Consider the following 226,364-nt stretch of genomic DNA (forward strand, 5'->3'; position numbering starts at 1 on the left):
AGGCACGAGTACTGGAGTGGGTTGCAATTTCCTTCTCCAGGGGATCTTCCCGACTCGGGGATCGAACCCAGATCTCCAGCGTTGTAGGCAGACACTTTTACCGTCTGAGCCACCAAGGAAGTCATTCTGCCATAAGGGTGATATCACCTGCATATCTGAGGTTGTTGATGTTTCTCCCAGAAATCTTGATTCCAGCTTGTGATTCATCCAGCCTGGCATTTCACATGATGTACTCTGTATATAAGCTAAATAAGCAGGGTGATAGTATACAGCCTTCAGGTACTCCTTTCCCAATTTGAAACCAGTCCATTGGCCTGGGGACCCAGCGGCAGGGGGCGTGTTCCGGAGAGCCCGTCCCCCTGCAGTCCCTGCCGGGCTCTGATGACCACAGCAGCCTGGATGAACCGGGGGCGCCAAGCAACCGCGCAGTCCTTGCTGGGCTTGGGGCGCAGAGGGCGGTGCCGCGAGCTCGCAAGGCGCCAGGGGGCAGCAGAGGACACGGCGGCGCAGGGCATTCGGGAGCCGAGCGACCGGCACGGAGGTCCGGGTAGCACTGCCACCTTGCTTGATGGCTCTCAACAGATGGCTCTGCTCCCATCTGCTGACTTGACTTGCGGCTCCTCTTCCTATGCCCCACAGTGGTCCGGCGCGAGTTCAGTTGGACCTACTCCATTCCCACAGTCCTCTGCTCAGCCATCCTAAGTAGGATCGGGTTCGGGCCGCCCCGCCCCGGGGCGTTGTTGCCCAGACCTTCTCCCCATGGTCCTCTGCGTGCCCTTCAGGCCTCCTCGTCCGTTGCGGTGTCTCCGAAACCTTCTTCCCAGGGTCCTCTGCGCGGCCGTTGAAGCTCCCTTATGCGTGTTGAGGTCACCCCCACTGTACCGGTTTCTGCCAGACCTTCTTCCCAGGATCCTCTGCGCGGCCGTGCCTATCGCCTTTCGGCGCGTTCAGGCCCTCCGCCCACGTGGTCTCGCCTTGACCTCAGGGTCCTCTGAGTATCGCGCCTAGTGCCCTTCCGCGCTTTCGGACCGCCTCCGCTGGTGTGGTCTCGCCCAAGCTTCTTCCCAGAGTCCTCTGCGCGGCCGTGTCTAGGGCCCTTCCTCCCTCGCGGTCTCGCCCAGACCTTCTTCCCAGGGTTCTCCAAGTGGCCGTGCCCCAGGGAATTTCTGCGCGTTCAGTCTGGACAGACCTCTGTCCGCTCTGCGCTGCTGAGGCGCGTAAGTGGAGTCGCGGCCGGGTGGGAGCTCGCCTCGCGGGTCTCGGCTTAGCGGTCCAGCGTCCAGCGGTGTGTGATAAGCCGTGAGGGCGCCGGGCCGGGCGAGCGGGCGGGCAGCCAGGGCCGGGGCCGCGGGGTCAGTGATGCCCGGGGCGGGGACCGAGGGCGGATCAGCCGACGGGCCCCAGGCGGCAAGCGGCTGCGGCCCGGAAGGCGTTGGGGTTTCGGCGGAGTTTGACAGGTCAGCGCGTAGTCAGCCCTTGTGGCGCTTTCAAACAACCGAGCCGCAATCCACACACGGTGGAATCCCTCTGTCTGAAGAGACCGGCTGCGTGGCTTCGGCGCGTTCGCCGGGCCGGGCCGCGGTCGCCGCTGGTGCGGAGCCTGGGGGTCGCCCAGAGCCCCGCGAGCTAGTTAGCGGACGCGGCTCACCTGGTCCGGCCCGGGTCGGCGCTCTTCGGTGCGCGGCCGCTGGGCGGCGTTTCGTCTAGGGGGGACCTTGCTTTTTCTCCGTTAACTGATGGGCGTTTGGGCTTTTGCGCTTTCTGGTCTCCCAGCCCGTTTAAGGTCTGTTCCTCCCGGGGACTCACAGACCGAGGCACAAACTTCTGAAATCTAAATTCTCCCCCAACCTGGAGCTCCGGGCCCGGGTCAGGCGTTTGGGCGGCCTCGGGTCTGGTTGTTTCGGGAAGGTTTGTACAGTTTTCTGTTCTCAGTACAGCACTCCTGGACCCTTGGCGGTCACGAGCAGAGCAGCCTTCGTGTGCGGGGCTCGCTGGAGACGCCGCCAGGCCGGCCGTCCAGTGTTGGGCACCGGGTGGGCTGGACACGAGCGGACGGATGATGTAGCAGAGCCGGGGGACGGGGGAGCTCATCTCCGAGCAGACCTAGCGCGTCTTCCGTGTTTTGTGTGTTCACGGACCGGTCCCCGAACAGAACCAGCCCTCAGGGCGCCTGGCCGGTGTGCTGGGTGACCCTCGCGCTGTCCCTGCCGAAGTCCGGCAGGCCGCACCTCTGCCAGCTTGTTTCAGACTGTAAACCAGCGGCCTCGTTGTCCTTCAGGCCACAGTTTACGCTTTTTATTCGTGACTCCACTGTTTCTTTAGCACATCTTTAAAAAATTGGAAGATTCTTTAAATTCTGTAATTCTTTACAATTTTCCAGTTTCGCTCGCACGACATCGTGCGCATAAGGTTGTGTGACAACCCTCGTTTTCCCACTACCCCTGCCCTGCCCCTCCATCCTTCCCTCCCGCACTGGCACCACCGCTGAGCTCACTAGTGAGTCCGCTTCTCTTTTGTTGACTAGTTTGTTGTGTTGTTTCAGTTCCACCTGTGAGTGACATCACACGGTGTTCATCGTTCTCACTCTGACTTACTTCACTTAGTATAACGCCCTCCCAAGTCCATCCCTGTCTAGAAGGTCCTCCAAACTTGTTGATGCAGAAAGGCAGGCGTGTTTCCGATGAGCTTTGTTCAGGTGTGAGTTAGGTGCTGTCCACTGTGAGTTCAGTGTTAAGGAACCAACACTGTGTCTTATATAGGCTGCCTTTAATTGAAACATGCAAAGCAAGGCTTTGTACTGACTGGTTGATGGAAATGAAGCAACTGGAGGCTCGCACTGGCGGATACCTAACCGTGCTTCTGCAGGAGCAGTGGCTGGGTCTAGGGTCAGTCAGTGCTCAGATTACCTGTGGAACAGATCACCACCAACAGTGAGAGTGGACTCTGTGATCAGTTTAATTACTCAGAAAGCTCTGTGGGGATATTTATTCAATTTCTGTGGCTTCTAACATTTTTCCACTCATGGTATTCATTTTTAATAAAGCCCTGGCAGTTTTGAAGTGGAGAAGAGCTAAAATAAAGCTACCATTCTCTTTATTCTACAAGTAGGGTAGGGACTGTGCTAAGTCCTAGAGATCCAGTCAGTAGTTAGTATATGGCCCCTGTGTTCTCAGCAGTAGCGTGGATTATAGTGTTACCTGTGCTGCGTGCAGTCGTGTTTGACTCTTTGTGGCCCGCCAGGCCGCCTGTCCATGGGATTCTCCAGACAGGGATACTGGAGTGGGGTGCTATTTCCTCCTCCAGGGGATCTTGCTGACCCAGGGATGGAACCCATGTGTCTTGCGTCTCCTGCATTGGCAGGCCAGTTCTTTATTGCTGAGCTACCTTGGAAACCCATGTGCTGTGATGTCTGTCTAAATGCTGTGGGAATTTAGGATTCATTCTGTTCAGAGTGTAGTGAGGTGTGTCAGGTTTCAAGGAAGAGAGGACATTTTGATATCTTTTTTCTTCTTAAATAATGGTTTTTCTACTCTTGCTAAATTTAAGAAAAGTTTTACAAGCATGCGAGCAGCATGTACATAAGTGAAAATAAAAGAAAGAATTTTGGTATCTAGTCTTGTTGGTCTTTATCCTCATAGTCAGCACTTCACTGATTACTGAGCTTGGTCAGCTCTGCCTCAGTGACGCACATACAGAATCCATCATGCTTGTCATCTGTGGCTGTCACTTAGGTTGAGCCTCTGTCGTTTTCCTCTGCTGACTGTTGTAATGTAGACTCCAACTGTGCTCTCCTGCAGTTATTCACTGATGACAAGGAACGTTTCCAGGTGAAAATATTGTATAATTCTCAACTTAGAATTTCCACTGCTCCCCCATGTTTACAAACTAAAGTTTTAAGCTTTGAAAAGTGGTTCATTCATGATAACACTACCGGAACGGTGTGTGTGACAGGAGGTCCATCTGCTCACCATTCAAAAGCCAATAAACAGGCCAGGTTGCTGGAAAGGAAAGTTTGCTTTGTTTCAGATGCTGGCAACTGAGGGGAAGTGTGGTGGACATCTGTCCAAAGACTGACTCTGCACCCTCTGTCCCCACAAGCAAGGGATGAGAGCTTTTATAGCTAGAGCTGGAGGGGGAGCGGTGCGGGCTACATGCAGAAACAGCACAGTCATCTCTTAGTCATCTTCAGATTGGTCCTCACTGGTCTTCCTAGCATCATCTTGGTGGTTTTAGGCACAATTAATCTTCAGTTCTGGGGTGCACTTCTTCCCATTTCTTTGCAGTTAGTTCTCAGAATTGTGGCAGCTTAAGTCCTGGGTTCAGTCTGGCCATAAAGTAGTTATGGCCATCAAGTAGTTAACTTCTCCACCTGTTGTTTTAGTATCTGTAAGACAGCTCATAGGATACGGTTCAAGGTATTACCTATAGTCCTTGAGAAAAAACTAAAGGTCCTTGACTACGCTTCATGACTACGTTATTATTTAGTCTCCTTCAACTGTTTTCCTTTGTTTCCACATTTTTCACTTTTCTGATTAAACTCATTCTTTGGAATTTTCCACAGACAAAAAGCAAGCAGAGGACATGGGTGGGGGGCAATCCCCCAACCCCTTTAAGCATTAAACTTAAAGCCAGCAGTCCTACACATCATGAGTAGTTATACCCTGTGACAACGTTCAGTTCAGTCACTCAGTCGTGTCCGACTCTTTGTGACCCCTTGGACTGCAGCTCGCCAGGATTCCCTGTCCATCACCAACTCCTGGAGTTTACTCAAACTCATGTCCATTGAGTCCGTGACGCCATCCAACCATCTTATCCTCTGTCGTCCCCTTCTCCTCCTGCCTTCAATCTTTCCCAGCATCAAGGTCTTTTCAAATGAGTCAGTTCTTTGCCTCAGGTGGACAAAGTATTGGAGTTTCAGCTTCTACATCAGTCCTTCCAATGAATATTCAGGACTGATTTCCTTTAGGATGGACTGGTTGGATCTCCTTGCAGTCCAAGGGACTCTCAAGGGTCTTCTCCAACACCACAGCTCAAAAGCATCCATTCTTTGGTGCTCAGCTTTCTTTATAGTCCAACTCTCACATCCATATGTGACTACTGGAAAAACCATAGCTTTGACTAGACAGACCTTTGTTGGCAAAGTAATGTCTCTCCTTTTTAATAAGCTGTCTTGGTTGGTCATAACTTTTCTTCCAAGGAGCAGGCAGCTTTTAATTTCATGGCTGTGGTCACCATCTGCAGTGATTTTGTGACAACATTACTAGACAGTTTTTCCATCCTGAACATTAGTGTCGAAAGTATCATTAGAAACAAAGCAATTACTTTCTATTGAGTGTCTGTTAACCAAAATCAGATCAATATTCCAGGAGAACTTTGCTTTTTTAACAGAGGGGAAGAAAAGGAAAGTTAAGTCTTGTATTTAGTTTACTGTTAATAGCAAAATTTATGTACCTAATTATATTTAGTCTAATCTTAATCTTACAACGTAAATTTTTTTCAAAAAAATTTTTAATAAACTTTTTATCATTTTTTGGATTTGAATAAATTTGTCCTATATTTTCCCCATTGAGAAACAGCTGTAGGACAAAATTATTACCATCATTTTTTTCAATAAAAATATTTTTGTATGCCTTTTTTTTGCCAACAACACGTTGTCTTACTTGTTTTTACATACCGAATGCTTTCCTTATTATTTTTACACATCACAGTTTTTAACCCTGGAAACCATAACAAAACCAAGAAACAGGTAATTGAAATGTTATACCAGCATTTTCTGATTGGCAAATGTAGGAACATACTCCATAACCTCAAAAAACATACACTTTTAATAGCATAATTTTTTTAATAGTACATGTATGTTTAATAAACCCAAACATCTTTAGTTTTCCTCTTGGTTTTATAAGAAGATAAAAGTAGGTAAATTTAGATTTGTTTGATTTGTAAGCACTTATATTTTTTTAAACCAATTAAGTAGAGCTTCTTTACAAATTAACCTCAGCAATATCATCCAAAGACAAAAACACATACTGAGACATGCAAACATCCAAACAGAGATCTCACTGTTTTATCTTTTTACATTTTATGAATTAGGCATTGCAGTTAATCTTACCAGTTTATGGATAATAGAATAGCCAAATTTACATACTCAATTTTAAAAGGTTTTTTTCCTTTTTTTTTTTCTTGGCTTGAAGTTTCACAGTTAATCCAAGGCTGGAGTTCCAAGCAACATGGACTGTGTTTGTATTTCAGGGACATGATAAGTGTTAATCTCAAATTTTTCCCTAGGCTTATTTTTGTTTCCTCAGGGTCTGAAAAAAAGCATTTTATCAAGCCAGCTTTTCCTAACTGTATATGTAAAGAGAACTGGCTTTTTTTGAATTTTAAGAGTTCCATTTTAACCTCTCTTCTCTGGAGTCTAAAGAATTCTGTTGCCATACATGGTCCAAAAAAAAAAATCATCTTTCTTTAGTCATAATTTTCCAGCTAAAATTTTTCTTAATGAATTGAACCTGAATTTCCATTTTACATAAGGCAACAAGAATACCAGTCACACAGATGGAATACACGCTCACACACCAATTGACAGATCTGTCATAAACCCTCTTCAAGGGTGACCAGTACGGAGTCACAAACAAACACTTCCCCAGAACGTCAAGAACACCCACGTAGCACTGTGCGTGTTAGTTGCTCAGTCGTGTCCAACTCTGCAGCCCCATGGACCGTAGTCCACCAGACTCCTCTGTCCATGGGATTCTCCAGGCAAGAAATACTGGAGTGGGTTGCCATTTTCTTCTCCAGAGGATCTTCCCGACCCAGGGATCGAACCCAGGTCTCCTGCATTGCAGGCAGATGCTTTTCCGTCTGAGTTACTAGCACTCACAAATAGGAAGTTTGCCTGTGTGCACACCGGTGGACTTCCCTGGTCTTAGGGCTCATCATCTTGTCCCAAATGTAAGTTTTTATTCCACCAAGGAAAAGTGTACATTGGCAGCCAGTGCTGAGCAGAGGGAGGATCCTCAAAGCAAAAGGTTTTGGCAGCTGCTGAATATCCCCCAAATGCCCTACTTGGGCTCATTCACCACGGACAGGTGGATACAGCATCATGGCCACAGCTCTCCTCTGGAAGACCCAGGAGAGCCCGGTGCTGTGAAAGCACAGGAGCCAGCCCTGAATTTGCACCAAAATCTGTTAACTGAAAGGGTGTGGAAGGTGGGGTTCGGCTGCTCATCACTCAAAAGGTCAGTAAACAGGCCAGGTTTGGTGGAAAGCTTGCTTTATTTCAGATGCCGGCAACTGTGCCGGGCAGTGGAGGACATCTGTCTGAAGGCCATCCCCCGTGCCCCCGGCACACAAGCAGGGGGTGAGAGCTTTTATAGACAGAGTTGTTGGGGGGTCTACATGTAGAAACAGCACAGTCCGCTCTGACAGTCGTCTTCAGTCGGTCATCAGTGGTCTGACCAGCACCATCTTGACTGTTTTGGGTACAATTCCAGGATCCACTTGTTCCCATTTCTTTGCGGTCAGTTCTCAGGATTGTGGCAGCGCATGTCCTGGGTACAGTCTGGTCATCATGTAGGTAACTTCTCTACCCGGTGTTTTAGTATCTGTAAGACAGCTTGTAGGATATGGCTCAGAATAATATCTATAGCCCTTGAAAAAGAACTATAAAGCTCTTTGTGCTTAAGGACTACATTATTATTATTTAGTCTCCTTTTACTGTTTTCCTTTGTTTCCTCATTTTTCACTTTTCTGATTAAACTTAGTTTTTGATTAAAGTTTTCCATAGACAAAAGTCAGGCAGAGGACATGGTGGGGAGCAAGGACCATAGGGCCCTGCTCTGTTTCAATAATGCCCTGTCTTGTCTTTAATAAAGATGAGAAGAGGTCAGACAAGAGAGTGGGCTCAGTCACTCAGTCGTGTCTGACTCTTTGTGACTCCATGCACTGTAGCCTGCCAGGCTTCTCTGTCCATGGGATTTCGCAGGCAGGAATACTGGAGTGGGTTGTCATTTCCTTCCTCCGGGATCTTTCCGGCCCAGGGATCGAACCTGAGTCTCCTGTGTCTCCTGCATTGGTAGGTGGAGTCTTCACCACTGAGCCACGTGGGAAGCCCAGACAAAAGAGAAAGCCATCCTTATGTGGCATGTCTCCTTCCCACCTTCCTTCTGCCCTCCACCACTAATTAGAAGTGCTTTTAGGTGAGAAGGAAATAGATAAGAATAAAGGCATTGGGGGCAATCTTACTTATCTTCTCAGTTCAGTCACTCAGTCTGACTCTTTGCGACCCCCCAGACTGCAGCACGCCAGGCTTCCCTGTCTTATCACCAGCTCCTGGAGCTTGCTCAAACTCAGTGTCCATCGAGTCAGTGATGCCATCCAACCATCCAGTGCTCTGTTGTCCCCTTCTCTTCCTGCCTTCAATCTTCCCCAGTATCAGGGTCTTTTCCACTGAGTCAGTTCTTCACATCAGGTGGCCAAAGTATTGGAGTTTCAGCTTCAGCATCAGTCCTTCCAATGAATATTCATGATTGATTTCCTTTAGGATTGACTGATTTGATCTCCTTGCAGTCCAAGGGACTCTCAAGGGTCTTCTCCAACACCACAGTTCAAAAGCATCAATTCTTCGGCACTCAGTTTTCTTTATAGTCCAACTCTCACATCCATACATGACTACTAGAAAAATCATAGCTTTGACTAGACAGACCTTTGTTGGCAAAGTAATGTCTCTCCTTTTTAATATGCTGTCTAGGTTGGTCATAGCTTTTCTTCCAAGGAGCAAACATCTTTTAATTTCATGGTTGCAGTCACCATCTGCAGTGATGTTGGAGCCCAAGAAAATAAAGTCTTGTCACTGTTTCCATTGTTTCCCCATCTGTCTGCCATGTAGTGATGGGACCCAATGCTATGATCTTTGTTTTTTGAATGTTGAGTTCTAAGCCAGCTTTTTTACTCCCCTCTCTCACTTTCATCAAGAGGCTCTTAGTTCCTCTTTGCTTTCTGACATAAGGGTGGTGTCATTTGCATATCTGAGGTTGTTGATATTTCTCCTGGCAATCTTGATTCCAGCTTGTGCGTCATCCAGCCTGGCATTTCTCATGATGTACTCTGCATATACGTTAAATAAGGAGAGTGACAGTATACAGCCTCGATGTACTCTTTTTCTTCTTAATATCACTTGAGTTCATCAATTTCTTGCTTAGAACCACTGTACCTAGTTCAGGCTCTTACCTACCAGCCCCCAGAGCCTTTTTTTTTTTTTTTGTCATATGTTTTTATTTCTTTGGGAAAATACCTATCAGAAGACAATTCTTGGGTCATGTGGAAAATTCATGTTTAATTTCTAAAGAAGTTATCAGATTTGTTTGCAAAATTATAAAACCACAAAGCGTCTAGAAGAAAACATTAAAAAAATAGCTTCATAATCTGGAATGGTGCAAAGGTTAGACTCAGAAAGCAACAACCTCTTAAAAAAAGAATAGTTTGGATAACATCGAAAGTGAAAACTTCTCATTTAAGGTAACTCTACAAATGAACAGGCTCTGACACCTGTTTGACAAAGCACTGATGTCCAGGGTTTGTAAAGAACCACTGGGGTTCAAGGGCTGGAACCAGTCCTTTGTCGCTGCTGCTCTGCCCCCTGGGATGCTTGGCTTCATCTTCAAGCCGTTCTTCTTCCGTGAAGAGTACCCTGTGTTTACAGCCGTCAGCGGTGCATGAGTGTTCTGGCTGCTTCACATCCTTGCCAACTTTTGGTGTTGTCAGCCTTTATTTTTAGCCATTCTAGTGGGTGGAAAGTGGTGTGTCATCATGGTTGGTTTTAATTTTAGTCCTCGATTCCGAACAATGCTGAGCACTTTCTCCCGTGTTTATTGACATTTTATATCTTCCTTTGTGAAGTGCCTGCACAAATCTTTTGCCCATTTAAAACTGGGTTAATTGTCTTTTTATTTTTGAGTTGTAGGGGTTCTTTATATGTCCTTTTTATATCCTGGATATCAGTCTTTGCAGTTGCCCCTTCATTTTCTTAAGAGTTGTTTTGATAAGTAGAGTTTTACATTTTGATGTAGTCATATTTGTCTTTTTTTTTCCTTTAATAATTATGGGTTTCTAGGTCATAAGTAAGAAATCTTGGCTACCTCCAGGTTGTGAAGATATACTTCTGTATTTTCCTGTAGAAGTTTTAGTTTTAGCTTTTATGTCTAGGCTAAAATCCATCTCCAGTTTTTGTGAATGATGTAAAAATTATTTTGTGAAAAATATTAAATGTTCTTCCCGTACAGATCTCCAGTTGTTCCAGCGTCACGTGTTGAAAATGCCATTGTGCTGCACTGGAGCCTCTGTTGGGATTCAGGTGGTGGCTGATTTCTGGACCCTTTTTCTGCTCCAGTGTTTCGTCCTCACCGCTGCTTTTTGCTGTTTTGTTTTGTGTTTCACATTGTTAGCTGCTTTTGACTGTGCTGGTCTTCGCTGCTGCCCCGCCTGTCTCTAGTTGTGAGTGGGGCTCTCTGTTTCGGTGCGCAGGCTTCTCGCTGTGGTAGCTTCTCTTGTTGGGGAGCACAGGCTAGCGCATGTGGACTTCAGTAGTTGGGGCTCCCAGGCTCTGCAGCACAGGCTCAATAGTTGGGGGCCACAGGCTTAGTTACTGTATGGCATGTGGGATCTTCCCAGATCAGGGATCAAACCCGTGTCTCCTGTATTGGCAGGCAGATTCTTTACCACTGAGCTAATAGGGAAGCTCCCCACCATCCCCACAGTGTTTTAATTATAGTAAGTCTTAAAGTCATGCAGTGTAGGTCAGCAACTTCTTTGGTTTTCAAATTTGATTTGGTTAGTTTAGATCCTTTGCATTTTGTTTGAATCATCATCCTAGCAGTTTCCGCAAAAAAGTCTGGTAGGATCATGATTATGCTGTTATTGCCACATCATTTAATAGGGTACATTTTTGAGAGTGGTCTTATTAATGTTCCCTTTTGCAGATGAGAAAATTGGGGCCCAGAGAGGTTAAGGAAGTGTCCTGTTTAAGTCCTTGGAGCTCAGTCCTGACCCACGTTGGACTCTGACCCTCATACTTTGCTTTACCACTGGGGATGGTTGCTGACCTGCAGGCCGCAGCTGCCACCCCTTCTGTAGTTACGTTTTTGTTTCTTTCTTTTTGGTTTTCATTGTTTTTTTAAATTTTTATATTAGAGCATAGTTGATTTACAATATTGTGTTAGTTTTAGGTGGAGAGCAAAGAGATTCAGTTATACATATACATGTATTTGTTCTTTTTCAAATTCTGTACCATTTAGGTTATTACAGAATTTTGAGTAACATTCCCTGTGCTGTACAGTAACTGGTCCTTGTTGGTTTTCTGTTTTAATAGATACCTATCAGTGTAGCAGCGAGTACATGTCACTCCCAATCTATCCCTTTCCTCTACCCTTCCACCCCAACCATATGTTTGTTCTAAAAGTCTGTGATGTGAATCTGTTTCTGTTTTGTAAAGAAGTTCATTTGTGTAATAAAGTTTTATTGGGACACAACCACACTCATTCATTTGCATATTGTTAGTGGCTTTTTGGGAGAAGGCAGTGGCACCCCGCTCCAGTACTCTTGCCTGGAAAATCCCATGGACGGAGGAACCTGGTGCGCTGCAGCCCATGGGGTCGCTAAGAGTCAGGCACAACTGAGCCACTTCACTTTCACTTTTCACTTTCATGCATTGGAGAAGGAAATGGCAACCCACTCCAGTGTTCTTGCCTGGAGAATCCCAGGGACGGGAGAGCCTGTGGGCTGCCGTCTATGGGGTCGCACAGAGTCGGACATGACTGAAGTGACTTAGCAGCAGCAGCAGCAGTGGCTTTTTGTTCACTCACTAAGTCATGTCCGACTCTGCAACCCCATGCTCTGCAGCGCACCATTCCCTGTCCTTCATCTCCCGGAGCTTGCTCAGACTCATGTCCATTGAGTCAATGATGCCATCCAACCATCTCATCCTCTGTCATCCCCTTCTCCTCCTGCCTTCAATCTTTCCCAGCATCAGGGTCTTTTCCAATGAGTCAGCTCTTCACATCAAGTGTCCAAAGTACTGTAGCTTCAGCATCAGGCCTTCCAATGAATATTCAGGACTGATTTCCTTCCTGACTGGTTGGATCTTCTTGCAGTCCAAGGGACTCTCAAAGGTCGTCTCCAGTGCCACAGTTCGAAAGCATCAGTTCTTCATTGCTCAGCCTTCTTTATGATTCAATTCTCACATCCATATATGACTACTGGAAAAACCATAGCTTTGATTATATGGACCTTTGTTGGCAAAGTGATGCCTCTCCTTTTTAATATGCTGTCTAGGTTTTCATAGCTTTCCTTCCAAGGAGCAAGCGTCTTTTAACTTCATGGCTGCAGTCACTGTCCTAGTGATTTTGGAGCCCAGGAAAATCAAGTCTGTCACTGTTTCCACTGTTGCCCCATCTGTTTGCCATGAAGTGATGGGACTGGATGCCATGATTTGTTTTTTGAATGTTGAGTGTTTTTTTTTTTAATAGCTTTATTGACGTTCACCCATACAATTCACCCACTTTAAGTATATAATTCAATAGCTTTTATATTTGCACACTTGTGAACTATCACCATCATCGGTTTTAGAACATTTTCATCACCCTGAAAAGTAACCCTGTGTCCAGTAGCAGTTACTCCCCGTTTGCCCTGTTGTGCCTCCTGCCCCAGCTTATGGCAGCACTGATCATTTTTTTATAGTGGTTTAGTTGCTAAGTTATGTCTGACTCTTGCGACCCCAGGGACTGTAGTAGCTCACCAGGCTCCTCTGTCCATGGAAAGTTTCCAGGCAAGAATACTGGAGTAGGTTGCCATTTCCTTCTCCAGGGAATGTTGAGTTTTAAGTCAGCTTTTTCACTCTCCTCTCTCACCTTCATCAAGAAGCTCTTTAGTTCCTCTTCACTTTCTGCCATTAGAGTGGTATCATCTCCATATCTGAGGTTGTTGATATTTGTCCCAGGAATCTTGATTCCAGCTTGTGAGTCATCCAGCCCAGCATTTCACCTGATGTACTCTGCATATAAGTTAAATAAGCAGGGTGACAATACACAGCCTTGATGTACTCCTTTCCCAAATTTTGAACCAGTATGTTGTTCCATGTCCGGTTCTAACTGTTGTTTCTTGACTTGAGGTTTCTCAGGAGGCAGGTAAGGTGATCAGGTATCCCCATCTCTTGAAGAATTTTCCACAGTTTGTTGTGGTCCACATAGTAAAGGCTTTAGTGTAGTCAATGAAGCAGAAGTAGATGTTTTTCTGGAATTTCCTTGCTTTTTCTATGATCCAGTGGATGTTAGCAATTTGATCTCTGGTTCCTCTGCATTTTCTAAATCCAGCTTGTACATGTGGAAGTTCTCGGTTCGCATATTGTTGAAGCCTAGCTTGGAGAATTTTGAGCATTACCTTGCTAGCTTGTGAAATGAGTGCAGTTGTGCAGTAGTTTGAACATTCTTTGGCACCGCCTTTCTTTGGGATTGGAATGAAAACTGACCTTTTCCAGTCCTGTGGCCACTGCCAAGTTTTCCAAGTTTGTTGGCATATTGAGTGCAGCACTTTCACAGCATTATCTTTTAGGATTTGAAATAGCTCAGCTAGAATTCCATCACCTCCATTAGCTTTGTTCACAGTTATGCTTCCTGAGGCTCACTTGACTTCGCACTCCAGGATGTCTGGCTCTAGGTGAGTGATCACACCATCATGGTTATCTGGGTCATTAAGACACTTTTTATACAGTTTTTCTGTGTCTCCTTGCCACCTCTTCTCAATCTCTTCTGCTTCTATTAGATCCTTGCAGTTTCTGTCCTTTATTGTGCCCATCTTTGCATGAAATGTTCCCTTGGAATCTCTAATTTTCTTGGAGAGATTTCTAGTCTTTCCCATTGTACTGTTTTCCTCTGTAGAGGAAATACCCTGCTTCATTTTGTACTCCAAAGCCAAACTTGCCTGTTACTCCAGGTATCTCTTGACTTCCTACTTTACATTCCAGTCCCCTGTGATGAAAAGGGCATCTTCTTTTTGGTGTTAGTTCTAGAAGGTCTTGTAGGTCTTCATAGAACTGTTCAACTTCAGCTTCTTTGGCATTAGTGGTTCGGACATAGACCTGGATTACTGTGATGTTGAGTTGTTTTGCCTTGGAAACAAACCAAAATCATTCTGTCGCTTTTGAGATTGCACCCAGGTACTGCATTTCGGACTCTGGTTGACACTGAGGGCTGCTCCATTTCTTCTAAGGGATTCTTGCTGATGGTCAGCTGAATTAAATTCTCCCATTCTCGTCCATGTTAGTTCACTAATTCCTAAAATGTCGATGTTCACTCTTAGCATCTCGTTTGACCACATCCAGTTTACCTTGATTTAAGGACCTAACATTCCAGGTTCCCATGCAATCTTGTTCTTTACCGCATCAGATTTTACTTTCATCACCAGACACATCCACAACTGGGCGTCCTTTCCATTTTGGCTCAATGTCTTCATTCTTTCTGGAGCTTTGTCTTTGCTCTTCCCAGTAGCATATTGGACACTACTGACTTGGGAAGCTCAACTTTCAGTTTCATATCTTTTTGCCATTGCATAGTGTTCATGGGGTTCTCAAGGCAAGAATACTGGAGTGGTTTGCCATTCCCTTCTCCTGCGGACCACGTTTTGTCAGAACTCTCCACCATGACCCAACAAGGGCTGCTGTCATGCTGCAGTGTCAAAGTGAAGCAGTGACAGAGACTGTAGAACCTGTCACACCTAACACGTTTATTCCTGACCCTTTATGGAAAAAGTTTGCTGACCCCTGCTTTTTAAATTTTTGTTTAAGTAATACATGTATGTGTTTGAAAAGGAAATAACACTGAAATTTTTATCTTTAAAAAGACGAGCCTTGCTGCACTGTTGTTCACACCGGCACCACTCCTCAGGGATGCTTCATCCTTTTAAGTGTCTTCTCTGGCATTTATCGTTACATTCTGATAATATTCTCACTGCACTGTTTTTTAACAATTTTAGACACTAATTATTGACTAGGCCACTCTTTTTAGTGCAAGATTATAAATAAATTTATCATTTCTTAGCTGAAAGGTAACGTTTTATGATCATTTAGTTTTCTGCATTTTCATAATGTACATAAAGAAATTAACAAGCATTCAGCAATAGTTACCGTTTATTTAATACTTCATATGTGCCAGGCACCTTCTAAGGCAGGTTTTAAAAACTGAAGTGTAGTGGATTTAGTGTTGTGTGAATTACTGCTGTACTGCGCGGTGATTCACTGATACATATATATACACTTTTAAAGTATCCTTTTCCTTATGGTTTATCATAGGGTGTTGGACATAGTTCCCTGTGCCGTACAGTAGGGCCTGTTGTTATCCAGTCTGTGGAAAATCTTACACCTGCTAACGCCAGCCTCCCACTCTCCGCCCCACCCCCGCCTTGGCAACTACCTGTCAGTTCTCTCTGTTCCTGATTCTGTTTCATAGATAGGTTCGTTTGTGTCTTAAGTTCCACACGTGAGTGATATCATGTGGTGTTTGTCTTTCTCTTTCTGACTTCACTTAAGTATGATCATCTCTAGTTGCATTGATGCAGTTTTATGCAGTTTCACACTAATCTTTACAGAACTCCTAGAAAGTGTAGGCACTATTGTTATCTCCATCTTCCAGATGATGAAATGTCACTGGAGAGCTTATGTGAGACTTCTCTTGGTCAAGACCTCATGGGTGATGGAGCCAGAAGTCAGCATTCGGAATGTGAGCTCTTAAACACTGTGCTGTAATGCCATGTGTGGAATCATATACTACTTGATGGTCACAGATTTGTGGCTCTGTAGGTAATCTGAGGATTTATACGCAGAGATTCATGCACAGGTCCGCTGAGGCCCCACTTGGAATCTGCTGGGTGTGCGGCAGGGCGGGGCCTCAGGTAGCAGGGGGCCCTCCCGAGGTAAGGCTGTGCACTGCCAGCCTGCGCACTAGCGTGGGCTCCATCTGACACACTGGCTCTCAGCCTGGAGCTGATGTCAGAATCGCTGGGTGGGCTGGCTTCTGAGTCAGTTGGTCTAGGGTACGGCCTGAGCAAGGTCCCGGGAGATAAAGAAGCTGTGGGGACCATGGGTGCTCAGCGCTGTGTTCTTTGTGGACACGGGGTCTTCTGTGCCACATGACCCTTCCATGGCATCATGGTCCATGACAGTTCGGCTGCTGTGGCTTATGTTTCCTCTTTGACCCCACAGAGGTCAGGGTCACGATGCTCATATAGTTGGTGATCGTAAGCTGGTTATTGGCTCTTCCCTAGCGTGCTTTTGTAGTTTTGATTTTTTCTATTGCAAACATTGTAATTATAACATATACCACATTCTTACTGCAAAAATCACCTTTAGTAGCAGCGCCACGCTGGCAGAACTCAGCAGAAAGGTAGAAGCAGCCCCTGAGGGGTTCAGAGGCCTATTCAGCGACAGCCAGGCACTGAGGAGCTGCGCCCCTGGCCTGTGTTTAAGGCCCGTGGAGAACGTGACTTCATCTGATTGTAGCAGAGACTTGCTTTTCACCATTAGCCTTCAGACCTCTGTTTTGCTCTTCTGTTTATTTAGAGTCAACCTGAACCAGCATGTCCGGGACTGAGGAAGCAGTCCTTGGAGGCCATGACAGCCGGCCTGCCGGTGGCAGCCCCGTGTTATGCTTCGGTCAGGTGAGTGTGTCCTCCTCCCTGGAAGGTATGAGGTAAGTGAAAACCAAGACGGTCTGGGGAAGCAGTGTGTACAGCACCCTTATATACATGTAAGCTGTTATTTTCATCTAGAGACTTCATTTGGGCATCTCTGTTGAGCTCTGAGAGTGTATTGGAGCTTCAGCAGTGCTGGGGGCTACATTTAGATGTAAATTGTTTTTGAATAGGTTGCATTTTCATATGCTGTAACATTCCAAGTGGAGCAGACTCTGTGTGAAAAGTCTCAGTGTTTGCTGTCACTCCTGTCCCCATGGCACTTGGATCTCTCTTTTTGGAGGCATCCAAAGTTTCTGGGGTTTATGGAGATACTCTTTGCATATAAGGGGGATTCTTGCTTTGTCCACCCACATTCTGTCTTAGCAGAGATCTGTGTGTATCGTTCCACTTGAATGGGGCCAGGGGCGAACTACCAAGGCGTCGAAAATCTCATCACAGAGCGGTGCAGTTCTCCGTGTGCAGGACGGGAAACGGTTGAATTGGAGGGCACACGGAAGCAAGGCTTCCCGCCCTGTTTTCTCCTCTTTCACGTCTACATAAAGGTCATGAGAGATTCTGAGACGGGAAGTCTTAGTCTCTTGGTTGTGGTTGGAGAGAGTTGTGGTAACATGGTAGTCACGTCTGAGGCAGTGGTTCTCCCAATGTGGTCCAGTGACCCTGGGGTCCATAGGACCTTCCAGAGCCTGTGAAATCAAAGTTATTTTCATAATACTACTAAAGTACTCTGCCTTTTTCACCCTCATTCTTTCATGAGTGAGGGTGGAGTTTTCCAGAGACTGCATAGCGTGTGCCGATGTCATTGCTCTGCTAGTTACTGGAATGTGTGCCTGTGAAGTTTTAATTCCTTGTATTGATAGACAACCCACATGAACAGCAGCTCATGGGATCCTCAGTACGTCTGAGCGTAGGATTGGCAGAAATGTCAGTTCAGTTTCCCCTTTCTGGTTCCAGTACCAGTACACAGTGGAAGAACACCAGGCTATCCAGAACGCCCTGAGGCAAAGGCTGGGCCCAGAGTACATCAGTAGCCGCATGGCTGGAGGAGGCCAGAAGGTAGGCAAATTTTCTGCCTGAAAAGTGGGGGCCCGTGATGCTGACTGTTGGACGGCGAGGAATTTTAACAAGGTGTTTTGTCTTCTTTATTTTTCCCAGGTGTGTTACATCGAGGGTCACAGGGTCATTAATCTGGCCAATGAAATGTTTGGCTACAACGGCTGGGCGCACTCCATCACACAGCAGAACGTGGGTGAGCGCGCCCTCCTGGCATTGCCGCCTCCCGCCGGACGCGCCGCGGGTGAGGGCCGGGGGGGCGTGCTCCGTCCCGGCAGGAGGAGCACGGGTGAGGCAGGTCAGCACGCCCTCACCTGGCTGTCTTTCCCACCCTAGATTTTGTTGACCTTAACAATGGCAAGTTCTACGTGGGCGTCTGTGCGTTTGTGCGAGTCCAGCTGAAGGTGAGGGTGACGGAGGAGACGTGCGGCGGGAGAGAGAGCGGGCGCGGAGGCTCTGGGCCAGAGTGGGCTGTGCATTCACTCGGCCTTACTCAGGCGCCCGAGAGAATTTTGAGGAGCTTGTTCTCCTGCACATTTTTAAGTGACTATTTTCACCACATAGACAAACAGTTGCAAGGGTGCATTTTTTGGCATATTGTAAAATTCTACATTCTAAAATAAATCTGCTACATCTTTTTAAAATGTACCAATGGATTCTATATATTAATACCATAGAAGATGACATACTGTCATCTATTTTTAAAAATATGTATACAAGCTACTTTTTATTTGAGCAAGTTACTCTTTAGTCATCAGAAATTTAACATTGTTTCTTCTTGAATACATATTTCCATCCCATTTCTCCACCGGCTTTTTTTTTAAAATAATGCAAAGTGATGCTTTGTTTATTTTTGGCTGCATTGGGTCTTCATTGCTTTGCAAGGGCTTTTCTCTGGTTGCGGTGAGCAGGGCTACTCTGGGTTACAGCACCTGGGCTTCTCACCGAAGTGGCTTCTCTCGTGGAGCACAGGCTCAGCAGTGGGGCTGTGGGCTCAGGCTCTGGCTCGGGCGAGCAGGTTAGTTGCTCCATGGCACATGGCATCTTCCGGGACCAGGAATCAAACCCGTGTCCCCTGCATTGGCAGGCGGATTCTTACCCACCACACCACCAGGGAAGTCCCCTACTGGCTTATATTATATGATTGAACATCTTTTATTAATAACTATTATACTTCTCTGCCTGTGTATGTTTGTGTATGTGTAAAAATTTGGAGGGGGGAGTAAATTTCCAGTGATCTTAAGGCTCTCTATTAAAACATTTCTTCTGGATTGAGTTACTATTAATATTACAGGTGTTATTAACACACAGTAGAGTCAATTGTGTTTATTTTGAAGAGACAGCAAAACTACATCATAATATAAAATTTTATGGAAAATGCATTTCTTGACAAGATGGATGAAGCGTTTTTTTCTATTGTTAATATATCTATAGTTAATATTACTTATTCCTAAACATTTAGAATTAATTCTGCTCTGACTTATTTTTGTAAATAGTACTGAAAACCTTGGGCTTCCCGGGTGGCGCAGTGGTAAAGAAACCCGCCCGCAATGCAGGAGATGCAAGAGACACAGGTTCGATCCCTGGGTCGGGAGGATCTCATGGAGAAGGAAATGGCAACCCACTCCAGTATCCTTGCCTGGGAAGTCCCAGGGACAGAGGAGCCTGGTGGGCTATGGTCCATGGGGTCACAAAGAGTTGGACGTGACTGAGCGCACACACACACAAATTGAAATCCTTATTCCCATTCGCTGGGACTGGAAAGAGTTTCATTATAGTGCTGTTCATCTCTTTGACTGTTTCTGAGTTGTATTTCAGAATCGCAGTGCTATCATCAGGAGTTACACTCGGCTGTCAGCTGACAATTACACTCGGCTGTCAGCTGACAATTACACTCGGCTGTCAGCTGACAAGTTGACCAGGCTGCCTTTGCTTTTGGTGGAAGCCGAGAAGCATATCCCACCTGACTTGTGAGAGGGTTTGCTAGCCAGTCATTAGAATCAGTTATATATAATATTTCAAATTTCCCTTTTTCCTGGTATCCCCAAGGTTTTTCTTTTTTTAACTTTTTCATATTGGAGTATAGTTGACCAATAATGTTGTCAATTTCAGGTGTAGAGCAGAGGGGACTCAGTTATACATGCATCGTTCTTTTTCCAGTTGCTGCCCCATTTAGGTTATTACAGAATGTTGTGCTGAGCTCCCTGTGCTGTACAGTATGGCCTTGTTGGTTATTTTAAGTACAGCAGTGTGTATATGTCTATCCCACTCTGTCCGTCCCCACAGGCTTTCCTCCTGTGCGGTAGTGCACCTTAGTAAGACCTGGGCTGGCTTAGACACGTGCCTTCTTATGTAAAGAGGGAGAGAGAGAGAACTGTCTTGACACTGAGCCCTGGCACCTGTGGGTCCAGATCTAGTCCAGGAGGCGGCCCCGGCCGGACTGTCGCCCAGTCTGAGCGTGGCTGCTTGATGACGAGAGCTGTGAGGGATGGGCTCTAACCCCTCACGGTGGGGCCTGAACACCTTTTCTGCCCCCAGGATGGCTCGTATCATGAAGATGTGGGCTACGGTGTCAGCGAGGGCCTCAAGTCAAAAGCCTTGTCCTTGGAAAAGGCCAGGAAGGAGGCAGTAACAGATGGGCTGAAGCGGGCGCTGAGGTAGGCAGGCGCCGGCTGCTTTCAGACCTGTCCCCGGCCCCGCCCCCGCCTCACCCTTAGCCCCAGACGGCTCGTTTCCTGCTGTCTTTCCCTTCTGCATCCTTACTCCAAGGCCCTCTTTGGGGAATACGAGGTAGGAGCCTGTTCTGTGCTGGACTTTGCCTTCCCCACCCCTGCCCTCCACATGAGCCCACAGGTTGCTTCCTCGTTGTCTGTAACGCACCTGCATAGTTCTTTGTTATGTGTGTGCAACACAATTAACTTAGTTACACAGAGCAGGATTTTAATCTTTTTGGGGGTTAAAGATGCCTTTGAGAATTGAATTACCAGAAAAAAATACAGATACAACTTGCTTTAAAAATTCGCAGTGCCACAGCCTGTAGGGGATCTGAGCTTCTCAGTATAGAAGTCTAGTCGTGAAGGTTGTGCCCTGAGCGCTGTGCTTATGCACTGGGGGTCGCAGCGGTCCCTGGGGAGGGATCTTAGCCCTGGAGCTTGCGTTCCACAGCGGGAAGGACCAGCCGGCTTTGTGAACGACTGACTCACACCCTGTGCTCCGGGGGCAGGGACGTGCGACTGTCCTGCTCACTGCTGTGTTCTCAACCCGCTTCCACTCTGTTTTACCCTTAGAAGTTTTGGGAATGCACTTGGAAACTGTATTCTGGACAAAGACTATCTGAGGTCACTGAACAAGCTTCCACGCCAGGTACGTTGGAAGTGGGGATGGTGACTGATCCCCTCGTGTCTGAGTATGTGGTGATGGAAAGGGACATGTCGGCCAGCTCTGTAGAGGGTCGGGAACGTGCACTTCCGCTGTCTTGAGCTAGCAGGAACCAGTGGGCTCGTTTACCACCGAGGACGATGAAGCAGAGTCCACGGTGGAGAGGAGTGTGCTTGGCAGAGCTCTGAGAGATGGGAGCACAGGGCCCTCCCAGCCCATTGCCATTTCTTCCAGACACCCAGAGCCTCACCGGCCCAGCCCTCCCTCTTCCGCAGCTCTGCGCCTGGAGGGGCTGGATTCCCATTTGTGTGGGTGCATGTCACGTGACTGCACTCGCCTTTGGAGAGGGGTCTGGAGTCCAGCGTGACCTGGGCTGGCCGGGCGCGGGAACGGCCCTGAGGCCTGCTGAGTGTGTCTGTGGTTCCTCGGGCCCCTGCAGAGCTGCCACCTGCCTGGCAGCCTCCCTCTGCTGTACTTCCGGGTCTTTTTCTTGTGCTGCCCCTCATAGAGGTGTGTGTCAACTGGCAGAACTTCGTTTCTTTCTTTCCTTTTTTAAAATCTTTTTAATCTATTATTGGACTCAGTTTGCTATTAATAATATTGTTTAGGACTTCTGTATCTTTTTCATGAGGGATATTGTAGTTTTGTTTTGTAGTCATAGTAAGAAACAAACAGGAGCCCCCAGTGGTGCGGCGGTAAAGAATCCGCCCACCAGCGCAGGAGGGCCCTGGAGAAACGGACGGCAGCCCGCTGCACTGCTGCCCTGCGCCAGGCCGCTGCCGGCCAGTGCCCGAGCAGCCCACCTCCGCTGCTGTGACTCTGCTTTGGTCTCACGGTGGCCTGAGTGTTGGCACCTCTTAGCTGGTCACTGCAGCTCCTACAGGGGAGTTCCGTCTGTTTACGGATACCTTGGTGTCACTGGGAGGGAGGGCCTGGAGCCTCCTAGGCAGCCATTTTGTTGACATGACTGTATTTTTTCACTTTTTTTAAAATGAAGTACAATATATACACAGCTGTGAAAGTCATAATGGTACAGCCTGGTGAGTTTTTGGAAGTGAACACAGCTGTCTACACCTCAGATTAGGGAAACCGGACATAACCATTCTCTAGAAATCTTCTGCTCCCCCCACTCCACGCACTGTTTTTTTTTAAACTTTTGGCCGTGCTGTAGCTTCGTTGCTGTGTCAGTACCTGTGCTTTTTGTGCACAGGCTTCTCACTGGTAGCTTCTCTTGTGGAGCACAGGCTCAGCATGTGGGGTCTTCCTGGACCAGGGATTGAACCCGGGTCCCCTGCATTGCAATAGTTCATAGTTTACTGAACCACCAGGGAAGGCTGACTTTCTTTTTAAAGCAACTTTTTTTTTTTCAGTCTTTTAGTCAGGTTTATTCCTGCTTTTAAACTTTATATAAATGGAATTGTATGGTGTGTGCTTTATAAAAAGTGTTAAAAAGTACAACATAGCTATGTAGACAATGGGCACGTGATAAATGTTCAGCTGGATGAATTTTAAGGCACACACACCCACGTAGCCAGCACGCGAGTCAGGTCGAGTATCACCGCTTCCCGGAGTCTCCGGGGCTCCCCCCGCCCCCATCACTGCTGAGGAGACCACGCTCACCACGGGCTAGTTCTGATTGTTCTTTGCTTTTGGGACTCACATTATGAACTGTTCTGTGTCTGGCTGTCATTCCACGTGTGTGATTCATTTGTGTTGAATGTAGTGGCATCTTCTGTGACATGAGTCTACACTTGGTTTTCCCATTCTGACTTAATAGACGGTGGAGATTTTCGTAGCTTTTGGTTGAATAGGGCTGCTGTTAGCATTCTTGAGCATGCCTGGGTGTGCACACACGCATTTACTGTGGAAATTATTAGCGAAGCTCAGAGGGTTGGGCATATGCTTGGTTTTAGTAGGTTCTACTTCCAGTTGTCCAGTATGGCACATAGCAAGTATGTGAGTTCCAATTATTCTGTATATTCAACAGCATTTAGCTTTGTCTTAAAATTTTTTTCAGTGCTCATTTTCAATTTTTTTTTGTGGTGGTAAAATATACATAAAATTTACCTTCTCAGACATTTTAAGGGTGCAGTTCAGTTGTACAAAACACTCTGCTAACTGTAAAGTGTTAGCATTTTACAGTCTGTAACTGTCTGTAACTCTTTGCTGTTACAAAACAAGTTCTACCCACTGCACGGTGACCCCAGCTCCCTCTCCACACAGCCCGGCACCCTCTGCCTTGTCTCTGCTTCTCGCTCCCCTTGGTGCCTCTTGTCAGTGGAGCCATCTTTGTTCCTGGCCTGTTTCACTGAGCATACCATCCTCAAGTTTCCTAGCGTAAGCTCATTTCCCCTAAAGTTTCCTTTTTTTTTGGCAGCAGCATGTGGGGGCTCAGTTCCCTGGCCAGGGATTGAACCTGGGCCTTTGGCATGAAAGCCTGGAACCAGGGAACTCCCTGCAGAAGCTCATTTCTTTTTGACTGACTGACTTCCCAATGTAGATAAGAAATTTCACAGTGTAATTTTCATTTTTAGGTTATCTTTACCCAAACGTAGTCGTCTCAACCTGATACTCCGCTATTCTGTGAGCCTCGCATTACTGAGTGAGGCTTTGCTTGTGGAGCACAGGCTCTGGGTTTCTGTAGTGTGACTGATGATGCATGATCATTTCCATAGGAAAGTGTGTCAGGCACAGTTGCCAAGTAAAGATTGAAGTTAGATTTTACAGAGCATTTTGCCCTAAATAAAAACTGAAGTGAAAACTCTGTTAACACAAAATGGCACAGGTGGAAAATGCAACTGTTTTACTCCACATAGAGTTGAAGTTACTTGCACTTGTGGATCCTCTGTCTCAGCTTCTCAGGACCTCGAAGGAATGAGGGCAGCGAACTGTGGAATGTGTTCAAGGAAAGGGCAAGAGCAACTGAAGGAAATTATTCTCTCTCCTTATTAGCCGCCTCTTGAAGTGGATTTAAGTAACGCAAAGAGACAAGATTTTGAACCATCTGTTGAACAAGCCAGATATAGCAGCTGCCAACAGAATGTGACTCTGGAACCCCCTAAAGCCCAGGAGGTGACCTCACCTTGCAGACTGAGCCACTCAGCTGGCCCCCACGCTATGACGCAGAGGGACAAGGAGAGCAGCTCCAGGTATGGCCGCCTGCCCTCTCTGCTCCTCCCCCCACTTGCACCTTCTCAGCAGCACGTGGGTCCCTGAGCCCCCTTGGGAACTGTGTGCTGTTGACCAGGTAACTCGGAACCCTCCCCTACACCTCACTGGTCTCCTGTTGCAGAAGCCTGGCCCCTGGTACCGCAGAGAGCGAAGCCACGCTCCAGCGGAAGCTCCGGCAGAAGCAGCTGCAGCAGCAGTTCCGCGAACAGATGGAGAGACAGCAGCGGGCCGCCACCTCTGCTCTGCCCGCCGGAAGGACCGACCAGGGTGAGAGGCTGGGGGCACCTCTGCCTGGAGCGGCAGGTTCGGTCCAAACCAGGGCTCGGCACACATGGGGCCAGGGCTTTCAAGCGCCGGGTCCTGCCCCATGTTTCCCCGTGGGTGAAGAAAACAGCCCCTGACGTCTCCAGAGCCGGACCTCTCCGGTGCCAGAGCTGCTTCGGGCCTCAGTTACTCTGGCCACACAGACATGAGCTCCTTGTGAGGCAGAAAGTTGGGTGTGCAGGTGATGGGGCTTCTGGCAGTTCTTTCTCCATGAGCTCGCGTTTTTTTCCGAGTCCAGATTCACTGGGAGTAGTAGTTTTGAAGTCTTTTCCAGAGACTATAAACAAAGACAAAATGGATTTTTCCCAGCTTCTCCTTAAAAATTATTACGGTTCTGAGGCCTTGGTTTCTGTTTAGTTCTTTAAAACTCCCCTCAGCACTGGCCAGCTGAAATTAATGAAGGGAAAAGCCCACAATGGATTGTGCTGGGGCTGTTCTTAGTAAGAATTATTCTGGTCTCTAGCTTCCAACCCAGACTTTTCAGTTTTTTCTCTAGGTTGATGAGAAGAATATGGTGTTTTCAGCCCTAGTCTATACAGATGAGTAGGTGGGACTGGACGCAGGGCCCCGAGCTCAATGCTGGCTCTGCGGGGTGTAACCAGGCAGCTCTGCACGCACCCCTGAGGCTGCCCAGCCCCCCGATGACGACAGGAGCTCAGCCTGCCCCTCTCTCTGCAGCGCAGCCGCCACTGGTGCCTGCTGCCAAGCCCAGCCTCCCCAGGACCCACTCACCTCCAGAGCCACTCACCCAGAGAGACCTGCTCCCAGGTAAGCGGAGCTAGAGGCGTGACCTAAGGCCCAGTCAGTACACACGCCAGGTGCCTGTGAGTCACTGGTCGTCACACACACACCTCAGAAGAGGCACAGGGATCTTCACTTCTGTTGGTTCTGCACCAAGGGATGCGAGTGGCCCGATGCTGGGTTGACTGCTCGCACATGTGCAGCTCCTCTGCTGCACCTTGGAGAGGCCTGGTGTCCTTCCACAGGACGGGGCTCTCACCACACAGAACCTTCTCGTGACCTGCTCTTTTCTCTTGTCTGTTACATTTTCCCTTGCAGACAGTCTTGAAATGTGGGACATGGCTTTGGATGCAGAGGACAGCGTGCTCAGGCCCTTGTTGAAACCAGAACCACCGCAGACCCCTGCCATCTCGGTCCTAAAGAACCACATGGAGACCCAGAACAGGATCCCACCAAGCCTTTGCCACCAGAATCCACAGGCACAGTCTGGACCCTGGCACCTCCAAACTCCCAGCCTTAACCAACACACCACAGGTAGCCGAGTGTTCTAGGAGCAAACACCAAGCGGAGCCTGGGTGTGTGTGATTCACTGAGTCAAAAGCAGAATGACATTCCATTTTAAGAAGTCTGGTGGACTCCTGTCAGAGGGGCAGCAGTTTAAGAACGTGGAGGACTACTAGTTTAAAAGCCAGAAGTTCCCCTGGGGTCCCGACCTGAGGGCTAACTCTTCAGCTGTATTTAACAGCTGTGGTTAAACGCAGACCCATCACGATTTCTCCTGTAGCTTGGTCTCGTGTTAAAGGAGGGATCTGTCCTAACAGTTTTCATTCTTGGGCTTTTGTGGTTTAAAGTAGGTCCAGTAGGACTGTTAGCTAATGACTTCTGGATTGCATCAGCTGTTAGTTTACTCCTGATTTTAAAGTCACTGCAGCTGTCTGAACAGTTTCCTTCTCCACAGGCGACTGTGATTCCTCTAGGAAGAATCAGGACATGAAGAAAAGGAAACTGGATCCACCTTAACCACAGCTCAGGTCACCTCCTAAACTCTGTCCTGATGGGACTTCCTTTTGGTCATGAAATGACTGCTCCTGCCTGAGGAGTGCGCTGTGCTTCAGGGCTCCACCTGCTTCATCCTGAACTCTGCCTGAGGACTCAGCACCTGCTCACATCAACTCGGGCATCACATCAAGCTCTGTAGAGACTCGGTGCCTTTTCTTGGGCTCCTCACTCTTTATTCCTAAGCTATTATGTTAATGAAGACAGAAATCACCTCGGCCTGTGGTACATCCCTGAGTGACTGCTGACCTGTTGCCGTGGGGCCCCCCGTTTCCTAACGCTGTCACGCAAGATTGCAGTCTTCATCACTATTGTTCATTGGCTCATGAAACTACTTCCCTTTTCTCCTAAGACCAGAGAAAAGGCATTTTTAAGAAAGCAAAATTAAATCCTACCCTGTAACAGTATAACAGGCATGCCTCTTCTTATTGCACTTCACATTGTTTTTAAAAAACAAACAGGTTTTGGCCACCCCGTGTGGAGCATTTTAAAGATTTTTAAGATACAATGCTAGTGCACATTTCAACTACAGTGTCATGTGAACAGTATTCATATGGATCAGAAAACCAAAAATCTGATGGAAGCAGCCATTCAGTTTCAGTCCAGAGGCAGCTGGAGCCCAGGCCTGTCTGTGACGTGGTGCCCGAGACAAGGACCCCCATGGCAGGCCTCGGCCACCCAAGCACCCCCGACCCCTCACCTGAGCTGCAGAAAATTTTTTTCTGGTTTTGGTTATTGTTACCGCTATCTTCCTTGTCTGCAGCATCTCAGTTAAGGTCAGAATCACTGAAAAAGTTTCTGGAGATAGGAATCCAGTTATAAATTGCATACAAGTCATATCAGCTAATGTGATCACGAAAAGGCACCTGCTGAAAATGAATCCCCACAGCTCAATAAAACCAAGTTTGGTTTACTCGCGTGGCTTCGTCACATGTCCACAAGCACAAAGTGCACCCACAGCGCCAAACGGGAGTGACGGCTGCCAAGAATCCCCAAGGTTTGAATTCAGTTTATTTTTGTTTAAACAGTGTACATTGTTAAATAACGTAAGGAAAACATTTATAATTCAGAAAGATTTTTTTAATGTGGAAAAAGATACTCAAAGTGTACTATTAACACGAAAATAATTTAAACAGTTCAGTAGCACTGGTTCATTCCTCTAGGTTTCAGTTATTTCATCCACAGGAGGGGAAAAAAATCAACAGTAAGTAAAACCAGTTCTTACTTTCCATGTGAGTGAAGAGACCTCAACATCATTAAACCAAAGTGACCAGAGTCGTGCTGCACTTGGCTCCCTCCTTGGGTACAAAGTCCGTCCCCTCTGTCCACGTGTCCATTTCCCATTTCCTCAGCACTTCTTGTTCGGTCCTTACTCTTACCATTTCTCAAGGATTACAGGCAGAGAAAAAGTAAAGTTTCAAAGCAAAGCTTGGAGCACCTGCCCTTCTCATCTCTTACCTTCCTAAAAGCCTCAGCTTTCGTTTGCATCTTTGGGGCCTTGGCTAACTTAAAAGAAAATGGCCAACGAAGGACAGGACAGCCAGGCTCTTCCTGTCATGGAGATTCCTGGGTTGGGCCACTGAGGTGGCTCAGGGTCAAGAGAAGAAGCACCCCAAGATTAAGAGTCCTAGCTTCTTGCCCCATCTTCTGGGAGAACAGAGATCCCCAAAATAGGCAATGGGAGGATATTTCCTGAAGTTTCTGAAAATAAAGAGAACTGCCCATCACAACCAGGCATAGCACTAAATAATACTGGCTGGTTGCAGTTATTACTTGAGGGGAGTCTTTATATGAGAATATCCATTGTCACTCTAGAAACAAAGGTAGCCGGGAGATTATGACCCTGCAACCCTCTGGACATTATACAGAAGTGAGGAGGAACAAGCAGCCGTTCCTACGGTGCTTATTTCAGATGTGGGGCCACTTGCCACAACTGCAGGACCCCACGTTGAGAAATACACGGTACATTTGCACCAAGAGGAAAGGCAAGGCAAACAATTTTTCTTAGAGCAACTTTCTGCATCTGAGACATTTCACTATCACATTTCCCAACTTAAAAACCAGCCCCTACCCGCTTCCTTTCTCTTCAGCCATTTCTTCTCAATCTTCTGAGTTCAAGCCCAGCGCAGGTAAGTAAGGCTTAGGGCAGCCGCTGGCCAAGCACCACGTCTTCAAAACACATCTGTTCTGCAGCCTCTAGTCTCTCGGCACCAATCGCACGCCACGCTCAGCCTGGTAACTGCCCGACTTGGTGACAGCCTCCCTCCTCATTTGTCCTGAAACAGTTTTCTGCTTTAACCACTGATGTCAACTTAACTTCTCACCCTGCTCATCTTACAAAACTGCTAAATGACTTGAAAAAAATACCCTTCCAGTTTCCTTACAACACAGTCCACTGCTGGGTCACACGGACCCACGCTCTCCTTCCACACACCCTCGCTGACCAGCTGACCAGGGTCTGACGAGAAGTTGATGCAACGGCAGAAGCGATAGAAGTCCAAGGCACTAAGCATCCAGCAAGCGGTACTGGGAGGACGGAAGTATTCAAGTAGAGTGATTTATACAATTTTACATTCACATTTATTTATCTAACACAATGGAAATACAAAGGAGAAAAGTGAAATCTCAGTAAGTAAAGGACAGAGCTAGCCTTTTTAAGCCTTTCATATTTTACTCTTAAACTACTGTTGTCCAACAACATTTATACATCACAGTGTTTCCACATCAAAACTGATGGCAAAGTTACATGTCCGCAGGGAACTTAATTTTTTTCCTAATTGCTAATGCTGCAGTCAAAGCTGCGAATATCATTTGCTTAAAGCACTAATGACCTATTGTAAGAAAGGGCTGAAACCTCCATCCCTCCCCTGGTGTCTGCACTGGGTTCTAAAGACTGGCTGGATTGGGGTCGGGGGTAGGGGGAGACAGGAGAAAGAAAAACAGTGGGCGACAGGGTAGGAGAGAGCCCAATAGTTTAAATTTTTTGTCTTGTGGTTTATATTCTTGAGGGAGTAAGTAAGGGGTTGGGGTGGCTACCAAAATGAAGAGCCCCACCACCTGAAAATGTAGACGGCTCTGCTTTTCCAGAGCTCTCTAGGAGCCTTCTGACCAACCCCACTTCCCAATGGCTCGCTGCTGGGTCTGGGCAACGACAAAGCGCACACAAGACAGCTGCCCTCCCCTCCTCCCACTCAGGCGATGGTGAGGGCGGGGGGCTCCACTCCAAGGGCTCTAAGCGGGATTAAAACATTCCTTTCTGGCAAGAAATGACCAGTTAAATGCAGCACTAGTAGTCAGCATATAGGCTATACCCCCGACCCCCCACATTCCATCTCCTGTCCCCAAACCTGCCCCAGGATCGCCTCGGGTCTACGTGGTCCGCAGGTTGGAACCTGGGGGGTTGCTGATGGATTTCTGCAAGTTGCTGATGTTGAAATTCTGTAAGGAGGCTGTTCCCACAGGCTGGAACTGGCTAAGCGGCTGGGGTGCCGGGCCACCCGTCCCGCTCCACTGCGTGCCAAACGGGGGGGTAGGGAAACCGTACTGCTGAGGGGGGCACATGGACTTGGGGAAGTGCCCTAGAGAGGTAGCTGACGCTGCAGAGCCGGGGGCAGAGCCGCCCAGGTTTGAGGTCATGGAGACGCACAGCTGACCGGGCGCAGAGAACTTCCTTGCCATGCCAGGGCCCTGGAGAGAGAACAGGCGGTGAAGCCGTGCAGGTGGGACGGGTACAGGGCGAGAGAGAGTTCTAGGCCTGGGCTGCTCTGACCTTACAGGGTCGGGAGAACAACTCCCAGACAGCCTTTCATCACCATCACTGGCTCCTGACACTCACCACATACCTGTTCTGACTGGAAGGGGGTGGCATCGCATGCCTCGCATGAGTGGCGCAAGCACACACCATTCAGAGTGTTAAGGAAAAGGGAAGAAAAACTGGGCTGACTCAGTTCAGAGCAAGGAATCCAGGGAAAGAAACTAAGAAGGGACCTAGCTGATTGCTGTCTTTTTTCCCGGAAGTGCTAGCACTCAGGAGCCCCTGGAGGTGGTCACGGCAGGGTCCCCGTGCCCAGCGACACTCGGACAGGCAGGAGGAAGCACGAGGGGTGCGCTGACCTCATAGCTCACGTGTCCTTTGCTTCCCCGCCTGCCTGAGAGACTCATGGCGTCCCGGGCCCAGTTGTCCACCAGCTTGTGCAGGTCGTCCGTGAACATGCCCTTCCTGCTGGACGTCACGGCAGGAGGCGGAGCCGGGGCGGCCTGGCTGCTCACGGCTCCCCCAACGGCGTTGGTGCTGCTGGTCCCTGAGGTCAGAAGAAGCAACAAGGCACGCCCGTTAGAAGGGACTTGGGTGGTGACTTCGGGAGAGGAGAGACCTCCCACGATGATGAAGGGCAAGCCCAGGACGGGGGGATGAGCCAGGGAGCCATGCAGAAGGGAGGTTTCAGGGTCTCAGGAGCCAAACGCTGCGTATAGCAGGGCCGGGGGAGGCTCTCCTCAGGAGCTGCTGGGAGGGAGGAGGGCCGGGGCCTCGCTCCGCCCGTCCCCACGGTGTCGGGAGCGCGGACACTTGGTGCTGGGCCTGTGCCCAGTGCCCGCTGAGGAGAGCTGTGTGGTGTAGCCACCAAGCCTGGCTGCCCTGAATGCTGCAGGACAGGGCAAGAGCCGAGGGCCCCCTGAGCACGGGCAGGGTCCTCGCGGGAGCCGAAGCACTGCGAGCACAGGCCTGAGGAGAGCTGGGCTCCCAAGCCACGGGGGAACGGGGTCCGGGACGCGCTCAGCCGTTCTTCCACAGAGAGGGGAGACGAGAGAACGCGTGCTCTGTTCAGAAAGCTTCTTCGCCTGGGCCCATAAACATGAATGCAAACATCAACTTGGGAGAGTGAAGGCTCAGCCTCTCCCAACTCCCTGTGAGGAAAGCACGAGGAGGTCTCTGTGCTGCGCCCAAGCCTCTTGGCTCCAGGAAGACACGGCTGCACGGCGGCTGGCTTCTCCCCGCCCTGCCCCTCCCCAAAGAGCAGGCACTCTCTGTGCACCCAGGGAGGCAGGGGGTGCGGGGAGCAGAGGCTCTGGGGCTGTGATGAAGGGTCTCTATGGTTTCATGAGGAAGAAAGGAGTCTGTGTCCTGCCTGATTTCGGCTCTGCTGGAGGGCACACTGGCGATTATTCGAGAGGCAGGTTTGAGGGAAGAGGGAAAGAAGAGTCAGGGTCTTGTGTATTCCCCGCACCCCCACTTTCTTACCAGATCTCACATGTGCTGCAGAATAACTGTAAGCGGCCACTGTAAGGCATGAGCCAAGAGGACTCCAGATCCCCAGTCAAGGCCAGGGCTGAATGTCTACGTGCGGACACTGCCCGCTGTCACAGTCCAGCAGCGCCAGAAGCAACTCGCCCCCCACCCCCCAGGCCCCACGACGGGGGTGGCTCACCCGCCTGGGCTGGGCACCCAAGCCCGAGTGCGGGAGGAACAGCTGTCGTGAGGTGAGGCTGCCCAGCGCAGAGGTCCCGTGCTTCTCAGCACCCAGGCAACACAGCGGGCGGGGGCCGGGGCCGAGTTCCTTACAGGGCGGCACCCAGGAGGACAGTGGGACGCACAGGACACAGGCTTCCGGGACGGCAGCAGGGAGGCAGCGCAGGCGGGGACGGGGGTGGGGGTGGGTGTCAGCGCATGCACGAGGACCGTCTCGCCCTCCGCCCCCCGTGTGCGTGACCACGGCAGTGTGAGCTTGGTGGCGAGTGAGACGATGAGGACGACACAGAGGTCACAAGTGAGCAGAGCTGTCAGCAGCCACGGAGGGGAGCGCAGCTGCCACAGGCCGGCTCAGCTGGGTGCCGAGGCCCCTCGACACTGGGTGCAGCGTGGACACCGGGGGAGCGCCAGCCACACAGGCCACCTTCTCATCCTGGCTTCTGCAAACCGCCTTCCCACAGGAGGGTGACACACACCCCCCAGCTTTCCAAGCAGAAATTAACTCTAGGAAAAGCTGGCTTGGCTACTAAACCCAGGAGAATGGGGGTGCACGTGGTTGGTGGCAGCAGGAAAGCGGTGACGAAACCAGCAGAGCAGGTGTTTCTGAGACACGGCCAGCCTTCAGAGGACACTCACTGTCCTTTAAACCCTTCTCAGTTCTGCTCAAAAATTCTAAAAGCAGTGAGTGCATGCTTTCTCACCAAAAATGTTCTCCTGCCATATAGTCAGCCCCCCACCCCTGCCCCCTTCTAGTAACAAGAGCCCACTATGAGCCACGCTTACTGCCCGCCTCCCAAGCACCGTTTTCTGGAAGAGCCCCTTGGCGGCAGCTGCCATTGTCTGCACCATCTACACAGCTGGCTGACTCCTCAGGGGGCGCGAGGCAGCCCCACTCGCCCTACACACACCCGCGGGCGCCCCCACCCACAGCTGTCACAGAGCCGGGTGTGGGCTGTCACCGAGAGCATGGACTGTGAGGGGACTTGGAATCTGGAAGGAGAGCCAGTGGCAACCACTGAGTGTGTTGAAGACGACACCAGAAAAGGGTGCAGGGCTGGGGTCCAGGAGTCGAGAGGCTGCGGGGCGCAAAGAGCTCAGGGCGACGGGCTTCACAGTCAGGGACCAGAAGTAACGGAAAGAAAGGATAATTACTACAGAGCTGGTTGCAAGGGCAGACTTTTTTCACCATCTTCCCTGAAGCACAAAGAGAGAGCAGTGTGTTAAAGATTAGGAAACAGAAGTAGAAATAATTAGACTCTCCAAACAGCACACCAGGGCCCAGCAGGAGAGAGGGAGGGGAGAGGGCCTGGGCTGCGCGGGGGCCCCTCCCGGCCCACGGCCCCACCCCACGCTGTCTGGAGGAGCGAGCCCCACACCAGGCTTCTGGGGCTCTGGCCTCACTGCTGGAACCTCGAATACCCAGGCAGTCTCTCCACGCCCTGGCCCCCTCCTGCTTCTCCTGCTGGGCTGTTAGGACGCACTGCATTAAATGCATTCGCAATTCCACCACAGGAGGCTGACAGGTGGCACCATCATTACAGTTCTCATTTAAACTGGCTAACACACTATTTCCAAACCCTAGACATACATACTAACCCCGTCCCCCCTAGAAAAATCTTTTAAAAGTATGTGGAAAACGAGCAACTTTCAAACAAAAATAAAGCATGAAGCCAAGCCGTGCTTCCAAACCATTATCTGTTTTGAGCACAGAGTGAAGCACCCCAGACTAGTTAAGACCCCAACACCCGAGAGCCCAATATCTCTGTCCATATTTGCTCTTTCAACTTTTTTTTCTTTTTGGCCACACCACACTGCTTTTGGGCCTTTAGTTCCCCGACAGGGACTGAACCAGGGCTCGGCAGTCCTAAACCCCTGGGTTTATTTGCTTTAAATCTGCATCTTGCGATCTGCTCACAAAGGCTTACATGATGGACACTGACGTGCCTTCAACGGAGGCAGGATCTCTCATTCATCTGAACGACACTGTAACACCACCTACCTTTCCAAGTGCGATGGGAATGTTCTGAGCTAACCGAAGAGGTGCCTGTCACACAATACCTCCCTCACAAAAATGCCCTGGTCTTCCTCCTTCCCTCTGAGACACTACAGGCCACATAACACCGGACTGACACCTCCAAACACTTGTCCCCTGCTGTTACTGTCCCTTCAGTCATCTAACTGGACACAGGACTTCAAGTGCTGACTTAAGTGCCGAGGAGCTAACACTGTTGGTCAGCCTAGCCTAGCCAGGCCCTGACAGCTCAGCTGGTAAAGAATCTGCCTGCAATGCAGGAGACCCCGGTTTGATTCCTGGGTCCAGAAGATCCCCTGCAGAAGGAACAGGCTACCCACTTCAGTATTCTTTGGCTTCCCTTGTGGCTCAGCTGGTAAAGAATCCGTCTGCAATGCAGGAGACCTGGGTTCCATCCCTGGGTTGGGAAGATCCTCTGGAGAAGGGAAAGGCTACCGACTCCAGTATTCTGGCTGGAGAATTCCATGGACTGTGTATAGTCCATGGGGTCACAAACTGTTGGACACGACTGAGTGACTTTCACTCACCCACTAAGGCTTGCCAGGAAAGCCGTTGCCCTACCAAGCGGGGAAGGCCTTCCACCTCCCTCTGGGCTACACAGCCCTGGACTAGTGTTGTATGAGGCCCAAGGACCTCTGAACCACACTCAAGAGACGACGACAGTCCGAGCACATGCACTTAAAAAGTATGTCAACAGCCACATCAGAAGTTTGAGGCCTTAACAGAGAAGATCTTTTAAGCTCTAAACAAAGGTTTTTTACTTAAACCTCAGTTTTGTTTTTAAAATTCTCATTTCAACATATGCTTATCAACTACTGGAATGTGCCAGGCTGATTAGAGAGAAAAGACGTGTGCTTCCCTGGGCTCCTGCCTCGTGCCTGTGATCTCACCGGGTCTGTGCAGGACCACCCACACTCCACATGCAGGGAGGTGGGCTGGAGAGGCAGGAGCCTTGTTTTGGGGAAGAAAGCTGAGAAGTCCCAGCGATTTTGTTAAAAAGCCCATCTTGGCTTGCAGGTGCTGCCCCTCGGTCTTAGTGAGCTTAATTTATAAGACGAACTACACCAAAACCCTCTTTGAAACCCTCAGAGGGCAGTGGTGGTGAAAACATCCAGGGAAGAGATTCCAGCATCTTTACAATTGATAGGTGGTTATGCTTAACTGAGATTACGAAAACAAAAACAAAAACAAAAAAAACAACTTTCAATCTACTCTGAAAAATAATACAAAAACAGGGGTTCAGTTCTCCCTGCAGCGGCGGTCAGGAAGCTTGCTGTGACTCCTAATGCCAGAGCAAGGGGTAGCACTATGCATGGCTGGGCGCGCAGGCATCACTATGCTGAACGACCCAGCAGTCCCTTGCCCTGGACACCGTGCTGCCCTCTGGCACAGGCTGAGGAAGAGGCAGTTCTACCAGAAAATTCATTTTGAAGTTTACAGAAACCTATGATCAGATCTCCATCTTCTATCGTAATTAACAGAGGCCCAAACTTCTGAGGGCGACACTAGCTCAGCCAAGCCACCGCAGAGACGATGCACAGACACAGATGAGGGTGGACTGCGTGAGACAAGACCCGCGGCAGACACAGGGGCGAGGAAGAGTAAAGGTGTTACACACAAAGAGCCAAGCAGGGCGTACTCAGAAATCGCGTCCTCCTGCCGCCAGCTTTGAACGTCACCTGCTCGGACGCACAGTTAAACTTGGCACAGCCTGTGAGAGGGGAAGAACGGGGAGAACAGGGAGAGAAGAGACAGAACACAGCTACGAGACGTTAGAACCCGAGCTGAGAGCCAGATGTACTAGGACGGCACACAGAGGGACGAGCCTGCAGGACAGGCCTGCGCGCCAGAGGCAGGGGTCAGGTCTGTCCCCCACCAGCCCAGACTGCGCCACCCACCAGCACGCTCAGAGACAGGCTAATCTCTAACCTTCGCAAAGCTGCAGCAAAGGCACCTCCGTTTGCCATCTAGATTCCCCTCATTCTTTTCCACCCAGATGCCCAACAGCTTTTAAGTTTTGTCTAATGTTACTAAAAGGTCTTTCCTCTACAGGAATGTTCTGAGTGATCACTTTATTAAACCTCTGTTTATTAAATGACCTATACTTGGGAAGTAGATTAAAGGTAGCAACTTGAATTTTAGGGCTATTCACTTTAGTATGTCTCTCTCACACTTAGAAATTATTAAAGTCTACATTGGCTGAACAAATGCATTAACTTTCAGAAAGGGCTAAAACACCTAAGAATCTGGTTTCAGGAAACCCTAGTCCAGTATTAAATCATAAGTTCCAAATCCCAAAGGAGTCCTGCACCACACTGAGGCGTCACAGGGCTACTTTCTGCTGTAATCCCTTGAAGAAAACCTACTTCCACCAGAACGGAGCAGTGATCCCACCCAAGCGAGTTGCTACCCACCCCCCTCTGCAGCCCAAAGAACCATGTAGGCAGCAGGTTCCAGGTCAGCTGCTCCCCCAAGCCACCCGCCTGCCCCAGGCTTCTGCCCTGCATGTGGCTGTGTCTGCGTTTCAAGGCTCCCGGAGGATGGTGGCTGCCCGTGGCTCTCACCTTGACCTGGCGCAGAAAGGCTTGGTACTGAAATGGCACCATCGCTGGTAAAGGCCGAGTACAGGTTGTCACTGGAAGGAGATGGCTTCACAGGCTGTAACAGCTGGTTGGGCCCTGTCTCCGGGACGCTGCCAGGAGCGGGGAGGGTCTGCTGAGGGTGCAAGACTGAAGCTGCACTCTGGCCAGACAGGGTACCTGTCAGAAGACACAGTGGTGTGAGGCAGGGCACAGCTCTCCCCCTGCCCTGGACAGTACTGTCTGCTGTTTGTCCCACCAAGGGAGTGATAATAGGTCAGAAGCTACAGACCAAAGGGCAAAAGCCTCTGGACGGGATGGGGAGTAAGAGATGAAGGAGAGGCAACAGGGCTGCAGGACCCCGTCCCTGAAGCTGCTGAGCTGCAGATAACCCGGGGGACTCAGGAGTCCAAGCTGGGTAAGATGACAGCACGTGCAGGAGACAAGGGAACGCCACTGCGTGACCTCAGCCCTGCCTTTTACCCTCTCATAGCTGAGAGTGGTCCACAGACAGTCTCTCCTTAGTCCTTCTGGTCCATGTGTCAATCAAGTACAAAGAGGTGTCAAAAACTGATACAGGGATTATAGAGTAATGCATATTTATAGAGTTATTTTTGATAGGCAGCTTTCACTCATTAGCCAGGTGTCCTGAAGTGGACACCTGGCTATTCCTTAGTATAATTAGTGGAACAGAAGTACACTCCAAAAGAAGGCTGAAATTGGGATCAGAATCTAAATTAGCTGCTGTGACTTATGATCTCACATCTCATAATGAATTGGCTCTAACATCCCAGAGAAAAGGTTTGGGCCCCTGAAAACTTGCAGAGAATGGGAAGCTATTAGGCCTGCAAGTGCTGTCCAATCCAGTTAACATGAGAACTGAAGAGCAAGTGCCAAGTGTACTGGAGTATAAGTATGTAAGTGTGTTACAGCTGCTTTTACTTACAACTAGTTATCTAACATTACCATAACTTCACCGAAGGGGAAAAACTCTACATAATAGAGAAAAAACAGGCAAACCACAAAAATAAGAGATTATGATTTAACTATTTTTTTGACTATAAATACTAGCATGTTCTTTATTCCCATACAGCTAAATAAAACAAAACTTTAATCAAGGACATTATCACATGACATACCCAAACACCTATATGAAATTTACATTCATCCCAATTGTGATTATGACCACTCCACTCATTAAAAAGAGAGAACTGACCTGGACTTTACTAAAGAGAAAACAGTGTGTTTTCTTCCAGCTGCCTAGGAGTTTGGGGACATGTGAGTTCTATGAGTCAAGAACAACTACACATGAAGGAAACCACCAGACAGCAATACAGGCAACACAGGAAAAGGCCACAGTACTACCCTGTCTTCCAGGCTCAAAAAGAGGTTCTATAAACATGGGGAGTGAAGGCAAGGAAGTGAGACTATAGGAAAGTCAAACTCCTTCACAATTAATTCAACTCAAGTAGCCAATATTCAACAGCTTCTACACACAGATGGAGACAGAAACACAAGACAGGATGGCCACGGCTGACCTGGTCCAGGGCTTTTATTCCCCAAAGAGCTGCTGCGACTGGACTTGCTCCCTTTGCTTTTGGTGGGTCGCCTCCTTCTCCCTGCAAGGGGGGCTGCTGGGGGAATGATGACAGCAGGAGGAACCTTGCCCAGTTTGGTGTATAAAGACTCAATTTCGTGCTTCTGGCGACTCTGCAGGTCCTGAATCTCTTTAAGATGTCTACAAAAGATAACCAAACAATTAAAAAATAGAATAACCACCTCTGTTCCAAAAAGAATTAACATGATTTCACCTTCACGCACAGGTTTACTTACTAATGAATCTGTCCCTCAAATGCACTTAATCTAACTTCTACCAGCTTGAGATTCTCGTCTGTCAGCTCTTCTTGCTGGCCTCTACCACCCAAGCCAATTCCAAAAAGCTCCTAAGTGAAGTGAAGTCACTCAGTCGTGTCCAACTCTTTGCGACCCCATGGACTGTAGCCCACCAGGCTCCTCCATCCATGGAATTTTCTAGGCAGGAGTACTGAAGTGGGTTGCCATTTCCTTCTCCAGAAAAAGCTACTAGCCAACCACAAATGGCTGATGATGTTCCAGAAGGATTTCCTGACTTTGAGGCTCTATACAGGATACTGAACTGGCAACTCAAATCCAGTTTGTCAACTGTGACCAAGAAAACCTGTTCAAGTATTCTACACCCCAGTGCCATTACCAGATTCATTCAGTAGGCTAAGAAATGGTCAAGATTAGGTTAATAACGCTGAAGTGCTGGTGTTAAAAACCACATGTAGCAGTCATGCACAGGTGCTGAGGCAGTTCTGTAACTAGGGATGCCCTGAGTCCTTCCAAGAACTACATCCAGAGGCCCCGCTCCTGTGTCACCTCTCCAGCACCAGGAACTGGGTCCTCACACAGCTCTGCCGGCCACCCTCATGGGAGAAACACACTCACTTTTCCCGTAGTCGGCGAAGCTCTAACTTTAAGTCCTCGTCTTCAATGTCTGACTCATTGTCGCTGCTCATGTAGGAAGAGTTGAAGGAATTGCTGAGGCTCTGACTGAGGCTCTGGGCAGGAAGGCTCTTGGAGCTCAGCTGCGGAGGGGAGTGAGGGCTCCCTGAGCCAGCATCCACGTCCCGGCTGAGGAAGGCAGCCTCCAGGTCGGAAGACGGCCCGTTCAGATGCGAAGGCTCAGACAGTTCGGGTTTCTCTTTCTTTGGCGTCACGGTGGGAGGAATGTCGTGTTCTGAGTCCATGAAAGGAGAGACCACTGGCTCCTCTCCCTTCACCTCAGCCATCTTGTCTTCAGTTCTGGACACAGAGAAGCGACCCACTCTGCTCGCTGTGGTGGTCACCTGAAAACGGCCCACCTTGCTAGGCTGCCCAGCTTCTGAGGCAGGTGGCTGGTGGGCGCTGTCAGGCATGTCTGCAGAGGCGCCCCGGACGGCCAGCCCGTTGGGCTCTGCTTTCACCACGGTGCTCTCGGGGCTGCTGCTTGACAGCACCGAGGACTCTGACGTGCTGGATGCGAAGTGGACAGACTTGGCATCCTCCGACTTACTTTTACCCTCCTTCTGGGGGTCATCCATTGCAACTGAGACCTGACACAATAGACCAAAGTGAGACTAAAGAACTCCCAGACACTCCATTTTCACAACAGATGATAAAACAGTGAAGCACTTCAAGTCCCAGTCTGAGTAGGCTGATCATCTGTTTACACAGGCCCTCCACCTCAGACTGCGAAAACAGAAGGAACCGCACTGCAGAGCATGACACGTCTGCACTGAGATGTGCAGTCAGATGCCCATTCTGAGCAGCTGGCTAAGCCCAGCAAATTCGCTACTTCCATTATCTCCTGTTGTGCACAGGACTCAGATCACATCTTATTAAAATATAAATAACAACAGGTCACAGAATATTGACGATTGCTTGTAAACAAGAGAAACTACAAAGATTACATCCAATAAATGTTAAATGACAGCTAAGCTTCAAGAAATAGGACAACTAGCTAGCGCTAAAGGAAGGATCCAGATTCCTGTGCTAGTTCAACAATGTATTAGAAATACAGTCAGTGAAGCCGCAAACTCCGAGAACACTTTACAAATAAGAAGAATGTGATCCAATACCCCCAGCTTCAAGTGCTATCCTGAGAATAGCTAGAAAGTAGCTAAGAAAACAGAAAAAGATTTTTTAATCCCAAAGCATCTTTATCTCATACTCTTTTTTTTTTTTTTAACTTTACAATATTGTATTGGTTTTGCCATATCCCTATCACTAACCCAGAAAATATTCACTTGTTTCCCAACTGGGAAAATATAATTACATGGTGTCATTTGATGCTGACTCAGTATTTTCACTATGGAAATCAAACTTAAGTTATCCTAAACATGAAAACTTTTTTATACAAAGATGTTTACTGTTACTTATTAAAAAATTAGAAACTGCCTAATGACTGACAATAGGAGAATGGCTAGGTAACCCTACCCCTAAATGGGAAAAGCTACAGAGAGCTATCAGAAAAGAAGCAGGGTCAATGTCAGGTCCACACATGCACAGAGCAAAAGGAAAAGAGGAGGATGGGCAGGGAGGACAACTGTCCACTGCTTCTCTAAGTATTCTTCAGAGTACTTCAGAATACCACTCTGAGTATTCTTCATTTTCCTGAATGAGCATGTGTTATTTTAAGAGAGGAAAATGATAAACAGCTCTAAAGTGCTCCTAAAAAAGACATATCATTGATGGCAATTAGGTCCCCAAAGACAGATGTAAGTTTCTTATATACACACTCCCACCCCGGAATCGGAAATCCCTTATCATACATACACCACCACTCACCATATCGGGGATCGATCCTTCGTTACACACACACTACCCCTTAAAAGCGAGAGTCTCACCTGAAATCGCCCCATCTTCAGAACACCAGCTGTGGAAGTGGGCGCAAGGACAGGAGCTTCTGTGACTTGAGAGACTGAAAGAACTACACCGAGGAGGAAGAGAACGAATGTCAGCATCTTTTTAGCAGCTTCCTTTCCCTAGCCAGAAGCAGAGTCAACAGAAACTGCGCATTCCAAGAAGAAACTCGTTAGAGGAGAGGAACACTTCCTTTTGTCTGTCCCCCTTCGCTGCGCCCAAAAGGGGAAACGGTTACTGCTCACCTTCCTACCAGACACCTTCTGTGTAAAGATTACATCGCTGTGAAACCCTCTGTCTCCCCTGTATACCATACAGAGGACAGCACACCACGTGGAGGAATAAAAGCCACACAGCAGCAACGCGGCTTCCTGGCTTAGCTCACACGAGAAGAGATACTAAGGCTGACGGGCAGGGACACTATAGCTCTGCCCTGTAACTCAAAGATCATGAGATTCTGTTGAGGACACTAAAGACCCATTTTAAATGGGAACTAGCTATAGCAGACTTTTATAGCAGCAAATGCTCTAATATGTATATTCTTATATTAAAAATCTGTACAGTAAATTAAGAATGGGAGTACTGAATCACTGCCATTTAAAACTCTGACAGACATAAACTGATCTCCAAAAAGGCTATATATATACACCAAGTCTCCAGTGGCTATTAACTTATGAATTTACCAAGGACAGGGGAAAAATATGACGACTTGTAGTTTTATTCTACTGTTCTGTTTCATAAAGGAAGTTAAATATTTTCACGTCTATGTTTGTGTTTTTTTCCCCCGTTATCTTTTTTTAATTTTGGTCTATGCCAAATTTACAGAAATTCTTTATACTGGCAAAACAAAGTCCTTTTTGTGACAGGCATATACAACACACACATTTCCCAGGTTTTCATTTATCTTTATCTTTGGACGTAACAGTACTTTTCCCCCATGCAGAAATTGAAAATCTATTAATGCTTCTGGGCTGGGTATTAAATGTAATAACAACATCTTTCTCTGTATCAGGGAGTAACAAACTATGATCTGTGAACCAAATCTAGCCCACAGATTGTTTTTATAAATAAATTTTATGGGAACATAGCTCATTCATTTATTATCTATTACTTCTGTGGAGCTACAATAGGTTAGATATTTGAGTAGTTGTGACAGAGACTGGATGGCCAGCAACACCTGAAGCATTTCCTCTCTGGCCTCTTACAGAACAAGTTTGTCAACTCTGCTCTAGATAGTGGGGAAAAAAAGATCCCTTTTGTTTTCTTACAGTTCTGCTTTATGGCAGCATTTTCCATCTCTGTTCCACTCTGAATTTATTTTGGCCTAGGCTAGTGATACATCTTTACTTTTTTCCAGATGGCTGTCCAGTTGTCCAAACTACTTAGTGAAATACCCCATCTGTCTCATTGACTTAAAGGCCACCCTTTTCATATTCTACATTCCATTTTAGTTTGTCCATTTCTAGACTTTCTAATCTATTCCACTGATTTTCAAGTCACTTCTTTCAAAATAAGAGCCAATTCATAGTGTGACTGTCTTGAAAATAATTTAATTTAGAAAGGTCTTAAGTGAAACTTAGCACTTTTAAGGAAGACAGGAAGTAGTAAGAGCATTCAGGCAATCTTACTAATAGTTATACAGGGAATTATACTTATGGCAGGTGATGTTGAGGAGGATGGTTATCTGGGAAAAGGCAACAACAAAAAAAGTGTCAAATTTCCCATGTTCGGTGGGACTGATGGTGAAAAGAGATTTACAACAAAACTTTATAACAACAATAGTTGATATGAACCTACAACTAACATCATGATAAAAGCTGTAATAAAACATTTAAGCTGTTGGTATGGATAATTTTTACAGAATTAAATTTTTTTGGAAATGTGTCTTTTAAAAACAGATTATTTTATAGACATGCCAATTCTAAACAATTCAGAAATAGACAAATAATGTTTAAAACTGAGAATCTGAACTCTTACATGTGCATTTTCACCATCCATGCTGTTCAAGCTTCTATATTTCTATACATCTCAAAAACTAAGAGGCTGTGAATAAATTAACTTTTATCAATATGCTTGAATTTCCTTGTTATGTTTTAGCAAGGATCTGGCCTAGCTAAAAACAGAGTTTTATGCTAAGAAACTATCATTACCCCCTAGGAAGCCACCACTCAAAAAGAAGTAAAAACCTCATGACCCTACTGCTCTAGATGTTAGTATCAGTTCTTGTCAATCAGGAAATACGTAAGAATGTCCTCTGACAGTCTCAAGGACACCTGCAAACTCTCAAGAACGTGTACCTCCCCCCATCAACTACAGGAAGGCCTGGCGTGGGAACAGAGAGGAAGAAGGGTGCTCTCACCATCCTTCGGAAGTTGGGCTCCGGTCTCCACAACTGCTGTTGGAGCCACCACAGACACGGGCTGCAAGACACACACAGACACCACCACGGCTTTAGCGTCAGAGGCTGAGGAAGAGGGTCTCTTCCCTGCTGCCTTTCCACTGGCCAGAAAGACAGGATGTGTGAAGAAACGCTTTTGTCTAAGGTGATTTTTCTTTAATAACCTAAAAACTAGTCTGATATAAAGAAAGACAGATAGTAACCTAAAAACTAGTCTGATATAAAGAAAGATGGATGTTTCAGAGATTTTTAAAAGAAATTTTGAGTCTTAACCTTTCCAAATCCCTTTCTTAATTTTTCTTATGGAATGCTTAAACGTGGATATTCACAGAAAGGTAACTTAAATCAGAACATTATTTTGTCACAAGCCTAAAAGGAAGACGTTAAGACTTCAAACTTAAAAGTGTGGCCTCCTCCCAGGCATAAACACGGAATCCACAGGGCTGGTCTGTGGGAGAGCTCTAACTACAGGGAAGATGAGAAAATCAAAACCAATGTCTTGCTCGGTTATGCTACTAGGTCAGTGTTACTCCTTCATTAACCATCTCATTTCTGTTGACTGGAGCAAAAGCAAAGACTCCACTTCGGTGCTAAAGGTATTCAAAGTGGTCAAGGTCACAGCTTACATCCCAGGAACATAACACATGAGGGTTATGGGGAGATTTTATCAAGGTCATCAGAACTCACTCCAACGGCAGACGTCAGCATGCCACTCTCGGGACTGAGGGTTCTTCTCAGCTGAGCGTCCAGGTCTCCCAGGGGCTGCGGGGGCTGAAGGACACAGCATGGTGAGCACAGCCTTGGGCACGGCCAGTGCCAACGCACACGGGACACACTGCTTCCTGCTCAGACCACATGGCATGTCCTTCTCTGCTCACTCAGTACTAAACCCAATAATCTACACTCATCTTAGCTTTCCTGCTTGAATGATTCACCAAGCTCTCTAAACAGTATCATCAAGTTCTCAAGATACACAAAAACCCAGTTACATTTATGTTTTTACAGTTTTGAGGTCTTCTTTCTTATATCTGTCCTCTCCATAAAAATATATTCTGAAACATGTACAGGGTTGACTGGCAGATTAGCCGTATTGTTCCCTATTTTCTTCTTCAGTTTGGTCTTCTTCCTGAGGACCTGTCCTTGTGAATAACAGTAGGTATTAGCACACCGTCACTGCCTTGGCTTCTATCAACCGTGCGTCTCTCTAGCCTTCCTCTGCTTAGCCTCACTCCCAAAGGTCTAATTTGCAGTTTCTCATTTCACATTTTGGGCCTTCTGAGGAACTGGAATACATGTTTTTAATGAGAAAGTAAGTTCAAGACTTTCACATTCTTTTCCAAAGTTTAGCAGCTGATGGAGTGGGTTCTCTATTGGAGTTATTACTTTATTTAGCAAGTTGCTTAAATTATGGTTTTACTGTGTATCTGGGATCAATTTCCCATGTTTTTTCTTACATCTTATTCTAAAGTTAAGTCCCTAATTTATTTTCACTGTTTACTAGCTTGTCCCGTGTCACAAGCTCTTACATAGCTACAATGGGATCATGCCCAGTACTTTATAGGAATTTGACTCATGTGTGGTATTGGGGGTAGACTGGGAAAGGCCATATTAATTCACAGACTGTAGGTGATTCTGACCCCGAGTGAGCAGAACGGGTGTGAGATGGGATCTCATTATTATGTCACTGGTTTCACTTGTCTCTGAGCAATCTCATGTTAGCTGAGCTCTGCTGGGTTTTGGATTTTAAGATTAATACCTGTTTTTCATAACCATGACCCTCTCATACCCAATTACGTACTTCATTAGGAGGTCACTGAGAGAAATGTCAAACATTCAAGAAAAAAAAGGCCGTTATCAGTTATCAGGGTGGCACCCTTTTCTTAGGAACTTTCACCATTAATTTAGATTACATAAAAATTTTTCACTTGCACAATGGTGTAATCTTTCAGTATTCTACAAAAGTATGAATGACAAAGCAGTTCTATCTTTTGTCAAAATGTCACGTTTGCTATTATTTCCATAAGATATGAAAAAATATTAACAGTAAATGATTTCTAGATGATTTGCTTCTGACTTTAAGTAGGGCCTATATCATCAGCTACGGTGTTTTAAAAGCAAGTTGTTACTAAGTTATAACCAAACAGGAGCCAGAGGCAAGATCCTGCAGTGGAGAACTGCAATAAGCTTTGAGAAAGAAAGGAGGCACAAACAGAAATTTGCCAAGTTGCAGGGCACCTGAGTTAGTGAAGGTCCTGGAAAAGGTGGCAGCTGCTCGCTGGGTGGAGTACCAGCTGGAAGTTCAGTGCCCATGGGCAGCACCTACAGACAATGAAGGGAAATTCAAGTCCGTGAGATGCTGAGCAGAGACAGCATACAGAGAGCAAACCGACTAATTCAAATGCAGAAGCGTAGGAACAGGACGCATCTGGTTAAGGGAACTCTGTTGCCTTGGTTACACTCTGGTATCTATCGTAAATAAAGGACGTTATAACCGTGGCACTCTTAGAAGGGTTACCATGATATACCAATACAATGAACAGAACTTAGTAAAAGGCTGTTCCCGAGAGAAAGCAGAGCAGATGAAGGCTGTTGAACATGAGGCACAGGCCAGGCCCTCGCAAGCCTGTCTGGCACAGTGTCATCAGGCTGTCTGAGGGCACAGCACAGTTTAGAAATAACTATGGGGCAGGTCTGATAGCAAAAGGCATCAGAAATCTAATGCTATCAAGTCATCTGTATGCTGTCTGAGTGAAGCCACTGTACTACCCCTCTGTACAAGGGATCTCACGCCGAAGGCAAGGCAGAAAGAGGGGGAAGCACACAACAGGGGAAACACAGCCTTGTTATCTGGAGAAGAGCAGAGACTGAAGATGGCAGAATGAGAGGAAGGCTCCACAGCAGAACCAGCAAACACATTCTAGTAATCGTATCCTTAACGTTAGATTCACTTCTCCTTCCATCAAATTTACCACCAACTTCCAACTTTTTATAAACTCCAAATTGTGTGTCTATGGAATCTGAGCAAAGCAGAAAGCCTGCTTCATTCTCATGGAAACAAAGACTGTGAACTGCTGTGGCCAGGCACAGCTGCCTCAGGAGCACCCCACACCCTGTGGGGTACGGGCTTCTTCAGTCTCAGTCTGCACCAGTTCAGAAACAACGCCTGTATTTTACCTTCTATACATTCTTAGAAAATCTTATAGTTAACCCCCAATCCTGCCACATTTCAAAAGAGAAAAATCTCCAAGTTCAATGAACATGTATTCTAAAATCACCTTCAATTAATTTAATAAATATCTACTATAAGGAAGCCAAGCATCATTGTAACTATACTACAAGGCTGAACTGAAAAAGTGTACTTGAGGGTGGGGGATAGGGAAGAACAATATTTTCCCAACTATTTCAAAATAAGAATCTTACTGGAGGCTTAGTTAAAGGTGGCTTTGCTGGAGCAGTTTCAAGTTTCACTCCTGGCGCAGAGCTGACTGGGGTGGAAACTTGACCAGGAGTGACCGTTGGTATAACTGACAAGCCAGCTGCTCCTAAGGGCAGACTGGTTGGTGGCAAGCAAGTACTGGCAGTGGAAGTCAGAGGCTTGCTTGGTGCAACAGCAGTGGTTGGGAGGCCTGCTGTGACAGCGGTCTCTACAGTGAGCGAGGTCTCCAGAGAGACGGGGGCGTGTTGGGCTCCAGAAGAACTGTGCTCACTAAAGAGAGATCGCAGCTTTTCCTCCAAAGTCTTGATGTCGTCGATCCCGGGAGCTTTGGGTTGAGTGTCGGCGTCTATCTCGGGACAGTGAGTGTGGGGCTGGTTGGGGAGTGGAGCGGGCTGAGGCTGACTATGAACCAGGGTCTGTTGCACAGCAGGCACGCTGACAACAGGTTGTACCAGGGGTGGAATACCGGGTACCTGGGGCAGTAGAGGTGCTGACATGGGTCCTGCCTGGGAGAGTACGGGAGTAGAGGTTACGACTGATGGGAGGACCAAAGGGTGAGCCGCAGCAGTAGGCTGAGAAACAGCACTGGACACTCCTGCTCCAGGGGCGGGAGAGGACGAGGTGGCAGGAAGGGACAGAGCCAGGCCAGTGGTGCTACTATGGGCCGTCTTATCCAGTGCGTGGGCACTGACCAGCACTGTCTCTGCCAGAGCTGGGGCAGAGGTACTGCTGCTGAGAGCAAGGGACGGCAGTGCCGTGAGGCTAGGGCCCAGAGCGGCAGCGGGCACGGCTGTCAGCGTGGCCACCCCGGTCGAGCTGCCTACCGCGGGCTGAGACGGCACAGGCGGAAGCTGAGCAGCAGAGGCAACAGCGCTGCCCACAGCAGAGGCTGGTGTCAGGGATGCGGGTGCAGAGGGGAAAGTGCCTGCACTGGAGGCCCCGCTGCCAGGGGTGGGAGCCTGTGCCGCCTGGGGCGCTGGTAGTGCCGAGAGAACTGCAGGGATGGTGACGCTGGGGGCCACGCTGGAAGGTGCCAGGGACTCAGACACAGGGGGTACAGGGAGACCACTGGGAGGCATGACACCTGTTACAGGGGCCACTGTCACCTCAGTCTGAATGACCGATGTGGTCACGTCACTAAGAGGGTGGCTCGGGGCAGGGGCTGACACCGAGGCTGCGGCTGCTGCGGCTGGGGCTCCAGGGGCACTGCTCAGGGTGGGAGGCACTGCTGGAAACACGGGGCCTGTCTGACCAAAGTGGGGAGGGGCCGTACTCGGCCCTTCTGCCATCCGAGCATGTCTAAGTTCAGAAAAGGCCTGCTGCAGACTAAGGGATGAGGCAGAGTGAGACAAGTTCATTCCAGGGCCAGCAGATGTGGAAGCAGCAACTGCAAAGGAAAAGGAAAACTCAGACTCAGTTCGTTGTAAAAAGCCAGTTCAGAAGGGTGCCCTCACCTATCCTTGGGAATCTTAACAGTGCCACACACCCAAAAGGTACATGAACCCTCCTGAGCAGGTGTCAGCATGTGACAGGGGAGCTCAAGCAGAGTAGGTCATCTTGTATGAATATGTACTTCTGAAGGGACACGGAGGGACCGCAAGCTGTCCATGGTAGTAGGCATGGAGACACACATGGTGCTGAACCCACTCGGCTTCGGTCATACAGGCTATGTCTAGTGTGGCCTCCTTCCATGCCCATTTGCTTACATCCACTCTGTTCATCATCTATTTCCCTTCTCCATATGTTTATCTGTTGGTTAGTCAATTTTCTACTCCTCTCTACTGTCTACATGTCGTCATTTGACCAAGCTTCCAATCTAGGAGGGAGAGACATAGGATTTATACACGTATGTGGGATAAACAATTTCTTACCCGTATCTGAAATTTCAGTGAAAAGTTTTGATTCTCGTAATCGACTTTCTGGCACAGGACTTACTATAAACCGTCTTCCAGCAGAATGAACAACTTGAGTTAAAGAACTGGCAGGAATGCCTGCTTAAAAAGAAACAAACCACTTAACTGTGCTATTATTACATACACAGTCACCAACACAAAGCTTCAAAATTTCATCATTAGCACACACCTTCTTAGGTAAAAGGTTAGAATAAACAATAAAAAGAAAAGAAATTCACCTATCTGTTGTGGCAAGGAAGATGCAGGAATTGGTTGTTTGAACTCTCCTTCCAATTTCTACAACAAACAAAAGGGATTAAATGTGTTCTCTAACTCAATCTTAATGATCAAGCAAAGCAAATGGCCACATGCAAAGAGAATATAAATGCTGATCGTCACAGTTACAGGTGTGATGTGGTATCACTGGACGCTCGCAAAGTGTCAGACTAGACGGCTCAGACTCCGCAAGGCAAATTCAGCATACTTTTACCGTAAACAGAGCTTCACCATGAGAATGATGAACCTACCTGGGTGCCTGAGAAGCCATAGTCATCCTTGCCATGGAGACTCTCCAAGCTCTGGTCACCCTCTGGCTCCACGCTGACATCCTCACTGAGCATCTCGTCAGCTTTCTCAATGATCTCCCGCACTTGCTCCACAAACGCATCTCTCTCCAGTGCCAGAATAAAGTCATTGTTCACCTGTAAGAGGAACGCGGCGTCAACCTTCCGTACAGTGCTGGGGCTTTAGTCATCCCACCACCACTTCTGCCCGTCTGTGTAACACCCATACTGGATTTGATTACCACATAAGTCGGTTCTTCAATACCTAGTTATACACGACCTAGAAAAAAACACCTCTAAATCACAGGTTTGGTGTGCCAGTTAAATTCACACTGAAATAAATATGTTACTGTCAAAACAATTCACAGAATACTGCACATGCGCCTACGGCAGTGGATATAAAGATCAAGGACATAGGAAAAGTCTGGAACTCCAGAGACGTACCATAATTGTGGCTATCTCCTCAGGGTTGTCACCATCTAAATCAAATTTGAATGTAACCATCTTCCGATTGTGAGTCTCTAACTGACATTCTACCACCCGATCTCCCTTATTTGAAACCTAAGAAGAAAAAAAGAAAGGTACTTCATATCTCAGAACACCACACTCAGCTCTGGGACTGAATGTGACAGGTAACACAGGCCAAGCACTGCCTCTTATACTACTAGCAAGGAATCCTGAAGAAAATATCAGCCTTTCAGCTACTTATATACTTATGGAGAAGGAAATGGCACCCCACCCCAGTATTCTTGCCTGGAGAATCCCATGGACAGATGAGCCTACTGGGCTACAGTCTATAGGGGTGCAAAGAGTTGGATACAACTGTAGCAACTTAGCATGCACTTGCATACATCTTTCACTAAAGGGTCTGGAAGAAACGTAAGGTCTTTGTTCTACAAATAAAACCGTATTTTTTCCCTAAAAGATAAGACAGTGCCTTCTCATAGAAAGATCGAATGTAACAATATCATTTGGGTGATTAAAAAAAAAAAAGATCCCAAACTTTCATCAATATACCCAAGCTTTATAAATATTTAAAAGTTATTAGTCAACTACATGAGGCCAGAAGTCAGCAACACTTACATTGAGAATTCTCAGTTTGGGGCGGGAAGGCTTCTCGTGACGAGAGCGGCTCCTTATAGACTTCCGATGCAGCCGCTTCGTGGTCCTGCCCTCGTGTCTCCCGCTGGATGAGGGGACATTCTCGTTGCCATCACTCAGGCCTGAAGCCACATCTGAATGTGCGCTGCAAAGACAATGTGCAGTTTATGGTGCAACGTCAACCTCCCTTCTATTCATCCTCCCACCAAGAGCGGAGAACTGCCCTTCATATTTCAACCTCCCTTCTACTCCATCCTCTCGCCAAGAGCGGAGAACTGCCCTTCACATTTCTACCTCCCTCCTATTCCATCCTCCCGCCAAGAGCGGAGAACTGCCCTTCACATACCTGTCTATAGAAGAGACCACCGCGGCTGGCTGGGCAGGCTGTGGCTGAGCCCCGGGAGCTGGCTCTGGAGGAGCCACCTGAGAGACGACCTGAGTGCTCTGTGAACAGAAAGGGAAATTCACACCTCGGCCATAAAGCAGTTTATTACTGACCATCCCCAACTACTAGTCTTTTTTTTCCTTATCCCTCCCCTAAGTCCTAAAAGCACTATAACTCTCAATTTCAGCATCTACAGACAGTCGTCTTAAAGTTGCGAAGGAAATTTCTAAAGCTAGTCTCTGGTACAGACTGCATGGTATGTCATCAGCCAGAGGAGCGGCCAGGCAGCAAGAAACTACAACCTGCCATGCGCCAGCATCTCACCACAATGTGCAACCCGGCAGGCAGAGCAAATGCAGAAGACGCTCAGAGCTCTCTCGGAGGGGGCAGAAAGGGCCACTGGGAGCATAGCGGGGGAAGCTATTCTGGTGACTGCCCACGGCAGGAACTTGTGAAAGAAAGGGTTAAGAACGACGGCTAGAGGGCCAGCTAGAGAAGTGAAGTGCTAACAACCGTTATTCTTCTCAAGGCACACTCACTTCCCAACAGAACAGCCAGTGGCAACAAGGCCCCCACACTGGCATTTCATTCTGCTGTAAGAAAAAGTCATTCACAAGTTAGTTTGAAATAGTTTCCAAATGAATCCTAAGCCAGGGAACCTATGTTTCTCCTTTGTCATTTCTATCCCACTGTATGTATGCTTCAGATATAAACATGCAGGAACTCCATTTACCTCCAGAGCTGCTTGCTGGGAGGATGTGGTGGGGGCTTGTGCTAAGCTCACTGCCGGCTGGGACACCTGGACCTGTCCTCCTACACTGCCCACAGGAACCAAGAGACTGGATTCCACATAGGGCTGCACCATTGCAGGAAAGTAACCCGGGGCAGCCAGCGCCTCTGTCGGCATGGGAGGGGACAGGACTGCAGAAGGCAGGCACACAGAAGCTGCGCTGGAGGAGGGAGCAATGTTTGAGTCTCCTGGGTACTGCGATGGCAGTCGAGGTGGGAAGCCCTGTGACAGAAACGAGGAAGGGAAATTAGTGCAGGTTGGGTCATCAAATGAGCAAAACAGCAAGACATGCAAGGGAAAGAGAAAAAGAAAGGCAAGCACACAGCAAAGAAAGTAGCCCAATCTCTAATAATTTAAAGAAGATTTTCAAATGAAATGATTGACTGATTTCGATTTAGAGGACAGGACAGTACCTAACTGAACTTTTAAACTGCTACTTTTTCCGAGATCATTTTAAATAGGAAGAATAAACATAATTCCTCCAAAAAAAACCACCTACTTTCCAGGCAGTCCAACATGAAAATGCAAAAACTCTTGAAGGTATCAGTCATGCCAGTCACATAACGACTTGCTAGTATTCTAAATCTAAACCCTGAAGGTTTCCATTGATACCATGTTGGCTACCCACCATTACTCCTCCCATAAAAAAACGCAGCCTGATACAACCTACTGTTGAGTCATACCGAGCTCTCAGCTCACAGTGAATGTGGAGAGAGCCATTTTTCTCTCAAGGAGGGGTCTTGGAAAAGATGCAAATGATTCAGACATCTCTACTGGGTCCTTTCTCAGATGTGGACTATTTTGGCATGTCTGGTTGAGAATAGCAACCTGTGTTATTGCTGGTTATTATGATATTCAGTTACTCGGTTTTTAAGTCCCTGATGTTCTGTCATTACAACCAAACGCTCTTGGGCCCTTCATCTGCCAGCCAGCACAATACCTGGTAGAGAATATCTCCAGGGGGAAGTGGCACCTCGGCAGTCTGTCCAAGGCTGGCGGGGATCCCCATGGACTGAACTGCTGGCTGCAGGAGCTGCGGGTGAGCCTGACTCGGCAGCTGGGTCACAGGCTGCAGGAGGGCAGGAAGCTGACTAGGGACCACAGTGGGTGCCCCGGGGACGGCCGCCGCCGCAGCAGATGAAGCCAAGGTGAGCAGAGGCTGACTAACGCCAGCTGCCATCGTGACCGGCAGGGGTGGGAAGCCTGGCTGAGCCACAGACACGTGAGGAGGAGCAGAGGGGAGCTGAGAGATGGGGGGCAGCTGAGAGACGGGGTACTGGGGCAGTAAAGAGGGTGGGAGTGGCTGTCCCACAGGAAGGAAGTGAGCACCAGCATGGACGGGAACGACTGAGGGCTGTGTTGCAACTGGGATCTGAGGTTCGCCTTGGAGAGTTGGTACTGGCTGGGAAACTGGAAGCTGGGAAGGTAAAGAAAAACAAAACAGACAGACTTAAAAAAAAAAAAAAGCAAGGCTGCCAAAAGCAAGACTTGTTTATTAGCCAAAAAGAAAGAAAATTAAAACAAACACCAATCCCTGCATATATTAGTAGTAATAAGTTAACGTGCCAACAGGATGAGGGAGAGGCAGCTGCAGACGGGCGGCTGATGGACTGCTGCTGTTCTAAATCTGTGCTAGAAAATTCCACTCACACTTCACCATCAACAACAGAGAGCTCTTGCATAGGAAATGTCTTCTGCATATCCTGACTGAGGCATGTTTCACAAGCCATAATCCACTGGCACGTTTGCTGTCGCTAAACTTACAACTGCTATTATAGTAATGGCTGAAATTCAAAGGACTTTCTCCCCAGTGGACTTATAGCTCATCCATATTGCTTCCACAGTTCTCATGTCCCACCCAGGCCTGTAAGAGTAGGTCTATGACCATATTCCACTAATTGCAGGATGTAACCATGCCTTTCCACATGGTCATTTTAACACTTATGAAATTAAGATATAACTTACAATTAATGGTGCGTCAGTTCTCAGTGTTACCTAAAATAACGGTGCATTTTACAACTGACAGAGTCTCAGATGTGACAAAATATGACAGGAACAATACACTGTATCAAAATACAAGCACAAGTCCCATCCTTAAAGTTGAAAAAATGTCACTCAGAAAGGTGTATCTTCAATAGGGCTACTTTTCAAGTGACTAGAAGGATTATTTAGGGGAGAAAAAAAAAATCACTCCGTATAGGGTTTTTTTATGACTGTCAGAAGACAATGAGGGCAGGGAACAACATTTAAGTCTATGTGAAAACACGGCATAACTGCAAACCTACAACAGATACAACTGACAATTCTAGAAAATGTCATCATTGCAGCCCTTTATCAGTTCTACATCTGTCAAACTTATTTTAGGCTGATAAACCTAAAAGTTGAACATTTTTGGATTACCACTGCTTTATAAACCCATTTATATTAATCAATTCATACGTACAAAAGACACGCCATGGACAGAGGAGCCTGGCGGGCTGCGGTCTGAGCGACTGAACGGGAACAATGCACAGAAGTAATGTTCATTCCACTTTGCAGTTTTACCACCTGGGAAGCAGAAGTCATGCGGTGCTCCTTCCAGAAGTGTGGCACTCACCTGTTTTCCCGCGGACACGTGTGGCAAGGCCTGTGGAGGTGGAGGCTGACTCACAGGCTGTGCAATCGTGGCCTCGCTGGGGGCCGATGTCTGAGGGAGCGGATACTGCACCGCCTGCTGAGAGGGGGCTGTTGGCTGCACTCCTTGCTGCTGAGAAGAAAACCATCACTCAGTTTTATTTCAAGTCATTAACAGCATGTTTCTAAGGCAGCACATCTGCTTATCAGTGTCTGTAAGAGATGGCAATTTTAGTAATCAAGACATGCACAAAGTCAAACTCACCAATTCCCCTTTATACATCTTCATTTTTCCTCTGCTGCTCTGTGTGATGGGTCAACCAAGAACTAACCCATGTTTCCGAGTCTAAGTCACCACTGGTTCTTCACCTGACATGCTTCTTGCCCCAGGAGCAGCTCAGATATTTAGACACCTTCAGATCCAGGTTCAAACAGATGTTCTCTCCTCCAAATGCCCTCCCCTCTTTGCTCCCATTTCTTGATAGCAGCTCTCAATGTGGTTCATATTATCTTAGTCTAGTTTCTCAACTGTGTAATTAATTTGCTTAAAGAACAGCTCTGACAATAGCTACAAAATAGAAGAAAACCACTGAATTTTGAACTCTGCCATAGACTAGCTCTTATACCTTTGTGATTGCTCATTTTACTGCCAAAATGAGGTTTCTTTCTTTGAAAACAAGGGCACAACCACTCAATTTGAAGTGCAGCAAAGTGAACGACATCTGGGAATCCAGCATGTGCTGGACCCTCTGGTATAATATGTCTCTACTCAAAGCTGACATGTAACCGTACCCAAATACTAAATTTTGCAGTAAAATTAATGGCCCCCTCTAGTTGAAACTCTGAACTTCACAGCTGACTTTGAAGATTCTCTAATACCTATCAGTAATTTAAAAATTAATTTTTAAATACAAAACAAACACCTGTTTGTAATAAAAATTTTAACCATTATATTACATTAATAGAGTTAAATGAAAACACCCAACCTCATTTCTCCAGATATAACCACAATTAGTGGTCTGGTGCACTTGCTTTATGGATTTTCTGCTACGCATGAGTGGTCACTTACACACATTGATTTAAAAAAAAAAAAAAAGCCCATTTTTATAAATACTATTCTCTGACCTACCACTTTCATTTATCTATGGTACCAATATCTTAATGATGAACATTTGCTTGACTCAATATTTTGTTACTTAAAATAATGCTACAAACAATAACAGATTTCCACATATGTCCTGGTCCATACAACGAACTAGTTATTGCTGATACAAAGATAAGCTATCTGTGTGTATGTGTTTGTGTGTATGTACCTAATTGAAATACAACAGGTAACACAGATTTGATATATGTACATACTGCAAAACACTCACCACAGTAAGTCTAGTTAACATTCATCACCACATATAATTCATATTTTTTTTCTTGTGATGAGAACTTTTACAATCTTCTCTTAGTGGCCTTCAAACATATAATACAGTATTATCAACTTTAATCATGATGCTATACACTGCATTCCCAAGATTTTTGTTTTAATATTTATTATGCATCTGGACACCTCAATAAGCATCCTAGATTTTGTTAGGTAATCACCTGTAAATAATATATCTGTTCTCCATGATATTTATTTCTTATTTCTTATTACACCAATTAAAACCTTCAAAAGAATTCTGAAATGTAATAGTGACAGTAATTGTGTTTTATTTAATTATTTCCGATACTGTATCCTTATTAACTTTAAAAAATTACGAACTAATGGCTGTTGAATTATAAAAAATTTATTTTCAGCAACTAAGATATATCATAAATACCCAACTTTAAGGCAACTCTGAATATAAGACAATTATGCCCATTTTCCCACTAAAAACTAAAATAGTAGAAAATGCTTTTGGTTAACTTGAATATATTGAAACTTTAAGGAATTCACATGGAAATATCTAAGTTAGCTAAGCCATTAATTTACATAGCTAAGTAAGACTGTGTATTATATAAACAGACTAATTCAGAAATACTGCTTCCCTTGCCTCATTCCAGTTCTTCACATGCAATACATCAGCATCTTTATCTTGAGGAGACCTAGACCAGGAACAGTCTCACTTTTCTGGCACACAACACAGTACCTTTCCTTTAAGTTGTATCTTGAGGTGAAATCTGCAGTGATAGTAGATTTGTCTGACATCTGTTTGGTTAATATTAGGATAGATGTAGTGTTCTGCAATTGCTTCACAGGAGTATATTCATGTAACCTTTAAGTTATTTACAGTGAACCTGGAATAGTGAGGTTGTTCCCCTAAGAATAAGATGTATGATGTCTCAGCTTATATAAAACCAACTCTGTTAGACACTGCCTACAAACATTCCCAACCATACACATACCATTTAAGATCCTTACAGGCACATCTGTTCTCAACAGTCTTACTTTAGTCCATTCATATTTTTTATGTTATTGTTCAAAGCAAAGAGCAGTGAGAGCCCTCTGATATGAACACTGGATCAAGGTCTGATTATCTAGTGGTCCCCTTTGTTATAAGGGGTAAATCTGAGGAAAACCTCCACCTTATATTTATACATATGATTTACCTCTCCCCTGACCTCCATCATTGTGGAACCTTGCTTACATCAAGGTTTGGACTTAATTAGCTCTTTTCAAAAAGAGCTTCACCTTCACTTTTCCCCGCTATGTTTTAGGCCATATGTGGGATCTTAGTTCCCTGACTGGGGGTCGAACCCCTGTCCTGGTCTGCATTGGGAGTGCTGAGTCCTAATCACTGGACTGCCAGGGAAGTCCTGATTTATCTGTATTCTGGTTACACTGAAGCCAAGGTTGGTTGGTTTGTCTCACAGCTGTCTACCTTTCTGCCTTCCACCTTGCTTATACTGCCCCCTAGACTCCTTATCCTTCATTTGAATATAACTCATAATCACAGTCCAGTTCAAAGGCTTTCACAAACCTACTGATATCCCCCTCTGCTCAGAAGAGATATAATTTCCTCCTTTCATGGAGTCAGACTGCTTGGGTTTAAATACCCTCTCTGAGAAGCTGTGTACATCTGGGTAAAGCAATCAGCCTCTCCAGGTCTCGTCTCAGCTTTCCCATCTGTACAATGGAAATGATGGTACTTGGAGGATTCATGTAAGGACCAAATAAAAAACCAGGTAGAGTGCTTCGCACATTGTGTATAATGTTACTATTATCCTCACTCCTTTTGTAGCGGCTGACATACATGTTTACCAGATGACTCAGGCTCCCTGAAACTAGCCTTCCACAGGCCATCTGGCCCCGTGGCCAGTGATGGGCTGTCCATCACTGCCCACTCAGCACATGGTCCTTCAGAGCATGAACTCAGTTTGGAAAAAAACTGTTTAATTAGTTGCTGTGTGTGTGTGGACTGTCAAAAATAAGCAGTTTTATAGACATACCCTCACTCCTTGCTTAAAGTAATAGAGAGGCACATATGCCAGCTAACCCTTAAAGAATTTACAGAAAAGTGGCACCTCTGAACAAGCCAGGAGTATATGGTATGGTTTTTTTGCACAATCACCCTGGCTAATAATCAACACTTTAGCCAAACAAATGTTGTTTTAGCGTAACAGCTTGATACCATGCTTTGCATAAAACTGCCTCATGAAATCAGTTCACATAACCTATACAGACTGTGTACGATTTATCGGACAAGGGTGCTTGAAAAACAAAAAAATACTCCTAAGCCTGCGTTGAACAGAAAGTAAGAAATACTTAAGTCTCTACATGTGTTCTGCTGGATGAAATTAAGTCAGTAGGGTAGCTCATGACCTTTCTTGGCGGCAAAATACTGTTTTCCAAGAGAAAGGTATTTTTGGTACCACTTTAAGACACAACATACCATTAGAAGAGATTCCTGAGGAAAACCTGAAAAGACACAATGCCTTATTCATTTTATTTCAGAAACACAGAAATAAAGAAAATTTCAGCTAAAGTTCATCTCTTTCCTTTCACTAATAAAATTAGAGATGGTTTCCTAAGGAGGCACTGGGCCCTGACAGTACGTAAAACATAAATCACATCTAAAAAGAGACTCTAATTGAATAGTACAGAAGATTTACCATCTTTCTTTTCTATATATGGAATCCCAGAAGATAAAACTAACTAAATGCAGCTTCTTGGGCACCTTTGCATAATCCTGAGTCCCCAAAGAACTTTAATATAGGGGGGAAAAAAAACTACTGGAAGAAATCTTAGGTTCTGGTAACATTTCATTCTATCTGCCTACTAGCTATGCAACCCTGGAAAAGTCAGTCCATACTGCATACATTCATGCAGACTGTGATTCTACTTAATTCATCCTATATTTAAAATAAAAGTGTCTGAAGAAAAGCATCACTGAAACAGGCACTTTCGTCTGTACCGCAGAGATAGCCGTTTAGTCACACCTTTTCCCAGAGAGTCAGCCACCTAATTCCTTTCAACTGAGAGTTTGCAGAGCTGCCCGCCCGACTGCGCACCCTCTTATCACTGCTACTCTCAAGGGCTTCCTGCACTGTCTGCTTCATTACATGCCCGAATATGAGACATCTAACAAATTCCTTTGAAAAGGAAAAAGAGCATACACTGAAACCTGTACATTTTACCGGTATTGGTAGGAAACTGGTACCAACGGCAGTGTCTGTTCTCACCCAGCTTTATGGAACTTTAAATCTGTGTTCTTATCAGAGGTTGTTAATGTAATTAAACCTGTTAAGGGTGGCAAAAATGTGACTACTTGAATTTAACTATAATTACATACAGATTAAGATACTTGTCTGGAAGAAAGGGCAGAAGCAAGACAAAACAAGTTATTTCCAGCCCTTCCATTCTATAAGACAGAGATGTTGGTCACAGAGAAAATGGATTATGTAGGTACCTCAGAGATAATACAGATCACTGTAATATAGTGAATATTACAATAAAGCGAGTCACATGAATTCTTTGGACTGAATTCCTCGTGCATATAAGTTATGTTTATACCTTACTGTAGTCTATTAAGTGTGAAATAGCAGTATGGCTAAAAAGACAATGTATGTACCTTAACTTAAAAATACTTTATTGCTAACAGATGATCACCATCACCTGAGCCTTCAGCAAGTCATAATCTTTTTGCAATAGTAACAAAGATCACTGATCACAGATCACCATAACAGAATAATAATGAAAAAGCTTGGAATACTGTGGGCATTACCAAAATGTGACACAGAGGCACAAAGTGAGCAAATGCTGTTGTAAAGGTGGTGCCGACAGACTTGCCTGAAGCACGATTAACACAAACCTTCAATTTTTTGTTTAAAACAACAACAAAAAAAATTGGTACCTATGAAGCACAATAAAACAAGGTTTGGCTATATAGCCAAGTTAATCTTGTACAAAGAACACCTCATCTTAAGCCAGCATCACGACTACATGATCACATGCTGGATGATAAGCAGGCCATCTGTAATAAGAATTAAAAACTTAAGTTTCAAAAATTAATAAAAACAAGCCAATTCAGAATTTGGTGGTTTGAAAACACACTTTGTAGGGAACTATTAACAATATAGTTCATTGGGAAGTTTTTATGACACATGTAGTGACTATAAATTTTATTTGTAACGGATAATAAATACTCAATTGTGCCCCTAAAGCATTATTTCCTTATAAATAACTACTGCTAACTAATAGCAATGATGATCTACAGATTCATAATTTTAGAATCAGCAGTTTTGCTGTTGAATACTTCAGCACTGTATCAATCTCTTGAGCTCTCTGTACCTTTGGGAACAAACTCCCCCAATCAGAAGTTTAGAACATGTTATAAAAGTTTCTGAAAACGGTTCCTAGGCTTTCATTCGCTTTAGCATAAAATCTGATACCCCATCCCACAGATTAGAAATAATTAAAAAGGTGTGTAGAATCATTAGAGTCAAGCACAAGGAAAGCAATGGTAAAACGTTCATAAAAGAACAAATCATGAAATATACAGAAATAAAATTGATATTCTGTGTAGAGTTGATCCTTGAATAACATGGATTAGAATGGCACGGATTCACTTATACGTGAATTTCTTTCAGTACTATACAATCCAAGATTAATGAATCCATGGATATGTAACCATGAATAGGGAAGACCTACTATAAAGTTACACAGATTTTCAACTGAACAGAAGGCCTGTGCCCCTAACCCCCCGTGTTGCTCAAGGGTCAACCACATTGTTAAAACAGCATAGAATCATCTGTTTAAGAAGGCACATAAATTATTTCAGGAAAAATTCTTTTGAATTTTAATGTGTCTAATCTAATAGACTATTCAAAAATACATTAAACAAAAGATTCTTTAAAATGTTACCGAAGACAAGAAATGTTATGTTTCTCGATTTTCCTTTCAAAAACTTAGCAAGCCACTTACATCAGGAACCCAATTCATGAAAGATGTAAACAGGGTTCTGGATAAAGCGCAGCAATGAGTTGCTCTCACCTGCTGAGAATGCTGCATGGGTTGGGAGGATGGAACCCCTGTTAAACTACTTGAAGATGGCTGACCCTGGCTCTGCCCCTGTGCCTGAAGGAAAGAAGTGAATACAAAAAATTAGAGCAGCCCAAAGGTACCCATGCACAGAGGTCAGGGTTCTGCAATAAACATATGAGTTCCTGAGAGTCTGCCTGAGCAAGATGAAACATTAGCTTGATCAAGTATGGAGGGAGAGATGGCTGGGGCAGGTTTTTAAAGAGAAGGGTAGAGAAGGATCATATTATAGAACATACCATGCAAAAACCACTGATGGTTAAAACCTAACCTATCCCACTGCTCAGGCTATAATTTTTACCAAAATAGTAAGATTCGTAATAAAATTGTTACTGAAAATCAGGAAAAAAGTAACCAGACTATCAATTTGAAAAACCTATCTGAACAAAGAAAAGGGGGTATTTAGATAATGTGACTTTGGTTCCTTTTGCTATTTCTTATAGTGATATAGTGACTTTTGTCAAAAATGTAAAAAACAAAAACCTGTTACTACTACTGCCAAGTACCTAGAGCAATGGTTCTCAACCAGGGCCACTTTGGGTACCCTACACCCTTCCCAGGGACATTCGGCAATATCTGGACGTGTTTTTGGTTGGCACAGCTGGGAGAGGTAGCTGCTCCTGGTATTTAGTGAGTAGAGGCCACAGATGCTGTTAACATCCAACAAATGCACAGAATAGCCCCCACAACTAAGAATCACCTAATCTAAAATGTCAATCAGGGTGAATCTGAGAAACTCTCACCTAGAAGAAGTTAAACAAGAAGGTGAGAGTTGAAAGAAGAACTTGGCAGAGGTGAGTTATGAAGACGAGAAGCCCCACCTCTGCTGTCCATCTCAGTTCAGAGGCACTTCTTTGGAGCCTACTTGGATAGGACATCCAGTCCAACTGCATCTTAGCCATCTGAGCATACACTCCTGCTGCACCTTTCCTGTAGACTACCTGATGTTTAAAATTTCATTCTGGAAGTTCACAGAGTCAAAGTGGCAGTGCGCACATCTAGAGCAGAGCTGACAACCAGTGTGTTAACGTGAGCTTATCACACTGCATGTGCACGCAGCACAAATTTCCAAGCTCTGAATCTTTCTGCTTCTTAGTACTACTCTAGGTAACTAGTATTTGATGTATATTTTGGGGGATACTTTTGCCTCAGATGAGGGAAGAACACAGGAAGAAAGTATGAAGAACATACAGTAATTTATATAAAAGTGAGATCACTTAAAACATCCAAATAACATCCTGAATACGTAACTTAAAAGTTTCCTAATTAACTGCATAGTCTCCTACATAAGACTTATACATTGGACAAAATGCATCAAGGGAATATATAAAACAGTCAATACTGATTCCACTTCTTGAATCCTACTATGTCCATCACTTTGTCTTTAGTTGCAAGAGGCTGCATACGTTCACATACATAAACAGAATTTAATCTGTTGAGGAAAAATCTAAGAACCGAGATATCTCATGTTCCTTACCTTGCAACATATGTATCACAAATTCTTAAGACAAAAGCCCCATTACCCATACTAGATTCTAATTTAGTTACTAAAAATTAGAATTAGTCAACTTTATGGATTAACATTTTATTTGAACATATAATACATTGTGACTTGTTGGATGCCATTTTTAAAGGGCATCTTCATTTGTTAAGACAAATTCCTAAGGTGTTTCCTGTCTTTTAAGATCCTTTCATATTAGTGGAAATTCTATATATTCCTAATACTACTTCAAAAAAAAAATTCCCTATTTTCCATTCTTCTCATTTTAGGGGGAAAAAAATTATCTCCTCCAAGTTTTAAAAACTAGCCATGTTTGTTTCTAGGGAGAAAGAAACATTTTACAGTACTGTTTGTAAATAATCAATGCTCTGTCAACTTTATAGACACTAACACGTTCACAACTAGCTGAAAACTCCATCCATTCTATTGAGCTGACCAAAAAGTTTGTTCGGGTTTTCACATACCATCATACAGAAAAACTCGAATTAACTTTCTGGCCAACCCAATACGTTACTGGACAGAAATAACTGATTCTGACAAGTAATTAAAATTCTAAGTTTTTGTGTTCTTTTTTCCAAGGGTTTGTACACATTATAGGTCAATCAAGCCGCTTCGGTCTCAAATTTTGGTCTTAAATACAAGTAGTTTAAAATCACCCTTCCCGCTCAATGGAGAAACTCCACAATAAATTAAACAATATCCCTGATGAATGGAAAAGAGGGACAGAAAACTTAAATGTAACTGTCACAGCAGGATAGTGTAAAAGAACCGTGAAGTTTTCCTATAACCTGTGGATGGAGTGCAGATCCTCCTGAAGAAAATGAGGCGGATAAAACCTGTGGAGAGGTGGCTCCTTGGGGGAAACAGAAGAAGAGTGGGGATTCTTGTAACACTGTCTGAGGCACGCGGATAAAGGGTAATGAGACGTCAGAGCCAAAAGGAGCAGCTGCTCCCCCTGTAGGGGGAGGTGACTGAAATTCACTGGGGTCTGAAGAAGTGACCTGGGAGGAATCACTGGAGTACTCTGGGCTTCCTATGGGCCAGGTCTGTCCGGTGGGCTCCACCACAGAGATGGTCAACTCTGGGGCCTGGGGCATCTGCTGTTCTTCAGTCACAGGCTGCAGGCGGCTGTGTAGTCCTGCAGGTTGAAGAGGTGGTTCTTCCTGGTTCGAGTCCACAGCAACCTGCCGATTTCGGTAAATGCGCTGAGGTAAAACTCCTCCCCCTCCTTCTCCTGAAGAGGAGCTTGGAGTATGAACGTGAAACTCAAACACACAACTGCTTCTGCTCTCGTTGTTATGAGTTAACACAGCAGGTGCAGAATGAGGAACAAAGACAGGGTGAAACTTCAAGCGTGTGGCATCTGTACTGATAGGTGCAGAAACGCTAGACTGGGGAGAGCCTGGGCTCAGTCCCGAATCTAATCTTACATTCTGGAGGTGTCCTACCAGGAAAGCCTGTCCCGATGGAAATTCAAAGACAGAACTGGAGGTGGGGCCCCCGTGCACTGGCTTCTGCTCAGGTGTCTGCTTCATAGGACTTGACAGGACTGGTGAGCTGTATGGAAAACCCTCAAACTGTTCTGCCACCTGGGCCTGGTAATGTACCCCGGCTAGATACACTGCTTCTGGAGGGAGGAAGTAGTGAGCTTCTTCTGGAAGCATCAGTCCAGCTCTGTAGTCACTGTAAACTGGAGCTGGCTCGAACACAGGATGGGCCTGCACCTCACACAGCTCTCCAGCAACTCTACTGGCTGCAGTGCCCCACATAACTACAGTCTCTGGAGTCCAGTTAGGTGGGCTGCCACCAGGTGGAAGAAGACTCTGCCCGACAGTCCTCAGCAGGGGTTGGAACTGGTGAGTTTGGGCTTCCAAGAAGGAGGTGCTCTTACGCCGCTGGGCAATGGCCACCTTCGGTGGACAGGTGGGAGGTGGTGAAAAAGAAACTGGACGTTCATGAATAGTTGGGAAAAATATCTGTGATTCTGGGTATGTTGGGGTCCCCCCACGCGGATGCGCCATGGACTGAGGCTGTATCAACATGAATAAGACAAGTAATTCATACATTCATATGTGAAATTACATCAGACATGCACAACTGGGCAGCTCTGTGTAACCCTACAAAACGGTTACACCAAATTTATAATTAATAAAGAAATACAATGCTTTTGGAAATTATGTGCATAGTAAAAACCCATTAAATACATCCAGGGTCAATAAAACTATTCTGTGGGGATCTTTGCATTAGATAAGAGCTGCTTTTCCACAATGCTCCCCTCCTCAAAGGAAAAGAAGAATTTAACCTTCCTAGTGACTATTCTGCTTTTACCCACAAGTAACATGCTCACCTATGACTGTACCAAATCTTCCTACCCTGAAGCCTTATTGTCTTCTGCTATGTTAAGAGGCTCCAGGGTTCATTTCTGATTAACTAATGTCATGTCTTCTAACTAGAAATCAGAAGAGATTTCTGGTGGGTAGTGAAAGATACACAGCTTGGCTGGTGACCATCATGTCTTTCCCCGTCTGCCCCAAACCATATGCAGTTAGTTTTATTACATGAAACATGTTACAGATGCCAAACCACTGAATGCCCACTTTTCTGATACCAGTTTAAGGGTCGACTAATTTGCTGTTCAAATCAGGTGAAAAGGGTAATGTAAATAGCCAACTTGATTTGACAGCATTTTTTGGTCACAGAAGCAGTTCTAGGTTAAACACTCTCAAAATGAGAATTGTACCCTGTCAAATGCAAATGGTACACACTGTAATAATTCACTTTCACGGGCCCTTTTTAAAGGATAGATCAGTTTCACTCTTTCAATAGGAAAGATCCTATCAAAATCGGAAAACGGCTCCACTGTTACTTCTTCACAACAGTTAAAATGAGGTTTCTATTTTGAATCGGAATGCTCTGGTTTATTGTTGTTTATTCAAGAGTATTCCGAGGCCACAAGACACTATACAGTTAATCACTGTCCTAAGTACAAATCTGAAGGTTTTGGGATTCCTAGATCAGAATGCTAACCAAACCCTCTATCTGGAAAAGCAGCAGCAAAGTCCCACAGTGTTTGAAATAACCTTAACAGATAAACACATCTACAGACATTAATGGGCCAAAGCAAACTGCATGTATTTTGCGTGCATCTAACGTACTGCCAGAGTCAAGGTCCATTATTCAATCTAAAAAAAAAAAACTTGCCAAGAGGGAACATTATGCGGCCTTTTAGTTTGTTGATCCCTCATTTTAAATAGGTAACAAATTAAAAGCAACTTTCTCTCTTCAATTATTCCTCACTGACTATGGGAAAAAATGCAGCATTATTGGTATCTCTCTGGAACAAAGTGAAAACATATTTCAGTAATTTTTGATAAAGAGAAAGTTTGCTTTCGAAAAAGCCAACGAGTTTAAAATAAAATAACACACATTCTCTTTGGTAAAATGTGAAAATGCAAGGAGTTTAATACACTGGTAGGGGATAGGAGATTATAATATAGGCTAAATTTTGCTGCTCACAAACTGCTATGTGCCAAGGGTGTTATAAGCATTCTCTCTGATTGCCTCCTTGCTTTTCTCCCCATTACAGCCTTATAACAAATTACAGGAAAAACCTATTTCCTAAAAATGTACTAAGTTCAGTCCTGCTTTTTAATCGTTATTACAACTCCTGATGCCTGGATGTATTCATTGGTGATAAATGTTCATCTGTCAGGAAGTTGATGTTACATACAGCACTGACAAAGAGGGAAGGCAGGCTGGAGCGTCGGCACTTGCGCTGAGAGGCAGAGTACATAGGCAGGACCCTCTCCAATGCTTTAGAAAGCTTTTCGGCAAAAGTTTCCTCGGGGGCAGTCCGGAGGAGGGAAGGAGAAAGAGGTGCGGACAGCACTGGTGGTGGGGTGGAAGGAGCACTGGGAGAGATGCGGGACAGAGAGGGGACAGCAGGAAGATGGGGGACACAAACCGACATGCTACGGCCACGACGAGGCTAAACAGAAAACAAACACACACGTGAAAAACACAGCACTCTGAAAACAAAACAAAATGTACAATGGTAACAGGGCACAGCTGACATAAAGAAATGTTCCATCCTCCCCCCATTCCACGAAGTCATTTTCTGAGGAGACAGAATTCCACAAAGCACACTTGGCAGACCGTACTATTCTCTCTACACTGTTGGTCAAATACAGGTTTCTTAAAATTAACCACCAAAATAATGATCAAGTACCTTCCTAAACATTCTGAAATAACATTAATTGTTATGAGTGTATGAATAAGAATGACCAACTGAGGCAGCAGAACAGACTGGGAAAACGATGAGTTCTGGCTTGCAGTCTCTGCAAACTTGTTAATAAATTCTATCAGTTTAATGCACATTATAAGATGCAGAAGATCTTAAGACTGGATTGCTCTGTTGGAGCTCTGGGAACCTCAGACATACAAGATTTCTCAATCCGATTTTAGAAGGCAGTAGACAAAAAGTTGCTGGCCGATAGAATAGTTTATCACATTTGCCTATCTGTCTATAAAGCTAAAAGTCATATTCCAGGAAAAGCATTAGTTTTCTAGACATAATTCGTAATAGGTACGGGAAATATTCTGTATTTTTACTAATGTAGTCAATGGAAAAATATCTAAACTGTGAATCTCTAAAGAATAACGTTAAATTTTTTTCAGCCATATCAGAGGTTCAACTTTGGTTTAAAAGTTTAAAGCATCTTAAGATTTCAATATAGCTACAAAGCAGCAAATCTAAAGCTCTAAGGCTGTCCTGAGCATGTCTGTTATTTCCTTTTAGAAACTGTGAGCTGTTTAATTAATTAATTTTTCCCCCACTCTTGCTTCTCTTGTATTTTTCAATTTTACTCGTAATCGATATGCTATTGCAAGCCATGGTAAATACTTCCTGGAATTAGGACTGATTACAAAAGCTTTGAAAAATCCTCAATATTTAGTAATTCTTCATGACACTTCCATAGAATATTATCATTAAAAGGCAGGAGTGTTTGCCTTTTTTCATTTCATTAATGGTGTGCTTTTAGAACATTAATAAATATAGCTATATTTGTGGCTTAAATATTTAGCATCTTCGTAAATGGTCAATCCTTTTCCATTTCTAAATAGAGACCCAAAGTTCATATCCTGTGATGCAGGAAGCCAAGAGATTAAAAAGTTTTAAAAAAAATCTATAGTTATGATGATCCAGAAGAAATCAACTAGAGTAGAAACTGATAAGAAATGCTGACAAATAATATTTGTTACACCACAGAAATACACTTGTACAGTCTGTATAAAGCTGTTCTTCCCTACCTACTTATTTTAAAGGTCAGAGAAGTAGATTGCTATTACAACTGGAAGTTTTCTTTCTGTAATTGTGGCCATTCATCTTAAGATGTAGCCAATGCAGAACTAACTAACGGACTCTCAAACAAGCAAACATCTTTTATTCCAGCTGTAGGGTAAGAGACCAGAACAAGCAGAAGTATTTTCTTACCAGAGAAAAGAGTTTCATTCAATGAAGAACAAGAGTTCCACAAATCCAGATTAAAAGTTTCTGAGACAGAGGGGCAATCTATCTGCCTAAAGATCTCACTAAACAAGAGCACTGTAGTGACCAGTTATTCTCAATTCCGTCCTGAGGCAGAAGATGCATCTTGTTCACTTCTGAAGACTTCATGGAAGGTTGACCAAAGAAATGGGGTATTATCTACTGGTCTATTTGAACATTCTCTGTATGAGAAGCAAGAGTGGCTAACGTAAAACATGGGTAGTAATGTGTGTGTGTGTGTGTGTATATATGCATAGGTACAAATGCACAATATATACATCAGGATATAATTGCTACAAATTAAATCTGAAAATAAATCAGTCATAAAACAGATACCAAAATAAAGGGGAGAAGCAAATGAACATATACTGGGGAAGGAACTTGTGTCCAACACAGACTTTAAGGCAAGAACACGCATAGCAACTGATGATTAAACACAAGCGCTAAATTAAATGGTCATTCCTTTTCTCTTGTGTACTCACATGCAGCATTCTATAATGGTTTGAAGGTCTTACCTGTGTTTTACACAATAAGACATCTTACAGAAAATACTTAGTAATTCTTTCAAGTAACTTGAAAAACTCTCCTTGCCCCCCACCCCCAAACCATTTGTATGTCTAACTTACATTGCTTTGAACAGTTTCAACTTTAAAGTGCTAGAGAGCATGATCTTTAATCAAATGCTGATTAGTTTAAATCCTGTGAACAGTGTCTTCACAGAGTAATGCATGTATCCCACCCTGCCTGAACCACTCCGACGGCACTCTATAATAAATAACCTGCCTCTTCTGGAAAGGCACCACTTGTACTTTTCACTTTGGACTCGTGCTGTCACTCATTCAGCGGCAGAGTGTGCCCTGAGCATGTTACAGGCGTGCGCGCTCTTGCGCAGTTACTCACCAAACTTGAGGGTGGATATACCGCATGGGGCTGAGCCTGCGTTTGGACAACAGATGCTGTGTGCCCTGGGAGGGCGCCAGTGGAAGGTGCCTGCTCATGCTGGGACCCGTACGAAACTGTCTGTTGGCTGCTGACTCGAGATTCCGTGAAGACAGAAGACCCCTGACCACTGTCAACCGTCCCGTCAGCTGAAGGAGAAGTTGCCAAAATACAAGACAGAGAGACAAATCATGAAAAGGAGATTCACATTTTCGCATCACAAACCCCTGATTTTAGAGTTAATTGGTCTTATCTTTGCACAGACCTGAACTAAATAAAGAATGACTAGTTTTAATAAGTAGATTTCTTTGTTTAATGGAGGAATCCATGTAGAAAAGTTTCATCTTAAAAAAAAAAAAAGAAAATCCCCTGGCCATCACAGAATTTACCACCTGATGAACAAGGGGGAATAAAACAGAACAGTTGTTAATAGGCCTGAAGTTTGACACAGCTTCCAAAGTCTGAACCATGGAGACCAGCGGGTTCTAATTAGTTAACTAGTAGCCTCATTAATTTCTAGTTTATACGTTATTCAGCTTTGCTAAAAGAGCTGAAATCAGTTTAAGCAGTTCAATATTAAGTAGCTAAGATAAACCTGTCACATTTCACTATTAAGAAATTGTAAAAGGTAGGAATCTACAAATAGAACATCCAAGATGCTGGAACCTGCAGAATTTCTCACATCCTAATCCCATTTCTCCACTGTCCCATTCTTCTATGCTATTAGATGTGAACGTAAGAACCAAAAGGAAACAGAGACAGAAACCATTTCAAACCTCTTTTTTATATGTTAGATTCACAATTCAAAACCAAGAGGCCAGTGCAAAACGATGATCAGGAAGACAGAGCGTCAGCTAAGAGCGTGCCTAGCAACCTCACTGGGCCCCTGATACTCACATATCACAGACACACCAGGCTGCTGGTACTGCAGCTGCTGGTGCTGGTCGGCCTCAGGCTCTTCTGGCTCTACCTGCGTGGAGACGGACGCAGACGCAGCAGAGGCAGCGGGTCCACCAGTGCTGGTGGCAGGGGGCTGCTGGACTCCGGCCTGGGCAGTGCTGGGCTGCTGCTCCACCTGCTGCTTGAAGCTGCTCTCCTCCTGCTTTCTTTTTTCTTGCTCCTCCCGCACTAATTGACGCTGTTCTCGTTTTCTCTTAATTAACGACACTCTATCTTTGATGGCTTTTGCCATGGTCTTGTGATCACCTTCACAGACATACCCAGAATCTACCTACAGGATGAAAGGGTACATCAGGAAGCAGCAGGATAGCAAAAGAAAACAAACCAAACACAAACAACAGCCTTTGGGGAAAGGAAAACAGAGAAGGAGAGGGAGAAAGAATTGTCCGAGGACTGACCTTTACCAAACAGTGAAACCACTGGTCTGCACTATGCACTTGCCCACCGTTTTTGCAGATACTCATGGAGTAGATGCTGTTATCTTTATACAAACTCATGAAGTACATGTACCTTCACTAATTATAACAAATCAACAGGGAACCTAAGCATCCAAGTGGTAAAACCAAAAGGCTCATTTTACTATACTCAATTCCCCACTCACACATAACCATCAGTATGAACCTGTGTTGCTTTTACTTCTTTTCACTAGAAAGGAAAGAAAAGAAAAGAAAGTGAAGTCGCCCAGTCGTGCCTGACTCTTTGCGACCCCACAGACTGCAGCCCACCAGGCTCCTCCATCCATGGAATTTTCTAGGCAAGAGTACTGGAGTGGGTTGCCATTTCCTTCTCCAGGGGATCTTCCCGATGCAGGGATTGAACCCAGGTCTCCGGCACTGTGGGTAGACGCTTTACCATCTTTTCACTAGACAACCACTTAACCAAACAAAATAACTGTGGTAAATATATGAAGGTTAAAAATAAAAACTCAAATAATATAAAAACCTGACAATTAAAAATAAGTACCTCTCTCATGCTGACTGCTTCTCAGATATAAGTACTGAATGGCTCTGACACATTCGGGCAGAGACTGTCTGCATCTCTGCGCAGTAAATGGCTATTAAGGCACCATGGAAAGCCTAAGCTTGGCAAAGCGTTTCCTTGAAAACGACTGGCCAAAGCTGCCTACTAATGATCTATCCTGAAAATTTTCTTTGACATAAAAACAATGTGTGATCTGCTTATTGGGTTTATTACCCAGATAACTGACCAAAGGCTAATGTATCAATATGCAAAACAATTTTTTATTCTAACTAAATAGGTTACACTAAGTCAGTCAACCTTACAGACTTTGAAAATGACTTCAAAATGTCCTCCAGTTCATTCCCTCTCTGTGTATCTGCCTGCCTGCCTGTCTGTCCATCCACCTATCACTATACATAACTATGCATATACATGTCTTCTAAAATAAGAATAAATCTTGGGACCATTAATGTAATTTTTTATCAATAGAATATGACATACACACTGCTTCATAAATTGCTTTTCTATCAATAGTATCAACGTATATAAATCAACATAAAATTTAAATGGCTTGATCAGTGTTAATTTACCATTTCTTGAGCAACGTCTTCTGGCACATCTTTCTCCAAGTCAAAGGAAAACTCGATAGCTTCATTGTCTTTGTATTTCCCCTTTAGTTTCTTAATATCTTCAATACGTAGCCATAATTTAATGGCTATCTTTTCTCCATCATCTTCTTCTGCTAATTCTACCCGTACCCCTGTTTCCTCCTGGAAGAAGGCATGGTTCAAAAGGTCTTTGATAGAGTATCTTCAAAAGAGAAGGGAAAGAAACAAAAAACAAAATGCCATTAGATTTAAAAGATAATTCTCAAATATGTTATGTTTAGAATAATGAAAAAGGACTACAAAAAGAACAGGAATTTTCTAATTCATTTCTATACTGCTTCATTTAAGCATTGATTACAGTTTTATTCAAGTTATGGAAGATCAAAACAATCTCATTTATGAATAAGGGCTGAAAGTGATACTTTTTATTACTGGAGTATAATTGTCTTAAAACGTTGTGTTAGTTTCTGCTGTACAACAAAGTGAATCAGCTATATGTACACATACAGCCCCTTCCCTCTTGAGCCTCCTACCCCTCTAGGTCATCACAGAGAACCCAGCTGGATTCCCTGTGCCATACACTTTTCCTAGTAGGTACCTATTTCACACATGGTAGTGTATATATGTAAGTGCTACTCTCCCTGGAAGTTATATTTTTAAATGTGTTATATACTGCTTATTTTAATAGTTAACCAAAGTCTTGTATATGTGATCTCATCTGATTTCTGGTATCCAATGAGATACCATTTCCTGATCAGCAGGAAATAGATGGATTCTGAGAGAGACTGACCATCTTGCTCAGTTATAAAAGTCATAAATCATGGAATCAAAACTCAAAAACCTTTTATTTCTATAGTACATTACCTTCTAATACAGCAATTTTTCTTTACACAATAAATCCTCTCAATTCTCGGTTCAGCACCTAGTGTACTAGGCAAGCAGAAGTCTGATTATGAACAGTTTTCTCTAGATAAATGGTCTCAGAATACCAGTAATCTAGTAAACTGTTCCATCCAGACAAGAAACAAGAGGACCACATTCTATGACTGGAGACAAATATTCCTTTATGGTTTTTTAAAAAAATGTTCTTCAAGAGATTAAGGCGTCTCCTTTTCAATCAGTGTATATAAAAACAGAAACCCAAACTAAATTTCTACTAAAAAGCCTTAAAGATCAAGATCTTATTAAGCTCTTCCAAATAACAAAGTTATGAAAAGAATATGAGACTGGAGAAGTGAAGATATGGAATTCTTTAATTTGGCTGAAATACCTGATCACTCACATTCTTCAAGAGGTAGATTATGTTCAATTTACACTTTGTACTAGTGCGTCTACTTTTTCTTCTGTGGAGAGTGACGGGGATGGTTGAAGGTAGATTATTTTTCAAAAACAGACACTGGACCTTTGCCATGCCTAACGGGTGATGAATCAGCTATATGGCAGATCAGATACTTGCCACTCCTCTGAGAAAAGCCCTCTGTTAGCATAATGACTAAGCCAGATCTCCTCCCAAGCCCTGGGTGAAGTTGTCTCTTCTTACTCAAAGGAATTTTGACATTTTGCTCTTCTTCAATTCTGGCATAGCAACAGTAAATCGAGACCAACATAGCTGAGTTGATTTTAAAGAGCCAAAATTTTACTTCATCTTTAGAATTTAACTGGTAAACAGCTAAGGAAGAGATCTACTGTATCAGGATAGAACCTAGTGAGTTTTACAAATCAGGTAGATGCTGTAAGTAAGTAGCTCTTATCGAATGTAGAAGCTACATTTAAGGTGGTTCTGGTATATTCAGTCTACCAAACCACATTTTTACGATATTTCAGTATACTAAATCTGAATACTACCTCCAGTGGACAGAACTTTACTTTCAAAGATATTACAAGACATAAACAGAGAAACTAACCACAAGTCAAGTATTACATACACCTTAGGTTGACGGTTCTATTCAAAGCATATTATACTTGAAGTTTCTGTTTAAGCAATATCCAGGTCAAAAGAGGCAACTTACCTTTCATCTTTGTTTTGCCGTATGCATCCTTCAATAATTTCCTTCACTTCAGGAATTGCTACTTTGTCAAAACTGGCTGGCTTCACCCCCTGAAAATCATAAAAATGGCAACAGGAACACATCAATGAAGGCAGGGACTTTGAACTTGAATTTGAACTTGCCTCCTAAGGTTCTACCAGACTGCCTTCTCACCATCCTGGCTTTTTCCTGGTTTGCCTGCAGGATCTAGTTCATGCAGGGTCAAAGCTGGGTAGTAGCAATTTAGCCCCTCCAAGGTAACAATAGGGAATAGTTAAGAAAGCGGAGTCACTTCCATGGCCACGACATTGCTGGTGACAAAAGCAGACTATCGTTAGCATCTTTTGCTATGTTTCAGGTAATGGAAATTTTGGCTAAAACAAAGCCCAAATGTTCTAATTGGTTAGAAGATCTTTTGTTCAACCTTGTTCCCTAACACATTAATCAACATAACATGCAACTCTTTTGAACAGAGAACCCATGTGTGGGCATGAATTCACACGCTTAGTCTGGCAGGTATTCTATCATTACAGTACTCCTTAACAAACTCAGTAAGAAGGGAAGAATTTAGACTGGTTTGGTATAGTAACTGAAGAGCAAATTGTCTTGTACATATGAAAACATAAAATGACAACACATCAGACACATCTGAAAGACAAACTTTCTAATTAATTTCAGAAAAAAATTTAACATCACTATTATATTAAATAGCATCATTGTAATAGTTTAAGAATTTTCACAAAAGGTAAATTCTTTGCCAACAAAAATTTCAGCGGTGTGTGGAAAATGTATATAAGATAGAAGAATAACAACCTACTCCTGTCTGAGAGGTGGTGTGGAGAAGAACATCTCATTATCTATTCCTGCCTCTTCTAAGTCACACAGACTGAGCTGAAGTAGCAACACAATATACTTTCCAAGAGGCACAGTAAGTCTATGACCACCTAACACACAGCAAGGAGGAGACAGGGACTAGAATTAATCATCTAATATCTCGGTGACAATACATATTATTTGAATTTTTCCTCAATCTTCTTATTTTTCAAGTCTAGCTAAGTCTTCCCCACCAGTCCTTGTCTTCACATAATCATTCTAATAAAAACAAAAAACAATGTCATTGAAGGAAAAGCCTGCTTTAATTGAGCAAGCTGGTATGGTATGGCATGGTATTTTAAATTAAAGCTAAAGAAAACAGGAACTGTTTTTTTTTTTTTTTTTTTAAAGGATGATGCTCACTAAAAGTTCTCTGGTAGCAGAAACACTGGAGATTTTTTATATTTGCTTTTAATTTTTACAACAAACATGTGAAAGCATAAAAGCAAACTTTTAAGATGCCAATTATAAATATAATGGGAAGAACAGTCTAAAATACTTTTAAAAAAATAAAATAAGATACTGTATATTATAAGTTCCTAGAACACTCACTATTGGCAGAAAACTATCTGAAAGATTCTTCTTTGGTAAAATTAGACACTAATACACAGCTGGCCTTTCATGTAAGGACACTTCAAATGTTATAGGAAAGAAGTTAAAGAGGATATAGAACAGGATTAGAAGACATGTTCCCACTTCCATAAACACACGCATTTTAGAGGAATGAGTCTGACCTTCTGGCAACTCTACATATTGAGTTAATAAATCACACATATACTGACTATATTAAGACTCCTCCATTTCAATTTAGCATAGGCATACTGGAAAGACGAAAGGATAGAGCATAAGACTTGAATTAGGCGTGAGCTGGACAAGCAGAAGCAGCTCTGAGCTTTGTTTCCCTGTCTAGCAAAGGGGGATAATACCTGTTTAACTATATTCATGGGAACTAGAATCATATGTGACTATCCAAGTTGAAAGCTCTGGATTATTAAGTTTGCTGACCTAAGGCACCTTTGACTTCAAAAGTAATCACCAAAGGTAATAAGGCTTAGAGTTAAAAAGAAAGCATACAATTCTCTTTGAAAAATCATCACCAAGATCCACAGTGAACATGCTTTCAGCTTTGGTTATCCTTAAAAACAATCCTCTTGTTAACCCGACCTATGCAGACAAACACACTCACAACAGGAATTTCTATTTACAGGTAGAAAAGCGAGTTGAACAACCGAGATACCAGATCACAGTCGCAAAACCAGCAACTATGCATCATATAACACACTGACTCTACTAGGGTAAGCTGCTTTCTCAAAGTATAGCCAAGATTCAGGTACAGAAAACTCTGCATCACTACTGTACAACTGCCACCGCCACTGCCATATTCAGCTGCTACTGCTGCCTTAAAGAACACTGCAGGCACTAAGACAGCCAATACAACAGAGACAGTCCAGCAGCTTGTATTCAGACATCACCCACTAAAACAATGAAAAAGACAAGAAGAAATTTAACCAAGCACCAGAAGTCAGGGTTATCCAAATATATATCAAAATATCTAACAGAGGTATTCTGAATCATGTGGAAAGAAGCAAGGATATATAGGAATTATATATTAAAAGTGACCAAAAAAAAAGGAAAAATAAGCATAAAACGTCAATGACCTTGAATGTGACCTACTGAAGTCATCTGGGGCACTTGATGGAAAGCCACTTAAAATCAACAAGCACATGTTTCAATACACAAGATGCACCATACTCAGAAGCTTCTTGTTCTATCTAAGAGAACTGTTTTTTAAATAATTGATAATTTTTTAAATTAAAAAGTTGATTTAAGATTATTCCAAAACATGATTTAAGCACCAGACAGAACAATAAGAAAATGTTTTCATGATAATATTTCATCTTTTTTCCCTGAATTTATTTCAAAAAAGATGATTAACTTAAGAGTCTAAAAATCCTTCAAATGACACCTCTTTTCTATACTCTCTGATTTAGCCCCACACAGTCTTATTTCAGTTCTGTTCTGACCAACACAAGCAAAGTTTTGCTCATCTATTCTGAATGAGGTTCAAGAACACAAAACAGAAAAGAGTACTAAGGAATATAAATTGAGCTAATGTTTTACACATAAGAAAACCTAAGTTAAAGACTGGCACCCTGTCCCTTCACCCTTCCAGAGCTAGCAACCTGCCAACTCCAGAAACACTCTTCCTCACTGCTGTGATTCACAAGACCTCTCTTCAGGCAGAAGTGCCATAAAATGTTTCTTTGACATGAAACGGTGGCTTGTTATTCTGCATTACACACAAGTACTTCTTCAACAGCTAATGTATATCCATTTAAGACACCTTTGAGATTAAAATTATATATTCTCATAAATGAAACAAAAAGGTAACTTTTATGCAATCTTAAATGGAGAACAAAAAGAAAAAAACAATTGTGATTCTCCAAGGGTACATCCGAGTTGATATTTTTAAAAAAAAACTGACATAAATCTTTATAAAATATGTTGCTTTATTTAAACTAAGAAAAACTCCAAACTTATATGCATCTCACAGACTGAGTTTTTCTGTCAATTCTATATACTTATAGTTTGCAGCTATCTGCTGAAAAAATAAAAGTGAGTCATAATAAAAATTAAAATGAGTCATAATATAGTATTCTCCAGTTCAATTTTCTCCCTCTTAAAAACTGTCAGCACTTGCTTCTTAAAAACTTAAGCTGCAGTGTGTGTCAGGGTAACATTTTTCTCTTCCTAAGAGTAAAAATTCTCCTAACCACTCAGAATTGAGAAAAGTCTCCTTCCTCCTCATAGAAAATGCTGTGTAAGTTAACTGCAGAACTAATTTATTTTGAAAAGCATTCTGAACTAACAATCCCAATACTTTAACTAAAATCTTCCATACATAAATATCACAACACACCTTTGGTATATATTGGAAATTCTTACCCACCTCATTTATACAATCCTTTTGAGAGCAGCAGCAGCAATGAGAATTTACGAAGACAAACACTGAGCAAAAATCTCTCTTTGTAAAATCCATCAGAAAAGGCAAAACAGACTTGTTAGAGGAAAATGGGGGGGGAGGGAATTGTATAGGATATAAGTTAACAGGATAACTTAGCCCACAGCATAAGCAAGGCAGACATCAAAATCAGGCTGAAGATGAATTTTCTGTTTAACACTAGCCATGCTTCCGCGACCCTCAAACATGGGTTTGCTCTGCTCAGCCAACAATCTCCTTATTACTTACTGATCAGCCCTTTAAACACAACTACATGCTGAACAGCAGGCAAACTTATTCTGCTTCTCCTCCCCCTGCCTCTCCCTCAACAGCAGCAGGTCCCTACACAAACACAATTCTTCACTTGCTCAAAGCTCCACCCTCGCCATGTCCACAGGTTCCGCCTCCTTGACACTAACACCTACACTAGAAATCTGTTTATCTGAACACCCGCTTCCCCCTACTTCTGTTGACACTAAGCTTCAAAAGAAAATGGGGAATGAATTCAGTGACCAAAATGTAAACTCAGAATATACAGCCTAAAGAACACTGGACAAGAAAGAAAACCCCAATACTGGGGTTGAGCTCCCAGTATACAGAGTTCAGTCTATAGATACCTAGTCTGTGTGACCGGGGCCATATTCTTTAAACTCACTTGAAGTGAGCGTAACAGTTCCTGTTTACCTAATTTAGAAAGTGGTGACATTAAGGTAAACTGTCTTACCACGGTCTCGTGGTACATTAAAAAAATTTTAACAGCTGCGAATTAGTACACAGAAGTGGTAAGAATTTATTCTTCTCCTTTTCCTTCCCTAAAAGCCTTAATATATAGATCTACCTAAAGACATCTCCATTTACCAGGAAGAGCTCATGGACCCAAATGACTCCTGCTTTGATCCTGGTGATTAAAGAAAGGTTTCTCCTCATAGCATTTAACAAAGATGACAGAAAAAGCACTGCTCCTGGCAGTGTTATGATGGGTAACATAACAAAGTGCTGTCCCTTGTAATGTGGTAGGCCTGAATCCCCATTAAGGCAGTGCATACTGAGGCTTCAATCACTCAGGAACAGTAGCATAATGGCTTAGAAGTTATTTGATAGGAATATCTCTATTCTAAAGGCTAGAAATGACTTAACTCCAACAATTTTCCTGCTCAACATAACTCATCACTACCAAGCACACCAAGTAGGTAGTGCACAAGGCCAAGATTGGTCCTAACTACAGCAGGTAGTCCAACACTACCTTTAGCTTCAGAGTGTGAGCAAGCCTGCTCAAGACTATGATTAGATAATGAAAACGAAACAGAGGAAAACAGGTATCATGTTCTCTGCTTCATAGGTTTATCAGATATAAGTATGTGAGAATGTTTTTAAACTTTACTGTGCAACAAACAAAACCAAAACTCAGGCAGCTTTTTTTGGACAAAGGTAAAATATAGGGACAAATATCTAACTCTGTGAAGACCAGTCTTTTTAATATACCAAAATTAAGAGTTTTCACTATGTACAATAAAATACCATTCACATATGTGTAACAGTTTATAGGTTTAAATCGTCCTTCTCTTCAACTCTGCCTTTCTCTGGACTTCACCAATTTCTTTTAAAGGCATCATTATTTCCATGATCCAGAATAGAAACCTTACTCATTCTCAGATGCGTCTTCACAACATTTAAGTACTATTATTCTCTGGGAGCTCCTTAAACAAAGAGAAACGTTTAAAACAGCAGGTAACAGCGAGCTGCTAGTACTCCTACTTCCCCTCCAATGGCTAAAGGTCTCTGGCTGGACAAAAGTGAGATTTTTACTGGCTTGTTACTTCTCAACATCATTGCTTTTTCTGCATAACTGTGACCACCAATCCAGACTGACAACATCAGTTCAGTTCAGTTACTCAGTCATGTCTGACTCGTTGCAACCCCATGGACTGCAGCACGCCAGGCTTCCTTGTCCATCACCAACTCCCAGAGCTTCCTCAAACACATGTTCATAGAGTTGGTGATGCCATCCAACCATCCCATCTTCTGTTGCCCCTTCTCCTCCTGCCTTCAATCTTTCCTAGCATCAGGGTCTTTTCCAGAGAGTCAGTTGTCAGTTCTTGACATCAGGTGGCCAAAGTATTGGAGTTTCAGTCCTTCCAATGAATATTCAGGACTGATTTCCTTCAGGATTGACTGATTTGATCTTGCAGTCAAAGGGACTCTTCTCCAACATCACAGTTCAAAAGCATCAATTCTTCAGTGCTCAGCTTTCTTTATGGTCCAACTCTTATATCCTTACATGTCTACTGGAAAAACCATAGCTTTGACTAGACGGACCTTAGTCAGCAAAGTCATGTCTCTGCTTTTTATTACACTGTCTAGGTTTGTCATAGCTTTTCTTCCAAGGAGTAAGCGTCTTTTAATTTCATGGCTGCAGTCACCATCTGCAGTGACTTTGGAACCCAAGAAAATAAAGTCTGTCACTGTTTCCATTGTTTCCCCATTTATTTGCCATGAAGTGATGGGACTGGATGCCATGATCTTCGTTTTTTGAATGGTGAGTTTTAAGCCAACTTTTTCACTCTCCTCTTTCACTTTCATCAAGAGGCTCTTTAATTCTTCTTTGCTTTCTGCCATAAGGGTGGTGTCATCTGCATATCTGAGGTTATTGATATTTCTCCTGGCAACCTTGATTCTAGCTTGTGCTTCATCCAGCCCAGCATTTCACATGATGTACTCTGCATATAAGTTAAACAGGCACATTTACAGTATACAGCCTTGAAGTACTTCTTTCCCAATTTTGAACCAGTCTGTTGTTCCATGTCCAGTTCTAACTGCTGCTTCCTGACCTGAATGCATACAGGTTTCTCAGGAAGCAGGTCAGGTGGTCTGGTATTCCCATCTCTTGAAGGATTTTCCACAGTTTGTAGTGATACACATAGTAAAGGCTTTAGCATAGTCAATGAAGCAGAAGTAGATGTTCTTCTGGAATTCCCTTGCTTTTTCTATGATCCAACGGATGTTGGCAATTTGATCTCTGGTTCCTCTGCATTTTCTAAATCCAGCTTGAACACCAGGAAGTTCTCGGTTTACATGCTGTTGAAGCCTAGCTTGGAGAATTTTGAGCATTACTTTGCTAGCATGTGAGAATGAGTGCAATTGTGTGGTAGTTTGAACATTCTTTGGGATTGCCTTCCTTTGGTATTGGAATGAAAACTGACCTTTTCCGGTCCTCTGGCCACTGCTGAGTTTTCTCAAATTTGCTGGCATATTGAGTGCAGCACTTTCATGGTAGCATCTTTTAGGATCTGAAATAGCTCTGCTGGAATTTCATCACCTCCACTAGCTTTGTTCACAGTGATGTATCCTAAGGCCCACTTGACTTCACACTCCAGGATTTCTGGCTCCAGATGAGTGATCACACCACCGTGGTTATCTGGGTCATTAAGATCTTTCTTGTATAGCTCTTCTGTGTATTCTTGCCACCTCTTCTTAGCATCTTCTGCTTCTGTTGGTATTCCATCTCATTTCTGTCCTTTATTGAGCCCATCTTTGCATGAAATGTTCCCTTGGTATCTCTAATTTTCTTGAAGAGATCCCTAGTCTTTAGCATTCTGTTGTTTTCCTCTATTTCTTTGCATTGATCGCTGAGGAAGGCTTTCTTATCTCTCCTTACTATTCTTTGAAACTCCGCATTCAGATGGATATATCTTTCCTTTTCTCTTTTGCCTTTGGCTTCTCTTCTTTTCTCAGCTATATGTAAGGCCTCCTCAGACAACCATTTTGCCTTTTTGCATTTCTTTTTCTTGGGGATGGTTTTGATCACTGCCTGCTGTACAATGTTACAAACCTCCATAGTTCTTCAGGCACTCTGTCTATCAGATCTAATACCTTGAATCTATTTGTCACTTTCACTGTATAATCCTAAGGGATTTGATTTAGGCCATACATGAACAGTCTAGTAGTTTTGCCTACTTTCTTCAATTTAAGTCTGGTTTTTGCAATAAGGAGTTCACAATTTGAGCCACTGTCAGCTCTCAGTCTTGTTTCTGCTGACTGTATAGAGCTTCTCCATCTTCGGCTGCAAAGAATATAATCAATGTGATTTCACTATTGACTCTCCAGTGATATCCATGTGTAGTCATCTCTTGTGTTGCTGGAAGAGGGTGTTTGCTATAACCAGTGCTTTCTCTTGGCAAAACTCTGTTAGCCTTTGCCCTGCTTCATTTTCTACTCCAAGGCAAAACTTGCCTGTTAGAAGTATCTCTTGACTTTCTACTTTTGCATTCCAGTCGCCGAGGATGAAAGGGACATCTTTTCTGGTGTTGGTTCTAGAAGGTCTTGTAGGTCTTCATCTATATCTGTCAACATCTCACCTCCTTAAACTAAGACCAAGTTAAGATGGGCCTCACTGCTGCTTTTCTCTCCAGTATTTATTTTACACCATGGCCTGTTCAATCACCTAGCTTCATCCAATCATCTGACACTTAACCATTTCCAATTGTCTGATATCATTTAATTCGTATCACACGACTCAAATATGGTTAATAATTCCCCACACTTACAAGATGGCCATAGGATCAGAGAGCTAGAAAGAATCTGAGCTAGAGTCCCTACCTGCTCACACAAGACAACTGTAAAAGACAACTGTACGCCAGAAAGATTAATGCCATGTCAAGGTCAGAATTCAATACCTCATGGAACCTATGAGGAGTCATGTCCAGTCCAGTCTGGTATGTATCAGACACCTACTAGATATACTGCATCATCAGTAGCACCTGGAATACAACAGAATATATTCTAGGAAGTAAGGGCCTAGTCAATGGTAAAGTAAAAACGAGAATCCAAATTCAATAATGTCTAGTTCAATGTTTCAGTCCATATTACAGTACTAACTTAATCTGGGGCAGAAAGCCCTCACAAGCCAACTTCTACCTATTCCTATCTCCCCAAGTAAGTCTAGTGAAACTGGTTGCTTTTTCACTGAATACTACACATTTTCACAAGCATTTTCTTTCTACTGCTCCCTTTTTTAGTCAACTGAGTCCTACCTCAGTATTCAAGGTACACCTCAAACCACCCAGAGACAAGGAAAAACTACAATGTATCTGTATCAACCTTCTGGCACACAGATTATCTACAAGATCCCAAGAAGCTCAACACTGTATGCTGCACTTAAAACACAGCTGCTAAGTTGTTTCAGTCATGTCTGACTCTGTGCAACCCCATAGACAGCAGCCCACCAGGCTCCTCTGTCCATGAGATTCTTCAGGCAAGAACACTGGAGTGGGCTGCCATTTCCTCCTCCAATGCATGAAAGTGAAAAGTCAAAGTGAAGTCGCTCAGTCGAGTCCGACTCCTAGCAACCCCATGGACTGCAGCCCACCAGGCTCCTCTGTCCATGGGACTTTCCAGGCAAGAGTACTGGAGGGGGGTGCCACTGCCTTCTCCTTAAAACAGCAGCAACCATCTTTCTACATCCTAAGTAGATGTAGAAAGTAGATGTAGTAAAAACTACAGTTTTTACTTGTAGTCTAATGCTGTGAGAATTACAAAACAACATTTAGTTGGGATAAGGAAAATTAGTTTTTCTGAGAAATTCTCTAACAAGGATTTTAGGACTATTGTTTAGCATCTAAAACGTTGGGAATGATTTCCAACTCTGTGGTTTAAGATTAATGGTCTGATTTATTACGTCTGGATATTAGGACCCTTTAATATTAATCAAATCATAGGAGAGTACTACAGTGACTTTGAGAATCATGCAAAATGTTCCCAGGATACACTAGATGATACACAAAGTTTTTGCCTATGTGTGTAAACTAAATTTACTAGATGGAAATAGGAATAAAATTTATAAAGCAATCATTTCAGCTAATTCCAAGTGGATTTAGATCTCTGGGACATCACCAAAAAATTCCAACTGCTAATGAAAAAAATACAACGTTTTTCTCAACTTTTCAATCCCTATCTAATCAGGAATCAGCTCCACGTGTTTCTGTAAAAAAAAAAGTACGCTGAAATGCAATCTGTTATATAAAGACCAAAAGGAATTTCACTCCAACTGCTTTAATTCTGTTTTTCCCAGACAGAATGTTCAAACCTTGCAATCCAAAGGCTAATGGAATCAGTGACAAAGTCAAATTACACAAACAAAGTAATTAAAAATCCCCATTATTTCTACCTTGGTTGTCAGAAGGCTGGATTCAGCCAGATTCTTACTGGTATGAACCATTAGTTTACAGGAATTTGAACAAACCTTATGATCCCACTGGAAAACAAGCCTTTTCAAACTCCCTACCAAATCTGACTGGCTCTATCCAAGGCAATTAGCTGACCTCCTGATTCCCTGAGGCTGATTACTCTCTGGATCCATGGGAGCCTGTGCACTGCTCCAAACACAAATGCACTATCCTCTACACCAAAAACTGATGCCACTGTGATTCCTTTACTTGCAGACAAAAATTGTGCTAAGTACCTCAGCACTCTTATTTGGATTTTTTCAATGCCAGTGGGAAATTTCAAGATAACTTGAAGTTTTTCTCTTTTGAACAGGGGCTCAAACCTATGACACCAATGTTAGACTTATCAATCTTAGACTCAAGGCTGTATATTGTCACCCTGCTTATTTAATGTCTACGCAGAGTACATCACGCGAAATGCTGGGCTGGATGAAGCACAAACTGGAATCAAGATTGCCGGGAGAAATATCAATAACCTCAGATATGCAGATGACACCACCCTTATGGCAGAAAGCAAAGAAGAACTGAAGAGCCTCTTGATGAAAGTCAAAGAGGAGAGTGAAAAAGTTGGCTTAAAATTCAACATTCAAAAAACAAAGATCATGGCATCCAGTCCCATCACTTCATGGCAAATAGATGGGGAAACGATGGAAACAGTGACAGACTTTATTTTCTTGGGCTCCAAAATCACTGCAGATGGTGACTGCAGCCATGAAATTAAAACACGTTTGCTCCTTGGAAGAAAAGCTATGACAAACCTAGACAGTGTAATAAAAAGCAGAGACATGACTTTGCTGACTAAGGTCCGTCTCATCAAAGTTATGGTTTTTCCAGTAGTCTGCTATGGATATGAGAATTGGACTATAAAGAAAGCTGAGTGCCTAAGAACTGATGCTTCTGAACTGAGGTGTTGGAGAAGACTCTTGAGAGTCCCTTGGACTGCAAGATCAAACCAGTCAATCCTGAAGGAAATCAGTCATGAACAGTCATTGGAAGGACTGATGTTGAAGCTGAAATTCCAATACTCTGGCCACCTGATGCGAAGCACTGACTCACTGGAAAAGACACTGATGCTGGGAAAGAATAAAGGTGGGAAAAGAAGGGCACGACAAGATGAGATGGTTGGATGGCATCACCGACTCAATGGACATGAGTTTGAGCAAGCTCTGGGAGTTGGTGATGGACAAGGAAGCCTGGCGTGCTACACTCCATGGCGTCACAAAGAGTTGGACACATCTAAGCGACTGAACTGAACCAAACCCATGTACTCTCAGGTCTTCTCCCTTGAAATCTAGGGGGAAAAAGTTTAAAAACAAAGGCAAGCAAAGGAATAAATTCTAAGGTTTGTATTAGTTAAGAGATGCTTAAAACGGATTTTAAGATTAAATCTTAAATGGATTAAATTCCATTTAACATGGATTTTATGCATGCATTTAACATGCATAACATTAAGGATTTCTGATCCTACAGTTAGTATTTCTCCTTCATGTCCTTGGGCAAAATGCTTAACCCCTGAATCTATTTTCTTACCTGTGAAATTTAAGTATTATCTACTTACCAGAATACAAAAGATTAAAATAAGATAGTATATGTAAAGCACTTTGCAAGGTGATTGGCAAGAGGCAAGATAATAAATGCTAGCTCATTTGCACTCATTTAAAACTTAGTGTTAAGTTCATTAAACACATTTTAAACACTGCTGTTTGTTGAATGTCACTAGATAAAAGAATTGAACAAGAGACAGCTTATTTTACTACCTGCCATAATGATGCTAATGCTAATAATAATGGTAATACTTAGTTCAGTTCAGTTCACTCGCTAGGCCTCCTTGTCCATCACCAACTCCTGGAATTTACCCGAACTCATGTCCACTGAGTCGGTGATGCCATCCAATCATCTCATCTCTGTTGTCCCCTTCTCCTCCTGCCTTCAATCTTTCCCAGCATCAGGGTCTTTTTAAATGACTCAGCTCTTCACATCAGGTGGCCAAAGTACTGGAGCATAAGCTTCAGCATCAGTCCTTCCAATGAATATTCAGGACTGATTTCCTTTAGAATGGACTGGTTGGATCTCCTTGCAGTCCAAGGGACTCTCAAGAGTCTTCTCCATCACCACAAAGAATCAATTCTTCAGCGCTCAGCTTTCTTTACAGTCCAACTCTCACATCCATACATGACTACTGGAAAAACCACAGCCTTGACTAGATGGACTTTTGTTGGCAAAGTAATGTCTGCTTTTTAATATGCTGTCTAGGCTGGTCACAGCTTTTCCTCCAAGGAGTAAGCATCTTTTAATTTCATGGCTGCAGTCACCATCTGCAGTGATTTTGGAGCCCCCCAAAATAAAGTCTGTCACTGTTTCCCCATCTATTTGCCATGAAGTGATGGGACCAGATGCCATGATCTTTGTTTTCTGAATGTTGAGTTTTAAGCCAACTTTTTCTCTCTTCTTTCACTTTCATCAAGAGGCTCTTCAGTTCTTCTTTGCTTTCTGCCATAAGGGTGGTGTCATCTGCATATCTGAGGTTATTGATATTTCTCCTGGCAATCTTGATTCCAGCATGTGCTTCATCCAGCCCAGCATTTCTCGTGATGTACTCTGCATATAAGTTGAATAAGCAGGGTGACAATTACAGCCTTGACATACTCCTTTTCCTATTTGGAACCAGTCTGTTGTTCCATGTCCAGTTCTAACTGTTGCTTCCTGACCTGCACACAGATTTCTCAAAAGGCAGGTCAGGTAGTCTGGTATTCCTATCTCTTTAAGAATTTTCTACAGTTTGTGGTGATCCACACAGTCAAAGGCTTTGGTATAGTCAATAAAGCAGAAGTAGATGTTTTTCTGGAACTCTCTTGCTTTTCTGATGATCCAACAGATGTTGGCAATTTGATCTCTGGTTCCTCTACCTTTTCTAAATCCAGCTTGAACATCTGGAACTTGATGATTCACGTACTGTTAAAGTCTGGCTTGGAGAATTTTGAGCATTACTTTACTAGCATGTGAGTTAGGTACTGACTGCTAACTGTATTTAGGCACTTTTCTCATTTATCCTCAGTACTAGTTTAGGCTCAGAGAAGTTAATTAACTTGCCCCAGGTATCACAGCCAGGAAATGACAGTGGCAGGATCTGAACACAGGTAGACCCACCTCCAGAGCCCACTTCCTCCATGGCAACACTGTGTTTCACTCCCTATAGTTCTGGATTCATGCATTCATCTCACAAATACTGAGTGCCTTGTACCCACTGGGTCTAAACACTAGGAATATAGCCCAGAATAAGCCAAATAACACCGCCAGCCCAAGAATATGTTCTAATTGGGGCTTTAGGTAAACACAGTAAGGCTGTGACAAAAGTCATGAAAAAAAAGAAAATAATAAGGAGACAGAAGTAAAGTGTGTGCACTTGTAAGGTCATTTTAGATGGATGGACAGGGAAGGCCTCTCTGAGCAAGCACAGACAGTAGAACCTGAATGAAATGCATGTGTACAACAATGACACACAACAGTTTATCATCAGTGCACCACAGAATGTAATTATTCAGCTGGTAAATTACACATCTCCACCCTTCACGTTGGCAGTTACACACAGGTTTAAAGGCCCTCAGGTCACAGACTGACACTGCACTAGACATTTATGGATTCAGTACAGAATTCTGATATAAGCAGGGGACCTGGAATAACAGAATAACAAATAATCCTGTTATATTCTAGATATGTAATCACAGGCTATCCATTCTGAGCTTCAGACTATTTATTTACAAAATGTAGATAATAATACTAGTAAATCGCTCCTGGCCAGGGTTGTTGGAAGAATTAAATTACATAATATATGCAAAGTGCTTAATGCAATGTCTGAGACTAGCATGTACATGTGTTAATACACTGCTAACATCTGCTATTTACATGGCAGTTGTACCACTGCAAGGTCAGACATGTAATACACTATTTCAAGGTCTATTTCAGTAGAAGCATCACTATTGCTTATATAATCATATAAATCACTGTATAACCTAGGTACTTAAAACTCTCCACACATTTATCTCAGCACCCAAAACATGGGGGAAAAAAAAGCGGCTAGAAAATTTAAAAAGGACTAGTAAAAACTGCCCCTTTTATTTCTTCAATGGAAGTCAGAAGATGGGAATGGAGGTTGGTGAAACCAAGACAACACTTCCCAAATAAGAAATACAATAATTGACAGTACAGAATAATGAACTGTGGATAATATGGAACTCAATTTTCAAAGCTAAGAGGAAAAATAAAGAACACGTAAATGCTTTCAGTATTCTTAGAAATTAAGGATTCCAACAGTTCAACTGACTTAATACCTCAAGCTTTTTATTCCAACTTTTCTGCAGCTTGACTTACTTACTATTTTGCATTTTTAAAAAGCAACTACTGAATACGACAAAAAAAAAAAAAAACAACTGCAATTAAATAGGGTTAGATTTCGAAGTCAATTTGTTTACTTATAATGTTAGTAAAAATGTTCCATGAACAATGGAACAAAAATTTAGTCAAATAATGTTTGCTATTACAATAGTCTTTTTTTTTTTTTTTTTAATTTAACCAAAAATAAGGTATACAGACCTGGAAGGGACCTGTGGTGATCACTGTTCCAGCTTACACTTCTCAAAACTTTAACATACACAAAAAGTATCTTTGGATCTTGTGAAACGCTGGTTTTGACCCAATCTGTCTGGGATAGGGCCAAAATTTTACATTTTGGGGGACTGCACGTTGCACAGCAAATATCTAAATAGTGATGTGAGAACTGACAGAAGAACACATGAATAGATGACTTTATCAAATGCCTTTCTAATCCTGGAATTCTGACTCTGTCAAAGTTACTGTTTTCTGCTTGATTTATACCAAGTAGTTTCCCCCATTTTACAGAATATATTGTGTATGTACATATATAAAGTTTATCAGTTTCTAAGCCACTACTTGATTTCACATCAGTAGGATAAAGTTAATATTTCTAAGGTGATCTTATTTGCAGGGTAAATTCAACTCCTCGAAACTTACTAGTGTCCGACTTGACTATTATCTGGGATTCCTTTAACTGAATCATTTATTCTTTAAAATAGCACTGAGTACCTACAACACGCTGAATGCTATGCTACAAACACAACACTGTAAGCAAAGATTTAATAAATCAGGCTCTAGGACAGTACCTTTTAAAACACTGTATATTTCATCCCTTCTGTTCCCAACTCCTCTCCAGGTGAGGGTGGCTATAGGTTCAAATAGTTTAAACAATGAGAAAAGAAGGAAGAAACTACAGAAATATAAAGGACATTCATACGATGCAATATTATTCAGCCATAAAAAGGACTGAAGAACCAATTCATGCTAAAACATGGATAAACCCTGAAAACACTATGCTATATCAAAGCATAACACAAAAACAAAGTCTAACACAAAAGGCCATATATTTAATGATTCTATTTGTATGAAATGTGCATAACAGGTCAAATCACAGAGACAGAAAGCACATTAGTGGCTGTCAGAGGAACGACTGCTAATGGGTATAGGGCTTCTTTCTTGAGGTGACAGAAAGGTTCTGGCATTAGTGGTGATGACTGCAGAACACTGAAAACACTAAAACCCACTGAATTTTACACCTTAAAATGATTTAAACAGTTAATTTTAAGGTATGTAAATTTTTATCTTAAAAAAACCCCCACACAACCCATTGAGAGACTGAAAAAAGTTAAATACCATACTAAGACTATGGAAACTGTGATGTTGGTCTTCTTAGGGTCTATTAAGCTAACACCAGACTTTTTTTATTTGAGAAGGGGATTCTCCTCTCAACTGAGCTAGAGCTCGCATTTGCAAATAAAGATTCATCTGTTAATTGATTACACTGTTTCATATGCATTATCTTAAAATCAAATTGTTTTCTTTACTTTTACCAAATAACTACTTACATAAACTTTTACCTAATTTTATGGCAGTACTGTCTGTGCCTGACAGTCTGAAGTCAAAGAACTCAAACCATTGGTTTTAGCCCTGAGCCTCTGGTGAATAGCTTTTTACCGATAGGGCTGACTCCATCCTTCACGTACTCATCTTACTTAGTCATTATTTTAACTAGGTAAGCATATTTGGTGGGTAAGTATGAAACAGGGTAGAATTTAATACAGGTCACCCTTTCATTCTGCATTAAAAAAAATTGGTACTACCATGTAATTTATAACTTAATTTTTTTACATAGGAGAGTTATTTTTTGGACTTCATTTAACAAAAAGAAACTAAAATTCCATGATCCTTTGAGATATTTTAAGTACCAACCTTTATTTGTTTAGAGAAATAATCAGGAGTTGAATTCACAAGATTAATCAGAGACACCTACCCCTAGACCACTAGTAATGCCTGGGCAGTCTCTCTGACAGCAAAGCACTATCTGATAATTCTTAACAAAATCTACCAAGTTTCAAGTTAGAAATACTGCAAGATCCACAAAGAAGGGCAGTAGCTGAAAGAGACAGTAGAGAATGTTTAACTATTTAGCTAGCTTATGTGTACTTAATTCTTCTGGTCTGTTCACTATCAAAACATTCAGCATTGCTAGAAGGTAAACAAAGTATTTCTGTGAATAGGTATTTGTGTTTAAAATCTAGAATTATCACCTCAAGCAATAATGCTAGGTTTAACATGCTATCTACTCTTTGGCAATAGAAAGAATAAATATGGCCAGTGAAAAATGGTTATTACATTAAAATCTCTTATGTTCTCACCACTGAAGTGATAATTCTACTCTTAAGAGAGAGAAAAGACTGCTTACAAATTATCAGAGCTGATTACTGAAGTAACTACTTGTGTACATTGAGATTCTCCTGTCTACTCCAAGTATAGAGGCTAATGGCACTCTAACAGAACATCACCGCTACTTCGACAGATCAGTAATTATTTACAGAACTCTTCAGAGAACTTTTTAAGTTTTGGTGGCATATATTTAGGAGTTGGCAACTTTCTGTTAAGAGCCAAACAGTACATAATTTAGGCTTTTGGAACTAAACAGTCTGTTGCAATTACTCGACTCTACTATTATAATATGTGAAAACAGACATAGAAAATACAGAAACAAATGAGTGGCTATCTTTACTTTCTTCATGGATACTGAAATTTGAATTTCATATAATTTTCACATGCCATCATATACTATTCTTCTTTTGATTCCCCCCTCAACCATTAGGAATGCAAAAAGCATTCTTAGCTCATAGGCTGTACAAAAATGGGTAGCAGGATGGATTTGGCCCATGAACCTTTGCTAATTCCTGGTTTAGAGTATAATGGAATGAAGAAAAGTTACAGATGGTTTAAGTGAGTAAATAAATTACACTAACCATTCTACATACAAACTGTAAATTTTATAGTCCTAAAATTAAGGTATTTAACCTCATAATCAAGTTCAATATTCAGTTTGATCTCTGTTCAAAGGATATGTATTTACAAAGGGTATTTTCATATTATTGTTTGTTTTCATAAAGATTAAGCGGAAAAGAACACCTTAGCTTAACTGAATTCTAATCTATAAAGAAAACTGATCTCTCAGCCATCTGCTGTGGCCACTTCTAATCCTTTATTTCAGCCTATTAGTTATTCCTTCAGATTACTGCAATACTTCTTAACTGGGTTTTCAACTTTTATTAGTTTCCTAATATATCCATCCTCTATCCTGCAGTCAAAATAATCTTTTAAAAATTTAGGTCTGATATTATAACACCTACCAAGTGTGGGGTTTTCTTTTTTTCGCTGTACCGAGTGGCTTGTGGAATCTTAGTACCCAGTCCAGGGATCAACCTATGCTCTCAGTAGTGAAGACACAGCGCCCTAACCACTGGACCGCCAGCGGAGTCCCATGACACCTACCATGTCTTACAGTGGCTGCAATGGTTCCCCCAGCGCTCAAGCAGAGTCTCAACTTTCCTTTCCTCCCTTATCCCTTGTCTCTTCTTTTTCCTATTTCCAAACTGCAGACACACAAATTATAGATTTTTTTCACATGCAGTATTATCTTAGTCACTCCCTGTTTCACGTAATTTCCCTCACCTGTTCAAACTCAATCAGGCACAATTACTACATGCTTTGTTACATACTGACCCTAGGAAAACTGTTTTTATACCCTATGGTAACTGTCTGGTTTACTTGTTTACTGTTTACTACTCCTTCACTGAGTAGTAAGCTCTTGATAGACAGGTTTGTCTTTTACTTAGCAATAATATTCAATACCTAGGATCTAGTAAGAAGTCTGGAACATAACAGAGATTTAAATATTTGTTGGATGAAACCATGAGCTATTATGGGTTGAACAGTGTCACCCCCACAAAAAGATATGTTAAAATTCTAACCCTCAGTATCTCAGAATGTGATCTTATTTGGAAACAGGATCACCGCAGGTGCAATTAGTTAGAAGAGCCCAATCTGGAGTGGGCTGGACACAACGCAATCTGACCAGTGTCCTTATAAAAAGAGGAGACATAGAGAGATGAGGGGTGAACACCGTGTGATGCTTTCTACTGTTGTTCCCTTCTGCATGGTTTGACGTTACCCAGCTTCTTAGATATGGCCTAAGATCACCAGTCAGTTCTGACAGGACTTACGCTGGTCACACGACGGTAGATCTGTGCAGCGTTCTGACACTCTGAGTACGGGTATTCAGACGTGGCCATCTCGAGCATGCACATCCCAAAAGCATAAACATCAACGGATTCATCGTACTTCTCTTCATACATCTCAGGGGCCATGAACTCTGGGGTACCTTAAATTAAAAGAATGATTCAGACTCAATGTGAGGAGAAACTGCAGATGTACTTAAGGAGGCGGGGGGGGGGGGGGGGGGGGGGGGGCGGGGGGGCGGGGCAGCAGAGGGGCTCATCTGTGAGAGAGAAGTATGTAGAAGGGGTAAAGATGAAAGAAAGACAGGTAGGAAGTGGGGGGAGAGGAGAGAAATCACCTTAGTCTGCTCCATCAAATCTGTTACAGACCTCTCACAGCAATTCCTTTATAAAAAGAAGAGGACCATGCATCTGTTTATTTACTGTTTCAAGTGGATTACTATTATACAATGTCAAAATAGAGCCTCACATAAAAGATAAACTGATATAACTCATATGAAAACAAATGGAAGAAAAAGGTAAGAGAACAGCAAAGAGTAAAGCAGAGAAAATGGCATCTATCTGTAAGACAGGATGATAGGTTAAAAAGATAAAAATACTTGTCTGCCCCCTACTGTATGAGAGCTGTAAAGTTAACATTTAGAGCTAGTCTCTTGCCAATAACAGTCTATTGATCAACTTCACTTTTAAGGCAGCTTTGCAGTGTAAAAAAAAAAAAACCTGACATTCAGTGCATTTTTAAAATAATACAGTGTAAACGTCTGTGAGGCCACTCACCCTCCCCGTAGTCTGCGAATCTACTGCAGGTGTAAGAAATGTGAGGGACACCCTACAGACACACACACACCATTCAGTCTGTATTTGTGTTCTCATACTGAATTAAGAGTGTGGTGTGATTCCACACACCAAGTTTCCAATGTTTCCAAAGAAATTAAGCCCAGATACCTCAAATTACAGAACATTTCTAAGAACAGGCTTGCACAATACAATTTAAACAAGAAAGAAGAAAAAACTCTTGGGCCAGAGATTAACATACCAAAGACAATCAAAGAACTGTTTCCTTTATAGGCAACAGGGAAGGCAGAAGGGAAATTCAGCTTTAAATAACTCCCCAGAACACTATTTTTTTATCAGGATGTGCAAATTACTGGTATTCTGTGTTCTTTCTTACTAAAACATAGGATTCTAGCCCACTTAAAAATGAGTAGTTTTCTTGCTGTTGTCATTGTCACCTTTTGAGAGAATAGAGTTCATGAAGATTTCAAGCTTTCAAACTGTCGCACCCTCTTCAGAAGGGAAAGCTTATAAAACAATAGGCATTAAACTATATTTTCAGCTGCAATGTCCTGACACACAGCCTTGTCCTGTAAATCAATGACTGTCGAGGAGGGCAATTGGCCCCACAGGGGACATATTTGGCTGTCACGACTGGAGGGAGGTGGACAAATGGGCATGCTACCAGCATCCAGAAAGCAGAGACCAGGGGTGCTGTTAAGTCATCTTACAACGCACAAGACGGTCCTCACAACAAAGAACCATCCAAACCAAAGTGTAATTAGCACTGAGACAGAAAACTGTTTTAAGCAGATCTTTTGAAGAGCAGAAGAAAAAGTTGATAATGAACCATTATATTTTTACATTTTAAAAGTTTTAATAGGCAGATTTTTTGAATATAAATATATACAACAGACCTTTTCAGAAATTAAATTATATATAAATTCAGTTTCTTTCATGGGGAAAGTTAACATAGTTTATCTATTATATAAGTGTATGATACTAAGCATCAACAAAATGACCCAAGAAGGTGATAGTGCTATTACATAAGGTTTTGTCAACAAAGTTCACCTTACTTCTATTCATGTAACTTCACAAAACAATTGTCTTCAGGATGCTTCTAGAGGCATAAATGCAGAGAACTCCATATCACTTCCTGGGTTCAAGCTATGAATTTCTGAAGGTTTATTTCACATTATAAAAGCTCTGACAGAGTCAGGTTTCTAAATAAAGTGAATGTCAGAAAGCCAGTCAGACTTTCACAAGGTACCTGTGAAACATACCTATCACACTCTTGGCAAAAGAAGCCCGCTTCAGGGTGGCCAGACCTAGGTCTCCAATCTTGACTGAGCCTGTGGGGCCAGTGATAAAGATGTTGTCACACTTAAGATCCCGGTGAATAATAGGTGGAGTTCTAGTATGAAGAAACTGAAGTCCTTTAAGAATCTGACGGCACCAGCTTCTCAAAACTTTGATCTTCATCACCTTAAACCTTTTCAGGTACCTAGAGAAGGCAAGTTACACCAAACAGGTTATCGATGATATGCGTTTACTGCTTTGAAGAGTTCCATTAAATTCTAGCATATCTAAGATGGGAATATCAAATTTAGAATATTAAGATTCAGTAACCTAAGGTTAGCACTACTTTTAGCAAGGTTAAAGGGGATAGGATAACAAGTAGTTGGCAAGCAAATTCTGATAACAAAGCACAAAAAACAAATTCCTTAAAATTAGATCACTGCCAAGATGACTGACAAGAGGTAGAGTTTGACTTCTGGTAAATGGTGGAGCAACCCTTACTGGATGCAGATATAAACTCCAGTGAATATACGTGCGCGAGCGAACACATACACACACCTGAAGATTCTATAGATCAATCAAAATCAGGCACAAATTGGAAGGGAGGACACATGAGAAAAAAGGGTAAGCACTAGTCTGTGCAGGTTGCTCAAACCTGGACACAACCCTGTAGTTTTATTGGTTGAGGAATAAATACAAGGACAGAGTTCAAGATGACTGCAGCACCTAAAACAGTGTGTTCAATACAATTTTCTACAATAAAAGTCCATCCAATACAATACCCACTAGACAATGAAAATATTTATATTTAAATGAATTAGATACATTAAACTTAAAAAGGTCATCGCCCAGCTGCACCAAATTTCAAGTGCTCAACAACTGCACATGGCAAGTGGCTACCATTTTGGATGGTGCAGATTACAGAACATTTCCATCACCACAGAAAGTTCTGTTGGACAACAGAGATCCTGAAAGGTGGCAGGGGTGGGGGAATCCAGAAAGGAGGTACAGAAGGGGCACTCCAAGTTCTGCATATTCACTCTGCCCAAATCTCTGGCTAACCTCTCAAATATATGTGTATGCAGCAGATTACAAGCAACCCAGCTAAAGCTAAAAGAACAGAGTTTTCTGACAAACTGAGGTCAGATGCTATTTCATCTGGACATAGAGAAAAAAATGAAGCACACAAATGGTAAATATAAAAGAATATACTTTCCTAGCATTATCTTTGTTACATGTGACTACCTAAAGGAAAATTTATAACACTGTGTTACAGGATCTATACAACAGACATACATAATATAAAGCTTATAGCATAAATTATAAGTACTAGAGATAAATGGGCCTATATTTGTGCAAGTTTTCTTTATTTTACATAAAATTGTACAGTATCAACCATAAGCATGCTGTGAAAAGTTAAAGATTTAAGTTTAAATAAAGATTTAAAGATTTAAACTGCTAAAAAAAAATACCTAAAATGTACACATACACACAAGGAAGATTAACTAAAAAGAAATTCTGCTTCACTTGGGGGGTGGATAAGAGATAATTAAAGAAAACTTAGGATGAAAGTTGGTTTTATGGTTTAAAAATATATAAAGAGTTAATCCTGGAGAATGAGGAAAAGGTTGTCAAAGAAGAGTAAGGCATTTACTGAAATGAAGGAAGTGTTCTATATGTTAACAGTTGTTTTTTTTTTAAAAACAGTTTTGATCAAAACTTATCAAATGATAGAACTATGATTAATATTTTCACTGCTTATAAACGTCATTATAAGGAAAAATCAAGTATACAAATATTGGAACTTTGATGAAATGTGTATGTACTCAAGTGTTTACTGATGTCTGCAACTTAACCTGGAATGAAAAAAGAGGGGGATGACTAGATGAACATATTTGGTAAAGCAGACACAACAGAGGTTAACTAAATTAAAGAATCTAGGAAGAGACTATGTATGTGTTCACTATATAATTCTTTCAACTTTTATGTATAATTGAAAAATTTTAGAATAAAATGTTGGGAAATGTCAATTATCTCTCCTTACAACTGGAAGAAAAAATAAAGAATACATATATATATATATATATATACATTTAAGCTTATATATGCATGAGAAACAATGAAAAATAAGAATTAAAATTATGACTTTTTAAGAGAAAAAATATTGGGGAAAAGATGAGGCTAGCTTGTATCTCTTTCACATCTACAAAATGATAAAATATAATAGATTGTCTATTAAACTTGTATCTTATAACCTTATTAAATGTTTAGAATCACTGGAATTTTCTATGTAAACAATTACATAATCTGCAAACAGGAGCAGTTTTATTTCTTCCTTTCCTATCTTTTTGTTTTTTCCTGGTTTCCCCATTCTTGTTCTGGGCAGGCCCCTTTAGAACAATACAGAACATAAGCAGTGAAAGCAGGCATCTGTGCTGTGTTCCTCACCTCCCAGGAAGTAGTGATGTATAAAGCTTTTTCACAGATGCTCTTAGCAGTCTGAGGAAGTTTCCTACCACCCCAAGTCTGCTAAGAGTTGTTAGTAAGGAATAGATGCTGATTTGTCAAATACTTTTTCCACATATACTGAAATGATCATACAGTTTTTATTCTGTTGCTGCTAAGTCACTTCAGTCGTGTCTGACTCTATGCGACCCCATAGACGGCAGCCCACCAGGCTCCCCTCTCCCTGGGATTCTCCAGGCAAGAACACTGGAGTGGGTTACCATTTCCTTCTCCAATGCATGAAAGTGAAAAGTGAAAGTGAAGTAGCTCAGTCGTGTCCGACTCTCCGTGACCCCATGGACTGCAGCCTACCAGAATCCTCCATCCATGGGATTTTCCAGGCAAAGGTACTGGAGTGGGGTGTTAATGTGTTGAAAAACATTAATTCATTCTATGTTAAACCAACTTGGCAATCCTGGGATAAACCCTATTTGTCACCGACATACTGAAATTCCCATGGATAGCAAGGAGATCAAACCAGTCAATTCTAAAGTAAATCAATCCTGAATATTCACTGGAAGGACTGATGCTGAAGCTGAAGCTCCAATACTTTGGTACCTGATGTGAAGAGACGTCTCACTGGAAAAGACCCTGATGCTGCGGAAGACTGAGGGCAAGACGAGAAGAGGGCAACAGAGGATGAGATGGTTGGATGGCATCACTGACTCAAAAGACATGAGTTTGAGCAAACTCTGGGAGACAGTGAAGGACAGGGAAGCCTGGCGTGCTGCAGTCCATGGGGTTGCAGAGTCTACTATGACTGAGCGACTGAACAACAACAGTGTGATGGCTAGAATCCAATTTGCTATTATTTTGTAAAGGAATTTGGTACCTATATTCACGGGGGACACTGCTCTATCAAGTTCTTTTGCTGTATCTTAGGATTTTGGTATTGGGGTTATGCTGGCTTCAAAAAAGGAACTGGACACTATTCTTCCACTCTGTTTTTTGAGAAAAGTCAACACACTTGGTCCCCCTCCACTAAAATAAAGTATGATAAATACATAGAACATAAAATGTACCACCTGAAGTTGTTGAAGTATTAGTCACTCAGTTGTATCCAACTCTGAGACCTCATGGATTATAGCCCACAAGGCTCCTCTGTCCATGGGATACTCCAGGCAAGAATACTAGAGTGGGTTGCCGTTCCCTTCTCCAGGGGATCTTCTCAATCCAGTGATTGAACCTGGGTCTCCCACATTTAGGGCATTCTTTACTGTCAGAGCCATGTTCATATTATTATGCACAATCATCACCACCATCCATCTCCAGAACTCATCTTGTGAAACTGAAACGCTATACCCTTTAAACAGTGACGCTCCACTTCCCCTCCCCACTGAGGCCATGCAACTATCACCCAACTTTCTGTCTCTATGAATTAGCCTACTCTCAGTATCTCATGTAAATGGAATCATACAGTATTTGTCTTTCTGTGACTGGCTTCTATCAGGTAGCACAATGCCCTTAAAGTTCATTCCTGTTATAGCATATACCATATATTTCCTTCTCTTTTAAAAAGGCTGAAAAATATTCCATTGTACATATACACCACACTTTGCTTATCCATTCTTCCACTGATGAACACGTGGATTGCTTCGACTTTGGGTCCATTGTGAATACTGCTGCTATGAACACGGGTGTACAAGTATGTCTTTAAGACCCCGTTTTTAATTCTTCTGGGTATATACCAAGAAGTGGAATTGTTGAACCATATGCTAATTCTATTTTTTTATTTTATTGAATAAATTGTATAGTTGATAACGTGCTTTAATTTTTACTACACAGCAAAGTGACTCAGTTATACATATATATATTCCTTTTCATATTCTTTTCCATTTATTTTTTTATTGAGATGTAATTAACATATGTTGGTTTAAGGTATACAATATGATGATTCAAATATGTATATATTGTGAAATGATCGCCACAGTAAGTCTAGTTAAAATCCATCACAAAACTCCAACTTTTTTTTTTTACTGTGATGAGAACTTTTAAGATCTACTCTCTTAGCAACTTTCAAATATACAGCACAGTATTATTAACCGTAGTTACCATGCTATACATCACATTCTTAAGACTTTTATTTACAACTGGAAGTTTGCACCTTTTGTCCACACCCATTTCATACTCGCATGCACTTGCCCCTGCCTCACCAATCTGTTCTCTGTTATCTATGAGTTTGGCTTTTTGGTATTGTTCATATGGTATTTGTCTTTCTCATTTCACTTAGCACAACCCCCTCAAGAGTCCATCGATGTTTTTGGCAAGATTTTCTTCTTCATGGCTGAATAGTATTTTATTATAGATATACATACCATATTTTCTTTATCCATTTATCCATCAATAGACATGTAGGTTGCTTCCATGACTTAGCTAGTGTAAATAATGCTGCAATGAACATGGGGGTACATATTATCTTTTTAAGTCTGTGTTTCAGTTTCTTTGGTAAATACTCAGAAACTGAATTGTGGGGTCATATAGTAGTCCTGTTTTTAATTTTTTGAGGAGCCTCTGTACTGTTTTCCATAGTGGTTACACCAATTTAATCCCCACCAACAATGCACAACAGTTTTTTATTTTCTCCATAGCACTTGTTATCTGTCATTTTGATAACAGCCATTCTTTTTTTAAAAAAAGAAATTATTTATTTTTGGTTGCTGGGTCTTTGTTACTGCACGTGGGCTTTCTCTAGCTGTGGCGAGCAGGGGTTACTCTAGCTGCAGTATACATACTGGCTTCTCATTGCTGTAGCTTCTCTTTTGCAAAGCACAGGCTCTAGGGCATGCTGGCTTTACTAACTGCAGCTCGTGGGCTCAGTAGTTGCAGCGCATGGGCTCCAGAGTACTGGCTCATTAGTTGTGGCACACAGGGTCAGTCACCAACGGCAGGTGGGATTTTCCTGAACCAGTATTGAACCAGTATTCCTCACATTGCAAGGGAGATTCTTAACCACAGGATCCTCAGGGAAGCCCTGATAATAACCATCCTAACAGGTTACCTCATGTGGTTTAGATTTGTGTTTCCTTAATGACAGGACACTGAGCATCTTTTCATGTGTGTATTAGCTATGTCTGTATCTTCTTTGGAGAAATATCTATTCAAATTACTTGCCCATTTTTGAATTGAGTGTCAGCAGGAATGTAAAATGAGTCAGCCATTGTGGAAAACAGTTTGGTGGTTCCTCAGAAAGGTAAAGAATTACCATATGACTCAGCAATTCTACTCATAGGAACATAGATCTAAAAGAAATAAAACCAGGTACTCAAACACTTGTACACAAATGTTCAGAGCAGCATTATTCCCAATAGCCAAAAGGTAGAAACAGCCCAAATATTTATCAGCAAGTGAATGGATAAACAGATTGTGGTTTATCCACAAAACATTATTTAGTCATAAAAAGGAATAAAGCATAGATATATGCCACAACATGAACCTTGAAAAGATGGTAAGTGAAAGTAGCCAAGGACAGACACATATTTTATATTCCATTTATATGAAATATCTTGATCAGATAAACCCTTAGAGACAAAATAGTTGGTAGGGAGAATGGAGAGTTGTTTGATGGGTTTTAGTTTCGGAAGATGAAGAAGTCTTGAGATTTGTTTACATAGCAACATGAATGTATCTTAAAGTACTAAACTATATACACTTAAAAATGATGAAGACAGTAAATTTTATGTGTTTTTTACCACAGTAAAAAAAAAAAAAATTCCCATCCACAAATCCTAGAGATCAGCTAGTCCAACCATGCATTTTACACATGGAGAACTGAGGCCCAGGGAAGGGGCTCTCATTGCCCTAAATCCCAGCTGGCCAAAGTCAGAGCAGGGAGCAGACACCAACTACGGTCCAGAGCTCTTTCTACTTTACCTCTTGCTGCCTTTGCTATGAGGCTCAGAAACTGAAACAGATGAGGATGGGAAAAGAGAACATTAAACTTAAAAGAAAAATGCCTAAAAACTTAATTGTGTGCAATTAAAGAAAAAATATATTGCGTGTGGGAGAAGGCAATGGCACCCCACTCCAGTGCTCTTGCCTGGAAAATCTCATGGACGGAGGAGCCTGGTAGGCTGCAGTCCATAGGGTCGCTAGAGTCGGACACGACTGAGCGACTTCACTTTGACTTTTCACTTTCATGCATTGGAGAAGGAAATGGCAACCCACTCCAGTGTTCTTGCCTGGAGAATCCCAGGGATGGGGAGCCTGGTGGGCTGCCGTCTATGGGGTCGCACAGAGTTGGACACGACTGAAGCGACTTAGCAGCAGTAGCAGCATATTGCATGTGAAGGGGGATGGGGTGTTCTTTTAAGGTGACAAAAATGTTTAGGAACTTGACAGATGTGGTTATAAAACACTGTAAATGTAATAAATACCAATGAATTGTACACCTTAAACAGGATAATTTTATGTTGTATGAATTTTATCAAAATTAAAAAAACTACTGTGTACTGACAGAATGACAACCCACTAAGTATTCAAACCAGAAAAAGAATCTCAAGAAGATACACACAACTATTACCAATTTTCCTTAATTTCACAAATTTCCTTAATTCATTCAAATATTTATCGAGTCTCAGGTACAGTACCAGTCTAAGCACAGTCTAAGAAAAGAAAAAGACATGTGAATAAGAAGAATCCTGGAGCACAGTCTAAGAAAAGAAAAAGACATGTGAATAAGAAGAATCCTGGACAACTTAGAATAAAGATGTTGCCATAAATATTAGAAAAGTTGGAAGGGAAATTAGAATTTGCAGGGAGAGATAATCTGTTGGCTTTTCACATGTCACTTTTATGCATCCACGGGCACAGGCACAGGGGTACATCCAGGAGACCCAGGACTATCCATACTTGACCTATCCATATTCCTGGAAGAGGTGATTGATCTAACTGTTTTGGCTTCAATTTCTGATGCTCCTGTGGGAAACTGAATTATCTGTATAAATGTCACAATACAATTGGCATTCAATACAAAATTTGCAAGGACATAGCAAAAACTGCCCAATATGAAGTGATAAAATAAATCGGTAAAACTTGTCAATAAGCTTCAGCTTCATTTCAACCACTAGAGGGCTCCCTTGTCACTTGATTTCTGATCTCTCAGCCACTCAACTTTAGAAACGGCATTCACCATGACTTAAAAGTAACTAGGCTTATTCTGTGACAACGTCTCAGTTAATACTTACCAACACATAATTACCAGACCACTTTATACACCAGAGGACCTTGTGAGCAGGGAATGTGCTCCCATACTAACGTTTCCTCCTTAGGATGTTGGGCAACAAGAACTGATAAGGCCTGAAATAAGAGATTCAAGTTCTCTTCTATTTCCTCGTCAGCTTTTCTAACAGTGATAAACTTACGTTTTAAGAGTTCCAGATGTCATCAGTTCAGTCACCAACACAATGCACTTCTTTCCCTTTACTGTGGATTCCCAGGAATCATAGAATCGAACAATATTGGGATGCTGAAGACCCTTTAACATTTCAGCCTCTTCTTTAAATCGCTGCCTCTCAGACTTTGTTAACTTTCGATCCTATAATCAAAAAGCAAAAGAGAATATGATTTAAGATTAGGAGTTTGGGACTAAAATAGGTATGCACTACCATATTTAAAGCAGATAACCAAAGGACCTACTGTATAACACAGGGAACTCTGCTCAATATTCTGTAATAAACCAAAAAGGAAAAGAACTTGAAAATGGATACATGTATAACTGAATCACTTTGCTGTATATCTGAAACTTAAAAAAAAAACAGAATATGGTTTAAAATAAAAAAAACACACCAAGCCACATAGTCACACTTAGATGCTAAACATGTGCTATATTATAATGACCAACAATGTTAAAATAAAACATCCTAACACTGAAGTTGGGAGAAGGCAATGGCACCCCACTCCAGTACTGTTGCCTGGAAGATCCCATGTATGGAGGAGCCTGGTAGGCTGCAGTCCATGGGGTCGCTAAGAGTCGGACACGACTGAGCGACTTCACTTTCACTTTCCACTTTCATGCATTGGAGAAGGAAATGGCAACCCACTCCAGTGTTCTTGCCTGGAGAATGCCATGGACGGAGAAGCTTGGTGGGCCGCAGTCCATGGGGTCGCACAGTCGGACACGACTGAAGCGACTTGGCAGCAGCCGCAGCAACACTGAAGTTACTAATAATAACTTCATCAGCCTGTTACGGGGAGTATGAGAACAGGCTAAACTGTATTTAAGAAAACTCTCGATTATAAGGTCACGCTTGAGATTATTTTACTATCTTCACGGTTAATGTGTGCTTCAGATACACAGTTTTTAGGTACCGTTAATTTACCAATTCCAAGGTAAGTCACCTATTGACAGAGACATGCAATTTAATAATGAAACAAGATTGCATTTTGGAAGTAGTGAGATCTTAATTTCTCCCCTCTCCCCCACAAGGAAATTGAGGGATGACTGTGTATGCCTTCATTTCATAGGACTGTTATAAGAAGTAATCTACTAGGCATGTTTCTATCATATATTTAAAGTGCCTGGCACTTTACTGGTTAATTCACTTCTTATCTGAGATAAATGGAGAAAAGCACTTAATCTGATGTTCTTCCTTTAACAAAGCACCATACACACAAACTCTGCATTGCCCTGTAAATTAAAGTTTAAACTGTCAACTACCAAAGCACGTAATACATATTTTAACAAACTATTCCAGGCATACAATAACATAATGTGTTTAAACACTAAAGACGTAATGTAAACTCTCCTGTGTAACTAGATAGCCTTTCCCATTGCTGCCCTTGAATAACTCTTGGTAAAGAATCCGCCTGCAATGCAGGAGATTCCAGTTTGATTCGTGGGTTGGGAAGATTCATTGGAAAAGCAATAGGCTACCCATTCCAGTATTCTTGGGCTTCTTTTGTGGCTCAGTTGGTAAAGAATCTGACTGCAATCTAGGAGACCTGGGTTCGATCCACCAGTACTAGTACCCACTTCCACTACTACTACTGTTACTATTACTACTACCCTGATTAGATACACCATTCCTATCTTAAAATACCACACTAGGCATTCTTTGAAATTACACTAGTCATCAGATCTTCTAGGAGAGCTTATAAATATATACATTAATAATGCATACTATATCACAAATTCAAAAGGTTTAATAACTATTTTAATACAATTTGTTTTCAATATACAGCCTTGACGTACTCCTTTTCCTATTTGGAACCAGCCTGTTGTTCCATGTCCAGTTCTACCTATTGCTTCCTAACCTGCACACAGATTTCTCAAGAGTCAGGTTAGGTGGTCTGGTATTCCCATCTCTTTCAGAATTTTCCAGTTTGTTGTGATCCACACAGTCAAAGGCCTTGGCATAGTCAATAAAGCAGAATGATCCAAGATCTCTGCTTCCTCTGCCTTTTCTAAAACCAGCTTGAACATCTGGAAGTTCATGGTTCACGTACTGTTGAAGCCTGGCTTGGAGAATTTTGAACATCACTTTGCTAGTGTGTGAGATGAGTGCAATTGTGTGGTAATTTGAGCATTCTTTGGCATTACTTTTCTTTGGGATTGGAATGAAAATTGACCTTTTCCAGTCCTGCGGCCACTGCGGAGTTTTCCAAATTTGCCGGCATATTGACTGCAGCACTTTCACAGCATCATCTTTTGGGATTTGAAATAACTCAACTGGAATTCCATCACCTCCACTAGCTTTGTTTGTAGTGATGCTTCCTAAGGCCCACTTGCCTTCACATTCCAGGATGTCTGGCTCTAGGTGAGTGATCACACCATGATTACCTGGGTCATGAAGATCTTTTTTGTATAGTTCTTCTGTATATTCTTGCCACCTCTTAATAGCTTCTGCTTCTGCTAGTTCCATCCCATTTCTGTCCTTTATTGAGCCCATCTTTGCATTTGGTATCTCTAATTTTCTTGAAGCGATCTCTAGTTTTTCCCGTTCTACTGTTTTCTTCTATTTCTTTGCACTGATCACTGAGGAAGGCTTTCTCATCTCTCGCTATTCTTTGGAACTCTGCATTCAAATGGGTATATCTTTCCCTTTAAACCATGCCTCTTAGTCAACAAGACTGGCAACTGTCCCAGAAAAACCTCAGTGTCAATTCACTTTTCCTACTCTGGTTTCTAGTTTCTTCTTAGTTTTTAAACCTTGGAAATCATCCTGACATCCCCACAAGCTCAACTATGCATTTAAAAGGATAGGATTTTGTAGTTCTTCTCATTAAAATTTTCAAAGTATCTGGTATTATACAGTGGGAAGAATTTTCAGCTTGTTTCATTTTCCATTTACTGACAATAGTGTTTATTAATGTATGTTTTATTAAAAAACTATTGTTTACCATATATTCTTACACGTCCTCATTTCAGGAAACTATTCCAAAAAGAAAACCTAGATCACCTGTTAACTCTCATACATTACTGCTGAATTATGAAAACTTAAAGAAACTGTAACGTTAATCTACTCTCAGAACAATCAGAAGACTAATCACACATGAGCCAAATGAATTATAATATTCTACCTACCATTAAGTAATATTTAATTTTTATATTTTCATATATAGTCTACTACTTGTCTTGGTAAGTACTCTTATTTTCTGAGGCATACAACATTCATTTCAGTTTTAGCGATTATTGTCTCTCTTCATAAATGGTTAATTAGATTTTAAATACTTGAGTACCCTGTGTCAGGCAATAGGATACGACAAACGTAAGAGACAAGTTTCCTGCTAGTCTAGACCTTCCAATGTAAGAGGCAGAGGCATTAACTTAATAGATATTAAAAAGAGAAAACATTTTTATTTGTATTTATAAAAAGAGTACTTCGAGAGCAAGTACTGGATATAAGACCCAATTCTGTGTGCACAAGCTAGTGTTGTCCCCCACCATAGCAGGCTACCCTAAGCACTGAGATCATGGGCATGGAGCTCTAGTGTTAGAATACCCAAAATGCTTAAGACCGCAAGAGTCTGCAGAAAGTGCTAAAGGCAAACTCGGAAATGCAGGATATAGACTGGAGGCAAGGAGGCTCAGAACTTTAATAACGGTGAGCTACGAGATTTAAACTTATTCACTTAAATGTGTTTATTCAACCAGAGTTTAGAGCCTCTGGAAAGTGTATCACTTACAGTAGACCACTGCAGCTGAAACTTGGAATTTACATTGTACCGGATAAGGTAGTTTACAGTACTTAATAGTAAACAAAATGTTTTCTCTCAACTGGTATAGCCAGAAACTGTCACTAGAGGTTAACCAAGACTGTAGCATAATCACTCTACATTGTTACTTAAATTTTAATTTATAATCTACATAAAGATTGTTTCTATGCTATCCACAAGTGTTTTAACATATACAAGACTTGTAAACCTTTTCTCCAGAAAACTCAAAGTAATTTATTCATGTCTTTCTCTACTGCCTCCATCCTATTTCATTCAAGCTGTCACGATCTCCCTCTGGATTTCTGCAGTAAACCTACTAGCTGTTTCCACACATCTAATCTTATTACCCCTGTACAATGTGTATTCCACTCTGTCCAAATACAGTCAGAATATTTTAACATCAATTTAATCAATTCTATGGTATGCCCACTTCATCGATTCTTAGAAATGTCATTTTCCACATTTTTAACATCTCTGAAATTAGAGTGCATCATACAACTGGAATCTTAGACTCAGTGAAGTACTGTATGTCATAATCCTGTTTAAAACTCTCTACTAGCTTTCTGCAGCCTTTAGGATAAAGGTAGAAAACCCCCATGACCTACGAGGTCCTACACAATACAACCCTTGCCCACTCTCAGAGCCTTCTTTCTTGTCACTCTCATGCTTCCTTTCTCAAGCATGCCATGCCTCTTCCCATTCAGGTCCCTCACACATGCTTCCTTCTATACAGGATGCCCTCCCGTGGGCCTTTTACGCCCGGTTAATGTCCAGTCATTCACACACGGACAGCACTGTTGACTGCCCCCTACTCTAGGTTATATCATCCCCTCCTGCCTATCTGTACAGTGACATGAACTATCTATATGCCTCTTTCAGAGCTCTTAGTCACAAGTAATATTATAGTGAGGCTTATTCTAAAAGCGGTGACAAAATGCCTTTTCAGGGTTCTATCTTTAGCATCTGACAACTTAGCATTGTTCAGCTGCCATGTGTTAAATGAATTCATGAATGTGCTTTCCAAAAACTAAAGTGTGTGTACATTCTTCACAAGTAGTTAGCACTTCCTCAGGAATAAAATAAATTCTTACGACTTAAAAGAAAGGTAAGGATTAAATTTGGGCCTCTGAGACTCAGTAACTTAACACAACTCAAACACTACGACCAATCTGCAAAGGTCAAGGCTGCCACCATTTTGATTTTTAAAAGGATTTGTTAAAAGCCATTGTAAAAAGTCTGCCAACTACTCATTTATAGGAAAATATAAAGGGGGGGGGGGGAGCGCTAGTAACGAAACAGGGACTTCTTCCTCAACAAAAATCTACAACCAATTTTCTTCTACAGAATAAATACGCTGAATGCAACTTTTATCTAATTTTGCCTCAAAGTCATCTATACTGTAAATGGAGACTATTTTATGTGTCTATTATAGATTTTTATCCTCCCTGAAAGCTATTGATGACTTATTTTAAGGGAACCTTCTTTAACATTAGAAATATGAGAACAGGACTTCCCTGGTGGTCTAGAGGTTAACTTGGAATGCAGGGGACATTGGTTTGCTTCCTGGTTCAGGAAGATTTCTACATCCCGAGAAGCAACTAAGCCCATAAGCCACAATTACTGAGAGCACCTGCAGCAACTACTGAGCCAGCACCTGATAACTACTAAAGCCCTCAGGCCCTAGAGCCTGTGCTCTGTAACAAGAGAAGCCACCACAATGAGAAGCCCACACACCATCAAGTAGCCCCACTTGCTGCAACTAGAGAAAAGCTCATGTGCAGCAATGTAACACTCACCACACCCCCAAAATTAATATAGATTAAATTAAAAAAAAACTATGAATACATATTACCGACTAAGTAGGGAAAAAGTCCAACCAAGTAATTTGGTGTTTCTTTCAATAATCTGTTAACTTGTTCTATCTATAAGACTTCTTAATCTAGGACAATTTCACATCTCAGAGAACTACACTATTTTAGCATCCACAAGAATTTGTAAAACAATGTAAAAGAGATGAAAACTAACAGAAGCACACAGACCATAAGCACACCTGGGGCTTCTTAATTAATATTTGTCAAGTGTTTGCTATTTGCACCAACTGGTTGTTTTACTTCTGTTCCCATTCTCAGAAAACCCATGAGATACAGAAATTTAGAGTCTCCCTCAAATTCACAATGAGAAGCAGAAGCACAAATTAAATGAAGATTTGATTCATAGCTCATGTTCCATTCACTAAACTAGACAAACATATCTTAATTTTTATATAGCTCCTAGAACATTTTTCTTCTCAGAAGAGCCATGTTGATATTTGTTATTAACTAGGGATCACTGAAAAGAACTAGGCACTTTACTAAATTATAAACTACAGTTGAAGGTAAAATAAGAGGAGTATATATTGTTTAAATACTATCATTTGTCAAATGTAACAAAAAAGAAGTAAACTCACAGATACAGAGAACACACTTGTGGTTACCACCGGGGGAGGGGGCCAGTATGGCGTTGGGGGGGGTGGGTGGGAAGTACAAACTGCTGCGTATGTGACAGGCTATACAGATGTGCTGTACAACACAGGAAATACAGCCAATATTTTGTAATAACTGTAAATGGACTGTAACCTTTAAAAGTTATATAAAAAAGAGAGACTTGGACACTTAAAAAAAACATTGCTAAGTGACAAATTATCATGAAGTCAATGGTAAAATTTATTTTTTATTTTATTTTTTGGCCACACCATGCAGCATGTGAGATCTTAGTTTCCTGAGCAGGGACTGAACTCAAGGCCCCTGCATTAGGAGCAGAGTCTTAACCACTAGGGAAGTCCCTATTTCTAACTCTAAGTATCAAAGAAAATTTCGAGCAGATTAACACAGCTGTTGCTTTTTGGCATCTTTTTCTCCAACACTATCAAACTGGGTATTTCTGGGGGCTTGCTACACTATCCCTACTGCAACACTCATTACCTTCGGTGTAAATGAGAGCTGATGCAGCTAACCCACTCTATTCGTTTCATTCATTTCTTTCCACCTACATAAAATTGTTTTGACAGGCTAAATGAACAAAACCAAGGATCACTGTCACATGGCCTCCCATAACATGCACAGTTCCAGGCAGCTGGGGGTGGAGGTGGGGAGCCTAACAACAAGTGAAACAACCGTTCATCTCAGTGCCGTCCAAATAACAGTGCTCAGGAGATTATTTGCTGATGCAATTTCTTCTTGGGTGAGAAATGCAATGTAGAATGACCTACAGCAATTTGACTCTCCAGTTCCTTGCTCTGTATATTTTAAACATCCTCTGGAAGCATTTTCTCATTCCCTAAATTTCAGTATTCTCTAAAACAGCAATCCTATGCCTTCCTATTGATTATTTTATCAGCCCCAGAAACAAACCTTCCAAACAAATTGCTTAACTGAAACAGTGAGCTTGATTTTCATAAAATCAAATCAGAAATATTTCCTTTATTAGTTAATTAACATCTGTACCCCCAGAAAATTTGACACTTGAGACTTATTAACATTTAAACTTCTATGCATTTTATTTTTAGCAATATTCAAAATTTTACTACTAAAATAAGAACACATATGATAAGTCTACCCATCAAAATATGGGTGGAGAGCAGTGTCTGGAGCTCCTTGATTAGAGTATGTGAGGTCAATGCTGGAGTCCTCCCTGTTTATCACTGTCTGCACCACACTGACTTCACACAGCCCTGAGCACCTACTCCATCTTTTACAGTGATACGAATTGCTGGGTGTTGGAATATGGAAATAAAAACTTGTCTTCAGGCATAGAGAACAGCAGTTTGAACCACTGTTTGGGCCCATGCAGCATGGGTTCCAGTAAATATTTACCAAAAATTTAAATTATTATTCTGTATTTTGAAAGAAAGTTATCACATAAAGTTATCACGTAAATGACTAAGTCCAGATTCCTCTTTTACACAGGCCTTCATGGTCTAAAATAACAATTCAAAGATAGTATTTGAATTGAAATACTTAACAAAGAAAAGTATTTTGTACTCTTAAAGTCTTCTATCTACTAAATACTTTGCTTTTTAACTACAGGTAACATCTTCTTCTTCTTGAAAATCCCCAAATAATCAGACTTGAGGCTTGAAGGCTTGAGGAAAGGTGGGGAAAATAACTAATAGAAGCAAAATAATGATGCTCATGCAAAAACTCTTAACTGTTAACAACAACAACAAAGATTAATAGGGCTTTTAAGGTGTTGTGAAATACCCTGTGAAAATTAAACCTGAGTTTTACATGGCCAAATCTACAGAGTAAAGCCATGGTGGCTCAGTGGTAAAGAACCTGCCTGCAGGAGACACGGGTTTGATCCCTGGGTCGGGAAGATCCCCTGGAGGAGGAAATGACAACCTACTTCAGTATTCTTGTCTACTAAATCTCATGGCCAGAGGAGCCTGGCTGACTATAGTCCATGGAGTCGCAAGAGTCGGACATGACTGAGCGACTAAACAACAAATTCCTTCTACAAATTTCATTATGACCTTCCAATATGATACCCTTAGGAACAGGGTCTATCCTGTAGAGAAGAGAGTCTATTTGAATTTTCCTCAATAGGTCAAGTCATCAAAAGAAGAGCAAAAAAGAACCTAGCTGTTCTAACTCCTCCTCCACTGCTCCCTTCTCCCTCTGGCTCATCTTTATTCGCATTTTATTTTCTTACAAAACGTTCTCTGTTTCAAAGCAGGAAGAAAAAATAACCTACTTACACAAGAAAGTCTAGAGTGCTCTCTCAAACCAGACTTGTGCTAATTTATTTAATAGTTCTACCATTAAGCATCCTCCACGTCATCCCAAATCTGGGCCACAAATAAGTAAACGTGGGGCTTGAGATTCTCACCACCCTTCTTTTTTCAGAGGCACAAAACCAAAAGGAAATAAAAAATATCTAAAGCCTGGTACATATAGAAAGCTTTATGTTAAGACTAAAAAATGTAGCAGATACTTGTAATAGCTGAACCACAAAAGAATAAACATATTTAGTCCTATCAGAAAATAGCTATTTTCACTAAATGACTTACAATATCTATTGTTTATAATACAGCAAAATTCAGAACACTACCTAGTCTCATAAATAGGTTTCATTGAGATAAATTAGATTTATCTGAATGTGAATGCAGTTAACTGAGAGGGCTAAATTCCAATGGTTATCGGGTAGGAACTTATTCTAAAACTTTCTAAGCAAAGAAAAGAAGGCCAAGGGGGGACAAGGAGAGTTGAAGGTGGATGCAAAGATCAAAAAACTCTTGATAATTTACAGGAAGAAAATTTTACACTTCAGAGACAAAAGTTACTCTGCAATGGATACCGAAAACAAAGTCCAAATGAAATGGGGTTGATGTATGGTCACCAAGGGAGAGACCAACGAAACAAAACTTAGTGGGTCATCCTGGTAAGAACTGGCCAGCATTGGGAACTTAAATGTGGTGGGTACACATCACAAAACAGCAAGAGTTTTATCACAGAATTCAGAGTCTGATATCCAAACTGTTTTGTTTTGTTCAGGAAAGAAGTCAATAAAGTCCAGTCCAGTATATAAGAACACGGGCTTCCCTGATGGCTCAGTGATAAAGAACCACCTGCCAATGCAGGAAACTCGGATTCCATCCCTGGGTTGGGAAGATCCCCTGGAGAAGGAAATGGCAACCCCCTCCAGTATTACTACCTGGTAGATCCCATGGACAGAGGAGCCTGGTACAGTCCACGGGGTCACAAAGAGCCAGACACGACTAAGCATGTAAAAATACAATGCGTGAGCTTTTCTACGTGCCTGACAAGATATTAATCCAAGAAAATTAGAACAAAGCCAAAAAACTTTTAATTAAAAAAAAGGAGAGAAGACTCTTTAACATAGCCATTCATATGAACTTTAAATACTTATATACCCTCTTTTCTTCTAAAATCCTCTCATTAGCTCAGCCTTAACCTCTCTCTTTACCATACCCACTTCCGAGGCAGTGAATTCATACTTAACTTTACAAGGAAACTCAGAAGTACAGACAGCAGTAAGATTTGAAGAGTAAGGAATGAAAAACAAACCCAGAAAGCCTGATTTGCACAAGTACATCCATCTTTAGAGTTTTATATTGAGAATGAATACTTGATATCCTCATGCTTATCAAGGTCAAGACTATTTTAATGTACTGTTTTACCAATTCTGGAGTACAAATTATTATTTACAAATGTCTACTGGACATTTTACAGTCAAAACTTCGATGTATCTCCTACTCTACAAAGTTTCTTCCACAAATCAGCTTATCCACTTCAATTTCCTTGTTTCTCTCTGTCTTTCCAAGTAGTAAAGGTGGAATCTCCTTTAATCTCTGAAATTTCATCATTTTCCACGTGTCCTTTACATTATTGCAACCCAGTAAAAGGTATAACTACGTCCTATCAAAAAATCTATCGCCTAATTACGCTTTTTTCCACCTCATTCTATCCTTTAGATTCATATGTTCTCCAAAATACTTTTTAATCACACCAAGTCCCCTGCTCTGAAATAGTAAGTGTAAAATTAGCCAGTCAATTTTGCCTCATTACAAGAATCCTCTGGGGTAGCCAAGGATTCTCATGCACTGCCCTCACCCTAGTGAATCAATCAACAGGGGAAAGAATTTCTTACAACCACTAAGTTTGGGAAACCCTCGGGTACATCAAATCCATGTTCCAAAGCCACTCAGATCCAACTTTTCTTCTACACTTTCCAAAACAACCCATACAGGTAGGAATGAATACTGTGATCCACACAGCATACTCATCTCTTCTTCTGCACTCCTGTAACTAAAGAAACTGCCATGAGTTTTCTTGCTGTAAAATGCAAACATCATCCTTCTTGACTAAGTTATTCTGAGGAATCGACATACTGCATGCAAACTTTTAAAACTGTGAAAATCATTACACAAAAGAACAGAATTTTTATGTCAGATACTTCATTCATAGGGATTTATTCGATATATATTCATGAATACAATTCACAGTTGGCCAATTTTACACTGCAGTGGAATAGACTACTGAAGAAGTCATCTGGAGAAGTTAGCATTTTCTTAATTTGGGACTGCAAGACATATCAAGAATGGGTAAAACAATTCTGGAACCTGAAGTCAAGTGGACCTTAAGAAGCATCACTATGAACAAAGCTAGTGGAGGTGACGGAATTGAATTCCAGCTGAGCTATTTCAAATCCTAAAAGATGATGCTGTTCAAGTGCTGCAGTCAATATGCCAGCAAATTTGGAAAACTCAGCAGTGGCCACAGGACTGGAAAAAGTCAGTTTTCATTCCAATCCCAAAGAAAGGCAATGCCAAAGAATGTTCCAACTACCACACAATTGCACTCATCTCACACACTAGCAAAGTAATGTTCAAAATTCTCCAAGCTAGGCTTCAACAGTACATGAACTGTGAACTCCCAGAGGTTCAAGCTGGTTTTAGAAAAGGCAAAGGAACCAGAGATCAAATTGCCAACATCCACTGGAACATCGAAAAAGCAAGAGAGTTCCAGAAAAATATCTACTACTGCTTTACTAACTACACCAAAGCCTTTGACTGTGTGGATCACAACAAAATGTGGATTATTCTTCAAGAGATGGGAATACCAGACCAACTGACCTACCTCCCGAGAAATCTGCATGCAGGTCAAGAAGCAACAGTGAGAACTGGACATGGAACAACAGACTGGTTCCAAACTGGGAAAGGAGTATGTTAAAGCTGTATACTGTCACCCTGCTTATTTAACTTACATGCAGAGTATGTCATGTGAAATGCCGGGCTGGATGAAGCACAAGCTGGAATCAAGATTGCCAGAAGAAATATCAATAACCTCAGATACGCAGATGACACCACCCTTATGGCAGAAAGTAAGAAGAACTAAAGAGCCTCTTGATGAAAGTGAAAGAGGAGAGTGAAAAAGTTGGCTTAAAAGTCAACATTCAAAAAAAAAAAAGTCAACATTCAGAAAACTAAGATCATGGCATCTGGTCCCATCACTTCACAGCAAACAGATGGGGAAACAATGGAAACAGTGATAAAGACTTAATTTTGGGGGGCTCCAAAATCACTGCAGATGGTGACTGCAGCCATGAAATTAAAAGATGCTTGCTCCTTGGAAGAAAAGCTATGACCAACCTAGACAGCATATTAAAAGGTCTGTCTAGTCAAAGCTATGGTTTTTCCAATAGTCATGTACGATGTGAAGGTTGGACTATAAAGAAAGCTGAGCGTTGGAGAAGACTCTTGAGAGTCCCTTGGACTGCAAGGAGATCAAACCAGTCCATCCTAAAGGAAATCAGTTCTGAATATTCACTAGAAGGACTGATGCTGAAGCTGAAACTCTATCCAATACTTTGGCCACCTGATGTGAAGAACTGACTCACTTGAAAAGACTCTGATGCTGGGAAAGACTGAAGGCAGGAGGAGAAGGGGATGACAGAGGATGAGACGGTTGGATGACATCACTGACTCAATGGACATGAGTTTGAACAAGCTCCAGGAGTTGGTGAAGGACAGGGAAACCTGGCATACTGCAGTCATGGGGTCATGAAGAGTAAGGCACGACTCAGTGACTGAAGTGAACTGAAAAAAATTCTGTGCTCGACTTAGAGAATGAATTACAAATTTATATACATATGAAAGTGAAAGAAAGTGTTAGTCATTCAGTCGTGTTGGACTCTTGGTGACCCCATGAACTGTAGCCCACCAGACTCCCCTATCCATGGAATTCTCCAGACAAAAATACTGGAATGGGTTGCCATTTCCTTCTCTAGGGGATCTTCCTGATCCAGGGATCAAACCCAGGTCCTCCTGCATTGCAGGCAGATTCTTTACTGTCTGAGCCATGGGTTTCCCAAGTTATATGTGTATATTCTGGTTCAACTAGTTGAACAGAAGATTTAAGGCAGTTTGCTTTTTTAATTAACTACATTAGCAACCAGATGATAACCTAAGTGGCAGTTTATAAATTCAAGTCATTGTTAATTTTGTTAATAAACTAAGTTTGGCTGTAAGCAGGTTGGCATGCCCTAAAATGTCAGCAAATTTCCCAATTAGTTACTCTGAATTCCTTTAGCAGTTAAAGGGAGTATTTCTGCAGTTATCATTTGTAATTAAAGACATTCTCATAGGAATAAAGTATTTATAAAGGAAAACTGCATTATAACTGCAAAATAAACATTAATTTGATTTCAGTTTAATTTGAAAAACTGAAAGTATATTTTGATTTTATAGTTAAGATCTATAAAACACAAGGAATATATATTGTTTTCTACTTACACAAATAATATGTTAACAATTTAAGTTAACTTCAAACCCATTAGGAGGCTACCATAAAAACAAAAAACAAGAACAACTTAGAAATTTAAATGTTAGCAAAAATACAGAGAAACTGGAACCTTTGGGCATTATTGATAGAAATATAAAATGGTATAGCCACTGTGGAAAAGTGTGGCAAATTTACTCAAAAATCTAAACAGAATTAGCATATAATCCAGCAATTCCACCTCTAGGTTTATACCCAAAGAAACTGAAGCTGAGACTCACACAGATAACAACTTTTATACCACTGTTCATTGCAGCAATATTCACAGTAGACATAGTGTGGAAACACCCCAACTGCCCAACAACAGATGAATGGAAAACAAAACCTGGTAAATATGTAAAATGGAATACTACTGAACCAAATAAAACTGTCGTATTTGTCAGTCATAATGACTGAATACAGTAGTATGAGTCAATCTTATGTATGACTGAATTATTTTCCTTTTCATGTCTTCTCCCAGCAGTGTGGAAGGTACCTTATTTCATTCTATCAGAGTTTCCTTTACTTGTCCAACAACACTCTTTGCCTTACATCTAGAGTCAGGCTCTCTGGAGTGCCTTACAGTAGTTTAAACCATGTTTACCACCTTCCTTACCTCTTCTTGCTACAGTTATCTGGAAATTGATTAATGCTTCCTTTTTGATTCCATAGACCATTCATCACAAATTCCCTTTACAGCCATGCTTACATTTTTAACAACTTCATTTATATTGTCAGTCATTATAAAATAGCTTCAATTCTCGATGCCTTAAGTCCTGTTTCAATACTCTAATTCCTTTAAATAGTACACGCCATGGTCTTCTGGGAGTCTGACTTTGCATCTTTAGTATTAATAAATAACTGTATTTCTCCACATGGACATTTATAAGCTGCCCTTTTTCCTAATCTTTAAAGTTCAATTATTTTGCTAGAGTCTTTGTCTAAGATGTGTATTTGTTGGTTTTTGATGAGAATGAAGTAATGAGTTCTTTCTGTCTGTATGCAAAGAACTTTTTTAACTCAGAAAAATCATCTTCTAGGCTATCAATTATTGGTCCCTTTAGAAACTCAACTATCCATAAATTGTTTCTCTCTTCTTTGAATTCACTTCTCATTATTATTGACTTTCTGTGGCATCTGCTTTTTTTTAAATGATATTCAATGTAGATTTAAATTCTGCTATTGTTGTCTTGAATTGTCTTCTCAAGCCCCCCTTAAAGTAGTCTTATCTTCTTTCTCTCATGCCAGAAATCCAAGTTTCCATGCATCTTACTGAATATGTTAGCATTTTAATTTATACTTTTGGATCCTGCATGATTCTTCCGAATTCTCTTATACCCATGCTTTTTTCTTTTGGCTCTTTCTTGAACGAAGATCGATCTTCCAAACTTGTGTTTATAGCCCCACTGTGAGCCACACATATGGAAGGCAGGTGACTGGGAGGGGAAAAAAAATTGACAGCCATGCAGCAGGAAACCTGAATGCTAGAGAAAAGCTCAATGATTTTGTATTTTTTCTCTTTAAAATATTAAAAACTCATTGCCAAATTACAAGGTGATCAAAAAAGATGAAGCCAAAAATGTGGGGCGGGAGGGGAGAGGCGGGAGAGAGAAAAAGATTTAGAACTGTCAGTTCAGTTCAGTCACTCAGTCGTTGTGCCCGACCCCATGGACTGCAGCACGCCAGGCCTCCCTGTCCATCACCAACTCCCGGAGTTTATTCAAACTCATGTCCGTTGAGTCAGTGATGCCATCCAACCATCTCATCCTCTGTCGTCCCCTTCTCCTTCCCCCTTCAATCTTTCCCAGCATCAGGGTAACTTTTCAAATGAGTCAGTTCTTCGCATCAGATGGCCAAAGTACTGGAGTTTCAGCTTCAGCATCAGTCCTTTCACCATACAAATAAATATGCCCCAGAAAAAAAAAAGAAAGAGAGAGAATAGGGAAAAAAAAAAACAGGAGTAAAAATCAGCACATTCCCCAAAGCAGCAAAACATTTACAAGGGTCCATTAACAAACTGCCCAACACAAAGGATGGCATAGAAAAGTTAAAAACAAAAAGGATGCTCATGAGAACCAATTATTCCAAGTTAATAGAGGCTGATAACAAATTTTTAAAGGATTTACGTGTGATATTATGGTTTTAGGATTCTTTCCATAATCTTTTCTAAAGGAAATCGACCATTTTTTCTTAGTATATTATATGACAGTAACCTTATTTTTATCCTAAATTTACTATTTAGTTCTCTTGTACATGCCTCATTTTAACAGACAACAGGTAGACCAATATATTAACACACTGTCCTTCATAATTTTATAGATTTTTCAGGTCATCCAATTTTGCTAAGCTCTGCCTTAAATAGTTCTTTCATAGACAGCTGACAATCTGGTAACTCAATGATTCTAAAAACCACAAAGAAAAGGTCTGACTTGTTCTTCATGACATAGCCCTTTAATGACTTGGCAACCGCCATCATTGCTAGACCCCAGAGATTTTATTCTTTAGATGGAGAGGGCTGGCTGTGCTCCACTGCTTCAAGTTTATTCCTTAGCAGTAGGAGGATGACACAAGTGTCTTGGCCTTATTTCTTAATTACAGTAGCTACAATGTATTACTCACCAAGAACTAGTTACCATACTAAAGAGTCCATATGTAGTCCCATTTATTCTGTGTATCAACCCGTTTAGGGAGATGCTATCATTATCTTCATCTTACAAATGAAGAAAATGGAGGCTTTTAATGACCTAGCTGGAATCTGAATCCAAATCATGTCTCTTTTCCTCAGTTCAGTTCAGTCGCTCAGTCGTGTCCTATTCTTTGCGACCCCATGAATCGCAGCACGCCAGGCCTCCCTGTCCATCACCAACTCCCGGAGTTCACTCAAGACTCACATCCATCCAGTCAGTGATGCCATCCAGCCAGTCTTTTCCTCAGACTTCCGTAAAAACTCCACAAGAACAGAATAGTCACAGAAAAATGGTTACCATTTTTAAAAGATGAATATATATTTGTGCAAAGGTCTGGAGAACCGGAAGCACATGAAAATGCAAAAAATACATGGTTGCCTCCGGGAATAGCAGTGAAAGCAGGACGACACAGACAAGGAGAAACTTTCAGGTTCTGTTGTAAACATCTGCATACAGCTTTATTATTAAACAATTCAAATTTATTCCTATGTGCATGGTTTTCTCTTACAAGAGTCACAGATTACAAAAATAATAAGAAAAAAAAAGTCTTATTAACCAGAAGTAAAATTACTATGGTTCCGTGCTAAGCTCTTCCACCTTTGTATCTTTGCTCTTCCTCAGCCTGTAACACATGTATTTCCCTCCCCGCCTTCACATGGCTAATTTCTTCCGCCAGAAAACGCATATATATGGAATTTAGAAAGATTGTAACAATAATCCTGTGTACGAGACAGCAAAAGAGACACTGATGTATAGAACAATCTTATGGACTCTGTGGGAGAGGGAGAGGGTGGGAAGATTTGGGAGAATGGCATTGAAACGTGTAAAATATCACGTATGAAACGAGTTGCCAGTCCAGGTTCGATGCACGATACTGGATGCTTGGGGCTAGTGCACTGGGACGACCCAGAGGGATGGTATGGGGAGGGGGGAGGGAGGAGGGAGGAGGGAGGAGGGTTCAGGCTGGGAAACACATGTATTCCTGTGGCGGATTCATTTTGATATTTGGCAAAACTAATACAGTTATGTAAAGTTTAAAAATAAAATAAAATTTAAAAAAAAAATTTTTTTTCAGATATTAAAAAAAAAAAGAAAAAGAAAACATCCTTGACAAACTCTTGCACTTTGAGGGGGAGGTAGGAAGTAGTAGTGCTTCGGATTTACCCAGATGGTTAAGAAAGTTCCTGTCCTTAGGAAGACAGACAGTTCAGTATAATGGGAAATCCTACAGTTCTTCTCTTCCATTGTGCGGACTCTGGCTACAAGGCTGAGTAAAATCAAACTGCTATTCCCAACTGAAGCCCAGTAGTGGGATATTATGACGCATATTTAAACCTGGACTAACAAATGATTTTCGATCCCCAAAAAATAAAGTCTGACACTGTTTCCACTGTTTCCCCATCTATTTCCCATGAAGTGATGGGACCAGATGCCATGATCTTTGTTTTTTCAATGTTGAGCTTTAAGCCAACTTTTTCACTCTCCACTTTCACTTTCATCAAGAGGCTTTTGAGTTCCTCTTCACTTTCTGCCATAAGGGTGGTGTCATCTGCATATCTGAGGTTATTGATATTTCTCCTGGCAATCTTGAATCCAGCTTGTGCTTCATCCAGCCCAGCGTTTCTCATGATGTACTCTGCATAGAAGTTAAATAAACAGGGTGACAACATACAGCCTTGACATACTCCTTTTCCTATTTGGAACCAGTCTGTTGTTCCATGTCCAGTTCTAACTGCTGCTTCCTGACCTGCATACAGGTTTCTCATAAGGCAGGTCAGGTGGTCTGGTATTCCCATCTCTTTCAGAATTTTCCACAGTTTATTGTGATCCACACAGTCAAAGGCTTTGGCATAGTCAATAAAGCAGAAATAGGTGTTTTTCTGGAACTCTCTTGCTTTTTCGATGATCCAGCAGATGTTGGCAATTTGATCTCTGGTTCCTCTGCCTTTTCTAAAACCAGCTTGAACATCTGGAAGTTCACGGTTCACATATTGCTGAAGCCTGGCTTGGAGAATTTTGAGCATTACTTTACTAGCGTGTGAGATGAGTGCAATTGTGTGGTAGTTTGAGCATTCTTTGGCATTGCCTTTCTTTGGGATTGGAATAAAAACCGACCTTTTCCAGTCCTGTGGTTACTGCTGAGTTTTCCAAATTTGCTGGCATATTGACTGCAGCACTTTCACAGCATCATCTTTCAGGATTTGAAACAGCTCAACTGGAATTCCATTACCTCCACTAGCTTTGTTTGTAGCGATGCTTTCTAAGGCCCACTTGACTTCACAATCCAGGATGTCTGGCTCTAGGTGAGTGATCACACCATCGTGATTGTCTTGGTCATGAAGATCTTTTTGGTACAATTCTTCTGTGTTTTCCTGCCACCTCTTCTTAATATCTACTGCTTCTGTTAGGTCCATAACATTTGTGTCCTTTATTGAGCCCATCTTTGCATGAAATGTTCCCTTGGTATCTCTAATTACCTTGAAGAGATCTCTAGTCTTTCCCATTCTGTTGTTTTCCTGTATTTCTTTGCACTGATCGCTGAGGAAGGCTTTCTTATCTCTTCTTGCTATTCTTTGGAACTCTGCATTCAGAGTTTTTTTTGGGGGGTGGGGGGAGCCTCCAAAATCACTGCAGATGGTGACTGCAGCCATGAAATTAAAAGACGCCTACTCCTTGGAAGAAAAGTTATGACCAACCTAGATAGCACATTCAAAAGCAGAGACATTACTTTGCCAGCAAAGGTCTGTCTAGTCAAAGCTATGGCTTTTCCAGTAGTCATGTATGGATGTGAGAGTTGGACTGTGAAGAAGGCTGAGCGCCAAAGAGTTGATGCTTTTGAACTGTGGTGTTGGAGAAGACTCTTGAGAGTCCCTTGGACTGCAAGGAGATCCAACCAGTCCATTTTGCAGGAGATCAGCCCTGGGATTTCTTTGGAAGGAATGATGCTGAAGCTGAAACTCCAGTACTTTGGCCACCTCATGCGAAGAGCTGATTCACTGGAAAAGACCCTGATGCTGGGAGGGATTGGGGGCAGGAGGAGAAGGGGACGACAGAGGATGAGATGGCTGGATGGCATCACTGACTCGATGGACTTGAGTCTGAGTGAATTATCTGAGTTGGTGATGGACAGGGAGGCCTGGCGTGCTGCGACTCATGGGGTCGCAAAGAGTAGGACATGACTGAGCAACTGAACTCAACAAATGATTCCTGTATCACCACACATATAAAAATACAAAGACTAAAAACAGCCAACACTCTTGCAATTTAAGATTAGAAATGGAGAGAAAATTATCAGGAAAGGACATATCAGTCATTTTAATGTGTGTTAGCTGCTCAGTCGTGTACAACTCTTTGCAATGCCAAAGACTGTAGCCTGCCAGGCTCCTCTGTCCATGGGATTTCCCAAGCAAGAATACTGGAGTGGATTGCCATTTCCTTCTCCAGGGGGTCTTCCCAACCCAATCCAACCTGGGTCTCCTGCATTGCAGGCAGATTCTTTATCATCTGAGCCATCAGGGAAGCCCACTCATATTAATAGTTAATGTTATATACTTTAGTACAATGTTCTGTGCTAAATAAGCTACAGACAAGTTTATCTGCCCCACTCAATATTTTTCACAAAGTAAATAATAAATACCTGAAAACTAAAATGGCTGACCATTTTATGACAAGTTATGATGACAGTGATCAAGAAATTCAAGAAGACAAAGTGGTTGTCTGAGGAGGTCTTAAAAGAGCTAAGAAGAGAAGCAAACGGCAAAGGAGAAAGGGAAAGATATACTCAACTGAAGGCAGAATTCCAGCAAATAGCAAGGAGAGATAGGAAAGCCTTCTCAAGTGACCAACACAAAGAAAGAAAACAATGGAATGAGAAAGACTAGAGATCTCTTTAAGAAAATCGGAGATACCAAGGCAACAAACATTTCATACAAAGATAGGCGCAACAAAGGACAAAAACAGAAGGATCTAACAGAAGTAGAAGAGATTTTGAAAAGATGGCAGGAATACACTAAAGAACTATACAAAAAAGCTCCTAATGATCCACTTAACCACAATGGCGTGATCACTCACCCAGAGCCAGACATCCTTGACTGTGAAGTCACGTGGGCTTTAGGAAGCATCACTATGAACAAAACTAGTGGAGGTGATGGAATTCCAGCTGAGCTATTTCAAATCTTAAAAGATGATGCTGTTCAAGTGCTGCACTCAATATGCCAGCAAATTTGGAAAACTCAGCAGTGGCCACAGGACTGGAAAAGATCAGTTTTCATTCCAATCCCAAGGAAAGGCAATGCCAAAGAATGTACAATTGCACTCATTTCACATGTCAGCAAGATTATGCTCAAAATCCTTCAGGCCAGGCTTCAACAGTACATGAATCGAGAACTTCCAGATGTACCAGGTGGTTTTAGAAAAGGCAGAGGAATCAGAGATGAAATTGCCAACATATGCTGCATCACAGAAAAAGCAAGGGAATTCCGAAAAAACATCTGCTTCACTGACTATGCTAAAAGCCTTTGAGTGTGTGGATCACAACAAACTGTGGAATATTCTTCAAGAGATGAGAATACCATACCACATTACTTTCCTCCTGAAAACCCTGTATGCAGAACAAAAAGCAACAGTTAAAAGTGGACATGGAACAACAGAGTGGTTCCAAACTGGGAAAGAATATGTCAAGGCTTATGTATACTGTCATCCTGCTTATTTATGTACTCTTCTATGCAGAGTACATCATGTGAAATGCCAGGCTGGATGAATCACAAGCTGGAATCAAGATTGCTAGGATAAATATCAATAACCCCAGATATGCAGATGACAATACCCATATGGCAGAAAGCAAAGAACTAAAGAGCCTCTTGATGAAAGTGAAAGAGGAGAGTGAAAAAGTTGGCCTAAAACTCAACATTCAAAAAACTAAGACCATAGTATCCAGTCCTATCACTTCATGGCAAACAGATGGGGAAAATGTGGAAACAGTGTCAGATTTCATTTTTCTTGGGCTCCAAAATCAATACAGAGGGTGACTGCAATCGTGAAATTAAGAGATGCTTAGAAGAATCGCTATGACAAACCTAGACAGTGTATTAAAATGCAGAGACATTACTTTACCAACAAAAGTCTGTATAGTCAAAGCTATGGTTTTTCCAATAGTCATGTATGGATGTGAGAGCTGGACCATAAAGATGACTGAGTGCCAAAGAACTGACGCTTTCGAACTGTGGTGTTGGAGAAGACTCCTGAGGATCCCTTGGACAACAAGATCAAACCAGTCAATCCTAAAGGATATCAACCCTGAATATTCATTGGAAGGACTGATGCTGAAGCTCCAGTACTTTGACTACCTGACGCAAAGAGCTGACTCCTTAGAAAAGACCCTGATGCTGGCAAAGACTGAAGGCAGGAGGAGAAGGGGGTGACAGAGGATGAGATGCCTGGATGGCATCATGACATGAGTTTGAGCAAATTCAGGGAAATAGTGAAGGACAGAAAAGTCTGGCATGCTATAGTTCACAGGGAGGCAAAAAGTTGGACATGACTTAGTGACTGAACACCACCAACACGATGGCTCAGACAATGAAGAATCAGCCTGCAGTGCAGGAGACCCAGAGTTAATCCCTGGACTGGAGGAATCCTGGAAGAAGGGAATGGGTACCCACTCCAGGATTCTTGCCTGGGAAATTGCATGGACAGAGGAACCTGGCAGACTACAGTCCATGGGGTTGCAAAGAGTCTGACACGATTGAGCGACTAACACTGCATGCATGAAATGTACTCCCCCTCCTCCTTTTGCTTTTTTCTTTAAAAAACAAAACAAACAAAAAAAAAACCACCTCTTTCATGCAAAGTACCTCTTGGCCAAATATAAACTTGAACCAGAATTACAGAAAAGCACACATCTAGATTTTGGGTAAATTAAGGACTGTGTTGTACAAGAAGTTCTTACCATATAAGTCTTACAAACAACCAACGTTTATAACAGCATTCTGATATGGCTAAAATTTTGAGTATACACACGAAAATTTCCATTTAAGCCTATTTGTGTAGTAATTGCCTCTTTTTCTTAGTTACAAGAAACATTTTTAATATGTTTCATAATTAAAAACAATAAAACTCTATTACCAACATTTCTAGATTTCTTTTCCAAGTTTGCAACTTCATTAACAATATACTATGGTATTATGCCATCCACGAAATTTATAATACCCCACCAACCCTAACAGAAACAATTTTATGTCCCTTTTTAAAATACTAGCTCTCTATAATTTAAAAAGATCGAAAGACAATCATGTTTCGCATCTTAACAGCACATTTTCCTTGGTTTTCCACTGCAGCTGCAATTCATCACCCTAAACACCACAGTTTCTAAACCTAGCTCTGCTGCTGCCGCTAAGTCGCATCAGTCATGTCTGACTCTTTGCGACCCCATGGACTGTAGAAACCTAGCTCCACTCACCAAATAATATCAAGCAAATCATTTAATCTTCTCGGATTTCTACATCTTCACCTCTAAAATTATAAGGACAAGATCAGCCAGTGCCAAAGATATACTAAAGTTCCATTCCAAAAAAAGAGAGAGAGAAAGGAAGAAAATGAAGAGAAGGGAAGAGAAAGAGGGAAGGAAGGGAATGAGGGAGGGAAGGAAGAAAGAAACAGACAAAGTAACATTTAGGCCCTAAACTGGAATCTCCCAAAGTTTAAAAAAAAATGTTAATACTAAGGTATGGGACATTGAAAGATTTTTGTCACTTTAAAACAGTGATTAGCAGTTTCCTATAAGGCCTCTGTCTCACAGAAAACATTTCATTCAACTAACTGCTACATGTTCCTTTTAAAGCTCACCACAAAGACAAACATAGAAAGTGAAGACAGATTCACAGGGAAATATATTATATTAAACATGTTTACTATTCTTAACAAAGAAAAGACAAACAGCAAAGAGGATGGCTTAGAAGGCTAAAGCAAAGTCTCCCTACCAACCTTCTCTGTTCACAAAACTTCAGTTTAGAAACCACTTTATCCACAAGCATTCTGTCTCCTCCTACTTGAAGTTCCTTCCCATCCCTCAAGACTAAGTAGCAGGCATTGTCCACTGCCTACTCACCATTCCCAAACTCCTTCTCCTTGCTAACAGTGTTCACTTACTTGGTTCAAGCATCCACCTTGCGACAGAAGAGAAGCAGGTCCTACCTCCAGTCCAAGGAAAGGAATCACGACTGGCCTAAACCAGTCGCAGAGTCCCATTCCCAAGACTTGAATTAGGCATGGGCACATAACCACAACTCTGGCCAGTGAGACAAGAGACAATCTGAAAGAAATGGTTTCTTCTGCTGCTGAACACCGTCCAGGTCACATGTGATGCCTGAGACTGGCACCAAGGGGCACTGGCCCGAGAATGGCAAAGATACTGCTGATGACATGACTGAATCAACCTATCTGGAAATGCCCTATCTTTTATGAAAGATTATAAATCTTTATTCACTAAAGCTGGCCTTTTGGCTACTTGCTGCCAGAAACATCCTGAAAACTCTCAGCACTTTCAGAAGACACTTTTATCAAAGTAGATGTATCTAAAAACACTATCACAGGACTTATCACAGACTATTTGTGACTTAGAATGCCTCCTTGATTTTCTCAGTGTATGAGCTGAGAATATAACCTCAATACATGTTCTGTGAATAAGTGCGCTGGTGTATGTGTGTAAGGTGTACGTCTGACATATTACAAAACATACCAAGAAAGAGTATCAAATTCACTTGGGAAATGTTGGTAAAAACTAAATTAAACAGGCTTCTTTAATGCAGGACTTCTTATGAATCTACAATACACAATATCCACTCAACTCCCAAATATTAGGAAAAAGCAATTTCAGGCAATGGAAAGTAAAGTGAATATCAACTTGTTTCATAAAAACAACTCATGGCAGCACACAAAAAGCAGATTTTTATGTATGACTGGGTGGGAAATATGGTGGGCACATGCAAGGGTTAATGCAGCACATGCAGGAGTCAGTCAGACCATCCAGACACCAGGATGAGGTGGCGGCCCACATGAAGGCAATGGGCCGATACATGATCCTCAAACATCAGCTCATCAAGTAGTCTAACAAGGTAAGAATATATGGATTTAAGCAACATGATGAACAAATGCAGAATATTTTCCTCTAATAAATAACAGAGCACATGATCATAGAACTTCAACTTCCTCTAAAGGAGAGATGACAGAAACCAACCATAAGTTATTCTCTGGCCATATGCAATAAACCTAGGATTCTGATTTGCCTAAATGAACACATCTAAATACCAACATCGGAGTTCCAAAAGATTCCCCAACAGCCCGGTCAGATCACAGTGAGACACAGAATAAACAAGCCCCAGCCATTAAACTGCTTATCCGTTTCTCAATGCCTAATTCCAATGCCAGCAAGCACCTTGAGGTTCATCAACTTGAAGAAAACATTTAAAATTAAGGAGCAACTAAACTCAATAAAAAAAAATACCTGGGAAAAAGCAGAAGCTAGGAAAAGAGTTGAAAACTTCAAGGAAAAAAGAGAGAAAATTCTCAAATGAGAAAAGCTTGTATACACGATACAAGTTGACTTATTTTTTTTTTTTAAATAAAACCCCTTGGAAGTTAAAAAATATGACAGCAAAAATGAAATAGCATGGTTAAGCCAAGATTTTCTAAGACGCAAACTAGAGAAAAAAAGACATTAAAATACGAGAGAAAAAAAGACAAGGAAATTATTAGACCATTGTTTTAGAAGAACCAATATACATATGTAATAACAGGAGTTCAGAAGGAGCAACAGGGAAAATCAGTTCAGTTCAGCTGCTCAGTCATGTCTGACTCTTTGCAACCCCATGAACTGCAACATGCCAGGCTTCCCTGTCCTTTACCAACTTCATGGAAAATAAAGGGTAATAAATAAAGCAACAAAGTAAAAATTATCTGCTGATGGCCAAGGAATTTTCAGACACAAAGAGCCACATGGAAAAATTAGGCCCACACCAAGAAATGGCAACCCACTCCAGTGTTCTTGCCTGGAGAATCCCAGGGATGGGGGAGCCTGGTGGGCTGCCTTCTACGGGGTCACACAGTCAGACAAGACTGAAGCGACTTAGCAGCAGCAGCAGCAAGGCACATCACTGAAGACAAGCTGAGAGACCTAGAATCTTTGCTAGAGAAAAAGTATGTTACAAGGGACAGAGAATCCTACCAGCAGCAGACTTCACAGCAACATTAAAGTTAAAACAAATTATAGATTCTTTAGGAAAACTATTTCCAATCTAGAATTTGGTATCTAAATTGCCAATTAAGGAAGGGAGGAAAAGTGAAGATACTCTCAGAAAATGCAAGGTTTCAAAAATATATATATCTCCCAAATACCCTTTCTGAGACAAATATTAAGGTACACTTCAAAAATAAGGGAAGAGACCAAGAGAAAGAAATGGAATTCTGTAAACAGGACCCACCATTAGCTAGAGATAAAAGAATTGAGCGAATGAGCGAAAGGAGACCCCTAACCCGGGCATCAACCTGGAAAGCAAGCAATATGGATTGGCGAACGTTGTTAAGTCTCTAAAAGAGGAATCTCCAAAATGGAAGAATATCTAGAAGATTCAACACACTGACAGAAGATTTAAACAACCAGGAGAAGAACTTTAGGGGGAAAAATGAAACACATAGAAACTAAACAAAAACTCCAGAGAAAGCAAAAGGTTGTACAATAAGTGAAAACTAATCATATATTACTAGGCTCAACTTTGCAGAGCATTTACATAGTCATAAGGATGTAAACAAAGAGTCAGACACAACTGGGCAACTGAACAAGGATGTAAACACTAAATATTTCAACTTCTTTGCAGGAGATGACAGAAAAGGATACATGACAGATGTGGGAGTAACCCACGGAGAGAATCAAAAAGACAGTATCAAAAGTTGAAAAAACAAAACAAAACCCTACAACTGCAGAATGTTAAGTAGATATATGGAGTAAATATCTACAGAAATAACTTAAAAAAAAAAAAAGAACCCTGCAAGTAGGTATCTCTGAGGACTAGGAAATGCGAAGAGGAAGGTGGAAAGAGAATGGTGGCTGCTTTTTCGACAATAAGCCTCACAGAACTATTTATCTCTACCAATTATGTAAGCAAGCAACCTATCATAAAATTAAATGTGCTTCCCCAGTTATATATGTTTGCTACGGTATAATCTGAATACATGGACTAAATGTTCCCTCAAAATGATTAAGTAATTTATGATATGGTTATACTATTATACTTTGAAAGCTGCAAAATTGTCAGTGTGATACAGAAAATTATCAAGTTTTAAATTTAAGCAGGAAGGGGTAGAGGTGGTAACAGTATTTCAACTTTTGCAAAAAGCTGTTAATTTCTACAAACATTCATTGGTGACTGCTATAATGTGTACAGGGTTTCTTTCTGGAGTGATAAAAATGTTGTAAACTGCTTGTGGTGTAAGCCACACAACCCTGTGAATATACTGAAAGCAAAGCTGTACACTGTGGATGGGTGAATTTATGGTATGTGAGTATCTCAGTAAAGCTACCGAAAAAATGAATGAGGAACACAGGTACAAAAACAATTAAGTGAAGGACAGTCTTTTCACCAAATGGTGCTATCACAATTAGATAGCCACGTGCAAAATAATGAACTTCAATCTATACCTCTTACCATATTCAAATAGACCTAAATGCAAAACCTAAAATTATAAAATCTCTAAAACTGGGTTAGGTGAAGCTTTCTTAGATATGACACCAAAAGGATAATCCAAAAAAACCAAACTGACAAGACTTCACCAAAATTAATAACTACTGATTCTTTACAGACATGTTGCTAAGTCACTTAAGTTGTGTCCAACTCTATGCGACCCCATAGATGGCAGCCGACCAGGCTCCCGTCCCTGGGATTCTCCAGGCAAGAACACTGGAGTGGGTTGCCATTTCCTTCTCCAATGCATGAAAGTGAAAAGTGAAAGTGAAGTCGCTCAGTCGTGTCCAACTCAGCGACCCCATGGACTGAAGCCCACCAGGCTCCTCCGTCCGTGAGATTTTCCAGGCAAGAGTACTGGAGTGGGGTGCCATTGCCTTCTCCATACAGACATGTTAAGAAAATAAAAAAAAAAACAACAAGCCACAGACTGTAAGAAAACACTTATAAATTCTTACACCTATTAAAAGACTTGCATTTAGAATACATAAAGGACTCGAAAAACAAACCGATTTTTTAAAAGGTGGGCAAAATATTTTAACAGACATGTCACCAAAGATACACAGAAGGCAAAGCAGCACAAGAAAAAGATGCTCAACTACATTAGTCATTAGGGAAACACAAATAAAAACCATGACATACCACTACACACCTATAAAAATACCTACAATTAAAGACTGACCATACCATGTATTAGGGAGAATGCTATATCAACTGAATTCCTATATCCTGCAGGCAGAAATGTAAAATAACACACTTAAAAAAAATGGCTTGACAATATTTCAAAAAATTAAACATATACCTAACATACAATCCCACCTTTCCATTAACAGTATTTATTCAAGGAAAATGAAGGCACGTAACCGTACAAAAAACTTGAACACAAATATACATATCAGCTTTATGTGAAACAGCAAAGACCGTGGAAACCCAAATATTCATCAAGAAGTAAATGGATAAGCCGACTATGATACAGCCATTCAAAATACTACTCAGTCATAAAAAAATAAACTACAGATCCACACAACATTGATGGTACTCTAAACTGTTACAGTGAGTGGAAAAAAAAAAAAACAAAGAGGCACAAGGAGACTTTTGGAGATGATACATACGTTCATTATCCTGAATGCTGAGATGATTTCATGGATCTACACATACACCCAAGCTTGTTATTAAATTATACACTTTAAGCATGTGCAGTTTACTGTATGTCACATAAAACTTTTAACATGAAAACATAACAGAAAAAGTGATGAATTATACGACACTCATAATCACATGAAAAGCAAACACAAACAAAACTGTACGAAAAACTGACACACAGACAATATGTTGTTTAGTCGTTAAGTCGAGTCCGACTCTTTCTCGACCCCATGGATTCTAGTCCACCAGGCTCCTCTGGGATTTCCCAGGCAAGAACACTGGAGTGGGTTGCCATTTCCGCATCCAAAGAATCTCACGGATTGAACACGTGTCTCCTGTATTAGCAGGTGGATTCTTTACCACTGAGCCACCTGGAAGTGGCTCACAAAGGTAAACAACATAATGATTTGATATTTGTATAAACTGACAAATGTTCACCACAGTAAATCTACTTAATACCTATCATCAAACACAAGAAAATTTTTCTTGTGACAAGAATTTTTAAGATCTTTCTTAGTAATACTCAAATATGCAATGCAATATTATTCATTATAGTCACCATGGAAGTCAGTACCTTTTGATCCCCTTAATCTGTTTCACTCACTCCCCCGACCCTGACTCTCGTCATCACTACCAATCTGTTCTATATACAAGTTCAATTTCCATTATTCTTTTTAAGACTCTACATGTAAATGAGGTCATATGATATTTCACTTTCTCTCTTTATTTCATTTAGTATAATGCCCGCAAGGTCCACCCATGGTGCCACAAATGGCAAGATTTCATTCTTTTTTATGAACAATATTTCATTCTATATAACACAAGTGTTTTTCTTTTAATCTCTAGATCTTCCAAAATGTGTATACAGAGTATTACTATTTCTTCAACTTGAAACTGAGGAGAACTTGGGAGAATCAAATTTCATCTATGCTTGCAATCACAGCCTCACTATCATTTGGGATAATCTAAAACTTTTATCACTAACTTCTTGAGATGGTGGGGAAAGTTTGCTCAAGAACAGTTTAACAAGAGGTCCTTAACATTCAGAAGATAAAAAAAAAAAAATTTTTTGAACTATCAGAACTGAGTTGTCCAGTGATGGTAGCCACTAGCCAAACATGGCTAGTAAAATACTACTTTGAAATGCTGCTGTCAGGGAATTATATTCAGTATCTTATAATAACCTATAATGGAAGAAAATGTAAAAAAAAACAATATATTCCTGTGTGTGTGCTGTGCTTAGTGCTCAGTGGTGTCCAACTCTTTGTCATCCCAGGACTGAAGCCTGCCAGGCTCCTCTGCCCATGGGGATTCTCCAGGCAAGAATACTGGAGTGGGTTGCCATGCCCGCCTCCATGGACTTCTCAACTCAGGGATCAAACCCAGGTCTGCCACATTGCAGGTGGATTCTTTACTGTCTGAGACACCAGGGAAGCCCAAGAATATTGGACTGAATAGCCAATCCCTTCTCCAGGAGATCTTCCCAACCCAGGAAATCGAACCTGGATCTCCTGCATTGCAGGTGGATTCTTTACCAGCAGAGCTACCAGGGAAGCTGATTAGTGTGTGTATGCATAACTGAATCACTTCTGCTATACACAAGATACTAAAAAATATACACTGAATTCTGAAGATTTAATAGAAAAAAGGAATATAAAATATAATTTATAGACTAATGCTATAATGAAATTTTGACATAGAGGGTTATATAAAATATATTGTTAAAATTAATTCTACCTCTTATTTTCTTTTAATGTGGCTACCAGAAAATGTGGGACTTCCCAGGTGGCTCAGTGGTAAAGATTCCACCTGCCAATACAGGAGGGCAGGTTTGATCCCTGGGTCAGGAAGATCCCCTGGAGTAGGAAATGGCAACCCACTTCAGTATTTTTGCCTGGGAAACCCTGAGCCTGGAGGGCTACAGTCCGCAAGTTCACAAAGAGTCAGACACAACTGAGCGACTGAGCATACATGCGCTAGAATATTTAAATCACATTATGTGGTAGTCACTGTATTTCTACTGGACAGTGCTGATTTAGGACGTTAATTTTTTACATCTAAATTTGTCATCAGTTCAGTTCACTCAATCAGTCGTGTCCAACTCTTTGTGACGCCAGGGACTGCAGCACGCCAGGTCTCCCTGTCCATCACCAACACCTGGAGTTTACTGAAACTCATGTCTTGAGTCAGTGATGCCATCCAACCATCTCATCCTCTGTCATCCCCTTCTCCTCCTGCCTTCAATCTTTCCCACCATCAGGGTCTTTTCCAATGAGTCAGTTTTTGCATCAGGTGGCTAAAGTATTGGAGATTCAGCTTCAGCTGAATGAATATTTCAGCTTCCAATGAATATTTAGGACTGATTTCCTTTAGGATGGACTGGTTGAATCTCCTTGCAATCCAAGGGACTCTCAAGAGTCTTCTCCAAACAGTGTGGCGAGTCCTTAAAAAAATTGGAAATAGAACTGCCATACGATCCAGCAATCCCACTGCTGGGCATACACACCAAGGAAACCAGAACTGAAAAAGACATGTGTACCTCAATGTTCACTGCAGCACTGTTTACAAGAGCCAGGACATGGAAGCAACCTAGATGTCCAATGGCAGACAAATGGATAAGAAAGCTGTGGTATATATACACAATGGAATATTACTCAGGTATTAAAAAGAATGCATTTGAATCAGTTCTAATTAGGTGGATGAAACTGGAGCCTATTATACAAAGCAAAGTAAGTCAAAAAGAAAAACACCAATACAGTATATTAATGCATATATATGGAATTTAGAAAGATGGTAACGATGACCCTATATGCAAGACATCAAAAGAGACACAGATGTAAAGAACAGACTTCTGGACCCTGTGGGAGAAGGTGAGGATGGGATGATTTGAGAGAGTAGCACTGAAACATGTATATTATCATATGTGAAATAGATGGCCAGTCCAGGTTTGATGCATGAGACAGGATGCTCAGGGCTGGTGCACTGGGATGACTCTGAAGGATGGGATGGGGAGGGAGGTGAGAGGGAGGGTCAGGATGGGAAACACATGTACACCCATGGCGGATTCATGTGAATGTATGGCAAAAACCACCACAATATTGTTAAGTAATTAGCCTTCAATTAAAATAAAAAATAAAATAAAAATAAAATAAATAGGATTATTCCATTTCTTAAACAAACATAAAAGAAGAGCCTTCTCCAACACCTCAGTTCAAAAGCATCAATTCTTCGGCACTCAGCTTTCTTTATGGTCCAACTCTCACATCCATATGTGACTACTGGAAAAACCATAGCTTTGACTAGACGGACCTTTGTTGGCAAAGTCATGTCTCTGCTTTTTAATATGCTGTCTAGGTTGGTCATGACTTCCCTTCCAAAGAGTAAGCATCTTTTAATTTCATGGCTGCAATCACCATCTGCAGTGATTTTGGAGCTCCCCAAAATAAAGTCAGCCACTGTTTCCAATGTTTCCTCATCTATTTGCCATGAAGTGATGGGACCAGATGCCATGATCTTAGTTTTCTGAATGCTGAGCTTTAAAGCCAACTTTTCACTCTCCTCTTTCACTTTCATCAAGAGGCTGTTTAGTTATTCACTTTCTGCCATAAGGGTGGTATCATCTGAATATCTGAGGATATTGATATTTCTCCTGGCAATCTTGATTCCAGCTTGTTTCTTCCAGCCCAGTGTTTCTCATGATGTACTCTGCATAGAAGTTAAATAAGCAGGGAGATAATATACAGCCTTGATGTACTCCTTTTCCTATTTGGAACCAGTCTGTTGTTCCATGTCCAGTTCTAACTGTTGCTTCCTGACCTGCATACAGATTTCTCATAAGGCAGGTCAGGTGGTCTGGTATTCCCATCTCTTTCAGAATTTTCCACAGTTTGTTGTGATCCACACAGTCAAAGGCTTTGGCATAGTCAATAAAGCAGAAATAGATGGTTTTCTGGAACTCTACTGCTTTTTCGATGATCCAATGGATGTTGGCAATTTGATCTCTGGTTCCTCTGCCTTTTCTAAAACCAGCTTGAACATCTGGAAGTTCATGGTTCACATACTACTGAAGCCTGGCTTGGAGAAATTTGAGCATTACTTTACTAGAGTATGAGATGAGTGCAATTTGTCATACATAAATATAATTAAGATGAAGTCTCTCACTACAATTTTACTTCCACCTTGTTTTCCTTGAATTTCACTTCCATGATGTTTTCCTTGAATTTCACTTCTACATCTAAATTCTAGTCAATTTCACTGACTTAGGAACCCCACAGTGATAATCTCAATGATACACACCAAAGCCCCATAGGAGGATCCTCAATTTTAGAAACGTTATTCCACCAAATATTTTCCTTGGTTTTCTCATCTATAAGATAGAAATGACAAGATACTACATACAGGGTTACTTAGAGAACTGAATGAAATGATGCACTACAGAACATGTAAAGTGGTACTGTTACAGAGCCACTAGATTAGTTAGCTACGTTAGTTAACTGCTACTATACGATTTTCTCTCAGGATTCAAATCTAAGACTCAGTGAAGTGAAAATTAGGTGATGAACTTTTAGGATCACTTCCAATCAAAAACCTCAAGTTAATTTCCAAAGTCTAACCTCAGAAGTTAATTTCCATATTGTGTGTGTGTTAGTCTCTCAGTTGCGTCCAACTCTTTGTGATCCCACGGACTATACTTGCCAGGCTCCTCTGTCCATGGAATTCTCCAGGCAAGAATACTGGAGTGGGTTGCCATTCCTTTCTCCAGGGGATCTTCCCAACCCGGGAGCTCCCACATTGCAGGCAGATTGTTTACTGTCTGAGCCACCAGAGAAGCATATGATAATGACTTTTAATTACATAAAATATCACACTGTACTATGAGTATACTGCCATTATTTCCTCGGTATTTAAAATAACCCAGTCCAAAAAAAAAAAAAAAAAAAAACCTAGTCAAGTATACAAATTATCATTTTGAGATGAGGAAAAAGACTTAGAATTTAAGGAAATGAGAGGTCCAGAGTTACCAATATTAAGTATATTCCAAGAGAACTTCATTTTAATCCTTACATTAAAAAAGTAAGCCACAAATTCCATAAAAATTCAAACCTGGGAGCAGAAGGATGGGGAGAGAAGGAATCTGACAGGATTAAAAGACTGGTAAGTTTGAGTTAAATCTCTCTACCTTTCTTGAGGGTTAGAACCCAAAAGGAAAGAACCTATTTAAAATACATGTATGCGTTAAAATTATATATGTGTCTTCTACAAAATACCTTTAAAAACTCAAACGCAAAAAGGTGCTTAAGGGTTTTCGTGCCACCAGTTTGTGTCATAGCTAATGCCAGTCTATTAATAAGGGACTAAAGAAAACTAACAGATCATTAAATTATCTGCACTGAAGACTAAGCAACTATAGATTTTATATACGCCTAACTTCAACTGTTATGAAAAATCATTATCTGTTCCTCCCGAAGAATGAACACTATATTCAGAGCTTGTGTTACCGGCAGGAGCTGAAATTTATACAGCCACTATATTTTTCATTTTGGGGAAAATATTTATCAACAACTTTCTGCTTTATTTAACTAATTCAGTTTAAGAAAAAAAAAAAGAACCCAGTTTCAAGTTTATACTTTAAATAAAGTGTTTTCAAAGAGTACACTGTAAATCACACACACACACAGATGAAACTAAAGAGATACATAACTCTTCACTGGTAAGGTAATTTGTCAAACTTCTGTCATTTAAAATGTGTATACGCCTGGTCTAAATGTACAATGTATTTCTTAGAATAGAGCTCAGTTAAAAGGTTTGAAATCTTTAAAAGTTAAAAAGGAATCTTCCCTAGTAGCTCAGACGGTAAAGAGTCTGTCTCCAATGAGGGAGACCGGGGTTCAATCCCTGGGTTGGGAAGATCCTCTGGAGAAGGAAATGGCAACCCAATCCTGTATTCTTGTCTGGAAAATCTCATGGACAGAGGAGCCTGGAGGGCTACAGTCCATGGGGGTCACAAAGAGTAAGACATGACTGAACGACTCACACAAAGGTTTGAAAACACTGCAATGCAGTCTGTGTATAGCCAATCTACTAGGCATCAAGTGACTAGAGGAGCTGTCGGGGAAATCAGGCTCAAAGTAAAAATCTTCCTTCTTGATTGTTCACGAGGAAATGAAGCATATTTAAGGCAACAAACGAAAGCTGAAAGGACCCTTAAACAATTTCACCACTCATTTTATCAGTAAGACAACATACTCACCCAAGGTCATTCTTCTATAGTTAGCATTAGAACCAAGTTTCCCATTTTAATTCTCTTTGCACTGTATTAGGCAGCAGAAAAAATGTTATCAGTATGTAAGTGCTAATTCTGAATTTCCTATTTTGGTTTCTAATAACCAAAAGAAACTGCAGTTTAACACATGCAGCCATTTCCTCAAGCACTCTTCTAGTGGATTAATGACCACACCAGCTCTCCCATTAAGAGTTTTTCCCAGCTAGTTACCTGGTACTTAGCTTTTTATGGCACTTTCCTTTTCCCATTATGCTCAGCAGTGCATGCAACACACTAAGTTTAGGAATGCAACTCCACTGCTTTGGAAAATGCATGGCCAGGGCCACAATACAAATGAAAATTTCCTGAACTTCTACATTCTGTCCCCATTTTAGAAGCAAAGTACTACAAAATTCAAATGGGGGTTTTTGGTAATCTGTGTATCTCACTCAGTATGAAACATTATAAACATTTTAAGTGGTCTCTATTCAGAACAATAAACCTGGATGTAAACACAAAAGACTTCCTATCTACTAACAAATCTTCATCAACTGAGTCAGTAAGAAAAGAAACATTCAAGGTCTGCAGTCTAAACAAGGGTGATCTCTCTACAAAGAGCAAGAAACACTAAACCCTGCCCATGGTGGGCAGATCATCACCACTCCATACCAGAGTGGTCATACAAGCAATGACTAGTCTCCACATCCTTCTTCCTAATACCCATAAAGTCATAATATCATCTGCAAGGAATCCCCAAAAAAGATACCTCAAAATTATTTCTTTAAAGAATATTAACTGCTCACCCTTAAACAATTCTATTAATGATTAACATCAAAATTCCAGATTTAAAAAACTGCTCAACACTGGGAATGGTTGAGACTGGAAGTTATTTCTTCTGATTTCTGAGCATTACACTGAGTAGTCAAATTAGTGTCGTACATAGACTATTTCAAACAAACGCAGGGAAGAGGAAATGGGAGTTGACTGAGGTAGTGTCCTTCACACTCAAACAAAAGGAAATGTCTTAGTTATTCTCTACTTCTCAAACTTCCAGGGTAGTGGTAGATATATTTTTAAAAACAGTATTTCTATTCCAGTCCATTCAATTCACAAGACTGTATATGGATTTTTTCTTAGAATATCAAGTGAAAGAGAATTTATAAACATACATATGTATGTGTATATTTTAAAATTATATTCACAGCAACATATCTTATTTTCCCAGCAGGGAATTCCTCATATGCAAATAAAAGAGTTGCTAAAGTTCACATACTAATTTTTCTAAAATATAACAAAAATAAATATAGTGTTCATCTCTTTTGAGAGAGTTGACAATATGATCATCACTGTCAGGAGAAATATATAATCAGTGGCAGTTTTAACAGAAAAGAATGCTATCCTCCTGAATGTGGGGGTGGGGCAGGAGGAGGAGGAATCAATCCATTTTCCATTTTATAGTAGTAAAATCGGCAGAACTGCCAATTTCCAGTCCTCCAACAGTATTCCCCGCTGCTGCTTACTCCTCTCTCATGTTTATTCCTCCCTCAGTTCCAAGATTTTCCTAAATTTTAATTTCCTGGCAATATGTGACTTTGATAGTAATATTTTTTGAACCCCACCCTGGCCCTGTGGTGGGGTTCGCCATGTTACCAGGGAGAAGTTATACCTGTTACTAGACTGCTGGTGCTGCTAAGTCGCTTCAGTCGTGTCCGACTCTGTGCGACACCATAGACAGCAGCCCACCAGGCTCCGCCGTCCCTGGGATTCTCCAGGAAAGAACACTGGAGTGGCTTGCCATTTCCTTCTCCAATGCATGAAAGTGAAAAGGGAAAGTGAAGCCGCTCAGTTGTGTCCGACTCTTAGCAACCCTAAGGACTGCAGCCTACCAGGCTCCTCCATCCACGGGATTTTCCAGCCAAGAGTACTGGAGTGGGATGCCATTGTCTTCTCCTGTTACTAGACTACTACCAGTATTACTAAGAATTTAAAATTTTTGTTCTGCAGTTTAGAATATATATTCCTAGTGGTTTTTTTCTTAAAATCTTTTATTTTTCCATAGTTTGGTTATGTTAATCTCTTTACAAAGTGGGTATGTCCTATCCTATATTATTAAATCATTCATAATCCTAAACCTTAATCACATAGAGTGTTTCCTTCCAATTTCAACAAATCACTTTTTAACAAATTACTCACCTGGTATGATAATCTAGTCACAATATGTCAACTTTTCTAGGTTTATGTTATATTTGTGTGCACGCATGCTCAGTTGTTCAGCCACGTCTGACTCTTGTGACCCAACGGACTGTAGCCCGTCAGGTTCCTCTGTGCATGGGATTTCCTAGGCAAGAATACTGGAGTGGGTTGCCACTTCCTCCTCCAGGGGATCTTCCTGACCCAGGGATCGAACCCTTGTGTCCCGCATTGGCAAGCCAATTCTTTACCGCTGAGCCATCTATGGTCATGTAATCCAAGCCTTTACCTTCCACATTTCTTCTGAATGAGCACCTACTTTGTATGACTAGGTCTTTGCATTCTAGTCAACAATTACGACTCTCAAATACAGGATTACCAATTAATTTTCTATAGTCCATATTCTTTTCTAAATCCCATTTTCTTTTACTGCCTTTTGGAAGTCCTTGGAAAGTAAGTAATTTCTCTCCCAAAGCACCTGCCCTGTTACAAATTCCATACAAAGCAAGAACAATACATTGAGATTCAACTTTGACCACATGTACTTAAGACACAACATCAAATGCCAGGTTAAAAACTGAAAAATTATCAATTTGGCTTTTGGGTCACACATAGACAACCTACAGTATCCATTTTAATGTGCACTACTAGGTAATTATAAAGTTTGAAGAGAAGCATACTGGCTTTTAAAACAAGAACAAAAAGAAAAACACATAAACAAGAATGACTTGGACTTAACTCCCACTTCCATCACTTGCCAGTTGTGATCTGGGCCAATTATTTAATTTCCAGTCTTTTCACCTGCAAATGGTAATTGATCTCTGTGTGTCACAAGAACTAAATGAGAGTGTATATAAAACATAGTGCCTGGTCGATAAAAAGTAGACCCTAGAAGGAACTGTTAATGAAAACACAACTTGTCATAAAAACACAGAAATCTAAAGCAAACTGAATTAAAAATCATTGTGTCACAAAAGTATTACCTGACGTGCCATTTAACTCATCACATTAAGTAATGCCTTAATTTACTCTCTAAATACTATATGAAAGAAAATAGAAATGAGGAAATAACCATTAATGTGATTGCAAAAGTAAAATTTTTAACACTGAGGAGAAGCTATACATTTGTCAAAAATCTGTATAAATTAAAATTTGAATCTTAATACAACAGTATAAATATGTCCACAACAACATAACAAATTTTAATACTAAGAAAAGAAAAATAAGAAATTAGAAATAGTTACCTAACTTTGGAGGAAAGACTTGCTACAATTAAAAAGTAATGAAGAACAAAAGAATAAAGTCAAGTTCTGAAGACATAAAATATAAAGCAATGAGAGTTTCATGATAATAAGGGCAGTGAAGTCTCAGTGAGGTCACCAAATCTCTTTTGGAAAATAATCTCGCCATGTGTAGAAAGTACATAAATATTCATACTCTCAGAACCAGTAATTCCATTTCTGAATTTAATACTAAGAAAATAGCTCTGAACAGTGAAATCTGAGGTATCAATTCGTGTTTTGCTTACAAACCAATAGGTAAATTCTTTGCCTCAATTCCCAGCCTTTGAAGTCCCTAGCCTCCAGGTCTTTTGTGTTATTTTAGAACCAGCAAACAGAAGACAATCCCTTCAACTGGGTTCTGTTTGAGAAAGCACAGCCCAAAGAGAGACACCAGAAGCAGGGGTGGTAAAAGCACTGAGAAGGAGTTTGAGGAGGTAGAGATGGGAGGGAAAGAAGGGGATAGCAGGATTCACCAGACCATTATCAGTACCCTTTTCAGTACACTGACTGGGAGGTGAGCTGGTAAAGGGAGAGAAAATGATGGTAACGTTGCTTCAGAAAATTCTAGAGAAGATCCTATTACCCAACAGTCCCTGTAACTTGGCCTTCAAAAGAACCTTCCAGGCTTAACATAAAGGAGCACGTCATTCAAGTGTTGTACATACTAACTTAAGATCAAAATGTCAGTTCTGAAACTGACATCACAAAAGCATATGCAGCAGTACTAAGAAGCAAAAGCAATTATACCAGTGAACAGGATGCTCACACACACACACACCTATGACCCCAGCAGAACATGAGGGCAGGATTTTTCTCTATTTGCCAACTAAGTACCTGGCACGTAAGAGTTTATCAGTTGATATTTGTTGAATAAATATAAAACCCACCTTGGGCAGGGAGAAACAAAAGGAAAGTATTCCAAAATGATACATAAGCATTACTTTTTTAGTGATGGAATTTCAGCAGGGTTATTTTAGTTTCAATTTTTCCCTGTTCTCTAAGATGTCTTTGAGCATACACAACTTGTATAATGGAAAAAGCAATTAGGAAGCAGTGCACTTTAAATGCATTAAGAACTTCCTGTACTTTAAAAACTTCTCTGTAGAGCTCTACAGTAGCTTGGGAGTAGACTTTGCTAAAAATTTAAATAAAGGAAGCAGATTTAAGTTATCTGAAGTGGGTAGGAAGTAAAAAAAAGAAAAAAAGCACACTAAGGCTTTTTCCCCTGTAATCTAGTCAATGTACAAAACTAAACTTCCTCAAAGAACTTTCAATGTACTGTTATTAAAGCCCCTAATACTCAACTTTTACAAACTTCTCAACCACAGTAACTGTTCTAGAAGCAAATGCCTGATTTAAAATAATACTCTGACCATGCCCAAAATCATGAGGTGAATGAACTCTCTGCTAATCTCTTAACAAAGGCTGAAGGTGAAAAACTAATCAGCTTTGCAATATATCAACCGTGACTTTAAAACTTCTGTTCAGAGTGATCAAATCCATCAGTGATTGGTTTCCAAGATTTAGCCATCACTAAACGTAGGTATTTGTGAGCCAGACATCCTGATTTTCTCTTAATGAGAATTAAGAAGAATTAATACATACTCAAGTAGGAATTCAAGTGTTTTACATACAAACTTATGATTAAAATATGAGTTCTAAAACTCATGTCATAACTGCAGGTACAGTCGTTAAAAAGCATCAAAAACAATTCTAACAGTGCACAAATAATATTTTTATCTAAATATTTAGTACTTTTTAATCTAAAATTTCAAATTTTTAACATACGAAATGCTCTTTTCTATATAAATCAGGAAAATTATGTGACCTTAACAGTATATTAACAGCGACATTAACACACACACCAATTATGACTATGAACAGAATTTGCCGGTTGATCTAAAAACCTCAAATGTTTAAGGAAAATGTTTCTGCTATACAATGAAACTAGCAAACTGTAGGACCATACAATATGATCACCGCTATAAAAACAAAAATCCAACACACTGAAATTAGACTGTTAGAAATCCTAACAATGCTTATCTGTAGATGAAGTGGCACATTCCAGGTAATTTATATTTCCTCTTTGCCCTCTAATTTACTAATTTTTATGAGAATGTATTACTTTTATAAAACTTTCTTGTAAGCCTTTGTCTGTGACTTAAGGTTGTAAAATCTATGATGGAAATAAATGAAGCTTATAATTCAGATAACTAAGTCAAAATCAAATTAACAGGTAGCTCTAAAAAGTGACTACCAAAACGTCCTTAAACAAAAAGGAAAACTGGTTTCCATGGTCATTAAACTATCATACAGAGTTTGAAAAGCTTTGTCTTGCTATCTCAAATATTTTACAACTTTATTAAAGCAGGTAGCTATATCTTCACTAATCTTTTCAACCTTCTTTACTGTACAGGAACAGTTAGTCAAAACATTAAGTATTTTGGAGAAACTTAATGCAAATAAGTTGTTGAACTATAAATAATGTCTCTTTTTATAAGCAAAAGATACCAATAAATCAATGTAACCTATTTATCAATATCATTAAACTTAGGAATATGGACACTAAATGAGCCAACAACTTTAAGAAAACACAGTGGCTATTAATGATCAAAGAATATAAATAAAGCAGCAAGTTTACACATTCAATATACATCCAAACATGCATTTTATTTGAAATAAAATATTTACAGAAAATATTTCAAGATATTTGCTGAAAAACTGACTTCTAACATTCTCCTTGCAACAACTAAAGTACTCAAAGAGTAAGATCACAAGAAATATTTCTGATATAGACATGTTGGTAAATAGCAAAAGACAAGATAAAATTTTAATGAACTGGATGCCGATTTTCATAATAATCATATTAAAAGCACCACAAGCCCAAAAGAAAAGACATTAAAAACCCAAATTTCTGTGTTCAGCAACAGCAAAAGAATTGTGCCTTGCAAAGGGTGCTAATGAAAGAAACCACAAAAAGGAAGGTGCTAAGATATTTTTTTTTTAAAGGAAGTAGTAAACTTAATTTACTGCAGCATCAGCTCTCTTACAACATTTTAACAGAACAGTCCAGGTCAGTGGTAGCCAAGAGAAATATAATGTGAACTATGCTGCAATTTTTCAATTTTAAATTTTCATGTAGCCGTACTTTAAAAAGAAAAAAGAAATTAATATTTATTTCCTCAATATACCCAAACATTATCATTTTAATATGTAATCAATTTTTTTTAATTGGGATATTTTAACTTTTAAAAAAAATACAAAGTCTTCAAAATCCAATGAGTCTTTTTTTATACACAGCCACCAGGGAAGCTCTTTTTTATACTCAGAATATATTAATTTGGATGCTGAATTTTCATCAGAAAAAGACTGAAAAAAACACTAATTATTAAGTCAGTGCAAATGTCATCGCCATTTTTTGCATTGTTGAAATTTACCATTTGATATTGGAATACATTCTTAAATAAATGTGGTTATGTTATACATTATTTCAATGCATATTTCTCTTTTTTTTTTTTGCGACAGACTTTTTACTTGCCATTTATTTTAGACTATGGAAATGATGTTAAACAAAAAGCGATTTCGAGCAATTTTCTTACTCAAGTTCAAAATAGGTCATAAAGCAGCAGAGACAACTCACAACATTAAGAACACATTTGGCCCAGGAACTGCTAACAAAGGTGCAATACAGTGGTGGTTCAAGAAGTTTTGCAAAGGAAACGAGAGCCTTGAAGATGAGAAGCACAGTGGCTGGCCATGGGAAGTTGACAACGACCAATTAAGAGCTGTCATTGAAGCTGATCCTCTTACAACTACAAGAGAAGTTGCCCAAGAACTCAACCATTCTATGGTCATTCGGCATTTGAAGCAAATTGGAAAGATGCATTCTGAAGTGTCATCTCTTATTCTACACAACAATGAACCATTTCTCAATTGGATTATGACATGCGACAAAAAGTGGATTGTATACGACAATCCATGATGACCAGCTCAGTGGCTGGACAAAGAGGCAGCTCCAAAGCACTTCCCAAAGCCAAATGTGCACCAAAAAAAGGTCGTGGTCACTGTTTGGTGGTCTGCTGCCTGACTGATCCACTATATATAGCTTTCTGATTCCTGGTGAAACCATAACATCTGAGACGTATGCTCAGGAAATTAATGAGATGCACCGAAAACTGCAACACCTACAGCCAACACTGGTCAACAGAAAAGGCCCAATTCTTCTCCACAACACCACCAACCGGACATGGCACAACCAACAACACTTCAAAAGTTGAATCACCTGGGCTACCATCCGCCATATTAACCTGACCTCTTGCTAACCAACTACCACTTCTTCAACCACCTCAACAACTTTCTTCAGGGAAAACGCTTCCACAACCAGCAGGAGGCAAAAAATGCTTTCCAAGAATTAGCTGAATCCTGAAGCATGGATTTTTATGCTACAGTTCAGTTCAGTCGCCGTGTTCAGTTCACTCAGCCATGTCCGACTCTCTGTGACCCCACGAACCGCAGCACGCCAGGCCTCCCTGTCCGTCACCAACTCCTCCAAACTTATGTCCATTGAGTCAGTGATGTCATCCAACCATCTCATCCTGTGTCGTCCCCTTCTCCTCCTGCCCTCAATCTTTCCCAGCATCAGGGTCTTTTCCAATGAGTCAGCTCTTTGCATCAGGTGACCAAAGTATTGGAGTTTCAGCTTCAACATCAGTCCTTCCAATGAACACCCAGGACTGATCTCCTTCAGAATGGACTGGTTGGATCTCCTTGCTGACCAAGGGACTCTCAAGAGTCTTCTCCAACACCACAGTTCAAAAGCATCAATTTTTGGCGCTCAGCTTTCTTTATAGTCCAACTCTCACATGCATACATGACTACTGGAAAAACCATAGCCTTGACTAGATGGACCCTTGTTGGTAAAGTAATGTCTCTGCTTTTTAACATGCTAAGTTGGTCATAACTTTCCTTCCAAGGAGTAAGCATCTTTTAATTTCATGGCTGCAATCACCATCTGCAGTGATTCTGGAGCCCCAAAAAATAAAGTCTGCCACTGTTTCCCCATCTATTTGCCATGAAGTGATGGGACCAGATGCCATGATCTTAGTTGTCTAAATGTTGAGCTTTAAGCCAACCTTTTCACTCTCCTCTTTCACTTTCATCAAAAGGCTCTTTAGTTCTTCTTCGATTTCTGCCATAAGGCTGATGTCATCTGCATATCTGAGGTTATTGATATTCCTCCTGGCAATCTTGATTCCAGCTTGTGCTTCATCCAGCCCAGCATTTCTCATGATGTACTCTGCACAGAAGTTAAATAAGCAGGGTGACAATATACAGCCTTGACGTACTCCTTTTCCTATTTGGAACCAGTCTATTGTTCCATGTCCAGTTTTAACTGTTGCTTCCTGACCTGCATACAGGTTTCTCAAGAGGCAGGTCAGGTGGTCTGGTATTCCCACCTCTTTCAGAATTTTCCACAGTTTATTGTGATCCACACAGTCAAAGGCTTTGGCATAGTCAATAAAGCAGAAATAGGTGTTTTTCTGGAACTCTCTTGCTTTTTCGATGATCCAGCGGATGTTGGCAATTTGATCTCTGGTTCCTCTGCCTTTTCTAAAACCAGCTTGAACATCTGGAAGTTCACAGTTCATGTATTGTTGAAGCCTGGCTTGGAGAATTTTGAACATTACTTTACTAGCGTGTGAGATGAGTGCAATTGTGTGGTAGTTTGAGCATTCTTTGGCATTGCCTTTCTTTGGGACTGGAATGAAAACCGACCTTTTCCAGTCCTGCGGCCACTGCTGAGTTTTCCAAATTTGCTGGCATATTGACTGCAGCACTTTCACAGCATCAGCTTTTAGGCTTTGAAATAGCTCAACTGGAATTCCATCACCTCCACTAGCTTTGTTCGTAGTGATGCTTTCTAAGGCCCACTTGACTTCACATTCCAGGATGTCTGGCTCTAGGTGAGTGATCACACCATCATGATTATCTGGGTCGTGAAGATCTTTTTTGTACAGTTCTTCTGTGTATTCTTGCCACCTCTTCTTACTATCTTCTGCTTCTGTTAGGTCCATAACCATTTCTGTCCTTTATTGAGCCCATCTTTGCATGAAATGTTCCCTTGGTATCTGATTTTCTTGAAGAGATCTCTAGTCTTTCCCATTCTATTATTTTCCTCTGTTTCTTTGCCTTGATCGCTGAGGAAGGCTTTCTTATCTCTCCTTGCTATTCTCTGGAACTCTGCATTCAAATGGGTATATCTTTCCTTTTCTCCTTTGCTTTTCACTTCTTTTCACAGCTATTTGTAAGGCCTCCTCAGACAGCCATTTTGCTTTTTTGCATTTCTTTTTCCTGGGGATGGTCATCTTGATCCCTGTTTCCTGTACAATGTCATGAACCTCCGTCCACAGTTCATCAGGCACTCTATCAAATCTAGTCCCTTAGATCTATTTCTCACTTCCATTGTATAATCATAAGGGATTTGATTTAGGTCATACCTGAATGGTCTAGTGGTTTTCCCCACTTTATTCAATTTAAGTCTGAATTTGGCAATAAGGAGTTCATGATATGAGCCACAGTCAGCTCCTGGTCTTGTTTTGTTTTTATGCTACAGGAATAAACTTACTTCTCACTGGCAAAAACGTGCTGATTGTAATGGTTGCTATTTAGATTAATAAAGATGTGTTTGAGCCCAGTTATAATGATTTAAAATTCATGTCTGAAACTGCACCAACCTAATAGGAATTAATGTAATTAATTCCTAGTAGAAATTAAATACAGACATTATCTGTATTTATAGGAAATGATTATGAATGTGCTGAGGGAAAAACTCACCTGGATTACTGCAATATTCTTAAAGCAAATTCATAGCAATTTATGTCACCTGTTTTACTGTAGGCTGAAAAAAAAAAAAAAAGCTGTACCATATCCCCAAAAGCAGCAGTAGAGAGAATATAAAAGGACAGAAAGTGAATTAATTTTCAAATAGCCTTGCTGGAGTGAGAAGGGTGCCTAAGGGACCTCCATCCAGAGGAGCCAAGAGACTACTGGCTATTCTGAACTCTGTTATTCTCAACTCCCTGACTCCAACTGTACAGTGTTCTTCACACCACCAACAAATGTTTCAGCTCTTTGGTCACCAACTGGGTGTCCTACTGATTCAACTCATTTCTGACACTAACCACCTGGAGTCAGCAGGGACCCCTGCAGATGCTAAGTTCCACAACACTGCCTTCACTTCAGACACTAGCTTAGCTGCAAGTCCCAGGTTGCCACCTACACTTCTGACCAACCAATGAATCCAGGGTTTCCATGACCCCTTCTTCAGGTTTGAGAACTTGCCAGAGTGGCTCAGAGAACTCAGGAACCGCCAAACACAAGAGATACAAAGGGCAAGGTATAGCCTCTGAGGAGGGTCACACAGCTCCCATGCCCTCCCTCTACAGTGTACCACCCTCCTGGCACCTGGAAGTGGTCATGAACCCAGAAGCTCTCTAAACTCTGTGAATCAGGGGGTTTTATGGAGGTTTTACTACTTAGGCATGGTTGAGTGAATCACTGGCCATTGGTGAGTAGCTCAACCTCCAGCTCCTCTTCTCCTCCACTCCCAGAAGCTGGGGGTGGGAGAAGGGCTGAAAGCTCCAGCCCTCTAATCATGGTATGGTCTTCCTGGTGACCAGCACCTACCCTGAAGCTATCTCTGAGCCAGTCAGTCAAGAGTCACCTCATTAAAACAAAAGATACTGCCATCCTCCTGGAACTTTCAAGGCTTTTAGGAGCTCTGTCAGGAATCAGGAACAAAGACCACATACGTATTTCTAGATTATGCCAGTTCATACATACATTTAGGATAATAAGAAGCAAGTTTGTCACTCTCACAAGTAGGGTGTGTATATAAATGGAAAAGGGGAAAGCTAGAAAGAACTCTAGAACTGGAGATATGAATGTGAACTCATGGCTTTCAACAGACAGACAGAGCTTACCAATACTATAGGGGTTTCCCAGGTGGCTCAGTGGTAAAGAACCCACCTACCAAGCAAGAGATTTGCGTTCAATCCCTGGGTCGAGAAGATCCCCTAGAGAAGGAAATGGCAATCCACTCCAGTATTCTCGACTAAGAGTTGGACGTAACCGCACGACTGCAGACACACCAGCACTGTAACCATCAATCTGTCTCTATTAGGTGGAAGTTTGATACACAGCGGCCACTAAAAATAACATCCCGTCTCAAAAATTTAAGTCTAAAACAGACGTTCAAGGGACTTCTCTGGTGATGCAGTGCTTAAGACTCCACACTTTCACTGCAAAGGCTGTGGGTTTGATACGAGGTTAGAAAACTAGAATCCAGCATATCACAGGGAGCTGCCAAAAAATTAAAAATAAACAAAAGTAATAAAAAATAAACAGACGCTCTATATCATAACCAATATAAGTAACTTAGGATACACCAGGAAGTTAATAAACACACCATCTCCCTCCTTATAGCATCTACTAATGTAAACTGGTTAAAAGGCTACTGAAATGGAGATTTACTTCATGAACTGAAAGTATAAAAGGTATAAGTTGCTCAATAACAAATTGTAATTGCTAAACAGAACAAAAAAATTCAATTCCACTGTAACTCAAACTTCTTCCTAGTTTAACTGAAGTATTTTGCAGTGGAAAAAAACAAGGACTCAGATGCCATGTGATCTTAAACATGCTATTAAACCTGTGTTTGTTTCCTCAAATATAAAATGTTTAAAAATCTGCCTTGTACTATACCTCTGAGAATTACAAATAATATGCTATGGGCATAAGACTATGCTTATCACCAAAAAAATCCTATTAGGTAAGTATTAGTAATTATTAATACTTTTCCAGATTAATTTAATTAGCAAGGAACACTCTTCAAAAAGACAAGGGCTTAAAAAAGTTATTTAGGCTTTTTGTTGTAGATACGTCCATTTCAACCACATTCTAGAAATAGTGTAATAATTAAGAATCTTTCTTGTAATAGTTTCACGTGAAATCTGCTTCCTCAAGTGACACACAAAGACAGTCATTTCAGAGATGCCCCACTAAAAAAGTCTGTATCGCCAGATTAACACCCAAATGCAGCATTAATGCCAGAGACTAACTACAGAGAGAAACAAGCTGTTTTAAGAATCAGTTTATCATGCCCAACAATTGAGTATTATAGAAACTAGTTGACAAACAGCATATGAAGTATGAAAACCTATTTTGGATTGACTTAACTATCCATAAAGAATAACCAAAACTAAAACAGTAACTGCCTTAGAACAGACTCTTATCTGTGGCAGAGAAAGCAGACACATTATTATATATCAATGTTTTAACTTTTAAAGACCTTTCCCTGCTCATCTATCCATGTTCTCCAAGATCATGCCTTCTACTTACCCAATCTTTCTTGCCCCATATTTGTTCAAACCTGTCTAAAGAAATGGCCTACTCTTACCGTCTCTACTTCTTAACCTCCCTTGTGCATGTGTGCTCAGTCACTTCATTCATGTCCAGCTCTCTGCAACCCCATGGACCATGCCCCACCAGGTTCCTCTGTTCATGGGATTTTCCCAGGCAAGAATACTGGAGTGGGTTGCCATGCCCTTCTTCCTCAGCCACTCTTTAAACTCACTGCAAGTCTTCCACTCTTCTGAAACTGTAAGATCACCAAATATCTAGAGTGAATGTGACATAACATTAGTTATTGTTAATTCTGCATGTGTATGTGAATTTGTGGTAATATCCTTTGTATATCTTTGAATATATTGAACTTCTCTGCTATATTCCTTCCTGGAAATTTTATTCTTTCTGTTCTGTTCTCCTGCTGTTTTGTTTAGTCTCCCTGGGCTCCTTTTTCCTTTGCCCACCCTTTAATTATTGCTGTTTTGCCCTAGGCCCATTATTCTTCCCTGTCTTTTCCTCTGTTTCTCTTCATATATATCCTTTCCTTAGATAACTGCATTTACTTCCATTATTTCAGCTATGACTAATATAGACAGCCTCTATTTCTACCTCAGACCCATTCTTTTACGCTTCAGGAATGTATCCAGTGGCCTGGTTGAACTTCCTCCTGGAGGTATCACAAGCACCTCACACTCATCATGTCAACTGAATACACCTCCACACCCCTTCCCCTCAAAGGCTTCCCCTCCATTCTTTCCTATTTCCTCCCTCAGCTGACAGTACCATTTTTTATTCCCACCCTCTCGCCTGTGCTTCATTTTTCCTCCAAATTCCACTTCATCAATAAACCCTGCCCATTTTCTCTACTAAATATTTAAAAATTCCGCTCTTCTATTGTCTTAGTTCAGGCCCTAGAAATCTCACACTCATACATAAAACTAAACTCTACATATTCGTACTCCTTAAATAATTCTCCACAATTAATTTTATACTCCTCTGCTTCAAATTCTCTCCACTGCCTACAGCCGAGTATTTGTGTGGGAAGGGTGTGTGGACAGTTCAAAGAGCATGTAAATACGATAATGTCTACGAACTCTTTAGCATGTTAAAGAGATGTTATATTGCATTTCCCAAGTCTACCATAACCCAGGATGAGTGACCAGTCCAAGCAGAGAGAAAATCCACAGAGATGAATATAGTCACCCCTCAAGGTCCTCAGGGAGCTGGTTCCAGGGACGCTCCCCAGCCTCCACCCAGGATGCACAAGTCCCGTCTATAAAATGGTGCATTACTTGCATTTAATCTATACATATATTCCGTATACTTTAAATAATCTCTAGCTCACTTATAATACCTAACACAATGTAAACGCTACATAAATAGTTGTAAACACAATGTAATACACACAGTTGCTACAAGTGCAAAAAATTCAACTTTTGCTTTCTGCTATTTCTCTCTTCCAGTATACTTTCCATATACAATTAGTTGAATCTGTGAATGCAGAACCTGCAGATATGGACAGTGACTGTACATCATGTTGTCTGGCTCAAAACCATTGGCCAGGAAGAGAATCCTATCATTACCTCAAACAACATGTTTACTTCTGTCAACTAACAGAGACAATGACAACATTAATGATGTGCTTCACTACTTCATTTCACTTCTCACTGTTTGGTTTATATATTAGTGCTCGATTAACTCAACACCATTCACCAGGTACCTAATGACGAAAACACAGATCACCTGTGTCTGAGAAACTGCAACCTAGCAGCTCAAAAGGCATCTACAAAAACAGTGGATTTTCTTAACTAACCTGAATATGATTATACCAAGCAGATTTCCAAACATTTTCTTAAATTATTCTTAAAATGTTAATTTCTTAATATTTCTTAAATTTCAGGGAAAACTGTATTTGCTTGTGATGACAAAGCTTATCTGACGATTCTTTTCTAAAAATCATTAAGCACATTAACTTAGCACAGCACATTTAATATGTCAATCTTACAATGCCAAGACTCAAGTCAGAACATCAAAAACTAAATGATTTATGAAAGCCCACTTGAAAAGCTAAACTAATACAAATTCAGGTAGAGATAGTCTACAATGAAGTCAACCACAAAACCAAGCAAATACTAAAGTTTCTTCTCTCCTGAAGAACATATCAATAACCAATCTTTTTAGAGCCACACACAAAATTAAGCCTGCCAGTTGTCAAAGGCATAATCCTCTTCCAAACAAAAAAACTCTTAAGAAAAGCTTCTGGCAATTTCTTTTCAGTCCAAAAGCTGCTCTTCAGTCTAAAAGCTGTCTTAAGATTTAATAAAACCCTTAAACTCAACTTAAGATTTAATAAAACCCTTAAACTGAACAATATGCTCCTAAAACCCAACTACGAAGTTTAAAATAATTAATCTGTAACAAGTGATAATTAATAGCCTTCGAAATGGATTTTTCTTTGAAGTATCATACTTTACATTTTTCAAAGTACCTTCACATAGTATTTCAGTTGCTCCTCAGCAATCCTGTGAAGTCAATAAGACATGTTACTAATAAATCAGTCTTACAGAGTTAAGTTCCTTACTCAGGGTCAGATAATTGGGTAACACAGAATCCAAGTTATCTGCCTCAGAGCTGGTTTCTGCTATATGTGTTGTATTATACCAGAGTGAAATCTCAAAATACAAGATTAGAGAATCTGCTGTGGACCAATGAAAGGCAAGGAATATGGATGAAAAAACCCTGAGATCTACAACTATTTCTAACTTAGTAACAGAAAAAATTTAATACTTACCAAAGTATATGGAGCATCTACTTATGTCTTCAAAGAGCTCAAAGACTAATGGAATAGACAAAGAATGTAAATGATTTTTAATCAATGTGAAGAAAGAATGATCCCAAGAGCAAAGATCTCAGCAAATTCTGGAAACTAGTCATTCAGAAAGACTGCCATTTGGGAGCAACAAGTTATGAAATTAACAAGAGGAAGTTAGGCAGAGGACAGGTAAAGTTAAAGGATGTGAAAACACTGATGACACCATGTTCAATTCCAACATTTCTCCTGTAAGAATGGTAGCAACAGTATGGAGGTTTGCTATATTTTTCAAGAATAAATGTAAACAAATCAAAATTTTCATCAGTACCCTCAAAAAGGTAGCCTAAAAAAAAGATGCTGCATCATCACAGTTAATATATATGTGCCACATTCGGTGCTAGAAGTTTTTTATATATCCTAATTCATTTAATCATCACAACAACTCTGTAAAATAGGCACTCATTACATTTCACTTTACAGGTAAGGAACTAACAAAGAAGTTTACCCAAGGTTACACAATCATTAGCTGAGCCAGGATTTGAATGGAAAGTCAGGCATTTTAGTTCTTAATCACGGTGTTATACTGCAGAAAAAGAGTGCCTTTTCCAAATCCAAGTGCAGGTCATGCTAAGTCTCACCTAATCCCACACACTTGATTTTTAATACAGGACCAAAAAAAATATAAAATGCGAACAATAAGTAAATATAAAGAACTGGCATAGCAAAACCTAGAAACCAATTATTGTGAATTTTTCACAGTATATGAACATTTTCAGAAATTATAATTTGAACATAACCATTCTTGCAGTTTTTACAGCTTTATCTAAAATACTAACTTATCAGGAAACACAAATAACACACTTGATTTCTGAAATCAAGCTGATTTCTGAAAATGAGAGCCCAGTTTTAGCTGAATGTTTCCACAGGGATTAACCAAGATGACTCTAAATGACCAGGATCTTGCACTAGAATCTGAATGTCAAGAAATGAACTCAGTCACCCACAATAGATTCCCAGTTTGTTTTACACAAAAACAATCTCTTTCCAAGTTCTTACACTACAAACAACTGTGATACTAAAGATCTGAAAAAAGGTAAGAAAAATGGAAAACATTTAAGCCCCTAAAACAAAGAACTATATTAAAAAAAAAAACAACCTAAATATAATCTTTGTCCTGTACAAAGGTTATTTCTTCAAACAATAAGTCTACATATATTTTAAATTAACTCTTACCTAGCCAAAATTATTCTGTCTTTAATTATTATTCTGTCCTGTTGAGAAGGGACAAAGGATTACTTCAAATAAGTCACCAATCATTCTTTAATTTGCACAGCAGCTACCCTTGAGCTACCTGAATTTTGCCCATACTCCAACAAATCAGTGGCTCTGAAAATTTAAAAGCAAAAAGACTCCAAAGACTATTCTCTGAAATTTAGTTTCTGAGACTAAAAGTCAGTACAGATTCCTAAAAACCAAGGAATGTGGCACAAATTTAAAACATTAAGGTAAGAAAAATCCTCACTATTCAAAATGGGAATAACAGTTCAATGAATTAAGAACAAAGAATAAGTTATGGTTTCTTAATCACAGAACCACAACAAATTTCTACACACCATCAAAAAACTTTTCATAAAACATTGATATCATATACTCATGATGAGACATGAGCCTTAACTTGCTAAAAGCCAGAAAAAAGCATACACTAAGTATTTTGGAGTTTAATCAAAATTTATGATTTGACTTCTCCTTTCAGGCAGATCTGGAAATAATCTTATCAATATATTCAGTGAACTCTGTATTTAGAAGCAGCATGGGCAGAAGTGCTTAAAGTAAATGAATCGCAGTGTATAATTATGTTTTATCAAAGCAATTATGCTATGTTTCTTTAAAACAAAAACAAACCCTCCCTAAAAAAGGCAATGTAAATTCTGTAAAGTCCAGCAGTAACAACATTTTCTGATCAAGCCAAAAGAGAAGTAAAATTAAGGCACATCACCTGCCTAGTAAAACCAGGTAAGTAAATATGCACCTTAATGGATCTCAGTTATCACTTAAGATCCTGTAGTATCAAAGTACTACCCACATATTAAGAGTCAGTATTTGTTTTAATAGATAACTATGCATATTGTGACTCTAAAAATAGGCTTGATGGAAACAAATTTGACTCACATACCACACCCATCCATCCTTCATCCCCAAAAGCCTATTTATTTCTCCATTTGAAGTGATAAAATCGCTACCCATATCATAAGTCTGGAATCTGCCAGGGTTACAGGACCAGATCTCTCCAAAAATCTGACAGTAACTTCCACATCAAAAACAGAACTGCTTCATTTGAGATTTACTAATTAACCATCTACTAGACTACAAATGCTTTAACATTTCTCAAATTATTAGATCCTAACCAGTTAATTTTATTCCTTATCAACCCAAGAAAGTCATTTACAAATAAGTTACTCTACTTCAGGTTCTTCATTTATCAAATAAGAAGCTGGGCAGAATAGCCTAAGATTTCTTCCAGTTTTAATACATGACATTTTTAACTCAACAACACAATATTTCTCCAGTCTTCCTACAGAAAAATTTGTAGTAAGTATACATTTAGTGAGAAAAGTTTATTTTTTCCCCAATGATTTAGTAATCCTTTGGCTTGTCCTTTAACTTAGATCCAAAGACAATAACTCAACCACTAACCTACTGAGTAGGTTGTTATCAAGTGTTTTGGCCAAAACATCATAAATACTGTCCAACTACTGCTATAAAAGATCTTGGGACTAAGATAATCACATTTTAAAAACAAAAATGGAAAACTGTCAAAGTAGGATCATAAAAGGAAGGTTCCAAAGCAGGGTACCACTCAAATGCATTTTCATTTGGTTCTCCAGCCAAATTCCAAACTAGCATAAAAATAATATGGCACTGTTATACATAGAGAGAAGATATTCTTTTGTTTAACCATGACCATGCCTAGAGAACAAAAATCAAAAATTCATGAGTTCTAGAAAAAAAAAATGAGAAGCTTAGACAAAATCGTGACATTAGACAAACTGAGGTTTTTTTCACCCACTGTATCAGTAGTTTCAAGATAATAAACTATCTGAAGATTCCAGGTGCAAAAAAAACATACATTCTGAGAAGTCTTAAAAGTTAAAAACTGAATCTAACAAAGTTAATCCATAAAGTGCTCAACACTTACTTGGGTCTAGTCTTGAGAGTAAGGTAACAAATAGAGGGGAAAAAATTATTAAAAAACACCTATTCAAATATGAAACAATAAAAGAATACAATACAGGATCAGTAGCAATAAGCACCTTAGGTATTAAAAACGTAACAGGTGTTTGTTTGCTTGTAACTAATACTCTGCCTGTAAGCCAAAACAAATCAGATCAAAGTTTCTGAGTAAGAATGACCAAGGAATAAAGTTATAATTTGACAATTAAAAAAAAAAACACAGGTCTACCACCTTTCGAACTCTTAAAACACTACAAAATTGAGTTTTTATTTCACAATGCCTTTAGAAGTTCTGTATCACTAACTATAAAATTTAAGAAATTATATTCCTAAAAAACTTGTCAGTTTTTTAAGTTTACTTCCTTCCACATGTTAATTTTCCTTCACACTTGATATGACCTTGGTCATTTGGAAGGTGACATTCAAAAGGTTAAATGTTAACATATTGGGTCACGGATAATAGATAAATTCCTAGATCACTCAGGTACTTTCATATCCTATTTCAGCTTGGTTCATTTCCTTTGCCAGAAAAATATGGATACTGGCATTTTTCACGTATAATGTCAGTGGTTTTTTTATTCAGTTCAACTCCACTTCTTCCAATAACCTATGTGAACACACATAGGTGAGGACAACTTCAGTCAAGCTGCTACAGATCAAGCCAACAAGTAGCCCAAACCCCGTTATAACCTTGTCAACCAGGATGACACACCATTATTTACACCATGAAAACCTCCTAGAGGTTAAAAATGAAGCCTTTGTCACTCATTTGTACCCTTGAGAAAGTTTAGCTTAAAAATCTTTTACAAGATTAAAACAATGATAATGACATTACAACTCTCAAAACACAATTTACATAAGCTCCTGTATTACCCACAGAACAGCGAGTGGGCTAAAGACACACTAGTTTTAATAACAACGTCTGCTCACGGTTATCAAAACTTGCTTAAACATCATCAGGTGGAACGATATCAAACACCCAACTGTAACTTTCTAATCTCAAACTATCCAGTGAAGGAAGCCTTTTTAGTTTATTAGATGCCGGTGCGACCACCAACTAAGATTCGTCGAAAAGAAGGTCATTCGTGAGCAAGGTCGTTCTTAAGACCGCCTGTTCTCAGGAATGGAAACACGCATCTAACACACCAGCAGTTCATCACTGCAGACCTCTGATGAACACAAGGCAAGAGGACTGTACTTTCCGAACTCAAAAACTTCCCCGCTCATTCCGTTTCCTGCCAGACACTAAAACAATGACGAGGAGGCAACGCGCTGGTATCCGGATGACTTTCACCACTCCTTCCCTAGGAGCGAATCTCTGGCTACAAATACTAACGCCTCACCTGTGCCAACACCCCAAATCCTGGTGACTCTTTCGAAAGTTGGCCTCCCCCCACTCGCAGCGAACAGTCAAGAGGAAGACACGTAAAGGGAAAATTCGGCCAAGTGGCCGAGCCAAATGTGGGACCCACAGCACCGTAAGAGAAAGAAGGTGGGGTATACCTGCAGCTCACACCAGGCGACCTCCACGGTGGTCTCGGTGTCCAGACCCTTGTAGACCGTCTTAAAGGAGCCCCTGCCAATCTCGATGTCAAACTTGAGAAAGCGGCCGTCGTTGGACATGCCCACGGCCTTGGTCTCCAACTCCTCGATGTCATCCTGCTGCTGGCTCCGTTCCTCCTGGGGCTCCTTGGCGCTGCCGCCGCCGCTGCCACTTCTCGACGTCGGAGGCTCCTCTCGGCTCCCCGCGGGGCCCGGCTGGACAGCCTGGCGGTCTCTGCCCGCGCTGCTCGGGGCCGAAGAGGTGGCCGGGCTCGCGGCGACCGGCTCCTCAGGGGCGGCGGCGGCGGCGGCGGCGGCGGGCGGCTGCTGGGCCACCTGGGCGGCAGCGGCGGGGATCAGGGTCTCCTCGCGCGGGGGTTCCGGGGGGCTCCGCTGCGGGACCACGGCAGCCGCGCCGGGCTGAGGCAGCGGCAGAGGGAGGCCGGGCAGCTCCAGGGCCGTAGCGTTGGAGTCGCAGATGACGCTGCGGCGGAAGAAGCGGTGCTCTGTGGTGGTGGTCGCGGCCGCCCCCCGGCTGTCCTTGTCCATGGTATGGCGGCGACGCCGGTACTCCTCCGTCCGGCCGGCTGCGGCGTCGGCCGCTGCGGCGCCCAGTTTCTCCCCCACCGAGGAGTCCGAGCTGGAGCCATTCTTGGGGGCAGGCGCCGGGGGCGAGAGGAACAGCGAGCCCTGCGCGCTGCTCTGCTGGTCGGCGGCGCCGCCAGACATGGTGGGAGCGGGAGCGAGGCGGGCTGCTCGAGTTCGCGGAAGAAGGGGGCCGGCCCGGGGCGGCGGGGTGACGGCCCCTCACTCAGCACTGACTCGGCGGCCCGAGCGGGAGGCGGGCCCGCGGGCCCGGCTGCGGCGGCCGCTGCGGCTCTCGAGGCGCGCTTGTCGGGGGCGGCGGCGGGGCGGAGGCACGGGGGCTGGCGCCTCACGGCCCGCACCCATCGTGCGGCGAGCGGCGGACGGGCGGGCTGGAGGGCCGGGGGCGCGCGGTCATGGGGGCGGCGCGGCGGCCCGCACCGAGTCAAGGAGGCGGCGGCCGGCTCTCCACCGCTGCGGCCCGGGGCGGGCTGGACCCCCGAGCGGCTGCCGCTCGGCGCGGAGGCGGACGAGGCCGCGATGGGGCTCGCGGCCAGGCAGGCGGCCGCTCCTCCTCCCCGCCCTGCTGGACGGCCTCAGAGGCCGCCCATTGCCCGACGCGAGGGGCCGAAGCGCGACACGAAGGAGCGGCCCCCGGCCCCGGGCCTCACCGCCCGCCCCGGGCCGGGCGGACCCCTTCCTCTCCGGGCCGGGGCCGGGGGCTGACGGAGGGAGAGCCGGTGGGGGAGGGCCCGAGCCCGGTGCTCCTCCGGGCCGAGGAGGGCCGGGAGAAGTAAGGGCAGTCACCCGGTCGGGCGCCTTCTGTCACGGAGATGAGTGCAGAGAGGCCGCGGAAGAAGAGCCGCGTCCGCCGGCGAAACTCCGCGCTAAATGGCGCCGGGAATCTGAAGCCTCCACACAGCCCGCTCGGGCCCCGCCCCCCGCCGCCCGGGGCGCCCCACCCCCACTCCGCTCGCGGGGCTCTCGCGCAGGCTGTCTTGCCCTGAGACGCTCTGGGACTTGTAGTTGACACCTTGAGGAATGAACGGGACAGAGCAGGAAGACGCCTACGACTCCCGTGATGCCCTGCGGTGGCTTAGCCTGAGGCCCCACGGGAGCTGTAGTTCCCTTTGAAACCGCCTCTTCTGGAAGGCGGATGGGAGCGTCACCGCGGGTCGCTAAGCCTCATCCTTTAGTGGGCGCTAGCTAGGAAAAGCATGACTTGGGCATTAATTGTGGAAGAAGGGAAGAGAAAACAAGAGAAGGACTCAGGAAGAGGGGAGAGGCTCCCACCATGCTGTGCTGAGGAGAGAGCAGGCTCTTGGGATTGCCATGGATGGAAAACGAGCTGCTGTTCCTATTTAAATACGGTGGCGCGACCGGAGCGTGGGCGGAGAGCCGGGAGGAGCCGGACCCCCTCTGCTCGGGCCACAGACTTTGTGCATAACACTGATTGGCTGGGGGAGGGGGGAAGCTCCCTTCCATGGCACTTAAGGCCGCATCCTGGGCTTCAAGCCCAGGACAGATCCTCTGACTCGCAGAGACGGGCCGCCCCACTGCAGTCAAGGGTCACAGCGAACTCCGCCCGGAAAAAGCGCACAGCGCGCGGGAGGGGATGGATTCGAGAAGAAACGAGGTCTACGTATCTTTGCGGCTTTTACCACAAACTTGAAGGAGCTGAGTTGACTTGGATGAAACTTAATGTGCTCCTGTCTCTCTTGGTGCTTAGTAAAAACAGCCTGCCTCTTCCTTTAGAGGTGCCTGAGTGTGCCCGTGTGATCCACACCCCGGCTTTGGACGTGCGGCTTTCTCGAAAGCATCCTCGGGCTCCCTGGACCCCTTGCTCCGCACAGCCGCCACTCAAGATGGTGCAGGTGATGAGCACCAGGGGGCACCCGACGGAGCAGGAAGCCGGACCCAGACGGCGGTTGAAAGTCTTAAGCCCAACGGTAGGAGCGGGAAGCGCTGAAACGTGCGCAACTGCTCCGAGCGCGCGTGCGCTCCGCCCGGGCTCCGGCCCCGGCCCCGCGCCCGCGGCGGACCGGCTCCGGAGCGCACGGGCCGTGCGGCCGCACTGGAAGACCAGCGGTTGGAAGCAGCCGGACGGAAGATTGGTTAGCGCTTCGTTTCCTAGCAAATGCCCAAAGCTAGCTGCATGAGCTCAACTTAAGAGAGAGGTCTGGCTCTACAATCCAGAGCGATTTATCTGATACGTAGAACAATTACTCTTTTTTTTTTTAATGTTTTTAATCAAAAGCTACCCTTTAGGTGTACAAAAAAGTTTGTTGTAAAGCCAGCGGTTATTAGGTTTCATGAAGCTAGCAGATTATGAACATTTTAAAACAGTTCAGTAGGGGCCACTGAAGTCTTAGTGTTCGCATTCCATTGTTTTAGAGACTATCCCCTTCCCTCATTTGCTTTGGTAATGGTAAATATCATTACGGTGTATTAAGTGGTTTGTCTTCATTTGTAAACTTGGTGCAAAGGGGAGAAATGCCTCTTACATGGGACTTCTTGAGGCAGCTCCTTAGAACTTGACGCAATTGTTGCTTTTTACTAGGGAAAATAGCCTACTTTAAAACAGACAATTGATTATAAATTGGTGAGTTGAAAGGAGATCAGTAACTCACAAAGTTCGTGTTTGGGGAACATAAAAAATGAGGATGTTTATGTGAACGGCCATTGAAAGCCTTTGTTACAACCTGGTCGTACTTACTGGACCATGAAGCTCTGGCCACACTGCACTGAACACAAGCCGCATGACAACCACCAGGCCCTATCGACAGTCAGGAACAGCTAAATTCATTGTAAATAATTTCATTGTTAACTCAAAACCCATGTGACGGCTTTTCCAACTTGTGTAATGGTAGCTTCACCAGGAAAACAGGTGCAGTGCTAGATTTAAAGATTAAACTGTGTATGTGAATATTTTACTACCGCACTTGCTTGTTGGGCTCCCTTTTTAACACCTACGCACTTTCAGTGGTATTTGCTATGAGTCATTATTATTATATCCCAAATCGTGCTTTTCCTTTCTCTGTAAAGTCAGGTGTCCAGTAAAGAACCGACCTCTGTAATCCAAATATAAAAAGCATCAAGAGGTAGCAGAAAGAACCCAGTGGATACTCTAAGCAGAGACTGGACTGCCTGGCAGGTGGGTCCATAAGAATACAAGTTTTTATTTTCTCTCACCATGTTCTTTACTCATTTAGGTCCCTGTTCATTTTCTCACCCTGATTCATGTTTCTTTCTAGCTCCCATCTGTTCCCATTTGATGTTTACGTGGTCCCTGCCATTGGTAACTGAACAGCAATGAAAGGCACCAATGATTCAGACAGTGGCTGAACACACAAACTTATTTCATGTTTATTTGGCATATTCATAGGGTAGCATCTTGAAGTGTAGAGGGGGGAAAAAAAAAAAACCATCTTAAGAGAATTTCTCTTTCTCCATTCTTCATGCTCCTTGTCTTGCCTATGGTAATTCTTTTTTTTTTTTTTTTGGTAATTCTTATTTCACCTCTTTGTCACTTGCAACCAGAGGAAGAAAAGAGAATCAGGCAGTTAAACAAGGAACAGATTTTGAAACCTTTTTTTATTATAAAAGAAATAAAGGCGGGGTGGGACTTGCCCCATATCAGAGCATATTGGAAAATCATAAGATTAAGTCTGCTTATTGTGATAAGCACAGATAATGGAGAGAATACAGAAACGTGTGCATAGGAGGTCCATAAATGAGGAAGATGGCAATCTTCTTCAGGTCAGTGGGAAAAGGTTAATAAACAGTGCTTGAACAATTAGTTATTCCTTTGAAAAAGAAATTAGATGTCTACCTCACACCATTTACAAATTGATATCCACACAGTTTAAGGAGCTAATTTTTTTTTTTAAAGAACTCTAAGAATTTTTGAAACATAGGGAAACATGGGATAGGAAAGGACTTCAAAGAACAAGCCAAGAGCCATAAAGAAAAACATTTGACTATGTTAGAATTGACAATGCTGATCGATAAAGCACAAGGATGAGCTGGCAGAAAAACTTGGAACCTGTATACCGGAACCCTAATAGCCAAAATACATAAATAACACCTTAAATATAAAGAAAAAGAAAGATAGCTGTATAGAAAAGGGGGAGAAATTAGGAAAAGAAAACTGAGGTAGGAAGAAATGCATATGGAAAAAAAAAAAAAAAAACACGAATCCAGTAACTAGGGAACTGCAAGTTAAAATAAGATATGTATTTTTCCCTCAAAAAAATTGGCAAAATTTTTATGGATTTATAATATCAAGGGTTGACAGAGGTGTGGAGAAACTCATGCGCTGCTAATGATAACATAAATTAGTACAACTTTTTTTGAGGGCCGTCTGTTAGTACTTATTAAAATGTGCAGTGTGCATAGCCATTGACCCAGTAGTTTCCCTTCTTGGTACCCAGCTTAGAGAAATGCTTGCGCATATGCACTAAAAATAACTCTAAGAAGGTCCACTACAGCTTTGTCTATAACCAAGAAATGAAACAATCTGCATGTATGTTGACAAGAAAATAAAGTATGGTATAAATTTTGATACCATATAGCCATAGAAGAGCACAAAGTAAATAGATATGTAGTCACATAACAATAGTAAATAAAAAACTCAAGTTGCAGAATAATAGGTATTAGATCATATATTATACTTTAAAATTGTTTCTGTATGTATTAATATTAAAGTCTGGGCAATACCCAAATAGAAAAGATTAAGCTGACTAATATCAGGACCACAAGAAAGGCCATCATATTAAATCCTACAGAAATTAAAAGGATAATTGGAGAACATGCTGAACTACTTTATGCTGATATATTGACAAATAAGATGAACAAGTATGTTGAAGCACAAACTATCAAAGTTCACTTAATGAAAAAAAAGAAAACTTAGTGTCCCTATATCAAAGAAACTGAATTTACAGTTGATCTTCTCACAAAGAAAACTCCAGACCTGATGAGTTAATTGGTGAATTATACCAAGCACATAAGGAAATATAGCCATATAATACAAATTCTATACAAACTTTTCTAAAAACAGAAGTGTAGAAGCAATTCCCAACTCATACTATAAGGCTAGCATTACCTAGTTAGCAAAACCAGACAAAGATATTACACAAAAAGAAAACTACAGTTCAATACCTACCATGAACATGATGTAAAAATCCTAAACAAAATTTTAGTAAATCTAGAGATTTTTTTCTAAAAGGGTAATACATCATGTCCATGTTGGGTTTATCTCAAGATTTAATAGTAAACATAAAAGTAATCAGTGTGATTTGCCATTTTTTTTTTTTATTGTGGTTAGTTTATTTAACTTAGCATAATGTACTTAAGTTTCACCCATCTTGTAGCATATAACAGGATCTCCCTCTTTTTTAAGGATGAAAATACTTAATTTTTTTGTTTAGTCACTAAGTCATGTCCGACTCATTGGCAACCACATGGATTGTAGCCTTTCAGGCTCCTCTGTTCATGGGATTCTCCAGGCAAGAATACTGGAATGGACTGCCATTTCCTTCAGGGGATCTTCCCAACCCAGGAGTCAAACCGGTGTCTCCTGCATTGCAGGCGTATTCTTTATCACTGAGCCACCAGGAAAGCCCTATCAACAAAAAAGAGAAAAATCATACAATCACCTCAAGAGATGCATAAAAATCACTTGACAAAACTCAACTACTAGGAGTTCCTGGTGGTGCAGTGGTTAGGACTCAGGTTTTCACTGCCATGGCTTGAGGGTTTAAACCCTAACTGGGGAACTAAGAGCCCTGCAAGCCACATGGCATAGCCAAAACAAAGAAACAAAAAACTCAACAACTGTTCATTATATATATATATATAAAAAAAACCCTTCAGCTGACTATAAATAAAAGGGAACTTTTTCAACATGATAAAGTACATCTACAAAAAACCTAGAGCTAACATCATGCTTAATGGTAGAACAAATGCTTTCTAGGATGGCAAATAAGAATATTCATTCCCACCACTTTATATAACATGGTACTAGCAGTCCTAACCAACGCACTAAGAGAGGAAAAAAGATGAGACACATGTAGACAGTAAAGAAACAACCCAAGGAATGCAAAAAAAAAAGGCCCTACTAGAACTAAATGATTTAACATGGATAGTGGATACAAGGTCAATATACAAAAACCAATTAATTGCATTTCTATATACAAGCAATGGACAATTGAAAATTAAAAATTTTAAAACATATCATTTGGCTTTCAGACTTCAGCAAGTTTCCAATGACTGCTCCCTCACAGAAATATCAACTTGAACGAATATCCACATGCCAAAATACCTTCACAAGAGCTAAGGATTTTAAGTGGCAATTAGAGCACTCAGGTAAAGCAGAGAAATAAGATGCATTGAAGAGGGAAGGAAAGACAGTTTTACCTTATCCTTAGCACCCCTTCCCCAATCCCAGGCAGCCCAATGTGAAGAGAGATACCCTCCCCGTTGGAGAAAGGGAATGAAATGACACTTAACTTTACTGAAGTCCCAGGACAAGGCCTACCCCAATGCCAGAGAATGAGCCTTAATCCTTTCCTCATACAATACTGAAAATTAACTTGAGATGGATCATACACTTAAATATAAGTTAAAACTATAAAACTTCCAAAAGAAAACATAGGAGAAAATCAATGTGACCTTGGGTTAGGCAAAGAATTCTTAAGACACAAAATGCACATAAAGGAAAAATTGTTAAACTGGACTTCATAAAAATTTAAACAATTTGTCATTCAAAAGAAGTGTTACCAAAATGAAAAGGCCACAGACTTAGAGTAAATACTTCAAAACAAATATCAGGAAAAATATTTGTAAACAGAATATGTAGGGAACTCTTACGACTCAACATTAAGATAAACAGTGAGTGCAATAAAAGTGTGCAAAAGATTTGAGCAGATACTTTATCAAAAAAGATAAATGGATGATAGATAACCACATGAAAAGATGTATAGCATCATAGTCACTGACAAAGTGAAAATTAAAATCACAATGTAATATCATCACATACTTACTAGAATGGCTAAAATTAAAAAGAGAATACCAAGTGGTGGCGAGAATGCAAAGTATCTGTTTCTATCACACATATAATGGTACAGCCAGTATGGAAAATAGTGTGACTTTGTAATCAAGTTGAACATACACTTAACTATATAATCCAACAAATCCACTGCTAGATACCCACCCAAGAGAAATGGAAATATGTGTCTACACAAAGACATTTCAGAGCAATTTTATTCACCATAGCCCAAAACTGGAAATACAACAAATATCTATTGACAGGCAATTGAATGGATAAGTAAATTGGTATTTCCATGTACTGGAATGCTATACAAACAAACTACTGATATGTACGGTAATATGGATGAATCTCAAGAGCATGATGCTAGCTGAAAGAAGTCAGACGTGAAAGGTGACTGATTTCACTTACATGTGAATCTAGAAAAGGTAAAATTATAGAAACTGATCTATTCCTGGGGCAGGGGTAAGAAGGGGCAAAGGGGACTGACTGCAAAGGAACACGGGACTTTTAAAGTAGAGGAAATATTTTCTATCTTGATTTTGGTGGTAGGTATGGGCTGTATTCATTCAAAACTCATTAAACAGTACACTTTAAATAGGTGAATTTTAACTGTACATAAATTATACCTCAAAAACCAGAAAATAAATAACAAAGTGGAAAATTCTTAAAGAGATAGGAATACCAGACCACCTTACCTGTCTCCGAATAAACCTGTATGCAGGTCAAGAAGCAACAGTGAGAACTGGATGTGGAATAACTTATGGGTTCAAAATTGAAAAAGGAGTACGTCAAGGCTGTATACTGAAACCCTGCTGATTTAACTTACGTGCAGAGTACATCGTGCAAAATGCCAGGCTGGATGAACAAATCACAAGCTGGAATCAAGACTGCTGGGAGAAATATCAACAACCTCAGGTATGCAGATGATACCACTCTAATGGCAGAAAGTAAAGAGGAACTAAAGAGCCTCTTGATAAAGGTGAAAGAGAGTAAAAAACCTGGCTTAAAACTCGACATTCAAAAAACGAAGTCATGGCATCTGGTCCCAAAACTTCATGGCAAAAAGATGGGGAAAAACTGGAAGCAGTGACAGATTTTGTTTTACTGGGCTCCAAAATCACTTTGGACAGGGACTGTAGCCATGAAATTAAAAGACACTTGCTCTTTGGAAGGAAAGTTATTGACAAACCTAGAAAGTGTATTAAAAAGCAGAGACACCATTTTGCCACCAAAGGTGTGCATAGTCAAAGCTATGGTTTTTCCTGTAGTTACGTACAGATGTAAGAGTTGAACCATAAAGAAAGCTGAGCACCAAAGAATTGATGCCTTAGAATTAAGAATTGTGGAGCTGGAGAAGACTCTTGAGTGTCCTTTGGACTGTGAAGAGATCAAACCAGTCAATCCTAAAGGAAATCAATCCTGAATATTCATTGGAAGGACTGATGCTGAAGCTGAAGCTCCAATCCTTTGGCCACCTGATACAAAGATCTGACTCACTGGAAAAGACCCTGATGCTGGGAAAGACTGAAGGCAGGAGGAGAAAGGGACAACAGAGGATGAGATGGTTAGATAGCATCACCAACTCAATGGATATGAACCTGAATAAACTCAGGGAGATAGTGAAGGACAGGAAAGCCTGGAGTGCTGCAGTCCATGGGGTCACAAAGAATGAGACATGACTTAGTGACTGAACAACAATAAAAACTATGCAAAGAAGATTTTTTCAGTGGCATATAATTCTGCCAAACCAGTCATTAATGATCAAGGAAAAGTATATGTGCTACTTTAACATTCATAATTTAATAACATTTCTCTTAAAATGGTTTTACTGAACATAATTTGCTTATTAATCTTCACAGATTACAGTCAGATTAACTCTGTAACTAGAAAGAATATTTAGCAAGTTCAGTAACAACAGCAATAATAGTTCATCTTCCAAATGTCTGTATGCATTTAGACCAATTGAAGACATTGTAAAATTTGTTCTCTTAGGATGGCTGAGAATTAGGAAAAGAGCTCCAAGTTCTACACTGAGTAATGATCTACAGTAGACAGAAGTATACATTATTTTAAGACAATACTAGTAGTCCTTAAGTAGTAGGCTCATCTTTCTCCAGTTGAATCACAAAGCTCCTAAAATTATACACAGTACAAGGATCCCCAGGTGGTGCTAGCGGTAGAGACCATACCTGCCAATACAAGAAATGCAGGTTCGATCCCTCGGTCAGGAAGATCCCCTGGAGGAGAGCATGGCAATCCACTCCAGTATTTTTGCGTAGAGAATTCCATGGACAGAAAAGCCTGGCGGGCTATATATAGTCCATAGGGTCGCACAGAATCAGACACAACTGAAGTGACTTAGCACACACGCACACACAAGGCAACAACAGGGAAAGATGAAGGAAGAGGAGCCTGGACCACCCAGGGGTATAGTGGATGAGACTCTGGCAGAGCTGGACTCTTCCTCTAACTGAATTCATAACAAGTTGGTTTTCCTTTGTCAGAGTGGCGAGTTGCTTCAGCCTACTCCCCTTGGGACTTCCAGTGAAGTTTCTTTATAATTTCTCTAAGAAAATCCTAAAATGATTCTTTCTTTCCCTCTCCAAGACTCCCCCTCCATCACACTCCCCTAAAGCACTTCTCGGGTTCTTTTATGTGCATCTCCTGATTAGGTTCCCACTGCAGAGAGAGTATGTCTGATTTCATACTTTATATGCAATATGATTTTAATTCTTGAATAAGGGTGCTAAACAGTAACAAAAGTCATGATTCTACTGGGTTAGGGATGTGCATGTGGTATCTAAATTTGGATGTAGGGGTTTCCTAGAAAAAGACAAGACAATATTGCTATTGCTTCATAGCTTAGCACATGTTGGGAGCAGCTTGTCAAAGCAGACCTTTTCAACTGCTAGGCTGATTTTAGCTGTCTATCTGCGCATCTCTGCAGCCCTGATCACCGAGCTTCAACAGAGGTATTAAGTTATGACACAAGAGGATTGGGCAATCTTATCACTTGTCTCTGCCTATAACAAACCAGGACAGATTGAAGTGTTGGATTAGCTACCCAAGAATCAGGACATAAGTGCTAGGCACTGGTTAGAAAAAATTGTCACAGGTAGTAATTAGAAGAAGGCCCAAAGGCTGAACCTGGCCTGAAGAGAAATTTAAAACCCTTTTAAAGACTTAGCCCCTATCTTATTGCCAAATCAATTTTATTTCAACTTTTTATAAATGGGGGAAAATGTCTTAAGTCAGCAGATTCCTGTGACACATGGTTATTACCTAAAGACAGATAACATCCCAAAAAACACTGACTAAGATGTTTTCAAGTGGACAGGTCCTCTCAAGAAGCAGCTTCTAAAAAAAAAAAAGAAGAAGAAGAAGCGTCTTCTGATCATCAAATTACATGAACAGAACATCATGTAACAACTGGCAGAAAAACCCATCGGCTTGTTATGGTGATTGTTACTGACTTTTCCACATATTTAAGCCTTTTTTTCCACATCGGATGTAGGCCTTCTGTAAACAAGGTGTGTGCTTCATAAAAACCGTATCCTGTACAATACCTGGGATGGGGCCCTGGTCATAGCAGATGTCAACCATGTGATTAATTTGAAAGGTTAAATTTAACTCTGTGTATCCAAGATCTCCCCCACAACACACACACATTTATACACACTCACACACATTTATACACACACACACATATTTATACACACTCACTTACATTTATAAACACTCACACACAACAAACCAGGTTTATAATAAATTCTATTCATCGGAACAACAAAGGACATATTTTTTTAAATTACATTATTTTATCTGTTTAAAGAATGGAAAACCATTTTATTTATCTGTTAACACTCTTTAAAAACCAACCTTCACTGTTTTATTATTCCAGGAGTATACATATTATTTTTAGAAAATTTACAAAATAGGATATAAGTGGGGGAAAGTAAAAATCAGTCATAATTCTGCCATAGAGAAATAACCACACTAATATTTTGGTATATTCCCTTCCAATATTTTATCTGTGTTTTTATTTGTGGGTATATTTCTTACTTTCTTTTTTTTTTAACGTATGTGTTGTTTTATTTTTAACCTAACACTAATCATATTTCCATCAAAATTATCACTAATTTTTAAATATACAATATTATTTTACGTGTCAGAATAATCTTTCATCACATGGTTGAACTTCAGTTTTGGACTTTGAAGTTGTTACCAACATTTCACCCCCATATACAAGCATATACAAGATGCCTTTGGAGGGTCTGTCACTATCCCCAGGCCCATAGGGGAAGCTACCTGTCGTGGGGAATAGAAAGAGGGTAAAATGTGAGCTGACCCTGCTGTGACAGAGACCTCCTTCCACTCTTTCAGGACTAGCACATCAACAGACTTCCCTTAAGACGGCCTTTAAAATTATTATTATTCAAGTACTACCTATAGGATATAAAGCTTCAATTATTTACCTCTCTAACCTCACTTGTCCACTTTGCCCTACATCTTTATATTCATTCCTCCTTCCCCAAAACTGGTTTCTCTCTCCAATAATACAAATGCCAATTTCCTTCATGAAAAGAACACTTCAAACTTAATGCAATCTGATAGTCCTGTTGCATTGTAATTACACATAGAAAATATGTAATATTTTCACTGGATATTCACTGGGTATTATTTCACTGGGTATTATCACTAGCACATTCTCTAGAGGAGTTGGGGAGAGAACCAAAGGGAACTTCTTCCTGAGATTGTGTTTGTCAGTGTAAGCTCGTGTCAGAGCCTTCGATTCTTACTGTTAGAAGCTCTGTAATGAGTCTGATTAGAAATAGCTCTCTTAAAAGATGTTAGCTAGACTTACTGCCCTTATCATTTTGAAATATATACAGATTCCACATCATTATGTTGACACTTGAAGCTGATATATTGTTGTATGTCAATTATATTTTAAAAGAAAGAAAATAGTTCAGTAAAGGAAGAGAAAGAACCTGCCAGCCTGTGTTGTTTTCATCACTCAAACTAATATATTTCTTTTTCCATGACCACTGAGAATAACAAGAGTTGACAATGGGGAAAAAGTGGGGAAGGAAATAAGTAGGAAATTGTGACAGACAGACATGTGGGCCAAGCTTCATTTAAAGGTCAATAAATTCATTTAGATATTATGATATCTTGTCAGCGTCTAACACACTGTAATCTTTCAGTATTTATTTAGTATTAACTGGAGTTTTTGTTTTTTTTTAAAAAGACCTTTATTATTTTTTCAGGTAAAAATACAGGCACCAGGAACAGTCAATGTTGTGTCCAGTGAAGTCTGATGTGCCTGATCCTGACAAGAGCCCACTGCACAGCTAAGATTGACAGTAGTCGCGGAACTTGAAGGGGCGATCCGTGTGACTCAACCTGAAGACAGTCCTAACCCTCACATTTAATTTAGGATGAGATGGTTTTCCAGCTGGGTTTGCATGTCTGTGTGTTTGAAAGGTGATGCAATGGCATACAGTTATTTTACCATAGTTTTAATTCTTTAAGTGTGTTCATTGGCCTTTAGTTGTTATTTCTCAGGACAGGTCCAGTCTAATAGCATCCTGTATTTCCCTAGAATCTTTCAAACTCAAAGCTTTTCACATAGCCATACTATTATTGTCATTTTCCTGAACTCCCTTTGAGGAGGGGTGAGGGGTGCAGATAAAACAGGTGAGAAAATGAATACACAGAAAGGGAAGCGTGATGCCCTGGTCACCCAGCCAGTGACCAGTGGGCTCTCTTAGTCCAAATTATCACATCTAGCTAGGCCAAGGCATTGGATCTTAGTGTAGCTTATGGATATTTTTTTTCCCCTTGTACATGCTAGTGAGAAAGAACTGAAAACAAACTTTTCTGGGCAAATAGCAAGTGCCAAGGTTGCTCTTTCATTCTCTTTGACTGATATGCAATCTGGAACCAGAGCTGAAATCCTGAGAGAGGAAACTACATCTGCAGATGATGATCCAAGACTTCCTTAACACTGAATTTGGGATTTTTAAGACACGAGGCTGGGGGACTTCCCAAGCCATCCAGTGGTTGAGACTCTGTGCTTCCACTGCAGGGGGCATGGGTTCAATCCCTGGTCAGAGACAAATCTCTTGCATGCCGCATGGTGCAGCCAAATACATAAACAACAACAAAAGCCCACAAGGTTGTTTAAGCACATGCATTCTCCAGGCAAACGAACTGGGTGTCTCCAAAGGCCAGACTGGTAGGCGATACCAGGAGACACATTTCAGCCTAATATAAGCAAGAATTTGCTAATAATTAAAACTGCCCTAAATTGGGATCAACTGTCCTGTGAGCCAGTGAACTCCCTACTATAGGAAACATTCAGACAGAAGCTAGATGACTGATCTGTACATGATATTGAAGGGAATTCCCACAATGGATGGTAGATTGATTTGGATGACCATTAAGGACTCTCAACTCTTAATAATTTTTTCATTCCCTGATCCTTGACAATGTCAGGCAGATTTCCTTAGCACCCCTTTACACCACCCCCAAATAAGAATGAGAAGTGTTTTTATCTACCTGGTGCTTTTTGGTTACAATCAATGGAGCATGTAAAGTAGTAGCTTCCAAGAAAGAAAGATGACCTAAATAGAATCATAAAATAGGGTCTTAGAAGAAAATTGAAAAACCCTTAGAGATAACCTGGTCCTATTCCCCACCCTGTGTGTGTGTGGCAAGTCACTTCAGTCCTGTTCGACTCTTTGTGACCCTATGGACTGTAACCCACCAGGCTCCTCTGTCCATGGGATTCTCCAGGCAAATATATCAGAGTGGGTTGCCATGTCCTCCTTCAGGGGATCTTCCCCACCCCGGAATCAAACCCACATCTCTTGTGGCTCCTGCATTGGCAGGCAGGTTCTTTACCACTAGTGCCACTTGGGAAGCCCATCCCTCACCATACCACACCCTACCCTACCCCACCCCACTTTAAAAAATAGATTTAGAAACTATGGCCTAAAGAAACTATCATCCCAAGAATCTTACATTCATCTACTAGCCAGGTTTGTTAAACCTAGAATATTCCTTTTTAAACTGCCAAATATTTGTTGAGTGCCAATAGGGAATTACTTTTCCTGATGATAAGGATTTGTTTTAAGATCACAGAATTGTGTACAAACCCCATTGGATAACTCAGATTCGAATTGGAGTGTCTGTGGATTAACCAGAACTTTCTCCTCTCTTCTCTGAGTGTCTATAGGCTACTTATACACTCGATAAAGAGCACAAAAGGATATAGAAGCTTAGAGGGGAAATTGGAGAGCGATGTTGGGATAAAAATTAGTGGCTAAAATTTGAATGTTGGATTATCTTTGGGTTTTATTTTTCCATGTTATCCCTTCTCCTATGATCAATTCAGATCAGATCAGATCAGTCGCTCAGTCGTGTCCAAGTCTTTGCGACCCCATGAATCGCAGCACGCCAGGCCTCCCTGTCTATCACCAACTCCCGGAGTTCACTCAGACTCACGTCCATCGAGTCAGTGATGCCATCCAGCCATCTCATCCTCTGTCGTCCCCTTCTCCTCCTGCCCCCAATCCCTCCCAGCATCAGAGTCTTTTCCAATGAGTCAACTCTTCACATGAGGTGGCCAAAGTACTGGAGTTTCAGCTTTAGCATCATTCCTTCCAAAGAATATCAATATTTATTGAGAACCTATTGTGCACAGAGCATTGTGATCATCCACAGAGCCATTAGAGGGATTATAAAAATTAACTATTAACTCCATCAAATTAGCATCAGGCTTAAGACAGCCTCGGGGAATGTTAATGTAAGGTCAAATATCTTTTTTCTTTGGTTACCGCCAGCACCAAATAGAAACAAATTTGCAGCAGGGCTTACGTGTTTGTAAGTCACATTCAGAAGATAAAACTAGCTCTGTTCACTCTCAATAGGTAATTGAGAGATTAGTAAATTTCAAAACTATGTGTAAAATATTGGATGAATTTACAAAAATGCTTAATTAAAAGTAAACATAATTTGAATCCACAGCAAACACTGTACTCAATGGTGAGAGACAGTGCTTTCCTCTAAGATCTGGAACAAGACAAAAATGTCCGCTCTTGTCAGTTCTGTTCAACGTTGTATGAAAGGTTCAAGCCAGGGCAGTTAAATAAGAACAGATTAGAAAAAAGGAAAACTATGCTTATTTGCAAGTGACATGATATAGATAATCCTAAGGAATTACTAAAAAATGATAAGAACTAATATTGAATTCAGCAAGTTTACAGGATACACAAACAACATACAAAAATCAATTATATTTCTATATACTAGCAATGAACAAACTGAATTCAGAAAACAACTCCATTTACAATAGCATCAAAAAGAATAAAATAATTAGAATTTAGCAAAAGATGTGTAAAACTTGTACCCATATTGCAAAAAGAAATTAAGGAAGACCTCAATAAACAGAAAGATGTCCTGTGTTCATTGATTGGAAGAATTAATATTGTTAAGCTGGCAATACTCTCTAATTAAGCTACAGATTATCACAGTCCTTATTAAATCCCAGCTTGCTTTTTTTGCAAACACTGACAAGCTGATCCTAAAAGGTGTACAGAATTTCAAGGGAATAGCAAACACTATCTTGAAAAACAAGAGTAAAATTAAAACACATTTTCTGATTTCAAAAACATACTACAAAACTACAGTAACCAAGGTAGGGTGAAACTGACATACAGATAAACATACAGCTCAATGGAATTAAGAGACTAGAAATAATCCCACCCATTTGTGATCAGTTTATTTTCAACAAGAATGCCAAGACCACTCAATGGGGAAGAATGGTTTTTCAGCAAACGGTGCTGGGACAACAAACTAGCCACAGGGAAACAAACAAAAAAGAAAGTGAGTTCCTACTTCATACCACACACAAAGATTAACTTGGAAGGGATCATGTATCCAAATGCGAAAGAAAACCTAGGCATGAATCTTCATGAGCTGTAGCTGGGCACTGGTGTCTTAGATATGACACCAAAAGCACAAGCAGCAACAGCAAAAAATAGATTCCCTGGACTTCACCGCTGTTAGGAATGTAAAGTGGTGCAGCTGCTCCCTCAAAAGGTTAAACGCAGGGTTACCCTGTAATTCCAGCAATTCCAGCTGGAATTGGACTATTTATGTACTTGATAAATGGGGATAAGAGGATAAAGAAGCTTAGGAAAATTCCACTCCTAGGTATATCCCCAAGAGCAATAACACATGCCTACACAAAAACGTGTACATGAGTTTTCACAGCAGTGCTGTTCATAACAGCCAAGAGGTAGAAACAAATGTCCATCAACTAATGAATCGATAAATAAATGGTGGTATATCCATATAATGGAATATTATTCAGGTATAAAAATGAATGAAGTACTAATACATGCTACAACATGGACAAACTTTGAAAACATTACAAATAATCTGCCATTAATCCCACCCAATATACCCATTACCTCAGACACTATTGTTTGTACTTCTGTAAGTTGAATTTGGGTCTTTTAAAAATATCATCCATGTTTCTACTTAACATATTCAACCTTTTCTCTAGCCTTTTGAACCTATGGAACAGAGTTATAATAACTATTTTAATATCCTTGCCTGCTAATTCTAACATCTGCATCAGTTCTGGGTCAGTTTGATTATTTACTTTTCTCATTATGGGTCATATTCTCCACTTACCTGTGTGTATGCCCAATAATTTTTCATTAATGCCATTCATCATGAACTTACCTTGTTGAGTGCTGGATATTTCTGTAGTTTCAATTTTTGAGTATATTCTGGAGCACAGTTCAGTTCAGTCACTCAGTCGTGTCCGACTCTTCGTGACCCCATGAATCACAGCACACCAGGCCTCCCTGTCCATCACCAACTCCCAGAGTTTACCCAAACTCATGTCCATCGAGTTGGTGATGCCATTCAGCCATCTCATCCTCTGCCATCCCCTTCTCCTCCTGCCCCTAATCCCTCCCAGCATCAGGGTCTTTTCCAATGAGTCAACTCTTTGCATGAGGTGGCCAAAGTACTGGAGTTTCAGTTTCAGCATCAGTCCATCCAATGAACACCCAGGACTAATCTCCTTTAGGAGGGACTGGTTGGATCTCCTTGCAGTCCAAGGGACTCTCAAGAGTCTTCTCCAACACCACAGTTCAAAAGCATTAATTCTTCGACACTCACCTGTCTTCACTGAAGCAACAGCAGCAGTAGCAGCTTTCTTCACAGTCCAACTCTCACATCCATACATGACCACTGGAGAAACCATAGCCTTGACTAGACGGACCTTTGTTGGCAAAGTAACATCTCTGCTTTTTAATATGCTATCTAGGTTGGTCGTAACTTTCCTTCCAAGGAGTAAGCGTCTTTTAATTTCATGGCTGCAGTCACCATCTGCAGTGATTTTGGAGCCCAGTTACTTGGAAACAATTTGATCCTTTTGTCTTATTTTTAAAAATCTGAAAAAAAAAAAAAATCTGTTAGGCAGGACCAGACCTGCATTTAATCGAGAGCCAGCTTTTCTCCTACAACTGAGGCAAAATCCTTCTGAGTACTTTGCTTAATGATCTGTGAGTTATAAGATTTCCAGTCTGGCTGGCGGGAACAGGCACTCTGCAGGCCCTGGATGAGTTCTTGTTTCTGCAACACCTTCAGGTGGTTCTTTCCCTGGTCTTGAACAGTTCCCTTGAATTCACGTGCTGGTGACAATTTTGCTAAACAGCTGAGGGGGACCCTCTGCAGATCTCTAGACTTTGGTTGTTGTTGTCATTTTTTCTGTGTGTGTGTGTGTAGTGCTCTCCTCTCTGATATTCTGCCCTGCAAACTCTGGCTGTCTTGGTCTCCCTGGACTCTAGCTCAACTTCTCAACTCAGGGAATCTGCCAGGCTCTACCCAGATTCCACCTTTCCGTGTCACCATCTGGAAAATCTCTCAAGGCAGTAGGCTGGGCGTGCATAGGGCTTACCTCATTCTTTTCCCCTTTCATCAGGTCTGATGTCCAATATCTTGGTTTTTTTTTTTTTCAGACTTTAGACTTTCTATTTCATATTGGGGTATAGCCGATTAATGATGTTATGCTGGTTTCAGGTGAACAGTGAAGGGACTCGGCCATACGTGTACATGGATTCATTCTCCCTTAAATCTGCCTCCCATCCAGTCTGCCACCTAACATTGAGCAGAACTCCATGTGTTAAACAATAGGTCCTTGTTGTTTTTCTATTTTGAATATAGCAGTGTGTTGATATCCAATATCTTGAAAATGGCTACTTAAAATACTTTCTCTAGATTTTTTTGTTGCTTCTGGTAGGAGGGTAATTTTGGTCCCTTTGACCGCCATCTTGATAGGAAGTGGAAGTCCAAGCTCATACTAAATTTAGCAAAAAAAAAAAAAAGTAGAATTAACTGGTTCACAAAACCACAGAAAGGAAGAAAGTACACTAGCCTTAAAGCTGACTGGATATATCGACTCAAGTTTCACCAGAGCACTTTCTCTTTCTCTCTCCCTCGGTCTTTCCGTCTCATTTCTACTTCTGTATTTTGGCCGCATTCAAGTGGGAGTTACAGCCACTGTTGGCTCTAGAGCCCACCCTGACAGCCAGCATGCTGAAGACAAAGACAGACCTCCCTTTCCTTCTCCAACTAGGACAACTCGGTGTGAGAAAGAGCTTGATGTGGATGCGTCCCATGTCTATGTATGGCTTCCCAAGTGGTGCCAGGGGGAAAGAACCCACTCGCCAAGGCAGGAGACGCAGGAGATGTGGGTTCCATCCCTGGGTCTCGAAGATACCCTAGAGGAGGAAATGGCAACCCACTCCAGTGTTTCTTGCCTGGGGAATCCCATGGACAGAGGAGCCTGGCGGACTACAGTCTATGGTGTCACAGAGTCAGACACAACTGTGTCACTGAGCATGCACACACGTCTAGGTACCAACCACTAAGTCCTGGAGGGTACATTAAAAGGCTGACCCAACAAGCAACGACCAATGATATTTCACTGTTATTTTAATTTGCAGTTTTTTATTTTTCCTGAAATCAAGTGTTTTTCATAGACATTCATTCATCCAGTGGGTATTTACTGAGTGTCTGCTGTGTGACAGTCACTATCCTAGACACTAAAGGTCTATTAGACTTTTGTATTTATTTTGTGACTTTCCAATCATTTGGTCATTTTTCTACTGAGGAACTTGTCTTCTGCTTATTGATCCATGAGAATTTCTCATATATAGACAGCATCAACTCTGTCACACACGTAGCAATATTTTGAAAGTTAAGTCATTTGTCTTTAATTTTGTTTTTTATAATATTTTGGTGTACAACTGTTGACTATGTAAAGTCCTTTAGATTCCTGACCTTTATGTTGATATAGTCTTCTCACTTTTAAGTTGGTCACATTTGGCATGTTAGCCAGTTTCTACTTGAGATCCACCGAGTCATATGTAAAAAAATCAACTTTTGGCAAGTGTCTCTTCTGAAGTTTAATTGACTCCTGGTCCTTGTAAGACTCCCAGCACTGCAGGCAGCGATGCAAAACAGGTTTTCTCCCAAAAGGCTAATTAAGGGAGGGAAGACTTCTGCTGTGTTTTCCAAGCTCATCTCAGACTTGGGTTATAAACAGATAATCTAGGTGGTAATGTCATCAGATTATCAATTTAAGAAAAATCTGTGAGTGAGGAGACTGATAAGTCAAATAACAACACATTCATTTTTCATTTAGGACACTTTAAATTTTGATCTGCTCTGATCTGAGAGCTGACTTAGTTTCTGGTAGCCCCAGGAGAAAAGCAGGATGCCTGCCTCCATAAAAGTCAGTGTGCAGGAACTGCTTCCGTCATAGAGACCCACTTGTTGGGAATAAATAAATACCCTGCATGTTCAGGAAAAGTAACAGATGGAGACTGAGGCTTCTTGGCTATGTTACAAGGGGTCCTCTAGGCTCCAAATACAACTTTTTTTAAGTGTGTAAAAGAAACCTTTCCTGTGATCTTTTGCTTGGCAGATTAGGGTCCAATAAAACCTTCTGCAATGACAGAAATGTCTAATATCTGTGCTATTCAAGATGGCTATTGAGCTCTTGAAATATAGTGAGCAAGGCTGAGAAAATAAATTTTAAAATGTTTATGCACTTCAATTAATTAAAGTTTAGGTAGCTACATGTGTAGGGTTACCAGACTTCAGTTCAGTTGCTCAGTCATGTCCAACTCTTTGCGATCCCATGGACTGCAGCATGCCAGGCTTCCCTGTTCATCACCATCTCCCGGAGTTTACTCAAACTCATGTCCATTGAGTCGGTGATGCCATCCAACCATCTTGTCCTCTGCATCCCCTTCTCCTCCTGCCTTCAATCTTTCCCATCACCAGGGTCTTTTCCAATGAGTCAGTTCTTCACATCAGGTGGCCAAAGTACTGGAGCTTCAGCTTCAGTATCGGTCCTTCCAATGAACGCTCAGGACTGATCTCCTTTAGGATGGACTGGTTGGATCTCCTTGCTCTCCAAGGCACTCTCAAGAGTCTTCTCCAACACCACAGTTCAACACCAAAGCATCAATTCTTCAGTGCTCAGCTTTCTTTACAGTCCAACTCTCACATCCATACATGACTACTGGAAAAACCATAGCTTTGACTAGATGGACCTTTGTCACCAAAATAATATCTCTGCTTTTTAATATGCTGTCTAGGTTGGTTATAACTTTTCTTCCAAGGAGCGAGCATTTATTAATTTCATGGCTGCAGTCACCATCTGCAGTGATTTTGGAGCCCCCAAAATAAAGTCTCTCACTGTTTCCATTATTTCTTTTTTTTTGTTTCCATTGTTTCTTATCCATTTGCCATGAAGTGATGGGACCAGATGCCATGATCTTAGTTTTCTGCATGTTGAGTTTTAAGCCAACATTTTCCACTCTCCTATTTCACTTTCATCAGGAGGCTCTTCAGTTCTTCTTTGTTTTCTGCCATAAGGGTGGTGTCATCTGCATATCTGAGGTTATTGAGATTTCTCCCAGCAATCTTGATTCCAGCTTGTGCTTCATCCAGTCCAGCATTTCTCATGACGTATTCTGCATATAAGTTAAATAAGCAGGGTGGACAATAGACAGCCTTGATGTACTCCTTTCCCGATTTGGAACCAGTCTGTTGTTCCATATCCAGTTCTTACTATTGTTTCCTGACCTGCATACAGATTTCTCAGGAGGTGGTCTGGTATTCCCATCTCTTTCAGAATTTTCCACAGTTTGTTGTGATCCACACAGTCAAAGGCTTTGGCATAGTCAATAAAGCAGAAGCAGATGTTTTTCTGGAACTCTCTCACTTTTTTGATGATCCAACAGATGTTGGCAATGATCTCTGGTTCCTCTGTCTTTTCTAAAACCAGCTTGACCATCTGGAAGTTCACGGTTCACATACTATTGAAGCCTGGCTTGGAGAATTTTGAGCATTACTTTCCTAGCATGTGAGATGAGTGCAACTGTGCAGTAGTTTGAGCATTCTTTGGCATTACCTTTCTTTGGGATTGGAATGAAAAAGCAAATAAAAATATAGGATGCAGAGTTAATTATTAATTTCAGGTAGGCAACCAATAATTTTGTAGTGTAAGGATAACCCAAATATTGCATGGGGCACAATTACACTACAAATTTAGTCTTTAATTATCAGAAATTCAAATTAACTGGTGTCCTGTTTTTTATCCAGCAACCTTAAATGTGTGGCTAGTGACATTGGACAATGCAGGTAAGAATGGACTGCCCTGAATTTCTTCAAAATTACTCAACGACTCCCACTGGATGATTTTAAGGAGGAAAAACGGTCATGGTCATATTTTGGCAAGAAAAAGTAACCTGACTTCTGAAAGAAAGCCATCAGATGCCAAGGCCAGGACTACCAAAGCAATGAAATTCAATCCAACAATCATTTACTGGAAGCCTTCCACGTGCAGAAGAGATACTCAGCCATATGCACCAGTATAGCTGTACAACTGCCGAGACGCGTGTCCGCTGGATTTGGTTGGTGCCTGTTTTGGGGAATGTAAAGGGTCAACCTCAGAGGGAGCCATTGGATGGATAAGGTTGTTTGTTCAGTTGTGGTTTTTTGTTTTCCTTTGTCAAGATATAACAAACTCTAATCTTCTTACCTTTTCTTCCTAGGGCTTGACATGTGTTATGAATAGGACTTTTAGACCCCTATACAGTATAGTTAAATCAAGGTGAGCATACTGGTGCATGCACACTCTGGGGAAAACCCCCACACTTTCCAAAAAGAGCACCAATGGATCCCTCAGACAGAAACTCCAAACCAGTGAATCACTATTCAATTCAAAAAGACATCTGTTGAGTGACTACTCTGATTCCGGGCTACGGGGTAAGTTCCCAGGTATTGCAGTCCATTGATTCTACTTCCTTAATTGACAAGGAACATGCAAATTTCCCCATCACACCCCAGACCTCGCTGGCCTGTACTCAGGCCACCTGGGCCAGGCTCTAGCCCATCAGCACTCTGGAAAGCTGCCAATTACACGATGGCCCTTCCCAAATCTCCGCTCCTAAGTGGGCTTCTCTTCATTTTTCCTTCATGACTACTCTCTAAAATCATGACAGTCTGACACTTTCCCTAGATTTTGAACTTTGAACGTGGCTCACCACCTCGTGGTGGGTTAGCGAAGCTTCCAGCCGCCGAGGTGTTAGCTGCTGGTGGTTCACAGCTGAGCCCCCTCCGAAGGGTCAGGGAGGGTGAGGGAGCTGCCTCGCACAAGGTTCTACCCCTCTCTGGGGCGGCCAGCATGCAATGGCTGGTCACTGGGGATGCAAGGCCACACCGTGTTTTACTGGAGACAACTCTGCACTGTTGTCCAGCCACCGTGGGCTCAGCAGAGGCCCTGGTGCTGCAGCATGCAAACTCACCTCCTCCCCTTACGGCCGTTCACATGTCGTTCCTGAGAGGACACTCCACCTCCCAAACAACAACAAGAACAACAAAAATAACTGGGACTTCCCTGGTGATCCAGTGGCTGGGACTTCACCTTCCAACTCAGGGTGTACGGGTTCAATCCCTGGTTGGGGAACTAAGATCCCACATGCCCCATGGCTAAAAAATAAAATAAAACAGAAGCAATATTGTAAGGTATTCAATGAAGACTTTAAAAATAGTCCACATCAAAATAAAACTTCAAAAATAAAGACAACCCCAACACCCTGCATGCATGTCTCCTCCTAGGAGTCTGTTTCAGGGGAGACTTACCAAAGACATAGGTTGTTGAAATATCTCTTAAGTAAACTTCCAGTTTCTTAGGACAAACTTCTTGCTTTGTTCAGCCTGGCTTTTTCTACTGCTTGGGGAAAAACATGGCCTGGACTGCCTTCTTCCAGACAGATGGGCACACTTCAGAGAGGCTGAAGACCAAGCAGTTTCTGGAATCAGAGCAACCATCCAGGGTTGGTTGGCCTATGTGGGATGAGCAGACTGGCAGGTGCCTGCAATTAATCTTCCTGTTATTCCTCACTAAGGTGCCGAGGACCTAATCCAGTCCTGGCTAACAAACCAGTCACTTGTTACAGGGAAGACATCCCAGGAACTGATTTCACCCTCTGCTGGGAGAAAACTACCTCCACTTTCCTCCGGCAGATCTCTCCCTCACCCTCTCCTGACAGACCTTTCTCACAAGAATAAAAGCTGCTCTCTGGGGTCTTGGCAGTGGACCTCACCACCTCTGATTCACATCCACCGAGTCCTGCGGAGCTGGACCAGCAACTCTCTCATCACCAGCAGTCCTTGTCTGTTTTATCACCGGCACTCATCTCCCCCCCGGCTCTGTGCCTTCCTGCGGCTTAGCTGGGAAATGAGGGTGGAGCGGAGGGCAGGGCTCATAGGTGTGCAGTTCCTCTGTGTACCACACTCTGTGCTGGGCCCTTCACACGCTCTCATTAAACCTCACTATATATGTGTGTGTGTGTGTGTGTGTGTGTGTGTGTGCGCATGTGTATAGTGTGTGCTCAGTCGTGTCTGACTCTTTTCAACCCCTTCCAGGCTCCTTTGTCCATGGGACTCTCCAGGCAGGAATATTTTCTACTCCAGTATGTGTGTATAACATGTACAATATATACGCCCTTTCCCCACCCCCAACACACAGTCAACACCAAGGTTCAAAGAGTGACATAATTTTGTTCTCTGAGATGTGTAACCTCTCCTCTAGGAAGTTGCTGGCTTAGCTAGGTTTCCATATGATTGTGAAGCAGTGTCCTAGGTTAATGCAACTCATGTCCGCATTGGTCAGACTTGGTCTGATGGTGGTCTGGCGGCAGATCTAGCCCTTTAGTACCCCCTGACTTTACTCTGAGATCCTTTACTGTCTAAACTGTCCTAATGCTGGCCATCAGAGGAGGCATGGGAAATTGGGAGGGTCTCCCACCAGCTGCCCAGCCTTCTTGTTGTATCACAGATTAATGAACTTATTTGATGAGTATCTACTGCACTGTTGCTGCCTTCAGTGTGCAGGGAGCACGGCTGGGGGATGCTGAGGCCCAGGAAGGAAGGGTGCAGACTTGGGTCAGACAACCTGAATGTGAATCCAGCCTCCATCACTCAGCAGCATGACCTACTGAAGATCTATGTGTGTGCTGTGGGTGCTCAGTCCAACTCTTGTGACCCCATGGACCGCAGCCCACCAGGCTCCTCTGTCATGGGATTCTCCAGGCAAGAATGTTGGAGTGGGTTGCCATGCCCTTCTCCAGGGGCTCTTCCTGACCCAGGGATCAAACTCGTGTCTCTTGTATTTCCTGCATCAGCAGATGGATTCTTTACCAGTGTGCCACCTGGGAAGCCCAAAGATCTACTATACTAGATACTAATCTACTGTACTAGATGTTGTTAACCTTCTGGGTCCTCATGTTTCTCGCTTGTAAAGTGGAGATAACACACCTACCTCATAGGGTGGTGTCCTTGTAAAGAGAAGGATGGATCCTGATTCAGGAAACACATCATTTGGGAGAGGAGATAAGATGTGTGTGTGTACACAACTTGACACAAATTTAGAAGGTGATGGATGCTATGGTGGTAGGAATCACATGTGATGAAACTTAAGAGGAAGGAATGATTACTTCTCCGTGAGGAAATCAGAGAAGACGTCTTGCATAAATTAACATTCAAGATGATGGATGATATTCACACCAACCAATGTTAAACCCGTGAATGGCAACCTTCTAATGGACCAGGAAGTACCACCCAAAGTTTAAAACAGCACCAGACTTCCCTGGTGGCTCAGTGGTAACGAATCCACCTGTCAATGCAGGGGACACAGGTTTGATCCTTGGTCCAGGAAGATTCCACATGCTGCAGGGAAACTGAACCTGTGCACCACAACTGCTGAGCCCACATGCTGCTACTAGGCCCATGCTCTAATGCCCTCCAGCCACAACTACTGAGCCCATAGTGCTGCAACCACTGAAGCCCACACTCAGCAACAAGAGAAGCCACTGCAATGAGAAGCCCGTGCATCCCAACAAAGAGTAGCCCCCGCTCCCGCTTGTCACAACTAGAGAAAGCCTGCACATAGCGACAAAGACTCAGCACAGACAAAAATAATAAAACAAAAAACACCACCAAGTAACGGAGCCCTGGAACACTGTACCGTGAGGCCAGGTGCACGCTGGGGGTGATGACATGCCTCTGAGATTAGATGCAGGTAACACACACCCAGTCCCCTGATCCTGCTGCCCAGATGGCTCCGTGGGTCATTCTGACCCCAGGCAAAGCATCTTCTGCCCAAGTGACTTCAGTCTGGGCAACACTCAAGACTTTACAGAGTTTATATGGTCTAGTTAGGAAAGTAAGATTCACATACAAAATGATTTTTATAACACTTATTGTTCTTTCTCATGTTTAGAAAAGCAATCCAATTTTACCCTAGAAAATACAGAAAATTAAAAAGAAAATAAAAATCATTCCAAGTTTCCCTGTCCGAGATTAACCACAGTTAACCGTATGAAGCGTGCATTTTTTACCCACTCATCCTCCCTGCCCCCCACAGACAGCGCACTGCCCCTCCCCTCACCTCATGTTTGCTCAGGGGAGGGAGTTCCTGGGGATCATAAAATTCTCCTGTTTCCTCTTTCCCTTCTGGAGACTTCTGCAGAAATTTTAAATTGTTAAGTAGTCAAATTTATCAAGCATTTCTTCTACAGCTTCTGAATGTCATACGCTGCTTAAAATACTTTACTCACCTGTATGAGCTTGCAAGCCTGCAGTAACAAAGTACCGTGGACAAGGTGGCTTAAACAATAGAAATTTATCTCCTCGCAGTTCTGGAGGCTGGAGGTCCAAGAACAAGGCATTATCAGGGTCGGTTTCTTCTAAGGCCTCTCTCCTTGGCTGTAAACAGCTAGCTGCCTTCTTCCCGTGTCTTGTCTCTATGAGTGTCTATGTCCTAATCTCTTCTTATATGGACACCAGTTATATCAGATTGGGCTTCCCTGGTGGCTCAGTGGTAAAGAGTCTACATGCAATGCAGGAGACCAGGGTTCGATCCCTGGGTTGGGAAGATCCCCTGGAGGAGGGAATGGCAACCTACTCCAGTACTCTTGCCTGGAGACTCCCCATGGACAGAGGAGCCTGGTGGGCTACAGTCCACAGGGTCACACAGAGTCAGACATTACTGAGCAACTGAGTAGGAGCAGCAGCAACATATTGGATTAGAGCCCACTGCCTCAACCTTATTTTAAATTTAATTACCTTCCCTATCTCCCCAAACAGTCACGTTCTGAGATCCTGGGGGTTAGGACTTCAAAATATGAATACTGAGGAAATACAGTTCAGCCCATGATATCACCCAAGATTATTTTCTTAAATTCTCCCAATGTTTTACTTTTACAGTTTTATTTTTAGCATCTAAGTATTTGATACTTTAGCATCTAAGTATCTGAAGGAGGAAATGGCAACCCACTCCAGTATTCTTGCCTGGAGAATCCCATGGACAGAGGACCCTGGCAAGCTATAGTCCACAGGGTTGCAAAGAGTCGGACACGACTGAAGCAATTTAACACTAACACATTTGACACATCTGGAATTTGTTTTGGTATATGAGGAATGAGGTAGGGATCCAGTTTTGTTTTTCTAGGGCTTCCCTGGGGCTCAGAGGTTAAAGCGTCTGCCTGCAATGCGGGAGGCATTGTTTTTCTAGATAGTATGTTAAATGCTTCAATTCCATTTATTAGTAATCTCCCCACACCCCAATCCTGAAATTCTATCTTTAGATGTAAATATCTACCTTTATCTTAAACACATACAGCCCACATGTATGTTTGTATCTATTTATGAATGGCTAGTTTATACCACTAATCGGTCTATACCTGTGTCACTGGCAAACTTTTAATAATGGTAATTTTATAATATATTTCAATCTTCTAGGGCTAATTTTACCCTATTTTTCTTTTCAGAATTTTATTACAATTTTTGCGCCTTTACGTTTCAGCATTTACTTTGGCATCACCTTCTCTGTACACCTTCGCTGTAAAAAAAAGTTCTGAAAGCATTTTCGTTGGAATAGCGTTCAGTGGCTCAGCAGTAAAGAATCCACCTACAACACAGGAGACATGGGTTTGATCCCTGGGTCAGGAAGATCCCCGGGAGAAGGAGATGGCAACCCACTCCAGTATTCTTGCCTGAGAAATCCCATGGACAGAGGAGCCTGGTGGGCTATTAAGTTAAATAGCCAGACATGACTTAGCTATTAAACTAAACACCAAATGTATAGATGAATGAGCAAGACCGTACATGTTTGTATAATGGAGGCTCTCCATGTCCATATCATTGCTTAGCATTGCTTATCCTTCTGTACTGCTTGAATTGTGAACCTTGTGCATCTTATTCTTTTAATGACCAGGAAAATGTGTATTTCCACTCAAATAAAAACAGTAAAAAACACAGTGGAGTAAACAATGACTAGCAAAGATAAATTTATCTGGAGGAGCCATTCTGGAACTCCTTGAGTTCTCAACCCCAAAATTACGTCTTCTGTTCATGGCTGGGCTGAGCCTTGCTTTCTCAAAGTTAGCGCAACATAGATGCAGCAACACGTTTTGACACAGTGTGCACATTGCAACCATGAGAAATGTTGGTTCTCCCCTCTGCTGCAGCTCATTTCTGCAAATTTAAGAGACACGCCTCTCTCAAAGGTTGTCCAGGCTGAGGGAGGCCGACTGTGAACTTGGCCGGTTTATGTGCATCCCCAGCCAAGGCCATCCTCGTGTGACAGCTCCCAAGAGGCTCGGGTTCCCAGCGACAAAGGATTTGCTCCGGGCCTTCCTCCAGCCTCACCAGCAACCAGCTGTCCTTCTCCCTGGAGCTCCAGTGTCCTGCCCGCCCCTGCCAAAGCGGGCCTGGCACACGGAGCCTCCTGTCTCTAACGCAGTGAGAAGGTCAACAAGGAGCCACGTTTCTCTTGAGACGGTGGTTTCCAAGATGTTGGCTTGGTTGCCAAGTAAAGGCCGCTGGTTCTCATCATTTCTTCCCTGCCCCCTCTTTCTTTCCTCCATTCACGCCCGTTCCCCTCTCAGGTGGGTGGTGGGACGAGGAGTGTGAGTTCCATGGGCTCTTCTGACCAGCCGAGCTCCTGGTCGCTGCCTCGCTTCCCAGGATTTATGTCAAAGACACAGTGAGCGGCAGAGGGAGCTTCCGGGGGACGACGTGCTGCCAGGGAAAGAATCTTTCTGAGAATAAAGTCAAGACAGAAGAAAACAGAGCCCACAGACTCAGGGGGACAGTGGACACGAGCAATCCGTCTGACAGCGATGGACCCAGCTTCGCTGAAGATGATAACTCTGAGACCTACAGCTTTTGTCTTTTCTCACGAGGAAGCTGAAGTTGGTTTTTTTGTCACGTGCCAATGAAAGAGTCCTGCCTGATTAACGCCTGGGCTGAGGCTCTGAGATGTGCATGAATGGAGAGCTGAGATGAGCTGATGGTACAGGGAAGATACTGACAAACGTGAGCACAGTAGAAACTGGACGCATCACTTCGGTTTTTGTCGTTTGTTTTGTTGTTGGGTTTTTGTTTTTACTGTTCCATGTCCTTTTATTACAATCCTGTCCTTGTGTTTCAAAATGAATGGCTATTTAACACACAACCCGAAGCACTCCTAGAATGGATCTGACCTTCCCATTTCTTTCTCAATATATTGAATCAAAAGGAAAAAAAAAAATCTTCAGAAAAAAAAAAATCACCAGGTTTGGTACATCCCAGAAAAAGCACCTTTACTAAACAACAGGAAACAAAAATATGCCAGGAATCTGACCAAACAGACAAAGCAGCAGGTGAGATTCCTGACAGGAAAGGATGACTCCCGGTGGAACATAAATAGATCCCCTCAAAGTACACATATTTCACGTGAGTGGACACATCGCTTTCAGTGAGAACTGATCAACATTTTCCGGGGTCTGAACAAGCACGTGAACTAAAGAAGCCACTCCTTCTAATCCCACTCCCTCTTAAGTAAGTGTTAGTCGCTCAGTCATACCCAACTCTTTGCGACCCCCTGGACTGCAGCCTACCAGGCTTCTCTGTCCATGGGATTTTCCAGGCAAGGATACTGGAGTGGGCTGACATTTACTTCTCCAGGGGATCTTCCCAACCCAGGGATCAAACCCAGGTCTCCTGTACTGCAGGCAGATTCTTTACTGACTGAGCTACAAGGGAAGCCCACTCCCTCTTAGCCACCACCCAAATACCATCACCACACTCTGACTGTTTCTACAACATACACACACCAACCGTTGCCTGCAACCTCCAGCAAGGAGAGCAAGGAAGCAAAGAAAGCCGTGTGTACATCCACCAACCCGCTGATAGTAAGACTGGTGTTGCTCCTGAATCTCAGCAAGCTCCGGGAGATGGTGAAGGACAGGCGAGCCTGGTGTGCTGCAGTCCAGGGGGTCGCAAAGACTCAGACACAACTGAGCGAGTCCACAACAACAGTAACCAAGGTGAAGGGCACACTGTCCTAGTAAGTGATCACACACAAATACTGATGTGTAAGGCCCTAGGAGAAAAACTGTGGTGCTTTCAGGAGAGTGGAAAACACTGATCCTTCTTTCAGAGAGTTTATAAGGTTCATGGGGAGATAAAGCCTAAATAGTGTGTGTTCAGTCACTTCAGACTCTTTTGGGGCCCGTAGCCCGCTGGCTCCTCTGTCCATGGGATTTCCCAGGAAAGAATACTGCAGTGGGTTGCTATTTCCTTCTCCAGAAGATCTTCCCAACTGGGGATCGAACCCTCATCTCCTTCATGTCCTGCATTGCAGACAGATTCTTTACTGCTAAGCCACTGGGAAAGCCCAAAATAATGTATATAGAGAGTTATTTAAAAAAAAAAAATACAAGTGTTTGGGAAACCGCTTGGCAATTCCTAAAAAAGTTAAACATGGGAGTTACCATTCTATTCCTAGGTATTTACCCAAGAGAAAAGAAAACATAAAACTTACATATAAATGTTCTGTTCTGCTGCTGCTGCTGCTAAGTTGCTTCAGTCATGTCCGACTCTGTGCAACCCCATAGACAGCAGCCCACCAGGCTCTGCCATCCCTATTTGCAATAGCCAAAAGGTAGAAACAAACCAAATGTCCCTCAACTGAGGAATGGATAAACAAATGGAATACTATTCAGCCATAACAAGGAATAAAGTATTATGGAACAATAGTAAATATATGTCTGGTCCCTGTCCCTGATTCCTGGCATGGAGCTCCTAAAGTCCTGGGATTTCCTAAGTGATAGGAGAGTCTTCTGTTATTGATAACCATCGCCTTTCAATCACATCTGGGTCTATGCTAATGAGCTGACTCTTGGCGGCTCTTAGGTGGCTTCAGGATGGGAGCTGGCAGCAGGAAAGACCAAGCTATGGTGAGAGGGTTGCAGCTTTCAGGTCCATGCCCAACATCAAGAAGGGAAGAAGGGCAGGAGACTGAGTTCAATGACCGACGGCTAATGATTGAATCAATCGCATCATCAACTCCCCCAAACCCCCTAAATAATGGGGTTCAGAGAGCTTCTGGGTTGATGGAGACATCAAAGTGCTGGCAGAGGGTGTGCCCTGAGAGGCCTCACCACACTTCACCGCCTGCACCTCTTCCATGTCTGTGCCGACAACAAACTAGTATGTCAAGCGGTCTCCCGATTTTCGAGCTGGAGTCATCCCAGTGAGGTATCAAACTTAAGTGGGGGAAGGGGTCATAGGACCCTCTGAATTTGCAGCTGCCTGGGCAGAAATGTGCAGCTTGTTTCTCATGTGGGGGCAGTCTTGTGGGACTGAGTACTTCATCTGTGGTGTCTGAGCTAACTCCAGGAGTTAGTGCAATAACTGAATAAAATTGTTGGGCAACCAACTGGTGGCAAAGAATTGGCTTGTGTCAGGAAGTAAGAACTCAGAAGTACTGACCCAGGTTATGAAGTAGATGAACCCTGAAACCATTACGCTAAGTGAGAGAATCCAGACACAAAAGGTCACGTACGGTTCCATTAATAGTAGGCGTCCAGAATGGGCCAATTTATGAGACAGAGAGTGGACTAGTGGTTGGTGGGGATCTGAGAGTGATGGGTTATGGACACGGGTTTCTGTTTGGAGAGATGAGAAGATTTGGGAGTTAGATGGTGGAGACGATTGTACAACTTTGTGAATATACTGAAAAACCACTAAATTGTACATTTTAAAAACAAATAAGGAATGGGACTGCCCTGGAAGTCCAGTGGTTAGGACTCCAAACTTCCATCGCAGGGGCATGGGTTCGATCCTTGGTCAAGGAACTAAGATCCTGCATGCCACATGGCGCGGCCACCAAGTAAGAAATAAATAAGGAAATAAACCTTTGATTAGAAAACCAAAAGGCTGGCATGTAACCCAGTTACACAGGCGGAGTTATCACACCGGCGGCCTCTGCACAGAACGATGCCCTGGGCGGAGGCGCTATAAGGACAGACCAGGGAAATTACAGCTTCCGGTCAACTGACCGTGACTTCAGAACAGCTGATTCCATAAGAGCGGCTATTTTCAGGCTATCGCCTTTGCTGAGCCTGATACAGAAACCAAGTATTTCTATCTTGATCACAGAGCCATACCCTTCCTTGCTGACTCTTAACATTTACTTTCCTTTTGTCTTGTATCACTGCTTACAAGAAATCATTTGTTTCTGATTTAAAAAAAAAAAAGAAGAAGACCTATCAGAAGACTAGGGCTACTGTGTTAGCCTGTGTTCTTCCTGGAAAGCAAGGATTGAGACCAAAGTCTGAGTAGAAGCGTTGGTGGTAGGGGGTGGGGGTAGGTGGGCAGGAACTGGGGACGGTGAGACAGGAAAGGAGGAAAACCAATACAAAGGTGTATTTTTGGGAAGACTGTTGTAGGGAACTGAGGCTGCGTGTCCTTAGCACTTTCCAAGGAGCCGTGCTGAAGGGCCTCAGAATCATCCACCCCCTTCGCTCAGGAAGGACTGCTTCCTGATCCCATGGGTCAAGGTTCGCCCCATGGGGCACCGACTCACCTGCACTCCCAGGCAGTGTGTGCCTGAGCACCGAGGGGATTCTTTGGGTATCCCCAATCTCAGTCCCCGAGAACTGTGCCCAAGAAGAGCCAGTGGCTTCTCCACAGGACTCACACCATTGGCCCCCCTGGTTCTTGGGACCTCAGATTTGGATGGAGCTGTTGCACCAGCTCTCCAGGGCCTCCATCTTGCAGACGTCAGACGGCGAGACTTCTCAGCCTGACCTTGCATTAGAGGACACTGGATGCATGTACGGAGAAGGCGATGGCATCCCATTCCAGTACTCTTGCCTGGAGAATCCATGGACGGAGGAGCCTGGTGGGCTGCAGTGTAAAGTCATGCCTAACATAGATCCTTGGAGAAGGCAATGGCACCCCACTCCAGTACTCTTGCCTGGAGAATCCATGGACGGAGGAGCCTGGTGGGCTGCAGTGTAAAGTCATGCCTAACGTGGATCCTTGGAGAAGGCAATGGCACCCCACTCCAGTACTCTTGCCTGGAAAAATCCCATGGATGGAGGAGCCTGGTAGGCTGTAGTGTAAAGTCATGCCTCACGTGGATCCTTAGCCTGACATTCAGTGAATCATAATGAGCTGTCCAAGAGATCATGGGAGCCTCTTCCTTGGTCTCCTAGATCGCTCCTCTGGGGACAGTTGGGTACCACATCGTGAGGACACTTGAGAATCCTTACAGAGAAAACCAAAGAGGAGCTAAGGTTTCCTGCCAGCATCAGTCTGCCAGCTACAGAGAAGATGTAGTCTAGGAAGTGAGTCCTCATCAAACACTGTGAAAAATAAACTTCTATAGTTTGTGAGAAAAATAACTGGGGCCCTGGAGTAAAAAGTGCCAATTGATAATTTTTTAAAAATTAAAACACCTTAACTTTACACACTGCTAATGTCAAATACATTTCAATTTAAAAATCCACGCAAGGGACTTGCCCAGGGGTCCAGTGGCTAAGACTCCACACTCCCAATGCAGGGGGCCCAGGTTCAACCCCTGGTCGGGGAACTAGATCCACATGCTGCAACTAAAAAGAGATCTCACAAACTGCAGCAAAGACCTGGTGCAGCCAAATAAGTAAGTAACTAGATAAAACATTAAAATAATAATCATAATGACTAATTTTTTAAAAATAAAAATTCATGCAAAAAAATATAGGCCATGAAAGCTAAGAGTCTGATACAGGACGAAATTGTTTCAGGATGAAGAAGTAGGGCATCATGGAAGAGGTGAGACTTAGATCTGTAATATTAACACAGATCCACAGAAGAGTTATCTGGTTTCAATATTGTATTTACCTAAATGTAATATATTTTGCTCATCAACTGCTTACAGTTTAAGTAATCCCCACTTTCCTTACCTTAGCAGGGAACTTAAAAATATGTAAACATAAAAGAAAATAAGAAATGGGAAGGATAGTCTTTCCAACAAATGGTGCTGGGAAGTCTAAATAGTCACATGCCTGAAATTGGCTCCTTTCCTTACTCCATACACAAAACTAACTCAAAATAGATGGAAGACCTAAACATAAGTGCTGAAACTGTAAACCTCTTAGAGGAAAATATAGGGGACGTTCTCATGACATTGGATCTGACAGTGACTTGGCACCTGACAACAAAAGCAGAAGCAACAAAAGAAGTTAATAAATTGGATTTGATCAAAATTAAGGACATTTGTGCGTGCTCGCTTCAGCAGCACACATACTAAAATTGGAACGATATAGAGAAGATTAGCATGGCCCCTGCGCAAGGATGACAGGCAAATTCATGAAGCGTTTCGTATTTTTGGTAGAAAAAACGGTTCAGTGTTTCAAAGGACAGATGTGAATATAACTGTGACTTGAAATAGTGGCAGATGAATACGTAGCTTATCACTGATTCAGAATAAAAGTTATTTTTCAGAAACAAACAAACAAAGGAACATTTGTGCATCCAAGAATACTATCAAGAGAATGAAAAGACAGACTACAGAATGGGGGGAAGGGCTTCCCTGGGGGTCCAGCAGCTAAGAGTCTGAGCTCCCAGTGCAGGGGCCCCGGCTTTGAACCCTGGTCACAGAACTATATTCCATATGCTGCAACTAGGAGTCTCATGGCCCTACTAAAGATTCCACTTACCGCAACTAAGATCCAGTGCAGCCACACAAACAAACATTTAAAAAACATGGGGTGGGGGAGATATTTTCACATCATATATCAGATAAGGAATCAGTATCCAGAAGATATAAAGAGTGACTACAATTCAATAACAAACAAACAAAAAAATACCACTCAATATAAAAATGAGCAGAAGGCTTGAATAGATATTTCTCCAAAGTATATACTCAGATGACTAGTAAGCACATAAAAAGATGATCAAATCACTAGTCATTAGGGAAAAACAAATCAAGACCACAATCAGATATCACTTCACAGCCACTGGAATGGTTATTATACGTAATGTATTCTTTTAAAAAACGAAAGTAACAAATGTTGGTAAGGACGTGGAGAAATTCAAACACTTGTGCATTGCTGATGGGAATGTAAAATAGTGCAGCCCTCATGGAAAACAGTCTGACAGTTCCTCAAAAGCTAAACATAGTACGACCATATGATCCAGTCATTCCACTTCTGGGTATACACCCAAAGGAATTGAAAGCAGGAACTCAGACAGATATGTTGCACCCATGTTCATGGCAGCATCACTCACCGTAGTCAAAAGGAGCTCCACAGATGGATGGAGAAACAAAACGTGGTCCATCCATACACAGGAATATTGCTGCTGCTGCCAAGTCTCGTCAGTCGTGTCCGACTCTGTGCGACCCCATAGACGGCAGCCCACCAGGCTCCCCCGTCCCTGGGATTCTCCAGGCAAGAACACTGGAGTGGGTTGCCATTTCCTTCTCCAGTGCATGAAAGTGAAAAGTGAAAGAGAAGTCGCTCAGTCGTGTCCGACTCTTAGCGACTCCATGGACTGCAGCCTACCAGGCTTCTCCGTCCATGGCATTTTCCAGGCAAGAATACTGGAGTGGGGTGCCATTTCCTTCTCCAACACAGGAATATTATTCAGTCCTAAATAGGAAGGAGATCCTGGTGCTGGCAACAACAAGGATGAACCTTGAAGAAGTTGACTATGTAAACTAAGCCAGAAGCAAAAGAATGAATGTGCTTGTATAAGTTACTTGAAGTAGACACATTCCTAGAGACGGAAAGTAGACCAGAGGTTATACCAAGGTCTGGGGAGGGAGGGAGGTGGTTACTGCTTAGTGGGTACAGAGTGTCCATGCTGGGTCACAAAAAAGTTTTGGAAATAGATATTGGTGATGGTTGTAGAACATGCTGAAGGTAATTAATGTCACTGAATTACGTACTTAAAAATGGTTAAAACGGGGACTTCCCTGGTGGTCCAATGGCTAAGACTCTGTGCTCCCAATGCAGGGTCCCCAGGTTCAATTCGTGGTCTGGGAATTAGATTCTACATGCTGCAGGTAAGATTCTGCATGCTTCAATTAAGACACAGTGCAGCCAAATAAATAAATATATATTTTTTAATGACTAAAATGGCAAATTTTATGTTTTATGTATTTTGTCACAATTGAAAAAACAGAAAACAGTGCCAAAAGAAAGGAAAGAAGGAAGGACGGAAGGAAGAGAATAATGTTAAAAGCCCTTCAAAGGAACCCCTTCAGTAACATCCAGGGCACCCAGATAACATCTTTAATAAAGCAATTTTTTACAGGCCTCTGGAATACGTGATAAGGTGACGTGATGAGCAGGACAGGTGTGTGATGAGCACACACCTGTGTGTCGAGTGGGGGCATCTGCAGCTGCTGTTGGTGCCTGGTGGTGACGACACTTTGAAAAAAGCAGCTTCAGGCTGGATGGTTGGCTCCGGTTACTCTGAAATCCAACTCCTTCAAGGTTGAGCTCCCCTCTTGACCTCCTTGTTTGGCTGCTCTTTGGTTGTAATGAGCCAAGGCCCAGGCCAGCTCACCGCCTGATTCAGGAGACACTCAGACGTACCATCCAGGTGTCTTTTCAGCTTCTACCGCAGGCAGCTAGAATCCTCAGTCTGATACTCGACTACCCATCCTGCTCTGTCATCTCTGCTTTTATTTGTTTATTTTTGTATCATTTTATTTGTATCATTTTGTTTGCTTTTACTAATTTTATTGGCGTATGGTTGCTTTACAATGTTATTGTTTTTTGCTGTGCAGCAAAATGAATCAGCTATATGTATACATATTTCCCTTCTCTTTTGGATTTTCGTCCCATTTAGGTCAGGCTTCCCTGGCTCAGATGGCAAAGAATCTGCCTGCAATGAAGGAGCCCCAGGAGACCTGGTTCAATCCCTGGGTTGGGAAGATCCCTTGGAGAAGGAACTGGCAACCCACTCCAGTATTCTTGCCTGGAGAACTCCATGGACAGAGGAGCCTGGTGGGCTACAGTCCATGGAGTCGCAAAGAGTTAGACACGACTGAGCAAATAACACTAAGTCCATTTAGGTCACCACAGAGCACTGAGTAGAGCTCCCTGTGCTGTACAGCAGGTTCTCATTTAGTTCAGTTCAGTCGCTCAGTCGTGTCTGACTCTTTGCAACCCCATGAACTGTAGCACACCAGGCCTCCATGACCATTACCAACTCCTGGAGCCTACCCAAACTCATGTCCATTGAGTCGGTGATGCCATCCAACCATCTCATCCTCTGTCGTCCCCTTCTCCTCCTGCCCTCAATTTTCCCCAACATCAGGGTCTTTTCAAATGAATCAGCTCTTTGCATCAGGTGGCCAAAGTATTGGAGTTTCAGCTTCAACACCAGTCCTTCCAATGAACACCCAGGACTGATCTCCTTTAGGATGGACTGGTTGGATCTCCTTGCAGTCCAAGGGACTCTCAATGTGTCTTCTCCAACACCACAGTTCAAAAGCATCCATTCTTCGGCGCTCAGCTTTCTTTACAGTCCAACTCTCACATCCATACACGACTACTGGAAAAACCATAGCCTTGACTAGATGGACCTTTGTTGGCAAAGTAATGTCTCTGCTTTTTAATATGCTGTCTAGGTTGGTCATAACTTTCCTTCCAAGGAGTAAGCGTCTTTTAATTTCATGGCTGCAGTCACAATCTGCAGTGATTTTGGAGCCCAAAAAACTGACACTGTTTCCACTGTTTCCCCATCTATTTGCCTGAAGTGATGGGACTGAATGCCATGATCTTTGTTTTCTGAATGTTGAGCTTTAAGCCAACTTTTCACTCTCCTCTTTCACTTTCATCAAAAGGCTCTTTAGTTCTTCTTCACTTTCTGCCATAAGGGTGGTGTCATCTGCATATCTGAGGTTAGTGATATTTCTCCTGGCAATCTTGAGTCCAGCCTGTGCTTCTTCCAGCCCAGCATTTCTCATGATGTACTCTGCATAGAAGTTAAATAAGCAGGGTGACAATATACAGCCTTGATGTACTCCTTTTCCTATTTGGAACTAGTCTGTTGTTCCATGTCCAGTTCTAACTGTTGCTTCCTGACCTGCATACAGGTTTCTCAAGAGGCAGAGCAGGTGGTCTGGTATTCCCATCTCTTTCAGAATTTTCCACAGTTTATTGTGAGCCACACAGTCAAAGGCTTTGGCATAGTCAATAAAGCAGAAATAGATGTTTTTCTGCAACTCTCTTGCTTTTTCGATGATCCAGTGGATGTTGACAATTTGATCTCTGGTTCCTCTGCCTTTTCTCAAACAAGCTTGAACATCTGCAAGTTCATGGTTCACATATTGCTGAAGCCTGGCTTGGAGAATTTTGAGTCACTCAGTCAGGTCCAACTCTGCGACCCCATGGACTGCAGCATGCCAGGCTTCCTTGTCCATCACCAACTCCTGTTAACCAATAAGGTTCTCGTTAGTTATCTATTTTACACATAGTAGAGTATCTATGTCAATCCCAACCTCTCCATTCATCCCACCTCCACCCTCCTGTCACCTCTGCCTTTGGAACCTCAGTCTTTGAGCCCTTCTAGGTGCTGAATGGACTTCAAAACCATTGCTTTGCTTCTTCCTGTTTAGCACCTGCTGTTGTGACTGCCCTCCTCCAAGGGGCACGGAAAATGACTCTTCCTGACCATTTCCTTTGACCGTGGTGCATCCCCTGCTCCAGGGGGAGTGCAGCCAGGAACCCAGGTGCTCTTCCCACTCTATTCCTGCCTTCAGATCGTCTTCGCTGGACACCAGAAGCGCCTGTCCTGCAGCCACGGCACGGCCAACCCTGTGGCAGGCCCTCCTGCACTTGGCACCGTTTCCCCTGAGAACTTCCTGCTTGTTCTTTTCCATGATTCTTCAGGGCTTTGTCTTTCTCCAGCCGTATCCTGTGGGGGGATTCACCTCTCTCCTTCAAAGGCTTACGCCAGGCAGGATCTCAGATCGTGACCATTTTCAGAGAACTGTGTACACAGGAAAAAGTCTGAGACATGCTCTCTAAAATGCTCCTTTGCTGAAATTTAATTTTGACATCTTGCCACATGAAAGTTTGGTTTTTTTTTTTTCAATTGCGGTAAAATAGACCAAACGTAAAATCTGCCATCTTAAGCATCTTTAAGTGTGCAGTTGAGTAGTATCAAGTATATTCACACTATTGTGCAACCAAACCCCAGAACCCTCTGCGTCTTGTAAAACTGAAGCTCTGCCCCTATTAAATAGCAACTATCCTCCCCCCACCCAGCCCCTGGCACCACCATTCTTCTTTCGGTCTCAGTGAATCTGACTGGTCTTCCTCATTTGAGGGCAATCATACAATAGTTGTCTTTCTGTGTCTGGCCTATTTCATTTGACATAATACTCTCACAGTCCATCCATGTTGCAGCATGTGTCAGAGTCTCCTTCCTTTTGAATGCTGAATAATACTCCAGCATGTGCATACACCACATTTTGCTTACCTATTCATCTGCTGATGGATTTGGGGTTGCTTCCACCTTTCGGCTACAGTGAATCATGCTGCGGTGAACACGGGTGTATTAAATATTTTTCACTTCCTTCAGGTACATACCCAGAAGCAGGATTGCTGGATCATAAGGTAATTCTATTTTTAATTTTTTTGAGGAACTGCCATACTGTTACATAAAAGTTTCAGAGGATAACAAAATCACCCAGAAATGATCAGTGGAGAAGACTGGATTAAAGTGATACAAGGTGATAAGTCTGGCATCTTTAAAACTCATCATCAATATTTTCTTTGGCCTTGGCTTTTCCTTAGATCTGTCCCTTTCCTTTAATTTAGGCTACAGAGTGAAGATGGTACTCTTCTCCAAGTGCCCGAGGCCCACGGTAACAGTCTCAGTTTATTGGAGAATGCCTCTGGGGTCCATAGTGGAGGAGGAAGCAGGATTGAGCAGAAGGAGGAGTTGAGCTGCCATGCAGGCGTTGATGGCAGTCTTGCCCAGCCCAGCAGGACACTCGGGAACCAAAAGGTCTTGTCACATAATTCTGTGCTGGGCCAGAACAGCAGTCTACACACCCTCCTTGGTCACTGGATGTGGGCTGTCTTGGAACGAACATGACCTTGAGCTTGGGGACCCTCTGCAGCTGAGATGGGTTCTGAAGCCAGAAGCTGGGGCCACATCTCCATCCTTGAAGGGGAGTCTGTGCGGCAGATCACCATGTCCACTGTAGTAGTTTCTGAGAAAGACTGCTGACCACAAACACCAACGAGAAGGTGGCCAGGCTACCATATGATATCACTTATATGTGGAATCTAAAACATGACGCAAATGAACTTGTCTATGGCACAGACTCCCAGACACAGCGTGGGTGTGTGAGTGCCAAGCCGGGGGAAAGGACTGATGCTGAAGCTGAAGCTCCAATATTGCGGCCACCTCATGCAAAGAGCCGACTCATTGGAAAAGACGCTGATGCTGGGAAAGACTGAAGGCAAAAGGAGAAGGGGGTGAAAGAGGATGAGATGGTTAGACAGCATCCCTGACTCAATGGACATGAGTTTGAGCAAACTCCAGGAGATAGTGGAAGACAGGGGAGCCTGACATGCTGCAGTCCATGGGGGTCACAAAGAGTCAGACACTACAACAATGAAAGAGATTCACAGATACAGACAGCAAACTTGTGATTGCCAAGCAGGGGGTGGGGGTAGGGGTTGGGGGAAGGATGGATTGGGAATTTGGGATTACCAGGTGCAAACTATTACATACAAAATGGAAAAACAACAAGATCCTACTGTATAGCACAGGGAATCATATTCAACATCCGGTGATAAACCATAATGGGAAAGAATATGAAAGAGAAAGAATATATATGTATAACTGAATCATTTTGCTGTACAGAAAAAATTGATACATTGTAAATCAACTATACTTCAGTACAATAAATTTTTTAAAAATGTGGCCATGTTAGTACAAAGCAGGTCATTTGCTGGAAGAGGGTCTGTGTGGGTTGGTGACGAGCACAGAGCAGCTAGGTAGGAACCCTCGGCTTTGTCTTCCTCAGCTCGGTGACCTTGGTGAGGTTACTGACCCCCCTGTGCTCCAGCTTCCTCCTATGACAGGGGTCATGCTAGAATCAGCCTCATATAGGCATTCACCATCGCATCACACCCATAACCAGCTCCGTATGTGTAACTGTCACCACAGATGCTTTGAGTGAAGATGGGGTTCTAGAACCTGTGGAAGCAGCGGGGAAACTAGGAGGGTGAGGATTCAGAGAGTGAGGATAAAATGAACAATGAAAGATGAGCAAGGGAGCCCAGAGGTAAGAAATGAGACACTCAGAGAAAATAACACAAATGGCTGGGAATACAGTGTCCGATTGAACTTTAAAATCAAAGGGCAACAAACAAAACAATTTGGAAACATGAGCTGGGAGCTGGTTCTCTGAATATTTCTGGGATCTTGTAGCAAAATCTCTTCTTACTCCGGCTCCCTCTCCTCTTTCCAGTGACACCACTACTTTTCTCTTTCTTCCTCCTGGCTTTGCAAGTCCCAACCCCTACGGATCCATAGTGGGGGACCACCTTTGTAGGCACATCTATTACAAGTTGTAGTAGGACTTGGATGATGCCGTGCAGCAGGTCAGGGAGAGGTGGGACGAGAAGATCAATGCACAAAAGAAGAGACTAAGACATCATTCTGTCAAGTAGGGGCTCCAGGCAAAATGAGCACATGGGAGTGAAACCCGGGAGCGTGACGTGCAGCCCCTTCCACACTGGCCATCAGATGCCCCTAAAGGTGGGAGTAAGGGAACAGCCAGGAGCGCAGTCAGCCTTGCTGCTGGGATGGATCAGAAATGGACAATGTGTATAAAAGTTACAAGCCCTTCAAGATAGAACACAAACAAAATAAAAGGAAGAAGTGAGAGCGCTCACATACACTGAACTGACAGATGACCTTTCATTGTCCTGACTCGATGGAGTCCTGCTCCATCCCATCCACATGAGTAGGGCCTCTCCTTGCAGACGCCTCACCCCTGCACAGCGAGCCCACCCAGGCCTGCAAGAGGGGCTCCTCTGGGCTAAGTGTGCTCCGAGTTCTAGACTGTGTCCCTAGCGCCTGTGTGGTTCAGCATTGCACTGACAGCAGATTTCTCCCCTGACTTCCCAGCATGACAGCACATCTCTGAAAGCGGCTGAGCTCCTGAGAGAACTCGGGATGGGAGGAGAGGAGCACGCAGAGATCCCCACGCCCAGAGCCCCGCTTTCCACCGCACCAACAATGGAGCGCTCCTCTCCTCCCTCCACCAGCAGGTCCATTGTCCTCCGGCTGCAAACGAGAGTGGGATAAACAGCAGCTGCGAGGCCCCTGCCCTTCCTCCTCGGAGGCCCGGGTATGGAATGTGAGAAGCCTGGCCTTAGTACAGCCGGTTCTGACCGCTCTCCAAAGAGAGCTGAGGAGGTGGGGACATCAGACCACTCGTTCAACACAAAACATCGTCTGCAGGGAAAGGCTGCGCAGTTACATCAGCCGTCATCATTAATATTTTCCTATATTCTGCACATGCAGTAACTAGAGGAACGACATAGTTTTGCATACTTTATATATGTGTATTTGCATCTGCCTGGCTCAGATGGTAAAGAATCTGCTTGCAATGCAGGAGATCTGGGTTCAATCCCTGGGTCAGGACGATCCCCTGGAGGACAGCAACCCACTCCAGTGTTCTTGCCTGTAAAATCCCAAGGACAGAGGAGCCTGGTGAGCTCCACAGGATCTGGAGGGTTGCAAAGAGTCAGACATGGCTGAGCAACTAACACACACACACACACACACACACACACACACACACACACAAAGCCTTATGTAGTCTCTGAGTCAAAAGTTAAGTTTTTCTCCTTTTCTAATTAACTTTCGTGGCCCCCTACCCCTCGGATTTCTCAGATACATAGTAAATCCGCAGTTCCTGGAGTCAGCGTGCTCTGTGAAGTTGCTCCAGGTGAGGGGCCTGCAAGTCTCTTGCCACGGCATTTCTGTCAACTGACCATCTGTGTGTATTTCTGTTTAAAGACATCTTCTTCGACATGTGTTGTTGGGTCATTAACACTGAACCTAGGGCCCACAGCACACAACTGGTGTTTACCAGGTACACAGATTTTCTCTGAGAGGCCTGGCCCAGCCCTTCTGCACTTGAGAACACCAGGCAGCACTTTACCATGACACCCAATCTCAACAGCAGAAACATGAACGACAAGTATATAACTACGAAAACATGGCACCAAGTAGACATGGAGTAGGACACTTGTCTCCAGAAGAGGCTGAACCGAGAAGGTCAGCATCGCCCCCACCCACCCCCCACTGCAACTGGGAACACGCACGTGTTCGGGCAGCACTTGTGTGCATCTGCAAACATCCTCAGAAGCCCTGCCAGCGTGCTGCGACTCTGGGGTCACAAGTACATTTTAGCAAGGAGACAAATTCACAGGTACAGAATCCTGGAACTGCATGGAGTAGAGAATGTCCTGTGGGCGAACCCATGAGTGAAGTCGCTCAGTCCTGTCCGACTCTTTGCTACCCCATGGACTGTAGCCCACCAGGCTCCTCCGTCCATGGGATTTTCCAGGTAAGAACACTGGAGTGGGTTGCCATTTCCTTCTCCAGGGGATCTTCCCAACCCAGGGATCGAACCCAGGTCTCCCACATTGCAGGCAGATGCTTTAACCTCTGCGCCACCAGGGAAGCCTGTGGGCGAACCCGTATGGAACCTGAAATCAAGAAATCCCGGTTCTATCAGCTTTCAGAATGTGGAGAATTCTATTCCGGGGCCACTTGGGACGCACTGGCCACTGTGCACAGAAGTGACGCTGCCGTGTTCCGACCCCTGTCACTAGATCACCTACGGGGAGATGCTTCAAAGTCAACGATTCTCAACGTATGGCCCTGGACGCAACTTTTAGAAATTCAGATGCAAACTCTTATAACATAAACACAAGGTCCTACTATGGGTTTCCCTGGTGGCTCAGACAGTAAAGAATCTGCCTGCAATGCAGGAGAGCCAGGTTTGATCCCTGGGTCAGCAAGATCCCCTGGAGAAGGGAATGGCAACCCACTCCAGTATTCTTGCCTAGAGAATCCCATGGACAGAGGAGCCTGGCGGGCTACAGTCCATATTGTACAGCAAAGGGAACTATATTCAATATGCCATGATATACCACAATGGAAAAGACTATGAAAAAAATAAAAATATGGCTTCCCTGGTGGTCCCGTGTAAAGAATCCACCTGCCAATGCAGGAGACATGGGTTCAATTCCTGGTCCAGGAAGATTCCACCTGCATCAGAGCAACAAAGCCCATGCCCCACCACAACTAAGCCTGTGCTCCAGAGCTGGAGAGCTGCAACTACGGAAGCCTACGTGCCCTGGAGCCTGTGCTCCCAACTAGAGAAAAGCCTGGGAAGCAACGAAGACCCAGCACAGCCAAAAATAACAAGTAAGTAAATTTAAATATATATATATATATATATATATATACACACACACATATCTATAACTAAATCACTTTGCTGTACAGGAGAAATAAATACAACACTGAAAATCAACTCCACTCCAACTAAAACATTTTTTAAATAAGAACATGTAAATTCCCGGGCCCCACTCAGATCTACAGGATCAGAATCTCTGGAGATGGGCCCAGCAATCTGGGTTTTAAGAAGCCCTCCAGGAGACCCTGCTGTGTGCGCAAGTTTGAGAACACTTTTCTAAGTCACACAGCTTCCTCTGGTCCCCAGTGGCTCCTGGCCTGCAGTGGGCCTGACTCATTCTCCTTCCGTGTGGGAAGAGTCATGGCTTAAAAGTCAGAACAGAGTTCACATCCCACTTCTGCGTTTTACAATGGGGAGACCTGAAAGGACTGAAATACTCTGACCCTGCAGCTTCTTCATTTATGAAAACATGGAGATGAAAAGAAATATAGTAGATGAGAAAAAGTGCTCAGCACACACGAGGCCCTCAGAAAATGTTAGCTTTCTTTTCTTTCCCTCCCTTTCAGTATTCATCCCTGAACAAAACATGAAGGGTGAAGGGAAAAAAGAAAGAAAGAAAAAAAAAAAAAACAAAAAAACAGAGAGACAGTGTTCTTTCTTTAGAATAGAACAGAGCTTGGGGCTTATCTCAGAGAAAACAATTACTATGTTCATCTCTCTCTCTCCCTCCACTCCGCTTCTCCCCTACTTCCCCCAATACCCCGTGTGTGTGTGTGTGTGTGTGTGTGTGTGTGTGTGTGTGTGCTTGGAAAGCTGAGACTCCGGTGTCAGTATGGCTAGAGGGGGGAAAACACACTGAGGTCCTTTAAAGAGAACTCAGACTATTTTACTGAGCTCCTTGACCTTCATAAACAGTGAAAAAGCCAGTCCCTAGACTCCTTATATCCTTCCTGTTTCCATCCTGTCTTCTGCCTCCACCAGGCAATTCCTCATTCTGCTCTCCTTCAGCCTAAGGAACTAGAAACTCCTTTCAGCTGGCTTGCTAGGATCCTCAAGGACTTTATTTGAACAATGGGTGACTGCAGATTACTGCCAACCACCCCTGTGACCCCCCCAGATGGAACTGAGGGAGAATCCAGGTTTTATCTCACCAGCCCTTCCTTCATCCTGAGTTTGAAGTCACTAAAAACAAAGGAGGGGCTTCCCAGGTGGCGCTAGTGGCAAAGAACCCGCCTGCCAGTGCAGGAGACACAGGAGATGCAGGTTCGATCTCTGGGTCAGGAAGATTCCCTGGAGAAGGAAATGATAACCCACTCCAGTGTTCTTGCCTGGAGAATCCCATGGACAGAGGAGTCTGGGGTCTACAGTCCATGGGGTCGCAAACAGTCGGACACAACTGAAGCGACTTAGCACGCAAAATCAGAGAAGCCTAGCAAGGTGTTGTATTCAGAGATTCTAATTCTGCATGTTGGAAAAAAAATTTTTTTAATGATTTATTTATTTGGCTGCACTGGGTCTTAGTTTCGACAGACAGGCTCAGGCAGGCTCAGCTGCCCCATGACATGCAGGATCTTAGTTTCCTGACCAGGGGTCAGACCAGCATCACCTGCTGCTGCTGCTAAGTCACTTCAGTCGTGTCCGACTCTGTGAGACCCCATAGATGGCAGCCCACCATGCTCTGCTGTCCCTGGGATCTTCCAGGCAAGAATACTGGAGTGGGTTGCCATTTCCTTCTCCAATGCATGAAAGTGAAAAGTGAAAAGTGAAGTCACTTAGTTGTGTCTGACTCCTAGTGACCGCATGGACTGCAGCCCACCAGGCTCCTCTGTCCATGGGATTTGCCAGGCAAAAGTACTGGAGTGGGGTGCCATCACCTTCTCCGGCATCACCTGCATTGGAAGGCATATTTTTAACCACTAGACCACAAGGGAAGTCCCAGAAGTTGCCTTTTTTTTTTTTTTTTGGTTCCTCCTAGGACTGCAGTCTTTCTTTGACTGCCTTCCCATACACTATCTTTCTAGAGACTTGCTGCTGCTGCTGCCAGTGTCTAAAATAATTTGTCACAGTCTTGATTCCTGGCCCCCGAGCAGTGGTAACACTCAGCAAACTAACCAACGTTTACAGTGAGGAAGAGACGGTTATGGTTTGGAATTTAGTGGAATTTAGTGGTTAAAAACCAGCTGCCCTGTTCTGAGTCAGGGAGATTCCTGAATGCAGGTTTCGAGATGTCTCATCAGCCTTCCTCACCTTAACTGTTTTATACGTCAACTCAGGCTCTGCTTCAGCTAGACAAGCCTACTACTATTTCCTTCCTGATGCAGTTTCCTTCTCTGAAAACAGAGCTGGAGGCAGCTCAGACCCAGCAAAGAGAGACGACTGATCCAGATCATGTTTGGGTCCAGGGCTCCTTCTCCAGCATTACACCTCTCTTCCCAACCCCTAAGCCATTGTCTTAGGCCTTCCCAGTAAACTTTCCTGTGTGTGCTCAGCTGCTCAGTCATGTCTGACTCTGTGACCCCATGGATTGTAGCCCGCCAGGCGCCATGAGATTTTCCCAGCAAGAATACTGGAGTGGGTTGCCATTTCCTTTTCCACCCTGAAACCCCAAACCTTGCTTTTTCCTTTCTACCAAAACCTGTCCTCAAACCTTTCAAATCTCTTGAAAATCTGGCTTCTCTGAACAATCAGACCTTTCTGATCCTCATCAGACTCTGATCTTCCCATTTACTCCAAGATCCTCTCTCTTTCAAGCAAAGAATGATACACAGTAGGACCATCGAAATTTCTGACTTAGAGGATTATCCCAGTTTTTAACAGATAAGGACCCCAACTAGCTACATCATTAGTCAGAGGTCCCTAAGCTGGTTAAGGAACAAAGTCAAAGTCTAAAACTCATGTCTCTGAGTCCACAGTTCAGGATTTTGTTTTCATTACATGAAAGTGTCTATTTGTGTTTCTTTTCTCCATCAATATTCTAATGTCTTTTTAAATTTTTTCTTTATCTACTTATTTATTTGCCCGTGTCAAGTTTTAGTTGCCACACTTGGGATCTCTGTTGCCCCGTGGGATCTTTTTTGTTTGTGTTTAGTCGTGGCAGATGGGATCTTCTAGTTCCTTGACCAGGGATTGAACCCAGGCCCTCTGCATTGGGAGCACCGAGTCCTAGCCACCAGCCACTGCTGCTGCTGCTGCTGCTGCTGCTAAGTCGCTTCAGTCGTGTCCGACTCTGTGCGACCCCATAGACGGCAGCCTACCAGGCTCCGCCATCCCTGGGATTCTCCAGGCAAGAACACTGGAGTAGGTTGCCATTGCCTTCTCCGGGAAGTCCAAATATTCTTCTTTTTATATCTTTACATGAGGTTGTTTCTTCAAATTTCCTTTGTCATCATTACTGGCAACATGATAAATCTCAGTCGACATCACGACTCAGCATTTCCCCAGAGTACCCCATGTGGAGCACACAGTGGCACCCGGAACCCCTGCGGATGGCCCACTCCCTAAACTCTTTCTCCTTATGTCCCAAATGACTCTAGCTTTATCCTCCAAAGAGAGTCCAGCCCCCTCAAGCCTCAAGGAGGCCAGAGTTGGTACAACAAAAGAAACATTGCTACTGATGCAGGAAATCCACTCCTTTATCTGAAACATGAAATATCAAAATACAGCTAGCTGAACTGGAAGAGCCTGACAGATGGGGCTCACAGGGGACATCATATTGTGGATACTGACTCAAGGCTCCTCTAATAGGACTCACAGGACCCGATACCCACTAGTGTGAAAGTGCCAGACCTCAGAAGAGCCATTATGACCCAGCTATAACGCACTGGGAGCAAAGGACTCCGGCTGAAAGCTGGGCCAATCAAACTCTCTTATGGCAATTTAGAATTGAGGCCTCACACACTGGTATGTGTCCTTTGGAGGCTAGAATTGTGCAGTGATGCAAAGTTAGGGCCCAAGTGGCCTTGCCTGATGATACTGTGAACAAGGGAGTGAAGCAGAACCTCAGAGAAGCAGAGGTGAGACACTCAAAGAAATAGACAGGCACCTCGGGATTCCCATTCCTGGTTCCACCTCTTTGTGACTTGTATGTATGCATGCTCAGATGTGTCCAACTCTTTGCAACCCCATGGACTGCAGCCCACCAGGCTCCTATGTCCATGGGATTCTGGAGTGGGTTGCCACTTCCTTCTCCAGGGATCTTCCTGACCCAGAGATCAAACCTGCATCTCCTGTGTCTCCTGCATTGGTAGGTAGATTCTTTACCACTGAGCCACCTGGGAAGCCTGTTTGTGGTTTGCAGGAAACCCAGTAAGTCCACCAAACCTGTTTATTCCCCTTTCTTTCTTTTTTTGCTGCTTGGCCTGAACTAGTCGAGTGGGTTTCCTCTGCAACAAAGAAGTCTGGACTGAGACTCTTCCCTTCCAGAGCTGAAAGGTGAACCGGGCAGCTGACCCTGGCTGGGAGGTCAGGGCAATCTGGCCAAGGACTGGAAGGTGGTGACTGTTTCCTTCTCTGTAGGCAGTAGTGTTGGTCAAGCTTGGATTTTCCATGCATCGGGGCTCTCAACCTGAGATATTTTCCTCTGTCCACCCTGACTCCCATCTAGGTAAACAGAGCAGCGGTTGCCAGCCCTCAGCATTCACAGAACTTAATTTCCCCTCATGCACTTCCTTCTGAAGCACCTAGAAGACACTTTTGCTTGTTTAGAAGCAAGCCCAAAACCTTATAAAAGTGAATCCAGGGACTTCCCTGGAGGTCTGGTGGCTGGGACTCCACACTCCCAATATGGAGGGCCCCGGGTTCAATCCCTGGTTGGGGAACTAGAGCCCACATAGCGCAACTAAAGTTAGCATGCTTTAAGTCAGCATGCTGCAACTTAAAGAGTCCACATGTTGCAACTAAAACAAGAAAGAAAGAAAAAAAAAGATCCTTCATGCTGCAACTAAGACCTGACACAGCCAAATAAATAAACATTAAAAAAGAAAAAAGGGAATCCAACTGGTTTTGGCTTTTTGCCTCTAACTTCTGTTGGGAGCAGAGATTCTCCACCTCCAGTCACCAGCACTGCTTTTATAATCTTTGATAATTCTACATACCACTGGTACTATAATTTCCTTACTATTTAAAAATATATATATATATATTTTTTTGTTTATCCTAACCTGTAATATTCATTAATAAAACCATGGGCTTATAATGCATATTATATTTTTTCTAATAAATACCTAAATGCAAAACTATTACAAAAAAAAAAAAAAAAGGTATTTTTTTTAACCACCTAAGATCATCTCGTGTGTACCTTAGGAAACACTAGTTATCATGTGGGTTTGGGATCAGCCAGGCTTGGTTCAGGTGTTAGCTCTGCCATTTAATACCTGCATGACCTTGGACCAGTCACTCAATCTCTGTAAACTTCAATTTTGTCACAATAAGTCTGTCTAGGGACTTCCTCTCTGGTCCATGGCTAAGAGTCGGCACTCCCAATACAGGGGGACAGGGAACCCCCAGGTGGGGAACCCGATCCCACAGGCCGCAACTACAGATCTCACCTGCTGCAACCAAGACCCAACGCAGCCAAATAAAAATAAGTGAATAAACAAAACAAATAAACATTAAAACAACAACAACAGTAAAAGCGTGTGTCCTCGTGGGGGTTTTGGTGAGGATGCAGTGGGGCAGTGGTACGCACAGTGTATTCAGCCGTGCGGGATGGCACCCAGCACGCAGGAAACGCTGGGGGATGTCGCCTGGCAGGGCTTTTGGCCCTGCCCCTCCCACTTCTTCACTACGTTAGCTCCTCTTTCCTCCCTTTCTTCTCTTCTCAATCAAGGCACCAGCATGAAGTGGGTTTGTTTACTGAGGTATAGGGAATTTATACAGATCCCTCCCAGAGGCCAGGATAGAAAGCTACGTGTGCAGCCTCCGAGAGGTCCAGATTGGTGGCAGCTAATGACATGACTTATTACTCTGCCTGCTGCAGTGGCCAAGATAATGACATTGCCTCCACAGAACCTTGTTCTGAAGGTTTTCAAAGCCATGCAGACATTATTGAATGCATCCCCAGTAAGTGTGGACAAGCATTAACTCCTCCTTTATCGGGCGTGGGAATCAAGACCATAATGGGCCTGGTCTGGTTATTCAGCAACAGTGGCAGAGCCTCACAGAAGAGTCCAGGACCCCCTTCAGAGGCCCCCATACTGCCTCCCCACATGACATGGAAGGTCCTGTGAGCCTTCTGGAAGTGAGCAGGGAGGGGGTTCTGTGCACAAATAAAATATGAACACTGGGGACTTCCCTGGTGGTTCAGTTGTTAAGACTCCACATGCCCAGTGCAAGGCAGCCTGGGTTCAATCCCTGGTCAGGGAACTAGATCCCAAATGCCTCACTAAGACTTGATGTAGCCAAATTTTTAAAAATATATAGGAACACTGAATCAAACACAGTTAAGACAGGTTTCTTTTCTGCAAGACTTCAACTGTTCATATGTTAATATGCATTACGATTCTCCAACAGGGAGACAGAGAGAACTTACTTTTGTGCATGTGACCACAACCCTGTTGTTGTTGGTCAGTCGCTAAGTCATGTCCGACTATTTGTGACCCATGGACTGCAGCACACCAGCCTCCTCTGACCTCCACTATCTCCCAGAACTTGCTCAAATTCATGTCCATTGAGTCGGTAGCATGATTGATGCTATCTAATCATCTCATCTTCTGTCAGCCTCTTCTCCTTCTGCCTTCAATCTTTTCCAGCATCAGGGTCTTTTCCAATGAGTAGACTCTTCACATCAGGTGGCCAGAGTATTGGCGCTTCAGCTTTAGTATCAGTCCTTCCAATGACCACGACCCTGCTGCTGCTGCTGCTGCTGCTGCTAAGTCGCTTCAGTCGTATCCGACTCTGTGCGACCCCATAGACGGAAGCCCACCAGATTCCCCTGTCCCTGGGATTCTCCAGGCAAGAACACTGGAGTGGGTTGCCATTTCCTTCTCCAGTGCATGAAAGTGAAAAGTGAAAGAGAAGTCGCTCAGTCGTGTCCGACTCTTAGTGACCCCATGGACTGCAGCCCACCAGGCTCCACCATCCATGGGATTTTCCAGGCAAGAGTTCTGGAGTGGGGTGCCATTGTCCTCTCTGGACCACAACCCTACCTATTTAGCAATTCTTATGATACATATCCTCAGAGCTCTTGTTTGGAAGCAGGGCTTGAGCTGATGATACTGGCATGAATGCTACTCATCTGATTCCCTTATATGATTAAGCTACTCTTAGAACACTGAAAAATAGCCATGTCTGAAGTTATTCTACCCCCACATCCCCATGGTCCCACCCCAGAGACTATGGTCTCATTTCTGTATCGTAAGCCATTATACACCCCAGGAGCTGAGTCCCTCCACAGCTCACCTCGGTCACACGCTTGCTAGTGTGCAATATGTCAACTCTTTATTTGGTCCTTTTTAAAATCAAAAACAACCAACTTTAGGTACCTCCCTGGCAGTCCAGTGGTTAGGACTCCAAGCTTCCACTGCAAGGGGCATGGGTCGTATCTCTGGTGGGAGATCTAAGAGTCCACGTGATGTGCAGCACGGCCAAAAAAATTAAAAAAGAAAAAGGAAAAAAAACCAACATAAAAAATTTTTTTTCCCATTTTTTAAAAAAAGTTATTTTTTTAAATAAATTAGACCAGATCTTATTTAATAAATAAGACCTGGCTGCACCAGGTCTTGGTTGCACCACGTGGAATCTTTGTTGAGGCATGCCAGTTCTTTAATTACAGCACACAGGATCTTTAGTTGTGGTTTGTGGGATCCAGTTCCCTGGCCAGGGATTAAGCCCGGGCCCCCCTGCATTGGGAGCACAGAGTTTTAGCCACTAGACAACCAAAGAAGTCCCCCAACTTTAAAATTTTGTTAATATTTTTTATTTTAAGAACTTAAAATAATATAATAAATTATTATTTAATAATAACATATAATTACATAGTATATTAATGTTTATAAGCATGATTTTATTATTTTAATAAAAATTATTTCTAATTTTAAAAAATAAAATATTGATAGAGATAGGAGATATGCCATTTTACAAAGACATGAAGCCAAATCCTAGGGAGACCAAGTCTCACAGCAAGACCACAGCATTCCTAGAAACAGAAGTGAAATATCCTATCTCTGGGCATAAGGCTGCTTTACACAACTGAAGTGATTCCTCAGCTTAAATGTGCAGGTCAGGGGTATGACAGAGCCCTCTGAATTACGTGGACTCTGTGTCTCTCATCTGATGTTTCGTGTGAAGTACTGCATGGGGAGGGAAAAAGAGACAGTCATGGAAATATCTGCTTTAGAAATACGAATGGACCCCAAAATACATCTCCACAGGGGAACCCCCTTGTTATACTGCTGTGAAAGGTGAGCACCAGTCCCAACAGAGAGTTGCTGGGGCTGCGTCAGCCTCTTCCTTAGCTTAGTGGCTGTGCTAAGGGTCAGTGAGCAGTCCCCCGCCTCCCGCAGCTGAGGCTCCCTCCCTGTAGGGGAAAAGGAGCATAGTCAACAGACAGAGCCTGAAGTGGAGGTGGTGTGACAGAGGATCCATGCTCCATGCACTTCTGTTTTCTCAAGAGGTGTGAGACAGCTTTCAAAAAGGACAATGCACACCATAAAGTTAGTATCAGGATTTCTGAAAGTAAGAGGAAGCAAAGCAGGAAGGCCACCATACCTACTGAGGATACATTTGTCTTTGAGCTTCCTGGCAACCACAGCAAAAAAGGAAACATGTCATAAACAAAGGTGGATAGTTGGATAGTGGGGCTTCCTGGCAGTCCAGAGATCAAGACTCTGCACTCCCAATGAAGCGGGTATGGGTTCAATCCCTGGTCAGAGAATTAGATCCCACATGCCATGCCATGGGGTGTGGGCTAAAATAAGTGGGTTTTTTTAAAGATAAAATAAATAACAACAATAATATAAATAAATAAAAAATAAAGAAAAGTGGATGCCTACTAATTACCCACTAATTAGAAAAAGATTTTCTTGGAATTAAATTCTTTTTTTTTTTTTTTAAAGGAATAGACTTTATTAATCTAGCTCTCAAACATTAGAGGCTAAAATTCAGCTGAACTCTAACAATCTATTTACAGAGTGCTGTCAACAGACCAGGCGGGGCTGGGCCGCTCTTCACCCGAGGCACAAAGGACGTTTATATACACCTGACCAAACCCTCAGCGACAGGATACCAGGTGGGAGGGCACCAGGTCAACAGAGAGACGGACAAACAGACACAGACAAAGGCCAAGATGGCTGAGCGGGCCCGCGGGCCTGGCTCAGTGCTTTTTACCTAAGACCTTATTTTAGGGGCTACTATGCAATGGAGAAGGCAATGCCACCCCACTCCAGTACTCTTGCCTGGAGAATCCCATGGATGGAGGAGCCTGGTGGGCTGCAGTCCATGGGGTCACGAAGAGTCGGACACGACTGAGCGACTTCACTTTCACTTTTCACTTTCATGCATTGGAGAAGGAAATGGCAACCCACTCCAGTGTTCTTGCCTGCAGAATCCCAGGGATGGTGGAGCCTGGTGGGCTGCCATCTATGGGATCGCACAGAGTCAGACACGACTGAAGCGACTTAGCAGTAGCAGCAGCATGCAATATAATGAACAATGTCCAGGACAGTAGGTTTACAATAAATGCAGAATGTTTTCATAGGACTGTTTCCTATAACAAGTTTGGATTGGAGTTAAGATTGTTATATCAAAGTGAAGTGGTTATGGCATCAGACTGGTCTTTGATGAAGTTGTTGTTTAGTCGCTAAGTCATGTCCACGTGCTTCTCAAATCTTCCAACCAGAGGACTTCCCTGGTGGTCCAGTGGCTAAGTCTCTGTGCTACCAATGCAGGGTGCCCAGGTTTGAACCCTGGTCAGGGAACTAGATCCCATGTGCCACAGCTAAGACCCAATGCAGCCAAAAAGACAAAAAAAAAAAAAAGCTTCCACCCAGAAGTAGCACCTCTATTCACATTTTTCTAGCTAAGGTAAGTCATAGGATAATGCCTACCTGCTGAGAATGTGAGCAAGTATGGTCCCCCCTGCGCCTTGGAGGAAAGCCAGAATATTCATGGACAGACTGATGATGAATATCCCCAGATCAAGCTTCCCCTCCATTCAGAGGCAGTCACTGCCATGAACTAGGGGCATATCTAGATCCTATTTATGTTTTTATTACAAATAAGCATTTATAAATAGTATAGCATCACTTTATGTATTTTACAAAACACTGGTTGAAGATATCACACCTTTATGTAGCCCTACAATTTTAAAAATCAACATTTTGCTTTCAGGATTTATTTCTGCTGAATCATATAGATCTGGCTTATTTATTTAATCTGCTGCATTGAATTCCATGTTATCACAGACTGGGATTTATTTATTCACTCCCTACACAGGAACACACTGTTTATAACTTTCTATAATTACTGGTAGGGTGTATTGCAAACATACTTGGGAGCATCCCCTGGCAGTCTTTCTCAGTTGGGTTTAACATGACAAATGTCAAAATGCAATCGCTATGTGTAATGAGTTAAGTTCTCTCTTAAGCATCCTGAATATTCACTGGAGGAACTGACGCTCAGGCTGAAGCTCCAATACTTTGGCTAACCGATGCGAAGAGCCGACTCACCGGAAAAGATCCTGATGCTGGGAAAGACTGAAGGCAGGAGAAGGGAACGACAGAGGATGAAATGGTTGGATGGCATCACTGATTCAATGTACACGAGTTTGAGCAAGTTCCAGGAGTTGGTGAAGGACAGGGAAACCTGGCGTGCTACAGTCCATGGTTTCAAAAAGAGTCCATACGATTCTCACAACTGAACGACAGCAGCTAAGTATCTAGAATGATATCAGATCAGTATAATACTTGGGAGAGTTGAGAAAAGTCACTTGAATAACTGTCTGTGCTCACCATGGCTCACAGGAAGAACCCAGTTTGGATTTCAACAGTTGCTAATAAAGGGAGGAGCAGCCAGGAAACACCTGAGGCAAAATTTAAGCATCCAGAGAAGCTCATCAGGATTAGGAGACTGAATAAAAAAACAAATGAACAAACAAGGAGACCAACCACCTGAGATTAAGGGACTGCAAGCCTTGCTCACACCCTGATCTTGTCAGACTCCACATTTGAAGTGTTATATCACCCTTCTTCAAATCCTCTGGGGTTGAGACACAAAGCATGATACTGTCTATGTTCCATACATGCTGCTGCAAATGGCATTATTTCATTCTTTGTAGGGCTGAGTAATATGCCATTGTATGTAAGCACCACATCTTCTTTATCCACTCACCTGTAGATGACAGGTTGCTTCCATATCTTGGCTACTGTAACTAGTGCTACTATGAACACTCGGGTCCAAATTATAGTTGCTGTCTGGACTGATGCCCAGGAGTGGGATGGCTGGATCCTATGCCAACACTTGCTATTGTCAGACATCCTACTTTGGGCCAATCTCATGAGTGGGAAACAGCATCTCATTGTTTTTAGTGAGCATTTTTTAATAATTAGCAGTCGCATTTCTTTCTTTGTGCATCACTGTTCAAGGTCTTTGCCCATTTCTCTTTTGAGTGGTTTATGTTTTTCCTGTGGATTTGTAGTATTTGTTGTACATTTTGAATCTAATGATTCATCTGTTACTAAGTGGCATCTTGAGGCAATTCTAGTACATTCTCTGCCTACACATAACCCACCACCACTAAAGTAATTTATTTCATTTTTTTAAGTCATCTTCATCTCTAACATTTTATGTATCCATGTCATGACTTGATACAGATACATATATACACCCAAAGCTAAGTTATTTTAAACCAAGTTGCAGTTTTACTAAATACACAAATGCATTTTATATATATTCCTTCTATCCCTAAGCAACCTCTTTCCTCAACAGAGGACATATTCTAGATTTACCTAAATTACAAAGAACTTTGGAATGGCCAGATCTGGACATGGCTGTGTTTGTTACAGTTATTGTTACCTGAAGATCAGCCAGTCCAAATTCCCTCTTCACAGAGGCTTTCTCTGCCCTACTGGACAACAGAACTGCTTAAAATGAGCTGCTGCTGCTGCTAAGTCGCCTCAGTCGTGTCCGACTCTGTGCGACCCCATAGACGGCAGCCCACCTGGCTCCCCCTTCCCTGGGATTCTCTAGGCAAGAACACTGGAGTGGGTTGCCATTTCCTTCTCCAATGCATGAAAGTGAAAAGTGAAAGTGAAGTCGCTCAGTCGTGTCCGACCCTCAGTGACCCCATGGACTGCAGCTTACCAGGCTCCTCCATCCATGGGACTTTCCAGGCAAGAGTACTGGAGTGACAGTCCTTTAAATGAAACTTGATTTGTGGTTACTCTCTAACAGACCAACAGAGCAGTCAACAGTGCCCTGTGCTCATGCATTGGCAATAGTATATTGCAAAGGGAACATTAGCTTAAAAGACATTTTAGAACAAATAATAGTGTGGTAAAACTATAGAGAGTGAAAAAGCTGGCTTGAAACTCAACATTGAAAAAAGATCATGGTCCCATAACTTCATGGCAAATAGATGGGAAACCATGGAAATAGGGACATATTTTATTTTATTGGGCTCCAAAGTACTGCAGACAGTGACTGCAGCCATGAAATTAAAAGATGATTGCTCCTTGAAAGAAAAGTTATGACAAACCTAGACAGTGTATTATAAAGCAGAGACATCTCTTTGCCAACAATGGTCTATACAGTCAAAGCTATGAGTTTTCCAGTAGTCGGGTATGGATATCAGAGTTGGACCATAAGGAAGGCTGAGTGCCAAAGAATTTATGCTTTTTAATCGTGGGGCTGGAAAAGACTCTTGAGAGTCCTTTGGACTGCAAGGAGATTAAACCAGTCAATCCTAAAGGATATAAACCCTGAATATTCATTAGAAGTACTGATGCTGAAGCTGAAGCTCCAATACTTTGTCCACCTGATGTGAACAGCCAACTCACTGGAAAAGACCTTGATGCTGGGAAGATTGAAAGCAAAAGAAGGGGGCGGCAAAAGATGAGATAGTTAAGATAGCATCACTGACTTAATGGTCACAGCTTTGAGCAAACTGCAGGAGATAGTGGAAGACAGAGGAAGCGAGCATGCCGCACGCAGTCCATGGGGTTGCAAAGACTCGGACACGACTTGGTGACTGAACAACAACAACAAAATTATAGGATTAAGGAGAGTTTCAATTTTTCCTAAAACATCGTCATTATTAAAGTTGACTCTGTGCAGTCATATGTTAGGATTATGACGTTTTTACGGCATTTTTTGTCCTTTTCTCTAGTCTCCAAATATCCTGTAATAGACCTGTGTGTGTCAGTCACTCAGTCCTGTCTGACTCTGCGACCCCATGGACTGTAGCTCACCAGGCTCCTCTGTCCATGGGATTCTCCAGACAAGAATACTGGAGTGGGTTGCCATTCCATTCTCCAGGGTTCCTTCCCAACCCAGGGATCAAACCCAGATCTCCTGCATCGAAAGCAGATTCTTTAGTGTCTGAGCCTACAGCGTGGATACAGTAGACCTACATACTATAATATTAATTATTAAAAAATCATAATGAGAAACAAAACCAAAATGTGACCCACTGTGATTACAAGGATTCTTGGTTTCTCAAGTAGGTATTCACCTCAAGAGGAGGGAGAAATCAAAGGCAGAAAAGTCTAAGGGCCTTTCCCATTTGTACGTTTTTCAAAGTCAATTTGAAAGTGCTAGAAACCTGCAGGCTCACCCAGGATGGGGGCGGAAGTGGGCACATGCTATAACAGAAAGCGCGGAGAAAAAGCGCTGTGATGGAGGAGGGGGATCAGAACGGAGCGAGGGGGCCAGGCTCAGGGGGTCCGGGAGGAGTCTTTACCCCTGCCCGAGCAGGGCAGCAGGTACAGGGAAAGAGGGCCAGGAACCAACCCCCGCCTGTCCCACCTTCTTCGCTGTGACTGACCCAGGGCCATCCTCCTGGGGGACACCCTTAGGACATGGCATTTTGGGGTAAGAATACTTTGTTCTTATGTTGAATCTAAAGTCTAATGATGCTATTCCTCCCTAAGTCTTTTTTTAAGATTTTTCTTTAGCGGACCATTACAGTCTTTATTGAATTTGTTACGATACTGTTTTATGTCTGGTTCTTTGCCCTGAGCATGTGGGAACTTAGCTCCCCAACCAGGGACAGAACCTGCACCCCCCTGCATTGAAAGGCAAAGTCTTAACCACTGGACTGCCAGGGAAGTCCCCTCATTAAATTTCTTTGTGCCACACTGGGTTAAAAGGGCACCATGTCATCTAGAAAGATGCATTTTGACAGGTGGAAACTTAAAGCCAAACGAGGAAGGCTTTTTTCCTACCCCAATGCCCTCGGCTTCGGGAGGGGAGGGGTGACACCACCAGATATTGTTAACAAAGAAACTGGCCTCAGGCTGGTGTCCCTCACTCAGCTGCTCAGCCTCCCAAGATTCCACTGACCCCAGCGACAGACGTGATGACCTGTGTTCTCTCTCTCACACACCCCTAAGGCTGCACTGGGTGATCTTTCTTTCCCCTGAAATACACTGTCTTCCTTTAAACCACAGCTCACCAGCACACACACCCCACGTTGTAACATGTGAGAGGAAGTGTGTACAGTAACAGGCCTTACTTGCCACCCCACCTCCAGTTCCTAATCCCAGGGACCACAAATATGGTGGCAGTTTTCAATGAAGAGTTAAGGCCTCCAAAGCAATTCTAATTTGCAGTGACCTCTGCTTCGCTCTTAGAAATCCCCTGCTTTGGGAAAAGGCTGATTACACTGGTGGGGTAGCTCATATGAGCTCCATGTTACCTCTGTGGCTACTGAGACTCAGACTGAATTCCCCAGAGTCTGGAATGGTATATGGTGAGATTTTTAATATGAGCTTCAGAACTGGTTCTTTTTACATGTATCTCCGTGATTGCCAGCGGTGGGAGGGTGAGTGCGCACCCCCTAGAGGGATATGTGTGTGTGTGTGTGTGTGTGTGTGTAAGGGGAATGCTGAAATCATATTCAATACAATAATTTAATGAGTGCTTGGAAAACAAACCTACTGACTTCCTTTGCAAACTGTAGAAAATAAAGTCTGATAGAACTCTTCTTGGCTCTCGGGGACGTGCAAAGACATCTTCCTTACTATGGAGGGCATCCAGAGCAGAGAGAGTGAGGTGTTCGTGGTTTGTTTATCAGATGAGGGGGTAGGTGCCATCTCCACTGGCCACGTGGTCCTGCTCTGGCTCACTCACACTTTGTATTTCACAGCATCTTGCAATGGAATTGTTCTCAGTATTGTGTCATCTGGAACTATTGCCTACCAATAGCCATTATTTTTCTCCTACATCTAATGCCACCATCTATGGTCTGAATGTCTGTGTCCCCTACCAGACTCACAGGCTGAAATCACTGTAACCCCCAAAGCGGGTACCAGTAGGTGGAGTCTTGGCAGGTGATTAGTGCATGAAGATGGAGGCCTGCTGGGTGGGATCAGTGCTCTTACAAAAGAACACTGAGCCTTCCCTGGTGATCCAGTGGTTAAGAATCTGCCTTGTGAGGCAGGGGACAGAGGTTCGATTCCTGGTCTGGGAACTAGATCCCAAATACCTCGGAGCAACTAGAGAGCCTGCACACCAGTGAAAGGTCCTGCACGATGCAACAAAGATCCCGAATGTGGCAACTAAGACCCAACACAGCCAGAAATAAACAAAAAAAGCACACAGGCCCCTGGCCCTTCCACCACGTGAGGTTACGAAGCAAGGTCTCTGCACCCTGGAAGCCCACCCTCACCCGACCACTCTGGTGCCCTGATCTCAGACCTGCAGCCGCCAGAACACAGAGCAACAAATTTCCGTTGTTCATAAGCTACCCGGTCTGTGGTATTTTCTTACAGCAGCCGGAACGGACTCAGACAAAACAGACTCAGGAAAAAGGTACTAGTGGTATAAAAACAGAAAGAATACAAGGTTTTACATATAGTATGTTCTCAATTTTATGAAAAAAATTTTTTTTACTAATTTATAAGTTAGTATGAGAAGCAGTATGCTGTAGTTGGAGAAAGCACGGGCCTGCAGTCAGAAGGTCTCTGCTGCTTACCAGCTGCATAAACGCTCTGCTCCCCTGTTGTCTTATCTGCAACATGGGCAGTGTGGGGAAAGAGCTACATTTATTTCAGGAAAGTTGAATTAAATCAGAACTAATTTAAGTAAAACACTTTGAGGATAGAAAGCACTCAGTAACTGATCTTGTTATTATTCTGAGGAGGGACTAGACAGAGCCAGATTCATGAGCATACAACTGGGGCCACACAACGCCTGGTACCTGGCAAGCGTTCTGAACTTGGTTTAAAGCTGGGCTGCGGCCATCTTAAAATGCATAATAATGTTTTAACAAGGAGCTCCACATTTTCACATTAGGACTTGCAAATTACATCACTGGTTCTGAGAAAATACATACACACACACACACACGCGGAAAAGACTGAAAAGGAATACATCAAAATCTTAACAGTTTATCTTTGGGTTATTTTAAAGGTGATTTCTATTTCATTACTTATTCTTCTGTAGAGTCTACATTTTCCATTTTGAATATATATTACTTTGTTTCCGAGGGAAAAAAAGTGAACACATGTTCTTTTATAAAACAGTTCTCCCCATTTTGCAGATGAGTGAAACCAAGGTAGCAGATAGATAGGAAATGACTCACACCAGAGCACATTAAGACAAGGATGGGGGAAGCGCACCCCTTCTGGTCCTGCTCCCCTCACAATGGTCTGAGTTACCCAGCGTTTCCAGCATGAATGTCTCTGGGCGTCTGACCTGGTCTGGGGAACCAGCTCCACACTCTGCAGAGGGAGCCCCAGATCCCTGGCCTGTGAGCATGAGCACAGGCTGACTGCTTTCAGAGCTTTGAAAGCAGATGCCACGGTTTTGCTCCCAGAGGGCTCCCAGCCGAGTTGTGCATGAGGTGGCTGTGCACACTCTAGATGCTGTGAGAAGAGCAGGTAGGACCTGGTTGAGCAACTGAGGGGCTTCCCTGGGGGTCCAGTGGCTAAAACTCTGTGCTCCCAATGCAGGGGCCCCAGGTTCCAGCCCTGGGTAGGGAACTAGATCCCACATGTCACATGCCACAGTGAATATGGAGATCCCGCATGCCACAACCAAGACCAGTGCAGCCAAATAAATAATTTTTAAAAAATGAAAAAGAGCAACTGAGAGCACTGAGCAGTCTTTTCAGTCAGGTTCTTCACAGAGAAAATATAAAAGCTCCTCTGAACCTCCCTCCCCACCCCGAAGGTGTCCAGAGGTGAGCAGTATGAAGGAGCAGGGGGTGTGAACACAAGGGATAATCCCACTGTGTTCCCCACAGTTCACAGTATTAAACATCTCTAACAAAATCCCACCAAGATGGTTTCTTTATTTCACGCTCACAAAAGCCCAGCCTCCCCTGTGCTCTGATTTTCCCTCCTGCACTTTCTCTTCCCCTCCTGTGTCTCTTGGCAAGCATCCAAATCAGAATTTTTGGTGCTCTTCCCCACCCCGGCCCCAAGAATGCCTCTTGAAGGTCCTCACAGTTCATTCCTACTTCACCCAACCCTTCCTCCTCCAAGAACCAAGCCTGCTCTCAACAGCCCCCTGAATCTCCACAGACTAGCAATCTTTACGAACCATTAGAACTCATCTCCAAAAAAAAAAAAAAAGAACTCATCTCTGGTAGAATTTTCTAGGCTCAGACTCGAGGCTCTGGGCTGAGATCAAGAGAATAAAGGAAAGACTCGGGGGAGCTCAACAGCCAGCCTCGCGCTGGTGAGAGTCACATGAAAATTAACATTAGCTCCATTATGGAGTCCTTCTCACACCATCCAGGCAGGTAGTTGGCTTTACACCCATGATCTGACTTAGTTTAATCCTCACCATGATCTTGATAAATTAGGTACTAAGGCCCCCCTTCTTACCAGATGAAAGAGGCAAAGTAACATGTTCAAAACACAGGTAGTCAAAACCCACAGAACATGCAACACCAACGCGGAACCCGATTTCACACCTCAGACGTTGGTGATCATGACATGTGACATAGGTTCATCGTTTGTAAAAAATGCACCCGAACAGCAGGGATGTGACAATGGGGGAGACTGTGCTCTGTGTGTGTGTGTGGGCGAGGGGCGAGGAGGTCTATGGGGACTCTCCACACTGTGCACTCAATTATGCTGTGAACCTAAAGATGCTCTAAAAAACAAAGTCTATTAAACACAGACAGACACAACTAGTAAGGACCAGGAGTTAAAAGTAGGTCTGTCTCCTGCTGTATAGCACACGGAACTCTGCTCAACGGTATGTGGCAGCCTGGATGGGAGGGGAGTTGGGGGAGAATGGATACCTGTATATGTATGGCTGAGTCCCTTCACTATTCATCTGAAATCATCATGGCATTGTTTGCTAATCAGTTATACCTCATTACAAAATAAAAAGTTAAAAAAAAAAAAAGCAACAAAAGAAAACTAGGTCTGTCTCCTTAGGTGATGGTGAGATACTGTCTTCAAAAACTCGTTGAGCTACATTGCACAGGCAGAAATAATGACAGTGTGTGTGCGTGTGACATCCTATTATAGATCACATTGGTATGTCTGTGTGCATGTTAAGTAGTCACCACGGAGAAAAGAGAAAGAACTGGAAAAGAGAAATCTTAAACTGAGTCCTGCCTCCATCAGGAAAGTAGAGTGATCCTGGGTTGGTCACTCTGATTTTGATTTCTCCATCTGTAAATTGCAACTGGGTCGTTGGGAGGCTCAAGTGAAATAAAGTGTGTACAGAGTACTCTGAAATCATAAGCAACTCTCCCCATATTGGTGCCCCCACATACACACCCATATATACCCACGCACACTCACATGTTCACATCCATGTGACTGAGGGGTAACCAGGAACCTCTGCTTCCACCTTCCCCACTGAGCTGCTGGCCACCTGTAACACGGAGTGGCTGGACTGGCACTTCCACCTCAGTCTGTGAGCTCTGACCTCCAATCTACTCACAACCCGAAGTAGTACCGTTTGAGCCCCCGCCCCTGCCCTTCCCGCTGGTCTCGGGGCCCTGTGCGCAGCCCTTGCACCCTCACCCCTGCTCCCTTGTGGCACCTGCTGGCCTCACCCTCCCCACACCCTACCCAAGTCCTGGTATGACAGTAACATGCAGATGTCACTGTCTGGGGACACTGTCAGCAACGAGGCCCTGTGGACCAGTATCCCACCTGCTGCTGGGGTAAGCAGTCATAATTTTGACTGTGCTTTTACAATCGCCTTCTTCCCCTTATCTCTCTCTCTCTTTTTTTGTCCTATTGTGTCATTTCAAGACTTGAAAAACCCCACGTGATCCTGTGTGACTTGTGATTACACAGCCCCAACATACCCAGAGGTGCTTAGAGGCATATAAACCACGCTACCTGCCTGGAATTCGAGTGGTTCCCAGGAGGCACCTTAGGGATAACTTGAGAAACAGACGGTGGGTCAGCAGGGACAGGAGTGATGTGATCCTAGGGTCCCACCAGCTTCCCTTTAAGCTGCTTGACAGTAATGTCTCTATAAGGTTTCATTTAAGAAAAGATCCCCTTGCTCTGAAGAGTCTGAAGTCTCTCTCTCCTATGACTAAGAAGAGATGAGCTATTCTCACCCCTGAGCCACCAAAAGAGTGCCAGGAGCCTTTTCATCACAGAGGTGAGAGGTGTTTTGTGCCAGTGCAAGGAGAACCAGGTATTAATCATTCACGGAGCTCTGAGTCACTGTTAAAATCCCCGTACTCTGAATGCAAAAGAACAAAGGGGAATTTTACTGACCACAACCAAGAGCATCCCCAGGCCTCCTGGGGCATTCCTGCGAGACCTGCGTGCCCTGGGTTCCTACTCATGTCAAATCAGCCTTCACCTAATGAACATCCATTGTGAGATGCGTGTCCAGGATGGGAATGTTTAATAGTAGTGGCCACTGCTCAGTAATGCTTTGAATATGTGAATTTTGCTTCAGAAGCTCCTGGCTGTTGTGCAATATGGTAGTTACCAGCTACTTAAATGTAAGTGCATTAAAATTAAACAAAATTTAAAATTCAGACTCTCAGTCACACTAGTCACATTTCATGTATATTTCATATTTCGAGTCATATTTCAGTCCCTACATGTGGCTAATGGCTGCTTTCACCAAACTCTGAAGGTGGAAATGCTCTGTTGGATGGTGCCAGAGCAACCCGACCTCATTCTTAATGACCCCTTTGGCCAGCTGGGCTCCTCATCAGTCCCTGCACTGGTGTGTGCCTGCTCAACTGTTCAGTTGTGTCCAGCTCCTTGTGACCCCATGGACTGTAGCCCACCAGGTTTGTCTGTCCATGGGATTCTCCAGGCAAGAATACTGGAGTGGGTTGCAATTTCCTTCTCCAGGGGGATCTTCCCAACCCAGAGATTGAAACTAGGTCTCTTATATCTCCAGCATTTGGCAGGCAGATTCTTTACCACTGAGCCACTGGGGAAGCCCTTAGAGATTCTTAACTTCTACTAAAATTCAGACTTGGATCTGAGATCATATACTGTTACACAGGAAGTGTTCGATATAAACACACTTTAGAAACAGAATTTAAGAGCTTTAGGGATGTTGCTGCTGCTGCTAAGTCACTTCAGTCATGTCCGACTCTGTGCGACCCCATAGACAGCAGCCCACTAGGCTCCTCTGTCCCTGGGATTCTCCAGGCAAGAATACTGGAGTGGGTTGCCATTTCCTTCTCCAATGCATGAAAGTGAAAAGTGAAAGTGAAATCGCTCAGTCATGCCTGACTCTCAGTGACCCCATGGACTGCAGCCCACCAGGCTCCTCCGTCCATGGGATTTTCCAGGCAAGAGTACTGGAGTGGGTCGCCGTTGCCTTAGAGATGTTAGGAATCCTCTTTTGTGACAGCATTACTTTTCACGAAGGAGAATGTAAGATCCAGAGAGGTTCAGTGATGTGCCTGAGAACACACAGTGACTCAGCACACACGATCCCAGGTCACCCAGTTTTCACCCAGGGTTTGTCTCACCAACTCAGCATTAAGGGGTCTCCTCACTGCAGGACCCAATAGCTCTCTGTGCTTCCTACATGGCAAGATAGCCCTAGGGTCTCATTGTGGGCCTCCTACTCCATGACCACTTTCTGAGTTGCTCTGAGTGTTTACTTACATATAAGTTCAAGCACATTAAAAAAAAAAAAAAAATACACACTTTCCAAGAGACAGTTTCCCTAAAAATATCCCATGGGCTTCCCACTGCAGAAGTCACCCTGGCAGTAAAGAGAAACAGACTGAACAGCCTCCGTGTAGGTACAGTTTCAGTATTACAAGCAAAGGTCAGAAGCACTCTTCACTATAACTTAACTTGCCATGCGTGTCTCACAAGGGCATGTATTTTTATTTGATATCATATTATCTTTCCAGGGCTTCCCCAGTGACTCAAATGGTAAAAAAAAAAAAAAATTTGCCTGCAATGCGGGAGATCCAGGTTCAATCCCTGGGTGGGGAGGATCTCCTGGAGAAGGGAACAGTTATCCACTCGGGTATTCTTGCCTGGAGAATTTCATGGACAGAGGAGCCTGGTGGGCTACAGTCCATGGGGTTGGGAAGAGTCAGACATGACTGAGGGACTAGCACTTTCACATCTTTGCAGTAGGGGCTCAGCTGTCACTTCTCCAGTGGGACTAAGACTTGAAAGACCTGGTCTGGCATAAAAAACAAACTTAGAGTAACCAAGGGGGATGGCCGGTGGGGGGGAAGGAGAGATAAATGAGGAGTTTAGATTTAATATATACAGGCTACTATATAAAAATAGATAAACAATAAGGACCTACTGTTTAGCACAGGGAACTATATTCAACATCTTGTAATGACCTATAATGGGAAAGAATCTGAAATAGAATACATGCGTTCAATATCTTGTGATAACCCATAATGGAAAAGAATCTGAAAAGGAACGGATATACGTATAGTATAACTGAATCACTTTCCTGTACCCCTGAAGCTAACACAACATGTAAATTAGTTATGTTTCAATATTCTTAAGGTTATAGAAAATAAATAAATTTTTCTTAAAAAAAAAAAAAGACATGGTCTGGGAACTTGGACCTAGCTGTGATAGTGAAGACTCTAGATTCTCTTCCTGTTTAGAAACAGAAGTCAGCAGATTATACAACCCGAGGGACCCAATCAGGTCCACTCTCTGTTTTTGTAAATAAAGTTTTATTGGAACATGGCAGTAGTTCTTCATTTACATATTGTCTGTGGCTGCTTTCAGGCTGCAATAGTAGAGCTGAGACAGATGTACTAGATGTAACAGAAACTGGAGGGCCTATAAGGGTAAAAAATATTTGTTCTCTGTCCCTTCTATCACTTTACAGAAAAAGTTTGCTGAGCCCTGGTCCAGTCAGAAGAGATAAACCATCTCCCAAATCCTGCTTGCTATTTACTTCCAAACGATGCTTATGAGGTGGGGAAAGTCCAAATCCAGGAAGATCTTGCCAAACCGAAACCATTATTGTAGCCAATTACAGCTGTTTCCTTTTAAAACCAATGTGCTTTTAATAGGGGTTTGGAGGGAAAATATCTTCAGGTGCTTTTCTCTTTTGCATTTTTTTGTTCTGATTTCCCCTCTATTTAGCCAGTTGTGTCATATTGTCTAAAGGATGACTGAGGTTGTTACAAACAGAACTGCAAGGAAAAAAGTAATAATTGATATTTTGCTTCTTACATTCAAAATAAGGTTTTCCATTGAGACTATATTTTTGATAGCCAGGTTTTGTTGAGAATAAGGATTTTTTAAAAATATTAATTTATTTGGCTGCATTGGGTCTTTCTAGGTCGGGGTAGTAGTAAAGAATCTGCCTGCCAATATAGGAGCCCCAGGAGATATGGTTTCAGTCCCTGGGTGGGGAAGATCCCTGGGAGGAGGGAGTGGCAACCCACTCCAGAATTCTTGCCTGGAAAATTCCATGGACAGAGGAGCCTGGCGGGCTACAGTCCATGGGGTCGAAAAGAGTCGGACATGACTGACTGAACACACGTACAACATTAGGGCTTAGTTGTGGCATGCGGGCTCAGTGGTTGCCCCATGGCATATGGAATTTAGTTCCCTGACCAGGGATGGAACCCATGTCCCCCAAGAATGAGAATCGTCTAAATGTCTTTATTTCCTTTTTGAATTATTATCAAGGTGTTCCACATAAGGCAAGTCCCAATCAAACAGAAAGAGAAAGAAGAGAAAGCCCACCTTCTCTGACCCAAAGTTATGTGGGTTATGGGAAGAAGGGAAGCAGAGAAAGAGAAGGCAGGTGTTCAGATGTGAGTCCCAATTTCCCCTCTCTGAGCTGAAATCATGGGTGGGAGCACGACTCTGAATCCAGATCTCCTGGGTTCAAATCTTGGTTCGACCCTGGGCAGCATAACCTCTTTGTGCTTCTGTTTCCTTGTATGTGAAACGGCTTGTGGTATCACCTGCCCTGCTGCTGCTGCTGCTGCTGCTAAGTCGCTTCAGTCATGTCTGACTCTGTGCGACCCATAGACGGCAGCCCACCAGGCTCCTCTGTCCATGGGATTCTCCAGGCAAGAACACTGGAGTGGGCTGCCATTTCCTCCTCCAATGCATGAAAGTGAAAAGTCAAAGTGAAGTCGTTCAGTCGTGTCCGACTCCTAGTGACCCCATGGACTGCAGCCTACCAGGCGCCTCTGTCCATGGGATTTTCCAGGCAAGAGTACTGGAGTAGGGTGCCATTGCCTTCTCCGATCACCTGCCCTGAAGAACTGTAATGAGAACCGAGTGACTGCGTGAGTGCTAAAGTGCTTAGAATAGTGTTGGTCACTTAGTGGCATTGTAGTGGAGATGTGGGGGGTGGATGTTGCTGTAGATTTTGGAAGGAAGGCTCAGCAGATGGTGGACTCTGTCTCTCACTCTCACTTTGGGGTCTGGAAGGAAGTCACCCTAAACTGCCCCCGCACCAACCTGGAGCAGTTCTGTCAAAGCAAATTCTTCACCAGAAGTGGGGATGGGCCTGGCCTTCATCAGAAACTCAGGACCAAGAGCCAGGTGTCTGGTAGGAGGGTTTCCAGAGGGAACCATCTTGGCGGGTGGGGAGAGGGGTGAGGAGACCACTGATCTGAGACTACCCGGAGAGGAGCTCGTGGGAGTCATAGCAAGTCTCAGGTGGTCCAGTCACCACCAGAGTCCAGATGGGGAGAGTGAGCAAGGGAGCCCCTGGGGTCCTTAAGAGCAAAGAGAGAAGGACCAGGAGGTACTCTGGCCACAGACACCAGCCACCAAGGCTGTTCAGCAGGAGCCAGGAGCAGAGTCGGGCTCTGCCTAGCAGCTCCAGCGTAGAAACTAGCAGAGATGGACAGGCCATCACCCCTCTGCCAACAAGCATACAGAAACCACACCCCTCTCCTGTGGGGGACGGGAGTGGAAACTGGAAAGACTGTGCATTCTCTTTTTTAAAACAGTTATTTATGTGGTTGTGCCAGGTCTCAGTTGTGGCAGGCAGACTCAATTGCAGCAGGTGGGATCTAGGTCCCTGACCAGGGATCGAACCTGAGCCCTTTGCATTGGGAACGCGGAGTCTTAGCTAGTGGACCACGAAGGAAGTCCCAAGACTGTGTATTCTATCTCGGCTGGACTGTTTGCTATTTAAATTAAATGCAAATGTGTCTCTTAGATTAGGTGGAAATACAGCCCTCATCCCACAGTCCACCCTCCCTCACAGCACCTGTCCAGCAGGAAGGGGACTTATAAACACATTATATCACTTCATACAAGCAGAGAAATTGCCCTTTTACTGCTGTGTTTGAGGGCAGTGGGAGTACACTTGTGACTCTCCCCTTCTCCCCCAACCATTAAACTGGGTTATACATTTCACAGGGCCTCTCACGCCCACACACGCACAAGCTGGTGTCTAAAACCAGCTTTGGGAACAAACCAGAGGCGTTTCTGGCTCTAAGGTAAACAAGAGGAAGAAAATCTTTCCAAAAAAAGACTCATTCCTGGTAGCTTTATTTT

At 42.5% G+C, this 226,364-nt stretch overlaps 3 protein-coding genes and 1 non-coding gene across 37 annotated transcripts; 3 read left to right on the forward strand and 1 right to left on the reverse strand.

Moving 5' to 3' along the window:
* Nucleotides 1–983: 983 nt before the first annotated feature.
* On the forward strand, nucleotides 984–26,867 carry RAD52 (RAD52 homolog, DNA repair protein). Of its 5 annotated transcripts, XM_027540993.1 has the most exons (13): nucleotides 995–1,217; nucleotides 10,281–10,351; nucleotides 16,604–16,701; nucleotides 17,689–17,790; nucleotides 17,890–17,983; nucleotides 18,124–18,191; nucleotides 20,326–20,444; nucleotides 21,075–21,150; nucleotides 24,118–24,314; nucleotides 24,458–24,603; nucleotides 25,339–25,428; nucleotides 25,720–25,935; nucleotides 26,360–26,867. In XM_027540993.1, the coding sequence occupies exons 3-13, from the start codon at nucleotides 16,621–16,623 to the stop codon at nucleotides 26,419–26,421; spliced, it is 1,251 nt and encodes a 416-aa protein (XP_027396794.1). In that variant the 5' UTR covers nucleotides 995–1,217; nucleotides 10,281–10,351; nucleotides 16,604–16,620; the 3' UTR covers nucleotides 26,422–26,867. The 5 variants fall into 5 exon arrangements, with proteins under 5 accessions (XP_027396796.1, XP_027396797.1, XP_027396794.1 ...); XM_027540995.1 differs by lacking the exon at nucleotides 10,281–10,351 and having other exon boundaries at nucleotides 984–1,217; nucleotides 25,720–25,976; XM_027540994.1 differs by lacking the exon at nucleotides 10,281–10,351 and having other exon boundaries at nucleotides 995–1,285.
* Nucleotides 26,868–27,448: 581 nt separating this feature from the next.
* Nucleotides 27,449–157,681, reverse strand: WNK1 (WNK lysine deficient protein kinase 1). 30 transcript variants are annotated; one of them, XM_027540974.1, is made up of 32 exons: nucleotides 124,796–124,935; nucleotides 101,853–102,025; nucleotides 93,972–94,192; nucleotides 91,900–92,057; nucleotides 73,175–73,263; nucleotides 71,148–71,367; nucleotides 69,535–69,868; nucleotides 68,599–68,786; nucleotides 62,939–64,180; nucleotides 60,602–60,685; nucleotides 54,122–54,271; nucleotides 52,466–52,942; nucleotides 51,469–51,747; nucleotides 50,697–50,794; nucleotides 50,333–50,495; nucleotides 49,694–49,810; nucleotides 49,214–49,387; nucleotides 48,926–48,983; nucleotides 48,666–48,788; nucleotides 46,779–48,181; nucleotides 45,594–45,677; nucleotides 44,046–44,129; nucleotides 43,320–43,380; nucleotides 40,945–41,027; nucleotides 39,005–39,651; nucleotides 38,074–38,273; nucleotides 36,521–36,715; nucleotides 35,575–35,667; nucleotides 33,077–33,118; nucleotides 31,584–31,610; nucleotides 30,571–30,758; nucleotides 27,449–30,144 (listed from the first exon to the last, which is right to left on the reverse strand). In XM_027540974.1, the coding sequence occupies exons 1-32, from the start codon at nucleotides 124,922–124,924 to the stop codon at nucleotides 29,827–29,829; spliced, it is 7,902 nt and encodes a 2,633-aa protein (XP_027396775.1). In that variant the 5' UTR covers nucleotides 124,925–124,935; the 3' UTR covers nucleotides 27,449–29,826. The 30 variants fall into 30 exon arrangements, with proteins under 30 accessions (XP_027396775.1, XP_027396785.1, XP_027396784.1 ...); XM_027540961.1 differs by lacking the exon at nucleotides 124,796–124,935 and adding an exon at nucleotides 156,212–157,681 and having other exon boundaries at nucleotides 27,451–30,144; nucleotides 54,122–54,268; XM_027540960.1 differs by lacking the exon at nucleotides 124,796–124,935 and adding an exon at nucleotides 156,212–157,681 and having other exon boundaries at nucleotides 27,451–30,144; nucleotides 48,666–48,785.
* Nucleotides 157,682–157,815: 134 nt separating this feature from the next.
* Nucleotides 157,816–169,405, forward strand: LOC113892289. The gene is made up of 2 exons (XM_027540997.1): nucleotides 157,816–159,989; nucleotides 169,157–169,405. Exon 1 carries the CDS (start codon nucleotides 158,053–158,055, stop codon nucleotides 158,992–158,994), a length of 942 nt encoding a protein of 313 aa, XP_027396798.1. The 5' UTR covers nucleotides 157,816–158,052; the 3' UTR covers nucleotides 158,995–159,989; nucleotides 169,157–169,405.
* Nucleotides 169,406–191,087: 21,682 nt separating this feature from the next.
* LOC113893893 lies at nucleotides 191,088–191,194 on the forward strand. Its single transcript, XR_003511405.1, has one exon. It is a non-coding gene; the product is annotated as a U6 spliceosomal RNA (small nuclear RNA).
* The last annotated feature ends 35,170 nt before the right edge of the window (nucleotides 191,195–226,364 follow it).

The sequence above is a fragment of the Bos indicus x Bos taurus genome, chromosome 5 (genome assembly GCF_003369695.1).
Source record: "Bos indicus x Bos taurus breed Angus x Brahman F1 hybrid chromosome 5, Bos_hybrid_MaternalHap_v2.0, whole genome shotgun sequence".
Classification (NCBI taxonomy): Eukaryota; Metazoa; Chordata; class Mammalia; order Artiodactyla; family Bovidae; genus Bos; species Bos indicus x Bos taurus.

Bases quoted from the DNA above. Each gene is read 5' to 3' on its own strand.
- RAD52 (XM_027540994.1), top strand. From the start codon at position 16,621: ATGTCCGGGACTGAGGAAGCAGTCCTTGGAGGCCATGACAGCCGGCCT. The intron at 17,791-17,889 runs GTAGGCAAATTT...TATTTTTCCCAG, and splicing joins TGGCTGGAGGAGGCCAGAAG to GTGTGTTACATCGAGGGTCA. The intron at 17,984-18,123 runs GTGAGCGCGCCC...TTCCCACCCTAG, and splicing joins CATCACACAGCAGAACGTGG to ATTTTGTTGACCTTAACAAT.
- WNK1 (XM_027540958.1), bottom strand. From the start codon at position 156,979: ATGTCTGGCGGCGCCGCCGACCAGCAGAGCAGCGCGCAGGGCTCGCTG. The intron at 45,678-46,778 runs GTAAGATTCTTA...CATTGTCTGTAG, and splicing joins CACCTTTAACTAAGCCTCCA to GTGCTGCCCATGGGCACTGA. The intron at 33,119-35,574 runs GTGTGTAACACC...TTTGTGCTTCAG, and splicing joins TACGCCCTGCTTGGCTCTTT to GGAAGATGGTGAAAAAAGTC.
- LOC113892289 (XM_027540997.1), top strand. From the start codon at position 158,053: ATGACTTGGGCATTAATTGTGGAAGAAGGGAAGAGAAAACAAGAGAAG.